Source organism: Narcine bancroftii, chromosome 1 (assembly GCF_036971445.1).
Source record: "Narcine bancroftii isolate sNarBan1 chromosome 1, sNarBan1.hap1, whole genome shotgun sequence".
Classification (NCBI taxonomy): domain Eukaryota; kingdom Metazoa; phylum Chordata; class Chondrichthyes; order Torpediniformes; family Narcinidae; genus Narcine; species Narcine bancroftii.
This window is the reverse complement of record NC_091469.1, coordinates 164,172,336-164,460,693: the sequence shown is the minus strand read 5'-3', so window position 1 is coordinate 164,460,693 and position 288,358 is coordinate 164,172,336. Positions and strand designations below refer to the sequence as shown.

General features: G+C 52.4%; 4 protein-coding genes and 1 pseudogene across 12 annotated transcripts in view; 4 read left to right on the top strand and 1 right to left on the bottom strand.

Annotated features, from left to right (window-relative positions):
• bxdc2 (brix domain containing 2) overlaps positions 1-104,008 on the top strand; it is a 142,447-nt gene extending 38,439 nt beyond the window's left edge. The window contains exons 1-10 of one of the 7 annotated variants that reach the window (XM_069884388.1): positions 92,956-93,155; positions 94,254-94,365; positions 95,701-95,744; positions 95,897-95,967; positions 99,103-99,152; positions 101,244-101,317; positions 101,750-101,800; positions 102,327-102,428; positions 102,703-102,831; positions 103,339-104,008. In XM_069884388.1, the coding sequence (XP_069740489.1) occupies positions 93,135-93,155; positions 94,254-94,365; positions 95,701-95,744; positions 95,897-95,967; positions 99,103-99,152; positions 101,244-101,317; positions 101,750-101,800; positions 102,327-102,428; positions 102,703-102,831; positions 103,339-103,584 (900 nt within the window). In that variant the 5' untranslated portion in view covers positions 92,956-93,134 and the 3' untranslated portion in view covers positions 103,585-104,008. Of the gene's footprint in view, positions 1-92,955; positions 93,156-93,267; positions 93,415-93,442; positions 93,526-93,622; positions 93,739-93,822; positions 93,850-93,934; positions 94,020-94,253; positions 94,366-95,700; positions 95,745-95,896; positions 95,968-99,102; positions 99,153-101,243; positions 101,318-101,749; positions 101,801-102,326; positions 102,429-102,702; positions 102,832-103,338 lie in introns of those variants that run through there. The other 6 variants (XM_069884354.1, XM_069884381.1, XM_069884394.1 and 3 more) reach the window with 6 other exon arrangements.
• A 25,905-nt stretch (positions 104,009-129,913) lies between these two features.
• Positions 129,914-156,973, top strand: dnajc21 (DnaJ heat shock protein family (Hsp40) member C21). Of its 3 annotated transcripts, none has more exons than XM_069884308.1 (12): positions 129,914-130,030; positions 131,515-131,608; positions 140,047-140,170; positions 143,409-143,531; positions 144,357-144,661; positions 145,699-145,862; positions 146,277-146,364; positions 146,865-147,032; positions 147,445-147,481; positions 151,099-151,625; positions 151,962-152,031; positions 156,127-156,973. In XM_069884308.1, the coding sequence occupies exons 1-12, from the start codon at positions 129,934-129,936 to the stop codon at positions 156,274-156,276; spliced, it is 1,947 nt and encodes a 648-aa protein (XP_069740409.1). In that variant the 5' UTR covers positions 129,914-129,933; the 3' UTR covers positions 156,277-156,973. The 3 variants fall into 3 exon arrangements, with proteins under 3 accessions (XP_069740409.1, XP_069740401.1, XP_069740419.1); XM_069884300.1 differs by having other exon boundaries at positions 151,096-151,625; XM_069884318.1 differs by lacking the exons at positions 129,914-130,030; positions 140,047-140,170 and having other exon boundaries at positions 131,534-131,608; positions 151,096-151,625.
• Positions 156,974-157,323: 350 nt separating this feature from the next.
• Positions 157,324-187,989, bottom strand: agxt2 (alanine--glyoxylate aminotransferase 2). Its single transcript, XM_069884328.1, has 14 exons — positions 187,535-187,989; positions 183,572-183,636; positions 172,470-172,654; positions 171,708-171,831; positions 170,911-171,005; positions 170,626-170,719; positions 170,181-170,274; positions 169,469-169,569; positions 168,250-168,342; positions 165,418-165,550; positions 164,746-164,834; positions 163,529-163,678; positions 158,792-158,890; positions 157,324-158,386 (listed from the first exon to the last, which is right to left on the bottom strand). Exons 1-14 carry the CDS (start codon positions 187,596-187,598, stop codon positions 158,273-158,275), a joined length of 1,500 nt encoding a protein of 499 aa, XP_069740429.1. The 5' UTR covers positions 187,599-187,989; the 3' UTR covers positions 157,324-158,272.
• LOC138735841 (prolactin receptor-like) lies at positions 187,903-269,845 on the top strand. The gene is made up of 9 exons (XM_069884341.1): positions 187,903-189,502; positions 232,770-232,854; positions 232,955-233,084; positions 236,051-236,220; positions 245,118-245,278; positions 252,575-252,716; positions 268,186-268,285; positions 269,055-269,124; positions 269,433-269,845. Exons 2-9 carry the CDS (start codon positions 232,788-232,790, stop codon positions 269,700-269,702), a joined length of 1,110 nt encoding a protein of 369 aa, XP_069740442.1. The 5' UTR covers positions 187,903-189,502; positions 232,770-232,787; the 3' UTR covers positions 269,703-269,845.
• Positions 189,277-189,392, top strand: LOC138752136 (U6 spliceosomal RNA; annotated as a pseudogene).
• Positions 269,846-288,358: the final 18,513 nt, after the last annotated feature.

Genomic DNA, 288,358 nt, shown 5'->3' with positions numbered 1-288,358 from the left:
AGTGTGGGGACTGACACAGTACTGTGGGGAGTGAGGGGGAAGGGGGATCAGTGTGGGGACTGATACAGGACTGTGGGGAGTGAGGGGGGCAGGGGGATCAGTGTGGGGACTGATACAGGACTGTGGGGAGTGAGGGGGGCAGGGGGATCAGTGTGGGGACTGATACAGGACTGTGGGGAGTGAGGGGGAAGGGGGATCAGTGTGGGGACTGATCCAAGACTGTGGGGAGTGAGGGGGGCAGGGGGATCAGTGTGGGGACTGATACTGGACTGTGGGGAGTGAGGGGGGCAGGGGGATCAGTGTGGGGACTGATACAGGACTGTGGGGAGTGAGGGGGAAGGGGGATCAGTGTGGGGACTGATACAGGATTGTGGGGAGTGAGGGGGGCAGGGGGATCAGTGTGGGGACTGATACAGGACTGTGGGGAGTGACGGGGGCAGGGGGATCAGTGTGGGGGCTGATACAGGACTGTGGGGAGTGAGGGGGGAACGGGGATCAGTGTGGGAACTGATACAGGACTGTTGGGAGTGAGGGGGAAGGGGTATCTGTGTGGGGGCTGATACAGGACTGTGGGGAGTAAGGGGGGAAGGGGGATCAGTGTGGGGACTGATACAGGACTGTGGGGAGTGAGAGGGAAGGGGGATAAGTGTGGGGACTGATACAGGACTGTGGGGAGTGAGGGGGCAGTGGGATCAGTGTGGGGACTGATACTGGACTGTGGGGAGTGAGGGGGAAGGGGGATCAGTGTGGGGACTGATACAGGACTGTGGGGAGTGAGGGCGAAGGGGGATCAGTGTGGGGACAGATACAGGACTGTGGGGAGTGAGGGGGAAGGGGGATCAGTGTGGGGACCGATACAGGACTGTGGGGAGTGAGAGGGGCCGTGGGATCAGTGTGGGGACTGATACAGGACTGTGGGGAGTGAGTGGGAAGAGGGATCAGTGTGGGGGCTGATACAGGACTGTGGGGAGTGAGGGGGAAGGGGGATCAGTGTGGGTTCTGATACAGGACTGTGGGGAGTGAGAGGGGAACGGGGATCAGTGTGGGGTCTGATACAGGACTGTGGGGAGTGAGAGGGGAACGGGGATCAGTGTGGGGTCTGATACAGGACTGTGGGGAGTGAGGGGGAAGGGGGATCAGTGTGGGGATTGATACAGGACTGTGGGGAGTGATAGGGGCAGTGGGATCAGTGTGGGGACTGATACAGGACTGTGGGGAGTGAGAGGGGCAGTGGGATCAGTGTGGGGACTGATACAGGACTGTGGGGAGTGAGAGGGGCCGTGGAATCAGTGTGGGGACTGATACAGGACTGTGGGGAGTGAGGGGGAAGGGGGATCAGTGTGGGGGCTGATACAGGACTGTGGGGAGTGAGGGGGAAGGGGGATCAGTGTGGGGTCTGATACAGGACTGTGGGGAGTGAGAGCGGAACGGGGATCAGTGTGGGGTCTGATACAGGACTGTGGGGAGTGAGAGGGGAACGGGGATCAGTGTGGGGTCTGATACAGGACTGTGGGGAGTGAGGGGGAAGGGGGATCAGTGTGGGTTCTGATACAGGACTGTGGGGAGTGAGAGGGGAACGGGGATCAGTGTGGGGTCTGATACAGGACTGTGGGGAGTGAGAGGGGAACGGGGATCAGTGTGGGGTCTGATACAGGACTGTGGGGAGTGAGGGGGAAGGGGGATCAGTGTGGGGACTGATACAGGACTGTGGGGAGTGAGAGGGGCAGTGGGATCAGTGTGGGGACTGATACAGGACTGTGGGGAGTGAGAGGGGCCGTGGGATCAGTGTGGGGACTGATACAGGACTGTGGGGAGTGAGGGGGAAGGGGGATCAGTGTGGGGGCTGATACAGGACTGTGGGGAGTGAGGGGGAAGGGGTATCAGTGTGGGGTCTGATACAGGACTGTGGGGAGTGAGAGGGGCCGTGGGATCAGTGTGGGGTCTGATACAGGACTGTGGGGAGTGAGAGGGGAACGGGGATCAGTGTGGGGTCTGATACAGGACTGTGGGGAGTGAGGGGAAGGGGGATCAGTGTGGGGACTGATACAGGACAGTGGGGAGTGAGGGGGAAGGGGGATCAGTGTGGGGACTGATACAGGACTGTGGGGAGTGAGGGCAAAGGGGGATCAGTGTGGGGACTAATACAGGACTGTGGGGAGTGAGGGGGAAGGGGGATCAGTGTGGGGACTGATACAGGACTGTGGGGAGTGAGGGCGAAGGGGGATCAGTGTGGGGACTGATACAGGACTGTGGGGAGTGAGGGGGGAACGGGGATCAGTGTGAGAACTGATACAGGACTGTGGGGAGTGAGAGGGGCCGTGGGATCAGTGTGGGGACTGATACAGGACTGTGGGGAGTGAGGGGGAAGGGGGATCAGAGTGGGGGCTGATACAGGACTGTGGGGAGTGAGGGGGAAGGGGGATCAGTGTGGGGACTTATACAGGACTCTGGGGAGTGAGAGGGGCCGTGGGATCAGTGTGGGGATTGATACAGGACTGTGGGGAGTGAGGGGGAAGGGGGATCTGTGTGGGGACTGATACAGGACTGTGGGGAGTGAGGGGGAAGGGGGATCAATGTGGGGACTAATACAGGACTGTGGGGAGTGAGGGGGGCAGGGGGATCAGTGTGGGGACTGATACAGGACTGTGGGGAGTGAGGGGGAAGGGGGATCAATGTGGGGACTAATACAGGACTGTGTGGAGTGAGGGGGGCAGGTGGATCAGTGTGGGGACTGATACAGGACTGTGGGGAGTGAGGGGGGAACGGGGATCAGTGTGGGGACTGATACAGGACTGTGGGGAGTGAGGGGGAAGGGGGATCAGTGTGGGGACTGATACAGGACTGTGGGGAGTGAGGGGGGCAGGGGGATCGGTGTGGGGACTGATACACGACTGTGGGGAGTGAGTGGGGCAGGAGGATCAGTGTGGGGGCTGATACAGGACTGTGGGGAGTGAGGGGGGAACGGGGATCAGTGTGGGAACTGATACAGGACTGTGGGGAGTGAGGGCGAAGGGGGATCAGTGTGGGGACTGATACCGGACTGTGGGGAGTGAGGGGGAAGGGGGATCAGTGTGGGGACTGATACAGGACTGTGGGGAGTGAGGGCGAAGGGGGATCAGTGTGGGGACTGATACAGGACTGTGGGGAGTGAGGGGGAAGGGGGATCAGTGTGGGGACTGATACAGGACTGTGGGGAGTGAGAGGGGCAGTGGGATCAGTGTGGGGACTGATACAGGACTGTGGGGAGTGAGAGGGGCCGTGGGATCAGTGTGGGGACTGATACAGGACTGTGGGGAGTGAGGGGGAAGGGGGATCAGTGTGGGGTCTGATACAGGACTGTGGGGAGTGAAGGGGGAACGGGGATCAGTGTGGGGTCTGATACAGGACTGTGGGGAGAGAGAGGGGCAGTGGGATCAGTGTGGGGACTGATACAGGACTGTGGGGAGTGAGGGGGAAGGGGGATCAGTGTGGGACTGATACAGGACTGTGGGGAGTGAGAGGGGAAGGGGGATCAGTGTGGGGACTGATACAGGACAGTGGGGAATGAGGGGGAAGGGGGATCAGTGTGGGGTCTGATACAGGACTGTGGGGAGTGAGAGGGGCAGTGGGATCAGTGTGGGGACTGATACAGGACTGTGGGGAGTGAGAGGGGCCGTGGGATCAGTGTGGGGACTGATACAGGACTGTGGGGAGTGAGGGGGAAGGGGGATCAGTGTGGGGACTGATACAGGATTGTGGGGAGTGAGGGGGCAGGGGGATCAGTGTGGGGACTGATACAGGACTGTGGGGAGTGAGGGGGCAGTGGGATCAGTGTGAGAATGATACAGGACTGTGGGGAGTGAGAGGGGAAGGGGGATCAGAGTGGGGACTGATGCAGGACTGTGGGGAGTGAGGGGGAACGGGGATCAGTGTGGGGACTGATACAGGAATGTGGGGAGTGAGAGGGGCAGTGGGATCAGTGTGGGGACTGATACAGGACTGTGGGGAGTGAGAGGGGCCGTGGGATCAGTGTGGGGACTGATACAGGACTGTGGGGAGTGAGGGGGAAGTGGGATCAGTGTGGGGACTGATAGAGGACTGTGGGGAGAGAGAGGGGCAGTGGGATCAGTGTGGGGACTGATACAGGACTGTGGGGGCGAGACGGGCAGTGGGATCAGTGTCGGGGCTGATACAGGACTGTGTGGAGTGAGGGGGAAGGGGGATCAGTGTGGGGACTGATAAAGGACTGTGGGGAGTGAGGGCGAAGGGGAATCATTGTGGGGGCTGATACAGGACTGTTGTGAGAGAGAGGGGCAGTGGGATCAGTGTGGGGACTGATACAGGACAGTGGGGGCGAGACGGGCAGTGGGATCAGTATCGGGGCTGATACAGGACTGTGTGGAGTGAGGGGGAAGGGGGATCAGTGTGGGGACTGATACAGGACTGTGGGGAGTGAGGGCGAAGGGGGATCATTGTGGGGGCTGATACAGGACTGTGGGGAGAGAGAGGGGCAGTGGGATCAGTGTGGGGACTGATACAGGACTGTGGGGAGAGTCAGGGGCAGTGGGATCAGTGTGGGGACTGATACAGGACTGTGGGGAGTGAGAGGGGTAGTGGGATCAGTGTGGGGACTGATACAGGACTGTGGGGACAGAGAGGGCAGTGGGATCAGTGTGGGGACTGACACTGGACTGTGGGGAGAGAGAGGGGCAGTGGGATCAGTGTGGGGACTGATACAGGACTGTGGGGAGAGACAGGGGCAGTGGGATCAGTGTGGGGACTGATACAGGACTGTGGGGAGTGAGAGGGGTAGTGGGATCAGTGTGGGGACTGATACAGGACTGTGGGGACAGAGAGGGCAGTGGGATCAGTGTGGGGACTGACACTGGACTGTGGGGAGAGAGAGGGGCAGTGGGATCAGTGTGGGGACTGATAAAGGACTGTGGGGGCGAGACGGGCAGTGGGATCAGTGTCGGGGCTGATACAGGACTGTGTGGAGTGAGGGGGAAGGGGATCAGTGTGGGTACTGATACAGGACTGTGGGGAGTGAGGGCGAAGGGGGATCATTGTGGGGGCTGATACAGGACTGTGGGGAGAGAGAGGGGCAGTGGGATCAGTGTGGGGACTGATACAGGACTGTGGGGAGTGAGAGGGGCAGTGGGATCAGTGTGCGGACTGATACAGGACTCTGGGGAGTGAGGGGGCAGTGGGATCAGTCTGGGACTGATACAGGACTGTGGGGAGTGAGAGGGGAAGGGGGATCAGTGTGGTGACTGATACAGGACTGTGGGGAGTGAGGGGGAAGGGGGATCAGTGTGGGGTCTGATACAGGACTGTGGGGAGTGAGACGGGCAGTGGGATCAGTGTGGGGACTGATACAGGACAGTGGGGAGTGAGAGGGGCCGTGGGATCAGTGTGGGGACTGATACAGGTCTGTGGGGAGTGAGGGGGAAGTGGTATCAGTGTGGGGACTGATACAGGACTGTGGGGAGAGAGAGGGGCAGTGGGATCAGTGTGGGGACTGATACAGGACTGTGGGGGAGAGACGGGCAGTGGGATCAGTGTGGGGACTGATACTGGACTGTGGGGAGTGAGGGGGAAGGGGGATCAGTGTGGGGACTGATACAGGGCTGTGGGGAGTGAGGGGGAATGGGGATCAGTGTAGGGGCTGATACAGGACTGTGGGGAGTGAGGGGGAAGGGGGATCAGTGTGGGGTCTGATACAGGACTGTGGGGAGTGAGGGCGAAGGGGGATCAGTGTGGGGACTGATACAGGACTGTGGGGAGTGAGGGGGAAGGGGGATCAGTGTGGGGACTGATAGAGGACTGTGGGGAGTGAGGGGGCAGTGGGATCAGTGTGGGACTGATACAGGACTGTGGGGAGTGAGGGGGCAGTGGGATCAGTGTGGGGACTGATACAGGACTGTTGGGAGTGAGGGGGAAGGGGTATCTGTGTGGGGGCTGATACAGGACTGTGGGGAGTAAGGGGGGAAGGGGGATCAGTGTGGGGACTGATACAGGACTGTGGGGAGTGAGAGGGAAGGGGGATAAGTGTGGGGACTGATACAGGACTGTGGGGAGTGAGGGGGCAGTGGGATCAGTGTGGGGACTGATACTGGACTGTGGGGAGTGAGGGGGAAGGGGGATCAGTGTGGGGACTGATACAGGACTGTGGGGAGTGAGGGCGAAGGGGGATCAGTGTGGGGACAGATACAGGACTGTGGGGAGTGAGGGGGAAGGGGGATCAGTGTGGGGACTGATACAGGACTGTGGGGAGTGAGAGGGGCCGTGGGATCAGTGTGGGGACTGATACAGGACTGTGGGGAGTGAGTGGGAAGAGGGATCAGTGTGGGGGCTGATACAGGACTGTGGGGAGTGAGGGGGAAGGGGGATCAGTGTGGGTTCTGATACAGGACTGTGGGGAGTGAGAGGGGAACGGGGATCAGTGTGGGGTCTGATACAGGACTGTGGGGAGTGAGAGGGGAACGGGGATCAGTGTGGGGTCTGATACAGGACTGTGGGGAGTGAGGGGGAAGGGGGATCAGTGTGGGGACTGATACAGGACTGTGGGGAGTGATAGGGGCAGTGGGATCAGTGTGGGGACTGATACAGGACTGTGGGGAGTGAGAGGGGCAGTGGGATCAGTGTGGGGACTGATACAGGACTGTGGGGAGTGAGAGGGGCCGTGGAATCAGTGTGGGGACTGATACAGGACTGTGGGGAGTGAGGGGGAAGGGGGATCAGTGTGGGGGCTGATACAGGACTGTGGGGAGTGAGGGGGAAGGGGGATCAGTGTGGGGTCTGATACAGGACTGTGGGGAGTGAGAGCGGAACGGGGATCAGTGTGGGGTCTGATACAGGACTGTGGGGAGTGAGAGGGGAACGGGGATCAGTGTGGGGTCTGATACAGGACTGTGGGGAGTGAGGGGAAGGGGGATCAGTGTGGGGACTGATACAGGACTGTGGGGAGTGAGGGGGAAGGGGGATCAGTGTGGGGACTGATACAGGACTGTGGGGAGTGAGGGCGAAGGGGGATCAGTGTGGGGACTGATACAGGACTGTGGGGAGTGAGGGGGAAGGGGGATCAGTGTGGGGTCTGATACAGGACTGTGGGGAGTGAGGGCGAAGGGGGATCAGTGTGGGGACTGATACAGGACTGTGGGGAGTGAGAGGGGACGGGGGATCAGTGTGGGGGCTGATACAGGACTGTGGGGAGTGAGGGGGAAGGGGGATCAGTGTGGGGGCTGATACAGGACTGTGGGGAGTGAGGGGGAAGGGGGATCAGTGTGGGGACTGATACAGGACTCTGGGGAGTAAGAGGGGCCGTGGGATCAGTGTGGGGACTGATACAGGACTGTGGGGAGTGAGGGGGAAGGGGGATCAGTGTGGGGACTGATACAGGACTGTGGGGAGTGAGGGCGAAGGGGGATCAGTGTGGGGACTGATACCGGACTGTGGGGAGTGAGGGGGAAGGGGGATCAGTGTGGGGACTGATACAGGACTGTGGGGAGTGAGGGGGAAGGGGGATCAGTGTGGGGACTGATACAGGACTGTGGGGAGTGAGGGGGGCAGGGGGATCAGTGTGGGGACTGATACAGGACTGTGGGGAGTGAGGGGGGTAGGGGGATCAGTGTGGGGACTGATACAGGACTGTGGGGAGTGAGGGGGAAGGGGGATCAGTGTGGGGACTGATCCAGGACTGTGGGGAGTGAGGGGGGCAGGGTGATCAGTGTGGGGACTGATACAGGACTGTGGGGAGTGAGGGGGGCAGGGGGATCAGTGTGGGGACTGATACAGGACTGTGGGGAGTGAGGGGGAAGGGGGATCAGTGTGGGGACTGATACAGGACTGTGGGGAGTGAGGGGGGCAGGGGGATAGGTGTGGGGACTGATACAGGACTGTGGGGAGTGAGGGGTGCAGGAGTATCAGTGTGGGGGCTGATACAGGACTGTGGGGAGTGAGGGGGGAACGGGGATCAGTGTGGGAACTGATACAGGACTGTGAGGAGTGAGGGCGAAGGGGGATCAGTGTGGGGACTGATACCGGACTGTGGGGAGTGAGGGGGAAGGGGGATCAGTGTGGGGACTGATACAGGACTGTGGGGAGTGAAGGCGAAGGGGGATCAGTGTGGGGACTGATACAGGACTGTGGGGAGTGAGGGGGAAGGGGGATCAGTGTGGGGACTGATACAGGACTGTGGGGAGTGAGAGGGGCAGTGGGATCAGTGTGGGGACTGATACAGGACTGTGGGGAGTGAGAGGGGCCGTGGGATCAGTGTGGGGACTGATACAGTACTGTGGGGAGTGAGGGGGAAGGGGGATCAGTGTGGGGGCTGATACAGGACTGTGGGGAGTGAGGGGGGAACGGGTATCAGTGTGGGGTCTGATACAGGACTGTGGGGAGTGAGAGGGGCTGTGGGATCAGTGTGCGGACTGATACAGGACTGTGGGGAGTGAGAGGGGCCGTGGGATCAGTGTGGGGACTGATACAGGACTCTGGGGAGTGAGGAGGAAGGGGGATCAGTGTGGGGACTGATACAGGACAGTGGGGAGTGAGGGGGGAACGGGGATCAGTGTGGGAACTGATACAGGACGGTGGGGAGTGAGAGGGGAACGGGGATCAGTGTGGGGACTGATACAGGACTGTGGGGAGTGAGAGGGGCCATGGGATCAGTGTGGGGGCTGATACAGGACTGTGGGGAGTGAGGGGGAAGGGGGATTAGTGTGGGGACTGATACAGGACTGTGGGGAGTGAGAGGGGCCGTGGGATCAGTGTGGGGACTGATACAGGACTGTGGGGAGTGAGGGGGAAGGGGGATCAGTGTGGGGACTGATACAGGACTGTGGGGAGTGAGAGGGAAGGGGGATCAGCGTGGGGACTGATACAGGACTGTGGGGAGTGAGGGGGAAGGGGGATCAGTGTGGGGACTGATACAGGACTGTGGGGAGTGAGAGGGGAAGGGGGATCAGTGTGGGGGCTGATACAGGACTGTGGGCAGTGAGGGGGAAGGGGGATCAGTGTGGGGGCTGATACAGGACTGTGGGGAGTGAGGGGGAAGGGGGATCAGTGTGGGGACTGATACAGGACTGTGGGGAATGAGGGGGAAGGGGGATCAGTGTGGGGACTGATACAGGACTGTGGGGAGTGAGGGGGAAGGGGGATCAGTGTGGGGACTGATACAGGACTGTGGGGAGTGAGGGGGGCAGGGGGATCAGTGTGGGGACTGATACAGGACTGTGGGGAGTGAGGGAGGAACGGGGATCAGTGTGGGGACTGATACAGGACTGTGGGGAGTGAGGGGGGAACGGGGATCAGTGTGGGAACTGATACAGGACTGTGGGGAGTGAGAGGGGAAGGGGGATCAGTGTGGGGGCTGATACAGGACTGTGGGGAGTTGAGGGGGAAGGGGGATCAGTGTGGGGGCTGATACAGGACCGTGGGGAGTGAGGGGGAAGGGGGATCACTGTGGGGGTTGATACAGGACTGTGGGGAGTGAGAGGTAGGGGGATCAGTGTGGGGACTGACACAGTACTGTGGGGAGTGAGGGGGAAGGGGGATCAGTGTGGGGACTGATACAGGACTGTGGGGAGTGAGGGGGGCAGGGGGATCAGTGTGGGGACTGATACAGGACTGTGGGGAGTGAGGGGGGCAGGGGGATCAGTGTGGGGACTGATACAGGACTGTGGGGAGTGAGGGGGAAGGGGGATCAGTGTGGGGACTGATCCAAGACTGTGGGGAGTGAGGGGGGCAGGGGGATCAGTGTGGGGACTGATACTGGACTGTGGGGAGTGAGGGGGGCAGGGGGATCAGTGTGGGGACTGATACAGGACTGTGGGGAGTGAGGGGGAAGGGGGATCAGTGTGGGGACTGATACAGGATTGTGGGGAGTGAGGGGGGCAGGGGGATCAGTGTGGGGACTGATACAGGACTGTGGGGAGTGACGGGGGCAGGGGGATCAGTGTGGGGGCTGATACAGGACTGTGGGGAGTGAGGGGGGAACGGGGATCAGTGTGGGAACTGATACAGGACTGTGGGGAGTGAGGGCGAAGGGGGATCAGTGTGGGGACTGATACCGGACTGTGGGGAGTGAGGGGGAAGGGGGATCAGTGTGGGGACTGATACAGGACTGTGGGGAGTGAGGGGGAAGGGGGATCAGTGTGGGGACTGATACAGGACTGTGGGGAGTGAGGGGGGCAGTGGGATCAGTGTGGGGACTGATACAGGACTGTGGGGAGTGAGGGGGGCAGTGGGATCAGTGTGGGGACTGACACTGGACTGTGGGGAGAGAGAGGGGCAGTGGGATCAGTGTGGGGACTGATAAAGGACTGTGGGGGCGAGACGGGCAGTGGGATCAGTGTCGGGGCTGATACAGGACTGTGTGGAGTGAGGGGGAAGGGGGATCAGTGTGGGTACTGATACAGGACTGTGGGGAGTGAGGGCGAAGGGGGATCATTGTGGGGGCTGATACAGGACTGTGGGGAGAGAGAGGGGCAGTGGGATCAGTGTGGGGACTGATACAGGACTGTGGGGAGAGAGAGGGGCAGTGGGATCAGTGTGCGGACTGATACAGGACTCTGGGGAGTGAGGGGGCAGTGGGATCAGTCTGGGACTGATACAGGACTGTGGGGAGTGAGAGGGGAAGGGGGATCAGTGTGGTGACTGATACAGGACTGTGGGGAGTGAGGGGGAAGGGGGATCAGTGTGGGGTCTGATACAGGACTGTGGGGAGTGAGACGGGCAGTGGGATCAGTGTGGGGACTGATACAGGACTGTGGGGAGTGAGAGGGGCCGTGGGATCAGTGTGGGGACTGATACAGGTCTGTGGGGAGTGAGGGGGAAGTGGTATCAGTGTGGGGACTGATACAGGACTGTGGGGAGAGAGAGGGGCAGTGGGATCAGTGTGGGGACTGATACAGGACTGTGGGGGAGAGACGGGCAGTGGGATCAGTGTGGGGACTGATACTGGACTGTGGGGAGTGAGGGGGAAGGGGGATCAGTGTGGGGACTGATACAGGGCTGTGGGGAGTGAGGGGGAATGGGGATCAGTGTAGGGGCTGATACAGGACTGTGGGGAGTGAGGGGGAAGGGGGATCAGTGTGGGGTCTGATACAGGACTGTGGGGAGTGAGGGCGAAGGGGGATCAGTGTGGGGACTGATACAGGACTGTGGGGAGTGAGGGGGAAGGGGGATCAGTGTGGGGACTGATAGAGGACTTTGGGGAGTGAGGGGGCAGTGGGATCAGTGTGGGACTGATACAGGACTGTGGGGAGTGAGGGGGCAGTGGGATCAGTGTGGGGACTGATACAGGACTGTTGGGAGTGAGGGGGAAGGGGTATCTGTGTGGGGGCTGATACAGGACTGTGGGGAGTAAGGGGGGAAGGGGGATCAGTGTGGGGACTGATACAGGACTGTGGGGAGTGAGAGGGAAGGGGGATAAGTGTGGGGACTGATACAGGACTGTGGGGAGTGAGGGGGCAGTGGGATCAGTGTGGGGACTGATACTGGACTGTGGGGAGTGAGGGGGAAGGGGGATCAGTGTGGGGACTGATACAGGACTGTGGGGAGTGAGGGCGAAGGGGGATCAGTGTGGGGACAGATACAGGACTGTGGGGAGTGAGGGGGAAGGGGGATCAGTGTGGGGACTGATACAGGACTGTGGGGAGTGAGAGGGGCCGTGGGATCAGTGTGGGGACTGATACAGGACTGTGGGGAGTGAGTGGGAAGAGGGATCAGTGTGGGGGCTGATACAGGACTGTGGGGAGTGAGGGGGAAGGGGGATCAGTGTGGGTTCTGATACAGGACTGTGGGGAGTGAGAGGGGAACGGGGATCAGTGTGGGGTCTGATACAGGACTGTGGGGAGTGAGAGGGGAACGGGGATCAGTGTGGGGTCTGATACAGGACTGTGGGGAGTGAGGGGGAAGGGGGATCAGTGTGGGGACTGATACAGGACTGTGGGGAGTGATAGGGGCAGTGGGATCAGTGTGGGGACTGATACAGGACTGTGGGGAGTGAGAGGGGCAGTGGGATCAGTGTGGGGACTGATACAGGACTGTGGGGAGTGAGAGGGGCCGTGGAATCAGTGTGGGGACTGATACAGGACTGTGGGGAGTGAGGGGGAAGGGGGATCAGTGTGGGGGCTGATACAGGACTGTGGGGAGTGAGGGGGAAGGGGGATCAGTGTGGGGTATGATACAGGACTGTGGGGAGTGAGAGCGGAACGGGGATCAGTGTGGGGTCTGATACAGGACTGTGGGGAGTGAGAGGGGAACGGGGATCAGTGTGGGGTCTGATACAGGACTGTGGGGAGTGAGGGGAAGGGGGATCAGTGTGGGGACTGATACAGGACTGTGGGGAGTGAGGGGGAAGGGGGATCAGTGTGGGGACTGATACAGGACTGTGGGGAGTGAGGGCGAAGGGGGATCAGTGTGGGGACTGATACAGGACTGTGGGGAGTGAGGGGGAAGGGGGATCAGTGTGGGGTCTGATACAGGACTGTGGGGAGTGAGGGCGAAGGGGGATCAGTGTGGGGACTGATACAGGACTGTGGGGAGTGAGAGGGGAAGGGGGATCAGTGTGGGGGCTGATACAGGACTGTGGGGAGTGAGGGGGAAGGGGGATCAGTGTGGGGGCTGATACAGGACTGTGGGGAGTGAGGGGGAAGGGGGATCAGTGTGGGGACTGATACAGGACTCTGGGGAGTAAGAGGGGCCGTGGGATCAGTGTGGGGACTGATACAGGACTGTCGGGAGTGAGGGGAAAGGGGGATCAGTGTGGGGACTGATACAGGACTGTGGGGAGTGAGGGCGAAGGGGGATCAGTGTGGGGACTGATACCGGACTGTGGGGAGTGAGGGGGAAGGGGGATCAGTGTGGGGACTGATACAGGACTGTGGGGAGTGAGGGGGAAGGGGGATCAGTGTGGGGACTGATACAGGACTGTGGGGAGTGAGGGGGGCAGGGGGATCAGTGTGGGGACTGATACAGGACTGTGGGGAGTGAGGGGGGCAGGGGGATCAGTGTGGGGACTGATACAGGACTGTGGGGAGTGAGGGGGAAGGGGGATCAGTGTGGGGACTGATCCAGGACTGTGGGGAGTGAGGGGGGCAGGGTGATCAGTGTGGGGACTGATACAGGACTGTGGGGAGTGAGGGGGGCAGGGGGATCAGTGTGGGGACTGATACAGGACTGTGGGGAGTGAGGGGGAAGGGGGATCAGTGTGGGGACTGATACAGGACTGTGGGGAGTGAGGGGGGCAGGGGGATAGGTGTGGGGACTGATACAGGACTGTGGGGAGTGAGGGGTGCAGGGGTATCAGTGTGGGGGCTGATACAGGACTGTGGGGAGTGAGGGGGGAACGGGGATCAGTGTGGGAACTGATACAGGACTGTGGGGAGTGAGGGCGAAGGGGGATCAGTGTGGGGACTGATACCGGACTGTGGGGAGTGAGGGGGAAGGGGGATCAGTGTGGGGACTGATACAGGACTGTGGGGAGTGAAGGCGAAGGGGGATCAGTGTGGGGACTGATACAGGACTGTGGGGAGTGAGGGGGAAGGGGGATCAGTGTGGGGACTGATACAGGACTGTGGGGAGTGAGAGGGGCAGTGGTATCAGTGTGGGGACTGATACAGGACTGTGGGGAGTGAGAGGGGCCGTGGGATCAGTGTGGGGACTGAAACAGTACTGTGTGGAGTGAGGGGGAAGGGGGATCAGTGTGGGGGCTGATACAGGACTGTGGGGAGTGAGGGGGGAACGGGTATCAGTGTGGGGTCTGATACAGGACTGTGGGGAGTGAGAGGGGCTGTGGGATCAGTGTGCGGACTGATACAGGACTGTGGGGAGTGAGAGGGGCCGTGGGATCAGTGTGGGGACTGATACAGGACTCTGGGGAGTGAGGAGGAAGGGGGATCAGTGTGGGGACTGATACAGGACAGTGGGGAGTGAGGGGGGAACGGGGATCAGTGTGGGAACTGATACAGGACGGTGGGGAGTGAGAGGGGAACGGGGATCAGTGTGGGGACTGATACAGGACTGTGGGGAGTGAGAGGGGCCATGGGATCAGTGTGGGGGCTGATACAGGACTGTGGGGAGTGAGGGGGAAGGGGGATCAGTGTGGGGACTGATACAGGACTGTGGGGAGTGAGAGGGGCCGTGGGATCAGTGTGGGGACTGATACAGGACTGTGGGGAGTGAGGGGGAAGGGGGATCAGTGTGGGGACTGATACAGGACTGTGGGGAGTGAGAGGGGAAGGGGGATCAGTGTGGGGGCTGATACAGGACTGTGGGCAGTGAGGGGGAAGGGGGATCAGTGTGGGGGCTGATACAGGACTGTGGGGAGTGAGGGGGAAGGGGGATCAGTGTGGGGACTGATACAGGACTGTGGGGAATGAGGGGGAAGGGGGATCAGTGTGGGGACTGATACAGGACTGTGGGGAGTGAGGGGGATGGGGGATCAGTGTGGGGACTGATACAGGACTGTGGGGAGTGAGGGGGGCAGGGGGATCAGTGTGGGGACTGATACAGGACTGTGGGGAGTGAGGGAGGAACGGGGATCAGTGTGGGGACTGATACAGGACTGTGGGGAGTGAGGGGGGAACGGGGATCAGTGTGGGAACTGATACAGGACTGTGGGGAGTGAGAGGGGAAGGGGGATCAGTGTGGGGGCTGATACGGGACTGTGGGGAGTTGAGGGGGAAGGGGGATCAGTGTGGGGGCTGATACAGGACCGTGGGGAGTGAGGGGGAAGGGGGATCACTGTGGGGGCTGATACAGGACTGTGGGGAGTGAGAGGTAGGGGGATCAGTGTGGGGACTGACACAGTACTGTGGGGAGTGAGGGGGAAGGGGGATCAGTGTGGGGACTGATACAGGACTGTGGGGAGTGAGGGGGGCAGGGGGATCAGTGTGGGGACTGATACAGGACTGTGGGGAGTGAGGGGGGCAGGGGGATCAGTGTGGGGACTGATACAGGACTGTGGGGAGTGAGGGGGAAGGGGGATCAGTGTGGGGACTGATCCAAGACTGTGGGGAGTGAGGGGGGCAGGGGGATCAGTGTGGGGACTGATACTGGACTGTGGGGAGTGAGGGGGGCAGGGGGATCAGTGTGGGGACTGATACAGGACTGTGGGGAGTGAGGGGGAAGGGGGATCAGTGTGGGGACTGATACAGGATTGTGGGGAGTGAGGGGGGCAGGGGGATCAGTGTGGGGACTGATACAGGACTGTGGGGAGTGACGGGGGCAGGGGGATCAGTGTGGGGGCTGATACAGGACTGTGGGGAGTGAGGGGGGAACGGGGATCAGTGTGGGAACTGATACAGGACTGTGGGGAGTGAGGGCGAAGGGGGATCAGTGTGGGGACTGATACCGGACTGTGGGGAGTGAGGGGGAAGGGGGATCAGTGTGGGGACTGATACAGGACTGTGGGGAGTGAGGGGGAAGGGGGATCAGTGTGGGGACTGATACAGGACTGTGGGGAGTGAGGGGGGCAGTGGGATCAGTGTGGGGACTGATACAGGACTGTGGGGAGTGAGGGGGGCAGGGGGATCAGTGTGGGGACTGATACAGGACTGTGGGGAGTGAGGGGGAAGGGGGATCAGTGTGGGGACTGATCCAGGACTGTGGGGAGTGAGGGGGGCAGGGTGATCAGTGTGGGGACTGATACAGGACTGTGGGGAGTGAGGGGGGCAGGTGGATCAGTGTGGGGACTGATACAGGACTGTGGGGAGTGAGGGGGAAGGGGGATCAGTGTGGGGACTGATACAGGGCTGTGGGGAGTGAGGGGGGCAGGGGGATCGGTGTGGGGACTGATACAGGACTGTGGGGAGTGAGGGGTGCAGGAGGATCAGTGTGGGGGCTGATACAGGACTGTGGGGAGTGAGGGGGGAACGGGGATCAGTGTGGGAACTGATACAGGACTGTGGGGAGTGAGGGCGAAGGGGGATCAGTGTGGGGACTGATACAGTACTGTGGGGAGTGAGGGGGAAGGGGGATCAGTGTGGGGGCTGATACAGGACTGTGGGGAGTGAGGGGGGAACGGGTATCAGTGAGGGGTCTGATACAGGACTGTGGGGAGTGAGAGGGGCTGTGGGATCAGTGTGCGGACTGATACAGGACTGTGGGGAGTGAGAGGGGCCGTGGGATCAGTGTGGGGACTGATACAGGACTCTGGGGAGTGAGGAGGAAGGGGGATCAGTGTGGGGACTGATACAGGACAGTGGGGAGTGAGGGGGGAACGGGGATCAGTGTGGGAACTGATACAGGACGGTGGGGAGTGAGAGGGGAACGGGGATCAGTGTGGGGACTGATACAGGACTGTGGGGAGTGAGAGGGGCCATGGGATCAGTGTGGGGGCTGATACAGGACTGTGGGGAGTGAGGGGGAAGGGGGATTAGTGTGGGGACTGATACAGGACTGTGGGGAGTGAGAGGGGCCGTGGGATCAGTGTGGGGACTGATACAGGACTGTGGGGAGTGAGGGGGAAGGGGGATCAGTGTGGGGACTGATACAGGACTGTGGGGAGTGAGAGGGAAGGGGGATCAGCGTGGGGACTGATACAGGACTGTGGGGAGTGAGGGGGAAGGGGGATCAGTGTGGGGACTGATACAGGACTGTGGGGAGTGAGAGGGGAAGGGGGATCAGTGTGGGGGCTGATACAGGACTGTGGGCAGTGAGGGGGAAGGGGGATCAGTGTGGGGGCTGATACAGGACTGTGGGGAGTGAGGGGGAAGGGGGATCAGTGTGGGGACTGATACAGGACTGTGGGGAATGAGGGGGAAGGGGGATCAGTGTGGGGACTGATACAGGACTGTGGGGAGTGAGGGGGAAGGGGGATCAGTGTGGGGACTGATACAGGACTGTGGGGAGTGAGGGGGGCAGGGGGATCAGTGTGGGGACTGATACAGGACTGTGGGGAGTGAGGGAGGAACGGGGATCAGTGTGGGGACTGATACAGGACTGTGGGGAGTGAGGGGGGAACGGGGATCAGTGTGGGAACTGATACAGGACTGTGGGGAGTGAGAGGGGAAGGGGGATCAGTGTGGGGGCTGATACAGGACTGTGGGGAGTTGAGGGGGAAGGGGGATCAGTGTGGGGGCTGATACAGGACCGTGGGGAGTGAGGGGGAAGGGGGATCACTGTGGGGGTTGATACAGGACTGTGGGGAGTGAGAGGTAGGGGGATCAGTGTGGGGACTGACACAGTACTGTGGGGAGTGAGGGGGAAGGGGGATCAGTGTGGGGACTGATACAGGACTGTGGGGAGTGAGGGGGGCAGGGGGATCAGTGTGGGGACTGATACAGGACTGTGGGGAGTGAGGGGGGCAGGGGGATCAGTGTGGGGACTGATACAGGACTGTGGGGAGTGAGGGGGAAGGGGGATCAGTGTGGGGACTGATCCAAGACTGTGGGGAGTGAGGGGGGCAGGGGGATCAGTGTGGGGACTGATACTGGACTGTGGGGAGTGAGGGGGGCAGGGGGATCAGTGTGGGGACTGATACAGGACTGTGGGGAGTGAGGGGGAAGGGGGATCAGTGTGGGGACTGATACAGGATTGTGGGGAGTGAGGGGGGCAGGGGGATCAGTGTGGGGACTGATACAGGACTGTGGGGAGTGACGGGGGCAGGGGGATCAGTGTGGGGGCTGATACAGGACTGTGGGGAGTGAGGGGGGAACGGGGATCAGTGTGGGAACTGATACAGGACTGTTGGGAGTGAGGGGGAAGGGGTATCTGTGTGGGGGCTGATACAGGACTGTGGGGAGTAAGGGGGGAAGGGGGATCAGTGTGGGGACTGATACAGGACTGTGGGGAGTGAGAGGGAAGGGGGATAAGTGTGGGGACTGATACAGGACTGTGGGGAGTGAGGGGGCAGTGGGATCAGTGTGGGGACTGATACTGGACTGTGGGGAGTGAGGGGGAAGGGGGATCAGTGTGGGGACTGATACAGGACTGTGGGGAGTGAGGGCGAAGGGGGATCAGTGTGGGGACAGATACAGGACTGTGGGGAGTGAGGGGGAAGGGGGATCAGTGTGGGGACCGATACAGGACTGTGGGGAGTGAGAGGGGCCGTGGGATCAGTGTGGGGACTGATACAGGACTGTGGGGAGTGAGTGGGAAGAGGGATCAGTGTGGGGGCTGATACAGGACTGTGGGGAGTGAGGGGGAAGGGGGATCAGTGTGGGTTCTGATACAGGACTGTGGGGAGTGAGAGGGGAACGGGGATCAGTGTGGGGTCTGATACAGGACTGTGGGGAGTGAGAGGGGAACGGGGATCAGTGTGGGGTCTGATACAGGACTGTGGGGAGTGAGGGGGAAGGGGGATCAGTGTGGGGATTGATACAGGACTGTGGGGAGTGATAGGGGCAGTGGGATCAGTGTGGGGACTGATACAGGACTGTGGGGAGTGAGAGGGGCAGTGGGATCAGTGTGGGGACTGATACAGGACTGTGGGGAGTGAGAGGGGCCGTGGAATCAGTGTGGGGACTGATACAGGACTGTGGGGAGTGAGGGGGAAGGGGGATCAGTGTGGGGGCTGATACAGGACTGTGGGGAGTGAGGGGGAAGGGGGATCAGTGTGGGGTCTGATACAGGACTGTGGGGAGTGAGAGCGGAACGGGGATCAGTGTGGGGTCTGATACAGGACTGTGGGGAGTGAGAGGGGAACGGGGATCAGTGTGGGGTCTGATACAGGACTGTGGGGAGTGAGGGGGAAGGGGGATCAGTGTGGGTTCTGATACAGGACTGTGGGGAGTGAGAGGGGAACGGGGATCAGTGTGGGGTCTGATACAGGACTGTGGGGAGTGAGAGGGGAACGGGGATCAGTGTGGGGTCTGATACAGGACTGTGGGGAGTGAGGGGGAAGGGGGATCAGTGTGGGGACTGATACAGGACTGTGGGGAGTGAGAGGGGCAGTGGGATCAGTGTGGGGACTGATACAGGACTGTGGGGAGTGAGAGGGGCCGTGGGATCAGTGTGGGGACTGATACAGGACTGTGGGGAGTGAGGGGGAAGGGGGATCAGTGTGGGGGCTGATACAGGACTGTGGGGAGTGAGGGGGAAGGGGTATCAGTGTGGGGTCTGATACAGGACTGTGGGGAGTGAGAGGGGCCGTGGGATCAGTGTGGGGTCTGATACAGGACTGTGGGGAGTGAGAGGGGAACGGGGATCAGTGTGGGGTCTGATACAGGACTGTGGGGAGTGAGGGGAAGGGGGATCAGTGTGGGGACTGATACAGGACAGTGGGGAGTGAGGGGGAAGGGGGATCAGTGTGGGGACTGATACAGGACTGTGGGGAGTGAGGGCAAAGGGGGATCAGTGTGGGGACTAATACAGGACTGTGGGGAGTGAGGGGGAAGGGGGATCAGTGTGGGGACTGATACAGGACTGTGGGGAGTGAGGGCGAAGGGGGATCAGTGTGGGGACTGATACAGGACTGTGGGGAGTGAGGGGGGAACGGGGATCAGTGTGGGAACTGATACAGGACTGTGGGGAGTGAGAGGGGCCGTGGGATCAGTGTGGGGACTGATACAGGACTGTGGGGAGTGAGGGGGAAGGGGGATCAGAGTGGGGGCTGATACAGGACTGTGGGGAGTGAGGGGGAAGGGGGATCAGTGTGGGGACTTATACAGGACTCTGGGGAGTGAGAGGGGCCGTGGGATCAGTGTGGGGATTGATACAGGACTGTGGGGAGTGAGGGGGAAGGGGGATCTGTGTGGGGACTGATACAGGACTGTGGGGAGTGAGGGGGAAGGGGGATCAATGTGGGGACTAATACAGGACTGTGGGGAGTGAGGGGGGCAGGGGGATCAGTGTGGGGACTGATACAGGACTGTGGGGAGTGAGGGGGAAGGGGGATCAATGTGGGGACTAATACAGGACTGTGTGGAGTGAGGGGGGCAGGTGGATCAGTGTGGGGACTGATACAGGACTGTGGGGAGTGAGGGGGGAACGGGGATCAGTGTGGGGACTGATACAGGACTGTGGGGAGTGAGGGGGAAGGGGGATCAGTGTGGGGACTGATACAGGACTGTGGGGAGTGAGGGGGGCAGGGGGATCGGTGTGGGGACTGATACACGACTGTGGGGAGTGAGTGGGGCAGGAGGATCAGTGTGGGGGCTGATACAGGACTGTGGGGAGTGAGGGGGGAACGGGGATCAGTGTGGGAACTGATACAGGACTGTGGGGAGTGAGGGCGAAGGGGGATCAGTGTGGGGACTGATACCGGACTGTGGGGAGTGAGGGGGAAGGGGGATCAGTGTGGGGACTGATACAGGACTGTGGGGAGTGAGGGCGAAGGGGGATCAGTGTGGGGACTGATACAGGACTGTGGGGAGTGAGGGGGAAGGGGGATCAGTGTGGGGACTGATACAGGACTGTGGGGAGTGAGAGGGGCAGTGGGATCAGTGTGGGGACTGATACAGGACTGTGGGGAGTGAGAGGGGCCGTGGGATCAGTGTGGGGACTGATACAGGACTGTGGGGAGTGAGGGGGAAGGGGGATCAGTGTGGGGTCTGATACAGGACTGTGGGGAGTGAAGGGGGAACGGGGATCAGTGTGGGGTCTGATACAGGACTGTGGGGAGAGAGAGGGGCAGTGGGATCAGTGTGGGGACTGATACAGGACTGTGGGGAGTGAGGGGGAAGGGGGATCAGTGTGGGACTGATACAGGACTGTGGGGAGTGAGAGGGGAAGGGGGATCAGTGTGGGGACTGATACAGGACAGTGGGGAATGAGGGGGAAGGGGGATCAGTGTGGGGTCTGATACAGGACTGTGGGGAGTGAGAGGGGCAGTGGGATCAGTGTGGGGACTGATACAGGACTGTGGGGAGTGAGAGGGGCCGTGGGATCAGTGTGGGGACTGATACAGGACTGTGGGGAGTGAGGGGGAAGGGGGATCAGTGTGGGGACTGATACAGGATTGTGGGGAGTGAGGGGGCAGGGGGATCAGTGTGGGGACTGATACAGGACTGTGGGGAGTGAGGGGGCAGTGGGATCAGTGTGAGAATGATACAGGACTGTGGGGAGTGAGAGGGGAAGGGGGATCAGAGTGGGGACTGATGCAGGACTGTGGGGAGTGAGGGGGAACGGGGATCAGTGTGGGGACTGATACAGGAATGTGGGGAGTGAGAGGGGCAGTGGGATCAGTGTGGGGACTGATACAGGACTGTGGGGAGTGAGAGGGGCCGTGGGATCAGTGTGGGGACTGATACAGGACTGTGGGGAGTGAGGGGGAAGTGGGATCAGTGTGGGGACTGATAGAGGACTGTGGGGAGAGAGAGGGGCAGTGGGATCAGTGTGGGGACTGATACAGGACTGTGGGGGCGAGACGGGCAGTGGGATCAGTGTCGGGGCTGATACAGGACTGTGTGGAGTGAGGGGGAAGGGGGATCAGTGTGGGGACTGATAAAGGACTGTGGGGAGTGAGGGCGAAGGGGAATCATTGTGGGGGCTGATACAGGACTGTTGTGAGAGAGAGGGGCAGTGGGATCAGTGTGGGGACTGATACAGGACAGTGGGGGCGAGACGGGCAGTGGGATCAGTATCGGGGCTGATACAGGACTGTGTGGAGTGAGGGGGAAGGGGGATCAGTGTGGGGACTGATACAGGACTGTGGGGAGTGAGGGCGAAGGGGGATCATTGTGGGGGCTGATACAGGACTGTGGGGAGAGAGAGGGGCAGTGGGATCAGTGTGGGGACTGATACAGGACTGTGGGGAGAGTCAGGGGCAGTGGGATCAGTGTGGGGACTGATACAGGACTGTGGGGAGTGAGAGGGGTAGTGGGATCAGTGTGGGGACTGATACAGGACTGTGGGGACAGAGAGGGCAGTGGGATCAGTGTGGGGACTGACACTGGACTGTGGGGAGAGAGAGGGGCAGTGGGATCAGTGTGGGGACTGATACAGGACTGTGGGGAGAGACAGGGGCAGTGGGATCAGTGTGGGGACTGATACAGGACTGTGGGGAGTGAGAGGGGTAGTGGGATCAGTGTGGGGACTGATACAGGACTGTGGGGACAGAGAGGGCAGTGGGATCAGTGTGGGGACTGACACTGGACTGTGGGGAGAGAGAGGGGCAGTGGGATCAGTGTGGGGACTGATAAAGGACTGTGGGGGCGAGACGGGCAGTGGGATCAGTGTCGGGGCTGATACAGGACTGTGTGGAGTGAGGGGGAAGGGGATCAGTGTGGGTACTGATACAGGACTGTGGGGAGTGAGGGCGAAGGGGGATCATTGTGGGGGCTGATACAGGACTGTGGGGAGAGAGAGGGGCAGTGGGATCAGTGTGGGGACTGATACAGGACTGTGGGGAGAGAGAGGGGCAGTGGGATCAGTGTGCGGACTGATACAGGACTCTGGGGAGTGAGGGGGCAGTGGGATCAGTCTGGGACTGATACAGGACTGTGGGGAGTGAGAGGGGAAGGGGGATCAGTGTGGTGACTGATACAGGACTGTGGGGAGTGAGGGGGAAGGGGGATCAGTGTGGGGTCTGATACAGGACTGTGGGGAGTGAGACGGGCAGTGGGATCAGTGTGGGGACTGATACAGGACAGTGGGGAGTGAGAGGGGCCGTGGGATCAGTGTGGGGACTGATACAGGTCTGTGGGGAGTGAGGGGGAAGTGGTATCAGTGTGGGGACTGATACAGGACTGTGGGGAGAGAGAGGGGCAGTGGGATCAGTGTGGGGACTGATACAGGACTGTGGGGGAGAGACGGGCAGTGGGATCAGTGTGGGGACTGATACTGGACTGTGGGGAGTGAGGGGGAAGGGGGATCAGTGTGGGGACTGATACAGGGCTGTGGGGAGTGAGGGGGAATGGGGATCAGTGTAGGGGCTGATACAGGACTGTGGGGAGTGAGGGGGAAGGGGGATCAGTGTGGGGTCTGATACAGGACTGTGGGGAGTGAGGGCGAAGGGGGATCAGTGTGGGGACTGATACAGGACTGTGGGGAGTGAGGGGGAAGGGGGATCAGTGTGGGGACTGATAGAGGACTGTGGGGAGTGAGGGGGCAGTGGGATCAGTGTGGGACTGATACAGGACTGTGGGGAGTGAGGGGGCAGTGGGATCAGTGTGGGGACTGATACAGGACTGTTGGGAGTGAGGGGGAAGGGGTATCTGTGTGGGGGCTGATACAGGACTGTGGGGAGTAAGGGGGGAAGGGGGATCAGTGTGGGGACTGATACAGGACTGTGGGGAGTGAGAGGGAAGGGGGATAAGTGTGGGGACTGATACAGGACTGTGGGGAGTGAGGGGGCAGTGGGATCAGTGTGGGGACTGATACTGGACTGTGGGGAGTGAGGGGGAAGGGGGATCAGTGTGGGGACTGATACAGGACTGTGGGGAGTGAGGGCGAAGGGGGATCAGTGTGGGGACAGATACAGGACTGTGGGGAGTGAGGGGGAAGGGGGATCAGTGTGGGGACTGATACAGGACTGTGGGGAGTGAGAGGGGCCGTGGGATCAGTGTGGGGACTGATACAGGACTGTGGGGAGTGAGTGGGAAGAGGGATCAGTGTGGGGGCTGATACAGGACTGTGGGGAGTGAGGGGGAAGGGGGATCAGTGTGGGTTCTGATACAGGACTGTGGGGAGTGAGAGGGGAACGGGGATCAGTGTGGGGTCTGATACAGGACTGTGGGGAGTGAGAGGGGAACGGGGATCAGTGTGGGGTCTGATACAGGACTGTGGGGAGTGAGGGGGAAGGGGGATCAGTGTGGGGACTGATACAGGACTGTGGGGAGTGATAGGGGCAGTGGGATCAGTGTGGGGACTGATACAGGACTGTGGGGAGTGAGAGGGGCAGTGGGATCAGTGTGGGGACTGATACAGGACTGTGGGGAGTGAGAGGGGCCGTGGAATCAGTGTGGGGACTGATACAGGACTGTGGGGAGTGAGGGGGAAGGGGGATCAGTGTGGGGGCTGATACAGGACTGTGGGGAGTGAGGGGGAAGGGGGATCAGTGTGGGGTCTGATACAGGACTGTGGGGAGTGAGAGCGGAACGGGGATCAGTGTGGGGTCTGATACAGGACTGTGGGGAGTGAGAGGGGAACGGGGATCAGTGTGGGGTCTGATACAGGACTGTGGGGAGTGAGGGGAAGGGGGATCAGTGTGGGGACTGATACAGGACTGTGGGGAGTGAGGGGGAAGGGGGATCAGTGTGGGGACTGATACAGGACTGTGGGGAGTGAGGGCGAAGGGGGATCAGTGTGGGGACTGATACAGGACTGTGGGGAGTGAGGGGGAAGGGGGATCAGTGTGGGGTCTGATACAGGACTGTGGGGAGTGAGGGCGAAGGGGGATCAGTGTGGGGACTGATACAGGACTGTGGGGAGTGAGAGGGGACGGGGGATCAGTGTGGGGGCTGATACAGGACTGTGGGGAGTGAGGGGGAAGGGGGATCAGTGTGGGGGCTGATACAGGACTGTGGGGAGTGAGGGGGAAGGGGGATCAGTGTGGGGACTGATACAGGACTCTGGGGAGTAAGAGGGGCCGTGGGATCAGTGTGGGGACTGATACAGGACTGTGGGGAGTGAGGGGGAAGGGGGATCAGTGTGGGGACTGATACAGGACTGTGGGGAGTGAGGGCGAAGGGGGATCAGTGTGGGGACTGATACCGGACTGTGGGGAGTGAGGGGGAAGGGGGATCAGTGTGGGGACTGATACAGGACTGTGGGGAGTGAGGGGGAAGGGGGATCAGTGTGGGGACTGATACAGGACTGTGGGGAGTGAGGGGGGCAGGGGGATCAGTGTGGGGACTGATACAGGACTGTGGGGAGTGAGGGGGGTAGGGGGATCAGTGTGGGGACTGATACAGGACTGTGGGGAGTGAGGGGGAAGGGGGATCAGTGTGGGGACTGATCCAGGACTGTGGGGAGTGAGGGGGGCAGGGTGATCAGTGTGGGGACTGATACAGGACTGTGGGGAGTGAGGGGGGCAGGGGGATCAGTGTGGGGACTGATACAGGACTGTGGGGAGTGAGGGGGAAGGGGGATCAGTGTGGGGACTGATACAGGACTGTGGGGAGTGAGGGGGGCAGGGGGATAGGTGTGGGGACTGATACAGGACTGTGGGGAGTGAGGGGTGCAGGAGTATCAGTGTGGGGGCTGATACAGGACTGTGGGGAGTGAGGGGGGAACGGGGATCAGTGTGGGAACTGATACAGGACTGTGAGGAGTGAGGGCGAAGGGGGATCAGTGTGGGGACTGATACCGGACTGTGGGGAGTGAGGGGGAAGGGGGATCAGTGTGGGGACTGATACAGGACTGTGGGGAGTGAAGGCGAAGGGGGATCAGTGTGGGGACTGATACAGGACTGTGGGGAGTGAGGGGGAAGGGGGATCAGTGTGGGGACTGATACAGGACTGTGGGGAGTGAGAGGGGCAGTGGGATCAGTGTGGGGACTGATACAGGACTGTGGGGAGTGAGAGGGGCCGTGGGATCAGTGTGGGGACTGATACAGTACTGTGGGGAGTGAGGGGGAAGGGGGATCAGTGTGGGGGCTGATACAGGACTGTGGGGAGTGAGGGGGGAACGGGTATCAGTGTGGGGTCTGATACAGGACTGTGGGGAGTGAGAGGGGCTGTGGGATCAGTGTGCGGACTGATACAGGACTGTGGGGAGTGAGAGGGGCCGTGGGATCAGTGTGGGGACTGATACAGGACTCTGGGGAGTGAGGAGGAAGGGGGATCAGTGTGGGGACTGATACAGGACAGTGGGGAGTGAGGGGGGAACGGGGATCAGTGTGGGAACTGATACAGGACGGTGGGGAGTGAGAGGGGAACGGGGATCAGTGTGGGGACTGATACAGGACTGTGGGGAGTGAGAGGGGCCATGGGATCAGTGTGGGGGCTGATACAGGACTGTGGGGAGTGAGGGGGAAGGGGGATTAGTGTGGGGACTGATACAGGACTGTGGGGAGTGAGAGGGGCCGTGGGATCAGTGTGGGGACTGATACAGGACTGTGGGGAGTGAGGGGGAAGGGGGATCAGTGTGGGGACTGATACAGGACTGTGGGGAGTGAGAGGGAAGGGGGATCAGCGTGGGGACTGATACAGGACTGTGGGGAGTGAGGGGGAAGGGGGATCAGTGTGGGGACTGATACAGGACTGTGGGGAGTGAGAGGGGAAGGGGGATCAGTGTGGGGGCTGATACAGGACTGTGGGCAGTGAGGGGGAAGGGGGATCAGTGTGGGGGCTGATACAGGACTGTGGGGAGTGAGGGGGAAGGGGGATCAGTGTGGGGACTGATACAGGACTGTGGGGAATGAGGGGGAAGGGGGATCAGTGTGGGGACTGATACAGGACTGTGGGGAGTGAGGGGGAAGGGGGATCAGTGTGGGGACTGATACAGGACTGTGGGGAGTGAGGGGGGCAGGGGGATCAGTGTGGGGACTGATACAGGACTGTGGGGAGTGAGGGAGGAACGGGGATCAGTGTGGGGACTGATACAGGACTGTGGGGAGTGAGGGGGGAACGGGGATCAGTGTGGGAACTGATACAGGACTGTGGGGAGTGAGAGGGGAAGGGGGATCAGTGTGGGGGCTGATACAGGACTGTGGGGAGTTGAGGGGGAAGGGGGATCAGTGTGGGGGCTGATACAGGACCGTGGGGAGTGAGGGGGAAGGGGGATCACTGTGGGGGTTGATACAGGACTGTGGGGAGTGAGAGGTAGGGGGATCAGTGTGGGGACTGACACAGTACTGTGGGGAGTGAGGGGGAAGGGGGATCAGTGTGGGGACTGATACAGGACTGTGGGGAGTGAGGGGGGCAGGGGGATCAGTGTGGGGACTGATACAGGACTGTGGGGAGTGAGGGGGGCAGGGGGATCAGTGTGGGGACTGATACAGGACTGTGGGGAGTGAGGGGGAAGGGGGATCAGTGTGGGGACTGATCCAAGACTGTGGGGAGTGAGGGGGGCAGGGGGATCAGTGTGGGGACTGATACTGGACTGTGGGGAGTGAGGGGGGCAGGGGGATCAGTGTGGGGACTGATACAGGACTGTGGGGAGTGAGGGGGAAGGGGGATCAGTGTGGGGACTGATACAGGATTGTGGGGAGTGAGGGGGGCAGGGGGATCAGTGTGGGGACTGATACAGGACTGTGGGGAGTGACGGGGGCAGGGGGATCAGTGTGGGGGCTGATACAGGACTGTGGGGAGTGAGGGGGGAACGGGGATCAGTGTGGGAACTGATACAGGACTGTGGGGAGTGAGGGCGAAGGGGGATCAGTGTGGGGACTGATACCGGACTGTGGGGAGTGAGGGGGAAGGGGGATCAGTGTGGGGACTGATACAGGACTGTGGGGAGTGAGGGGGAAGGGGGATCAGTGTGGGGACTGATACAGGACTGTGGGGAGTGAGGGGGGCAGTGGGATCAGTGTGGGGACTGATACAGGACTGTGGGGAGTGAGGGGGGCAGTGGGATCAGTGTGGGGACTGACACTGGACTGTGGGGAGAGAGAGGGGCAGTGGGATCAGTGTGGGGACTGATAAAGGACTGTGGGGGCGAGACGGGCAGTGGGATCAGTGTCGGGGCTGATACAGGACTGTGTGGAGTGAGGGGGAAGGGGGATCAGTGTGGGTACTGATACAGGACTGTGGGGAGTGAGGGCGAAGGGGGATCATTGTGGGGGCTGATACAGGACTGTGGGGAGAGAGAGGGGCAGTGGGATCAGTGTGGGGACTGATACAGGACTGTGGGGAGAGAGAGGGGCAGTGGGATCAGTGTGCGGACTGATACAGGACTCTGGGGAGTGAGGGGGCAGTGGGATCAGTCTGGGACTGATACAGGACTGTGGGGAGTGAGAGGGGAAGGGGGATCAGTGTGGTGACTGATACAGGACTGTGGGGAGTGAGGGGGAAGGGGGATCAGTGTGGGGTCTGATACAGGACTGTGGGGAGTGAGACGGGCAGTGGGATCAGTGTGGGGACTGATACAGGACTGTGGGGAGTGAGAGGGGCCGTGGGATCAGTGTGGGGACTGATACAGGTCTGTGGGGAGTGAGGGGGAAGTGGTATCAGTGTGGGGACTGATACAGGACTGTGGGGAGAGAGAGGGGCAGTGGGATCAGTGTGGGGACTGATACAGGACTGTGGGGGAGAGACGGGCAGTGGGATCAGTGTGGGGACTGATACTGGACTGTGGGGAGTGAGGGGGAAGGGGGATCAGTGTGGGGACTGATACAGGGCTGTGGGGAGTGAGGGGGAATGGGGATCAGTGTAGGGGCTGATACAGGACTGTGGGGAGTGAGGGGGAAGGGGGATCAGTGTGGGGTCTGATACAGGACTGTGGGGAGTGAGGGCGAAGGGGGATCAGTGTGGGGACTGATACAGGACTGTGGGGAGTGAGGGGGAAGGGGGATCAGTGTGGGGACTGATAGAGGACTTTGGGGAGTGAGGGGGCAGTGGGATCAGTGTGGGACTGATACAGGACTGTGGGGAGTGAGGGGGCAGTGGGATCAGTGTGGGGACTGATACAGGACTGTTGGGAGTGAGGGGGAAGGGGTATCTGTGTGGGGGCTGATACAGGACTGTGGGGAGTAAGGGGGGAAGGGGGATCAGTGTGGGGACTGATACAGGACTGTGGGGAGTGAGAGGGAAGGGGGATAAGTGTGGGGACTGATACAGGACTGTGGGGAGTGAGGGGGCAGTGGGATCAGTGTGGGGACTGATACTGGACTGTGGGGAGTGAGGGGGAAGGGGGATCAGTGTGGGGACTGATACAGGACTGTGGGGAGTGAGGGCGAAGGGGGATCAGTGTGGGGACAGATACAGGACTGTGGGGAGTGAGGGGGAAGGGGGATCAGTGTGGGGACTGATACAGGACTGTGGGGAGTGAGAGGGGCCGTGGGATCAGTGTGGGGACTGATACAGGACTGTGGGGAGTGAGTGGGAAGAGGGATCAGTGTGGGGGCTGATACAGGACTGTGGGGAGTGAGGGGGAAGGGGGATCAGTGTGGGTTCTGATACAGGACTGTGGGGAGTGAGAGGGGAACGGGGATCAGTGTGGGGTCTGATACAGGACTGTGGGGAGTGAGAGGGGAACGGGGATCAGTGTGGGGTCTGATACAGGACTGTGGGGAGTGAGGGGGAAGGGGGATCAGTGTGGGGACTGATACAGGACTGTGGGGAGTGATAGGGGCAGTGGGATCAGTGTGGGGACTGATACAGGACTGTGGGGAGTGAGAGGGGCAGTGGGATCAGTGTGGGGACTGATACAGGACTGTGGGGAGTGAGAGGGGCCGTGGAATCAGTGTGGGGACTGATACAGGACTGTGGGGAGTGAGGGGGAAGGGGGATCAGTGTGGGGGCTGATACAGGACTGTGGGGAGTGAGGGGGAAGGGGGATCAGTGTGGGGTATGATACAGGACTGTGGGGAGTGAGAGCGGAACGGGGATCAGTGTGGGGTCTGATACAGGACTGTGGGGAGTGAGAGGGGAACGGGGATCAGTGTGGGGTCTGATACAGGACTGTGGGGAGTGAGGGGAAGGGGGATCAGTGTGGGGACTGATACAGGACTGTGGGGAGTGAGGGGGAAGGGGGATCAGTGTGGGGACTGATACAGGACTGTGGGGAGTGAGGGCGAAGGGGGATCAGTGTGGGGACTGATACAGGACTGTGGGGAGTGAGGGGGAAGGGGGATCAGTGTGGGGTCTGATACAGGACTGTGGGGAGTGAGGGCGAAGGGGGATCAGTGTGGGGACTGATACAGGACTGTGGGGAGTGAGAGGGGAAGGGGGATCAGTGTGGGGGCTGATACAGGACTGTGGGGAGTGAGGGGGAAGGGGGATCAGTGTGGGGGCTGATACAGGACTGTGGGGAGTGAGGGGGAAGGGGGATCAGTGTGGGGACTGATACAGGACTCTGGGGAGTAAGAGGGGCCGTGGGATCAGTGTGGGGACTGATACAGGACTGTCGGGAGTGAGGGGAAAGGGGGATCAGTGTGGGGACTGATACAGGACTGTGGGGAGTGAGGGCGAAGGGGGATCAGTGTGGGGACTGATACCGGACTGTGGGGAGTGAGGGGGAAGGGGGATCAGTGTGGGGACTGATACAGGACTGTGGGGAGTGAGGGGGAAGGGGGATCAGTGTGGGGACTGATACAGGACTGTGGGGAGTGAGGGGGGCAGGGGGATCAGTGTGGGGACTGATACAGGACTGTGGGGAGTGAGGGGGGCAGGGGGATCAGTGTGGGGACTGATACAGGACTGTGGGGAGTGAGGGGGAAGGGGGATCAGTGTGGGGACTGATCCAGGACTGTGGGGAGTGAGGGGGGCAGGGTGATCAGTGTGGGGACTGATACAGGACTGTGGGGAGTGAGGGGGGCAGGGGGATCAGTGTGGGGACTGATACAGGACTGTGGGGAGTGAGGGGGAAGGGGGATCAGTGTGGGGACTGATACAGGACTGTGGGGAGTGAGGGGGGCAGGGGGATAGGTGTGGGGACTGATACAGGACTGTGGGGAGTGAGGGGTGCAGGGGTATCAGTGTGGGGGCTGATACAGGACTGTGGGGAGTGAGGGGGGAACGGGGATCAGTGTGGGAACTGATACAGGACTGTGGGGAGTGAGGGCGAAGGGGGATCAGTGTGGGGACTGATACCGGACTGTGGGGAGTGAGGGGGAAGGGGGATCAGTGTGGGGACTGATACAGGACTGTGGGGAGTGAAGGCGAAGGGGGATCAGTGTGGGGACTGATACAGGACTGTGGGGAGTGAGGGGGAAGGGGGATCAGTGTGGGGACTGATACAGGACTGTGGGGAGTGAGAGGGGCAGTGGTATCAGTGTGGGGACTGATACAGGACTGTGGGGAGTGAGAGGGGCCGTGGGATCAGTGTGGGGACTGAAACAGTACTGTGTGGAGTGAGGGGGAAGGGGGATCAGTGTGGGGGCTGATACAGGACTGTGGGGAGTGAGGGGGGAACGGGTATCAGTGTGGGGTCTGATACAGGACTGTGGGGAGTGAGAGGGGCTGTGGGATCAGTGTGCGGACTGATACAGGACTGTGGGGAGTGAGAGGGGCCGTGGGATCAGTGTGGGGACTGATACAGGACTCTGGGGAGTGAGGAGGAAGGGGGATCAGTGTGGGGACTGATACAGGACAGTGGGGAGTGAGGGGGGAACGGGGATCAGTGTGGGAACTGATACAGGACGGTGGGGAGTGAGAGGGGAACGGGGATCAGTGTGGGGACTGATACAGGACTGTGGGGAGTGAGAGGGGCCATGGGATCAGTGTGGGGGCTGATACAGGACTGTGGGGAGTGAGGGGGAAGGGGGATCAGTGTGGGGACTGATACAGGACTGTGGGGAGTGAGAGGGGCCGTGGGATCAGTGTGGGGACTGATACAGGACTGTGGGGAGTGAGGGGGAAGGGGGATCAGTGTGGGGACTGATACAGGACTGTGGGGAGTGAGAGGGGAAGGGGGATCAGTGTGGGGGCTGATACAGGACTGTGGGCAGTGAGGGGGAAGGGGGATCAGTGTGGGGGCTGATACAGGACTGTGGGGAGTGAGGGGGAAGGGGGATCAGTGTGGGGACTGATACAGGACTGTGGGGAATGAGGGGGAAGGGGGATCAGTGTGGGGACTGATACAGGACTGTGGGGAGTGAGGGGGATGGGGGATCAGTGTGGGGACTGATACAGGACTGTGGGGAGTGAGGGGGGCAGGGGGATCAGTGTGGGGACTGATACAGGACTGTGGGGAGTGAGGGAGGAACGGGGATCAGTGTGGGGACTGATACAGGACTGTGGGGAGTGAGGGGGGAACGGGGATCAGTGTGGGAACTGATACAGGACTGTGGGGAGTGAGAGGGGAAGGGGGATCAGTGTGGGGGCTGATACGGGACTGTGGGGAGTTGAGGGGGAAGGGGGATCAGTGTGGGGGCTGATACAGGACCGTGGGGAGTGAGGGGGAAGGGGGATCACTGTGGGGGCTGATACAGGACTGTGGGGAGTGAGAGGTAGGGGGATCAGTGTGGGGACTGACACAGTACTGTGGGGAGTGAGGGGGAAGGGGGATCAGTGTGGGGACTGATACAGGACTGTGGGGAGTGAGGGGGGCAGGGGGATCAGTGTGGGGACTGATACAGGACTGTGGGGAGTGAGGGGGGCAGGGGGATCAGTGTGGGGACTGATACAGGACTGTGGGGAGTGAGGGGGAAGGGGGATCAGTGTGGGGACTGATCCAAGACTGTGGGGAGTGAGGGGGGCAGGGGGATCAGTGTGGGGACTGATACTGGACTGTGGGGAGTGAGGGGGGCAGGGGGATCAGTGTGGGGACTGATACAGGACTGTGGGGAGTGAGGGGGAAGGGGGATCAGTGTGGGGACTGATACAGGATTGTGGGGAGTGAGGGGGGCAGGGGGATCAGTGTGGGGACTGATACAGGACTGTGGGGAGTGACGGGGGCAGGGGGATCAGTGTGGGGGCTGATACAGGACTGTGGGGAGTGAGGGGGGAACGGGGATCAGTGTGGGAACTGATACAGGACTGTGGGGAGTGAGGGCGAAGGGGGATCAGTGTGGGGACTGATACCGGACTGTGGGGAGTGAGGGGGAAGGGGGATCAGTGTGGGGACTGATACAGGACTGTGGGGAGTGAGGGGGAAGGGGGATCAGTGTGGGGACTGATACAGGACTGTGGGGAGTGAGGGGGGCAGTGGGATCAGTGTGGGGACTGATACAGGACTGTGGGGAGTGAGGGGGGCAGGGGGATCAGTGTGGGGACTGATACAGGACTGTGGGGAGTGAGGGGGAAGGGGGATCAGTGTGGGGACTGATCCAGGACTGTGGGGAGTGAGGGGGGCAGGGTGATCAGTGTGGGGACTGATACAGGACTGTGGGGAGTGAGGGGGGCAGGTGGATCAGTGTGGGGACTGATACAGGACTGTGGGGAGTGAGGGGGAAGGGGGATCAGTGTGGGGACTGATACAGGGCTGTGGGGAGTGAGGGGGGCAGGGGGATCGGTGTGGGGACTGATACAGGACTGTGGGGAGTGAGGGGTGCAGGAGGATCAGTGTGGGGGCTGATACAGGACTGTGGGGAGTGAGGGGGGAACGGGGATCAGTGTGGGAACTGATACAGGACTGTGGGGAGTGAGGGCGAAGGGGGATCAGTGTGGGGACTGATACCAGACTGTGGGGAGTGAGGGGGAAGGGGGATCAGTGTGGGGACTGATACAGGACTGTGGGGAGTGAAGGCGAAGGGGGATCAGTGTGGGGACTGATAGAGGACTGTGGGGAGTGAGGGGGAAGGGGGATCAGTGTGGGGACTGATACAGGACTGTGGGGAGTGAGAGGGGCAGTGGGATCAGTGTGGGGACTGATACAGGACTGTGGGGAGTGAGAGGGGCCGTGGGATCAGTGTGGGGACTGATACAGTACTGTGGGGAGTGAGGGGGAAGGGGGATCAGTGTGGGGGCTGATACAGGACTGTGGGGAGTGAGGGGGGAACGGGGATCAGTGTGGGGTCTGATACAGGACTGTGGGGAGTGAGAGGGGCTGTGGGATCAGTGTGGGGACTGATACAGGACTGTGGGGAGTGAGAGGGGCCGTGGGATCAGTGTGGGGACTGATACAGGACAGTGGGGAGTGAGGGGGGAACGGGGATCAGTGTGGGAACTGATACAGGACGGTGGGGAGTGAGAGGGGAATGGGGATCAGTGTGGGGACTGATACAGGACTGTGGGGAGTGAGAGGGGCCATGGGATCAGTGTGGGGACTGATACAGGACTGTGGGGAGTGAGGGGGAAGGGGGATCAGTGTGGGGACTGATACAGGACTGTGGGGAGTGAGGGGGGCAGGGGGATCAGTGTGGGGACTGATACAGGACTGTGGGGAGTGAGGGGGGAACGGGGATCAGTGTGGGGAATGATACAGGACTGTGGGGAGTGAGGGGGGAACGGGGATCAGTGTGGGAACTGATACAGGACTGTGGGGAGTGAGAGGGGAAGGGGGATCAGTGTGGGGGCTGATACAGGACTGTGGGGAGTGAGGGGGAAGGGGGATCAGTGTGGGGGCTGATACAGGACTGTGGGGAGTGAGGGGGAAGGGGGATCAGTGTGGGGACTGATACAGGACTGTGGGGAGTGAGAGGGGCCGTGGGATCAGTGTGGGGACTGATACAGGACTGTGGGGAGTGAGGGGGAAGGGGGATCAGTGTGGGGACTGATACAGGACTGTGGGGAGTGAGGGGGGCAGGGGGATCAGTGTGGGGACTGATACAGGACTGTGGGGAGTGAGGGGGGAACGGGGATCAGTGTGGGGACTGATACAGGACTGTGGGGATTGAGGGGGGCAGGGGGATCAGTGTGGGGACTGATACAGGACTGTGGGGAGTGAGGGGGGAACGGGGATCAGTGTGGGAACTGATACAGGACTGTGGGGAGTGAGAGGGGAAGGGGGATCAGTGTGGGGGCTTATACAGGACTGTGGGGAGTGAGGGGGAAGGGGGATCAGTGTGGGGGCTGATACAGGACTGTGGGGAGTGAGGGGGAAGGGGGATCAGTGTGGGGGCTGATACAGGACTGTGGCGAGTGAGGGGGAAGGAGGATCAGTGTGGGGACTGATACAGGACTGTGGGGAGTGAGAGGGAAGGGGGATCAGTGTGGGGACTGATACAGGACTGTGGGGAGTGAGGGGGAAGGGGGATCAGTGTGGGGACTGATACAGGACTGTGGGGAGTGAGAGGGGAAGGGGGATCAGTGTGGGGGCTGATACAGGACTGTGGGCAGTGAGGGGGAAGGGGGATCAGTGTGGGGGCTGATACAGGACTGTGGGGAGTGAGGGGGAAGGGGGATCAGTGTGGGGACTGATACAGGACTCTGGGGAGTGAGAGGGGCCGTGGGATCAGTGTGGGGACTGATACAGGACTGTAGGGAGTGAGGGGGAAGGGGGATCAGTGTGGGGACTGATACAGGACTGTGGGGAGTGAGGGGGAAGGGGGATCAGTGTGGGGACTGATACAGGACTGTGGGGAGTGAGGGCGAAGGGGGATCAGTGTGGGGACTGATACAGGACTGTGGGGAGTGAGGGGGGAACGGGGATCAGTGTGGGAACTGATACAGGACTGTGGGGAGTGAGAGGGGCCGTGGGATCAGTGTGGGGACTGATACAGGACTGTGGGGAGTGAGGGGGATGGGGGATCAGTGTGGGGACTGATACAGGACTCTGGGGAGTGAGGGGGGCCGTGGGATCAGTGTGGGGATTGATACAGGACTGTGGGGAGTGAGGGGGAAGGGGGATCTGTGTGGGGACTGATACAGGACTGTGGGGAGTGAGGGGGAAGGGGGATCAATGTGGGGACTAATACAGGACTGTGGGGAGTGAGGGGGGCAGGGGGATCAGTGTGGGGACTGATACAGGACTGTGGGGAGTGAGGGGGGAACGGGGATCAGTGTGGGGACTGATACAGGACTGTGGGGAGTGAGGGGGAAGGGGGATCAGTGTGGGGACTGATACAGGACTGTGGGGAGTGAGGGGGGCAGGGGGATCGGTGTGGGGACTGATACACGACTGTGGGGAGTGAGTGGGGCAGGAGGATCAGTGTGGGGGCTGATACAGGACTGTGGGGAGTGAGGGGGGAACGGGGATCAGTGTGGGAACTGATACAGGACTGTGGGGAGTGAGGGCGAAGGGGGATCAGTGTGGGGACTGATACCGGACTGTGGGGAGTGAGGGGGAAGGGGGATCAGTGTGGGGACTGATACAGGACTGTGGGGAGTGAGGGCGAAGGGGGATCAGTGTGGGGACTGATACAGGACTGTGGGGAGTGAGGGGGAAGGGGGATCAGTGTGGGGACTGATACAGGACTGTGGGGAGTGAGAGGGGCAGTGGGATCAATGTGGGGACTGATACAGGACTGTGGGGAGTGAGAGGGGCCGTGGGATCAGTGTGGGGACTGATACAGGACTGTGGGGAGTGAGGGGGAAGGGGGATCAGTGTGGGGTCTGATACAGGACTGTGGGGAGTGAAGGGGGAACGGGGATCAGTGTGGGGTCTGATACAGGACTGTGGGGAGAGAGAGGGGCAGTGGGATCAGTGTGGGGACTGATACAGGACTGTGGGGAGTGAGGGGGAAGGGGGATCAGTGTGGGGACTGATACAGGACTCTGGGGAGTGAGGGGGGAGTGGGATCAGTCTGGGACTGATACAGGACTGTGGGGAGTGAGAGGGGAAGGGGGATCAGTGTGGGGACTGATACAGGACTGTGGGGAATGAGGGGGAAGGGGGATCAGTGTGGGGTCTGATACAGGACTGTGGGGAGTGAGAGGGGCAGTGGGATCAGTGTGGGGACTGATACAGGACTGTGGGGAGTGAGAGGGGCCGTGGGATCAGTGTGGGGACTGATACAGGACTGTGGGGAGTGAGGGGGAAGGGGGATCAGTGTGGGGACTGATACAGGATTGTGGGGAGTGAGGGGGCAGGGGGATCAGTGTGGGGACTGATACAGGACTGTGGGGAGTGAAGGGGCAGTGGGATCAGTGTGAGAATGATACAGGACTGTGGGGAGTGAGAGGGGAAGGGGGATCAGAGTGGGGACTGATGCAGGACTGTGGGGAGTGAGGGGGAACGGGGATCAGTGTGGGGACTGATACAGGAATGTGGGGAGTGAGAGGGGCAGTGGGATCAGTGTGGGGACTGATACAGGACTGTGGGGAGTGAGAGGGGCCGTGGGATCAGTGTGGGGACTGATACAGGACTGTGGGGAGTGAGGGGGAAGTGGGATCAGTGTGGGGACTGATACAGGACTGTGGGGAGAGAGAGGGGCAGTGGGATCAGTGTGGGGACTGATACAGGACTGTGGGGGCGAGACGGGCAGTGGGATCTGTGTCGGGGCTGATACAGGACTGTGTGGAGTGAGGGGGAAGGGGGATCAGTGTGGGGACTGATAAAGGACTGTGGGGAGTGAGGGCGAAGGGGAATCATTGTGGGGGCTGATACAGGACTGTTGTGAGAGAGAGGGGCAGTGGGATCAGTGTGGGGACTGATACCGGACTGTGGGGGCGAGACGGGCAGTGGGATCAGTATCGGGGCTGATACAGGACTGTGTGGAGTGAGGGGGAAGGGGGATCAGTGTGGGGACTGATACAGGACTGTGGGGAGTGAGGGCGAAGGGGGATCATTGTGGGGGCTGATACAGGACTGTGGGGAGAGAGAGGGGCAGTGGGATCAGTGTGGGGACTGATACAGGACTGTGGGGAGAGACAGGGGCAGTGGGATCAGTGTGGGGACTGATACAGGACTGTGGGGAGTGAGAGGGGTAGTGGGATCAGTGTGGGGACTGATACAGGACTGTGGGGACAGAGAGGGCAGTGGGATCAGTGTGGGGACTGACACTGGACTGTGGGGAGAGAGAGGGGCAGTGGGATCAGTGTGGGGACTGATACAGGACTGTGGGGGCGAGACGGGCAGTGGGATCAGTGTCGGGGCTGATACAGGACTGGGTGGAGTGAGGGGGAAGGGGGATCAGTGTGGGTACTGATACAGGACTGTGGGGAGTGAGGGCGAAGGGGGATCATTGTGGGGGCTGATACAGGACTGTGGGGAGAGAGAGGGGCAGTGGGATCAGTGTGGGGACTGATACAGGACTGTGGGGAGAGAGAGGGGCAGTGGGATCAGTGTGCGGACTGATACAGGACTCTGGGGAGTGAGGGGGCAGTGGGATCAGTCTGGGACTGATACAGGACTGTGGGGAGTGAGAGGGGAAGGGGGATCAGTGTGGTGACTGATACAGGACTGTGGGGAGTGAGGGGGAAGGGGGATCAGTGTGGGGTCTGATACAGGACTGTGGGGAGTGAGACGGGCAGTGGGATCAGTGTGGGGACTGATACAGGACTGTGGGGAGTGAGAGGGGCCGTGGGATCAGTGTGGGGACTGATACAGGTCTGTGGGGAGTGAGGGGGAAGTGGTATCAGTGTGGGGACTGATACAGGACTGTGGGGAGAGAGAGGGGCAGTGGGATCAGTGTGGGGACTGATACAGGACTGTGGGGGAGAGACGGGCAGTGGGATCAGTGTGGGGACTGATACTGGACTGTGGGGAGTGAGGGGGAAGGGGGATCAGTGTGGGGACTGATACAGGGCTGTGGGGAGTGAGGGGGAATGGGGATCAGTGTAGGGGCTGATACAGGACTGTCGGGAGTGAGGGGGAAGGGGGATCAGTGTGGGGTCTGATACAGGACTGTGGGGAGTGAGGGCGAAGGGGGATCAGTGTGGGGACTGATACAGGACTGTGGGGAGTGAGGGGGAAGGGGGATCAGTGTGGGGACTGATAGAGGACTGTGGGGAGTGAGGGGGCAGTGGGATCAGTGTGGGACTGATACAGGACTGTGGGGAGTGAGGGGGCAGTGGGATCAGTGTGGGGACTGATACAGGACTGTTGGGAGTGAGGGGGAAGGGGTATCTGTGTGGGGGCTGATACAGGACTGTGGGGAGTAAGGGGGGAAGGGGGATCAGTGTGGGGACTGATACAGGACTGTGGGGAGTGAGAGGGAAGGGGGATAAGTGTGGGGACTGATACAGGACTGTGGGGAGTGAGGGGGCAGTGGGATCAGTGTGGGTACTGATACTGGACTGTGGGGAGTGAGGGGGAAGGGGGATCAGTGTGGGGACTGATACAGGACTGTGGGGAGTGAGGGCGAAGGGGGATCAGTGTGGGGACAGATACAGGACTGTGGGGAGTGAGGGGGAAGGGGGATCAGTGTGGGGACTGATACAGGACTGTGGGGAGTGAGAGGGGCCGTGGGATCAGTGTGGGGACTGATACAGGACTGTGGGGAGTGAGTGGGAAGAGGGATCAGTGTGGGGGCTGATACAGGACTGTGGGGAGTGAGGGGGAAGGGGGATCAGTGTGGGTTCTGATACAGGACTGTGGGGAGTGAGAGGGGAACGGGGATCAGTGTGGGGTCTGATACAGGACTGTGGGGAGTGAGAGGGGAACGGGGATCAGTGTGGGGTCTGATACAGGACTGTGGGGAGTGAGGGGGAAGGGGGATCAGTGTGGGGACTGATACAGGACTGTGGGGAGTGATAGGGGCAGTGGGATCAGTGTGGGGACTGATACAGGACTGTGGGGAGTGAGAGGGGCAGTGGGATCAGTGTGGGGACTGATACAGGACTGTGGGGAGTGAGAGGGGCCGTGGAATCAGTGTGGGGACTGATACAGGACTGTGGGGAGTGAGGGGGAAGGGGGATCAGTGTGGGGGCTGATACAGGACTGTGGGGAGTGAGGGGGAAGGGGGATCAGTGTGGGGTCTGATACAGGACTGTGGGGAGTGAGAGCGGAACGGGGATCAGTGTGGGGTCTGATACAGGACTGTGGGGAGTGAGAGGGGAACGGGGATCAGTGTGGGGTCTGATACAGGACTGTGGGGAGTGAGGGGAAGGGGGATCAGTGTGGGGACTGATACAGGACTGTGGGGAGTGAGGGGGAAGGGGGATCAGTGTGGGGACTGATACAGGACTGTGGGGAGTGAGGGCGAAGGGGGATCAGTGTGGGGACTGATACAGGACTGTGGGGAGTGAGGGGGAAGGGGGATCAGTGTGGGGTCTGATACAGGACTGTGGGGAGTGAGGGCGAAGGGGGATCAGTGTGGGGACTGATACAGGACTGTGGGGAGTGAGAGGGGAAGGGGGATCAGTGTGGGGGCTGATACAGGACTGTGGGGAGTGAGGGGGAAGGGGGATCAGTGTGGGGGCTGATACAGGACTGTGGGGAGTGAGGGGGAAGGGGGATCAGTGTGGGGACTGATACAGGACTCTGGGGAGTAAGAGGGGCCGTGGGATCAGTGTGGGGACTGATACAGGACTGTGGGGAGTGAAGGGGAAGGGGGATCAGTGTGGGGACTGATACAGGACTGTGGGGAGTGAGGGCGAAGGGGGATCAGTGTGGGGACTGATACCGGACTGTGGGGAGTGAGGGGGAAGGGGGATCAGTGTGGGGACTGATACAGGACTGTGGGGAGTGAGGGGGAAGGGGGATCAGTGTGGGGACTGATACAGGACTGTGGGGAGTGAGGGGGGCAGGGGGATCAGTGTGGGGACTGATACAGGACTGTGGGGAGTGAGGGGGGCAGGGGGATCAGTGTGGGGACTGATACAGGACTGTGGGGAGTGAGGGGGAAGGGGGATCAGTGTGGGGACTGATCCAGGACTGTGGGGAGTGAGGGGGGCAGGGTGATCAGTGTGGGGACTGATACAGGACTGTGGGGAGTGAGGGGGGCAGGGGGATCAGTGTGGGGACTGATACAGGACTGTGGGGAGTGAGGGGGAAGGGGGATCAGTGTGGGGACTGATACAGGACTGTGGGGAGTGAGGGGGGCAGGGGGATAGGTGTGGGGACTGATACAGGACTGTGGGGAGTGAGGGGTGCAGGAGTATCAGTGTGGGGGCTGATACAGGACTGTGGGGAGTGAGGGGGGAACGGGGATCAGTGTGGGAACTGATACAGGACTGTGGGGAGTGAGGGCGAAGGGGGATCAGTGTGGGGACTGATACCGGACTGTGGGGAGTGAGGGGGAAGGGGGATCAGTGTGGGGACTGATACAGGACTGTGGGGAGTGAGGGGGGAACGGGGATCAGTGTGGGAACTGATACAGGACTGTGGGGAGTGAGAGGGGAAGGGGGATCAGTGTGGGGGCTGATACAGGACTGTGGGGAGTTGAGGGGGAAGGGGGATCAGTGTGGGGGCTGATACAGGACCGTGGGGAGTGAGGGGGAAGGGGGATCACTGTGGGGGCTGATACAGGACTGTGGGGAGTGAGAGGTAGGGGGATCAGTGTGGGGACTGACACAGTACTGTGGGGAGTGAGGGGGAAGGGGGATCAGTGTGGGGACTGATACAGGACTGTGGGGAGTGAGGGGGGCAGGGGGATCAGTGTGGGGACTGATACAGGACTGTGGGGAGTGAGGGGGGCAGGGGGATCAGTGTGGGGACTGATACAGGACTGTGGGGAGTGAGGGGGAAGGGGGATCAGTGTGGGGACTGATCCAAGACTGTGGGGAGTGAGGGGGGCAGGGGGATCAGTGTGGGGACTGATACTGGACTGTGGGGAGTGAGGGGGGCAGGGGGATCAGTGTGGGGACTGATACAGGACTGTGGGGAGTGAGGGGGAAGGGGGATCAGTGTGGGGACTGATACAGGATTGTGGGGAGTGAGGGGGGCAGGGGGATCAGTGTGGGGACTGATACAGGACTGTGGGGAGTGACGGGGGCAGGGGGATCAGTGTGGGGGCTGATACAGGACTGTGGGGAGTGAGGGGGGAACGGGGATCAGTGTGGGAACTGATACAGGACTGTGGGGAGTGAGGGCGAAGGGGGATCAGTGTGGGGACTGATACCGGACTGTGGGGAGTGAGGGGGAAGGGGGATCAGTGTGGGGACTGATACAGGACTGTGGGGAGTGAGGGGGAAGGGGGATCAGTGTGGGGACTGATACAGGACTGTGGGGAGTGAGGGGGGCAGTGGGATCAGTGTGGGGACTGATACAGGACTGTGGGAAGTGAGGGGGGCAGGGGGATCAGTGTGGGGACTGATACAGGACTGTGGGGAGTGAGGGGGAAGGGGGATCAGTGTGGGGACTGATCCAGGACTGTGGGGAGTGAGGGGGGCAGGGTGATCAGTGTGGGGACTGATACAGGACTGTGGGGAGTGAGGGGGGCAGGGGGATCAGTGTGGGGACTGATACAGGACTGTGGGGAGTGAGGGGGAAGGGGGATCAGTGTGGGGACTGATACAGGGCTGTGGGGAGTGAGGGGGGCAGGGGGATCGGTGTGGGGACTGATACAGGACTGTGGGGAGTGAGGGGTGCAGGAGGATCAGTGTGGGGGCTGATACAGGACTGTGGGGAGTGAGGGGGGAACGGGGATCAGTGTGGGAACTGATACAGGACTGTGGGGAGTGAGGGCGAAGGGGGATCAGTGTGGGGACTGATACCAGACTGTGGGGAGTGAGGGGGAAGGGGGATCAGTGTGGGGACTGATACAGGACTGTGGGGAGTGAAGGCGAAGGGGGATCAGTGTGGGGACTGATAGAGGACTGTGGGGAGTGAGGGGGAAGGGGGATCAGTGTGGGGACTGATAGAGGACTGTGGGGAGTGAGGGGGCAGTGGGATCAGTGTGGGACTGATACAGGACTGTGGGGAGTGAGGGGGCAGTGGGATCAGTGTGGGGACTGATACAGGACTGTTGGGAGTGAGGGGGAAGGGGTATCTGTGTGGGGGCTGATACAGGACTGTGGGGAGTAAGGGGGGAAGGGGGATCAGTGTGGGGACTGATACAGGACTGTGGGGAGTGAGAGGGAAGGGGGATAAGTGTGGGGACTGATACAGGACTGTGGGGAGTGAGGGGGCAGTGGGATCAGTGTGGGTACTGATACTGGACTGTGGGGAGTGAGGGGGAAGGGGGATCAGTGTGGGGACTGATACAGGACTGTGGGGAGTGAGGGCGAAGGGGGATCAGTGTGGGGACAGATACAGGACTGTGGGGAGTGAGGGGGAAGGGGGATCAGTGTGGGGACTGATACAGGACTGTGGGGAGTGAGAGGGGCCGTGGGATCAGTGTGGGGACTGATACAGGACTGTGGGGTGTGAGTGGGAAGAGGGATCAGTGTGGGGGCTGATACAGGACTGTGGGGAGTGAGGGGGAAGGGGGATCAGTGTGGGTTCTGATACAGGACTGTGGGGAGTGAGAGGGGAACGGGGATCAGTGTGGGGTCTGATACAGGACTGTGGGGAGTGAGAGGGGAACGGGGATCAGTGTGGGGTCTGATACAGGACTGTGGGGAGTGAGGGGGAAGGGGGATCAGTGTGGGGACTGATACAGGACTGTGGGGAGTGATAGGGGCAGTGGGATCAGTGTGGGGACTGATACAGGACTGTGGGGAGTGAGAGGGGCAGTGGGATCAGTGTGGGGACTGATACAGGACTGTGGGGAGTGAGAGGGGCCGTGGAATCAGTGTGGGGACTGATACAGGACTGTGGGGAGTGAGGGGGAAGGGGGATCAGTGTGGGGGCTGATACAGGACTGTGGGGAGTGAGGGGGAAGGGGGATCAGTGTGGGGTCTGATACAGGACTGTGGGGAGTGAGAGCGGAACGGGGATCAGTGTGGGGTCTGATACAGGACTGTGGGGAGTGAGAGGGGAACGGGGATCAGTGTGGGGTCTGATACAGGACTGTGGGGAGTGAGGGGAAGGGGGATCAGTGTGGGGACTGATACAGGACTGTGGGGAGTGAGGGGGAAGGGGGATCAGTGTGGGGACTGATACAGGACTGTGGGGAGTGAGGGCGAAGGGGGATCAGTGTGGGGACTGATACAGGACTGTGGGGAGTGAGGGGGAAGGGGGATCAGTGTGGGGTCTGATACAGGACTGTGGGGAGTGAGGGCGAAGGGGGATCAGTGTGGGGACTGATACAGGACTGTGGGGAGTGAGAGGGGAAGGGGGATCAGTGTGGGGGCTGATACAGGACTGTGGGGAGTGAGGGGGAAGGGGGATCAGTGTGGGGGCTGATACAGGACTGTGGGGAGTGAGGGGGAAGGGGGATCAGTGTGGGGACTGATACAGGACTCTGGGGAGTAAGAGGGGCCGTGGGATCAGTGTGGGGACTGATACAGGACTGTGGGGAGTGAAGGGGAAGGGGGATCAGTGTGGGGACTGATACAGGACTGTGGGGAGTGAGGGCGAAGGGGGATCAGTGTGGGGACTGATACCGGACTGTGGGGAGTGAGGGGGAAGGGGGATCAGTGTGGGGACTGATACAGGACTGTGGGGAGTGAGGGGGAAGGGGGATCAGTGTGGGGACTGATACAGGACTGTGGGGAGTGAGGGGGGCAGGGGGATCAGTGTGGGGACTGATACAGGACTGTGGGGAGTGAGGGGGGCAGGGGGATCAGTGTGGGGACTGATACAGGACTGTGGGGAGTGAGGGGGAAGGGGGATCAGTGTGGGGACTGATCCAGGACTGTGGGGAGTGAGGGGGGCAGGGTGATCAGTGTGGGGACTGATACAGGACTGTGGGGAGTGAGGGGGGCAGGGGGATCAGTGTGGGGACTGATACAGGACTGTGGGGAGTGAGGGGGAAGGGGGATCAGTGTGGGGACTGATACAGGACTGTGGGGAGTGAGGGGGGCAGGGGGATAGGTGTGGGGACTGATACAGGACTGTGGGGAGTGAGGGGTGCAGGAGTATCAGTGTGGGGGCTGATACAGGACTGTGGGGAGTGAGGGGGGAACGGGGATCAGTGTGGGAACTGATACAGGACTGTGGGGAGTGAGGGCGAAGGGGGATCAGTGTGGGGACTGATACCGGACTGTGGGGAGTGAGGGGGAAGGGGGATCAGTGTGGGGACTGATACAGGACTGTGGGGAGTGAGGGGGGAACGGGGATCAGTGTGGGAACTGATACAGGACTGTGGGGAGTGAGAGGGGAAGGGGGATCAGTGTGGGGGCTGATACAGGACTGTGGGGAGTTGAGGGGGAAGGGGGATCAGTGTGGGGGCTGATACAGGACCGTGGGGAGTGAGGGGGAAGGGGGATCACTGTGGGGGCTGATACAGGACTGTGGGGAGTGAGAGGTAGGGGGATCAGTGTGGGGACTGACACAGTACTGTGGGGAGTGAGGGGGAAGGGGGATCAGTGTGGGGACTGATACAGGACTGTGGGGAGTGAGGGGGGCAGGGGGATCAGTGTGGGGACTGATACAGGACTGTGGGGAGTGAGGGGGGCAGGGGGATCAGTGTGGGGACTGATACAGGACTGTGGGGAGTGAGGGGGAAGGGGGATCAGTGTGGGGACTGATCCAAGACTGTGGGGAGTGAGGGGGGCAGGGGGATCAGTGTGGGGACTGATACTGGACTGTGGGGAGTGAGGGGGGCAGGGGGATCAGTGTGGGGACTGATACAGGACTGTGGGGAGTGAGGGGGAAGGGGGATCAGTGTGGGGACTGATACAGGATTGTGGGGAGTGAGGGGGGCAGGGGGATCAGTGTGGGGACTGATACAGGACTGTGGGGAGTGACGGGGGCAGGGGGATCAGTGTGGGGGCTGATACAGGACTGTGGGGAGTGAGGGGGGAACGGGGATCAGTGTGGGAACTGATACAGGACTGTGGGGAGTGAGGGCGAAGGGGGATCAGTGTGGGGACTGATACCGGACTGTGGGGAGTGAGGGGGAAGGGGGATCAGTGTGGGGACTGATACAGGACTGTGGGGAGTGAGGGGGAAGGGGGATCAGTGTGGGGACTGATACAGGACTGTGGGGAGTGAGGGGGGCAGTGGGATCAGTGTGGGGACTGATACAGGACTGTGGGAAGTGAGGGGGGCAGGGGGATCAGTGTGGGGACTGATACAGGACTGTGGGGAGTGAGGGGGAAGGGGGATCAGTGTGGGGACTGATCCAGGACTGTGGGGAGTGAGGGGGGCAGGGTGATCAGTGTGGGGACTGATACAGGACTGTGGGGAGTGAGGGGGGCAGGGGGATCAGTGTGGGGACTGATACAGGACTGTGGGGAGTGAGGGGGAAGGGGGATCAGTGTGGGGACTGATACAGGGCTGTGGGGAGTGAGGGGGGCAGGGGGATCGGTGTGGGGACTGATACAGGACTGTGGGGAGTGAGGGGTGCAGGAGGATCAGTGTGGGGGCTGATACAGGACTGTGGGGAGTGAGGGGGGAACGGGGATCAGTGTGGGAACTGATACAGGACTGTGGGGAGTGAGGGCGAAGGGGGATCAGTGTGGGGACTGATACCAGACTGTGGGGAGTGAGGGGGAAGGGGGATCAGTGTGGGGACTGATACAGGACTGTGGGGAGTGAAGGCGAAGGGGGATCAGTGTGGGGACTGATAGAGGACTGTGGGGAGTGAGGGGGAAGGGGGATCAGTGTGGGGACTGATACAGGACTGTGGGGAGTGAGAGGGGCAGTGGGATCAGTGTGGGGACTGATACAGGACTGTGGGGAGTGAGAGGGGCCGTGGGATCAGTGTGGGGACTGATACAGTACTGTGGGGAGTGAGGGGGAAGGGGGATCAGTGTGGGGGCTGATACAGGACTGTGGGGAGTGAGGGGGGAACGGGGATCAGTGTGGGGTCTGATACAGGACTGTGGGGAGTGAGAGGGGCTGTGGGATCAGTGTGGGGACTGATACAGGACTGTGGGGAGTGAGAGGGGCCGTGGGATCAGTGTGGGGACTGATACAGGACAGTGGGGAGTGAGGGGGGAACGGGGATCAGTGTGGGAACTGATACAGGACGGTGGGGAGTGAGAGGGGAATGGGGATCAGTGTGGGGACTGATACAGGACTGTGGGGAGTGAGAGGGGCCATGGGATCAGTGTGGGGACTGATACAGGACTGTGGGGAGTGAGGGGGAAGGGGGATCAGTGTGGGGACTGATACAGGACTGTGGGGAGTGAGGGGGGCAGGGGGATCAGTGTGGGGACTGATACAGGACTGTGGGGAGTGAGGGGGGAACGGGGATCAGTGTGGGGAATGATACAGGACTGTGGGGAGTGAGGGGGGAACGGGGATCAGTGTGGGAACTGATACAGGACTGTGGGGAGTGAGAGGGGAAGGGGGATCAGTGTGGGGGCTGATACAGGACTGTGGGGAGTGAGGGGGAAGGGGGATCAGTGTGGGGGCTGATACAGGACTGTGGGGAGTGAGGGGGAAGGGGGATCAGTGTGGGGACTGATACAGGACTGTGGGGAGTGAGAGGGGCCGTGGGATCAGTGTGGGGACTGATACAGGACTGTGGGGAGTGAGGGGGAAGGGGGATCAGTGTGGGGACTGATACAGGACTGTGGGGAGTGAGGGGGGCAGGGGGATCAGTGTGGGGACTGATACAGGACTGTGGGGAGTGAGGGGGGAACGGGGATCAGTGTGGGGACTGATACAGGACTGTGGGGATTGAGGGGGGCAGGGGGATCAGTGTGGGGACTGATACAGGACTGTGGGGAGTGAGGGGGGAACGGGGATCAGTGTGGGAACTGATACAGGACTGTGGGGAGTGAGAGGGGAAGGGGGATCAGTGTGGGGGCTTATACAGGACTGTGGGGAGTGAGGGGGAAGGGGGATCAGTGTGGGGGCTGATACAGGACTGTGGGGAGTGAGGGGGAAGGGGGATCAGTGTGGGGGCTGATACAGGACTGTGGCGAGTGAGGGGGAAGGAGGATCAGTGTGGGGACTGATACAGGACTGTGGGGAGTGAGAGGGAAGGGGGATCAGTGTGGGGACTGATACAGGACTGTGGGGAGTGAGGGGGAAGGGGGATCAGTGTGGGGACTGATACAGGACTGTGGGGAGTGAGAGGGGAAGGGGGATCAGTGTGGGGGCTGATACAGGACTGTGGGCAGTGAGGGGGAAGGGGGATCAGTGTGGGGGCTGATACAGGACTGTGGGGAGTGAGGGGGAAGGGGGATCAGTGTGGGGACTGATACAGGACTCTGGGGAGTGAGAGGGGCCGTGGGATCAGTGTGGGGACTGATACAGGACTGTAGGGAGTGAGGGGGAAGGGGGATCAGTGTGGGGACTGATACAGGACTGTGGGGAGTGAGGGGGAAGGGGGATCAGTGTGGGGACTGATACAGGACTGTGGGGAGTGAGGGCGAAGGGGGATCAGTGTGGGGACTGATACAGGACTGTGGGGAGTGAGGGGGGAACGGGGATCAGTGTGGGAACTGATACAGGACTGTGGGGAGTGAGAGGGGCCGTGGGATCAGTGTGGGGACTGATACAGGACTGTGGGGAGTGAGGGGGAAGGGGGATCAGAGTGGGGGCTGATACAGGACTGTGGGGAGTGAGGGGGAAGGGGGATCAGTGTGGGGACTGATACAGGACTCTGGGGAGTGAGGGGGGCCGTGGGATCAGTGTGGGGATTGATACAGGACTGTGGGGAGTGAGGGGGAAGGGGGATCTGTGTGGGGACTGATACAGGACTGTGGGGAGTGAGGGGGAAGGGGGATCAATGTGGGGACTAATACAGGACTGTGGGGAGTGAGGGGGGCAGGGGGATCAGTGTGGGGACTGATACAGGACTGTGGGGAGTGAGGGGGGAACGGGGATCAGTGTGGGGACTGATACAGGACTGTGGGGAGTGAGGGGGAAGGGGGATCAGTGTGGGGACTGATACAGGACTGTGGGGAGTGAGGGGGGCAGGGGGATCGGTGTGGGGACTGATACACGACTGTGGGGAGTGAGTGGGGCAGGAGGATCAGTGTGGGGGCTGATACAGGACTGTGGGGAGTGAGGGGGGAACGGGGATCAGTGTGGGAACTGATACAGGACTGTGGGGAGTGAGGGCGAAGGGGGATCAGTGTGGGGACTGATACCGGACTGTGGGGAGTGAGGGGGAAGGGGGATCAGTGTGGGGACTGATACAGGACTGTGGGGAGTGAGGGCGAAGGGGGATCAGTGTGGGGACTGATACAGGACTGTGGGGAGTGAGGGGGAAGGGGGATCAGTGTGGGGACTGATACAGGACTGTGGGGAGTGAGAGGGGCAGTGGGATCAATGTGGGGACTGATACAGGACTGTGGGGAGTGAGAGGGGCCGTGGGATCAGTGTGGGGACTGATACAGGACTGTGGGGAGTGAGGGGGAAGGGGGATCAGTGTGGGGTCTGATACAGGACTGTGGGGAGTGAAGGGGGAACGGGGATCAGTGTGGGGTCTGATACAGGACTGTGGGGAGAGAGAGGGGCAGTGGGATCAGTGTGGGGACTGATACAGGACTGTGGGGAGTGAGGGGGAAGGGGGATCAGTGTGGGGACTGATACAGGACTCTGGGGAGTGAGGGGGGAGTGGGATCAGTCTGGGACTGATACAGGACTGTGGGGAGTGAGAGGGGAAGGGGGATCAGTGTGGGGACTGATACAGGACTGTGGGGAATGAGGGGGAAGGGGGATCAGTGTGGGGTCTGATACAGGACTGTGGGGAGTGAGAGGGGCAGTGGGATCAGTGTGGGGACTGATACAGGACTGTGGGGAGTGAGAGGGGCCGTGGGATCAGTGTGGGGACTGATACAGGACTGTGGGGAGTGAGGGGGAAGGGGGATCAGTGTGGGGACTGATACAGGATTGTGGGGAGTGAGGGGGCAGGGGGATCAGTGTGGGGACTGATACAGGACTGTGGGGAGTGAGGGGGCAGTGGGATCAGTGTGAGAATGATACAGGACTGTGGGGAGTGAGAGGGGAAGGGGGATCAGAGTGGGGACTGATGCAGGACTGTGGGGAGTGAGGGGGAACGGGGATCAGTGTGGGGACTGATACAGGAATGTGGGGAGTGAGAGGGGCAGTGGGATCAGTGTGGGGACTGATACAGGACTGTGGGGAGTGAGAGGGGCCGTGGGATCAGTGTGGGGACTGATACAGGACTGTGGGGAGTGAGGGGGAAGTGGGATCAGTGTGGGGACTGATACAGGACTGTGGGGAGAGAGAGGGGCAGTGGGATCAGTGTGGGGACTGATACAGGACTGTGGGGGCGAGACGGGCAGTGGGATCTGTGTCGGGGCTGATACAGGACTGTGTGGAGTGAGGGGGAAGGGGGATCAGTGTGGGGACTGATAAAGGACTGTGGGGAGTGAGGGCGAAGGGGAATCATTGTGGGGGCTGATACAGGACTGTTGTGAGAGAGAGGGGCAGTGGGATCAGTGTGGGGACTGATACCGGACTGTGGGGGCGAGACGGGCAGTGGGATCAGTATCGGGGCTGATACAGGACTGTGTGGAGTGAGGGGGAAGGGGGATCAGTGTGGGGACTGATACAGGACTGTGGGGAGTGAGGGCGAAGGGGGATCATTGTGGGGGCTGATACAGGACTGTGGGGAGAGAGAGGGGCAGTGGGATCAGTGTGGGGACTGATACAGGACTGTGGGGAGAGACAGGGGCAGTGGGATCAGTGTGGGGACTGATACAGGACTGTGGGGAGTGAGAGGGGTAGTGGGATCAGTGTGGGGACTGATACAGGACTGTGGGGACAGAGAGGGCAGTGGGATCAGTGTGGGGACTGACACTGGACTGTGGGGAGAGAGAGGGGCAGTGGGATCAGTGTGGGGACTGATACAGGACTGTGGGGGCGAGACGGGCAGTGGGATCAGTGTCGGGGCTGATACAGGACTGGGTGGAGTGAGGGGGAAGGGGGATCAGTGTGGGTACTGATACAGGACTGTGGGGAGTGAGGGCGAAGGGGGATCATTGTGGGGGCTGATACAGGACTGTGGGGAGAGAGAGGGGCAGTGGGATCAGTGTGGGGACTGATACAGGACTGTGGGGAGAGAGAGGGGCAGTGGGATCAGTGTGCGGACTGATACAGGACTCTGGGGAGTGAGGGGGCAGTGGGATCAGTCTGGGACTGATACAGGACTGTGGGGAGTGAGAGGGGAAGGGGGATCAGTGTGGTGACTGATACAGGACTGTGGGGAGTGAGGGGGAAGGGGGATCAGTGTGGGGTCTGATACAGGACTGTGGGGAGTGAGACGGGCAGTGGGATCAGTGTGGGGACTGATACAGGACTGTGGGGAGTGAGAGGGGCCGTGGGATCAGTGTGGGGACTGATACAGGTCTGTGGGGAGTGAGGGGGAAGTGGTATCAGTGTGGGGACTGATACAGGACTGTGGGGAGAGAGAGGGGCAGTGGGATCAGTGTGGGGACTGATACAGGACTGTGGGGGAGAGACGGGCAGTGGGATCAGTGTGGGGACTGATACTGGACTGTGGGGAGTGAGGGGGAAGGGGGATCAGTGTGGGGACTGATACAGGGCTGTGGGGAGTGAGGGGGAATGGGGATCAGTGTAGGGGCTGATACAGGACTGTCGGGAGTGAGGGGGAAGGGGGATCAGTGTGGGGTCTGATACAGGACTGTGGGGAGTGAGGGCGAAGTGGGATCAGTGTGGGGACTGATACAGGACTGTGGGGAGTGAGGGGGAAGGGGGATCAGTGTGGGGACTGATAGAGGACTGTGGGGAGTGAGGGGGCAGTGGGATCAGTGTGGGACTGATACAGGACTGTGGGGAGTGAGGGGGCAGTGGGATCAGTGTGGGGACTGATACAGGACTGTTGGGAGTGAGGGGGAAGGGGTATCTGTGTGGGGGCTGATACAGGACTGTGGGGAGTAAGGGGGGAAGGGGGATCAGTGTGGGGACTGATACAGGACTGTGGGGAGTGAGAGGGAAGGGGGATAAGTGTGGGGACTGATACAGGACTGTGGGGAGTGAGGGGGCAGTGGGATCAGTGTGGGTACTGATACTGGACTGTGGGGAGTGAGGGGGAAGGGGGATCAGTGTGGGGACTGATACAGGACTGTGGGGAGTGAGGGCGAAGGGGGATCAGTGTGGGGACAGATACAGGACTGTGGGGAGTGAGGGGGAAGGGGGATCAGTGTGGGGACTGATACAGGACTGTGGGGAGTGAGAGGGGCCGTGGGATCAGTGTGGGGACTGATACAGGACTGTGGGGAGTGAGTGGGAAGAGGGATCAGTGTGGGGGCTGATACAGGACTGTGGGGAGTGAGGGGGAAGGGGGATCAGTGTGGGTTCTGATACAGGACTGTGGGGAGTGAGAGGGGAACGGGGATCAGTGTGGGGTCTGATACAGGACTGTGGGGAGTGAGAGGGGAACGGGGATCAGTGTGGGGTCTGATACAGGACTGTGGGGAGTGAGGGGGAAGGGGGATCAGTGTGGGGACTGATACAGGACTGTGGGGAGTGATAGGGGCAGTGGGATCAGTGTGGGGACTGATACAGGACTGTGGGGAGTGAGAGGGGCAGTGGGATCAGTGTGGGGACTGATACAGGACTGTGGGGAGTGAGAGGGGCCGTGGAATCAGTGTGGGGACTGATACAGGACTGTGGGGAGTGAGGGGGAAGGGGGATCAGTGTGGGGGCTGATACAGGACTGTGGGGAGTGAGGGGGAAGGGGGATCAGTGTGGGGTCTGATACAGGACTGTGGGGAGTGAGAGCGGAACGGGGATCAGTGTGGGGTCTGATACAGGACTGTGGGGAGTGAGAGGGGAACGGGGATCGTGTGGGGTCTGATACAGGACTGTGGGGAGTGAGGGGAAGGGGGATCAGTGTGGGGACTGATACAGGACTGTGGGGAGTGAGGGGGAAGGGGGATCAGTGTGGGGACTGATACAGGACTGTGGGGAGTGAGGGCGAAGGGGGATCAGTGTGGGGACTGATACAGGACTGTGGGGAGTGAGGGGGAAGGGGGATCAGTGTGGGGTCTGATACAGGACTGTGGGGAGTGAGGGCGAAGGGGGATCAGTGTGGGGACTGATACAGGACTGTGGGGAGTGAGAGGGGAAGGGGGATCAGTGTGGGGGCTGATACAGGACTGTGGGGAGTGAGGGGGAAGGGGGATCAGTGTGGGGGCTGATACAGGACTGTGGGGAGTGAGGGGGAAGGGGGATCAGTGTGGGGACTGATACAGGACTCTGGGGAGTAAGAGGGGCCGTGGGATCAGTGTGGGGACTGATACAGGACTGTGGGGAGTGAAGGGGAAGGGGGATCAGTGTGGGGACTGATACAGGACTGTGGGGAGTGAGGGCGAAGGGGGATCAGTGTGGGGACTGATACCGGACTGTGGGGAGTGAGGGGGAAGGGGGATCAGTGTGGGGACTGATACAGGACTGTGGGGAGTGAGGGGGAAGGGGGATCAGTGTGGGGACTGATACAGGACTGTGGGGAGTGAGGGGGGCAGGGGGATCAGTGTGGGGACTGATACAGGACTGTGGGGAGTGAGGGGGGCAGGGGGATCAGTGTGGGGACTGATACAGGACTGTGGGGAGTGAGGGGGAAGGGGGATCAGTGTGGGGACTGATCCAGGACTGTGGGGAGTGAGGGGGGCAGGGTGATCAGTGTGGGGACTGATACAGGACTGTGGGGAGTGAGGGGGGCAGGGGGATCAGTGTGGGGACTGATACAGGACTCTGGGGAGTGAGGGGGAAGGGGGATCAGTGTGGGGACTGATACAGGACTGTGGGGAGTGAGGGGGGCAGGGGGATAGGTGTGGGGACTGATACAGGACTGTGGGGAGTGAGGGGTGCAGGAGTATCAGTGTGGGGGCTGATACAGGACTGTGGGGAGTGAGGGGGGAACGGGGATCAGTGTGGGAACTGATACAGGACTGTGGGGAGTGAGGGCGAAGGGGGATCAGTGTGGGGACTGATACCGGACTGTGGGGAGTGAGGGGGAAGGGGGATCAGTGTGGGGACTGATACAGGACTGTGGGGAGTGAAGGCGAAGGGGGATCAGTGTGGGGACTGATACAGGACTGTGGGGAGTGAGGGGGAAGGGGGATCAGTATGGGGACTGATACAGGACTGTGGGGAGTGAGAGGGGCAGTGGGATCAGTGTGGGGACTGATACAGGACTGTGGGGAGTGAGAGGGGCCGTGGGATCAGTGTGGGGACTGATACAGTACTGTGGGGAGTGAGGGGGAAGGGGGATCAGTGTGGGGGCTGATACAGGACTGTGGGGAGTGAGGGGGGAACGGGTATCAGTGTGGGGTCTGATACAGGACTGTGGGGAGTGAGAGGGGCTGTGGGATCAGTGTGCGGACTGATACAGGACTGTGGGGAGTGAGAGGGGCCGTGGGATCAGTGTGGGGACTGATACAGGACTCTGGGGAGTGAGGAGGAAGGGGGATCAGTGTGGGGACTGATACAGGACAGTGGGGAGTGAGGGGGGAACGGGGATCAGTGTGGGAACTGATACAGGACGGTGGGGAGTGAGAGGGGAACGGGGATCAGTGTGGGGACTGATACAGGACTGTGGGGAGTGAGAGGGGCCATGGGATCAGTGTGGGGGCTGATACAGGACTGTGGGGAGTGAGGGGGAAGGGGGATCAGTGTGGGGACTGATACAGGACTGTGGGGAGTGAGAGGGGCCGTGGGATCAGTGTGGGGACTGATACAGGACTGTGGGGAGTGAGGGGGAAGGGGGATCAGTGTGGGGACTGATACAGGACTGTGGGGAGTGAGAGGGAAGGGGGATCAGTGTGGGGACTGATACAGGACTGTGGGGAGTGAGGGGGAAGGGGGATCAGTGTGGGGACTGATACAGGACTGTGGGGAGTGAGAGGGGAAGGGGGATCAGTGTGGGGGCTGATACAGGACTGTGGGCAGTGAGGGGGAAAGGGGATCAGTGTGGGGGCTGATACAGGACTGTGGGGAGTGAGGGGGAAGGGGGATCAGTGTGGGGACTGATACAGGACTGTGGGGAATGAGGGGGAAGGGGGATCAGTGTGGGGACTGATACAGGACTGTGGGGAGTGAGGGGGAAGGGGGATCAGTGTGGGGACTGATACAGGACTGTGGGGAGTGAGGGGGGCAGGGGGATCAGTGTGGGGACTGATACAGGACTGTGGGGAGTGAGAGGGGAAGGGGGATCAGTGTGGGGGCTGATACAGGACTGTGGGCAGTGAGGGGGAAGGGGGATCAGTGTGGGGGCTGATACAGGACTGTGGGGAGTGAGGGGGAAGGGGGATCAGTGTGGGGACTGATACAGGACTCTGGGGAGTGAGAGGGGCCGTGGGATCAGTGTGGGGACTGATACAGGACTGTAGGGAGTGAGGGGGAAGGGGGATCAGTGTGGGGACTGATACAGGACTGTGGGGAGTGAGGGGGAAGGGGGATCAGTGTGGGGACTGATACAGGACTGTGGGGAGTGAGGGCGAAGGGGGATCAGTGTGGGGACTGATACAGGACTGTGGGGAGTGAGGGGGGAACGGGGATCAGTGTGGGGGCTGATACAGGACCGTGGGGAGTGAGGGGGAAGGGGGATCACTGTGGGGGCTGATACAGGACTGTGGGGAGTGAGAGGTAGGGGGATCAGTGTGGGGACTGACACAGTACTGTGGGGAGTGAGGGGGAAGGGGGATCAGTGTGGGGACTGATACAGGACTGTGGGGAGTGAGGGGGGCAGGGGGATCAGTGTGGGGACTGATACAGGACTGTGGGGAGTGAGGGGGGCAGGGGGATCAGTGTGGGGACTGATACAGGACTGTGGGGAGTGAGGGGGAAGGGGGATCAGTGTGGGGACTGATCCAAGACTGTGGGGAGTGAGGGGGGCAGGGGGATCAGTGTGGGGACTGATACTGGACTGTGGGGAGTGAGGGGGGCAGGGGGATCAGTGTGGGGACTGATACAGGACTGTGGGGAGTGAGGGGGAAGGGGGATCAGTGTGGGGACTGATACAGGATTGTGGGGAGTGAGGGGGGCAGGGGGATCAGTGTGGGGACTGATACAGGACTGTGGGGAGTGACGGGGGCAGGGGGATCAGTGTGGGGGCTGATACAGGACTGTGGGGAGTGAGGGGGGAACGGGGATCAGTGTGGGAACTGATACAGGACTGTGGGGAGTGAGGGCGAAGGAGGATCAGTGTGGGGACTGATACCGGACTGTGGGGAGTGAGGGGGAAGGGGGATCAGTGTGGGGACTGATACAGGACTGTGGGGAGTGAGGGGGAAGGGGGATCAGTGTGGGGACTGATACAGGACTGTGGGGAGTGAGGGGGGCAGTGGGATCAGTGTGGGGACTGATACAGGACTGTGGGGAGTGAGGGGGGCAGGGGGATCAGTGTGGGGACTGATACAGTACTGTGGGGAGTGAGGGGGAAGGGGAATCAGTGTGGGGGCTGATACAGGACTGTGGGGAGTGAGGGGGGAACGGGTATCAGTGTGGGGTCTGATACAGGACTGTGGGGAGTGAGAGGGGCTGTGGGATCAGTGTGCGGACTGATACAGGACTGTGGGGAGTGAGAGGGGCCGTGGGATCAGTGTGGGGACTGATACAGGACTCTGGGGAGTGAGGAGGAAGGGGGATCAGTGTGGGGACTGATACAGGACAGTGGGGAGTGAGGGGGGAACGGGGATCAGTGTGGGAACTGATACAGGACGGTGGGGAGTGAGGGGGGCAGGGGGATCAGTGTGGGGACTGATACAGGACTGTGGGGAGTGAGGGGGGCAGGGGGATCAGTGTGGGGACTGATACAGGACTGTGGGGAGTGAGGGGGAAGGGGGATCAGTGTGGGGACTGATCCAAGACTGTGGGGAGTGAGGGGGGCAGGGGGATCAGTGTGGGGACTGATACTGGACTGTGGGGAGTGAGGGGGGCAGGGGGATCAGTGTGGGGACTGATACAGGACTGTGGGGAGTGAGGGGGAAGGGGGATCAGTGTGGGGACTGATACAGGATTGTGGGGAGTGAGGGGGGCAGGGGGATCAGTGTGGGGACTGATACAGGACTGTGGGGAGTGACGGGGGCAGGGGGATCAGTGTGGGGGCTGATACAGGACTGTGGGGAGTGAGGGGGGAACGGGGATCAGTGTGGGAACTGATACAGGACTGTGGGGAGTGAGGGCGAAGGGGGATCAGTGTGGGGACTGATACCGGACTGTGGGGAGTGAGGGGGAAGGGGGATCAGTGTGGGGACTGATACAGGACTGTGGGGAGTGAGGGGGAAGGGGGATCAGTGTGGGGACTGATACAGGACTGTGGGGAGTGAGGGGGGCAGTGGGATCAGTGTGGGGACTGATACAGGACTGTGGGGAGTGAGGGGGGCAGTGGGATCAGTGTGGGGACTGACACTGGACTGTGGGGAGAGAGAGGGGCAGTGGGATCAGTGTGGGGACTGATAAAGGACTGTGGGGGCGAGACGGGCAGTGGGATCAGTGTCGGGGCTGATACAGGACTGTGTGGAGTGAGGGGGAAGGGGGATCAGTGTGGGTACTGATACAGGACTGTGGGGAGTGAGGGTGAAGGGGGATCATTGTGGGGGCTGATACAGGACTGTGGGGAGAGAGAGGGGCAGTGGGATCAGTGTGGGGACTGATACAGGACTGTGGGGAGAGAGAGGGGCAGTGGGATCAGTGTGCGGACTGATACAGGACTCTGGGGAGTGAGGGGGCAGTGGGATCAGTCTGGGACTGATACAGGACTGTGGGGAGTGAGAGGGGAAGGGGGATCAGTGTGGTGACTGATACAGGACTGTGGGGAGTGAGGGGGAAGGGGGATCAGTGTGGGGTCTGATACAGGACTGTGGGGAGTGAGACGGGCAGTGGGATCAGTGTGGGGACTGATACAGGACTGTGGGGAGTGAGAGGGGCCGTGGGATCAGTGTGGGGACTGATACAGGTCTGTGGGGAGTGAGGGGGAAGTGGTATCAGTGTGGGGACTGATACAGGACTGTGGGGAGAGAGAGGGGCAGTAGGATCAGTGTGGGGACTGATACAGGACTGTGGGGGAGAGACGGGCAGTGGGATCAGTGTGGGGACTGATACTGGACTGTGGGGAGTGAGGGGGAAGGGGGATCAGTGTGGGGACTGATACAGGGCTGTGGGGAGTGAGGGGGAATGGGGATCAGTGTAGGGGCTGATACAGGACTGTGGGGAGTGAGGGGGAAGGGGGATCAGTGTGGGGTCTGATACAGGACTGTGGGGAGTGAGGGCGAAGGGGGATCAGTGTGGGGACTGATACAGGACTGTGGGGAGTGAGGGGGAAGGGGGATCAGTGTGGGGACTGATAGAGGACTTTGGGGAGTGAGGGGGCAGTGGGATCAGTGTGGGACTGATACAGGACTGTGGGGAGTGAGGGGGCAGTGGGATCAGTGTGGGGACTGATACAGGACTGTTGGGAGTGAGGGGGAAGGGGTATCTGTGTGGGTGCTGATACAGGACTGTGGGGAGTAAGGGGGGAAGGGGGATCAGTGTGGGGACTGATACAGGACTGTGGGGAGTGAGAGGGAAGGGGGATAAGTGTGGGGACTGATACAGGACTGTGGGGAGTGAGGGGGCAGTGGGATCAGTGTGGGGACTGATACTGGACTGTGGGGAGTGAGGGGGAAGGGGGATCAGTGTGGGGACTGATACAGGACTGTGGGGAGTGAGGGCGAAGGGGGATCAGTGTGGGGACAGATACAGGACTGTGGGGAGTGAGGGGGAAGGGGGATCAGTGTGGGGACTGATACAGGACTGTGGGGAGTGAGAGGGGCCGTGGGATCAGTGTGGGGACTGATACAGGACTGTGGGGAGTGAGTGGGAAGAGGGATCAGTGTGGGGGCTGATACAGGACTGTGGGGAGTGAGGGGGAAGGGGGATCAGTGTGGGTTCTGATACAGGACTGTGGGGAGTGAGAGGGGAACGGGGATCAGTGTGGGGTCTGATACAGGACTGTGGGGAGTGAGAGGGGAACGGGGATCAGTGTGGGGTCTGATACAGGACTGTGGGGAGTGAGGGGGAAGGGGGATCAGTGTGGGGACTGATACAGGACTGTGGGGAGTGATAGGGGCAGTGGGATCAGTGTGGGGACTGATACAGGACTGTGGGGAGTGAGAGGGGCAGTGGGATCAGTGTGGGGACTGATACAGGACTGTGGGGAGTGAGAGGGGCCGTGGAATCAGTGTGGGGACTGATACAGGACTGTGGGGAGTGAGGGGGAAGGGGGATCAGTGTGGGGGCTGATACAGGACTGTGGGGAGTGAAGGGGAAGGGGGATCAGTGTGGGGTCTGATACAGGACTGTGGGGAGTGAGAGCGGAACGGGGATCAGTGTGGGGTCTGATACAGGACTGTGGGGAGTGAGAGGGGAACGGGGATCAGTGTGGGGTCTGATACAGGACTGTGGGGAGTGAGGGGAAGGGGGATCAGTGTGGGGACTGATACAGGACTGTGGGGAGTGAGGGGGAAGGGGGATCAGTGTGGGGACTGATACAGGACTGTGGGGAGTGAGGGCGAAGGGGGATCAGTGTGGGGACTGATACAGGACTGTGGGGAGTGAGGGGGAAGGGGGATCAGTGTGGGGTCTGATACAGGACTGTGGGGAGTGAGGGCGAAGGGGGATCAGTGTGGGGACTGATACAGGACTGTGGGGAGTGAGAGGGGAAGGGGGATCAGTGTGGGGGCTGATACAGGACTGTGGGGAGTGAGGGGGAAGGGGGATCAGTGTGGGGGCTGATACAGGACTGTGGGGAGTGAGGGGGAAGGGGGATCAGTGTGGGGACTGATACAGGACTCTGGGGAGTAAGAGGGGCCGTGGGATCAGTGTGGGGACTGATACAGGACTGTCGGGAGTGAGGGGGAAGGGGGATCAGTGTGGGGACTGATACATGACTGTGGGGAGTGAGGGCGAAGGGGGATCAGTGTGGGGACCGATACCGGACTGTGGGGAGTGAGGGGGAAGGGGGATCAGTGTGGGGACTGATACAGGACTGTGGGGAGTGAGGGGGAAGGGGGATCAGTGTGGGGACTGATACAGGACTGTGGGGAGTGAGGGGGGCAGGGGGATCAGTGTGGGGACTGATACAGGACTGTGGGGAGTGAGGGGGGCAGGGGGATCAGTGTGGGGACTGATACAGGACTGTGGGGAGTGAGGGGGAAGGGGGATCAGTGTGGGGACTGATCCAGGACTGTGGGGAGTGAGGGGGGCAGGGTGATCAGTGTGGGGACTGATACAGGACTGTGGGGAGTGAGGGGGGCAGGGGGATCAGTGTGGGGACTGATACAGGACTGTGGGGAGTGAGGGGGAAGGGGGATCAGTGTGGGGACTGATACAGGACTGTGGGGAGTGAGGGGGGCAGGGGGATAGGTGTGGGGACTGATACAGGACTGTGGGGAGTGAGGGGTGCAGGGGTATCAGTGTGGGGGCTGATACAGGACTGTGGGGAGTGAGGGGGGAACGGGGATCAGTGTGGGAACTGATACAGGACTGTGGGGAGTGAGGGCGAAGGGGGATCAGTGTGGGGACTGATACCGGACTGTGGGGAGTGAGGGGGAAGGGGGATCAGTGTGGGGACTGATACAGGACTGTGGGGAGTGAAGGCGAAGGGGGATCAGTGTGGGGACTGATACAGGACTGTGGGGAGTGAGGGGGAAGGGGGATCAGTGTGGGGACTGATACAGGACTGTGGGGAGTGAGAGGGGCAGTGGTATCAGTGTGGGGACTGATACAGGACTGTGGGGAGTGAGAGGGGCCGTGGGATCAGTGTGGGGACTGATACAGTACTGTGGGGAGTAGGGGGGAAGGGGGATCAGTGTGGGGGCTGATACAGGACTGTGGGGAGTGAGGGGGGAACGGGTATCAGTGTGGGGTCTGATACAGGACTGTGGGGAGTGAGAGGGGCTGTGGGATCAGTGTGCGGACTGATACAGGACTGTGGGGAGTGAGAGGGGCCGTGGGATCAGTGTGGGGACTGATACAGGACTCTGGGGAGTGAGGAGGAAGGGGGATCAGTGTGGGGACTGATACAGGACAGTGGGGAGTGAGGGGGGAACGGGGATCAGTGTGGGAACTGATACAGGACGGTGGGGAGTGAGAGGGGAACGGGGATCAGTGTGGGGACTGATACAGGACTGTGGGGAGTGAGAGGGGCCATGGGATCAGTGTGGGGGCTGATACAGGACTGTGGGGAGTGAGGGGGAAGGGGGATCAGTGTGGGGACTGATACAGGACTGTGGGGAGTGAGAGGGGCCGTGGGATCAGTGTGGGGACTGATACAGGACTGTGGGGAGTGAGGGGGAAGGGGGATCAGTGTGGGGACTGATTCAGGACTGTGGGGAGTGAGAGGGGAAGGGGGATCAGTGTGGGGGCTGATACAGGACTGTGGGCAGTGAGGGGGAAGGGGGATCAGTGTGGGGGCTGATACAGGACTGTGGGGAGTGAGGGAGAAGGGGGATCAGTGTGGGGACTGATACAGGACTGTGGGGAATGAGGGGGAAGGGGGATCAGTGTGGGGACTGATACAGGACTGTGGGGAGTGAGGGGGAAGGGGGATCAGTGTGGGGACTGATACAGGACTGTGGGGAGTGAGGGGGGCAGGGGGATAGGTGTGGGGACTGATACAGGACTGTGGGGAGTGAGGGGTGCAGGAGTATCAGTGTGGGGGCTGATACAGGACTGTGGGGAGTGAGGGGGGAACGGGGATCAGTGTGGGAACTGATACAGGACTGTGGGGAGTGAGGGCGAAGGGGGATCAGTGTGGGGACTGATACCGGACTGTGGGGAGTGAGGGGGAAGGGGGATCAGTGTGGGGACTGATACAGGACTGTGGGGAGTGAAGGCGAAGGGGGATCAGTGTGGGGACTGATACAGGACTGTGGGGAGTGAGGGGGAAGGGGGATCAGTATGGGGACTGATACAGGACTGTGGGGAGTGAGAGGGGCAGTGGGATCAGTGTGGGGACTGATACAGGACTGTGGGGAGTGAGAGGGGCCGTGGGATCAGTGTGGGGACTGATACAGTACTGTGGGGAGTGAGGGGGAAGGGGGATCAGTGTGGGGGCTGATACAGGACTGTGGGGAGTGAGGGGGGAACGGGTATCAGTGTGGGGTCTGATACAGGACTGTGGGGAGTGAGAGGGGCTGTGGGATCAGTGTGCGGACTGATACAGGACTGTGGGGAGTGAGAGGGGCCGTGGGATCAGTGTGGGGACTGATACAGGACTCTGGGGAGTGAGGAGGAAGGGGGATCAGTGTGGGGACTGATACAGGACAGTGGGGAGTGAGGGGGGAACGGGGATCAGTGTGGGAACTGATACAGGACGGTGGGGAGTGAGAGGGGAACGGGGATCAGTGTGGGGACTGATACAGGACTGTGGGGAGTGAGAGGGGCCATGGGATCAGTGTGGGGGCTGATACAGGACTGTGGGGAGTGAGGGGGAAGGGGGATCAGTGTGGGGACTGATACAGGACTGTGGGGAGTGAGAGGGGCCGTGGGATCAGTGTGGGGACTGATACAGGACTGTGGGGAGTGAGGGGGAAGGGGGATCAGTGTGGGGACTGATACAGGACTGTGGGGAGTGAGAGGGAAGGGGGATCAGTGTGGGGACTGATACAGGACTGTGGGGAGTGAGGGGGAAGGGGGATCAGTGTGGGGACTGATACAGGACTGTGGGGAGTGAGAGGGGAAGGGGGATCAGTGTGGGGGCTGATACAGGACTGTGGGCAGTGAGGGGGAAAGGGGATCAGTGTGGGGGCTGATACAGGACTGTGGGGAGTGAGGGGGAAGGGGGATCAGTGTGGGGACTGATACAGGACTGTGGGGAATGAGGGGGAAGGGGGATCAGTGTGGGGACTGATACAGGACTGTGGGGAGTGAGGGGGAAGGGGGATCAGTGTGGGGACTGATACAGGACTGTGGGGAGTGAGGGGGGCAGGGGGATCAGTGTGGGGACTGATACAGGACTGTGGGGAGTGAGAGGGGAAGGGGGATCAGTGTGGGGGCTGATACAGGACTGTGGGCAGTGAGGGGGAAGGGGGATCAGTGTGGGGGCTGATACAGGACTGTGGGGAGTGAGGGGGAAGGGGGATCAGTGTGGGGACTGATACAGGACTCTGGGGAGTGAGAGGGGCCGTGGGATCAGTGTGGGGACTGATACAGGACTGTAGGGAGTGAGGGGGAAGGGGGATCAGTGTGGGGACTGATACAGGACTGTGGGGAGTGAGGGGGAAGGGGGATCAGTGTGGTGACTGATACAGGACTGTGGGGAGTGAGGGCGAAGGGGGATCAGTGTGGGGACTGATACAGGACTGTGGGGAGTGAGGGGGGAACGGGGATCAGTGTGGGGGCTGATACAGGACCGTGGGGAGTGAGGGGGAAGGGGGATCACTGTGGGGGCTGATACAGGACTGTGGGGAGTGAGAGGTAGGGGGATCAGTGTGGGGACTGACACAGTACTGTGGGGAGTGAGGGGGAAGGGGGATCAGTGTGGGGACTGATACAGGACTGTGGGGAGTGAGGGGGGCAGGGGGATCAGTGTGGGGACTGATACAGGACTGTGGGGAGTGAGGGGGGCAGGGGGATCAGTGTGGGGACTGATACAGGACTGTGGGGAGTGAGGGGGAAGGGGGATCAGTGTGGGGACTGATCCAAGACTGTGGGGAGTGAGGGGGGCAGGGGGATCAGTGTGGGGACTGATACTGGACTGTGGGGAGTGAGGGGGGCAGGGGGATCAGTGTGGGGACTGATACAGGACTGTGGGGAGTGAGGGGGAAGGGGGATCAGTGTGGGGACTGATACAGGATTGTGGGGAGTGAGGGGGGCAGGGGGATCAGTGTGGGGACTGATACAGGACTGTGGGGAGTGACGGGGGCAGGGGGATCAGTGTGGGGGCTGATACAGGACTGTGGGGAGTGAGGGGGGAACGGGGATCAGTGTGGGAACTGATACAGGACTGTGGGGAGTGAGGGCGAAGGGGGATCAGTGTGGGGACTGATACCGGACTGTGGGGAGTGAGGGGGAAGGGGGATCAGTGTGGGGACTGATACAGGACTGTGGGGAGTGAGGGGGAAGGGGGATCAGTGTGGGGACTGATACAGGACTGTGGGGAGTGAGGGGGGCAGTGGGATCAGTGTGGGGACTGATACAGGACTGTGGGGAGTGAGGGGGGCAGGGGGATCAGTGTGGGGACTGATACAGTACTGTGGGGAGTGAGGGGGAAGGGGAATCAGTGTGGGGGCTGATACAGGACTGTGGGGAGTGAGGGGGGAACGGGTATCAGTGTGGGGTCTGATACAGGACTGTGGGGAGTGAGAGGGGCTGTGGGATCAGTGTGCGGACTGATACAGGACTGTGGGGAGTGAGAGGGGCCGTGGGATCAGTGTGGGGACTGATACAGGACTCTGGGGAGTGAGGAGGAAGGGGGATCAGTGTGGGGACTGATACAGGACAGTGGGGAGTGAGGGGGGAACGGGGATCAGTGTGGGAACTGATACAGGACGGTGGGGAGTGAGGGGGGCAGGGGGATCAGTGTGGGGACTGATACAGGACTGTGGGGAGTGAGGGGGGCAGGGGGATCAGTGTGGGGACTGATACAGGACTGTGGGGAGTGAGGGGGAAGGGGGATCAGTGTGGGGACTGATCCAAGACTGTGGGGAGTGAGGGGGGCAGGGGGATCAGTGTGGGGACTGATACTGGACTGTGGGGAGTGAGGGGGGCAGGGGGATCAGTGTGGGGACTGATACAGGACTGTGGGGAGTGAGGGGGAAGGGGGATCAGTGTGGGGACTGATACAGGATTGTGGGGAGTGAGGGGGGCAGGGGGATCAGTGTGGGGACTGATACAGGACTGTGGGGAGTGACGGGGGCAGGGGGATCAGTGTGGGGGCTGATACAGGACTGTGGGGAGTGAGGGGGGAACGGGGATCAGTGTGGGAACTGATACAGGACTGTGGGGAGTGAGGGCGAAGGGGGATCAGTGTGGGGACTGATACCGGACTGTGGGGAGTGAGGGGGAAGGGGGATCAGTGTGGGGACTGATACAGGACTGTGGGGAGTGAGGGGGAAGGGGGATCAGTGTGGGGACTGATACAGGACTGTGGGGAGTGAGGGGGGCAGTGGGATCAGTGTGGGGACTGATACAGGACTGTGGGGAGTGAGGGGGGCAGTGGGATCAGTGTGGGGACTGACACTGGACTGTGGGGAGAGAGAGGGGCAGTGGGATCAGTGTGGGGACTGATAAAGGACTGTGGGGGCGAGACGGGCAGTGGGATCAGTGTCGGGGCTGATACAGGACTGTGTGGAGTGAGGGGGAAGGGGGATCAGTGTGGGTACTGATACAGGACTGTGGGGAGTGAGGGCGAAGGGGGATCATTGTGGGGGCTGATACAGGACTGTGGGGAGAGAGAGGGGCAGTGGGATCAGTGTGGGGACTGATACAGGACTGTGGGGAGAGAGAGGGGCAGTGGGATCAGTGTGCGGACTGATACAGGACTCTGGGGAGTGAGGGGGCAGTGGGATCAGTCTGGGACTGATACAGGACTGTGGGGAGTGAGAGGGGAAGGGGGATCAGTGTGGTGACTGATACAGGACTGTGGGGAGTGAGGGGGAAGGGGGATCAGTGTGGGGTCTGATACAGGACTGTGGGGAGTGAGACGGGCAGTGGGATCAGTGTGGGGACTGATACAGGACTGTGGGGAGTGAGAGGGGCCGTGGGATCAGTGTGGGGACTGATACAGGTCTGTGGGGAGTGAGGGGGAAGTGGTATCAGTGTGGGGACTGATACAGGACTGTGGGGAGAGAGAGGGGCAGTAGGATCAGTGTGGGGACTGATACAGGACTGTGGGGGAGAGACGGGCAGTGGGATCAGTGTGGGGACTGATACTGGACTGTGGGGAGTGAGGGGGAAGGGGGATCAGTGTGGGGACTGATACAGGGCTGTGGGGAGTGAGGGGGAATGGGGATCAGTGTAGGGGCTGATACAGGACTGTGGGGAGTGAGGGGGAAGGGGGATCAGTGTGGGGTCTGATACAGGACTGTGGGGAGTGAGGGCGAAGGGGGATCAGTGTGGGGACTGATACAGGACTGTGGGGAGTGAGGGGGAAGGGGGATCAGTGTGGGGACTGATAGAGGACTTTGGGGAGTGAGGGGGCAGTGGGATCAGTGTGGGACTGATACAGGACTGTGGGGAGTGAGGGGGCAGTGGGATCAGTGTGGGGACTGATACAGGACTGTTGGGAGTGAGGGGGAAGGGGTATCTGTGTGGGTGCTGATACAGGACTGTGGGGAGTAAGGGGGGAAGGGGGATCAGTGTGGGGACTGATACAGGACTGTGGGGAGTGAGAGGGAAGGGGGATAAGTGTGGGGACTGATACAGGACTGTGGGGAGTGAGGGGGCAGTGGGATCAGTGTGGGGACTGATACTGGACTGTGGGGAGTGAGGGGGAAGGGGGATCAGTGTGGGGACTGATACAGGACTGTGGGGAGTGAGGTCGAAGGGGGATCAGTGTGGGGACAGATACAGGACTGTGGGGAGTGAGGGGGAAGGGGGATCAGTGTGGGGACTGATACAGGACTGTGGGGAGTGAGAGGGGCCGTGGGATCAGTGTGGGGACTGATACAGGACTGTGGGGAGTGAGTGGGAAGAGGGATCAGTGTGGGGGCTGATACAGGACTGTGGGGAGTGAGGGGGAAGGGGGATCAGTGTGGGTTCTGATACAGGACTGTGGGGAGTGAGAGGGGAACGGGGATCAGTGTGGGGTCTGATACAGGACTGTGGGGAGTGAGAGGGGAACGGGGATCAGTGTGGGGTCTGATACAGGACTGTGGGGAGTGAGGGGGAAGGGGGATCAGTGTGGGGACTGATACAGGACTGTGGGGAGTGATAGGGGCAGTGGGATCAGTGTGGGGACTGATACAGGACTGTGGGGAGTGAGAGGGGCAGTGGGATCAGTGTGGGGACTGATACAGGACTGTGGGGAGTGAGAGGGGCCGTGGAATCAGTGTGGGGACTGATACAGGACTGTGGGGAGTGAGGGGGAAGGGGGATCAGTGTGGGGGCTGATACAGGACTGTGGGGAGTGAGGGGGAAGGGGGATCAGTGTGGGGTCTGATACAGGACTGTGGGGAGTGAGAGCGGAACGGGGATCAGTGTGGGGTCTGATACAGGACTGTGGGGAGTGAGAGGGGAACGGGGATCAGTGTGGGGTCTGATACAGGACTGTGGGGAGTGAGGGGAAGGGGGATCAGTGTGGGGACTGATACAGGACTGTGGGGAGTGAGGGGGAAGGGGGATCAGTGTGGGGACTGATACAGGACTGTGGGGAGTGAGGGCGAAGGGGGATCAGTGTGGGGACTGATACAGGACTGTGGGGAGTGAGGGGGAAGGGGGATCAGTGTGGGGTCTGATACAGGACTGTGGGGAGTGAGGGCGAAGGGGGATCAGTGTGGGGACTGATACAGGACTGTGGGGAGTGAGAGGGGAAGGGGGATCAGTGTGGGGGCTGATACAGGACTGTGGGGAGTGAGGGGGAAGGGGGATCAGTGTGGGGGCTGATACAGGACTGTGGGGAGTGAGGGGGATGGGGGATCAGTGTGGGGACTGATACAGGACTCCGGGGAGTAAGAGGGGCCGTGGGATCAGTGTGGGGACTGATACAGGACTGTCGGGAGTGAGGGGGAAGGGGGATCAGTGTGGGGACTGATACAGGACTGTGGGGAGTGAGGGCGAAGGGGGATCAGTGTGGGGACTGATACCGGACTGTGGGGAGTGAGGGGGAAGGGGGATCAGTGTGGGGACTGATACAGGACTGTGGGGAGTGAGGGGGAAGGGGGATCAGTGTGGGGACTGATACAGGACTGTGGGGAGTGAGGGGGGCAGGGGGATCAGTGTGGGGACTGATACAGGACTGTGGGGAGTGAGGGGGGCAGGGGGATCAGTGTGGGGACTGATACAGGACTGTGGGGAGTGAGGGGGAAGGGGGATCAGTGTGGGGACTGATCCAGGACTGTGGGGAGTGAGGGGGGCAGGGTGATCAGTGTGGGGACTGATACAGGACTGTGGGGAGTGAGGGGGGCAGGGGGATCAGTGTGGGGACTGATACAGGACTGTGGGGAGTGAGGGGGAAGGGGGATCAGTGTGGGGACTGATACAGGACTGTGGGGAGTGAGGGGGGCAGGGGGATAGGTGTGGGGACTGATACAGGACTGTGGGGAGTGAGGGGTGCAGGGGTATCAGTGTGGGGGCTGATACAGGACTGTGGGGAGTGAGGGGGGAACGGGGATCAGTGTGGGAACTGATACAGGACTGTGGGGAGTGAGGGCGAAGGGGGATCAGTGTGGGGACTGATACCGGACTGTGGGGAGTGAGGGGGAAGGGGGATCAGTGTGGGGACTGATACAGGACTGTGGGGAGTGAAGGCGAAGGGGGATCAGTGTGGGGACTGATACAGGACTGTGGGGAGTGAGGGGGAAGGGGGATCAGTGTGGGGACTGATACAGGACTGTGGGGAGTGAGAGGGGCAGTGGTATCAGTGTGGGGACTGATACAGGACTGTGGGGAGTGAGAGGGGCCGTGGGATCAGTGTGGGGACTGATACAGTACTGTGGGGAGTGAGGTGGAAGGGGGATCAGTGTGGGGGCTGATACAGGACTGTGGGGAGTGAGGGGGGAACGGGTATCAGTGTGGGGTCTGATACAGGACTGTGGGGAGTGAGAGGGGCTGTGGGATCAGTGTGCGGACTGATACAGGACTGTGGGGAGTGAGAGGGGCCGTGGGATCAGTGTGGGGACTGATACAGGACTGTGGGGAGTGAGGAGGAAGGGGGATCAGTGTGGGGACTGATACAGGACAGTGGGGAGTGAGGGGGGAACGGGGATCAGTGTGGGAACTGATACAGGACGGTGGGGAGTGAGAGGGGAACGGGGATCAGTGTGGGGACTGATACAGGACTGTGGGGAGTGAGAGGGGCCATGGGATCAGTGTGGGGGCTGATACAGGACTGTGGGGAGTGAGGGGGAAGGGGGATCAGTGTGGGGACTGATACAGGACTGTGGGGAGTGAGAGGGGCCGTGGGATCAGTGTGGGGACTGATACAGGACTGTGGGGAGTGAGGGGGAAGGGGGATCAGTGTGGGGACTGATTCAGGACTGTGGGGAGTGAGAGGGGAAGGGGGATCAGTGTGGGGGCTGATACAGGACTGTGGGCAGTGAGGGGGAAGGGGGATCAGTGTGGGGGCTGATACAGGACTGTGGGGAGTGAGGGAGAAGGGGGATCAGTGTGGGGACTGATACAGGACTGTGGGGAATGAGGGGGAAGGGGGATCAGTGTGGGGACTGATACAGGACTGTGGGGAGTGAGGGGGATGGGGGATCAGTGTGGGGACTGATACAGGACTGTGGGGAGTGAGGGGGGCAGGGGGATCAGTGTGGGGACTGATACAGGACTGTGGGGAGTGAGGGAGGAACGGGGATCAGTGTGGGGACTGATACAGGACTGTGGGGAGTGAGGGGGGAACGGGGATCAGTGTGGGAACTGATACAGGACTGTGGGGAGTGAGAGGGGAAGGGGGATCAGTGTGGGGACTGATCCAAGACTGTGGGGAGTGAGGGGGGCAGGGGGATCAGTGTGGGGACTGATACTGGACTGTGGGGAGTGAGGGGAGCAGGGGGATCAGTGTGGGGACTGATACAGGACTGTGGGGAGTGAGGGGGAAGGGGGATCAGTGTGGGGACTGATACAGGATTGTGGGGAGTGAGGGGGGCAGGGGGATCAGTGTGGGGACTGATACAGGACTGTGGGGAGTGACGGGGGCAGGGGGATCAGTGTGGGGGCTGATACAGGACTGTGGGGAGTGAGGGGGGAACGGGGATCAGTGTGGGAACTGATACAGGACTGTGGGGAGTGAGGGCGAAGGGGGATCAGTGTGGGGACTGATACCGGACTGTGGGGAGTGAGGGGGAAGGGGGATCAGTGTGGGGACTGATACAGGACTGTGGGGAGTGAGGGGGAAGGGGGATCAGTGTGGGGACTGATACAGGACTGTGGGGAGTGAGGGGGGCAGTGGGATCAGTGTGGGGACTGATACAGGACTGTGGGGAGTGAGGGGGGCAGTGGGATCAGTGTGGGGACTGACACTGGACTGTGGGGAGAGAGAGGGGCAGTGGGATCAGTGTGGGGACTGATAAAGGACTGTGGGGGCGAGACGGGCAGTGGGATCAGTGTCGGGGCTGATACAGGACTGTGTGGAGTGAGGGGGAAGGGGGATCAGTGTGGGTACTGATACAGGACTGTGGGGAGTGAGGGCGAAGGGGGATCATTGTGGGGGCTGATACAGGACTGTGGGGAGAGAGAGGGGCAGTGGGATCAGTGTGGGGACTGATACAGGACTGTGGGGAGAGAGCGGGGCAGTGGGATCAGTGTGCGGACTGATACAGGACTCTGGGGAGTGAGGGGGCAGTGGGATCAGTCTGGGACTGATACAGGACTGTGGGGAGTGAGAGGGGAAGGGGGATCAGTGTGGTGACTGATACAGGACTGTGGGGAGTGAGGGGGAAGGGGGATCAGTGTGGGGTCTGATACAGGACTGTGGGGAGTGAGACGGGCAGTGGGATCAGTGTGGGGACTGATACAGGACTGTGGGGAGTGAGAGGGGCCGTGGGATCAGTGTGGGGACTGATACAGGTCTGTGGGGAGTGAGGGGGAAGTGGTATCAGTGTGGGGACTGATACAGGACTGTGGGGAGAGAGAGGGGCAGTAGGATCAGTGTGGGGACTGATACAGGACTGTGGGGGAGAGACGGGCAGTGGGATCAGTGTGGGGACTGATACTGGACTGTGGGGAGTGAGGGGGAAGGGGGATCAGTGTGGGGACTGATACAGGGCTGTGGGGAGTGAGGGGGAATGGGGATCAGTGTAGGGGCTGATACAGGACTGTGGGGAGTGAGGGGGAAGGGGGATCAGTGTGGGGTCTGATACAGGACTGTGGGGAGTGAGGGCGAAGGGGGATCAGTGTGGGGACTGATACAGGACTGTGGGGAGTGAGGGGGAAGGGGGATCAGTGTGGGGACTGATAGAGGACTTTGGGGAGTGAGGGGGCAGTGGGATCAGTGTGGGACTGATACAGGACTGTGGGGAGTGAGGGGGCAGTGGGATCAGTGTGGGGACTGATACAGGACTGTTGGGAGTGAGGGGGAAGGGGTATCTGTGTGGGTGCTGATACAGGACTGTGGGGAGTAAGGGGGGAAGGGGGATCAGTGTGGGGACTGATACAGGACTGTGGGGAGTGAGAGGGAAGGGGGATAAGTGTGCGGACTGATACAGGACTGTGGGGAGTGAGGGGGCAGTGGGATCAGTGTGGGGACTGATACTGGACTGTGGGGAGTGAGGGGGAAGGGGGATCAGTGTGGGGACTGATACAGGACTGTGGGGAGTGAGGGCGAAGGGGGATCAGTGTGGGGACAGATACAGGACTGTGGGGAGTGAGGGGGAAGGGGGATCAGTGTGGGGACTGATACAGGACTGTGGGGAGTGAGAGGGGCCGTGGGATCAGTGTGGGGACTGATACAGGACTGTGGGGAGTGAGTGGGAAGAGGGATCAGTGTGGGGGCTGATACAGGACTGTGGGGAGTGAGGGGGAAGGGGGATCAGTGTGGGTTCTGATACAGGACTGTGGGGAGTGAGAGGGGAACGGGGATCAGTGTGGGGTCTGATACAGGACTGTGGGGAGTGAGAGGGGAACGGGGATCAGTGTGGGGTCTGATACAGGACTGTGGGGAGTGAGGGGGAAGGGGGATCAGTGTGGGGACTGATACAGGACTGTGGGGAGTGATAGGGGCAGTGGGATCAGTGTGGGGACTGATACAGGACTGTGGGGAGTGAGAGGGGCAGTGGGATCAGTGTGGGGACTGATACAGGACTGTGGGGAGTGAGAGGGGCCGTGGAATCAGTGTGGGGACTGATACAGGACTGTGGGGAGTGAGGGGGAAGGGGGATCAGTGTGGGGGCTGATACAGGACTGTGGGGAGTGAGGGGGAAGGGGGATCAGTGTGGGGTCTGATACAGGACTGTGGGGAGTGAGAGCGGAACGGGGATCAGTGTGGGGTCTGATACAGGACTGTGGGGAGTGAGAGGGGAACGGGGATCAGTGTGGGGTCTGATACAGGACTGTGGGGAGTGAGGGGAAGGGGGATGAGTGTGGGGACTGATACAGGACTGTGGGGAGTGAGGGGGAAGGGGGATCAGTGTGGGGACTGATACAGGACTGTGGGGAGTGAGGGCGAAGGGGGATCAGTGTGGGGACTGATACAGGACTGTGGGGAGTGAGGGGGAAGGGGGATCAGTGTGGGGTCTGATACAGGACTGTGGGGAGTGAGGGCGAAGGGGGATCAGTGTGGGGACTGATACAGGACTGTGGGGAGTGAGAGGGGAAGGGGGATCAGTGTGGGGGCTGATACAGGACTGTGGGGAGTGAGGGGGAAGGGGGATCAGTGTGGGGGCTGATACAGGACTGTGGGGAGTGAGGGGGAAGGGGGATCAGTGTGGGGACTGATACAGGACTCTGGGGAGTAAGAGGGGCCGTGGGATCAGTGTGGGGACTGATACAGGACTGTCGGGAGTGAGGGGGAAGGGGGATCAGTGTGGGGACTGATACAGGACTGTGGGGAGTGAGGGCGAAGGGGGATCAGTGTGGGGACTGATACCGGACTGTGGGGAGTGAGGGGGAAGGGGGATCAGTGTGGGGACTGATACAGGACTGTGGGGAGTGAGGGGGAAGGGGGATCAGTGTGGGGACTGATACAGGACTGTGGGGAGTGAGGGGGGCAGGGGGATCAGTGTGGGGACTGATACAGGACTGTGGGGAGTGAGGGGGGCAGGGGGATCAGTGTGGGGACTGATACAGGACTGTGGGGAGTGAGGGGGAAGGGGGATCAATGTGGGGACTGATCCAGGACTGTGGGGAGTGAGGGGGGCAGGGTGATCAGTGTGGGGACTGATACAGGACTGTGGGGAGTGAGGGGGGCAGGGGGATCAGTGTGGGGACTGATACAGGACTGTGGGGAGTGAGGGGGAAGGGGGATCAGTGTGGGGACTGATACAGGACTGTGGGGAGTGAGGGGGGCAGGGGGATAGGTGTGGGGACTGATACAGGACTGTGGGGAGTGAGGGGTGCAGGGGTATCAGTGTGGGGGCTGATACAGGACTGTGGGGAGTGAGGGGGGAACGGGGATCAGTGTGGGAACTGATACAGGACTGTGGGGAGTGAGGGCGAAGGGGGATCAGTGTGGGGACTGATACCGGACTGTGGGGAGTGAGGGGGAAGGGGGATCAGTGTGGGGACTGATACAGGACTGTGGGGAGTGAAGGCGAAGGGGGATCAGTGTGGGGACTGATACAGGACTGTGGGGAGTGAGGGGGAAGGGGGATCAGTGTGGGGACTGATACAGGACTGTGGGGAGTGAGAGGGGCAGTGGTATCAGTGTGGGGACTGATACAGGACTGTGGGGAGTGAGAGGGGCCGTGGGATCAGTGTGGGGACTGATACAGTACTGTGGGGAGTGAGGGGGAAGGGGGATCAGTGTGGGGGCTGATACAGGACTGTGGGGAGTGAGGGGGGAACGGGTATCAGTGTGGGGTCTGATACAGGACTGTGGGGAGTGAGAGGGGCTGTGGGATCAGTGTGCGGACTGATACAGGACTGTGGGGAGTGAGAGGGGCCGTGGGATCAGTGTGGGGACTGATACAGGACTCTGGGGAGTGAGGAGGAAGGGGGATCAGTGTGGGGACTGATACAGGACAGTGGGGAGTGAGGGGGGAACGGGGATCAGTGTGGGAACTGATACAGGACGGTGGGGAGTGAGAGGGGAACGGGGATCAGTGTGGGGACTGATACAGGACTGTGGGGAGTGAGAGGGGCCATGGGATCAGTGTGGGGGCTGATACAGGACTGTGGGGAGTGAGGGGGAAGGGGGATCAGTGTGGGGACTGATACAGGACTGTGGGGAGTGAGAGGGGCCGTGGGATCAGTGTGGGGACTGATACAGGACTGTGGGGAGTGAGGGGGAAGGGGGATCAGTGTGGGGACTGATTCAGGACTGTGGGGAGTGAGAGGGGAAGGGGGATCAGTGTGGGGGCTGATACAGGACTGTGGGCAGTGAGGGGGAAGGGGGATCAGTGTGGGGGCTGATACAGGACTGTGGGGAGTGAGGGAGAAGGGGGATCAGTGTGGGGACTGATACAGGACTGTGGGGAATGAGGGGGAAGGGGGATCAGTGTGGGGACTGATACAGGACTGTGGGGAGTGAGGGGGATGGGGGATCAGTGTGGGGACTGATACAGGACTGTGGGGAGTGAGGGGGGCAGGGGGATCAGTGTGGGGACTGATACAGGACTGTGGGGAGTGAGGGAGGAACGGGGATCAGTGTGGGGACTGATACAGGACTGTGGGGAGTGAGGGGGGAACGGGGATCAGTGTGGGAACTGATACAGGACTGTGGGGAGTGAGAGGGGAAGGGGGATCAGTGTGGGGGCTGATACAGGACTGTGGGGAGTTGAGGGGGAAGGGGGATCAGTGTGGGGACTGATACAGGACCGTGGGGAGTGAGGGGGAAGGGGGATCACTGTGGGGGCTGATACAGGACTGTGGGGAGTGAGAGGTAGGGGGATCAGTGTGGGGACTGACACAGTACTGTGGGGAGTGAGGGGGAAGGGGGATCAGTGTGGGGACTGATACAGGACTGTGGGGAGTGAGGGGGGCAGGGGGATCAGTGTGGGGACTGATACAGGACTGTGGGGAGTGAGGGGGGCAGGGGGATCAGTGTGGGGACTGATACAGGACTGTGGGGAGTGAGGGGGAAGGGGGATCAGTGTGGGGACTGATCCAAGACTGTGGGGAGTGAGGGGGGCAGGGGGATCAGTGTGGGGACTGATACTGGACTGTGGGGAGTGAGGGGGGCAGGGGGATCAGTGTGGGGACTGATACAGGACTGTGGGGAGTGAGGGGGAAGGGGGATCAGTGTGGGGACTGATACAGGATTGTGGGGAGTGAGGGGGGCAGGGGGATCAGTGTGGGGACTGATACAGGACTGTGGGGAGTGACGGGGGCAGGGGGATCAGTGTGGGGGCTGATACAGGACTGTGGGGAGTGAGGGGGGAACGGGGATCAGTGTGGGAACTGATACAGGACTGTGGGGAGTGAGGGCGAAGGGGGATCAGTGTGGGGACTGATACCGGACTGTGGGGAGTGAGGGGGAAGGGGGATCAGTGTGGGGACTGATACAGGACTGTGGGGAGTGAGGGGGAAGGGGGATCAGTGTGGGGACTGATACAGGACTGTGGGGAGTGAGGGGGGCAGGGGGATCAGTGTGGGGACTGATACAGGACTGTGGGGAGTGAGGGGGGCAGGGGGATCAGTGTGGGGACTGATACAGGACTGTGGGGAGTGAGGGGGAAGGGGGATCAGTGTGGGGACTGATCCAGGACTGTGGGGAGTGAGGGGGGCAGGGGGATCAGTGTGGGGACTGATACTGGACTGTGGGGAGTGAGGGGGAAGGGGGATCAGTGTGGGGACTGATCCAAGACTGTGGGGAGTGAGGGGGGCAGGGGGATCAGTGTGGGGACTGATACTGGACTGTGGGGAGTGAGGGGGGCAGGGGGATCAGTGTGGGGACTGATACAGGACTGTGGGGAGTGAGGGGGAAGGGGGATCAGTGTGGGGACTGATACAGGATTGTGGGGAGTGAGGGGGGCAGGGGGATCAGTGTGGGGACTGATACAGGACTGTGGGGAGTGACGGGGGCAGGGGGATCAGTGTGGGGGCTGATACAGGACTGTGGGGAGTGAGGGGGGAACGGGGATCAGTGTGGGAACTGATACAGGACTGTGGGGAGTGAGGGCGAAGGGGGATCAGTGTGGGGACTGATACCGGACTGTGGGGAGTGAGGGGGAAGGGGGATCAGTGTGGGGACTGATACAGGACTGTGGGGAGTGAGGGGGAAGGGGGATCAGTGTGGGGACTGATACAGGACTGTGGGGAGTGAGGGGGGCAGTGGGATCAGTGTGGGGACTGATACAGGACTGTGGGGAGTGAGGGGGGCAGGGGGATCAGTGTGGGGACTGATACAGGACTGTGGGGAGTGAGGGGGAAGGGGGATCAGTGTGGGGACTGATCCAGGACTGTGGGGAGTGAGGGGGGCAGGGTGATCAGTGTGGGGACTGATACAGGACTGTGGGGAGTGAGGGGGGCAGGGGGATCAGTGTGGGGACTGATACAGGACTGTGGGGAGTGAGGGGGAAGGGGGATCAGTGTGGGGACTGATACAGGGCTGTGGGGAGTGAGGGGGGCAGGGGGATCGGTGTGGGGACTGATACAGGACTGTGGGGAGTGAGGGGTGCAGGAGGATCAGTGTGGGGGCTGATACAGGACTGTGGGGAGTGAGGGGGGAACGGGGATCAGTGTGGGAACTGATACAGGACTGTGGGGAGTGAGGGCGAAGGGGGATCAGTGTGGGGACTGATACCAGACTGTGGGGAGTGAGGGGGAAGGGGGATCAGTGTGGGGACTGATACAGGACTGTGGGGAGTGAAGGCGAAGGGGGATCAGTGTGGGGACTGATAGAGGACTGTGGGGAGTGAGGGGGAAGGGGGATCAGTGTGGGGACTGATACAGGACTGTGGGGAGTGAGAGGGGCAGTGGGATCAGTGTGGGGACTGATACAGGACTGTGGGGAGTGAGAGGGGCCGTGGGATCAGTGTGGGGACTGATACAGTACTGTGGGGAGTGAGGGGGAAGGGGGATCAGTGTGGGGGCTGATACAGGGCTGTGGGGAGTGAGGGGGGAAAGGGGATCAGTGTGGGGTCTGATACAGGACTGTGGGGAGTGAGAGGGGCTGTGGGATCAGTGTGGGGACTGATACAGGACTGTGGGGAGTGAGAGGGGCCGTGGGATCAGTGTGGGGACTGATACAGGACAGTGGGGAGTGAGGGGGGAACGGGGATCAGTGTGGGAACTGATACAGGACGGTGGGGAGTGAGAGGGGAATGGGGATCAGTGTGGGGACTGATACAGGACTGTGGGGAGTGAGAGGGGCCATGGGATCAGTGTGGGGACTGATACAGGACTGTGGGGAGTGAGGGGGAAGGGGGATCAGTGTGGGGACTGATACAGGACTGTGGGGAGTGAGGGGGGCAGGGGGATCAGTGTGGGGACTGATACAGGACTGTGGGGAGTGAGGGGGGAACGGGGATCAGTGTGGGGAATGATACAGGACTGTGGGGAGTGAGGGGGGAACGGGGATCAGTGTGGGAACTGATACAGGACTGTGGGGAGTGAGAGGAGAAGGGGGATCAGTGTGGGGGCTGATACAGGACTGTGGGGAGTGAGGGGGAAGGGGGATCAGTGTGGGGGCTGATACAGGACTGTGGGGAGTGAGGGGGAAGGGGGATCAGTGTGGGGACTGATACAGGACTGTGGGGAGTGAGAGGGGCCGTGGGATCAGTGTGGGGACTGATACAGGACTGTGGGGAGTGAGGGGGAAGGGGGATCAGTGTGGGGACTGATACAGGACTGTGGGGAGTGAGGGGGGCAGGGGGATCAGTGTGGGGACTGATACAGGACTGTGGGGAGTGAGGGGGGAACGGGGATCAGTGTGGGGACTGATACAGGACTGTGGGGATTGAGGGGGGCAGGGGGATCAGTGTGGGGACTGATACAGGACTGTGGGGAGTGAGGGGGGGACGGGGATCAGTGTGGGAACTGATACAGGACTGTGGGGAGTGAGAGGGGAAGGGGGATCAGTGTGGGGGCTTATACAGGACTGTGGGGAGTGAGGGGGAAGGGGGATCAGTGTGGGGGCTGATACAGGACTGTGGGGAGTGAGGGGGAAGGGGGATCAGTGTGGGGGCTGATACAGGACTGTGGCGAGTGAGGGGGAAGGAGGATCAGTGTGGGGACTGATACAGGACTGTGGGGAGTGAGAGGGAAGGGGGATCAGTGTGGGGACTGATACAGGACTGTGGGGAGTGAGGGGGAAGGGGGATCAGTGTGGGGACTGATACAGGACTGTGGGGAGTGAGAGGGGAAGGGGGATCAGTGTGGGGGCTGATACAGGACTGTGGGCAGTGAGGGGGAAGGGGGATCAGTGTGGGGGCTGATACAGGACTGTGGGGAGTGAGGGGGAAGGGGGATCAGTGTGGGGACTGATACAGGACTCTGGGGAGTGAGAGGGGCCGTGGGATCAGTGTGGGGACTGATACAGGACTGTAGGGAGTGAGGGGGAAGGGGGATCAGTGTGGGGACTGATACAGGACTGTGGGGAGTGAGGGGGAAGGGGGATCAGTGTGGGGACTGATACAGGACTGTGGGGAGTGAGGGCGAAGGGGGATCAGTGTGGGGACTGATACAGGACTGTGGGGAGTGAGGGGGGAACGGGGATCAGTGTGGGAACTGATACAGGACTGTGGGGAGTGAGAGGGGCCGTGGGATCAGTGTGGGGACTGATACAGGACTGTGGGGAGTGAGGGGGAAGGGGGATCAGAGTGGGGGCTGATACAGGACTGTGGGGAGTGAGGGGGAAGGGGGATCAGTGTGGGGACTGATACAGGACTCTGGGGAGTGAGGGGGGCCGTGGGATCAGTGTGGGGATTGATACAGGACTGTGGGGAGTGAGGGGGAAGGGGGATCTGTGTGGGGACTGATACAGGACTGTGGGGAGTGAGGGGGAAGGGGGATCAATGTGGGGACTAATACAGGACTGTGGGGAGTGAGGGGGGCAGGGGGATCAGTGTGGGGACTGATACAGGACTGTGGGGAGTGAGGGGGGAACGGGGATCAGTGTGGGGACTGATACAGGACTGTGGGGAGTGAGGGGGAAGGGGGATCAGTGTGGGGACTGATACAGGACTGTGGGGAGTGAGGGGGGCAGGGGGATCGGTGTGGGGACTGATACACGACTGTGGGGAGTGAGTGGGGCAGGAGGATCAGTGTGGGGGCTGATACAGGACTGTGGGGAGTGAGGGGGGAACGGGGATCAGTGTGGGAACTGATACAGGACTGTGGGGAGTGAGGGCGAAGGGGGATCAGTGTGGGGACTGATACCGGACTGTGGGGAGTGAGGGGGAAGGGGGATCAGTGTGGGGACTGATACAGGACTGTGGGGAGTGAGGGCGAAGGGGGATCAGTGTGGGGACTGATACAGGACTGTGGGGAGTGAGGGGGAAGGGGGATCAGTGTGGGGACTGATACAGGACTGTGGGGAGTGAGAGGGGCAGTGGGATCAATGTGGGGACTGATACAGGACTGTGGGGAGTGAGAGGGGCCGTGGGATCAGTGTGGGGACTGATACAGGACTGTGGGGAGTGAGGGGGAAGGGGGATCAGTGTGGGGTCTGATACAGGACTGTGGGGAGTGAAGGGGGAACGGGGATCAGTGTGGGGTCTGATACAGGACTGTGGGGAGAGAGAGGGGCAGTGGGATCAGTGTGGGGACTGATACAGGACTGTGGGGAGTGAGGGGGAAGGGGGATCAGTGTGGGGACTGATACAGGACTCTGGGGAGTGAGGGGGGAGTGGGATCAGTCTGGGACTGATACAGGACTGTGGGGAGTGAGAGGGGAAGGGGGATCAGTGTGGGGACTGATACAGGACTGTGGGGAATTAGGGGGAAGGGGGATCAGTGTGGGGTCTGATACAGGACTGTGGGGAGTGAGAGGGGCAGTGGGATCAGTGTGGGGACTGATACAGGACTGTGGGGAGTGAGAGGGGCCGTGGGATCAGTGTGGGGACTGATACAGGACTGTGGGGAGTGAGGGGGAAGGGGGATCAGTGTGGGGACTGATACAGGATTGTGGGGAGTGAGGGGGCAGGGGGATCAGTGTGGGGACTGATACAGGACTGTGGGGAGTGAGGGGGCAGTGGGATCAGTGTGAGAATGATACAGGACTGTGGGGAGTGAGAGGGGAAGGGGGATCAGAGTGGGGACTGATGCAGGACTGTGGGGAGTGAGGGGGAACGGGGATCAGTGTGGGGACTGATACAGGAATGTGGGGAGTGAGAGGGGCAGTGGGATCAGTGTGGGGACTGATACAGGACTGTGGGGAGTGAGAGGGGCCGTGGGATCAGTGTGGGGACTGATACAGGACTGTGGGGAGTGAGGGGGAAGTGGGATCAGTGTGGGGACTGATACAGGACTGTGGGGAGAGAGAGGGGCAGTGGGATCAGTGTGGGGACTGATACAGGACTGTGGGGGCGAGACGGGCAGTGGGATCTGTGTCGGGGCTGATACAGGACTGTGTGGAGTGAGGGGGAAGGGGGATCAGTGTGGGGACTGATAAAGGACTGTGGGGAGTGAGGGCGAAGGGGAATCATTGTGGGGGCTGATACAGGACTGTTGTGAGAGAGAGGGGCAGTGGGATCAGTGTGGGGACTGATACCGGACTGTGGGGGCGAGACGGGCAGTGGGATCAGTATCGGGGCTGATACAGGACTGTGTGGAGTGAGGGGGAAGGGGGATCAGTGTGGGGACTGATACAGGACTGTGGGGAGTGAGGGCGAAGGGGGATCATTGTGGGGGCTGATACAGGACTGTGGGGAGAGAGAGGGGCAGTGGGATCAGTGTGGGGACTGATACAGGACTGTGGGGAGAGACAGGGGCAGTGGGATCAGTGTGGGGACTGATACAGGACTGTGGGGAGTGAGAGGGGTAGTGGGATCAGTGTGGGGACTGATACAGGACTGTGGGGACAGAGAGGGCAGTGGGATCAGTGTGGGGACTGACACTGGACTGTGGGGAGAGAGAGGGGCAGTGGGATCAGTGTGGGGACTGATACAGGACTGTGGGGGCGAGACGGGCAGTGGGATCAGTGTCGGGGCTGATACAGGACTGGGTGGAGTGAGGGGGAAGGGGGATCAGTGTGGGTACTGATACAGGACTGTGGGGAGTGAGGGCGAAGGGGGATCATTGTGGGGGCTGATACAGGACTGTGGGGAGAGAGAGGGGCAGTGGGATCAGTGTGGGGACTGATACTGGACTGTGGGGAGAGAGAGGGGCAGTGGGATCAGTGTGCGGACTGATACAGGACTCTGGGGAGTGAGGGGGCAGTGGGATCAGTCTGGGACTGATACAGGACTGTGGGGAGTGAGAGGGGAAGGGGGATCAGTGTGGTGACTGATACAGGACTGTGGGGAGTGAGGGGGAAGGGGGATCAGTGTGGGGTCTGATACAGGACTGTGGGGAGTGAGACGGGCAGTGGGATCAGTGTGGGGACTGAGACAGGACTGTGGGGAGTGAGAGGGGCCGTGGGATCAGTGTGGGGACTGATACAGGTCTGTGGGGAGTGAGGGGGAAGTGGTATCAGTGTGGGGACTGATACAGGACTGTGGGGAGAGAGAGGGGCAGTGGGATCAGTGTGGGGACTGATACAGGACTGTGGGGGAGAGACGGGCAGTGGGATCAGTGTGGGGACTGATACTGGACTGTGGGGAGTGAGGGGGAAGGGGGATCAGTGTGGGGACTGATACAGGGCTGTGGGGAGTGAGGGGGAATGGGGATCAGTGTAGGGGCTGATACAGGACTGTCGGGAGTGAGGGGGAAGGGGGATCAGTGTGGGGTCTGATACAGGACTGTGGGGAGTGAGGGCGAAGGGGGATCAGTGTGGGGACTGATACAGGACTGTGGGGAGTGAGGGGGAAGGGGGATCAGTGTGGGGACTGATAGAGGACTGTGGGGAGTGAGGGGGCAGTGGGATCAGTGTGGGACTGATACAGGACTGTGGGGAGTGAGGGGGCAGTGGGATCAGTGTGGGGACTGATACAGGACTGTTGGGAGTGAGGGGGAAGGGGTATCTGTGTGGGGGCTGATACAGGACTGTGGGGAGTAAGGGGGGAAGGGGGATCAGTGTGGGGACTGATACAGGACTGTGGGGAGTGAGAGGGAAGGGGGATAAGTGTGGGGACTGATACAGGACTGTGGGGAGTGAGGGGGCAGTGGGATCAGTGTGGGTACTGATACTGGACTGTGGGGAGTGAGGGGGAAGGGGGATCAGTGTGGGGACTGATACAGGACTGTGGGGAGTGAGGGCGAAGGGGGATCAGTGTGGGGACAGATACAGGACTGTGGGGAGTGAGGGGGAAGGGGGATCAGTGTGGGGACTGATACAGGACTGTGGGGAGTGAGAGGGGCCGTGGGATCAGTGTGGGGACTGATACAGGACTGTGGGGAGTGAGGGGGAAGGGGGATCAGTGTGGGGACTGATACAGGACTGTGGGGAGTGAGGGGGAAGGGGGATCAGTGTGGGGACTGATACAGGACTGTGGGGAGTGAGGGGGGCAGTGGGATCAGTGTGGGGACTGATACAGGACTGTGGGGAGTGAGGGGGGCAGGGGGATCAGTGTGGGGACTGATACAGTACTGTGGGGAGTGAGGGGGAAGGGGAATCAGTGTGGGGGCTGATACAGGACTGTGGGGAGTGAGGGGGGAACGGGTATCAGTGTGGGGTCTGATACAGGACTGTGGGGAGTGAGAGGGGCTGTGGGATCAGTGTGCGGACTGATACAGGACTGTGGGGAGTGAGAGGGGCCGTGGGATCAGTGTGGGGACTGATACAGGACTCTGGGGAGTGAGGAGGAAGGGGGATCAGTGTGGGGACTGATACAGGACAGTGGGGAGTGAGGGGGGAACGGGGATCAGTGTGGGAACTGATACAGGACGGTGGGGAGTGAGAGGGGAACGGGGATCAGTGTGGGGACTGATACAGGACTGTGGGGAGTGAGAGGGGCCATGGGATCAGTGTGGGGGCTGATACAGGACTGTGGGGAGTGAGGGGGAAGGGGGATCAGTGTGGGGACTGATACAGGACTGTGGGGAGTGAGAGGGGCCGTGGGATCAGTGTGGGGACTGATACAGGACTGTGGGGAGTGAGGGGGAAGGGGGATCAGTGTGGGGACTGATACAGGACTGTGGGGAGTGAGAGGGAAGGGGGATCAGTGTGGGGACTGATACAGGACTGTGGGGAGTGAGGGGGAAGGGGGATCAGTGTGGGGACTGATACAGGACTGTGGGGAGTGAGAGGGGAAGGGGGATCAGTGTGGGGGCTGATACAGGACTGTGGGCAGTGAGGGGGAAAGGGGATCAGTGTGGGGGCTGATACAGGACTGTGGGGAGTGAGGGGGAAGGGGGATCAGTGTGGGGACTGATACAGTACTGTGGGGAATGAGGGGGAAGGGGGATCAGTGTGGGGACTGATACAGGACTGTGGGGAGTGAGGGGGAAGGGGGATCAGTGTGGGGACTGATACAGGACTGTGGGGAGTGAGGGGGGCAGGGGGATCAGTGTGGGGACTGATACAGGACTGTGGGGAGTGAGGGAGGAACGGGGATCAGTGTGGGGACTGATACAGGACTGTGGGGAGTGAGGGGGGAACGGGGATCAGTGTGGGAACTGATACAGGACTGTGGGGAGTGAGAGGGGAAGGGGGATCAGTGTGGGGGCTGATACAGGACTGTGGGGAGTTGAGGGGGAAGGGGGATCAGTGTGGGGGCTGATACAGGACCGTGGGGAGTGAGGGGGAAGGGGGATCACTGTGGGGGCTGATACAGGACTGTGGGGAGTGAGAGGTAGGGGGATCAGTGTGGGGACTGACACAGTACTGTGGGGAGTGAGGGGGAAGGGGGATCAGTGTGGGGACTGATACAGGACTGTGGGGAGTGAGGGGGGCAGGGGGATCAGTGTGGGGACTGATACAGGACTGTGGGGAGTGAGGGGGGCAGGGGGATCAGTGTGGGGACTGATACAGGACTGTGGGGAGTGAGGGGGAAGGGGGATCAGTGTGGGGACTGATCCAAGACTGTGGGGAGTGAGGGGGGCAGGGGGATCAGTGTGGGGACTGATACTGGACTGTGGGGAGTGAGGGGGGCAGGGGGATCAGTGTGGGGACTGATACAGGACTGTGGGGAGTGAGGGGGAAGGGGGATCAGTGTGGGGACTGATACAGGATTGTGGGGAGTGAGGGGGGCAGGGGGATCAGTGTGGGGACTGATACAGGACTGTGGGGAGTGACGGGGGCAGGGGGATCAGTGTGGGGGCTGATACAGGACTGTGGGGAGTGAGGGGGAACGGGGATCAGTGTGGGAACTGATACAGGACTGTGGGGAGTGAGGGCGAAGGGGGATCAGTGTGGGGACTGATACCGGACTGTGGGGAGTGAGGGGGAAGGGGGATCAGTGTGGGGACTGATACAGGACTGTGGGGAGTGAGGGGGAAGGGGGATCAGTGTGGGGACTGATACAGGACTGTGGGGAGTGAGGGGGGCAGTGGGATCAGTGTGGGGACTGATACAGGACTGTGGGGAGTGAGGGGGGCAGGGGGATCAGTGTGGGGACTGATACAGGACTGTGGGGAGTGAGGGGGAAGGGGGATCAGTGTGGGGACTGATCCAGGACTGTGGGGAGTGAGGGGGGCAGGGTGATCAGTGTGGGGACTGATACAGGACTGTGGGGAGTGAGGGGGGCAGGGGGATCAGTGTGGGGACTGATACAGGACTGTGGGGAGTGAGGGGGAAGGGGGATCAGTGTGGGGACTGATACAGGGCTGTGGGGAGTGAGGGGGGCAGGGGGATCGGTGTGGGGACTGATACAGGACTGTGGGGAGTGAGGGGTGCAGGAGGATCAGTGTGGGGGCTGATACAGGACTGTGGGGAGTGAGGGGGGAACGGGGATCAGTGTGGGAACTGATACAGGACTGTGGGGAGTGAGGGCGAAGGGGGATCAGTGTGGGGACTGATACCAGACTGTGGGGAGTGAGGGGGAAGGGGGATCAGTGTGGGGACTGATACAGGACTGTGGGGAGTGAAGGCGAAGGGGGATCAGTGTGGGGACTGATAGAGGACTGTGGGGAGTGAGGGGGAAGGGGGATCAGTGTGGGGACTGATACAGGACTGTGGGGAGTGAGAGGGGCAGTGGGATCAGTGTGGGGACTGATACAGGACTGTGGGGAGTGAGAGGGGCCGTGGGATCAGTGTGGGGACTGATACAGTACTGTGGGGAGTGAGGGGGAAGGGGGATCAGTGTGGGGGCTGATACAGGACTGTGGGGAGTGAGGGGGGAACGGGGATCAGTGTGGGGTCTGATACAGGACTGTGGGGAGTGAGAGGGGCTGTGGGATCAGTGTTGGGACTGATACAGGACTGTGGGGAGTGAGAGGGGCCGTGGGATCAGTGTGGGGACTGATACAGGACAGTGGGGAGTGAGGGGGGAATGGGGATCAGTGTGGGAACTGATACAGGACGGTGGGGAGTGAGAGGGGAACGGGGATCAGTGTGGGGACTGATACAGGACTGTGGGGAGTGAGAGGGGCCATGGGATCAGTGTGGGGACTGATACAGGACTGTGGGGAGTGAGGTGGAAGGGGGATCAGTGTGGGGACTGATACAGGACTGTGGGGAGTGAGGGGGGCAGGGGGATCAGTGTGGGGACTGATACAGGACTGTGGGGAGTGAGGGGGGAACGGGGATCAGTGTGGGGAATGATACAGGACTGTGGGGAGTGAGGGGGGAACGGGGATCAGTGTGGGCACTGATACAGGACTGTGGGGAGTGAGAGGGGAAGGGGGATCAGTGTGGGGGCTGATACAGGACTGTGGGGAGTGAGGGGGAAGGGGGATCAGTGTGGGGGCTGATACAGGACTGTGGGGAGTGAGGGGGAAGGGGGATCAGTGTGGGGACTGATACAGGACTGTGGGGAGTGGGAGGGGCCGTGGGATCAGTGTGGGGACTGATACAGGACTGTGGGGAGTGAGGGGGAAGGGGGATCAGTGTGGGGACTGATACAGGACTGTGGGGAGTGAGGGGGGCAGGGGGATCAGTGTGGGGACTGATACAGGACTGTGGGGAGTGAGGGGGGAACGGGGATCAGTGTGGGGACTGATACAGGACTGTGGGGATTGAGGGGGGCAGGGGGATCAGTGTGGGGACTGATACAGGACTGTGGGGAGTGAGGGGGGAACGGGGATCAGTGTGGGAACTGATACAGGACTGTGGGGAGTGAGAGGGGAAGGGGGATCAGTGTGGGGGCTTATACAGGACTGTGGGGAGTGAGGGGGAAGGGGGATCAGTGTGGGGGCTGATACAGGACTGTGGGGAGTGAGGGGGAAGGGGGATCAGTGTGGGGGCTGATACAGGACTGTGGGGAGTGAGGGGGAAGGAGGATCAGTGTGGGGACTGATACAGGACTGTGGGGAGTGAGAGGGAAGGGGGATCAGTGTGGGGACTGATACAGGACTGTGGGGAGTGAGGGGGAAGGGGGATCAGTGTGGGGACTGATACAGGACTGTGGGGAGTGAGAGGGGAAGGGGGATCAGTGTGGGGGCTGATACAGGACTGTGGGCAGTGAGGGGGAAGGGGGATCAGTGTGGAGGCTGATACAGGACTGTGGGGAGTGAGGGGGAAGGGGGATCAGTGTGGGGACTGATACAGGACTCTGGGGAGTGAGAGGGGCCGTGGGATCAGTGTGGGGACTGATACAGGACTGTGGGGAGTGAGGGGGAAGGGGGATCAGTGTGGGGACTGATACAGGACTGTGGGGAGTGAGGGGGAGGGGGATCAGTGTGGGGACTGATACAGGACTGTGGGGAGTGAGGGGGGCAGGGGGATCAGTGTGGGGACTGATACAGGACCGTGGGGAGTGAGGGGGGAACGGGGATCAGTGTGGGGACTGATACAGGACTGTGGGGAGTGAGGGGGGAACGGGGATCAGTGTGGGAACTGATACAGGACTGTGGGGAGTGAGAGGGGAAGGGGGATCAGTGTAGGGGCTGATACAGGACTGTGGGGAGTGAGGGGGAAGTGGGATCAGTGTGGGGTCTGATACAGGACCGTGGGGAGTGAGGGGGAAGGGGGATCAGTGTGGGGGCTGATACAGGACTGTGGGGAGTGAGAGGTAGGGGGATCAGTGTGGGGACTGATACAGTACTGTGGGGAGTGAGGGGGAAGGGGGATCAGTGTGGGGACTGATACAGGACTGTGGGGAGTGAGGGGGGCAGGGGGATCAGTGTGGGGACTGATGCAGGACTGTGGGGAGTGAGGGGGGCAGGGGGATCAGTGTGGGGACTGATACAGGACTGTGGGGAGTGAGGGGGAAGGGGGATCAGTGTGGGGACTGATCCAGGACTGTGGGGAGTGAGGGGGGCAGGGGGATCAGTGTGGGGACTGATACAGGACTGTGGGGAGTGAGGGGGGCAGGGGGATCAGTGTGGGGACTGATACAGGACTGTGGGGAGTGAGGGGGAAGGGGGATCAGTGTGGGGACTGATACAGGATTGTGGGGAGTGAGGGGGGCAGGGGGATCAGTGTGGGGACTGATACAGGACTGTGGGGAGTGACGGGGGCAGAGGGATCAGTGTGGGGGCTGATACAGGACTGTGGGGATTGAGGGGGGAACGGGGATCAGTGTGGGAACTGATACAGGACTGTGGGGAGTGAGGGCGAAGGGGGATCAGTGTGGCGACTGATACCGGACTGTGGGGAGTGAGGGGGAAGGGGGATCAGTGTGGGGACTGATACAGGACTGTGGGGAGTGAGGGGGAAGGGGGATCAGTGTGGGGACTGATACAGGACTGTGGGGAGTGAGGGGGGCAGGGGGATCAGTGTGGGGACTGATACAGGACTGTGGGGAGTGAGGGGGCAGGGGGATCAGTGTGGGGACTGATACAGGACTGTGGGGAGTGAGGGGGAAGGGGGATCAGTGTGGGGACTGATCCAGGACTGTGGGGAGTGAGGGGGGCAGGGTGATCAGTGTGGGGACTGATACAGGACTGTGGGGAGTGAGGGGGGCAGGGGGATCAGTGTGGGGACTGATACAGGACTGTGGGGAGTGAGGGGGAAGGGGGATCAGTGTGGGGACTGATACAGGACTGTGGGGAGTGAGGGGGGCAGGGGGATCGGTGTGGGGATTGATACAGGACTGTGGGGAGTGAGGGGTGCAGGAGGATCAGTGTGGGGGCTGATACAGGACTGTGGGGAGTGAGGGGGGAACGGGGATCAGTGTGGGAACTGATACAGGACTGTGGGGAGTGAGGGCGAAGGGGGATCAGTGTGGGGACTGATACCGGACTGTGGGGAGTGAGGGGGAAGGGGGATCAGTGTGGGGACTGATACAGGACTGTGGGGAGTGAGGGCGAAGGGGGATCAGTGTGGGGACTGATACAGGACTGTGGGGAGTGAGGGGGAAGGGGGATCAGTGTGGGGACTGATACAGGACTGTGGGGAGTGAGAGGGGCAGTGGGATCAGTGTGGGGACTGATACAGGACTGTGGGGAGTGAGAGGGGCCGTGGGATCAGTGTGGGGACTGATACAGTACTGTGGGGAGTGAGGGGGAAGGGGGATCAGTGTGGGGGCTGATACAGGACTGTGGGGAGTGAGGGGGGAACGGGGATCAGTGTGGGGTCTGATACAGGACTGTGGGGAGTGAGAGGGGCTGTGGGATCAGTGTGGGGACTCATACAGGACTGTGGGGAGTGAGAGGGGCCGTGGGATCAGTGTGGGGACTGATACAGGACTCTGGGGAGTGAGGGGGAAGGGGGATCAGTGTGGGGACTGATACAGGACAGTGGGGAGTGAGGGGGGAACGGGGATCAGTGTGGGAACTGATACAGGACGGTGGGGAGTGAGAGGGGAACGGGGATCAGTGTGGCGACTGATACAGGACTGTGGGGAGTGAGAGGTGCAGGAGGATCAGTGTGGGGACTGATACAGGACTGTGGGGAGTGAGGGGGAAGGGGGATCAATGTGGGGACTGATACAGGACTGTGGGGAGTGAGGGGGGAACGGGGATCAGTGTGGGAACCGATACAGGACTGTGGGGTGTGAGAGGGGCCGTGGGATCAGTTTGGGGACTGATACAGGACTGTGGGGAGTGAGACGGGCCGTCGGATCAGTGTGGGGACTGATACAGGACTGTGGGGAGTGAGGGGGGAACGGGGATCAGTGTGGGGACTGATACAGGACTGTGGGGAGTGAGAGGGGCCGTGGAATCAGTGTGGGGACTGATACAGGACTGTGGGGAGTGAGGGGGAAGGGGGATCAGTGTGGGGACTGATACAGGACTCTGGGGAGTGAGAGGGGCCGTGGGATCAGTGTGGGGACTGATACAGGACTGTGGGGAGTGAGGGGGAAGGGGGATCAGTGTTGGGACTGATACAGGACTGTGGGGAGTGAGGGGGAAGGGGGATCAGTGTGGGGACTGATACAGGACTGTGGGGAGTGAGAGGGGAAGGGGGATCAGTGTGGGGACTGATACAGGACTGTGGTGAGTGAGAGGGGAAGGGGGATCAGTGTGGGGGCTGATACAGGACTGTGGGGAGTGAGGGGGAAGGGGGATCAGTGTGGGGACTGATACAGGACTGTGGGGAGTGAGGGGGAAGGGGGATCAGTGTGGGGACTGATACAGGACTGTGGGGAGTGAGAGGGGAAGGGGGATCAGTGTGGGGACTGATACAGGACTGTGGGGAGTGAGAGGGGAAGGGGGATCAGTGTGGGGGCTGATACAGGACTGTGGGGAGTGAGGGGGAAGGGGGATCAGTGTGGGGGCTGATACAGGACTGTGGGGAGTGAGGGGGAAGGGGGATCAGTGTGGGGACTGATACAGGACTCTGGGGAGTGAGAGGGGCCGTGGGATCAGTGTGGGGACTGATACAGGACTGTGGGGAGTGAGGGGGAAGGGGGATCAGTGTGGGGACTGATACAGGACTGTGGGGAGTGAGGGGGAAGGGGGATCAGTGTGGGGACTGATACAGGACTGTGGGGAGTGAGGGGGGCAGGGGGATCAGTGTGGGGACTGATACAGGACTGTGGGGAGTGAGGGGGGAACGGGGATCAGTGTGGGGACTGATACAGGACTGTGGGGAGTGAGGGGGGAACGGGGATCAGTGTGGGAACTGATACAGGACTGTGGGGAGTGAGAGGGGAAGGGGGATCAGTGTAGGGGCTGATACAGGACTGTGGGGAGTGAGGGGGAAGGGGGATCAGTGTGGGGGCTGATACAGGACCGTGGGGAGTGAGGGGGAAGGGGGATCAGTGTGGGGGCTGATACAGGACTGTGGGGAGTGAGAGGTAGGGGGATCAGTGTGGGGACTGATACAGTACTGTGGGGAGTGAGGGGGAAGGGGGATCAGTGTGGGGACTGATACAGGACTGTGGGGAGTGAGGGGGGCAGGGGGATCAGTGTGGGGACTGATGCAGGACTGTGGGGAGTGAGGGGGGCAGGGGGATCAGTGTGGGGACTGATACAGGACTGTGGGGAGTGAGGGGGAAGGGGGATCAGTGTGGGGACTGATCCAGGACTGTGGGGAGTGAGGGGGGCAGGGGGATCAGTGTGGGGACTGATACAGGACTGTGGGGAGTGAGGGGGGCAGGGGGATCAGTGTGGGGACTGATACAGGACTGTGGGGAGTGAGGGGGAAGGGGGATCAGTGTGGGGACTGATACAGGATTGTGGGGAGTGAGGGGGCAGGGGGATCAGTGTGGGGACTGATACAGGACTGTGGGGAGTGACGGGGGCAGGGGGATCAGTGTGGGGGCTGATACAGGACTGTGGGGATTGAGGGGGGAACGGGGATCAGTGTGGGAACTGATACAGGACTGTGGGGAGTGAGGGCGAAGGGAGATCAGTGTGGGGACTGATACCGGACTGTGGGCAGTGAGGGGGAAGGGGGATCAGTGTGGGGACTGATACAGGACTGTGGGGAGTGAGGGGGAAGGGGGATCAGTGTGGGGACTGATACAGGACTGTGGGGAGTGAGGGGGGCAGGGGGATCAGTGTGGGGACTGATACAGGACTGTGGGGAGTGAGGGGGGCAGGGGGATCAGTGTGGGGACTGATACAGGACTGTGGGGAGTGAGGGGGAAGGGGGATCAGTGTGGGGACTGATCCAGGACTGTGGGGAGTGAGGGGGGCAGGGTGATCAGTGTGGGGACTGATACAGGACTGTGGGGAGTGAGGGGGGCAGGGGGATCAGTGTGGGGACTGATACAGGACTGTGGGGAGTGAGGGGGAAGGGGGATCAGTGTGGGGACTGATACAGGACTGTGGGGAGTGAGGGGGGCAGGGGGATCGGTGTGGGGACTGATACAGGACTGTGGGGAGTGAGGGGTGCAGGAGGATCAGTGTGGGGGCTGATACAGGACTGTGGGGAGTGAGGGGGAACGGGGATCAGTGTGGGAACTGATACAGGACTGTGGGGAGTGAGGGCGAAGGGGGATCAGTGTGGGGACTGATACCGGACTGTGGGGAGTGAGGGGGAAGGGGGATCAGTGTGGGGACTGATACAGGACTGTGGGGAGTGAGGGCGAAGGGGGATCAGTGTGGGGGACTGATACAGGACTGTGGGGAGTGAGGGGGAAGGGGGATCAGTGTGGGGACTGATACAGGACTGTGGGGAGTGAGAGGGGCAGTGGATTCAGTGTGGGGACTGATACAGGACTGTGGGGAGTGAGAGGGGCCGTGGGATCAGTGTGGGGACTGATACAGTACTGTGGGGAGTGAGGGGGAAGGGGGATCAGTGTGGGGGCTGATACAGGACTGTGGGGAGTGAGGGGGGAACGGGGATCAGTGTGGGGTCTGATACAGGACTGTGGGGAGTGAGAGGGGCTGTGGGATCAGTGTGGGGACTGATACAGGACTGTGGGGAGTGAGAGGGGCCGTGGGATCAGTGTGGGGACTGATACAGGACTCTGGGGAGTGAGGGGGAAGGGGGATCAGTGTGGGGACTGATACAGGACAGTGGGGAGTGAGGGGGGAACGGGGATCAGTGTGGGAACTGATACAGGACGGTGGGGAGTGAGAGGGGAACGGGGATCAGTGTGGCGACTGATACTGGACTGTGGGGAGTGAGAGGTGCAGGAGGATCAGTGTGGGGACTGATACAGGACTGTGGGGAGTGAGGGGGAAGGAGGATCAGTGTGGGGACTGATACAGGACTGTGGGGAGTGAGGGGGGAACGGGCATCAGTGTGGGAACCGATACAGGACTGTGGGGTGTGAGAGGGGCCGTGGGATCAGTTTGGGGACTGATACAGGACTGTGGGGAGTGAGACGGGCCGTGGGATCAGTGTGGGGACTGATACAGGACTGTGGGGAGTGAGGGGGGAACGGGGATCAGTGTGGGGACTGATACAGGACTGTGGGGAGTGAGAGGGGCCGTGGAATCAGTGTGGGGACTGATACAGGACTGTGGGGAGTGAGGGGGAAGGGGGATCAGTGTGGGGACTGATACAGGACTCTGGGGAGTGAGAGGGGCCGTGGGATCAGTGTGGGGACTGATACAGGACTGTGGGGAGTGAGGGGGAAGGGGGATCAGTGTTGGGACTGATACAGGACTGTGGGGAGTGAGGGGGAAGGGGGATCAGTGTGGGGACTGATACAGGACTGTGGGGAGTGAGAGGGGAAGGGGGATCAGTGTGGGGACTGATACAGGACTGTGGGGAGTGAGAGGGGAAGGGGGATCAGTGTGGGGGCTGATACAGGACTGTGGGGAGTGAGGGGGAAGGGGGATCAGTGTGGGGACTGATACAGGACTGTGGGGAGTGAGAGGGGAAGGGGGATCAGTGTGGGGGCTGATACAGGACTGTGGGGAGTGAGGGGGAAGGGGGATCAGTGTGGGGGCTGATACAGCACTGTGGGGAGTGAGGGGGAAGGGGGATCAGTGTGGGGACTGATACAGGACTGTGGGGAGTGAGAGGGGCCGTGGGATCAGTGTGGGGACTGATACAGGACTGTGGGGAGTGAGGGGGAAGGGGGATCAGTGTGGGGACTGATACAGGACTGTGGGGAGTGAGGGGGGCAGTAGGATCAGTGTGGGGACTGATACAGGACTGTGGGGAGTGAGGGGGGAACGGGGATCAGTGTGGGAACTGATACAGGACTGTGGGGAGTGAGAGGGGAAGGGGGATCAGTGTGGGGGCTGATACAGGACTGTGGGGAGTGAGGGGGAAGGGGGATCAGTGTGGGGGCTGATACAGGACTGTGGGGAGTGAGGGGGAAGGGGGATCAGTGTGGGGGCTGATACAGGACTGTGGGGAGTGAGGGGGAAGGGGGATCAGTGTGGGGACTGATACAGGACTGTGGGGAGTGAGAGGGGCCGTGGGATCAGTGTGGGGACTGATACAGGACTGTGGGGAGTGAGGGGGAAGGGGGATCAGTGTGGGGACTGATACAGGACTGTGGGAATGAAGGGGGCAGGGGGATCAGTGTGGGGACTGATACAGGACTGTGGGGAGTGAGGGGGGAACGGGATCAGTGTGGGGACTGATACAGGACTGTGGGGAGTGAGGGGGGCAGGGGGATCAGTGTGGGGACTGATACAGGACTGTGGGGAGTGAGGGGGGAACGGGGATCAGTGTGGGAACTGATACAGGACTGTGGGGAGTGAGAGGGGAAGGGGGATCAGTGTGGGGGCTGATACAGGACTGTGGGGAGTGAGGGGGAAGGGGGATCAGTGTGGGGGCTGATACAGGACTGTGGGGAGTGAGGGGGAAGGGGGATCAGTGTGGGGACTGATACAGGACTGTGGGGAGTGAGAGGGGCCGTGGGATCAGTGTGGGGACTGATACAGGACTGTGGGGAGTGAGGGGGAACGGGGATCAGTGTGGGGACTGATACAGGACTGTGGGGAGTGAGAGGAAGTGGGATGAGAGGGAGGGTGGAGCCAGACAGAAGACGGTACCAGAGGGAGGAGAAACCAGAGGGAAGCTGGAACCGATGGGGTGGTGGGGGCTGGATGGAGGCGGGAACGATAGGGAGGAGGGTAACTGAGGTAAAGGGGAACCAGAAGGAACCAAAGTGAGGGAGAGGTCAAGTGTGAGCTCGACCACTCAGCCGGAAATATCAGCCTGTCCCATTCACCCCGCTCCCTCCTTCCCAGAACACAGGGTACCGGAAGCGGCGGGCGGAGGGCGAGGTTGGCGGACTATCGGAAGTGGCGGGCGGAGGTAGAGGTTGGAGGAGCACCGGATGCGGCGTGCGGAGGGCCAGGTTGGCGGACTACCGGAAGCGGCGGGTGGAGGGAGAGGTTCGCGGAGCACCGGAAGCGGCGGGCGGAGGGCGAGGTTGGCGGACTACCGGAAGTGGCGGGCGGAGGGAGAGGTTGGAGTAGCACCGGATGCGGCGTGCGGAGGGCGAGGTTGGCGGACTACCGGAAGCGGCGGGCGGAGGGAGAGGTTCGAGGAGCACCGGAAGCGGCGGTCGGAGGTACAGGTGGAAGGACACCCGGAAGCTGCGGATGGAGTGCGAGGTTGGCGGCCTACCGGAAGTGGCGGGCAGATGGAGAGTTTGGAGGAGCACCGGAAGCGGCGTTCGGAGGGCTAGGTTGGCGGACTACCGTATGCGGCGTGCGGAGGGCGAGGTTGGCGGACTACCGGAAGCGGCGGGCGGAGGGAGAGGTTCGAAGAGCACCGGAAGCGGAGGGCGAGATTGGCGGACTACCGGGTGGCGGGCAGAGGGAGAGGTTGGAGGAGCACCTGAAGCGGCGTGCGGAGGGCGAAGTTGGCGGACTACCGGAAGTGGCGGGCAGAAGAAGAGGTTGGAGGAGCACCGGATGCGGCGTGCGGAGGGCGAGGTTGGCGGACTACCGGAAGCGGCGGGCGGAAGGAGAGGTTCGAGGAGCACCGGAAGCGGCGGGCGGAGGGAGAGTTTGGAGGACCACTGGTAGCGGCGGATGGAGGGCGAGGTTGGCGGACTACCGGAAGTGGCGGGCGGAGGGTGCGTTTGGAGGACCACCGGAAGTGGCGGGCGGAGGGTGCGGTTGGAGGACCACCGGAAGTGGCGGGCGGAGGGTGCGGTTGGAGGACCACCGGTAGTGGTGGCACCGACGGCATGGCGGCGGGATCGGTTAGCGCGGTACGCGGAGGCGGTTCCCGAGACAGGGAGGGGTGTTGTGGAGTGAGGGGGTTACCGAGCTGGGGAAATGTTACTGGGCCAGAGAGTGGGGGTGGGGGGTGTCGTGGTCCAGAGTGGGTTGCAGAGATGGCCGTGGGTTGGGGGCTGTCGTTGGCGAGTGTTGGCCAAGGGGTTGTGCTGAGCTGGTGGGTGTTGCCGGCCTCAGGTCCTGACTCGGGTTCTTTGCACTGACAGGGCCGATGGACCAACAAGGAGCGAGTGCTCATCTTCTCCTCGCGGGGAATCAGTTACCGCACCCGACACCTCATGCAAGACCTCCGCACCCTGATGCCGCATGCTAAACCAGGTACCCCTCCCCCCCCACCCCCCCTCCCCCCCCCACCCCCCCTCCCTCAACCTGTCTGGTCCTATTCCCTCCCCTTCCCTTTCCTTCTCCATCCATCTTCCTTTTCCATCATCCTCAGTGCCGGATCATTCACCATGTTTGTCCTTCCAAAATGGCTGGGTAGTGGGCCGAGCGGACCCACAGCGCAGTATCACAAACTGTTGTGGGTGCAGTACTCACCTAATGAACCCCACACGAGAGACACCGAGCGCCGAGGAACGTCACCTTGAGCCGCTGAGTCTCCTGCCGGAAGGCGTGGTACGCTCACAAGGCTAAATTTAAACCTGCCGGTCCCGTGGGTCGGCAACAATCTCATAGGGACGTCCCACCTTGTCCTGTGGAGCCTGGGATGTGCGGTATCTAAAAGAAGCTTGTCAACCCTGAATAAATCAGTCTTCAGTTGACTAGTCTGGTGTGTGTTTCTGTAACTTTAGTAGCTCTACCGTAGTAGCCACAACAACCTCACACTTGTCTGTATTAAATTCCATCTGCCCTATTGCTGTCCATGTTTCCAGCTGGTCCAGATCCCTCTGCAATCTTTGAAAACCTTCCTCACTGTCCAATCTTAATGTCATCTGCAAACTTGCTGATCCAATTTCCCATATTATCATTCAGTTCATTGATATTGCAATAGTCCCAGCACCGATTTCTGAGGCCTCCAGTCTGAGAACCCCTGCTTGCGCCCCACCTGCAGCAGCTGTTTGAATAAAGTGGTGTTTGAATAAAATGGTGCTGCTGGGATGAGGAGCCAGCTGATGTTGTGCGCTGCTGAGGCAACTCTCCCAAACTGTCCCTGTCCAGTAAGAATCTTTCTTCTTCTTCTAGTAAAGCTTTACTAAAATACCTAACATTACCTAATAATACCTAAAAGGCTTTATCTGTCAACTTGAGGGGGGGGTTAATAATGATTGGGGCGTGGTTAGCATCGCGGTCAGCGCAACCCCGTTACGATGCCAATGTCTGGGGTTCAAATTTAAATTTTGTAAGTGACTAGAATAACCAGATTTAAGTGATCTTTACATAATTCAATACTCCCATTCTGTACTGTCTTTTAAACGGTGTGTTCTTAATGCAGGTGTAATAGGCATGCTAAGGGCAAGTCTCGGGCAACCGGAAAATTCACATATCTGGCATCTGCGATTTCCATAGGTGCCAGATAATGGGAATTCCACTTTATGTGGTCATCTAGGAATAGCTGATGTGTAAAGGCAGCTGAGGCACCTTCACCTGGTGGGGGCTGTGGTCTTGGCAATGGTCACAGGTCTGTGGGACTAATGCAGTTCTCTCTCCTTACAGACACCAAGATGGATCGCAAGGACAAGCTGTTTGTAATTAATGAGGTGAGGCAGCAGAAAGGGGGAGGGAGAGATGGGGGTCAGTAGTGATGAATGCGCGACGGGGCTGTGTACCCCTGTTGGCGGCAGGTGACGGGACCACGTACCTCTCTTGTTGTGTGGGTTGTGTACCTGATGGAACTGTGTATTCACTGCAGGTGTGTGAAATGAAGAACTGCAATAAGTGTGTGTACTTTGAAGCCAAGAAGAAGCAGGACCTGTACATGTGGTGAGTGTGGGGTCAGGGGGTTAAGGGCGTGGAAGCAGGGAGGGGTGTGGGGTGGTGAGGGGCTGGTGCAGAGGTTTGTGCAGGTCTGGGGAGCTTGGGGTGTTTACGAGGAGGGGTGGAGGGCAAGAGACATGGTTTTCTTCTGGGGAAAATCTTACCTGACAAACCAACTGGAATTCTATCCTGACAAGCTTGCTGAATAGGGAGATGCAGTGGATGTAGTGTATGTGGATTTGAAGAATACATTTAAGAACATGTTGCATACAAACCTGCCCCTTCAGCCCTTCTAGTCTGTGCTGAACCATATTTTTTTGTCTCATCCAACTGACCTGCACCCAGTTCATTACTCTCCATACCCATCCACGTACCTGTCCGAATTCTTCTTAAATGTTAAAATTGAGCCCGCATTCACCACTTCAGCTGGCAGCTCGTTCCCCACCCCCACCCCTCTCTCTGTGAAGGCGTTCCCCACCCCCACCCCTCTCTCTGTGAAGGCGTTCCCCACCCCCACCCCTCTCTGTGCAGACGTAACAAACCCGCAGAATTACAGGAAACATACTGGTGTGGGCAGAGCGTTAGCTGATTGGCAGGAAGGAGAGAGTTGGGATAGAGGGATCATATTCTGATTGGCTGCTGGTGGTGTCCAGAGGGGTCGGTGTTGGGGATGGTTCTTTTCATGTTTTATATTAGTAATGGAACGAACGGCTTAGTGCCCACGTTTGTAGATGATACGAAGGTCGGTGGAGGAGCAGGTTGTGTGGTGGGAATGGAGGCTGCAGAAGGACTTGGACAGATGAGGAGATTGGGCAGAGAAGTGGCAAATGAAATATAATGTCAGAAAGTGGACGGTCATGCACTTTGGTAGAAGAAATAAACGGGGAGAAAATAGAAAATGCCCAGATGTAAAGGGACCTGGGAGTCCTTGTGCAGGACGGCCTGAAGGTGAACTTGCAGGTTGAGTCACTGGTGAAGAAGGCAAATGCAACAAGGGGGCTTACAGCTACCAAACTTTAAGAATTATTATAGAGCAGCTCAATTAAGATATCTATCAGATTTTTATCAAACAAGGGAAAAACAAGATTGGACCAGATTAGAACTAGATAAAATAGGGGAGAAGGTACCTGAACATATATAAATGGGTTGAAAAGCTGGTGTAACATGGGAGTTCACCAGTACTGCACCATCTGCTCAACATTTGGAAGAAGATTCATGTAGAAAGGAATAAAATAAATTACCAACCACCAAAATTAATATTGACGCAAAATCAACTAATCCCTTTCACAATAGATAACCTTTCCTTCAGAGAATGGGAGAGAAAAGGGATCAAAAGAATAGAAAATTGTTTTTTGGGAAATAAATTATTATCTTTTGAAGAAATGAAGGACAAATATGGTATAACTCACAGTACAATGTTTGCATACCACCAACTGAAAACCTACTTGAAGGACAAATTGGGAAGCAGGCTGAGGTTACCAGAAGGAAGCAGCTTTGAATATGTGATTACAGACACAATGATAATTAAAAGATTTATAACAAACATGTACATCAAACTGCAAGAGAAAGAAAACGAGGAAACAAGCTAAACCTAAACAAAAATGGGAACAAGATCTAAACATAAAGATAAAATGAAACATGGGAAAAGCTATGTTCCGGAACTATGAGAAATAAGAAATACAATAAACACGAGGTTACGTATGATACAATATAATTGGTTACACAGGCTATACACCACGCCCCAAAAGTTAAATAAATGGGACCCCAACAGTATCAGACAGATGTTTTCGCTGTAAGAAGGAAAGGGGGAACAACAGGACATGCAATTTGGGCATGTGAGAAAGTGGAAAAGTTTTGGGAAGATCTAAATAAGGTATTAAATAAAATCACAAAAAGCAATATACCAAAAAAACCCAGAGATCTTTCTTCTAAGTAATATAAGAAGTAAAGAATTAGGCCTCAAACTGGATGATGCACAAAAAAGATTTATTACGATAACCTTAGCTGTAGCAAAAAAATGTATAATGTCAACTCTCCTGTACAGAGAATACAGCAATGGTACATAGAAATGAATAAATGTATTCCATTGGAAAAAATAACATATAATTTAAAAAATAACGTCACAGTATTCAAACAAATTTGGGAACCGTACATGGAACACAACAGAGAAGACCTACCGCGGACCTCCACCCCCTAAAATGATAGAAGGAGAAGAAGACGAAATGAACTGACCCTCTATGTAAAAGTAGATGACACAAATTTCTTGTTTATTTTCATTGTGTGATGACATTGTTTAATGGGTTTAATGTATTGTACATGTTGAATGTTTAGTGGGTGGGGAGGGGGGGTGGGAAAGGGGAGAAAATTACACTGTGTATCTTCAAGAGGGAAATGTTTGTGTGTATTTTGGTTAATATGGTTCATACTGTGAAAAAATTTTTAAAAATTTTAAAAAAGAAGGTAAATGCGGTGCTGGCGTTCATTTCAAGAGGAATAGAATCTAAGAGCAGGGATGTGATGTTGAGGGTTTATAAGGCCCTGGTGAGGCCTCACGTGGAGGATTGTGAGCAGTTTTGGGCTCCTTGTTTGAGAAAGGATGTCCTGATGTTGGAGAAGGTTCAGAGGAGGTTCACAAGGACGATTCCAGGAATGAAATAGAGATATTTGACAACTCTTGGCCTGTACTCTTTGGAATTTAGGAGAATGAGGGGCGGATCTCATTAAAGGCGTGGACAGAGTATATGTGGAAAGGTTGTTTCCCACGGTGGGAGAGTCCAGGACAAGAGGGCACAATTTCAGGATCGAAGGGCATCCATTTAGAACATAGATGGGGAGGAATTTCTTCAGCCAGAGGGCGGTGAATCAATGGAATTTGTTGCTACAGCTGGTTGTGGAGGCTGGGTCATTAGGTGTATTTAAGGCAGAGATTGATAAGTTCTTGATTAGCCAGGGCATCAAAGGTTATGGGGAGAAATCCGGGCAGTGGGGCTGAGTGGTGAAAATGGATCACCTCACGATTAAATGACAGAGCAGACTCGATGGGCTTAATGGCCTATTTCTGCTTCTGTGTCTCATGGTCTTGTGTGGTGGAGGGGTGGGGTGTGACCAATGTGGAGGCATGACACGTATTCTGCGTTCCAGGGTCTCCAATGTTCCACAGGGTCCGTCAGCCAAGTTCCTGGTGCAGAACGGTGAGTGTTTACAGTGTCCCACTCCCCAACCCAGAGGTCTTGGTGGGGGTGGGGGTGGTGTCCCAGAGGTCTGTTGGGGGTGGGGGAAACCAGAGGTCTGTTGGGGGTGGGGGAGACCAGAGGTCTGTTGGGGGTGGGGGAGACCAGAGGTCTGTTGGGGGTGGGGGAGACCCAGAGGTCTGTTGGGGGGAGTCCCAGAGGACTGGAGGGGGCCCTAGAAAACTGGAGGGAGGGGGAGTCCCAGAGGGCTGGAGAGTGGCCAATGTTGGACCTTTGTTCAAGAAGGGATATGGGAATAATGCAGGAAGCTCCAGTAATCCTCACATCAGTGATGGGGAACTGTTGGAAAGGATACTTAGGGTTAAGATTTATGCACTTTTGGAAAGTCACGGACAGATAAGGGACAGTCAACGTGGATTTGTGAGGGGGTAAGTCACATCTTAACTAATTTTTTGAGGTGACATTGATAGTTGATGAGGGTAGGACAGAGGATGTTGTCTACATGGACCAGTCAGGTGTTTGACAAGGTCCCGTGTGGAAGGCTGATCCAGGTGAGATGCAGGGGGTGCACGGTGAGTTGATAACTTGGATTTAGAATTGTCTGTGGAAGGGTGAAGGATGGAGGTCTGTGACCATTGGTGTTCCACAGGGATCCGTGTTGGGACCCTTATTTGTGATGCATAACTGACTTGGATGAACAAGAAGGTGGAGAGGTTCGATGATGCAAAGATTGGTGAAGTTACATCCCACTTTAAGAATTCCCTCTGCCATCAGTGCTCTGTGATTAGTAAGGGATTGCTTAAGGTGGTATGTGGGTGGAAGGAAAAAGGTTGAAAACCACTGTTTTAATTGTACCTCATGGTCTCGTTACGTGCAGGGTTTCAGAGCTCCAAAGGAAATGGGCCAATGACAATTTTTCTCAAGCAAAATATTTCAGTAACAATTGGATGTAGAGCAGTGGTTCTCAACCTTCCCTTCCCACCCAAATATCACCTTAAGCAATCCCTTACTAATCACGGAGCACCGACGGCCAAGGAAATACTTAAAGTGGGATGTGAGTGGAAGGAAAAAGGTTGAAAACCACTGGGTTAGAGGGTTATCAAAAAATACAACCGGATATAGACCAGAGGAGTGTAGAAGGATGAGAGGCGACAATAGAGGTCTACAAGATTCTGAGAGGCATAGATAGGGTGGCAGTCAGTACCTGTTTTCCAGGTCAGGACGAGCAAACTCCTGAGGATGTGTGTACAAAGTGAGGGGAGGGCCGTTTAGGGGAGATGTCATGGGGTAAGTTTTCTACACGGAGTTGTAGGAGCCTGGAATGCCTTGCCAGGGAGGGTGATGAAGGCTGGAACATTAGGGGCATTTAACAGACTCTACGACAGTCACATGTATGGAAGGAAAATAGAGGGTTACGCTGTGTGGGGTTGGGAGAGAGAAGGTTCTGTTGTTTTTGGAATATATAGATCAGCATATTATAACTCTGATAAAACATTGTCTGTTCCTTTGGCCGGTTACAGATCTGGGTAGAGAAATGGCAGATGGAGTTTAATCCAGACCAGTGGGAGGTGCTACACTTTGGTAGGGGGAATGGAAGGGAGCATCTGCGGTTAATGGCAGGACTCTGAAAAGCATTGATGTGCAGAGGGATCTGGGGATCCAGGTCCACAGCTCATTGAAAGTGGCCACACAAGTAGACATGGCGGGAAAGAAGGCGTGTGGAATGCTGTGCTTCAGTGGGCGGGGGACTGGGTTAAAAATAAATAAGTCATGTCGCAGCGAGATCAAACTTGGGTTAGGCCACACTTGGAATTCTGGTTGTCCCATTACAGGAAAATGTGGAGGCTTTGGAAAGGGATTTACCAGGATGTTGCTGGATCTGATCGTACAGGAAGAGATTGGACAAACGTGGGCTGTTTTCTCTGGGACGTCGGAGACTGAGGAGTGATCTGATAGAGGTTTATAAAATCGTGATAGGCAGTCCCCGGCACTTTGGTGATCGCTGGGACTGCGGTGATGCTTCACCGTGCAGCCTAAGGTGCCGTGGGCGTTGAAGCGCGGACTTGCTGAGTGCTGCTGTTTGTTTGGCAGTGCACACCCTGGCTGAGCTGAAGATGTCCGGCAACTGCCTGAAAGGATCCAGACCGCTGCTCTCCTTCGATCTGGTGAGACCCCTGCCGAGCGCTGACCCACCCCCCCAACAAACCCCACTTAGACCCCTCTGTCTCCCCCTCTCCTCAGACCTTCTATCGACCCCCTCGCAGCCGACCCCCTCCTTTCACTAATCCCTTCTTGCCAAACCCCTCCCCTTGGACCCCTCTGTTGACCCCTCCCCGCTGATCCCCCACCCCCTCAAACACACCCCCCTTGCTGACCCCCACGCCTTACCCCTCCCCTCGGACCCCTTCAATTCCTCTCTGCCACCCTCTCTCACTGTTCCCCTGCTAAACCCCTCCCCTTGTACCCTTCCACCGACCCCTCCTTTCTCTGGCGCCCCCCCCCCCCCTTGCTGATCCCACCACCTCTTCAAGCACCAACCCTCAACCCCCCCCCCCCCCCCCCCCCCGGCTGACCCCACCCTCTCTACCTCTCTGCAGGCATTTGACCGGGAGCCTCACTATCGCCTCCTCAAGGAACTCTTCATCCAGGTGGGTATGGGAGTCCAGTTTGGGTGGGTGGAGTGGATGTGGGAGGGGGTGGAGGTTCAGGCATGTAGATGCTGGAGGTTTGAATCAAGGAGGCCTGGTGGGGCCAGGGAGGGGATTGGGATGTAGAAGGAGGGGCTTGAGTTGGGAGTTTGGGCGTGGGTGGGATGGCGAGAGGTGGGTTTGGGGGAGGGGGGATTTTCGGGGGGAAGGGGTTTTGAGGGTGAGGGGGTTTCAGGACAGGGAGGAGAATTGGGGGAATTGGGGAGAGGGATTTCAGGGAAGGGGTTTGAGGATGGGGAGGAAGGACTGGAAGGGGGGAGCAGCGAGGGGGCTGGGGGAGTGGGGTTGGAGATGGGGAGGAGGGTTGGGAAGGGGAGAGGGGTTTAGAGGAGTGGGGATGGGGTATTTGAGGGGATCTTGAAAGGTTGAGGATGGGGAGAGCTTCATTTGTGGGTAGTGGGGAGGGGTGTTGGGTCGAGGGGGGGTTCTCTTTGTACCTCTGCCTCACTTGTGGTGGGTATTGCAGACGTTCTCCACACCCCGGTACCACCCACGGAGCCAGCCCTTCATCGACCACATCTTCACCTTCACCATTGCAGACCAGCGCATCTGGTTCCGAAACTACCAGGTCAGTGGGGGAGGGGGGAGAGGGCATTGGCTGGGGAGGGGGAGTTGGCTGGGGAATGGTGGGGAGGGAAAGGGTTGGGGATATGCGATGGGGAGTGTGTGGAAGAGGAGTAGGGACAGGACAGGGGGTCCAGTGGGGCATAGATAGTGGTGGGGTGAGGGTCCCAGCTGCTGTACTGTCTGTCTGTATTGTACTGTACCTCATTACTGAGCCTCCGACTCCCTTCCTCCTCCCCCCCCCCCCCCCCCCCTTACATGGTGTTACCTGCCCACAGATCATCGAGGAGGACGGTTCTCTGGTGGAGATCGGACCCCGGTTTGTCCTGAGCCTTGTGAAGATTTTCCAGGGCAGTTTTGGGGGGGCCACACTTTACGAGAACCCCAGCTATCGCTCGCCCAACGAGGTGAGGCTTCTATCTGCCCCCAACCCCGTCTGCCCGAGCCCCTCCACCCTGGTCCCCGTCTCTTCGAACCCCCGACACAGTCGCCATGACCACCCCCACAACCCCTCTTTCCCGAGCCCCTCCCTGCAGACCCCATCTCTCTAAATCGAACCCTGTGTCTCTGATCCCCCACCCCATTTCCACGTGCCCCTCCCCTCCACTCTGTCTCCCTGGGACCCACCCCTGCTGGACCCCATCTCTCCAAATTGGACCCAAGCCTCCTGTCCTACTAAACCCCTCTCCCCATGGCCCTATGCCCTTGACCCCCATGCCCTCAATCCCTGTCTCTGCTCCCCCGATCCCCTGTCTCTGCTCCCTGATGTTGTGTCCTCTGACCCCATGTCTCTGCCCCCCGACAATGTTCCCTGAACCCCCGTCTCTGCCCCCTGACGTTGTGTCCTCTGACCCCATGTCTCTGCCCCCTGATGTTGTGCCCCCTGACCCCTGTCTCTGTTCCCCCCCCCCCAGCAACGGCGCTTCCTGCGGATGACCACGGCGGCCAGGTTCAAGGACAAGCAGGTCATGAAGGAGGTGCAGCAGCTGCAGAAGGGCCGGGAACTGCAGACGATGCCCGAGGACCCCACGCACGATGTCTTCGACACGCCCGTCCCGGAGAAGGTTCCCCGCATTGAGCTGGCGCCACCAGATCCGCCCGCCCCACCCAGGCACCGGAACCGGCCCTTCAAACGGCAGCGGGTCCGCAGGCGAAAATAGGTGGGGGTTGGGTGGGACTCCGCCTCCCTGTGCTGGAGCCCTGTCCCTGTCCCTGCCTCCCCCAGACATGACACTGCCCACCCACCAGATCCAGAGCCCGCCCCCCCCCCCCCACCCAAGATCTTGCCCACTGCCTGATGTGGATCTGGGCCCCAAGGTCCCTCTGTACTTCAACACTGAAGAAAGCTGCTATTAACCGGTAACTCTGCCTTGAGGTTTGAGCTCCCATGTTCAGATTTACTGTCAGGGTACATGCGTGGCATCACATTACAGCGCTGAGATTCTTATTCCTGTGGGCCAGGCAGATGTTCTATTTATCGGCAGTGCAAAAACTGTACTCAAGATATGTACACAACAGTGAGGCGTAAACAAATTGACTGCAATACAGAAAATAAATTTTCAGTAATAAGTCCGAGTCCTTAAATGAGTCCCTGATTGTATTTGTTGTTGAGTCTGATGGTTCTTTGGTTCACAGTCCAATCTCACTTCTCATTCCTCCAAGTTCACTGGTTGCAGGCAATTCTTATACTGTGCAGAGAATTTAACATTTATAAAGTTCACCAGGCTTTGGTGCTCGAAATGTAAATGGTTACCACTCAGGAAGGTTCTTGTTGGTTTTCAGAGAGAGATTTGTTGTTCCAGGACATCCACAACTGATGTACTTCCATCAGCCACTCCAGTGTCTTGCCAAAGAAACTTGCCCCCCTCAGGGTTCTCCAGATGATAACCTCTTTCTTTCAGGTCACCACAGATTTCCTTTTTGTTTCCCTTATTTCAAGTGAAACATTATACAGGAAGTCCTCTCCTCTTGTATAGACAACAAGGGCTTTGGCCAGGCTGAACTAAGAACTCAAAACCTGTCTTCAAAATTCTGTTTTTCCACAAGCTTGCCAGCTTGTCCTGTTCTAGTCCCAGCTGCTGCTGCTGAGTGTCAAACTGCAGAACTGATCTCTGTCTCTCTCTCTCTCTAAAGCCTGTTTGACTCTCTCTGCTTGCAAAACCACATGACCCTCTTACAAGAGCTTGAGCTGCAATTGGATGAACTGAGGATCATAAGGGAAGCAGAGGCAGTGATAGAGAGGAGTTACAGGGAGACAGTCACCCCTAGAAGGCAGGAGTCAGGGAATTGGGTGACTGTGAGGAAAGGAGGGAGAGCGCCAGTGCAGAGTACCCCTGTGGAAGTGTCCCTCAGCAACATGTATTCGGTTTTGGATACTGTTGGGGGGAACAGCCTATCAGGGACGAGTCGTGGGGGTCAGGTATCTGGCACAGGGGCTGCCCCTGAGGTTCAGAAGGGAAAGGATAAGAATAGGATTCTTGTAGTTGGGGACTCATTAGTCAGAGGGACAGATAGAAGGTTTGTGGGACGAGATCGGGGATCCAGGATGGTATGTTGCCTCCCTGGTGCCAGGGTCAGGGATATCTCTGATCGAGTACATAGCATTCTGCAAGGGGAAGGAGAACAGCCAGAAGTCGTGGTCCATGTGGGGAATCAATGACTTAGTTAGAAGCGGGGATGAGGTCCTGAAACAGGATTATGTAGAATTAGGTAGGAAGTTCAAAAACAGGATCTCCAAGGTAGTAATCTCTGGATTAAATGTGTTCAGGATTGTTTTCTAAATCAGTTAGTAGAAGAACCGACTCGGGACAGTGTAATACTGGATCTCCTGTTAGGAAACAAGCTAGGTCAGGTATCAGACATTAATGTTGGAGAACCAATTGGTTCTAGTGATCATAATTCTGTTACTTTTAAGGTAGTTTTAGGGAGGAGCAAGGAGGGGCCTAAAGTTGAGGTTCTGGATTGGAGAAGAGCAAATTTCGAAGGAATAAGAAGGGATTTGGGGAGTATTGAGTGGGACAGGATATTTTCAGGTAAGGATGTAAATGAAAAATGGAGGATATTCAAAAAAGAAATTTTGAGGGTACAGAGTAGATATGTCCCAGTGTGGATCAAAGGAAAGGCTGGAAGTCATAGGGAGGCTTGGTTTTCGAGGAATATTGGAAATTTGGTTAGGAGAAAAAGGGAGGTGTACAAGAGGTATAAAGAGCAGGGAGCTGAGAAGTTGAATGAGGACTACAAGGAGTGTAGAAGGAATCTTAAGAAAGAAATTAGAAAGGCCAAAAAAAGGCACGAAGAGGCTTTGGCAGACAGAGTAAAAATAAATCCAAAGGGTTTCTACAAGTACATTAAAAGTAAAAGATTAGTGAGGGATAAAATTGGACCCCTTGTAGATAGCGAGGGTAGGCTGAGTGAGAAGTCTGAGGAAATGGGGGAAATTTTGAATGATTTCTTTGCCTCAGTATTCACTAGGGAAAAAAATATTGAACCAGTTGAAGTAAAGAAAAATAGTGGGGAGGTCATGAAGCATATAAGGATAACCGAGGAGGTAGTGATGGCTGTGTTAAAAAAGATAAAGGTGGATAAATCTCCCGGACCGGACAAAATATTCCCTAGGACACTCAGGGAGGCTAGTGGACAGTTAGTGGGGCCATTAACAGAGATATTTAGGATGTCACTGGCCACGGGGGTGGTACCAAAGGATTGGAGGGTGGCGCATGTGGTTCCTCTATTTAAGAAAGGGTCCAAATGCAAACCTGGGAATTATAGGCCTTGTACGTGTGACGTCTGTGGTGGGCAAGTTGATGGAAAGTGTTCTGAGGGATGCTATTTACAAATATTTGGAGGTACAGGGATTGCTAGGGAGTAATCAGCGTGGTTTTGTCAGGGGTAGATCATGCTTGACAAACCTGATTGAGTTTTTCAAGGGGTTACAAAAAAGGTTGATGAAGGGAAAGCTGTGGATGTTGTCTATTTAGACTTTAGTAAAGCTTTTGACAAAGTTCCCCACAGGAGGTTAGGAAAAAAGGTGGAGGCATTAGGTATAAATAAGGAGGTAGTGAAATGGATTCAGCAATGGTTGGATGGGAGGTGTCAGAGAGTAGTGATAGAAAATTGTTTGTCCAATTGGAGGCCGGTGACGAGTGGAGTTCCTCAGGGATCGGTCCTCGGTCCACTATTGTTTGTTATATATATTAACGATCTGGAAGTAGGGGTGGAGAATTGGATAAGCAAGTTTGCGGATGACACAAAGATTGGTGGTGTTGTGGACAGTGAGGAAGATTACCGTAGATTAAAAGGTGATTTAGGAAGGCTGGAGGTGTGGGCTGAGAAATGGCTGATGGAATTTAATACAGATAAGTGTGAGGTGTTACATTTTGGAAAGGCAAATTTAAATAGGTCATATGCATTAAATGGTAGACAATTGAGGAGTGCAGAGCAACAAAGGGATTTAGGAGTTGTGGTAAATAGTACCCTCAAGGCTGATACTCTGGTAGATGGTGTGGTGAAGAAGGCATTTGGAATTTTGGCCTTCATAAATCGGAGTATTGAATTCAAGAGTGGGGAGGTTATGATGAAATTGTACAAGGCATTGGTGAGGCCAAATTTGGAGTACTGTGTACAGTTTTGGCCACCAAATTAAAGGAAAGATATAAACAAAATAGAGTGCAGAGAAGGTTCACGAGAATGTTGACAGGATTTCAAGGTTTGAGTTACAGGGAAAGGTTGTGCAGACTAGGGCTTTTTTCTCTGGAGCGTAGAAGATTGAGGGGGGACTTGATAGAGGTTTTTAAGATTTTAAAAGGGACAGACAGAGTAAACGTGGATAGGCTTTTTCAATTAAGAGTGGGGAAGATTCAAACTAGAGGGCATGGTTTAAGATTGAAGGGGGAAAATTATAAGGGGAACATGAGGGGAAATTTCTTTACGCAGAGGGTGGTGGGGATGTGGAATGAGCTTCCGGCAGACGTGGTCGAGGCGGGATCATTGGTTACATTTAAGGAAAGACTGGATCGTTACATGGAGAGGAGAGGACTGGAGGGGTATGGACCGGGTGCTGGTCAGTGGGACTAGGAGGGTGGGAATCTGTTACGGCATGGACTAGTAGGGCCGAACTGGCCTGTTCTGTGCTGTGAGTGGTTATATGGTTAAACTCTCCTCCAGAGGGCAGCAGCCCAAACAAGCTCTTTCATCTGTTGCTTTTGGTAAACAACAATCCATTTGTGAAATCTCTTGAACACTCTTGAAAGCTCTTGCAAAAGCTTAGGAGCTGATACGTCTACCATGAGGAAGAGCTCCAGTATTTTAAATAAGATCTGTTTTAAAGTGTTTGTATGTAACCTACTCTAACAAACCTTTCCCAATTTATCTCCCAAAAACATATCTATATACTCTGTCACAGTGGACAGTTTTATTTTGCACAACCAATAAGTGGTAATTCTGCTGTGCCCACAGGAAAAGGGATCTCAGGGCTGTACGTGATGTGATGTATGTTCTCTGGCATTAACTCTCGGGCAGGACAGGCAGCTCCACATTCCAGGCTACGGTAACTTTTGGAAAGACAGGGGTGTCGCATTATTGGTTAAGGAAGATATCACAGCTGTGGTCACAGGTGACAATACAACTGGTACGACTACATGGGGAACAAAAAAGGCACAGGACATGTAGGTCCCATTAGTAGTGGTTGTCATAGTAGGAGCTTTTAACTTTCCAAATAAGTTAGTGTGTAAGGGTATGATGGGGAGGAATTTGTCAAATGTGCTCAGTAAGGTTTCCTCTGGGAACATGTCGAGGTTCCCACATGGGAGAGAGGAACGTTTGATCTAGTCCTGGGGAATTGGGAAGGGCAAGTAGATGAAGTCCTTGTGGATGAACCTTTGGGAATCAGTGACCATTGTTCAATGAAGGTATAAGGATAGTGCTGGAAAGATACAGGGCAAGGCCACAATTTAATATTTAGAATGAGAGCAAGTCCAACCTTGAATATAAAAGACAAAAACTAGCTGGTTAATTGGAACAGCAGGAAGAGGAACATCAAGAAATGGGACGTCTTCAAAGGAGAATCCAGGACCTTTGTGTTCCAAATCGCCCATGAGACTTTCACCAAAGTTAGATCGGAGCCACGGCTGAGACGCATCTCACGGACAACGTTAAATCGCTGTTTTAATTAAACCACCCAGCTCGTCCCAGTATTTCAGGAAATTGCTCCCTGTTCTGCTTGCTGATATCCAGACTGCTGCCTCGCAGCTCGCCCCGAAACTTGCGTTTCACACCAGGTCATTAGTTTTGCAAGTCGCTTTTGATCCGAGGCTCGCCATGAAACAAGCAGCAAACTGTGGACTGGGACTCAATCCTGCCAAATCAGAGCAGAGATGGAAAAACCCAGGTTGCCCTCAATGTAAAGCAGCACAGCAGGGACAGCAATTATTTTCAACACAGCCACTTAACCCTCTCTATTCCACAGCTCAGCGTCTACATTTTAAATTAGACACTTGCAAAGTATTGAGGTCATTTAAGTAGGAATAACAGTAAAACGTTAACAGTACAAATTTAAAACTTCAGCTCAGAAATTTCAAACCACATTATATTAAAACCTGCGCTTTTCAAAACCGTGTGATGCAGGGTCTGCCTGTATTTAAAATGATGAGGGGGACAGACAGAGTAAATGTAGGTCAGCTTTTTCCTCTGAGGGTGGGTAAGATACAAATCAGAGGACATGGGTTAAGGGTGAAAGGGGAAAAATTTAGGGGGAACTTCTTCACACAGAGACCGGTGGGAATGTGGAACGAGCTGCCAGCTGAAGTGGTGAATGTGGGCTCAGTTTTAAATTTAAAAAGCATAAGGACAGGTGTATGGATGGGAGAGGTATGGAGGGTTATGGACTAGGTGCAGGTCAGAGGGACTGGGCAAAAAAAAGTTTGGCACAGCCTAGAAGGGTGGAAGTGGGCTGTTTCTGTTCCCAGCGGGTGTGTTACTGCGGACCATGTCATTGACATGATCCGAACTCCTGTCCTAAGTAATGTGGGCAAGGAGACCGAATCGTGCAACCCAGGTTACAGTGAGCATCCTGATACATGTCTCTGCCGTCGTATCTGCTATGTGAACTGCCTCCGGCCACCTGGTAAATCTGTCCACCATTGGAAACAGGTACCTGATCCTCTGGACACTGATAGTGGGTCAAGAATGCTCAAACCTCCTCTGTGTCAGCTGAAAAGGCTGCAGCGGTGCCTTTACGGGCCTTTGGATCTTGGAGGTTTGGCCGTGTGTGCACGTTCTGGCCCAGTGTCCCACCTGTTTCCAAAGTCTGTGCCACACAAAACGACTGGAAATTATTTTGACAGTGGCCCAGATTGAAGGGTGGGCTAACTCGTGCAAGGCATCGAAAACTTGTCATGTCCAGGCAACAGGAGCGATGGGACGGGGTCATCTCATTGAAATGTCACACAGAGCTTTAACGCTCTGGGTCTGATGGGCACGTTCAGTGACCGCAGTGCAATTCGTAGGTATCTCCTTGTCATGTTGGTGGGCCTTTGCTCAAGTGGTAAAGTCCACTCCCGGCGACAAGGCGCAAACTGGCTGGGTTGCAGCCCGAGAAAGTGTCAGCGACTGTGTTGCTTTTCCCTGAGATGAGCTTTGATGAAAGTAGAGAATTCAGATATGGATGACAGGTGACATTGCTGGCGAGCAGACCATGGGCCTGACACTTTCCGTACTGCTGTCCTTTCCCAATTTCAGAACATCATCTTCACAGAAACATAAGCGTCAATATTCTGAATTACTACCTTAATATTCCAATAAATTGCAGCTTTATGTTGCCTTTAATTGGTTGATAAAAACACATTGAGAACACATTGAACACACTTCACATTGAGATTTTCACAACTTGAGTAAAGTATTCTGTATAATAATATTCTTCATTAAACAGTTCAACCAAAATTATGATAATTAAAATGAAATGAGATGAATTCAAAGAAAAGTATCGACATTGCGTCTCGAGCTGCACGAATATTACTATGTGTGATATAACCATATACAGAACAGGCCAGTTCGGCCCTACTAGTCCATGCCGGAACAAATCACCACCCTCCTAGTCCCACTGACCAGCACCTGGTCCATACCCCACCAATCCTCTCCCCTCCATGTAATTATCCAGTCTTTCCTTAAATGTAAATAACGTCCCTGCTTCAACTACCTCCGCCGGAAGCTTATTCCACATCCCAACCACCCTTTGCGTGAAGAAATTTCCCCTCATGTTCCCCTTATAATTTTCCCCCTTCAATCTCAAACCATGGCCTCTGGTTTGAATCTCCCCCAATCTTAATTGAAAAAGCCTATCCACGTTGACTCTCTGTCCCTTTTAAAATCTCGAACACCTCCATCAAATCCCCCTTCAATCTTCTACGCTCCAGAGAAAAAAGCCCCAGGATGCTCAACCTTTCTCTGTAACTCAAACCTTGAAATCCTGTCAACATTCTCGTGAACCTTCTCTGCACTCTCTCTATTTTGTTTTTTCCTTCCTATAATTTGGTGACCAAAACTGCACGCAGTACTCCTTGTACAACTTCATCAGTGTATAGCAACTATGGTAATTCAACAAATAACACCTTCTGCTTGAAGGGGATAGACATAAAATTAACTACAAATCAAAAACACAAGGTTTTAACCTTTACACATGGGTCCGACACTAGCAAACGCAAAGGTCGGGGTGGGAGGTGGGGTGGTTGTGACCCTTGAAGATTGTAAACTCCCTACCTTCAAGAAAATGCCTGGTACAGCTCCAGCAACTCCTTGCCAAACACCCTGTGTTTAATCTCTGGCTGAAAAAGGCTAGTGGCCTCCATTGGCCATCAACCAGCTGCCAGTTCGGAGGCATCCACTGTGAGGGCTGTAGGGACGTTTACTCATGGGTGGGCCAGGAACATGGCTTTGGGCAGGGTGTGTTTTGGTGTAATTGAAACCCTACATTGCTTCATCTGACCATTCGACCACCTTCGGATTTTGTGGACATCAGGGAAAAAAGGGGTTGTGTGATCCAGGCCACAGATGGAACAAACCGGTGCAAGAAATTAACTAATAAATTCCTGTGGGCATTTAACTGTGTCAAGCCTAGGGAATTATGGGAAGGCTTCCATCGTAGACGGTGGTGCTGTGGCACTGTGGTGGTTGATACGATGTCTTAGAAAATCGATAGTTGACAACCCAAATTGACACTTTGTGAATCCAACACTTTGATTGTGAATCCAAAATTGTCGTGACGGCGGCAGAGAATACATAGGGGTTCCTGGTGGGAGTGACTGGCTACCCGGACTGAGGAAACATGGGACTATTTTATGCTCGAACATGAGCCTTATCACACCTGAGAGGGGTGCATGCACAGTGAGAGACATCTATACGTGACCCAGTAGCCTGATGTGAGTAAAGAAATGTGCTGTTAAACTGACAAGACTTGTTTATTAAGTCTTCAGATGGTACAACATGGACACAACATGTTTTTAAGACTAAAAGACATTCAAATGAACTCAGAGGCTGAATGGGGTGAGGATGGCCGTCTTCGGGATATCTGCTGGGTGGACCGGGAGCTGATGATATCCCCTAACCAGATATTTTCAAGATTCTATGTGCCTCTTGTAAGTTCGCTGTGAAATCTTGTATGTGCAGGACTGGGTATCTATCGGAGGTGGTTGCATCATTCCACCTCCTGCGGACTCCATCCTCCTGTGGATTTAGGAACCATATGGATGGAGAGGCCGCCGTACAGTCCCCACTTCCTCCATCCTCTGAAACTTCTCCTTTGCGAGTCGGAGCTTGTACGGGGGTAGCCTGTGGGCCTGAGCATGTTGGGGACGTCCCTGCGTGGGGATGAAATGCCTCGCACCATGTTTTAGTTTCATTATTGAAAAAACTGCAGTGAGATGATGGACAGAAATTCTGATAATTACTCTGTCAAATTCGTTACTAGAGAACATTACGGAGTCCAGGTGTGGAGTGAGGAAGTCTGAAAAGTTTTGGCGTTGACCAGCCGTCATCCTTTAAGGTCCACTAACAAACCATGGGCACAGAGGAAATCCATGCCCAGCAATAGTTGCGATACCGCGGCCCTGGTAATGTCGATTTGAAACAGCTGACACTGAACTGTAATGGGATGGTTCAGGTACCATCGGTCTGGATGGTGCTGTTGTGGCCGCCGTGATGTCTGGTCCAGCCTTTTTTATCCTAGTATCAAGGCCCAAGGGATCGAGGATACTGACCTCCGTACCCGTGTCTACTAGGAACCTGCCTGCGCCCAGAGTGTCTGTCCCAGACATACAAGATGCTATCCTGGTGACCAGCCACTGTAGCCGGTAGCGATGGCTGGCCCATTCATTTCCCAGAAACAAGCATGGAGGTTGGCATCTGGGGGCCCCGGATCCCCACCTTCAGTGGTAGAAACACCGACCGGAATTGTCGCCGTCACTGGTCGTTGGCACGGCCGATTTTGTCGTTGGGGTGCATTGAGTTCTGTCCTTGGATGAGATGCAGCCCTAATTGCAGCACTGGCCACGCCATGTTCCTTTGCGGGCCAAAGAACGCCTGCATATGCAGCTACCCTTTGTGGATCCGTGAATCCGATAGGAGGCGGATATCTTCGGGCATCTGCTCTCGAAAGATTTGTTCAAAGAGCAGACGCGCTCTATGGCCAGCTGCCAGCGCCAGCGTCAACACCAATGGCACCCGGTCACCCATCGTCCATTCGGAGCAAACATGCGGCCCATTTGCGGTGTGATAGGCCAAATATCTCCTACAACAGAGCCTTGAGAGCTTCCTCCCTGTTGTTGTCCAGAAGTTGCTGTGGGGAAATTGGCTATTTGGCCTGCTGTTTCTCGGGAGTGCAGCCATCATGTAGTCATACTTGGGTTCACCTGTAGGAATATTCCTGACCCAGAATTGGGGATTGTCCTGATGAACCCGGACCAGTGGAAGAATGTTCCAGAATACTGGCGGATTCAGGGAAACGGCATTAGGGTTGCTCATCATTTCTCTGGGTTCAAACATTTCTCCGTTGGGGTCACCACAAAGGCGGGGTGCTACAACGAGTAACGGAGGTGGGTTTCTTTTTGAAAATTTTACTTATCAATAATAATAAATCATACAATGAAAATACAATCCAATATATAGTATTTTATCCCTTAAATCCCACCCCCAACCCCACCCAAACCCCCTCTAAACTATCCCTGGAAAAAAAAGAGGAAGAAATCTATAACAATTCCATTCAATCATTTGCCATGCTTTGGGACTACGCCACCAATGTATGGGAAAAGAAATATAATTTATTCACATATATTCCATATACGGGCTCCAAGTTTTAATAAAAAAAGGATCATTGTTTTGTAAATTCTATGTTACTTTTTCCAAGGGAATACACGATCTCTCTATACCATCATTGGACGCTCAATTTAACCTTATTCCATGTACTGCAAGACATTTCCCAGCCACTGCTAAAGCCAGTCTTAAAAAAGCAATTTGAAATTTATCTAATTTTAATTCCAGACTCAATGTTTTAATATAACCCAATAAAAATATCTTATAGTCAAAGGAAACTTTAAATTTAAACATAACCTCCAGAAATTCCTTGATTTTATTCCAAAAAGGTTTAACTGTCTCACATAACCAAACCAAATGTAAGGAGGTTCCTACTTCTTAATAACATCTAAAACATAAATCAGACGAAACATATTTATATTCCTTCAATTTCTCCAAAGTCAAATATAATTGATAGATAAAGTTATAATGAACCAACACATTTATAATTTTAGTTATATGGTTTTCACATATTGACTCCAATCATCTGGAGAAATAGGTATTCCCAAATATTTCCCCCACTTCACTCTAGTTCTATCAATATCTAGTTTAGGCATTTTATTCTGCAATAAGGTATACATATCCAATATAAATCCTTTCTTACCACCATCGGTAAGTAAAGTTTCAAATTCAGACCTTCTAGGAAGCCTCAAAGAAAGGCAAAAATTATCTAACAGTAATACTTTAACTTGATAATAGGAAAAAAATGTACTCGAAGATATTTCATATTTTTCTTTCATTCTTGGAAATGAAATAAAACAAAATAACTCGTCTCATAACAAACCCAAGCACTCGCGCCCCTTCCCTTTAACCCCCGCATCCGGCGGGGGTGGGAGTCGCGTGGACTTCCCGTGCGGGGCTCAACCCACATTCTGCTTGATGCCATCGATTGCTTTCCTGTGCGTGACTGCTGGGGCCGGTTTGCCCGCTGCATTAGGTGAGCCCCGCTATGCGGTGGGAAACACTGCCACCATCTTTGATTGTTCCCTTAAAGTGACTCGGAACCTCGTAGCATCTCAACTCTGCTGAGACCGCACTTGGAGCACTGCATTCAGTTCTGGCCTCCTCATGGATGCTGTGGAGAGGGGGCAGAGGAGATTCACCGTGATACCTGGATGAAGGGCTCAAGCCCAAAACGTTGGTTATGAACCTTTATCTTTGCTGTTCAAAGTCCACTGTTTGACCTGCTCGTTTCTCCATCGTGTTTTTATTCATAGTGTGGGACAGGGATGGCTTTGCCCAAGACACCACAGGGAATGTGACTCAGACCATTGCTCATCACAGCTTCTCACCAACACCCTCCATCTGCATCTCTGGCTGATTTGGGGAAACCTGTAACAGACTAAAGGATCCATCCAACCCTGGCCACACTCTCTTCGGCCCCCTCCATTTGTCAAGTTGTGGTGTGCTGTGGTGCAGCTAACAACACACAGAACTTGAGAAGACTACGACAGGCTTTAATCAGCTTAAAGGTGAACACCAGGTCTGGTTCCATGTGCCTGTCTGCTTCAGGAAGGGGCCGGCTCGTGTCTCTATATGGGCCAGTGATTGACAGTGAGTAGGCAGGGCCAGCCTCCCAGGTTTCCTACCTGCAGGTACAGTGGTTGCCCCCTACAGTTGGGCATGTGGGAGTGTGGCCAGGGTAGTGGTTGTATCACCTGTGACAGAGTATATAGATATGTTTTTGGGAGATAAATTGGGAAAGGTTTGTTAGAGTAGGTCACATAAAAACACTTTGAAACAGATCTTATTTAAAATACTGGAGCTCTGCCCCATGCTCAACATGTCGGAGCCTCACAGCTTTTGCAAGATCTTTGGAGAGTGCTCAAGAGACTTCACTAATGGATTGTTGTTTACCAAAGGCAACAGATGAAAGAGCTTGTTGGAGCCACAGATTGTCTGAAGGAGAGCTTGCTAGTCTAAGAGGGTCATGTGGTTTTGCAAGCAGAGAGAGAGTCAGACAGGCTTTCTCTCAGAGAGAGAGAGAGATCAGTTCTACAGTACTACAGCCAGCAGCAGCAGCTGGGACTGGAACAGGACAAGCTGACAAGCTTGTGGAAAAACCCATTTGGTAGATGGCCTGGTCAAAGCCCTTGTGGTTCATGCAAGAGGAGAGGACTGGCTGCCTAATGTTTTACTTTGAATAAGAGAAACAGAAAGAAACTTTGTGGTGACCTGAAAGAAATAGGTTACCATCTGAAAAAGCCTGAGGGGGCAAGTTTCATCAACAAGACACTGAAGTGGCTGATGGAAGTACATCAGTTGTGGATGTCTTGGAACAACAAATCTCTCTCTGAAAACCAACAAGAACCTTCCTGAGCGGTAACCATTTACCTTTCAAGCACCACAGCCTGGTGAATTTTATACATGTTAAATCTTGTGTACAGTATAAGAATTGCCTGCAACCAGTGAACTTGGAGGAATGAGAAGTGAGATTGGACTGTGAATCAAAGAACTTTTCTAAACTTAAGGTTCTCACATGTTTGCAGAGGAGCATTGGTCCCGGAGACGTCAGCCATTCTGGTAGGGAGAAACCAGTTGCTGAGTTCCTGGGGAATGAGAAAAGGTGCTAGTGAGGGGTTTGATTTGTAGCCATGCACAAGAGCGACCATATGGCATGGAGCGCCTCGGGATGGCCTCTTACCAGTAGTCGATGGACCAGCCTTTAGACCTCAGAACCAGGACCACCTTCCAGATCACCCCATTTTTGTCCTCCACCTGCTTGTTGCCTCTTGAGTTGTAACAAGTCGTGTGACTAGTCGCAATGCCTCATGCTACCAGGTGCTGGTGCAGCTCCTCACTCATGAAGCTGGACCCCTGATCACTGTGGATGAATGCCAGGTATCCGAACATGGATAAGATCTGCGTCAGAACTCTGATAACAGTAGCTGTGGAGGTGTCAGGGGAAGGGATGGTGAAGAGAAAATGGGAGTATTCGTCCATGACTGCAAGGAAGTAAACGTTCTTGTTCGTGGAAGGCAGGGGGCCCTTGAAGTCAATGCTAAGCCGTTCAAAGGGCCAAGTGGCCTTGACGACTTGGGCCTGTGGCAGGCGGAAGAAGCGTGGTTTGCATTCTGCACAGACCCTGCGTGACTCGGCCATGGTCCAGACTTCTTGTACGGTGAAGGGAAGGTTCTGGGACTTGATAAAATGGTACAGGCACATGACACCCTGGTGGCAGAAGGATTTGTGAAGCACCTACAGCTGGTCAGCCTGCACTGCTGCACAGGTCCGGGACAGGGTATCGGGGGAGTCATTGAACTTCCCTGGTCTGTACTGGATGTGGTGGCTGAACGTGGCCAGCTTGACTCTCCAGCGCAAGATCTTATTGTTCTTTATCTTGCTCCTGTGGGTGGTATTGAACTTCACGCTGGTCGGTGAGGAGGGTAAACCTCCTGCCTGCCAGGTTGTGGCACCAGTGGCGGACCACTTCCACAATCACCTGGGTCTCCATTTCAATGGTGGAGTGTTTGAACTCTGAACTGTGGAGGATCCTGGAGAAAAGGCCATGGGTCACCCCTTTGGATGAGGACAGCCGTGAGTGCAATGTCAGAAGCATCTCACTCTACCTGGAATAGGGTGTCCTCATCAACAGCATGCTTCATGGCATTGGCGATGTCCTGCCTGATGTGAGCACAAGCTGCTTCAACCTCAGGGGGAGGGGAGAGGTGGTGACTTGGGCCAGTGGGCAGGGACCTTATCTGAAAAATGGGGGACCCACTGGGAGTAATAGGAGAAAAACGCAAGGCACCTACTGAGGGCCTTGAACGTGTGGGGGAGGGGTAGCTCCAATAACGGGCACATCCATTCAGGATCGGGGCCGATGACACCATGTGCCACGATGTACCCCAGGATGGTGAGGCGGGTGGTGCTGAACACGCACTTCTCTTTGTTGTAAGTGAGGTTCAGCTCCTCGGCCGTCCGGAGAAATCTCTCCAGGTTGGCATCGTGGTCCTGCTGGTCGTGGCCACAGATAGTGACATTATCCAGGTACGAGAAGGTCGCTGTTAGGTTGTGCCAGTCTACAATGCGGTCCATCTCTCACTGAAAATCAGAGATCCCGTTAGTGACCCCAAACGGGACCCAGCGGAACTGGTAGAGGCGCCCGTCTACCTTGACGGCAGTGTATGGTTTATCCCAGGTGTGGACAGGGAACTGGTGGTAGGCTGACTTTAGAGCATTGGTGGAGAAGGCCCTAAACCTAATATGTGGGCTACCTTGTTCACCATGTCGGCAATGTGGGGCAGTGGGTAGGCACCCAGCTGGGTGTACTGGTTTTTTTTTTAATTTTTATTTTTCACACTATAAACCACATTAATCAAGATACATACATTTTCCTTTTCAAATATATACAGTGTTGTTTTCTACCCCCACCTCTTCCCATCCCACCCTCCCTACCTCCCCTCCCATTCATTTAAAGTTCAGAATCTAAGATACATTAAACCCGTCAAACAATGTTGTCACTCAATAAAAACAAACAAGAATTTCCACTGAGTCAATTCTTTTCATTCCCTTCTCCTTCTGTCATTTTAGGTGGTAGATGTCCCTGGTAGGTTTTCTCTATTGTGTTTCATGTATGGCTCCCATATTTGTTCAAATATTGTAATATTATTTCTTAAATTATATGTTATTTTTTCTAATGGAATACATTTATTCATTTCTATATAGCATTGTTGTATTCTCAAGTTATCTTCTAATTTCCAGGCTGACATAATACATTTTTTTGCTACGGCTAGGGCTATCCTAACAAATCTTTTTTGTGCACCATCCAAATCAAGTCCAAATTCTTTGTTTTTTATGTTACTTAGGAGGAAGATCTCTGGGTTTTTTGGTATATTGCTTTTTGTGATTTTATTTAATATCTGGTTTAGATCTTCCCAAAATTTTTTCACTTTCTCACATGTCCAGATTGCATGAATTGTTGTTCCCATTTCTTTTTTACATCGAAAACATCTGTCAGATACTGTTGGGTCCCATTTATTTAACTTTTGAGGTGTAATGTATAGCCTGTGTATCCAGTTATATTGTATCATACGTAACCTCGTATTTATTGTATTTCTCATAGTTCCTGAGCATAGCTTCTCCCATGTTTCATTCTTTATCTTTATGTTTAAATCTTGTTCCCATTTTTGTTTAGTTTTACTATTTGTTTCCTCGTTCTCCTTCTCTTGTAGTTTAATATACATATTTGTTATAAATATTTTGATTATCATTGTGTCTGTAATCACATATTCAAAATTACTTCCCTCTGGTAACCTCAGACTGCTTCCCAATTTGTCCTTCAAGTAGGATCTCAATTGGTAGTATGCCAACACTGTATCGTGAGTTATATTATATTTATCCTTCATTTGTTCAAAGGATAATAATTTATTTCCCGAAAAGCAATTTTCTATTCTTTTGATCCCTTTTTTCTCCCATTCTCTAAAGGAAAGGTTATCTATTGTAAAAGGGATTAGCTGATTTTGCGTCAGTATTAGTTTTGGTAGTTGGTAATTTGATTTATTCCTTTCTACATGAATCTTCTTCCAAATGTTGAGCAGATGATGCAATACTGGAGAATTCCTACGTTGTACCAATTTTTCATCCCATTTATATATTATATGTTCAGGTATCTTCTCCCCTATTTTATCTAGTTCAAATCTAGTCCAATCTGGCTTTTCCCTTGTTTGATAAAAATCTGATAGGTATCTTAATTGTGCGGCTCTATAATAATTTTTAAAGTTTGGCAGTTGTAAGCCTCCTTGTTTGTACCATTCTGTTAATTTATCTAGTGCTATCCTCGGTTTCCCCCCCTTTCCATAAAAATTTCCTTATTATTTTCTTTAACTCCTTGAAGAATTTCTCTGTCAAGTGTATTGGTAATGCCTAAAATAGGTATTGTATCCTTGGGAAAATGTTCATTTTAATACAGTTTATCCTTCCTATTAGTGTTAATGGTAAATCTTTCCAATGCTCTAAGTTGTCCTGTAATTTTTTCATTAGTGGATAATAATTGAGTTTATATAGATGGCCGAGGTTTTTATTTATTTGTATACCTAGGTATCGTATTGCTTGCATTTGCCATCTGAATGGCGATTCTTTCTTAAATTTTGAGAAATCCGCATTATTCATTGGCATTGCTTCACTTTTATTTGCGTTAATCTTGTATCCCAACACTTCTCCATATTCCTTCAATTTCCTATGTAATTCTTTTATTGATATTTCTGGTTCTGTTAAGTATACTATAATGTCATCTGCAAATAAACTGATTTAATATTCCTTGTCTTTTATTTTTATCCCTTTTATTTTCTGTTCTTATCAGTTCTGCTAGTGGTTCTGTGGCTAACGCGAACAATAAGGGTGATAGTGGGCATCCCTGCCTTCTTGATCTGTTTAAATTAAATTGCTTTGATATATATCCATTTACTGTCACTTTCACCAATGGCCCCTTATATAATGCTTTAATCCAATTAATATATTTCTCTGGTAAACTGAATTTTTGTAGTACTTTGAATAAATAATTCCATTCTACTCTGTCAAAGGCCTTCTCTGCGTATAAAGCAACTGCTACTGTTGGCGCTTTACTCCCTTCTACTGCTTGAATTAAGTTAATAAATTTTCAAATATTGTCTGTTGTTCGTCTTTTTTTAATAAATCCAGTTTGGTCTAGATTTACTATTTTTGGTACATTGTCGGCTAATCTGTTTGCTAATAGTTTAGCTATTATCTTATAATCTGTGTTAAGTAGAGATATTGGTCTATATGACGCTGGTGCGAGTGGATCTTTCTCTGTCTTTGGTATTACTGTAATTATTGCTGTTTTGCATGAATCTGGTAAGCTTTGTGTTTTATCAATCTGGTTGATTACTTCCAGGAGGGGCGGAATTAATAAATCTTTAAATGTTTTATAGAATTCTATTGGGAATCCATCCTCTCCTGGTGTCTTATTATTCGGTAGTTTTTTTATTATCTCTTGTATTTCTACTATTTCAAATGGTTCTGTTAATTTATTTTGTTCCTCTATTTGTAATTTTGGTAGTTCAATTTTAGTTAAAAATTCATCTATTTTGTCTTCTTTCCCTTCGTTTTCAGTTTGGTATAATTGTTCATAGAATTCTCTGAAGTTTTCATTAATCTCCGTTGGATTATATGTGATTTGTTTGTCTTTATTCCTTGATGCCAATACCATTCTCTTAGTTTGTTCTGTCTTAAGCTGCCATGCTAGAATTTTGTGCGTTTTTTCTCCTAGTTCATAATATTTCTGTTTTGTCTTCATTATGTTCTTCTCCACCTTATATGTTTGTAGAGTTTCATATTTTATTTTTTTATCTGCCAATTCTCTTCTTTTAGTTGTGTCTTCCTTCATTGCTAATTCTTTTTCTATATTTACTATTTCCCTTTCCAACTGCTCTGTTTCCTGATTGTAGTCCTTCTTCATCTTGGTTACATAACTTATTATTTGCCCTCTGATGAACGCTTTCATTGCATCCCATAGTATAAATTTATCTTTCACTGATTCCGCATTTATTTCAAAGTACATTTTAATTTGTCTTTCAATGAATTCTCTAAATTCTGCCTTTTAAGTAGCATGGAGTTTAATCTCCATCTATACATTCTTGGAGGGATGTCCTCTAACTCTATTGTCAATATCAGGGGTGAGTGGTCCGATAATAGTCTAGCTTTATATTCTGTTTTTCTAACTCTGTCTTGCATGCGAGCTGATAACAGGAATAGGTCTATTCTTGAGTATGTTTTATGTCTACCCGAATAATATGAATATTCCTTTTCCTTTGGGGTGTTGTTTCCTCCATATATCCAAAAGTTGCATTTCTTGCATCGATTTAATTATAAATTTGGTTACTTTGTTCTTTCTGTTAATTTTTTTCCCAGTTTTATCCATGTTTGAATCCAAATTAAGGTTGAAGTCCCCTCCTATTAGTATGTTCCCTTGCGTGTCTGCTATCTTCAAAAAAATATCTTGCATAAATTTTTGATCTTCTTCGTTAGGTGAATATACATTGAGTAAATTCCAAAACTCCGAATATATCTGACATTTTATCAATACATATCTCCCTGCTGGATCTATTATTTCCTCTTCTATTTTAATTGGTACATTTTTACTGATTAATATAGCTACTCCTCTAGCTTTTGAATTATACGACGCTGCTGTTACGTGTCCTACCCAATCTCTCTTTAATTTCTTGTGCTCCATTTCAGTTAAATGTGTTTCTTGCACGAATGCTATATCAATTTTTTTCTTTTTTCAGTAAATTTAGCAGTTTCTTCCTTTTGATTTGGTTATGTATTCCATTAATATTTAAAGTCATATAGTTCAACGTAGCCATTTCATACTTTGTTTATCTTCCCTTTCCGTTTCCTCATCATCACCTTTCCTTCTTATCCATTTCTGTTTTCTTGTTTTGAACACTTTATAAGACAACATTTCTAAAACATCAAACATTTCTCTTATTCTCCCATCTAAAATTTCTTTAACCCCACTATCCCTTCCGCTTCCTGAGTTGCCCTTTATCCCTTGTCAGGCAACCACATCTCCCCTCTCTGTTTGGATTTGCGAATTCACTCACAAGCGTCAACTGATTTCGCAGTGAACGTAACTCCTCCCCACCCAGCCCCCCCAGAAAAGATTCTAATTTTCATATACAACAAAGGTCACTCTCTTAATTCCCTCCTTACTTTCCTTTTTTTCCCTTATTGATTCTTATCTATACTCTATATATTTTCCTTTAAATACGCATGCACTCATGTACACACATATATACATACATACACAATATAGTTCGTGGTCATTTTTGCTCTTGTTACATGTCTTCATCTCTCTGTCTGTTTTGTAGTTGTTCTGCAAATTTTCGTGCTTCCTCCGGATTCGAGAATAGTCTGTTTTGCTGCCCTGGAAGAACTATTTTAAGTACCGCTGGGTACTTTAGCATAAATTTATATCCTTTTTTCCATAGGATCGCTTTTGCTGTTTTAAACTCCTTTCTCTTCTTCAGGAGTTCAAAACTTATGTCTGGATAGAAAAATTTTTTTTGACCTTTGTATTCCAGTGGCTTTTTGTCTTCTCTTATTTTCTTCATTGCTTTCTCCAATATATTTTCTCTTGTTGTATATGTTAGGAATTTTACTAAAATGGATCTTGGTTTTTGTTGTGGCTGTGGTTTAGGGGCTAATGTTCTATGTGCCCTTTCTATTTCCATTTCTTCCTGTAATTCTGGTCTTCCTAGGACCTTGGGGATCCAATCTTTTATAAATTCTCTCATATTCTTGCCTTCTTCATCTTCCTTAAGGCCCACTATCTTTATATTATTTCTTCTATTATAATTTTCCATTATATCTATCTTCTGAGCTAACAGCTCTTGTGTCTCTTTAACTTTTTTATCAGATTCTTCTAATTTCTTTTTTAAGTCATCTACTTCCATTTCTACGGCTGTTTCTCGTTCTTCCACCTTGTCCACTCTTTTTCCTATATCTGACATGACCATCTCTAATCTATTCATTTTTTCTTCTGTACTTTTAATTCTTCTTTTTATTTCACTAAATTCTTGTGATTGCCATTCTTTTACTGATTCTATATATTCTTTAAAATAAAATATATCCATGTACTTGCCCTTCCCTTCTTCTTCCATTTCTCTATGTTCTTCTTCTTCCTCTGGGTTGGTCATGTTGTTTCCTTGATTTCTTTTTACTCTCTTCTTTCTTGTTCTCGTTGTTTTCTATGTTCTCTTCTTGTTGTTGTGTTGTAGCTGTCATTCTCAGCTGTGGAGATTGACTCCTCAGCTGGTCCCCCCTCCCGTCAGTGTTTTTTTTGTCATGCGCATCGCGCATGCGTGGTTGCGCACTTTTGCTTGGCTCCGCGAGCCATTTTTATAGTCCCGAGCTCGGGACTTTGACTGACCTGAGGGAGCGGGCTTCTCTCTCCACAGCGGGCCTCCTCGGACAGGTAAGGCCTTCACCTTCTTCTTCCGATGTCTTTTCTTCTTCTCTTCTTCCCGTTGCTTTCGACTTTTCTTTCTTCGTTGCCATTTTCTTCCCACCTTTACTTTCACTTTATTTTAATTTTTGTGTTTGTGCCTTTGTGTTTTCTGTGTTTTTTTTAAACTTTTCCGGAGAGGGCTGGAGTTCCCCGACCGGCCACTACTCCATCACGTGACTCCTCCCTCCTGGGTGTACTGGTTGATGGTCTTGATGACCATCCTTGGTTTGCTGCCCCCTTTTACAACCAGGACCTGGACTCCCCAGGGGCTGTGACTCCCTCCGCCAGGAGTCGTTTCACCTTGGCTTTGATAAATGCTCGGTCCATTGCACAGTAGCACTTGCTCTTGGCTGCTATTGGTTTGCAGTCTGGCGTTAGGCCATTGAAAAGGGGGTACCTGAAGGATGGAGCGTCTGCAGGTGGATTTGGAATAGTCGCTGGACATTGTCTTGTCGACGGTGAGTGGGCCACCAAAAGCAAGGGTGAGGCTGTGGAGGTAACACTGGAAGTCTAGTCCCAGGATGAGCAGGGGCACAGAGCTTGGGCATGACCAGGAGCCTGAACCCTTGGTATGTCTCCCCCCCTACCCACTGTCAGGTTCACTAAGCAGCTCCCCTATGCCATGATGGAGTGATCCTGGGGCACAAAAGTGATGGGGAGGAGGTTTGCTGGGTACACCACGAGTTTCATTGTCCAGGCCACATTCAGGTGCATGAAGCTCTCAGTATCAAACAGGTATTTTATTACCTTCCCATTGACAGTGACCTCCATTATCAAATACCTGAGTCCATAGGGAATGTCCTCTGTCAGCATGGTGGATGAGTCACTCGGGGTCTGAGTCACTGCTCACCGATGGTTATGGCGAGCAGCAGCTGTGTGTGGCCCTTTAGAGCGTGGGGTGTGACGAGTGGGCGGTTCTGTGCATGCACATGTTGACCCCGGCGTCTGGTCAGCGTGCCAGTGCAGCTCGGGTCAGTGTGGCTGGTGGCGCCCAGGGGATGCACACGGAGTAGGCTCAGCCCGGCGGCAGGAGTGACGTCATCGGTGCGGGCAGAAGTTGGGTGGCGAAAGATGGTGGCACCCACGGTGAGCACAAGGCCGAGCTGGAAGTGACGTGTGACATCGGTGTGGGTGGAAACAATGGGTAGAATAATGGCGTCGCCTGGCACTTGCATGTGGAGGGGCCCAGAGGGTTGGGAGGTGCTCCTGGCTGGCCTATGATGGCGGTGCCCAGAGGACGCTTGCAGCATCACTCAGCCTGGCTGGAAGTGATGTTACCATTGCGGGCGGCAGTTAAGCCGGAAATGACGTTGGTGCAGGCGGAAGTGATGGGTAGGGTAATGGCATCGCCCGCCACTTACACATGGAGGGGCCCAGAGGGTCGGGAGGTGCTCCAGTTGGTTGTGGAGGGCAGCAGCGCTCCCGGCCGGTTTGGAGAGGCACACCTTGGCGAAGTGGCCTTTCTTCCCGCATCAGGAGCAGAGCCAGTTCCTTGCAGGGCAGTTCCTGCGGGAGCGCCTGTCTGATCCTCACCGGGACCCACAGTACTTACAGCGGCAGCTGGCATCGGCAATCGTCTCTTCCACGTGGAGCCCCTCAGTGCTGACGTCAGCGTCGGACAGGCCGGTGAGTGGGGGAGGTGAGCATTGAAGACCTCCACGTGGTGAGCTGCAGCTTCTAGGGAGCGGACCACTTCCATGATCCTGACGAGGGAGGGACTGTTCTCCTCCAGCAGTCTGTCAGGTTGCGTTTGATCACAGCCCTCGCACGCAGGTATCTCGGACGAGTCGCTCCGTCTCCCCAACACTCTAATTTCAACAGTGCATGGGCGTGCTAGCTCGTAGGGCCCCCAGGTAGACATAGACCATTTCACCTGGCTGCTGTACTCTGATGCTTCCATGGTGGCCATTGCAGGTTCAAAGTCTGCAGTCTCTGATGGCCTGGAAAGCACAGGGGCCCAGCTTGATGCTTCTTCTGGATCGCATTGATAACCTCTGCTTGGGTGTGGATAATCGCCTCAAATGCATGCTTCCAGATCACAGAGTATGCTGGAGCGTCCGGGTGCTAAGGGTCTATGTCTAGTCCCTCAAAATTTAAGCTGATTAAATTGTGTTGCACGGTGGTGCCGCAAGCAAATACAGACTTGAGAAGACTGTACTACAGGCTTTAATCAGTTTAAAGATGAACACCAGGTCTGTGAAGCCTCTGGTTCCACGTGCCTGACAGATTTAGCAAGGGGCCAGCTTGTGTCTATATATGGGCCAGTGATTGACAGCGGGTAGGTGGCCCCAGCCTCCCAGGTTGCCAACCTGCAGGTATAGTGGTTACCCCCTGCAGTAGGGCTGGTAGGAGTGTGGCTATGTCGTCGAGTTTATTATGATCTGATTGTACAAGTACAACCCGACGAAACAGCGTTCTCCGGTCCTCGGTGCAAAACATGCAGACACACAACCAGACATAACACATGTACAAACAATACATACACAGGAGAAATATTTTATCTTTATATTTGCTGTTTATATTACATTATACTCCAATAATTGTTGACAGTCACGTCAGTAGGGAGAGTGAGGACCGTGGACAGTGAGGACCGTGAACAGAGAGGAACCTGGACAGAGAGGACAGTAGACAGAGAGGAACCTGGGGAGTGGACAGAGTTGAACATGGACAGAGAGGAATGTGGACAGTGGTGACCGTGGACGCGGGTGCCCGTGGACAGTGGTGACCGTGGACGCGGGTGCCCGTGGACAGTGGTGACCGTGGACGCGGGTGCCCGTGGACAGTGGTGACCGTGGACGCGGGTGCCCGTGGACAGTGGTGACCGTGGACGCGGGTGCCCGTGGACAGTGGTGACCGTGGACGCGGGTGCCCGTGGACAGTGGTGACCGTGGACGCGGGTGCCCGTGGACAGTGGTGACCGTGGACAGTGGCGACCGTGGACGCGGGTGCCCGTGGACGCGGGTGCCCGTGGACAGTGGCGCCCGTGGACGCGGGTGCCCGTGGACAGTGGCGCCCGTGGACGCGGGTGCCCGTGGACAGTGGCGACCGTGGACGCGGGTGCCCGTGGACAGTGGCGACCGTGGACGCGGGCGCCCGTGGACGCGGGTGCCCGTGGACAGTGGCGCCCGTGGACGCGGGTGCCCGTGGACAGTGGCGCCCGTGGACGCGGGTGCCCGTGGACAGTGGCGCCCGTGGACGCGGGTGCCCGTGGACAGTGGCGACCGTGGACGCGGGTGCCCGTGGACAGTGGCGACCGTGGACGCGGGCGCCCGTGGACGCGGGTGCCCGTGGACAGTGGCGCCCGTGGACGCGGGTGCCCGTGGACAGTGGCGACCGTGGTCGCGGGTGCCCGTGGACAGTGGCGACCGTGGACGCGGGTGCCCGTGGACAGTGGCGCCCGTGGACGCGGGTGCCCGTGGACAGTGGCGACCGTGGACGCGGGTGCCCGTGGACAGTGGCGACCGTGGACGCGGGTGCCCGTGGACGCGGGTGCCCGTGGACAGTGGAGACCGTGGACGCGGGTGCCCGTGGACAGTGGCGACCGTGGACGCGGGTGCCCGTGGACGCGGGTGCCCGTGGACAGTGGCGCCCGTGGACGCGGGTGCCCGTGGACAGTGGCGACCGTGGTCGCGGGTGCCCGTGGACAGTGGCGACCGTGGACGCGGGTGCCCGTGGACAGTGGCGCCCGTGGACGCGGGTGCCCGTGGACAGTGGCGCCCGTGGACGCGGGTGCCCGTGGACAGCGGCGACCGTGGACGCGGGTGCCCGTGGACAGTGGCGACCGTGGACGCGGGTGCCCGTGGACGCGGGTGCACGTGGACAGTGGCGACCGTGGACGCGGGTGCCTGTGGACGCGGGTGCCCGTGGACAGTGGCGCCCATGGACGCGGGTGCCCTTGGACGCGGGTGCACGTGGACAGTGGCGACAGTGGACGCGGGTGCCCGTGGACAGTGGCGCCCGTGGACGCGGGTGCCCGTGGACAGAGGAGTCCGTGGACGCGGGTGCCCGTGGACAGAGGCGCCCGTGAACGCGGGTGCCCGTGGACATTGGCGCCCGTGGACGCGGGTGCCCGTGGACAGTGGCGCCCATGGACGCGGTTGCCCGTGGACAGTGGCGCCCGTGGACAGTGGCGCCCGTGGACAGTGGCGACCGTGGACGCGGGTGCCCGTGGACAGTGGTGACCGTGGACGCGGGTGCCCGTGGACAGGTGCCCGTGGACAGTGGCGACCGTGGACAGTGGCGACCGTGGACGCGGGTACCCGTGGATGCGGGTGCCCGTGGTCGCGGGTGCCCGTGGACAGTGGCGCGGGTGGACGCGGGTGCCCGTGGACAGTGGCGACCGTGGACGCGGGTGCCCGTGGACAGTGGCGCCCGTGGACGCGGGTGCCCGTGGACAGTGGCGACCGTGGACGCGGGTGCCCGTGGACAGTGGAGCCCGTGGACGCGGGTGCCCGTGGACGCGGGTGCCCGTGGACAGTGGCGCCCGTGGACGCGGGTGCCCGTGGAGTCGGGTGCCCGTGGACAGTGGCGACCGTGGACGCGGGTGCCCGTGGATGCGGGTGCCCGTGGACAGTGGCTCCCGTGGACGCGGGTGCCCGTGGACGCGGGTGCACGTGGACAATGGCGACCGTGGACGCGGGTGCCCGTGGACAGTGGCGCCCGTGGACGCGGGTGCCCGTGGACAGTGGCGCCCGTGGACGCGGGTGCCCGTGGACAGTGGCGCCCGTGGACGCGGGTGCCCGTGGACAGTGGCGCCCGTGGACAGTGGCGCCCGTGGACAGTGGCGCCCGTGGACAGTGGCGACCGTGGACGCGGGTGCCCGTGGCGACCGTGGACGCGGGTGCCCGTGGACAGTGGCGACCGTGGACGCGGGTGCCCGTGGATGCGGGTGCCCGTGGTCGCGGGTGCCCGTGGACAGTGGCGCCCGTGGACGCGGGTGCCCGTGGACAGTGGCGACTGTGGACGCGGGTGCCCGTGGACAGTGGCGCCCGTGGACAGTGGCGACCGTGGACGCGGGTGCCCGTGGACGCGGGTGCCCGTGGACAGTGGCGCCCGTGGACAGTGGCGACCGTGGACGCGGGTGCCCGTGGACAGTGGCGCCCGTGGACGCGGGTGCCCGTGGACAGTGGCGCCCGTGGACGCGGGTGCCCGTGGACAGGTGCCCGTGGACAGTGGCGACCGTGGACGCGGGTGCCCGTGGTCGCGGGCGCCCGTGGACGCGGGTGCCCGTGGACAGTGGCGCCCGTGGACGCGGGTGCCCGTGGACAGTGGCGCCCGTGGACGCGGGTGCCCGTGGACAGTGGCGCCCGTGGACGCGGGTGCCCGTGGACAGTGGCGACCGTGGACGCGGGTGCCCGTGGACAGTGGCGACCGTGGACGCGGGCGCCCGTGGACGCGGGTGCCCGTGGACAGTGGCGCCCGTGGACGCGGGTGCCCGTGAACAGTGGCGACCGTGGTCGCGGGTGCCCGTGGACAGTGGCGACCGTGGACGCGGGTGCCCGTGGACAGTGGCGCCCGTGGACGCGGGTGCCCGTGGACAGTGGCGACCGTGGACGCGGGTGCCCGTGGACAGTGGCGACCGTGGACGCGGGTGCCCGTGGCCCGTGGACGCGGGTGCCCGTGGACAGTGGAGACCGTGGACGCGGGTGCCCGTGGACAGTGGCGACCGTGGACGCGGGTGCCCGTGGACGCGGGTGCCCGTGGACAGTGGCGCCCGTGGACGCGGGTGCCCGTGGACAGTGGCGACCGTGGTCGCGGGTGCCCGTGGACAGTGGCGACCGTGGACGCGGGTGCCCGTGGACAGTGGCGCCCGTGGACGCGGGTGCCCGTGGACAGTGGCGCCCGTGGACGCGGGTGCCCGTGGACAGTGGCGACCGTGGACGCGGGTGCCCGTGGACAGTGGCGACCGTGGACGCGGGTGCCCGTGGACAGTGGCGCCCGTGGACAGTGGCGACCGTGGTCGCGGGTGCCCGTGGACAGTGGCGACCGTGGACGCGAGTGCCCGTGGACAGTGGCGCCCGTGGACGCGGGTGCTCGTGGACAGGGATCCCCGACCCAGTTCCGGTCGAACCACCTGGCGCTTTCACAGCGCACTTCCGGGATGAGCGAGGGGCGGGGCGAAAATCTGACGTTCCGCACGGCAGGAGTGCCCAGACGCCCCGCCTTCATGGCAATGTCACATCCGGTGAGAGCGGCGGCCGCCATGCGGTGTCACTACGAGACGTTGGGGGTTTCGCGGGACGCGGACGGAGGGGAGTTGAGGAGAGCGCATCGGCGGCTGGCGCTGCGGTGGCACCCGGGTAGGGGGGGCCATACCGGGGGGGACAGGGTAGGGGGGCCCATACTGGGGGGGTCTCATACTGGGGGGGACAGGGTAGGGGGGGTCCCATACCGGTGGGGTCTCATATCGGGGAGGGGTCTTATACCGGGGGAGGTCCCATACCGGGGGGGCGTCTCATACTTGGGGAGGGGGTGAACGGGGTAGGGGGCGGGTCCCATACCAGGAGTGGGGTCCCATACCGGGGGGGTGGGGGGTTCCATGCCGTGGGGACAGTTATTTGGGGGGGACAGGGTAGTGGGGAGAGGGTAGGGGGGACCCATCCTGGGAGGTGGGGGAGGGTCAAGGTTGGGGGAGACCCATGGGGGGCACCGGGTTAGTGGGTGGCAGGACGGGGGAGAGGGCACCATTCCAAGGGCAGGTACTGGGGGGGGTTGGTAGAGACCCGGGTTGGGGGTGGCTGGTACTGGGAGGGGGGATGACCAGGGGAGGGGGACAGGGGTAAATGTAACTAAGTGTCCTTGGATCATCTACCCCTCCCCCAACTGACCCTGGGACCCCCTGACCCTGTAACCCCCCCTGACCCTGTGACCCTCCATTCCCCCCACTTTCCCTGGGATCCCCACTGACCCTGGCACCCCCTCCCCCCCACTGACCCTGGCACCCCCCCTCCCCCCCCCCCCACTGACCCTGGAACCCCTCTCCCCCCCACTGACCCTGGGACCCCCTCCCCACTGACCCTGGCACCCCCCCTCCCCTCCCCCCCCACTGACCCTGGAACCCCTCTCCCCCCCACTGACCCTGGGACCCCCTCCACACTGACCCTGGGACCCCCTCCCCACTGACCCTGGGACCCCCCTCCCCCCCACTGACCCTGGGACCCCCCTACCCCCCACTGACCCTGGGACCCCCCTCCCCCCCCCACTGACCCTGGGACCCCCCCTCCCCCCCACTGACCCTGGGACCCCCCCTCCCCCCCACTGACCCTGGGACCCCCCCTCCCCCCCACTGACCCTGGGACCCCCCCTCCCCCCCACTGACCCTGGGACCCCCCTCCCCCCCACTGACCCTGGGACCCCCCTCCCCCCCACTGACCCTGGGACCCCCCTCCCCCCCACTGACCCTGGGACCCCCCTCCCCCCCCCCCACTGACCCAGGGACCTCCCTCCCCCTACTGACCCTAGGATCCTTCAACTACCCACTCACTCCCATCCCTCCAACCTCCCTGGGGGTAGGATCGTGTCAAGCTCTTCAGCCCTACTTGCTCATTCCTAGCACCGTGTCCCACCCACAGGGCTGCCTCTTGTGTGTGATTGGCCTGTGCCCCTCTGCATCCCACCTATCCGTAGATATGCCCCAATTGAGGGGCAGCTTTTTTGCCACTCCCTCCTCTAGTCCCGTTTGGGGGGGCTGTCCGATGGGTTGGGGGTTTGGTGGAGATGTAGTGTCTGGGTAGGCCGGTTATGAGTGGCCACAGCATTCATACTGGGGTGGTTTTGCCCACAGACAAGAACCCGGAGAATCCGGAGCATGCAGCGGAACAGTTCAAGGTCATCCAGGCAGCGTACGATGTCCTGAGTGATCCGCAGGAGAGAGCATGGTGAGACCACCCTGCAGCCTGTCCAGGACCCTGCCCTGGAGGGTCGCCACCCCCCCCCCCACCCCGCGTCCTTTCCCAACCCCCACTGCTCCCCTTCACTGTGTTCCCAGGGAACTCACTCCTGCTGTCGGTACCTGCCAGGGGGCTGAATCCATTACCTGCCTCAACTGTCTCCTCAGCCAGCCCGCTCCACACGCCAGATTCAGATTTATTGTCAGTACAGACGACCTCCTTAACGAATAATGCAACTCCCCTGTCCTTCCTCATTTAAATTTTTAAAAGTGCCATTTTGGCCCACGAGCCCGTGCCACCCAATTAACCTGCAACCCTCAGTATGTTTCGAATGGTGGGGGGAAACCAGAGTCCCCCCAGGGCAAACCTATGCAGACACAGGGAGAAGGTACAAACTTCTTACCCTGGTCCCAATCGCTGGTGCTAAGCGTCTCGCCCTGAAGCAAGAATGTGGAGCTGCCAGTCCTGCCCCTCAGATTTCACAGTTATTGTCAAGAGGAATTAGGGGAGATGGGGAGAAGGCTGGTAGGTGGAGTTAGGTCATAAATTAGATCAGCCAAAATCTTATTGAATGGCGGAGCAGGCTCGATGGGCCAAATGAGGTGATAGAGGAATTAGGGGAGATGGGGAGAAAGCAGGTAGGTGGAGTTAGGTCATAAATTTGATCAGACATGATCGTATTGAATGATGGAGCAGGCTCGATGGGCCGAATGAGGTGATAGAGGAATTAGGGATATGGGGAGAAGGCAGGTAGGTGGAGTTAGGTCATAAATTAGATCAGCCATGATCGTATTGAACAGCGGAGCAGGCTCGATGGGCCGAATGAGGTGATAGAGAAATTAGGGGATATGGGGAGAAGGCAGGTAGGTGGAGTTAGGTCATAAATTAGGTCAGCCATGATCGTATTCAATGGCGGAGCAGGCTTGATGGGCCATTTTTGGCCTGCTCCTGTTCCTACTTCCTATGTTCCTACATACATGACATCATATACAAAGCTGAGATTCTTTTCTCCTGTGAGCACAGCAGAATTTCCACTTATTGGTAATGCAAAAAAAAACTCCACAGCATATACAAGGATGTGGAAGCTGTGGGGAGGGAGCAGTGGAGATTGACCAGGGTGTTGCCTGGTTAGGAAAATAAGCCTTATGAGACAAGGTTAGTAGAGCTGGAACTTTTCTCTTTGGAGTTTAGAACGATGAGAGGAGACTTGATAGACGTCAACAAGATTATGAGAGGCATAGAAACTGAATGGCCAGCACCTGATCCCCAGGGCGGGATCAGTAAACACCAGAAGACGTGTACAAAGTGAAGGGGAGACGTCAGGAGTAAGTTTTTTACACAGAGAGGAGTAGGGGCCTGGAATGTCTTGTCAGGGATGGTGGTGGAGGCCGAAACATTAGAGGCATTTCAGATGGAAGGAAAAAATAGAGGGTTATGGGGTAGGGAGGGTTTAATTTATATTTTGTAAGGAATTTATGGGTCGGCACAACATCAAGGGCTGAAGGGCCTGTTCTGTGCTCTAGTTTTCTATATAAACAAATAAAGAAATTTGAACAACTGACTGCAATACAGAGAGTATAAAAAAAATCAATAATCTTTAAATGAGTCCCTGATTGAGTTCGTTTGGAGGGGGAGCAGCTGTTCCTGAACCTGGGGGTGTGAGTCCTGTGGGGCTGACACCTCTTTCCTGATGGTAGCAGCGAGAACAGAGCGTGTGCTGGGTGGGGTGGATCCTTGATGATTTCTGCAGCGTTCCCTGTAGATGTACCCAATAGTGGGGAGGGTTTTGCCTGTGATGGCCTGGGCTGTGTCCACTACTTTTTGCAGGGCTTTACGCTCAGGGGAATTAGAGACCTATTAGAGACTCGCTGAGAAAGTCATGAGTCTCGCGATCAGTGGAACCTTGTCTGTGTGGATTCAGGATTGATTTGCCTGCAAAAGGCAGAGGTTAAATTTAAATTTGATTTTTAAAAAAATTCAGACATACAGCACGGTAACAGGCCATTTCGGCCCACAAATCTTGCCACCTAATTACACCCCATTAACCTACACCCCCAGTACATTTTAAATGGTGGGAGGAAACCGGAGCCCCTTGGGTAAACCCATGCAGACACGGGGAGAACGTACAAACTCCTTACAGACAGCACTGGATTCAAACACAGGTCCCGATCTCTGGCGCTGTAACAGCATTGTGTTAACTTCTTCACAAACCGTGCCACCCTTCATAGTAGATGGAACAGATTCTGTCTGGAGGTTGGGAACTAGTGGAGTGATGCAGGGATCTGTTCTGGGAACCCCTGCTCTTTGTGATTTTTATAAATGACCTGGATGAAGAGGTGGAAGGTTGGGTCAGTAAGTTTGTGGATGATACGAAGGTTGGAGGAGTTGTGGATGGAGCTGAAGGTTGTCGAAGGTTACAAAAGGTTATAGACAGGCTGCAGAGTTGGGCAGAGAAGTAGCAGATGATTTCAATCCAGATAAGTGTGAGGTGATGCATTTTGAAAGGTCAAACCTGAAGGCTGAGTACGTGGTTAATGGTCGGTTGCTTAAGAGTGTGGATGAACAGAGAGACCTTGGGTCCAAATCCATACATCCCTCAAGGTCTCCACACAGGTTGATATAACCATATAACCACTTACAGCACAGAACAGGCCAGTTCGGCCCTACTAGTCCATGCCGTAGCAAATCCCCACCCTCCTAGTCCCACTGACCAGCACCCGGTCCATACCCCTCTAGTCCCCTCCTATCCATGTAACGATCCAGTCTTTCCTTAAATGTAACCAATGATCCCGCCTCGACCACGTCTGCCGGAAGCTCATTCCACATCCCCACCACCCTCTGCGTAAAGAAATTTCCCCTCATGTTCCCCTTATAATTTTCCCCCTTCAATCTTAAACCATGTCCTCTAGTTTGAATCTCCCCCTTTCTTAATTGAAAAAGCCTATCCACATTTACTCTGTCTGTCCCTTTTAAAATCTTAAACACCTCTATCAAGTCCCCCCCTCAATCTTCTACGCTCCAGAGAAAAAAGCCCCAGTCTGCACAACCTTTCCCTGTAACTCAAACCTTGAAATCCTGTCAACATTCTCGTGAACCTTCTCTGCACTCTCTCTATTTTGTTTATATCTTTCCTTTAATTTGGTGGCCAAAACTGTACACAGTACTCCAAATTTGGCCTCACCAATGCCTTGTACAATTTCATCATAACCTCCCTACTCTTGAATTCAATACTCCGACTTATGAAGGCCAACATTCCAAATGCCTTCTTCACCACACCATCTACCTGAGTATCAGCCTTGAGAGAACTATTTACCATAACTCCTAAATCCCTTTGTTGCTCTGCACTCCTCAATTGTATACCATTCAATGTATATGACCTATTTAAATTTGCCTTTCCAAAATGTAGCACCTCACATTTATCTGTATTAAATTCCATCAGCCATTTCTCAGCCCACACCTCCAGCCTTCCTAAATCACCTTTTAATCTACGGTAATCTACCTCACTGTCCACAACACCACCAATCTTTGTGTCATCCACAAACTTGCTTATCCAATTCTCCACCCCTACATCCAGATCGTTAATATATATAACAAATAATAGTGGACCCAGGGCCGAACCCTGAGAAACTCCACTAGTCACCGGCCTCCAATTGGACAAACAATTTTCTACCACTACTCTCTGACACCTTCCATCCAACCACTGCTGAATCCATTTCACTACCTCCTCATTTATACCTAATGCCTCCACCTTTTTTCCTAACCTCCTGTGGGGAACTTTGTGGGGATGGTTAAGAAGGCCGATGGGATGCTGAAATTCATTAATGGGGGGAATGAGTTCAGGAGTCGAGAGATCATGTTGCAACTCTACAAATTTCTTGTGAGTCCACACTTAGAGAATTGTGTTCAGTTCTGGTCACCTCATTTCAGGAGGGATGTGGAAGCTGCGGAGAGGGTGGAGAGGAGATTCACCAGGATGTTGCCAGGATTGAAAAATAAATCTTATGAGGCAAGGTTAGCACAGCTGGGACTTTTCTCTTTGGAGCGTAGAAGGATGAGAGGAGACTTGATAGAGGTCCACAAGATTATGAGAGGCATAGATAAGGTGCATAGTCAGAATCGGTTTCCCAGGGCAGGATCAGCAAACACCAGAGGACATATGTACAAAGTGACGGGTGGGAAGTTCAGGGGAGATATTAGGGATAAGTTTTTTCACACAGAGAGTTGTGGGTGCCTGGATTACGTTGGCAGGGATGGTGGTGGAGGCTGGAACATTGGGATGTCCCCTAATCCTACATTCCAAGGCCGCCTTATGTCCCTTCTAGCTCTCCTATGCCCTTGCTTGTTCTTCCTGGCTACCCTTCTAGACCTTTTGTTTACTTCCTCCTTCCTCTTTGGAATATTTTAATTTTGTGGTTAAACAAGAGTCAAGAATGAATCATTACCGATACATGAATAAGGTGGAAAAAAAAATCATTGATACAGGTTGTCCATATTTCCAACTAACCTCCCGCCCCCAATAAGTCCCTAAAATGGAAGGAAAGTAGAAAATAGAAGAGAAAGTGAACAAAGAAATGAACCACGAGAGAAAGAGGAGCTGGAATCCAGTCCAGAAAGACTAACTTTTTCATACCTGCATCTCAAATGTGGGAAAGAACAGGGTCAGAAAGCCTTGAGAACAGAACAAGTATCTTAAATATTCAACCCTGTGTAAATGCAGGTACTGCAGAAACATACTAATTAAGTTGTAAGTGATTTTCTCCAGAGGAACGCAACTCTGCATTTCCACAATCCACTGGGCTGGGTCCAGAGGGGAATCAGACTTCCAGGTAATTGCAGTATGTTTCCTGGCCAGCACCCGCACAACGTTAAGAAATTCTAATTGGTATTTGGACAGCCTCATTTTAGCTCCTATGTCCACAATATTTCCTCGGAGAAACAATTCCAGACTTTATGGCAATTGTTTCCCAATGATCTGGTCTAATGAAACTGTTAGATTTTCCCTAAAGGGTTTCACTTTAGTGCACGACCAGGTAGAATGTAAAAGGATTCCCCACATTTAAACCATATATCCGATATATTAGAATTTAATTTGTGCAACCTCTATGGGATAAGATATAGATGATGCAAAAAATTATATTGCACCGGTCTAGATCTTACATTAATTGCTCTCATCCTGGAGTCCTGACACAGGTCAGACCAGGTCTTACTGTCAAGACTAATATTCAAGTCTGATTCCCATCTTTGTTTTGATTTATATAACTCTGGTTTCGGAGTCCATGACTGAAGTCTTCTTTCTTCTTCTTCTTTGGCTTGGCTTCGCAGATGAAGATTTATGGAGGGGTAATGTCCACGTCAGCTGTAGGTTCGTTTGTGGCTGACAAGTCCGATGCGGGACAGGCAGACACGGTTGCAGCGGTTGCAGGGGAAAATTGGTTGGTTGGGGTTTGGTGTTGGGTTTTTCCTCCTTTGTCTTTTGTCAGTGAGGTGGGCTCTGCGGTCTTCTTCAAAGGAGGTTGCTGCCCGCCGAACTGTGAGGCGCCAAGATGCACGGTTTGAGGCGATATCAGCCCACTGGCGGTGGTCAATGTGGCAGGCACCAAGAGATTTCTTTAGGCAGTCCTTGTACCTCTTCTTTGGTGCACCTCTGTCACGGTGGCCAGTGGAGAGCTCGCCATATAACACGATCTTGGGAAGGCGATGGTCCTCCATTCTGGAGACGTGACCCACCCAGCGCAGCTGGATCTTCAGCAGCGTGGACTCGATGCTGTCGACCTCTGCCATCTCGAGTACTTCGACGTTAGGGATGAAAGCGCTCCAATGGATGTTGAGGATGGAGCGGAGACAACGCTGGTGGAAGCGTTCTAGGAGCCGTAGGTGATGCCGGTAGAGGACCCATGATTCGGAGCCGAACAGGAGTGTGGGTATGACAACGGCTCTGTATACGCTAATCTTTGTGAGGTTTTTCAGTTGGTTATTTTTCCAGACTCTTTTGTGTAGTCTTCCAAAGGCGCTATTTGCCTTGGCGAGTCGGTTGTCTATCTCGTTGTCGATCCTTGCATCCGATGAAATGGTGCAGCCGAGATAGGTAAACTGGTTGACCGTTTTGAGTTTTGTGTACCCGATGGAGATGTTGGGGGGCTGGTAGTCATGGTGGGGAGCTGGTTGATGGAGGACCTCAGTTTTCTTCAGGCTGACTTCCAGGCCAAACATTTTGGCAGTTTCCGCAAAACAGGACGTCATGCGCTGGAGAGCTGGCTCTGAATGGGCAACTAAAGCGGCATTGTCTGCAAAGAGTAGTTCACGGACAAGTTTCTCTTGTGTCTTGGTGTGAGCTTGCAGGCGCCTCAGATTGAAGAGACTGCCATCCGTGTGGTACCGGATGTAAACAGCGTCTTCATTGTTGAAGTCTTTCATGGCTTGGTTCAGCATCATGCTGAAGAAGATTGAAAAGAGGTTACATAATTGATGTGAATTTCTTTGTGTTCCCCTTTCGAATCAGATCTCTGTTTCACTCTAGTTACATCATTAGCTGGTTCTAATTTTCTCTGAAAAAAGCTCTTAATTAAAGATAGTGTTATTATGAATATTGTATTTATTTTTTTAACTCTTCAAATGACATTATTTTCCCTTTCAGATAACAATCACTTCCTTCGTCCACTTGACAAGTTGCCTCACCTGCTTCGTCAACCATGGTTCCCTTTTTCCCTGTCCAAGTGGGACAAACCTATCCTGAACCCAGCACAATTGGCCCCTAAACTTCCTCCATATTAATTCTATGCTTTCACCCTTGAACATCTGTCGCCAATTTACGCTCGCTAGTTCCTGCCTCGTCCCTTCATAATTATCCCTTCCCCAATTAAACACCTTCCAATTTTCTCTGCTCTTATTCTTTTCCATAGCTCTGCTGAAGGGTGTTCTAATCAATCTCACCAAAATGTTCTCCAACTGAGAGGTCCACCATCTGATCAGGTTCATATAACCATACACAATTACAGCACAGAAACAGGCCATCTTGGCCCTTCTAGTTCCCACCGAACCAAGTCCTTTCCTCTAGTCCCACCTACCTGCACCCTGCCCATAACCCTCCATTCCCCTGCCATCCAATTTCTCCTTAAATGACAAAATGGACCCTGCTTCCACTGATCCTGGAAGCTCATTCCACACAACCACCTCTCTCTGAGTGAAGAAGTTTCCCCTTGTGTTACTTCTAAACTTTTCCGCCTTAACTCTCAACTCACGACCTCTTATTTCAATCTCTCCTACCCTCAATGTAAAAAGCCCATCCACATCAACTCTATCTATCCCCTTCATAATCTTAAATACCTCTATCAAATCCCCTCTCAACCTCTACGCTCCAAGGAATCAAGACCTAATCTGCTCAATCTTTCCTTGTGATCTAGATTCTGAAACCCAGGTAAAATTTTCATAAACCTTCTCTGCACTCTCTACCTTGTTGATATCCTTCCTACAATTTGGTGACCAGAACTGCACGCAGTATTCCAAATGCCTTGAACGGTCTCAACATCACCTCCCAACTCCTATATTTCATGCTTTGATTGATAAAGGCCAGCAAACTATCCTCATGAGATTCTACCTTCAGGGAATGAAGAACCGTTATCCCCAGATCTTTCTGCTCCACTGCATTCCCCAATACCCTCCCGTTTACTACGTACGTCCCGTTTTGATTATTCCTTCCAAAATGAAGCACCTCACAATTCTCAGCATTAAACTCCATCTGCCATCTTTCAACCCACTCTTCCAACCAGTCCAAATTCCTCTGTAATCTTTGAAAACCTTCATTCCCCAGAACTAGGTACAGCGTGGCTTCTCCTCTTGCCGGCCAGTCCACAGACTGTGTCAGGAATCCTTCTTAAACACCTGACAAATTCAGCCCCATCTATCCATGGTTAGTGATCGGGACCAGGGTTCAAATCCTGCGCTGTCTGTAAGGAGTTGGAACTTTCTCCCCGTGTCTGCGTGGGTTTTACCTGGGGGCTCCGGTTTCCTCCCATCCTTCGAAATGTACCGGGGGTTGTAGGTTAATGGGGTGTAAATTGTGAGGCATGGGCCTGTTACCGTGCTGTATGTCTAAATTTAAATTAGCCCTCTTACAGTCAGATGGTGCAGAAGTTGAAATCACCCATAACTACAATCCTATATTTCCCGCACCATTCCAAAATCTGGGGCTTCCAGATGGCTCCCAGCACTGTGAGAGATCCCTTCCTATTTCTGAATTCCACCCACACCCACCCAGTGGACCCTCCCTCTGCTGTCTCCTCCCTTTCTACAGCTTGATACTATCCCTCCCCACTTCCCCCCACCCTTACTTTCCCATCCTATTCCCTTTAAAACAGCTAAACCCCGGTACCTGCATCAGTCATTTGCAGTCTTGCATTGCCTGTGTGATGGTGTGTGTCTGGCTGCAGGTACGACAGCCATCGTGAGGCCATTCTCAAGGGGGGTCAGGATGGTGATTTCCAGGATGACAGCCTTGACCTGCTGCAGTTCTTCACCAGCGCCTGTTACAATGGCTACAGCGATGACGAAGAGGTGGGGCAACACGCGTTCCCCACCGCGCAGTCCCCACAGTACATTCCTCACCGCACTGGCACGTTCCCCTCAGCGCGATCCCCGCGGCATCTGCTGTTCCTTTCTCCCCCATCCACCCCATCCCCTGTAAACCTACCCTTCCCCAGACCCCTCCACCTTCCCCAGACCCCTCCACCTTTCCCAGACCCCTCCACCTTTCCCAGACCCCTCCACCTTTCCCAGACCCCTCCACCTTTCCCAGACCCCTCCACCTTTCCCAGACCCCTCCACCTTTCCCAGACCCCTCCACCTTTCCCAGACCCCTCCACCTTTCCCAGACCCCTCCACCTCCCCCAGTCACCCACCTCCACCCCTCTCCCAGACTGGACACCCACCGCTCCCCTGGACACCCATCGCGCACACACCAGAGGACGTGTGTACACAGTGAAGGGAGGGAAGTTTAGGGGAGGCGTTAGGGTAAGTTTTTTTTATACAGAGTTGTGGGGTCCTGGAAAGCATTACTAGGGATGGTGGTGGAGGCTGGAATATTAGGGGCATTTAAAAAAATATTTTGGTATTTTTCATAAAGCAATTTAAATGACCAATACCATCTTTTCCAACATTCATACAATGTACAGACTGTATTGATTCGCCCGCCCCTCCCTTTCCCCCAAACAGGCAATTATACAAATACTAGTGGGGTTCACAGCCCCCATTGAAACCTAAGAAACAACAAGCTCACTAACTAAATAACACAGGGAAAAAAGAAACAAACTTAAAAAATGCCCGTCACCTGCACCATGTCCCACTTCCTTAACACAACTCCTTTCCCTGCTGGGACAGATTTTTATAGTGTCCATATTTCAAAGGGAAGGGGAACATGCCCATGTATTTCAGATTGGGCTGCCACACTTGAAAGGGTCATGTTTCCCCCTTAGATTTTGTGATTTTCTCCAGGGGAATTTCCATCTTCCATCCTGTGGTATTGGGATTTGGACATCCACGTAACCCCTATACACTTCCTGGCTACTGACAAGGCAACCTTTATGAACTGAATTTGATATTTGGACAGTCTAAAACTCACGTCCCCAATATCTCTCAGAAGGTACAACTCGGACCTTTTGCAAAATCCACCTTTGTAATTTTTTTCAGTGTCCCCCAGGTCTTGCCAGAAGGATCTCACCTTCGTACACAGCCAGGTGGAGTAAACAAAGGTTCCAACCTCCACACCACAACTAAAGCACATTTCCAACATTTCTGGCTTTGATTTGTGTCATTTTTGTGATGTGAGGTACACCTGGTGCAAGGAGCTGTATTGCACCAACCTGTATCTGGCGTTAATGACCCCAGTCACGCTGTCCAGACACAGGCCTTACCACCACTCTTCATTGTGCCCAAGTCCGACTCCCGTCTCCCTTGACCTATGTAAGCCCGGCTTCAGGCCCTCACTTTGGAATATGTCATACATTCGAGAAATAAATGTACACACGTTCCCCTGTCGAATTAGAGTCTCCATGTTACTACATTTAGGTAGGATCATAGACGGTCCTAATTTTCCCCTTAAAAAATATCCCATTTGCAGATTGCAGAAGGTTGTTCTATTAGACAAACCATATTCATTTCTCAGCTGTTCAAATGACATGAGCTGCCTTTCTTTGTAACAGTCCTTGATACATCTGTTCCATTTCTGGCATCAGGGTCATACCCAGAGTCCAGGGTATGAACTTATTCTGGGTCAAAGGCATTTTCGGAGATATCACCACCTTCCATCCAATACATTGATTTATTTTTTGCCATATCTGAAGAATATGCTTTGGTCTGGGGTCATCTTTTTTGTTTGAAATTAATTTTGTTTCCCATTTATATATAAATTCTCCTGCTATCTTTTCACCTACCGTGTGTCGTCCAATTTGTGCCCAGGAAGTGGGGGGTGGGGGGGCCCTCCCTCAAAGAGTGAGGCGATAAACCTTGCCTAAGTAGCCCAACAATATTTTCTGAAATCCAGTAGTTTTAACCCTCCCAAATTGTCGTCTCGTGCCAACTTGTCCATGGAGATTCTAGCCACCTTACTATTCTACAAGAACCTTCTGATCCAAGCGTCTTAAAGAAACCTTGGGGCAGTGAAATGGGTAACAATTGAAAAAGATACTGGAGTCTTGGCATCACCTTCATTCTGACACAGTTCACTCTGCCCGCCAGTGTTATGGGCAAAGTTCTCCATCTATCAACATCCTCCTCAATCTTCCGGAGTGAAGGGAGATATTTAATTTTGTATAAGTTTCTTCAATCTTTATCTGTTTTTATCCCCAGATACTTAATGCCTTCTTGTGGCCATTTAAATTTGACTTCCCTGTCGATATTGTCTATAATCCCTGTTCGTCAAAGGCATCATTTTACTTTTGTCCAGATTGACCTTATACCCCAAAACTTTCCCGTAATTCTCCACTGTGGTCTTCAGCCTTGCCTACGAGTCCTCAGAGTCTGTCAAATACCATTGTGTTCCACCTGAAACCCCTTGTGTCTGAATCCCACTGAATGGCTCATTTGCCAGTATAAACAGCGCTGGAGACATTGGGCAGCCTTGCCTGCTGGACCTACTCAATGGAAGCACTGGAGACATCTGCCCATTTGTAATAATTTTTGCTTGGGGTTTATGGTAATGTGTCTTCACCCAGTTAATAGATGTTTTACCCAATCCACATTTGTCCAGTATCTTGAACAAAAAGTCCCACTCCAGTCTGCCGAAAGCCTTCTCCACATCCACCCCCGACTGTACCCGATGGACTATATTAAGCAGTCCAGCTATATTGTTTGCTGACTGCCTCCTTTCTACAAATCTGGCTTGATATTGATTAGCTAATTTCAGCAAATATTTTGCCAACCTGTCAACCAATGCTTTTGCATTGATTTTATAATCTGAATTTAATAACGAGATGGGTCTATACAAGGATCCCTGCCTTTTTTTGGGTATCACTAATGAAAGACTGAACAATAGGGATATTTAAGAGACTCATGACAGGCACATGAATGGAAGAAAAGAGGGTTACGGGAGGGAGAGGGGGGAGGGTTGGATGGTATTGGGGCTGAAGGACCTGTTCTGAGGTGGACATCTATGTTGTGCAATTGGTGGGTGGGGATTTGACAGATCCCCACCCCCCACGCTCTGCACCTCCCACCCTCTCCCTTCGCCCTTGCCTGTCCTTGCTGGCACGGACCCCCACCCTGTCCGCACCGCTCACTGGTTCTGGTGTGTTTGCAGGGCTTCTACGCGGTGTACCGGTTGGTGTTTGACACCATCACAGAGGAAGAGATGGAGGGAGCACTGAACCCCGAGGAACTCTCCTTCCCAACCTTCGGACACTCACACAGTGACTACGATACGGTACAGTCATCAGCAGGATGTGTGTTCTGCATTGGGCTGCGTTTGGGGACACATGCTTCAGGTCGGACGGTATTCGGGGACACACACACTGGGTCGGGTTGCATTTGGGGAGGACGCACGCTCCACATCAGGCTGTGTTCAGGGACACATGCTCCAGGTCAGGCTGCGTTCGGAGACGAGTGCTCTGCATTGGGCTGCTTTTGGGGACGTGCGCTCTGTGTCGGGCTGCTTTTGGGGATGTGTGCTCTGCAATGGGCTGTGTTCGGGGATGCGCGCTCTGGGATGGGCTGCGTTTGATAAAGTTCTCTCTGGGTTGTGCTGCTTTTGGGGACATACGCTCCGCGACAGGCTGCGTTCGGAGACGCGCACTCTGCATTGGCTGCTTTTGGGGATGTGTGCTCTGTGTCGGGCTGTTTTTGGGGACGCGCACTCTGCAATGGACTGTGTTCGGGAACACGAGCTTTGGGTTGGGCTGCTTTTGGAGACACACGCTCTGCGTCATGCTGCTCTTGGGGATGTGTGTTCAGCGTCGGGGACGCATATTCTGGGTTGGACTGCATTTGGGGATGTGCACTCTGCATCAGGCTGTGCTCAGGTTTGCATTTGGCTGCACTCGGGGACATGCCTCTGGATTGGGCTCCACTTGTCACCTCGGCGAATGGTGGCCCCACCCTGTTGAATATTCTCCACTGGGGAATCATTTCCCCCCCGGTGAATTGACCCCCACCATTGGATTGTGCCCCCATCCCCGGCGAACTGCTCCCTTGCGACCCTCCTCCCTGGTGAGCCGTGATTCTGCGCTGAGCCCTGCCCATTCTCCCACAGGTGGTTCACCCATTCTACGCCCACTGGCAGAGTTTCTGCACGTGTCGCAGCATGGCGTGGTTCGAGAAGTTCGATACCCGGCAAGCTGCCAACCGCTGGGAAAAGCGGGCCATGGAAAAGGAGAACCGCAGGGTGCGGGACAAGGCCCGGCGCCAACGCAACGAGCTGGTCCGTCAACTGGCGGCCTTTGTCCGCAAGCGTGACCGGCGGGTGCAGGCACACCGACACCACCTGGACGGCATCAACCTGCAGAAGGCCCGCAGGGTGCAGGAGCTGCAGCGGCAACAGGCACTGCGGCAGGCACGGTGGGTGGGCACCCCTGGTTGGGGGTATCCTGGGGGTGGTTCCCTTCAATCCGTGAGCCTGTGGCTCTCTGCCCGCTCTCCATCTACCCCCACTCCCCCCGCGTCCCTCTACCCACCACACCCCACTCATTCCCTTTACCCCCAACCTCGTCCTCTGCCTCCACTTCCCCCCTACCCCACACCTCAATCCATGCAAACTCCCTGCCTCCACCTCCCCATCCTCCTCCCCTCCAACCCTGTCCTCTGCCTCCCCTTCCCCCTCAACCTCCACACGCACTCCCTCCCCTCTACGTCTCCTCCCCACCCCCTCCCTCTCCTCCCCATCCCCCTCCCTCTCCTCCCCATCTCTCTCCCTCTCCTCTCCCGAACCCCATCCTCTGCCTAACCCTTCCCCATCAATCCCCACACCCCACTCCATGCACACTCCCCCTCCCCCAAGTCTCCCCACCCCACCTCCCACTCTACCCTCAACCCCCTCCCCAGTGCTGGACGTGGTGGGGTGTGTGGGGCTGAACGGGGTTGGGAGTTTCAGCACTGGGGGGAGGGGGGTGGTCGGTGGTGGAGGTGCAATTTTTCAATTGACCTCCCTACATTATGGACCCTCCCTGCATTGTGGACCCCCCACCCCCACCCCCACCCCACGTTGTGGATCCCCTACTTTAAAGATGCCAAGACAGTTTTATTGGCTGTGAGAGGTCAGCGGCCTAAAATGATTCGGAAACCGCTCCGGGGCCCACTCACCACCCACCTCCCACCCCAGCATTTCCCCCGGGCGGTTGACCCAGATGCAGACCATCGCTGCCTGTTACTCGACGTGGATGCTGGGTGACCTGCAGGCTTTCTGTTGATCCCGACCCCAGTGCCTGCAGGCTTCCCTCAGTCTCCTTTCACCTCCCGGGAACGCTGGTATCCTGCCGCCCTCTGTGAGGTGTGTCTGCTCCCCCGTGTCCTTGGATCCTCACCCCCACCCACCTCTGCGAGGGGAAGGGTGGGCTGCAGGATTCCATCCCGACCCCTAACCCTGTCTGTCGTGGCAGGCTTGCCGAGCAGTACCAGGAGCAGAGCTGGGTTACCCTGTCGGGCCTCGAGCAGGAGCTGCGGCACATGGAGGCACAGTACCAGAGGGAGTTTGGGGACAGCTCCGACGAGGCCTCATCCGGCAGCGAGGAGGAGGGGCAGGACTGCAGCGGGCAAGGGGCAGGTAGGAGCAATGTACTCAGATCCTCCCCTAAATATAGGGAGAACACCCCCATCAGCCCCAGTTTCCAGTCGCAGCATCTCCTCTCGCTGTGTGGATGGGCAGTGATTTTAGCCCCAGGGAGACCAGCCTGGTGGGGGAGAGAGGCTGGGGAGGGGGCTACTGGGAATTGGGGCTGGAAGGGGAGGTGGTTGTGGGGAGAGACCGGCACAGGTGGGAGGGGGCTGGCAATGGGTTGAAGAGGGGCTGGTGGGGGATACTGGGGAGAGGGGGTGAGGGGAGCCTTGGGGAGATGGTTCGGTGAGGTGCCACAAAGCCTGAGCAGTCACCCCTCCTGTGGCACTCCGTCCTTTCCCGGTGCTCCCCCTCCCCCGTCCCCACTGCCGCAGTGTGACGATATTGCATGGTGTGTTCCAGACACAGTGGGTGACAAGACGGCGGACCTCTCCCCATACGACGACCTGTACTGCCCAGCCTGTGAACGAACCTTCCAGAGTTCAAACACGTGGGTGATCGAGGTCTCCCAGGGTGGGGGATCCGGTATTGGGAGGTTGCAGCGGGGTTAGTCAGGGTTGGGGTGGGGGGAAGGGGTGTGGGGTGAGGGTGCAATATGTGTAGGGGGGGTGGGGTATGATGGGGCAGGGGGGATTGTGTGAGGTGGTGTGGGGGTCACAGCAAGATCCTGTGTAAGGGGAGGCGGGGTCAGCGAGGGTGTCGTGGCGGGGTCGGCCAAGAGGAATGTGGCGGGGCCAGGGTTTGCGGTGGGGAGGGTCTTGGTGGAGAATTTGGGGTGGTGGGGGAGTTGGGTCGCAGTGGGGTTATTTGGGGTCGCAGCAGGGTTATTCGGGGTCGCAGCGGGGTTATTCGGGGTCGCAGCGGGGTTATTCGGGGTCGCAGCGGGGTTATTCGGGGTCGTGGCGGGGTCAGGTGTTGCGGCGGGTGGGTAGTTGTGGTGGGGTCCGACCTGAGGGCTAGGACTCTGACCTGTGACTTGTGACCTGGCAGAATGCGGAACCACGAGAGGTCGAAGAAGCACAGGGCCACTGTGATGTTACTGCGACAGCAACTGCAGGTGGAGGAGCAGGTGCTATCACAGGACGCCTCCCCGTCACGAGACCCCTCCCCTCCACGGGACCCCTCCCCGCCACAGGACCCTTCCCCTCGACAGCCCAGGTATGGGGAAGGGGGGTGGGAGGCCAGGGGTGAGAGTGATGGAACGAGGGGGTTGGGGCAAGAACGGGCACAGGGTGGGGCTACTAGAGTGAAAGTGGAGGGGTGTGTGATGGTGGTGAGGGTGAGGGTCGTTGAGGGGGAGTGTGGAGGAGGGGTGATTGTGGGGGAGTGAGGAGAGGTGATTGTGGGGGAGTGAGGAGAGGTGTGGGGGGAGTTGTATGGGGTAGGGGCAGAGTGGGAGGGTGGTGTGGAGGAAGGGTGTTTGAGGGGGAGTGGGGAGAAGTGTGGGGTACGACTTGTGGGGGGGCATTGGGTGAGGGATGTGGGTGAGTTGGTGTGGGGTATGGTCTATGGAGGGGCGGTGTTGGGAGTCGAGAGCCCCCATCGCTGACATCACATCTCACTCCTCCAGACCCTCCAGGAAACTCAAGAAGAAAATGCGGAAGCAGGTGAGGGGGTGTCCGCTGGGGTGGGGGGGGCGGGTTGGGGTTCTCGGCCTCCCCCGAGGAGCAGATAAATGGGTAGATTTTGGAATGGTGGGAAATACTGGGTTGTAATTATAGGAGACTTAAACTTCCCTAATATTGACCAGCACCTCCTGAATGCAGGAGGGATGGACGGGGCTGAATTTGTCAGGTGTGTCCAAGAAGGATTCCTGACACAGTCTGTGTAGCGGCCGACGAGAGGAGAGGCCACACTGGATCTGGATCTGGGGAATGAACCTGGTCAGGTTGGGAACCTCAACGGTGGGGGAACATTTTGGTGAGAGTGGCTATGACTCCCTTATCTTCAGTACAGCTAATGGAAAAGGACAAAAACAGACAAAATAAAAGTGTTTAATTGGGGAAGGGACGAGGCAGGAACGAGCGACAATAAATTGGAAACAGATGTTCACGGGTGAAAGCACAGAAACAACATGGAGGATGTTTAGGGAACAATTGTGCTGGGTTCAGGATAAGGTCGTCCCACTGGGACAGGGAAAAGATGGTAGGTAAAAGGAACCATGGCTGAAAAAGCAGGTGAGGCAACTGGTGAAGAGGAAGAAGGAAACACATATTAGATACAGGAAACAGGAAGGGCTCATAAGAAAGGACTCAGAGAACGCAAAGAGATCAAGTTTTATTAAGCAGAGTGTTGGGGGCCTGGAATGCCATGCTTGGGGTGGGGGTTCCACAACGCAGGGAGGGTCCATAATGTAGGGGGGGCCAATTAAAAATTGCGCCTCCACCACCGACCACCCCCCCCAATGTTGAAACTCCCCAACCCCGTTCAGCCCCACACACCCCACCACATCCAGCACTGGGGAGGGGGTAGAGGGGGAGGGGATAGAGGGGGCTGAGGTGGGCTTGGGGGAGGGAGAGTGTGCATGGAGTGGGGTGTGGTGGTGGAAGCTGGAACATTCGGGGCATTTAAGAGACTCTGAGATTGGTACATGGATTGAAGAAAAATAGGAAACAGGGTGGGGAGGGTTTGATACTATTTTTTTAAAAAATCTATAGGAAAACAAAATATTGAGGGCCGAAGGGCCTGTACTGTGCTGCAGTATTCTATGTTTGCTGTCCTATGGTTACTGATTACCCCACTCTGGTCAAAAGATCTCTGCGTTCACCCAATCTATTCCCCTCCACCACTGCAACATCAGCCCCTCGTCGTCCTGCATTCCAAGGAATAAAGCCCCAGCCTGTTCCTCCACTCCCTGTAGCTCAGGTCCCCCGAGTCCTGCCATAAATCTTTTCTGCACCCACTTGCTGGACAACATCCTTCCCGCAACACAGTGACCAAAACTGATCCACATGGGGCCTCACCAACACCTTATAAAACTAGAACGTGACCTCAGTGCTGTGACTGATGAAGGTCAATGTGTCCAATGTCTTTTTGACCACCAAATCTACCTGTGATGCCACTTTCAGACAACATATACCTGTATTCCTGGATCCCTGGATCCCTCTGCTCAACAAAGCTCCCCCAGACCCCTCTGCTCCACAACACTCCCCCAGATCTCTCTGCTCCACAACACTCCCCCAGATCCCTCTGCTCCTCAACACTCCCCCAGATCCCTCTGCTCCTCAACACTCCCCCAGATCCCTCTGCTCCTCAACACTCCCCCAGATCCCTCTGCTCCTCAACACTCCCCCAGATCCCTCTGCTCCACAACACTCCCCCAGATCCCTCTGCTCCACAACACTCCCCCAGATCCCTCTGCTCCTCAACACTCCCCCAGATCCCTCTGCTCCTCAACACTCCCCCAGATCCCTCTGCTCCTCAACACTCCCCCAGATCCCTCTGCTCCTCAACACTCCCCCAGATCCCTCTGCTCCACAACACTCCCCCAGATCCCTCTGCTCCACAATACTCCCCCAGATCCCTCTGCTCCTCAACACTCCCCCAGATCCCTCTGCTCCTCAACACTCCCCCAGATCCCTCTGCTCCTCAACACTCCCCCAGATCCTTCTGCTCCACAACACTCCCCCAGATCCCTCTGCTCCACAACACTCCCCCAGATCCCTCTGCTCCACAACACTCCCCCAGATCCCTCTGCTCCTCAACACTCCCCCAGATCCCTCTGCTCCTCAACACTCCCCCAGATCCCTCTGCTCCACAACACTCCCCCAGATCCCTCTGCTCCTCAACACTCCCCCAGATCCCTCTGCTCCTCAACACTCCCCCAGATCCCTCTGCTCCACAACACTCCCCCAGATCCCTCTGCTCCACAACACTCCCCCAGATCCCTCTGCTCCTCAACACTCCCCCAGATCCCTCTGCTCTACAACACTCCCCCAATCCCTCTGCTCTACAACACTCCCCACATCCCTCAGCTCCTCAACACTCCCCCAGATCCCTCTGCTCCTCAACACTCCCCCAGATCCCTCTGCTCAACAACACTCCCCCAGATCCCTCTGCTCCACAACACTCCCCCAGATCCCTCTGCTCCACAACACTCCCCCAGATCCCTCTGCTCCTCAACACTCCCCCAGATCCCTCTGCTCCACAACACTCCCCCAGATCCCTCTGCTCCTCAACACTCCCCCAGATCCCTCTGCTCCTCAACACTCCCCCAGATCCCTCTGCTCCTCAACACTCCCCCAGATCCCTCTGCTCCTCAACACTCCCCCAGATCCCTCTGCTCCTCAACACTCCCCCAGATCCCTCTGCTCCACAACACTCCCCCAGATCCCTCTGCTCAACAACACTCCCCCAGATCCCTCTGATCCTCAACACTCCCCCAGATCCCTCTGCTCCTCAACACTCCCCCAGATCCCTCTGCTCCACAACACTCCCCCAGATCCCTCTGCTCCACAACACTCCCCCAGATCCCTCTGCTCCTCAACACTCCCCCAGATCCCTCTGCTCCACAACACTCCCCCAGATCCCTCTGCTCCTCAACACTCCCCCAGATCCCTCTGCTCCACAACACTCCCCCAGATCCCTCTGCTCCACAACACTCCCCCAGATCCCTCTGCTCCTCAACACTCCCCCAGATCCCTCTGCTCCTCAACACTCCCCCAGATCCCTCTGCTCCTCAACACTCCCCCAGATCCCTCTGCTCCTCAACACTCCCCCAGATCCCTCTGCTCCTCAACACTCCCCCAGATCCCTCTGCTCCTCAACACTCCCCCAGATCCCTCTGCTCCACAACACTCCCCCAGATCCCTCTGCTCCTCAACACTCCCCCAGATCCCTCTGCTCCTCAACACTCCCCCAGATCCCTCTGCTCCTCAACACTCCCCCAGATCCCTCTGCTCCTCAACACTCCCCCAGATCCCTCTGCTCCTCAACACTCCCCCAGATCCCTCTGCTCCACAACAGTCCCCCAGATCCCTCTGCTCCTCAACACTCCCCCAGATCCCTCTGCTCCACAACACTCCCCCAGATCCCTCTGCTCCTCAACACTCCCCCAGATCCCTCTGCTCCACAACACTCCCAAGTCCCACATTTACTGTGTAGTCCCTACCCACGTTAGTTGTCTGTTTTCCTTGAGGCCCCTGTCCAGGGCATAAAGCTGCCCATTTCTTCACCAGCTTCTGGTGATAACATGTTTGAGCTGATGTTGTGTCCTCTGCAGCAGATGTGTCATCCCCTGCCCTTCAGCCCCGCCGTTAGCCAATCTGAGAGCAGCAAGGAGAGTGACAGTCCCAGGGAGACCAGCAGGGGTCCATCGGGGAGCAGCGATAGACTGAGAGAGAGCAGCAAGGAGCGGGAAAAACTGAGGGACAGCAGTGAACTGCTGCCGCAGGGCAAGTGGCCAATCTCTGGGACCACTGAATCGTCAGCCCAGGAGGCATCACTGATGCATGCCGATCGCCAGGAGGGCTCACCAAATCACGTCAGTCAAGAGGAGGGATCACTGATCCACGCTGGTCACCAGGACGGGTCACCGATTCACGCCAGTCGCCAGGAGGGGTCACCGATCCACGCCGATCACCAGGAGGAGTCACCGATCTACGATGGTCTCCTGGAGGGGTTTCCGGTCCACACCGATCTCCAGGAGGGGTCACCGGTCCACACCGATCGCCAGGAAAGGTCACCGGTGCACGCTGATCACCAGGAGAGGATCTGGACACAGAGCCCAATGATGACAGATTTGATTTTCAGGTGCCACACTTGCATGTAGGAACCCCGCCCCAACACCCAGGAACCTCCAACCCCCACCTGGAGAGCGGTGTTGTGGAGGGGGAGGGGGGTGGAATGGCAGTCCCAGAGTTGGGAGAAGGGAATCCTCGGGGAACGTCCTGGGTTGAGGGACTGGGTTTCCCATGGTGGGTTGGATGTGTTTTCCGGGGGACAGTGGGGGTCCAGAGGAGATGGGGTTTCCAGAAGGGTCAACAGGTGGAGGTACTGGTTTGAGGGACTGGAGGCCCTGGTGGTCCTGAGGGGAGGGCTGAGAGTTCTGGGGTAACAGCTGCCAATTGATTCTTTTCCAATTTTTAGCCAGAAAACCAAAGGTAAAAATGAGAAGCTCCGAAAACGATCCGGGGCGCGAGCAGAGAATCAACCCCAGGTGAGGGTGGGGCCAGAGGGGGTGGGGCTGTGTGGACAGGACCTGGGTGCAGGGCTGTGTGGCGGTTGGGGCCAGTTGGGTGAGGAGGGGAGTGTGGGGGGGTGGAGCGTAAAATTGGGAGTGTCGAGGGTTGGGAGGGGGAGGGTCGGGATTGGAGGGTCAGGGGAGGGTTGGGGTTGGAGGGTCAAGGGTGGGACGGTGAGTCGGGGTGAGTGGGGAGGGTCGAGGTTGGGAAGGGGAGACTCGAGGGTGGGAGGGCATGGGTCAGGGGTGGGAGGGGGAGAGGTGATGGGGGGGGTCAGGTTTGTTGAGCATCCCCCAGCAGATTCTGCTCATTGGGGAGCTGGTGGATGGAGGTGGTGTCAGGAGCCGGGGCTGTGTCAACAACTACATTTGGGAGTCTTGGATTAGAGGGCACAATGTCAGGTTGTGCCTGAGAGTTAATAAAACGGCACCTGCTAAAGTATTAAACAAATCTCACCACTGACCGACCACCAAGATTCGGCGAATCGGGAGTGTGAGGGTCGCCCAGTTGGCGAGGCATTAGCACAACGCCCTTACAGCACCAGCCATCGGGACCATGGTTCGAATCCCGCGCTGTCTGTAAGGAGCTTGTGCGTTCTCCCTGTGGCTGCGTGAGTTTCTCTACGGTGGTAGGGGGCTCCGGTTTCCTTCTAACATTCAAAGCGTACCAGTGGTTGTAGGTGAATGGGTGTGATTGAGCGGCACGGCTCGCAGGCCGAAATGGCCCGTTACCCTGCTGTATGTCTACGTTTCCTCAAAAATTTAAATTTTTAAATGTAAAAGTGATCACCCTGAACGATGGGTTTTCAGGTTGGGAAGACGCAGCTCGTCTCCCTTCCTCCCATTCTGGCCACATAAACAACCCCAGCTTATCCCACGGGACAGCGTTCAGCCCATAGCCCACTCAACATTTCCCACCCTGTGCCTGACTGAATGTCGATGAAACGGTACACCTGCCTCTACCGTGATTTGAACCCTAATGGGCACAGATAGAGTCAATGTGGACAGGCTTTTTCCACTGAGAGTGGGGGAGATTCAAACAGGAGGGCATGGACTGAGAGTAAAAGGGGGAAAGTTAAGGGGAAACATGAGGGGGAATTTCTTCACGCAGAGGGTGGTGGGGTAGGGAATGAACTTCCGGCAGTGGTGGTAGAAGCGAGATTGATGTTAATATTTAAGGAAAGATTGGATAGGTATATGGACGGGAGAGGTTTGGAGGGTTATGGGCCTAACGCAGGCCAGTGGGATGAGGTGGGAGAAGATGTTCACCACAGACTAGTAGGGCCAAACTGGCCTGTTTCTGTGCTGTAAATGGTTATGTCCTGTGGCAGCTTGTTCCACATACCCATGGCACTCTGTGTGAAAGTGCCCCTCATGGGGTCCTCCCTCCTATGGTCTTGGGGGAAGGGTCCCAGGCTCTTGAATATGAAGGGGTTGGAGTGAATATATCTCAAAGGCAAGCAGTGTTGGGTGCAGACACGTCAGCCGAAGGGTCTGGCTCCTCGTGACTCGAGCCTGCAGCTGCAGGGCAGTGCTCAGCCCCGAATGACAGCCTACGGTGCGGGGGATGGGGGGAGGGTCAAAGGGTACCAGCAGGGGCATGTGGCGTGGGGGCGTGGTGTTCTGCCATGGTCAGAAATCCTGGGGATGCTCAACAAACCTGACCCCCCCCCATCTCCTCTCCCCCTCCCACCCCTGACCCATGCCCTCCCACCCTCGAGTCTCCCCTTCCCAACCTCGACCCTCCCCACTCACCCTGACCCACCGTCCCACCCTTGACCCTCCAACCCCGACCCTCCCCCTCCCAGGTGAGGTGAGCTGAGGGATGCTCTCTAAGGAGGAGGGGTGCAGAGGGTCAGAAGCAAGTTTGCAGGGGGTGTGAGGGTGGGGGTGACCTCCAGCCACTGAACACACACTGCTCCGGCCGGCAGTGTTACCCCAAACCGATCAGGCTGATGTCCCACCACCCTATCAGTCCAGGTGATGGTCCCATAAGATTTAAAGGAGCAAAGGTACGTCATCCCATCACTCAGCCCCTCCCCCACTCAGCCCCTCCACCACTCCACTCCACTCAGCCCCACCCCCACTCCTCTCCACTCAACCCCACCCCCCACTCCTCTCCACTCAACCCCACCCCCCACTCCTCTCCACTCTGCCCCACCCCCCACTCCTCTCCACTCTGCCCCACCCCCCTCTCCTCTCCACTCTGCCCCACCCCCCTCTCCTCTCCACTCTGCCCCACCCCCACTCCTCTCCACTCTGCCCCACCCCCACTCCTCTCCACTCAGCCCCACCCCCCACTCCTCTCCACTCAGCCCCACTCCCACTCCTCTCCACTCTGCCCCACCCCCACTCCTCTCCACTCAGCCCCACCCCCACTCCTCTCCACTCTGCCCCAACCCCCACTCCTCTCCACTCAGCCCCAACCCCCACTCCTCTCCACTCAGCCCCACCCCCCACTCCTCTCCACTCTGCCCCACCCCCCTCTCCTCTCCACTCTGCCCCACCCCCCACTCCTCTCCACTCTGCCCCACCCCCACTCCTCTCCACTCTGCCCCACCCCCCACTCCTCTCCACTCAGCCCCACCCCCCTCTCCTCTCCACTCTGCCCCACCCCCACTCCTCTCCACTCTGCCCCACCCCCCACTCCTCTCCACTCTGCCCCTCCCCCACTCCTCTCCACTCTGCCCCACCCCCCTCTCCTCTCCACTCTGCCCCACCCCCCACTCCTCTCCACTCTGCCCCACCCCCCACTCCTCTCCACTCTGCCCCACCCCCCACTCTTGTCCACTCTGCCCCACCCCACTCTTGTCCACTCAGCCCCACATCCCACTCTTCTCCCCATAACCTTTGATCCCCTGACTATTCAGAGATCTCTGAATCTTTGCCCTAAGTACACCCAATGATCTGGTCTCCACAGCCGACCATTGCAGCAAATTCCACAGATTCACCTCCCTCTGGCTGAAGAATTTTCTTCCCATCTCTGTTCTAAGTTGACGCCCTTCAATCCTGAAGTTGTGGCCTCTTGTCTTTGACTCTCCTACCGTGGGAAATAATTTTGCCACATCTACTCTGTCCAGGCCTTTCAACGTTCAAAATGTTTCTACGAGGTCCCCCCTCATTCTTCTGAACTCCAAGGAGTCCAGTCCAAGAACCATCAAACGTTCCTCATATGGTAATCCCTTCATTCCAGGAATCATTCTTGTGAATCTTCTCTCAACCCTCTCCAATGCTCGCACATCTTTTCTTAATTAGGAGCCCAAACCTGTCCCCGTCCTGCAAGGGAGGCCTCACCAGTGCCTTATAAAACCTCACCATCCCATCCCTACTCCTGTATCCTATTCCTCTAGATCTGTCGCCAACATTGCATTCGCCTTCTTCACCACCGACTCATCCTGTGGGTCAACCTTTAGGGGTTCCTGCACGAGGATCCCAAGTCCCTTTGCACGTCTGAATTTTGAATTTTCTCCCCATCCAAGTAACAGTCGGCCCTTTTATTCCTTCGACCAAAGTGCATGACCGTACACTTCCCAACATTGGATTTTATCTGCCATCTCTTTGCCCAATTCTCCAAATCTGTCAAAGTCTCCCTGCAGCCTCAACGTCCCCTCCTCACTCCCTGCCCCTCCACCTGTCTCTGTATTATCTGCAAACTCGGCCACAAAGACATTGATTCTGCATCCAAATCATTTCTACGCAAGGTAGGAAGAAGTGGCCCCAACATCGGCCCCTGTGGACCCCACTGGGAACCAGTAACCAACCAGAACAGGATCCTTTCATCCCCACTCTCTGTTTCCTGCCCACCAGCCAACGCTATCCCCACCCTAGTGTCCTTCCTGTAATTCCATGGGCTCCTGTGAAGCACCCTCGTGTGCAGCCCTCGTCGAAGGCCTTTTGAAAGTCCAAATGCACGACATCCCCTACATCTCCCTCACCCAGCCGGCTCATGGTTTCCTGTGCAGGAGGGGCTTCTGGCCTGTCTTTACCCTTGTGCGCTGAGTTTTGAGGCAGGAAGGGTTGTCAGTAGTCTGGCGTGGTGATTTAACCCTGCCGTGTCTGGTTTCTCCACAGGATGCCCTCCAATGTGTCAGCTGTGACTGCCGGTTCCCATCCAGGAACAAACTGTTCGAGCACCTGAGAGCGACGGGGCATGCGACGGGGATGCGGGAACTGCCAGGTGCCGGCAGCCGGGGCTCCAGGGGGAAACGCAGGAATCGCTAGACACGGGAGGGGTTGCCCAGACAGGCTGGGGGTGGAGGGGCTGCCAAGGGGGCAGCCAGGGCCCATTACCCTGCTTCTGTCAGAGACCCTGCACATACAGTCAGGGCAACATGAAACCCGAACCAACCCCTGCTCCCTGTAGGCCCTGGCACTCGGGTACTCCGCAGGGGCCAGTGGGCATGTCCTGGGCACTAGTGGGTACTCTGGTGGGCACTTCCTGGGTGCCAGTGGGTACTCTGGTGGGCCCTCCCAGGATCTGGTGGGCACTCCACAGGTGCCAGTGGGTAATCTGGTGAGTATTCAGATGGGCATTTCCCAGTGCCAGTGGGTACTCTGGGAACCAGTGGGCATTCCCTGGGATCTGTCGGCATGCCCCGGGATCTGGTGGGCATGCCACGGGATCTGGTGGGCATTCAGATGGGCACTTCCCAGTGTCAGTGGGTACTCTGGGCACTCCCCGGGAACCAGTGGGCATCCCCGGGATCCGGTTGACACTCTAAGGGCTCCTGACCAGTTGGATAAATCGAAGTATTGGCACGGCACTCATCCCCCTCCATACCAATCCCCCCCACCCACAACTCCCCCCCACATTGAGACCCCCTCTGCTCACCTCGCCCCCATCTCACTGAGCTCTGCTGACAGAGGGAGGATGTTTCATGATCAGATGAAGACTCAGTAAAGATGTGGCTGTAGATCACATGGACGTGGTAATGTGTCCCTCTGGGCTGCACGTGAGGGGTCACAAAGGGGGGGGGGGTGTCGCAGGGATGAGGGGTGGCTTGGTGGGCGCAAGGGGGTGAGGGGTGGCGCAGGGGGTGTGAAGGGCAACTGGAGGGATCGCAGGGAGTTGGGTGGTGCAGGTGGGTGGTGTGGGGATATGGGGTTCCCATAACCCCCATCGGTGCCGACCACATCCAGATAGGGGCGATTGAGGTGGAACACAAAGTACCTTTTTGGGGCAGAACTGAACGGATCGGGGCAGGACAGCACTGGGAAACAGGACGAATGGGCTGTAATGTCCTGGTCGTAGGAAGATAAACACAGAGAGACACTTGATTCTCTTTATTAAACTGGCTGTCAGACTGGGATGGGAATTCATGGGTTTGTGGGATGGTCTAAATTACAGCATCAATGCAGGGAGGGGAGAGCATCCAAAATTGGAGAGCAACGGCTAACTGGGGGTGCTAAAAGCAGGGACCATAACTGAAACCCCGTCCACAGGCAGTGGGTTGTAGGGACAGAGGGGTGCAAGGAACTGGAGGGGGTTACAGAGTCAGGGTGGGGTGTAGGGGACGAGGCGGTTACAGAGATGGGGAGGGGTGTAGGGGAGCAGAGGGTTACAGAGACGGATGGGTGTAGGGGACATGGAGGTGGTGACAGGGAGGGGTGTAGGGGACTGAAGGTGGTGACAGATGGGTATAGGGGACGAGGGGGTTACAGAGACAGGGAGGGGTGTAGCAGACTGGAGGGGTTTACAGAGACAGGGAGGGATGTAGCAGACTAGAGGGATTTACAGAGACTGAGGGGTGTAGGGGTCTGGAGAGAGTTACAGAGACGGATGGGTGTTGGGGAGCAGAGGGGGTTACAGAGACAGTGAGGGGTGTAGGGGTCCGTAGCAGGTTTCAGAGACAGGGAGGGTGTAGGGGACTGGAAGGAGGTACAGAGAGAGGGAGAGGTGTAGGGGACTTGGGCGGGGTGGGGTCACAAAGTGAAGTGTAAAGGGACTGGAGAGGCTGACAAAGTCAGGGGTGGGTGTATGGGACCGGAAGGAGCTTTGGAGGAACTGGAGGCTGTTGCAGAGGCAGGGAGGGGTGGCTGTGACTGGAGGGGATTGCAGAGATGGGGGTATAGGTGAGCGAGGAGAGTTACAGGGACAGAGAGGTGTCGGGGACCGGAGGGGGTTACAGAGACAGGGAGGGCTGTAGGGGACCGGAGGGGGTTACAGAGCTAGGGAAAGGAATCAGTGACCAGAGGGAGGTGTGGGGTACAGAAGGGGTTATGCAGGCCCACGACCTCGCTTTGTGTGCCTCTCAAGTGCCTGCCTCAGCACGCGGATGGCGAAGTTGATGTCCTCTTGAGTTATGCACATTGGAGGGCTGAGGCGAAACGTCTGCCGGAGAGAAAATATAACAATTCAGACCTTTCTGCCCACAACATGATGCTGTACAGATAGGTGAGGACAGGGTTTGATGGTTGGAGTTAGTGGGATGGGAGCTGACGATGGGATGCAGTCTGATGGAGTGTTTCAGACGGATGTGACCAAGGCACAGGGAAGGTCAGGATGGACAGGGATCAGACAGGCTGGGGTCAGATGGATGGACAAAGTCCGACAGTGCAGGGTCTGGTGTCAGGTGTCGGACGGATGGGATCATAATGTCGGGGTCAGATGGACTGAAGTCAGACGGACACGATCAGATGGTAAAGGGTCAGATGGACTGAAGTCAGATGGGATGGGGTCAGAAGGACAGGATCGGACAGATGCAGTCAGACGGACGGGGTGGGTACAGACGCCCACCTGTTGATGAATGCCACCTTTGCCGAGAAGCAGCCCCATGTCCCTGCAGTCCTCCCAGATCTCGTTCATCTCCAGGCCTGGCAGAGGCTCCCGACTCTCCTGGGGATGAGACGACGGTCAACTTTGAACCTGGAGGTTAGAGGTCACAACCCAGCAGATGGGTGGAGGTCAGGGGTCGTGCTCACCCCACAGGGTGAGATTAGGGTTTGTGCCACTGGGATAAGGTTGGGGGTTGTGGCCTAGCCCATTGGCAGAGGTCAGGGGTCACGACTCAGTGGATGGGCCGAGGTCAGGGTTTGCCCACTGACTCCCCTGCATTGTGCTTGGGCACACATTTACCCCGGGGAAGACAGTGGAGAAACTCAGTACCAACATTTTGGGCCTGAGCTTGTCAGTGAATGAGCAGGTGCCTGAATCAAATGGTATGGGGAGATGGCAAGATGAAAGAGAAGTAGGAAGGGGAGAGGAGAGGGCAGGGGCCAAGCACAGGCCCCCAGGCAAGGGGGAGGGGCAGAAGAGAATGAAGTAGAGTGTACAATAGGTCATGTTTAACCAATCCAGAGTTTTTCGAGGAGGTTCCCGGGAAGGTTGATGAAGGAAAGGCTGTGGATGTTGTTTACATGGATTTTAGTGAGGCCAGTCTGGAGGGTTTAGGTACTAGGTATTCATGCTGAGATTGAACTGGTTTTGACATTGGCTGGATGGGAGAAGCCAGAGAGTGGTGGTAGAGAGTGGTGATGGATGATGCTTCTCAGACTGGAGGCCTGTGACTAGAGGTGCCTCAGGGATCGGTGCTGGGACCATTGTTGTTTGTCATCTATATCAATTATCTGGATGAGACTAAGAATCGTGACGTTGTGGACAGTTAAGAAGGTTTTCAAAGTTTGCAGAGGGTTCTGGACCAGCTGGAAAAATGAGCTGGAAAATGGCCAATGGAATTTAATGCAGACAAGTGTGAGGTGCTGCATTTTGGAAGGACAAGCCAAGAAAGGACGTACATGGTGAATGTTCGGGCACTGAGGAGTGGGGTAGAACAGAGGGATCTGGGAATACAGGTACATAATTCCCTGAGGTAAAACACAGGGTTCTGTTAACACCATGGTTAAGTGAAAAAACACACAAATGATCGAGAAACTCAGCAGGTCAAACTGCCTTTATGTAGCAGAGGTGAAGATACAGAACCAACGTTTCAGGCTGGAGCCCTTCATCTGAAAGTGGCATCACAATGGATAGAGTTGTAATTAAACCTTTTGGCACATTGGCTTCATTAATCAAAGTATTGAGTCCAGGAGTTGGGATGTTATGGTGAAGTTGTATAAGACATTGGTGAGGCCAAATTTGGAGGATTGTGTGCAGTATGGTCTAAGGGTGGATAAGTCTCCCAGACAAGATGAATGGCACCCTTGGGGACTGAAAATGGAAGCGGGAGAGACTGTGGAGATTGGTCTTCCAGAAATCAGTAGATTCTGGCTTGGACACAAGAGGACTGGAAAATCACAAATGTCACCCCATTCATGGTGGGGGAGATGTTGGAGTCGATTGTCAAAGATGATGTTACAGAATACCCGGAGATGCATTACAGAATAGGCCCAAATCAGTGTGGTGTCCTTCAGGGAAAATCCTGCCTAACAAACCTGCAATTTTTTGAAGAGATCACGTGGGATTAACGGGATTTGTAGGGAATGTGTATTTGGACTTTCAAAAGGCATTTGACAAGGGGCCACATGCGAGGCTGCTTCACAAGACAAGAGCCCATGGAATTACAGGAAGGACACGGGTGGGGGGAGTGTTGGCTGGTGGGCAGGAAACAGTGGGGATGAAGGGATCCTGTTCTGGTTGGTTACTGGTTCCCCAGTGAGGTCCATAGGGGCCGGTGTTGGGGCCGCTTCTTTATACCTTGTGTAGAAATGATTTGGATGCAGAATCAGTCTTTATGACTGAGTTTGCAGATGATACAGAGACAGATGGAAGGGCAGGGAGTGAGGAGGGGATGGAGAGGCTGCAGCGAGACTTGAACAGATTTGAAGAATTCGGCAAAGAGGTGGCAGATGAAATGCAATGTTGGGAAGTGTATGGTCACTCTCTTTGGTCGAAGGGATAAAAAGGCCGACTTACTTGGATGGGGAGAAAATTCAAAATTTGGACGTGCAAAGGGACTTGAGATCCTCGTGCAGGGACCCCTAAAGGTTGACCCCCAGGATGAGTTGGTGGTGAAGAAGGTGAATGGAATGTTGACATCCTATCTAGAGGGATGATACAGGAGCAGGAATGGGATGGTGAGGGTTTATATTGTGAACAGTTTGGGCTCCTTATTTAAGCAGAGATGTGCAGGTGTTGGAGAGGGTTCAGAGATTTACTGGAATGACACCAGGAATGAAAGGATTACCCTAAGAAGAATGTCAGCCCTTGAAAATGGAACATTCCAGCACAGTACAGCCCTTTGGCCCTTGATGTGGTGCCAACCCACATATTCCTTTGAAAAAATACTAAACCCTCCCTAACCCATAACCCTCTATGTAAGAGTGCCTGTCTAAGAGTCTTGTAGTGGCCTATCTGACGACACTACCTTGCGCAAGTGGCAATAAATGATATTGGAGACAGTAGAGTCAGGAATCGTATAGTTCCCTCTGCGTGTTTCACGCCGAGCCTTCTGGGATGCGGTAGTGATGTCACTTTCCAGCCTTGGATATCGGGTGCCATAAAAAGCGCGGGCTCTTATTCACGTGCTTTTCCTAATTGCTGGTGCCTGACCTGTAGCTGGAGGACTGAGACATCGTTGGATGCTATGCACTCTGGTAATGTGCTTGCTTAACTGCTGTGGCTGTGCACGATCCTGTGGTATGTGTGGGGCTCCCGCTGCACCCCCACCCCCCCTGAATCGTGGCTGCTAGATGCAGGTTCCTGCTGGTAGTTCAGCCTGGGGCGTCCTCTGGGACGTTTCAGAGGTGACGTGACTGGTCTTGAAAGGTCAGTGTGTGCCGGTTTCAGTCGTTCAATTGTGAACATACACTCTTGGCCCCCTATGCCCAATGTAAATTCTACACCTTCTCACCTGATTACCCTAAAGGGCCCCTCATATGGGCTTGAAATGCTGAGCATTTCTGACCTTTTCTAACATAGAAACATAGAAGATAGGAGCAGGAGTAGGTCATTCGACCCTTCGAGCCTGCTCCGCCATTCAACGAGATCATGGCTGATCTTAAAGTTCAGTACCCCGTCCCCACCTTCTCTCCGTAACCTTTAATAACCTTATACTGAAGAAATAGATCTAATTCCCTCTTAAATAGATTTAATGAACCTGCCTCTACTGCCCTCTGTGGCAATGAATTCCACAGATTCACCACCCTCTGGGTCAAGAAATTCCTCATCTCGGTCCTAAATGGTTTGCCTATTATCCTCAAACCATGGCCCCGGGTTCTGGATTTTCCCATTCTTGGAAACATCCCATCTGCATCCACTCTGTCCAGTCCTGCCAGAATTTTATAGGTCTCTATGAGATCCCCTCTCAATCTTCTAAACTCCAGCGAGTACAATCCCAGTTTGCGCAATCTTTCCTCCTAAGTCATTCCTGCCATTCCAGGAATCAGCCTGGTGAATCGCCTCTGCACTCCCTCCATTGCAAGAACATCCTTCCTTAGATAAGGTGACCAAAACTGCACACAATACTCCAGGTGGGGTCTCACCAAGGCCCTGTACAGCTGCAGTAAGGTATCCTTGTTCCTAGACTCAAACCCTCTTGATATGAAGGCCAACATACCATTTGCCTTTTTAACCATCATGAATTTCGCAGTCAGTAGGTTGTGCGGCACCTGATGTTTGGGGCTCCCGTGAAAAACGGTGGGAAAGGGTTGTTTCGCCCCTATTGCTATCTCTCACAAGACAAAATATCCAAGTCAGCTGTTCGATTGATGTCACTATCGAAATGGACTGGTGTTGCAATACGACTGAGGAAATCAATGGATGACGGCAACCTTCAGAATAAAATACAAACTGGCATTTTAATTAAAGTGAATTTTTTTTTAAATCCACAAATAAAGGATGGAAACAAACAGGCCCACATTGTGTATTTTATTTGAAACTTAAGTGTGTTTTTTTTAGAGTTCAAAATAATTTGTTTTGCTTTGTTACAAACAGAAATAAAATGTCAGTCGTTTTCTGTTTGTAGTTCTTTTATTTTATAAATGTAACAAATTTTAATCCTAATATGCACAGAAGAAGTGTAGTGAAACTAGATCTGCGCCGTTTTCATTTTAGGGATCAAACTGGTTTTGCGGCTCAAGGTGGGTTTTATTGGGTGGGAAACAGGCCCAAATGGCTCTTTTAATGTTGAAGGTTGCAGACCCTTGGGATAAGCCAAAGCCAGCATGATGTCCTTCAGGGGAAATGCTGCTTGACCAACTTATTGGAATTCTTTGAGGAGATGTAGGGAATGTCGTGTATTGAGATTTACAAAAGGCCTTCGACAAGGGGCCGCATGTGAGGCTGCTTCACAAGATGACGGCCCATGGAATTACAGGAGGGACATTAGGGTGGGGAGAGCATTGGATGGGTGATATGGGCGGGGTGTGGTTGGGGCCTATGGACCTGTGAGGTGGGCAGAGCCGAGGTGTCTAATGACCCAGTCAGACCCCACCTACCACCTGTAGGCCCAGCCCCCATCCAGGCATTACCCACCCAGATGTCCACCCCAGGCATTGCCCAAGCCAGGCCACTCCCACCTCCCTAGGCTCTGCCTACCTTGCTGACCACCATCTCTATGCCGACCATCAGCCCCTTCCCCCGCACGTCGCCAACAATGGTGAAGTCGTGTCGCAAGTCGCTGAGCTGCATCATCAAGTCGTTGCCCAGACTCTCTGCCTTCTCCATCAGGCCTTCCTCCTCTATCACCTTCACACCAACATAGGGTTAGCTATGCAGTCCCACAATGCACACCCACCGCGCAAACCTGCAGCCATTTCTACAGTGCAATCCCCACAGCCATTTCCACAGCACACTCCTACAGCGCAAACCTGCAGCCATTTCCATAGCACAGTCCCACAGCGCAAACCTGAATTCATTTCCACAGTGCAAACCTGCAGCCATTTCCACAGCTCAGTTCCACCGTGCAAACCTGCAGCCATTTCCACAGCTCAGTCCCACAGCGCAAACCTGCAGCCATTTCCACAGCTCAGTCCCACAGCGCAAACCTGCAGCCATTTCCATAGCGCAGTCCCACAGCGCAAACCTGCAGCCATTTCCATAGCGCAGTTCCACAGTGCAAACCTGCAGCCATTTCCACAGCGCAGTCCCACAGCACAAACCTGCAGCCATTTCCATAGCGCAGTTCCACCGAGCAAACCTGCAGCCATTTCCACAGCTCAGTCCCACAGCGCAAACCTGCAGCCATTTCCATAGCGCAGTTCCACCGTGCAAACCTGCAGCCATTTCCACAGCTCAGTCCCACCGTGCAAACCTGCAGCCATTTCCACAGCTCAGTCCCACAGCGCAAACCTGCAGCCATTTCCATAGCGCAGTCCCACAGCGCAAACCTGCAGCCATTTCCACAGCTCAGTTCCACCGTGTAAACCTGCAGCCATTTCCACAGCGCAAACCTGTAGCCATTTCCACAGCGCAAACCCGCAGTGCCATCCCGCAATACAATCCCACAACGCTGTCCCCACAAAGCCAACTCAACCTGCCTTGTCCCACCGTCTAATACACTCCTGTTGTGCATAGTCGTATGCATCGAGATGCGTTCTAATCGATCATAATGACTGTGTACCCATGTCGAGCTGGGTAATGCAGTCACTGTGTCAGCCAATGTCTGGTCTGCCCGCTGTGGCGCTGTGTTGTCGTGGCCTCCATACTGCATGGTGTTTCCTGTGCAGCATTGTGTACTGTGCGGTACTGGGTGTACGGTGCAGGATACGTCCTTGTGCAAACTGGATGGTGTGTATGGGGTTCTTTGTGCTCACCTGGAGGACTGCGGTGCCAACAGCGCAGGCCAACGGGCCCCCCCCGAATGTGTTGAAGTTCCACGCTTCGCTCATGGAACCAGCGACCTCTGCAGAACCAGAGAGTGAGAGTGGGGAGGACTGCTGGCAACTGCAGCCCGGAAACCGTAGCCTGCCAACCGTGAATGGTCCTAGCCACTGCTAACATGCCTGGTAACCAATGTGCTCCTGGCACCAGATACATCCACGGCAACTGGTACTGACCCCAGCGACCTTCACCACCACCTTCCAGACAAACATCGCTCCCCCAGGTAACCTGTCTGGCGACACCGTCATCCTCAGTAACCGCAAACACCCCCATCAACCAATCCTTGCTCAGGGCTGTGGGTGGGGGCAGGGCCTGGTGTTGTAACCCCCTGACCATTGCCCTCACTTGGCATGGTGAGCCCCTGATCTTTTTGCCCTTCTGGGCGGTGACCCCCCCTGGCCTTTTTCCTGCCTGGTGTGGCAACCCCTGACCTTTGCCCCCAGCTGGCATGGTGATCCCCTGACCTTTACCCTCACCTGGCATAGTGACCCCCTGATCTTTTTGCCCTTCTGGACAATGACCCCCCCTGGCCTTTTTCCTGCCTGGTGTGATGATCCAATACCTTTTCCCCTACGTGGTGTGGTGACCCCTGACCTTTGCCCTACCTGGCGTGGTGACCACTGCTCCCATGGGAAAGCCGTTGCCAATGCCCTTGGCCATGGTGACGATGTCGGGCATCACTCCATGGGACTGGAAGCCCCAGAAATGGCTCCCCAGCCGGCCGAACCCCGTCTGCACCTGGAGGGCAAGATCAAGGCCATGATGACGACGTCCAACTGCTGCCCAGAGGGAGAGGTGAACCTTTCCCCTTCCCCACATCCTTCCCTGTTCCCACCTCCTCCTGCCTCCCCTTCCCCTATTTCCCATTCCTATCCTCTCCCAACATCTCCCTTCCCCCAATCCTCCCCTCCGCATCCCTGCATCACTTCATCTCCCATATCCCTCCCCTGCTCCCCCCTTCTCACCATCCCCTTACCCTCCCCTGTTTGAATGGTGGGGCAGAATCGATGGGTTGAATGCCATACTTTTGCTCCTATGTCTAATGGTTTCATAAATAGGGGGTTTGAGTTCAAGAGTCGAGGGGACATGTTACAACTCTACAAATCTCTGGTGAGACCACACTTGGAGAATTGTGTTCAGTTCTGGTCACCTCATTACAGGAAGGATGTGGAAGCTGTGGTGAGGGGGGGCAGAGGAGATTCACCAGAATGTTGCCTGGATTGGGAAACAAGTCTCATGAGGCAAGGTTAGCAGAGCTGGGACTTTTCTCTTTGGAATGAAGAAGGATGAGAGGAGACGTGAAAGGGGTTGACAAGATTATGAGAGGCATAGATAGGGTAGACGGTCAGTGCCTGTTTCCTGAAGGGAGGGAAGTTTAGGGGAGACATCAGAGGTAAGTTTTTTTACACAAAGTGTTGTGGGGGCCTGGAAGGCCTTGCCAGGGATGGTGGTGGAGGCTGGAACATTAGGGGCATTTAAGAGTCTCTTAGACAGGCACATGGATGGAAGGAAAATAGAGGTGGGGGAGGGTTAGATTGTTGATATGCCAGCACAATATTGAGGCTGAAGAGCCTGTACTGTGCTGTAACACTCTATCTTCAAACTGCAAATTTGGAACCAACACCTAGTATTCTGCCAGGGCAGAAGCCCCTCGCCCACAATCTCCCTTTCACCGTCCACCCGTCTCCTTTCTCAACCCCCTTCCCTCTCCTCGCACTGAGCTACTCTCTGCCCCCCTCACCTCAGCTTCTCTCTCCTACCCTCCCACCTGCATTCACCTGTGCCTTTTTACCTGTTCACTGATCCCCCTCCCCTTCTCCCCTGCCTGCTTTTTCGATGAAGGGCCCGAAATGTTGGTCATCTGTTACTTCCCATGGATGCCACATGGCCTGGTGAGTTTGTCCCTGTGTCTCCACCTCTCTCACATTCTGTGCTGCACTCCACCATCCTCTGGGCCCTCCCCACCCTCCTTCCCCCTTCATATTACATGGTAGACCACCCCTTCTGGGTAAATGGTCCTGTTTCTCCTGCCTGGCCCTCTGAGTTCCTCCATCGGTTCTTTGCCTGGAAAGGCTACCGGCCACCTTCGTGTCAGCCTTCTACAAGAGCCTCTATCGAGAGTGCATCACAGTGTGGGTACGGTTGCCGCAGAGAAATGGATCGGAGGTCAATCACAGGACCATAAGGGTGGCAGAGAGAATCACTGCCCCATTGATGTGATCTACCGGGATCGTTGTCTGAAGACGGCATGTAAAATCATCGAGGACCCCTTCCACCCCGCACACAGCATCTTCCAGCTGCTTCAGTCGGGGAAGAGATCCAGGAGGATCAGAGCCAGCGCCACCAGGCTGGGGAACAGCTTCTTCCCATGGGCAGTGAGAATGGTGAACGACCAAAGGAACTGCTCGCACTGACCCTCCAAAACTCTCACATTCATGAAACAATTTTTATTTATTGGTTTCGATGAAATACCTTGTCCTGCATATGTAGGTGTTACATTAATTTAGATTTAAAGTTTAGACATACAGCACAGTAGTACAGGCCTTTCCTGCCATGAGCCTGAGCTGCCCAATTATACTCGATCGACCTACATCCCCCAGTACGTTTTGAAGGGTGGGAGGAAACCAGAGCCCCTGGGGAAAACCCACACAGGCAGGGGGAGAACATACAAACTCCTCACAGACAGCACGGGATTCGAACCCCGGCCCTGATCGTGGGCCGTGTAACGTGGTGGCGCTAACCAGGCCGCCCCATGTCTGGTTCAATATCTGCGTGTTTTGCACCAAGGACCGGAGAACGCTGTCTGGTTGTACTTGCACAATCATTAGGGTTAGGATTAACTAGGCGTGGTGATCTCTCTGTCCCAGGAAGCAGGGAGGCCTTCTTAGTGACTAGACTGGAGATGCAGGCCGGCGGTTTGAGGGTGGCAGGGTAGCTTGAAGATGGGAACGGTCTGAGGGATACGTGACGGCGAGAGTGGTTGGGGAGGTGGTGAAGGCAGAGCGGAGAGTGGCATGGGAGGCCACAGAAGGTGTGGCTGGGGGTCACCTTGCGGAAGGTTCTAACCTAAGGTGCTGGAAACAAGGGGTGTTCATTGTCAGCCTGGACTGTGTGTGACCATCTGCTGTCCGCTCCCCCCCCACTTCCCGCTCTGCATTCTGACCCCATGAACAACCCATTTCTTCCTCACCCCATCCCTACCCCTTCCCCACTGCTTCCTCAGCTCCTTCCCCACTCCCGACACTACCCTGCACCATACAACCCCTACACCCCTCTCTCACCCCCACCCCTTCTTCAACTCCATTCTCCCCCACTCCCATCTATCCCCTTCCAACTCCCGCTTCCAGTTCGACCCTCTTACCTAAATATCCTCTCCTACCCACCGACACCCTGGGGTGCCCCCTGCCCACACACTCCAGCCCCCCTGCCCCACATACCTCGTCGGAGATGTAGAGACCTCCTCGGTCCCGCACAATCTCGCTGACCTCCCTCAGGTACCCCCTGGGATACTGGACCACTCCGTTGACTCCCTGCAGGAAACAGCCAATGAGGTGATAGCTAGATCAGTCCACTCCCACAATTCCCTGCACCATGCTGACAACACCCCTTGCAGAATCCTTATGGTGATGACCCCTGCCCTCCCACGGCCACCATATGTGGGGAACAGGTGGGGAGCAAGTGGGCAGCAGCGATCACATCTCAGTGTGCATATCGTTTTATAAACTGCTGACCAGAGGAAGAGTTAGGCTCTGTGTCCAAGGATCGATGGCAATGGACAAGTTTTACCTACTCTGGTGGGGGATAGGCAGTAGGCCAAGGTCACTGAGTGTGGGTGACAGTACCTCCTTCACATCACCCTCCCCACCAGTGACCATGAGGCTGTGCTCCCACCACAGCCCCTGTACACCAGGACAGTATGGCTGCACCAGCCCACCTCCATCTGACACCATCATGAGCAGGGGTCCCACCACGAGGGACCATCATGGGGAAGGTCTCTCACTGTGAGGGACTGTCATGGGGAGGGTCTCACCACAAGGGGCCACTGTGGGGAGGATCTCACCACAAGAGGCCATCGTGGGGAGGGTCTCTCACAGTGAGGGACCATCGTGGGGAGGGTCTCACCACAAGGAGCTGTCATGGGGAGGGTCTCACCACAAGGGGCCATTGTGGGGAGGGTCTCTCACTGTGAGAGGCCATCGTGGGGAGGGTCTCTCCACAAAGGGCTGTCGTGGGGAGGGTCTCTCACAGAGTGGGAGGGGGTCAGTAGTGGCTTGGTGCTGGGACATCCACTCCCTCAACATGGCTCAGACCCTCTTGTTTCCTCCACTCCACCTGCTCCATCCCCCTCCCCTCTCCCTTTTATCCCCCTCTCTGCCACCCCCGCCCTCCACATCCTCCTCACCCCTCCCCTTCAACCGCCTCCCTTCCCACCCCTCTCCATCCTCCTTCACTTACCCCTTCACTGCCTTCCCTCCACCCCTTCTCCTCTCCCCATCCATCCCCTCACCCTTCCATACCCATCAAATTCCTTGCTCCCCCACCTCCCTGCCCCTCCACATTCCTCCCCCATTCCTCCCTCCTAGACTCTCCCCACCCAACCCTGCCCCTCCTTATTCATCCTCCCTCCCTGCCACTTCCTTGTTCCTCCCCGCTCACCTGAATGGGCTCGGCGATGAAGCCGGCCAGTTGATGAGGCACGGTGGATTTGAGCATCTCCTGGAACTCAGCCAGGTAGGCCTCACGGGCTTGGCACTGGTCTGTGGGCACAGAGGGAAAAGGATGAGGGAGGTCAGCGACCTGACGACAGTCACTCCGACCCCCTACCTGTCTGGGGACCCCTCACCCTATCAATGCCTCTCATAATTTTGTTGACCTCTATCAAGTCTCCGCCCATCCTTCTCCGCTCTGCTAACCTTGCCTCATGAGACTTATTTCCCAATCCAGGAAACATCCTGGTGAATCTCCTCTGCCCCCCCTCTCCATAGCTTCCACGTCCTTCCTGTAATGAGATGACCAGAACTGAACACAATACTCCAAGTGTGGTCTCACCAGAAATTTGTAGAGCTCCATCATGACCTCTCGACTCCTGAACTAAATCCCCAGACAATGTAACCCAGAATACCTTGGGCCTTTTTAACTATCCTATCAACCTGTGTGGCGACATTGAGGGTTGTATGGATTTGAACCCTAAGGTCCCTCTGTTCAACCATACTCTTAAGTAATTGACCGTTAACCCTGTCCTCAACCTTCTGGTTTGTCCTTCCAAAATGCATCACCTCACACTTATCCAGATTGAACTCCATCTGCCACTTTTCCGACCCCTCCACCACACGCTCCCCCTCCCTCCCCTGCCCCGACCATCCCTCACCTGAGGGACAAGAACATGTGCGTAAGGTTTGGACGGGAGAATCCCGGCACTTGCTTCCTCCCCACAGACCCCTGTAAACGTCGGGACACATGACCTGGGAGCACAACAGATGGGGATGATCAGGCAGCATGGGTAAGCCCCCAGCCTCATCCCTCTCTCATTCTCCCACCTTCATCCCCATTCCTTCATTCCCCCCCTCCCTCAACCCCATCCCCTCATCCTCCCTGTCCCTTTATCTCACTTACTCCTGTCCTCCCACCCCCCAGTGAGGGTCAGTGTGTGTGGGACCTGTCCCCCAGGGAGGGCCAGTGTGTGTGGACCTGTCCCCCAGGTAGGGTCAGTGTGTGTGGGACCCGTCCCCCATTGAAGGTCAGTGTGGGACATGTCCCCCAGTAACACCCCTGGGTGTGAGTGAGCCGTGGGGTTGGGCTGTTGTCGTGGTTACTGGGTGACAGCCGGATGATATTGCCGCGTTGAATTTCCAAGCTGAGATTGACGTCAGGCCCATTGTGGTGTAGCTGGTCCCATGGTAAGCCCCCCTGCAGAGAAGCACAGGCAACGTTATCGATTCACACCATGCCACACACATCGCCGCAGGACCGACTGCCCCAAGCCCCCTCTCCCACTCTCCCACCCTCTCCACCCAATTGTTCCCCTCCCCCCCTCTCTACCTCCCCTTCTCCTACATCCTCTACCCACACCCCCTCCCAGCCCTCCTGAGGGTGCTGACCTGAGGGTGATGAGGTTGTGGTTCCCGGTGTGAACCCGGGAGAGGATCATTGCCAGGTCATTGGCCTCCGAGCCACTGTTCACCAGGTAAACCACCTGGAAAATTGACACCGTCACCTCCACGGTCTGGTCAGCTGTTCCTCCCTCCCCTCCCCACACCCTCCCTCCTGTCCTTCCCTTCCCCCTCCCCTTCCATCACCCTTTCCTCTCCCCTCCACCTCCTCTTCCCTTCCCTCTCCTCCTCCACTCCCCTCCCTTTCACCTCTCCCTTCCACCTCCTCTCCCCTCCCCTTCTCTCCCCTCCCTTTCACCTCTCCCCCTCCTCCTCCTCTCCCCTTCCCCTCCCACTTCTCCTGTCCCCTCCTCCTCCTCCCCTTTACCACTCTCCTGCCCTCCATCTCCTCTCCCCTCCCCTCATCCCATCCCCATCCTCGTCCCCTCCACATCCTCACCACCTCCCCTCCATCTCCTCTCCCCTCTACCCCCTCCCTTCCCTCCTCTTTATCCCTCTCCCCTCCACTCCTCTCCCCTCCCCTCCATCTCCCCTCCCTCCACCTCTTCTCCCCTCCAGTTCCATCCCCCATATCTGTACTACATGGTGCATAATGGGACCCCTCAGCCTCTCACCCCCCATGACCACCTGCCTTCCCCTCCTTCCCTCCCATCATGCCCCACACCCCCACCTCTCATCGTCCCCTCTCTGAAAAGCCCCCGAACCTTGGCTCCCTGCCCCCCCCCGGTAACCCCGTGCGCCCCTGCCTGTTGCCAGGAGTGCTGCTGGAGGTGGTGAGGCCTGACCTGCAGGGGTGGGGGCAGAGTGGCACAGAGCCGTTCCACGTAGCTGCCAATGCCCGGGTGCAGGTAGACGTTGGTGCTATGCCACAGACGCGCCATCTGCTCCTTCACCGCCTCCGTCACCCGCCTGCAGGAACCGGCATCATGCTGACTGATGAGGCAGTCATGGCACACACAACACATGGCATGGCACACACACACACACACACACACACACACACACACACACACACACACACACACACACACACACACACCCACACACACACACCCACCCACCCACCCTCACACACACACTCACCCACACACCCTCACACACACACTCACCCACCCACACACACATACACCCAAACACACACACACACCCCCACCACACACACACACACACACACACACACACACACACACACACACACACACATGATACGGCACATGGCACACAAACATGGCACATGACATGGCACAGCACATGGCACAGCACACGGCATGGCACACAGCACACGGCACACAACACAAGGCACACAACACATGGCACATAGCACATGGCACACAGCACACGGCACACATCACACGGCACAGCACACAGGGCACAGCACATGGCACACCCCCTCACACACATGGGTCAAGGTGGGGGGGATTTGTGGGAGATGAGCAGGAGAGGAGAGGTGAGAGGGGTTGGGGAAGGGAGGTGAGGGGGAGGGCAGAGGGTAGGGAGAAGGGGTGAGGATGGGGAGGAGTGTGGGGGAGGGGGGAGGTCCCACTCACGGGTGGCAGTGGCCCACGCTGACGGTGACAATACCGGCGAAGAAGTCGAGGTACCGTTTGCCGGTGCTGTCCCACAACCACTGGCCCCGGCCCTGGTGCAGCAGCAGTGGCTGACGGTAGTAGGTTATCATCCATGGTGGGAGGTGTCGCCTTCTCAGGGCCAGCAGCTCATCGTAGACCCGGCCCTGCACCAGGACCCAGATATCAGCCCGGTGTGGATCACGTCCCTGGACCCCCGCACCCCTTCCCCAGACACCCGCAGTCTTATCCCGCAGTCTCCCTCACCTCACTCGTAATTACTTCCTTGCATCGGTTTAAGAGTCTTCGTGTCAACACTGAATGTCCAAGACTGACTTTGGAATGACTTTCCAGAATTGTGCCTAAGGTGCGTTTTAGGTATCTCTCTCTCACACCCACGAACGCACATGCACGCTCACTCACTCATGCACGCACACACCCACGGACATGCACGCACGCACGCACGCACACACACATCCACCCACGGACATGCATACATGCACACATCCACCTACGCACAAGCACGTACGCACACATCCACCCATGGACAAGCACGTACACACGCATGCACACATCCACCCACGGACACGCACGCACACACCCACACATCCAGCCTAAGCTGTAACAGTTATGGGTATTTCACACACACATGTCTATTCCCACATAGTTAGGAGTTAAGTTTAGATAAGGTGTTATATTATTAGTAATTAAAAATAAGAATATTATTTTAAAAAAATATCATTGTCTTGGCTAATTTCTATTGTTGCTGGCCTGTGACCTAACATAATTGGGGCCTTGTCCGGGATCACACCAAAATTGGATCTTAGTGATCGATTCATTTTCAACTTGAATAAAAAAAGAGAAATTTAATGAATTGTGGCTGACCTATCTGTATGACAAAATGGGCCGAATTGCCAAAAGTACCGTTTGTGCGAAGGAAAAGCCCACGCTTGTCGTCCTTAGCCCGTATAGGGGAGGGGGTGAGTGACCTGTCCCTTCATGTCGGACACCGGGCCAGGCCTCAGTGACTCAGCAGTGTCCCGACATTGGCCCAGGGAACAATGTGTGGGCTCCGGAAGTGGGAGGTTTTCCTTAAAAAGTCAGCGAGGTTGTTTTGAATGAACAGACTCACTGGTTTCACTGACTCACAGACTTTTTGTCAGCTTAGTCCAGGAGCTAAAGAATTTCATTTTTTCATTTTTTAAAGGCCAGTTAAAAGGCTTGAGTGTGTGGGGAAAAGAGCAGTAATGGATATTGAGGAGTTTCTGGAATCGCCATCCACTGCAGGTTTGCAGAGGGCGAAAAGGAATGAGTTGGTGGATATCGGTCGGACATTGGGGTTTGTGATGGTAAAGCCATGGATGAAAAAGGCAGAGACCCAGAGAGTTAGAGTTGAACACCATAGCAGTGGGGAAGATAAAACAATTTCCCTTGAGCAGTGGACACCAGTGGAACAAAGTGAATTAGAAAAACTTTGGGGAAGGCAGTTTGAGTCGGAAAAACGCAGATTTGAAAAGGATGAAGCAAAGAGACAAAAGCAGTTTGAATTAGAGTTAAAAAAATGTAGACAAGAGGAAGCAAAAAAGCAAAGGGAATTTGAACGGGAAATGGAAACTTGGCTAGAATCTGCTCAATTAGTGGATGAGTATGCTTTAACCCACAGGGTTAAGTTTGTGCCAAGTGGAGCTTTCCAGAGGGGTGATGCAGAATATCCACGCAAGTTAGAAAACAAATCAGAAAGTCGAGCTTGGGGTAAAGATGAAGGGAAGCGGGTAAAGGAAAACCCTTTGCAAATTGTTCCGTGCTGAGGAAAAACAGATGAGAGGCAGAGTTCCACCTTCTGGTCCTAGTGAGGGATTTGTGACCAGCCAGGAGGTTGGGTTAATTCCTCCATTGGATAAGACAAAGACAAATTCAGATAAACACCCAGCTTGCACAGTGACTTGGGTCGTGTCTACAAGGATTGCCCGTGCAGACTGATTTAAAAGGGACCGGAATCCGTGATTGTAATGAACTACCAAGGGCTTTTTGTCCTTCTTTGTTGGACTAAAGTTCTGGTATTAAACCCGAGAGTAAGGATTTGTCGTTATCCCGATCGTGCTGAAGTGAGAGGTAAGATTCTCTCTGCTGATGAAGTTAAATAAGTGGTATTTAGATGTGATTTCAAGGAAGGTGCGTTGATGAGAATGTGGAGACCCCCTGATATCCCTGTTGGTGAGGAATGGGCAGTTGTTCACCATGATGTAGTTCTTAAAGCCTATAAAGATGAAATGTTAACCTTGGTTCACAGCACACCCTTGGGGGGCTCATCTTGGTGTAAAGGAAATCATGTATAAGATTGTGAAACATTATTGGCCTAGTCTAAGGAAAGATGTTGTGACCTTTTGCCAGACCTGTCCCATTGGTCAGGTTGTGGTTAAACCCAATCAGGCCCCCCCACTGGCTCCATTACAATCCACTCCTGGTTTTGGTAGACCCTTTTCTAAAGTTATTATGGATTGTATTGGCCCATTGCCCAAGTCGAAAGCTGGAAATCAGTATTGGTTAACTGTCATGTGTACTGTAATGTAGATAAATATACACATTTTTAAAAAGATCTTATTTGAAATACTGAATAATTCATATTCAGTGACTTTACAGAAACTATGGAGAAAGCTATGCACATTTCACAAAAAGCTGCTAATTGTAATGATGTAATGAAGTGAATCGACTGGAGACAGGGTTGTCTGTGTTGAACATTTTTACAAGGCTTCTGACCTTTTTGCAAATTGCACAGAAAGTTCACTCCTGAGAAGTTTGTTTACCTAAAACAACAGATGGGAACAGAAAGCTAACTCCTATTGTTTGCTGGAGAAGGTGGAGGGGGGGTGGGTTTCAAGTGAGAGAGTCACATGGGCTTTTTAGCAGTTGGAAGATGAAGAGAGAGAAAGAGAGAGAGAGAGACTTAACAGTCACAGTTGAAGCAAGCAGGAGAAGCTTGTTGGAACTGAAACAGAAAGCTCTAGAGCGGTGGATGACTGGAAGTGCTATCTGTCTGATGTTTCTCTTGGAATAAGTAAAACAGAAAATAACTCTGTGATAGCCTGAAAGAAAGAAGTTATCACCTGGAGAACCCTGATGGGGCAAGTTTCATCAGCGAGACATTGAGGTGACTAATGGTGGTACCTCAGTTGTGGAAATCCTGGAACAGCAAATCTCTCTCTGCAAATCTCCAAAGAACCTTCCTGAGCACAAAACATTTACCTTGGTGAACTTTCTACATGTTAAATTCTGTGCACAGTATAAGAATTGCCTGCAACCAGTGAACTTGGAAGAATGAGAAGTGAGATTGAACTGTGAACCAAAGAACTTTTCTTAAATTTACACACACATCACATACATGTGCGCTTAGAATTAGAAAGGGGTTAATTTGGGTTAGTTGTTAATAGAGATAAGTTAAAGTTTGATTCTGTTTTCATGTTTAAAGATAATTAAAAACAACTTTTGTTTAAATAAACACTTGTCTTGGTGAATATCTATTGCTGCTGGGATTTGGGGTCCTTTGGGCTCATAACAGTATAGTCTCCTGGATTCCAGAAGCGGTACCACTTAGAAACATTAAGGTTAAAACTGTGGCAAAACCTGTTGTAAAATTTTTCACTTTAGTCGATTTGCCTAAAGAGATCCAATCAGACCAGGGAAGTAAGTTCACGTCAGGGCTATTTAAATTGGTAGCTAAACAAATCATGTCATTGGCATATCATCCAGAATCCCAAAGGGCCTTGGAGAGGTTCCATTTGGCCTTCAAAACCACGATAAGGACCCTATTGTTTTGAGAATGAGGACTGGGAAGAGGGTGTCCATTTGCTTTTGTTTGCAGTGAGAGAGTCAGTACAAGCTGACTTTGAGCTGGTGTTTGGACATTAAGTAGAGGATCTTTAGTGTTGTTGAAGGAGTAATGGATAATGAGGATGTGCAGGTGAATTTGTTAGATTATGTTGCAAAGTTTAAAAATCATTTGCAGAAAGTCTGTGAACTAGCTCAAGAGAATTTGAAAATGGCTCAAAGCAAAATGGTCTGGTTTAATGAAAAGGCTAGAGTGAGATTAAAAGGTTACTGGTGTGTTCCCTTTAACAGGAAGAGGCAGGGACATTTCTGCATTCATAACCTCATCAGGTTTATATAAATACAATGTCTTACCATTGGGACATTCCAAAAAATGATTAATTCTGTGATTCAAGGTTTAGTGCAGACAGATACTTACATTTGATTATTTAGTTCCGCACATATCTCTGAGTTAAAGAAATTGTTTAACCAACTTTCAAAAGCAAACCTAGCTAAAAGTGCTACTGTGACTTATCTTGGTTATGTTGTTGGCCAGGGCAAGTTGACCTGTTCAGGCAAAAGTTCAGAGAAGTTAGTGAGGAAATAGCGGAGGCTCTGGCAGTGATTTTTCAAAGGTCATTAGAGACGGGTATAGGCCGGAGGATTGGCGTGTTGCACATGTGGTTCCTTTGTTTAAAAAGGGTTCGAGGAACAAGCCTAACAATTATCGGCCTGTAGGTTTGACATCAGTGGAAAGCATTCTTAGAGATAATATATACAAGTATCTGAAGAGGCAGGGTCTGATCAGGAATACACAACACGGATTTGTGCGTGGAAGGTCGTGTTTGACCAATCTTGTTGAATTTTTTGAAGAGGTGACTAGGAATGTTGATGAGGGTAGAGCAGTGGATGTTGTCTATATGGACTTCAGTACGGCCTTCGATAAGGTTCCACATGGGAAGTTAGTTTGGAAGGTTCAGTTGTTAGGTATTAATTTTGAGATAGTCAAATGGATTCAACAGTGGCTGGAAGGGAGATGCCAGAGAGTCATAGTGGATGACTGTTTGTCAGGCTGGAGGCTGGTAACAAGCTGTGTGCCTCAGGGATCTGTATTGGGTCCTTTGCTATTTTTCATATACATTAATGATCTGGATAATGGGGTGGTAAATTGTATAAGTAAATGCAGATGATACTAAAATAGGTGGAATTGTGGATAATGAAGAAGGTTTTCAAAGATTGCAGAGGGATTTGGACAGCTTGGAAAAGTGGGCTGAAAGATGGCAGATGGAGTTTAATGCTGAGAAGTGTGAGGTGCTTCATTTTGGGAGGAATAACCAAAACGGGACGTACGTAGTAATCGGGAGAGTATTGGGGAATGCAGTGGAGCAGAAAGAGCTGGGAATAATGGTTCTTCATTCCCTGAAGGTAGAATCTCATGTGGATAGTTTGCTGGCCTTCATCAATCAAAGCATGGAATACAGGAGTTGGAAGGTGATGTTGAGACTGTTCAAGGCATTGGTAAAGCCAAATTTGGAATACTGTGTGGAGTTCTGGTCACCAAATTATAGGAAGGATATCAACAAGGTAGAGAAGGTGCAGAGAAGGTTTACGAAAATGTTACCTGGGTTTCAGAATCTAGATTACAAGGAAAGATTGAGCAGATTAGGTCTTGATTCCTTGGAGCATAGAGGTTGAGAGGGTATTTGATAGAGGTATTTAAGATTATGAAGGGGATAGTTAAGAGTTGATGTGGATGGGCTTTTTACATTGAGGGTAGGAGAGATTGAAACAAGAGGTCATGAGTTGAGAGTTAAGGGGGAAAAGTTTAGAAGTAACACAAGGGGAAACTTCTTCACTCAGAGAGAGGTGGTTGTGTGGAATGAGCTTCCAGGATCAGTGGAAGCAGGGTCCATTTTGTCATTTAAGGAAAAATTGGATAGGTATATGGATGGGAGGGGAATGGAGGGTTATGGGCAGGGTGGAGGGAGGTGGACTAGAGGAGAGGACTTGGTTTGGTGCGGAATAGAAGGAGTGAGATGGCCTGTTTCTGTACTGTAATTGTTATATGGTTACATGATTTCTGAGTTTCCTGTCCCCATGGGTAAGAAAGCTGTGAAGACTTTTGGGAATGGTTGAGTTTTATATAAAGTTCTGTAAAAATTTTGCTGATATCACCCTTCCTTTGACTAACCTTCTGAAGAAGGGTGAAAAGCTTGTTTGGAGAGAATTTTGTCAGGAAGCCTTTGATAAACTGAAAGCCATTTTATGTCACCAGCCTGTGCTTAAGTCACCTGATTTTGAGAAGCCATTTTCTTTAGCAGTTGAGGCTAGTGGTGTTATTACCAAAGAACAGTTGTGATGGTATTGACCATCCAGTGGCTTATTTCTCCAAGAAACTCAATGCCTATCAAAGGAATTATTCTACCACAGGGAAAGAATTATTGACCCTTGTACTGGCTTTGCAACACTTCGATGTTGTTTACTGACCATAATCTCTTAGTGTTCTTGAGAAAAATTAAAAACAAAAGTAAACAATTGTTAAACTGGAGTCTAATTCTGCAGGAATAGGATTTAATAATAACTCATATTAAAGGCAAGGTAATGTAATTGCTGATCACCTTGCACGATGTTAAGTTTGCAACGTTATTGAAAAATGTTATATTTGACTGTATTATTATCATGTTGCTGTATTATTTCAAGCATTGTAGGTTGCAGTTAAAATGTTACTCTTGCAGGTTAAACTTTTCTTTGTTGGTGGAGTTATTACAAGGTCCCATTTCATTTTTTGTGTGACTTTCACTTTAAGGGCTAACAAATTAAGCTGCGACTGTGGAGAGAACTGAATTGGCAACAATGAGGTACAGCCTGTGCCCGAAGTTTATCCTCTGGAGGAAGTGAAGGAACCTTTGTTGCTTTTATCCAGTGACAGATGTGGAGAGTCATGTGAGTGACACATTTAAAGAAGCAACACTTTGAGGAGCAGGCCATCTGAAGGAACACTGTACTGGAGTGGCACTGTGTGATAATGGACAATTTGTTTCTCCCTGTCAGGAAAAGTTTTGATCCCCTACCATGACCAAAGGAAAAGTCACTTTGTTTGACCCATATCTAGGTAAAGGAAGTCTTACTGGATCATGACCCTTGTGCTAGTCATTTTGACTGACCCTTGCCAGGGTTTTTAGGGGCTTTGTAGAAGTCACACATTTTGCATCCTCCACAAAAATAAAGGAGTTGTGACAATCACTTGTCTGAAAGGCCATTCACTCTAGAGGCAACTCAACCAGGATTTGTGAGTTTTCAGCAGTCTGATCCCTCCATCTCTTGCACTTCATTCGTCTAAGACAAACTTTGGAATGTCTAGCCAGAATTGTGCCTAAGCTGTAACAGTTATGGGTATTTCACACACACGTGTCTATTCCCGCATAGTTAGGAGTTAAGTTTAGATAAGGTGTTATATTATTAGTAATTGATAATAAAAATATTATTTAAAAAATAACACTGTCTTGGCGAATTTCTATTGCTGTTGGTCTGTGATGTAACATGTTTAATTGTTCATGAAGTCTTCTGTGGACAGTTGTCATCGACACACCCACACCTGCCTCCTGAGGAGGGTTTCTGATCTGTCAGACAGATGTTTGGAGATTTTTCTTCATTATGATGAGAATTCTTCGGTCATCAGTAGCGAGCGTCTTCCTTGGAAATACCGGTCCCTTTGAGATTGCTAAACTCACCAGTTTGTTCCGTCTTCTTAACGATGTTCCAAGCTGTTGATTTTGGTAATACTAAGGATTGGGCGACGTCTCTTACTGTTTAATTCCTGTTTTTCAGCCTCATAACGGCTTCTTCGACTTTCATCGGGACAACCTCTGGTCCTCATGTTGACAACTGGCAACTACAGACTCCAAAGGAGATCAGAAGCTGAGAAGCCAGACCAGCTCCTTATAGGCAATTAAACATGCCTGAGGAATCACAGACAAGTGTGAAGCCAAATGTCCCAAACATTATGGTGCCCTGAAATGAGGGGACTGTGTATAAAAAATGCTGTAATTTCTACATGATCAAACCATAATGTGTACATATAACAACTCAGGTCAGGCCCTTTGGCCCTTGATGTTGTGGCAACCCATATATTCCTTATAAAAAAAAAGTATTAAACCCTCCCTACCCCGTAACCCTCCATTTTTCTTCCATCCATGTGCCTGTCTAAGAGTCTCTTAAATGCCCCTAATGTTCCAGCCTACACCACCATCCCCAGCAAGGCATTCCAGGCCCCCACAACTCTCTGTAAAAAACTTACCCCTGATGTCTCCCCTAAACTTCCCTCCCTTCACTTTGTACACACATCCTTGGTGTTTGCTGATCCTGCCCTGGGAAACAGGCGCTGGTCGTCCACCCTATTTCTGCCTCTCATAATCTTGTTGACCTCATCACATCACCTCTTATCCTTCTACGCTCCAAAGAGCACTGCCTCATAAGACGCATTTTGCAATCCAGGCAACATCCTGGTGAATCTCCTTTGCCCCCTCTCCACAGCTTCCACATCCTTCCTGGAATGAAGTGACCAGAACCGAACACAATTCTCTTAGCGTGGTCTCACCAGAGATTAACCTTGAATAAGATATGGAAGGTGCACTTAAATTCCACATGAATTGTTTGATTACAAATTTAAAATTGTGAAGCACAGGGGCAAATAAAGGAAAGAAGTATCTTTGCCCCATGTACATTTACATTTCCTTCTTTCCTACAGAATTAGAATCAGGTTTACGGTCTTGAAAACGTGACACAAATCTGTTGTTTTGCGGCAGAATTATTATGCAGAACAAGGTGCGAGATTATTATACGTTACAATTCCGAAAATACAAGATTGACAAAATAGAAAATCAGTGAGAAAACGTGAGGTCGTGTCTATAGGTTTGTTTAAAAACACAGCGATGCTTGAGGAACTCAGCTGATCTCACAGCGATCACAGGAGGTAAGGGTATATTTCCAACGTTTTGGGCCTGAATCCTTCATCTGGAGGAGGAGAACTTCTTCAGGGTAGGCATCCCTTGAAGAGATTTCACAATTGAGTGACTGAATGGCATAAAACAGGTGTTATGGCTGTAGTAAAAACTCAGCAATGCTTGAGGAACTCAGCCAGAAGGGCTCTGGCCCTGAAATGTTGGCTATATTACCTTTGCCTCTCATGGATGCTGCGAGACCGGCTGAGTTCCCCGACCATTTCTGTGCTTTCACTGCAATCAAAGCGTCTGCACAGTTTTGCGTTTCACTCCAGAGGCTCATTGTCCATTCAGGAACCTGATGGAGGAGAAGAAGCTGTCCTTGTGCCGCTGAGTGCTCGTCTTCAGGCTCCTGTACCTCCTTCCCGATGGTAGCAGAGTGAAGAGGGCATGGCCTGGGTGGTGGGGGGGGGGGTCCTTGAGGATAGAGGCTACTTATAAAGATGCCTCCTGTTTGGTGCCTATGATGTTGCAGGTCAAGTTAACAATCCTCTGTGGTCTTTTCCTGTCCTGCGCATTGGCATCTCCACACTAAACAGTGATGCAACCGGCCAGAATGCTCTCCATGGTCCACCTGAAGAAGTTTACAAATCTTCGGTGACGTACCGAATCTCCTCAAACTCCTTGTGAGTATAGCTGCTGGCCAGCCTTTTTCGTGATTGCATCAACGTGGAGGCCACAGGACTGATCTTCAGAGATGTTGACATCCAGGAATTTGAAGTTTCCAACCTTCTCCACTACTGAGTCCTCGATGAGGACTAGGTCATGTTCACCTGGCATCCCCCCTCTGGAAGCCCACAATCACTCCCTTGGAGTGGACGGTTGAGAACATGTTCAATAAGGTTGATTCCTTTTTTGACCATTCATTCTGGAATCACAAGCCAAAGTTGTGACATTCAGAGTAAACCCTTGTTTCCTTTCACCTTGTGTAACATAATTTTTATTCGTTTCTGATGCATTTGGTTGGAGAGAAGTAAGAAAGAAACCAACTGAACCTGACGGCTTCACAGGGAAGGAGTCCATAAACTTTGAGCACAGCCCTAGTGGGGACAAGAAGAGGCTGAGAGAGGCTGGTGTGGTGAACTGCACGAGTTGTTTACTGCCTGGTCAGTTCCTGGTCAGTGAGGAGTCCAGTGAACTTTGTACAATGATATTCACAGTGAACTCATGATCATTATTGAGGTCCTGCTTGGAAACAGCCAGCTTCTCACACAGGTAAATCAATAATCGGTCAGCTGGTTGTCCAAAGTTCACTGGATTCCTCACTGACCAGGAACTGACCAGGCAGTAAACAACTCATGCAGTTCACCACACCAGCCACTCTCAGCCTCTTCTTGTCCCTGCTCAAAGTTTATGGGCCCCTTCCCTGTGAAGCCGTCAGGTTCAGTTGGTTTCTTTCGTACTTCTCTCCAACCAAATCGGTCAGCTAGTTAGTAAGAGTCCACAGCTCTGGGGATGGCTGCCTGTTACACCCAGACCATGGGAGCTGTGATGGGTTATCCGGCTGGCACCGTGTAGCCCATGTCCGGAACGGTGCCAAACGAGGATGGAACCATGCAGCCCACAATTAGAACTGTGCCAAACAAAGCTGGAACTGCGCCAAACAAGGCTGGAATTGTGCAGCCCTTGGCCAGAACAATGCTGAAAGAGGATGGGACCATGCCGAACGAGGCCGAACTGTGCTAAAACAAGGCCGAACTGTGCTGATTGAGGAAGAATGTGCAGCCCACAGCTGGAACCAAGCTGAAAGCTTCTGGAATGAGGCAGACCACAGAGAAAACAGTACATGTCCAGTGGGAGGGGGGGGGGCGGAAAGGCTTAGGGGATGGGCAAAGTGGACAGCAGGCATGTTGGGCAGAAGAACCTGTTTCCAGATCTGACTCTTCAGCAAAGGTCTGGGTGCCAGGCACCAACCCCTGCACCAAAAAAATTCCGTCCCCCACCCTCTCCCCTCCCTATTCCCACCCCTCTCCCTTACCTGACCCCACTCTCTCGTCCATCCCTTCCCCACCTTCTCCCCGTCCCCACTCCATCCATCCCCCCTTTCCCCACCCTCTCCTCCTCCATGTCCCCACACTCTCACCCCTCCCTGACCCCACTAGTTCCCCCCTCCCTTCCCCCACTCTCTCCCCCCTTTTCCCACTCTATCACCCAGTCCTTGCCCCAAGTCTCCTTCCACTCTGTTCCCCCACCCTCTCGCTGCCCCCACTTTTGCCCTCAACCTCTCCCCCTCCAACGTACCAACAAACACCCTTCTCCCTAGGCCCACCTTCCACATACCTGGTATGGTTGCGGATTGATGTCACATGCTGGGAGCTGGGGAACTTGGTAACAAGTTCTAGCACCTGCGGAGGGGGCAGGGCTGTAGTCAGAGTCGGTACTGAGCAGTGCAAGGGGTGTGTATCAGTCCCAACACTGATCCCACTGCCCCTCTCACTCCCCACAGTCCTGTATCAGTCCCCAAACTGATCCCATTGCCCCTCTCACACCCCACAGTCCTGTATCAGTCCCCACACTGATCCCATTGCCCCTCTCACTCTCCACAATCCTGTATCAGTCCTCAAACTGATCCCCATGCCCCTCTCTCTCCCCACAGTCCTGTATCAGTGCCCACACAGATCCCCCTGCCCCTCTCACTCCCCACAGTCCTGTATCAGTCCCCACACTGATCCCACTGCCCCTCTCACTCTCCACAGTCCTGTATCAGTCCCCAAACTGATCCCCATGCCCCTCTCTCTCCCCACAGTCCTGTATCAGTCCCCACACTGATCCCCCTGCCCCTCTCACTCCCCACAGTCCTGTATCAGTCCCCACACTGATCCCACTGCCCCTCTCCCCCACAGTCCTGTATCAGTCCCCACACTGATCCCCCAGCCCCCCTCACTCCCCACAGTCCTGTATCAGTCCCCACACTGATCCCCCTGCCCCCCTCACTCCCCACAGTCCTGTATCAGTCCCCACACTGATCCCACTGCCCCTCTCACTCTCCACAGTCCTGTATCAGTCCCCAAACTGATCCCCCTGCCCCTCTCTCTCCCCACAGTCCTGTATTAGTCCCCACACTGATCCCACTGCCCGACTCACTCCCCACAGTTAAGTATCAGTCCCCACACTGATCCCACTGCCCCTCTCTCTCCCCCACAGTCCTGTATCAGTCCCCAGACTGATCCCACTGCCCCCTCACTCCCCACAGTCCTGTATCAGTCCCTACACTGATCCCACTGCCCCCTCTCTCACCACAGTCCGGTATCAGTCCCCAAACTGATCCCACTGCCCCCTCTATCCCCACAGACCTGTATCAGTCCCCAAACTGATCCCCCTGCCCCTCTCTCTCCCCACAGTCCTGTATCAGTCCCCAAACTGATCCCACTGCTCCTCTCTCTCCCCACAGTCCTGTATCAGTCCCCAAACTGATCCCACTGCCCCTCTCTCTCCCCACAGTCCTGTATCAGTCCCCAAACTGATCCCACTGCCCCCTCTCACTCCTCACAGTCCTGTATCAGTCCCCACACTGATCCCCCTTCCCCCTCACTCCCCACAGTCCTGTATCAGCCCACACACTGATCCCCCTTCCCTCTCACTCCCCACAGTCCTGGATCAGTCCCCACACTGATCCCCCTTCCCCCTCACTCCCCACAGTCCTGAATCAGTCCCCACACTGATCCCCCTTCCCTCTCACTCCCCACAGTCCTGGATCAGTCCCCACACTGATTCCCCTTCCTCCTCACTCCCCACAGTCCTGTATCAGTCCCCACACTGATCCCCCTGCCCCTCTCACTCCCCACAGTCCTGTATCAGTCCCCACACTGATCCCACTGCCCCTCTCCCCCACAGTCCTGTATCAGTCCCCACACTGATCCCCCTGCCCCCCTCACTCCCCACTGTCCTGTATCAGTCCCCACACTGATCCCCCTGCCCTTCTCTCTCCCCACAGTCCTGTATCAGTCCCCATACTGATCCCCCTGCCCCTCTCACTCTCCACAGTCCTCTATCAGTCCCCACACTGATCCCACTGCCCCTCTCACTCCCCACAGTCCTGTATCAGTCCCGAGACTGATCCCACTGCCCCCTCACTCCCCACAGTCCAGTATCAGTCCCCACACTGATCCCACTGCCCCTCTCACTCCCCACAGTCCTGTATCAGTCCCCACATTGATCCCCCTGCCACCTCACTCCCCACAGTCCTGTATCAGTCCCCACACTGATCCCCCTGCCCCTCTCACTCCCCACAGTCCTGTATCAGTCCCCACACTGATCCCCCTGCCCCCCTCACTCCCCACAGTCCTGTATCAGCCCCCACACTGATCCCCCTGCCCCCTCACTCCCCACAGTCCTGTATCAGTCCCCACACTGATCCCACTGCCCCTCTCTCTCCCCACAGTCCTGTATCAGTACCCACACTGTTCCCACTGCCCCTCTCTCTCCCCCACAGTCCTGTATCAGTCCCCACACTGATCCCACTGCCCCTCTCACTCCCCACAGTCCTGTATCAGTCCCCACACTGATCCCACTGCCCTCTCACTCCCCACAGTCCTGTATCAGTCCCCACACTGATCCCCCTGTCCCCCTCATTCCCCACAGTCCTGTATCAGTCCCCACACTGATCCCCCTGCCCCTCTCACTCCCCACAGTCCTGTAACAGTCCCCTCACTGATCCCACTGCCCCTCTCTCTCCCCACAGTCCTGTATCAGTCCCCACACTGATCCCACTGCCCCTCTCTCTCCCCCACAGTCCTGTATCATCCCCCACACTGATCCCCCTGCCCCCTCACTCCCCACAGTCCTGTATCAGTCCCCACACTGATCCCATTGCCCCTCTCTCTCCCCACAGTCCTGTATCAGTCCCCACACTGATCCCACTGCCCCTCTCTCTCCCCCACAGGCCTGTATCAGTCCCCACACTGATCCCCCTGCCCCTCTCACTCCCCACAGTCCTGTATCAGTCCCCACACTGATCCCACTGCCCTCTCACTCCCCACAGTCCTGTATCAGTCCCCACACTGATCCCCCTGTCCCCCTCACTCCCCACAGTCCTGTATCAGTCCCCACACTGATCCCCCTGCCCCTCTCACTCCCCACAGTCCTGTAACAGTCCCCACACTGATCCCACTGCCCCTCTCTCTCCCCACAGTCCTGTATCAGTCCCCACACTGATCCCACTGCCCCTCTCTCTCCCCCACAGTCCTGTATCAGTCCCCACACTGATCCCACTGCCCCTCTCACTCCCCACAGTCCTGTATGTCCCCACACTGATCCCACTGCCCTCTCACTCCCCACAGTCCTGTATCAGTCCCCACACTGATCCCCCTGCCCCCTCACTCCCCACAGTCCTGTATCAGTCCCCACAATGATCCCCCTGCCCCTCTCACTCCCCACAGTCCTGTAACAGTCCCCACACTGATACCACTGCCCCTCTCTCTCCCCACAGTCCTGTATCAGTCCCCACACTGATCCCACTGCCCCTCTCTCTCCCCTACAGTCCTGTATCAGTCCCCACACTGAACCCATTGCCCTTCTCACTCCCCACAGTCCTCTATCAATCCCCACACTGATCCCACTGCCCTCTCACTCCCCACAGTCCTGTATCAGTTCCCACATTGATCCCCCTGCCCCCCTCACTCCCCACAGTCCTGTATCAGTCCCCACACTGATCCAACTGCCCCTCTCTCTCCCCACAGTCCTGTATCAGTCCCCACACTGATCCCACTGCCCCTCTTTCTCCCCCACAGTCCTGTATCAGTCCGCACACTGATCCCACTGCCCCTCTCACTCCCCACAGTCCTGTATCTGTCCCCACACTGATCCCACTGCCCTCTCACTCCCCACAGTCCTGTATCAGTCCCCACACTGATCCCCCTGCCCCCTCACTCCCCACAGTCCTGTATCAGGCCCCACACTGATCCCCCTGCCCCTCTCACTCCCCACAGTCCTGTATCAGTCCCCACACTGATCCCACTGCCCCCCTCTCTCCCCACAGTCCTGTATCAGTCCCCACACTGATCCCACTGCCCCTGTCTCTCCCCCACAGTCCTGTATCAGTCCCCACACTGATCACACTGCCCCTCTCACTCCCCACAGTCCTGTATCAGTCCCCACACTGATCCCACTGCCCTCTCACTCCCCACAGTCCTGTATCAGTCCCCACACTGATCCCCCTGCCCCCCTCACTCCCCACAGTCCTGTATCAGTCCCCACACTGATCCCCCTTGCCTGGGTCCGAACCCACCCTCCCTGTCCAGTTACCGGTTCCGAAGGGTCGCGCTGCCCTGATCCCGGCACAGAGGTGAGAGCGGAGAAGCGCCGACATGGTTCCTGCGCTGCGTTTAAACTGCCCCGGCGGCTCCGAAAGTGGAGTCCGGGCGCGCCTGGCGAGGAGGAGCGGTCCCGGCGAGGGGACGGGGGGAGGATGGGGATGGGATGGGAGTGTGGAGGGAGGGAGGGAGGGAGGGAGGGAGGGGAGGAAGAGGGAATAGGAGGGAGGGAGGGAGCGGGACAGAGGATGGGTGCGGGACAGGAGGTTGGAGGGAGGGAGGGAGGGGAAGGGTGTTGGAGGAGGGGATAGGTTGACGGGGATGTGGAGTGAAGGGCGTGATGAATGAAGGATAGGAGGGGAGTGTGAACACAGATGGAGATATTGGGTGAGCGTCCAGGTGTTGTTCTGTTTGGAGTCAAGGGTCGTGAGGTCATTCCCGGGCAAGGTTTAAACTTTGTCCTCCCCACAGTCCTGTATCAGTCCCCTCACTGATCCCATTGTCCCGCTCTCTCTCCACAGCCCTGTATCAGTCCCCACACTGATCCCACTGTCCTGCTCTCTCCCCACAGTCCTGTATCAGTCCCCACACTGATCCCACTGTCCTGCTCTCTCTCCACAGCCCTGTATCAGTCCCCACACTGATCCCACTGTCCTGCTCTCTCTTCACAGCCCTGTATCAGTCCCCACACTGATCCCACTGCCCTGCTCTCTCTCCACAGCCCTGTATCAGTCCCCTCACTGATCTCACTGCCCCGCTCTCTCTCCACAGCCCTGTATCAGTCCCCACACTGATCCCACTGCCCCCCTCTCTCCTCACATAAAGAGCAGCAGCTTGAAGTTGATTCTGAGCCACACCGGCAGCCCCTAGAGGGAGGGTAGAACTGGGGTGATACGGTCTCTCTTCTCGGCTCCCGTCGGGACCCCGAGTGCGGAATTCTGAACCATTTGGAGGCGGGTTAGGGAGGACTGGCTAATCCCAGTATATGGAGAGTTGGTGTAGTCCAGACATGAGAAGATAAGGGTGTGAATAACCCTATTGAGGTGCTTGAGTGAAAGGTATAGTTTTATTTTAACAATGGTGTGGAACTGGCCTTCACTACTGTGTTGGCCTGTTAATCAAATTTGAAGACAGGATCGAATAGCCCTCCGAGGGGTTTCACGTGGGGTTTAATAAGAGTGGATCGATTACCTAGGGAGTTGTGTAACCTTTTGGTGAAATTGTAGGGGGGGTGGCAAATAGGATGATCTCGGATTTTGCCTCATTAAGTTGGAGGAAGTTGTGGGCCTTCCAACATTTTACAACTTCCAGAGAGTTGGTGATGTCGGGAATTTCCGACTGGTAGTCCAGTTTTAGGGGCAGGTCAAGCTGGGTGTCATCGATGTTGCAGTGGAAGGAGATGCTGTGTTTCCGCAGGGTATGGCCGAGGGGGTGTGGGAACAGCGGGAAAAGCACGGAGCCGAGGATGGTTCCTCGGGGAGCCCTTTAGGAGAGGGTGGCTGAGGCCGGCGTTGACCCTGAGACCCCTGTCAGCGAGGGAAGATTTGAACCAGCTCAGGGCCGCGCCATTGATGCCGACCTCCTGCTGGAGACGGTCTATCAGAACAGCGCGATGGACAGTGTCGCACGCTGTGCTGAGGCCAGGGAATGTTAGATCAGCAGCGCCGGCGGTGCCGCGCTGCGGGTGAAGGTCATTGTATGACATCCACACTCCTGTCAAGGTACAAAAAGTACGTGCTCGCTTCGGCAGCACATATACTAAAATTGGAACGATACAGAGAAGATTAGCATGGCCCCTGCGCAAGGTACAAAAAGTATAGCCAAGCCATACAGTAGAACACAAAATTTATTCGGGTCACGCCGATGGGAATGAGCAGCATTTAGTGGTGGGAAGACCAGGTCACCTCACTGATTCCAGAGAATCTCCCACAAAGAACTGTCAGAAGGCACCACATTTAAGGTATTTTCCTGCATACAGATTTGATAACGTTTCTTTCAACTCATTGTTACAAAAAATGTTTTCCATCTTGCATTTCTCCTTTCTAAAGACAGGGGAAGGCTTTGATGTCAATCATTTATAAACATCTGGAAAGACAGGGTCTGATCAGGAGCACTCAACACGGATTTGTGGGCGGAAGGTCCTGTTTGACCAATCTGATTGAATTTTTTGAAGAGGTGACTAGGAATGTGGATGAGGGTAGCGCTGTGGATGTTGTCTATATGGACTTCAGTAAGGCCTTCGATAAGGTACCACGTGGAAGGTTAGTTAGGAAGGTGCAGTCTTTAGGTATAAATTTTCAGATAGTCAAATGGATTGAACATTGGCTGAAAGGGAGAGGCCAGAGAGTGGTAGTGGATAATTGTCTGTCAGGTTGGAGGCCGGTGACCAGTGGTGTGCCTCAAGGATCTGTATTGGGACCATTGTTGTTCGTTATATACATTAATGATCTAGATGATGGGGTGGTGAATTGGATTAGTAAATATGCAGACGATACTAAGATAGGTGGAATAGTGGATAATGAAGAAGGTTTTCAAGGATTGCAGAGGGATTTGAGCTACTTAGAAAAGTGGGCTGAAAAATGGCAAATGGAATTTAATGCTGATAAGTGTGAGGTGCTTCATTTTGGTAAGAAGAGTCAGAACAGGACATACGTGGTAAATGGGAGAGCATTGAGGAATACAGAAGAGCAGAAAGATTTAGGAGTAACGGTACATCGTTCCCTGAAGGTAGAAACTCACGTGAATAGGGTGGTGAAGAAGGCTTTTAGTATGCTGGCCTTTATCAATCATTGCATGGAATATAGGAGTTGGGAGGTGATGTTGAGATTGTATAAGACGTTGGTGCGGCCTCATTTGGAGTTCTGTGTGCAGTTCTGGTCGCCTAATTATAGGAAGGATATAAACAGAGTGGAGAGAGTGCAGAGAAGGTTGACCAGAATGTTACCTGGGTTTAAGCATCTAGAGTATAGGGAGAGATTGGACAGATTAGGTCTTTATTCTTTGGAGCGTAGAAGGTTGAGAGGGGATTTGATAGAAGTATTTAAGATTATGAAAGGGATAGACAGAGTGGATGTGGATAGACTATTTCCGTTAAGAGGAGGAAAGATTAAAACAAGAGGACATGAGTTAAGAATTAAGGGGCAGAGGTTTAGAGGTAACATGAGGGGGAACTTCTTTACTCAGAGAGTGGTAGCCGTGTGGAATGATCTTCCGGGAGAAATAGTGGCGGCGGAGTCAATTGTATTATTTAAGAAAAGGTTGGACAGGTATATGGATGAGAAGAAGATGGAGGGTTATGGGCATTGTGCAGGGAGGTGGGACTAGAGAGGAGTGTTTGGTTCGGTGCGGACTAGAAGGGCCTGTTTCCGTGCTGTAATTGTTATGTTATTATTATGTTATTTATTCTCAAATACTAGAGCGCATCGGATGTCCCCCAAAGTTCCTCAACATGATTATCCAACTGCACGAAAACCAACAAGGTCGGGTCAGATACAGCAATGAGCTCTCTGAACCCTTCTCCATTAACAATGGCGTGAAGCAAGGCTGTGTTCTCGCACCAACCCTCTTTTCAATCTTCTTCAGCATGATGCTGAACCAAGCCATGAAAGACCCCAAAAATGAAGACGCTGTTTACATCCGGTACCGCACGGATGGCAGTCTCTTCAATCTGAGGCGCCTGCAAGCTCACACCAAGACACAAGAGAAACTTGTCCGTGAACTACTCTTTGCAGATGATGCCGCTTTAGTTGCCCATTCAGAGCCAGCTCTTCAGCGCTTGACGTCCTGCTTTGCGGAAACTGCCAAAATGTTTGGCCTGGAAGTCAGCCTGAAGAAAACTGAGGTCCTCCATCAGCCAGCTCCCCACCATGACTACCAGCCCCCCCACATCTCCATCGGGCACACAAAACTCAAAACGGTCAACCAGTTTACCTATCTCGGCTGCACCATTTCATCAGATGCAAGGATCGACAATGAGATAGACAACAGACTCGCCAAGGCAAATAGCGCCTTTGGAAGACTACACAAAAGAGTCTGGAAAAACACCCAACTGAAAATCCTCACAAAGATAGGCGTATACAGAGCCGTTGTCATACCCACACTCCTGTTCGGCTCCGAATCATGGGTCATCTACCGGCACCACCTACGGCTCCTAGAACACTTCCACCAGCGTTGTCTCCGCTCCATCCTCAACATCCATTGGAGCGCTTACACCCCTAACGTTGAAGTACTCGAGATGGCAGAGGTCGACAGCATCGAGTCCACGCTGCTGAAGATCCAGCTGCGCTGGATGGGTCACGTCTCTAGAATGGAGGACCATCGCCTTCCCAAGATCCTGTTATATGGCGAGCTCTCCACTGGCCACCGTGACAGAGGTGCACCAAAGAAAAGGTACAAGGACTGCCTAAAGAAATCTCTTGGTGCCTGCCACATTGACCACTGCCAGTGGGCTGATAACGCCTCAAACCGTGCATCTTGGCGCCTCACAGTTTGGCGGGCAGCAACCTCCTTTGAAGAAGACCGCAGAGCCCACCTCACTGACAAAAGGCAAAGGAGGAAAAACCCAACACCCAACCCCAACCAACCAATTTTCCCTTGCAACCGCTGCAATCGTGTCTGCCTGTCCCGCATCGGACTTGTCAGCCACAAACGAGCCTGCAGCTGACGTGGACTTTTTACCCCCTCCATAAATCTTCGTCCGCGAAGCCAAGCCAAAGAAAGATTCTCATGTACAAGTCATAATTAAGAGATGTCCTTCTTGTCTACAGAAATGAACATGGACATCTGCCTGCTTGATTTCTGGCTTCAATGAACACATGCAGCTAGTTTCACTACTAATCTAAATTCATCAAAGTTAACCAGCTTCTGAGCAGAAACAATATCAAACTGGGGCTGTGCTGAGGCTGTTAGTGTTACTCTAGCCTTTGACAATTCACATCGTGTCTGATAGGCTGTAGACTGTGCTTGGGCAGGGAAGCCGATGAATGAATGGCAACCTGTTGGTGTGTTACAGACATTATGCAATCTCTCGAAAAAACACACAACTGCTGGAGAACCTCAGCAGGTTTATGTAGCAGAGGTGAAGATACAGAACTGACGTTTCGGGCTGGAGCCCTTCATCAAGGTGAGGGGGAACACGAGAGAGGTCCGAACCAAAGGGGGGGGAGGCCTCCAGTTGGTTCTGAAGGCCACCGCTAGGGTCCTGACAGGTGCCCCCCCTCCTTCCCGACCTCTCTCATGTTCCCTCACACCTTGATGAAGGGCTCCAGCCCGAAACGTCGGTTCTGCATCTTCACCTCTGGTCATTGACTCTAATTTTCTGTCTGGATGATTTGTTAGGATAAAACTTGTGTCTTTCCCAGCCTGACTTTATTTGTGTGTCTGAATAAACTCTCTGCTGCTTTTCTTATAACCGATATTTGTAGTCATAAACTTCTACATTTGTGTACTCTCAAGAAGGCTGACTCCCTGTCAAGGGTGGGGGGGTGGGGGGGGGGGTGTTTGGGTCCTCCCTGAAACGTTTCCCGTTGTTCTGAAGGTAGGGAGATAAGTATCCCTTTTGCATGGACTTTGGAGAGGAAAGGAAGGTTTGAAACAGGTCTGTAATTTTGGGGGTGAGTGGGGTCAAGGTTGGATTTTTTCAGGAGGGCCTGAACTGATGTTTCGGGCTGGAGCCCTTCATCAAGGTGAGGGAGAACACGAGAGAGGTCCGAACCAAAGTTGGGGGAGGCCTCCAATTGGTTCTGAAGGCCACCACTAGGGTCCTGACAGGTGACACATTTGAAGCAGGTTGGGACAGAGCCAGTGGCCAAGGGGCCGTTGGCAATGGAGAGGATGCTGGGACCCATGATGCCAAAGATCCTTCAGGAGGGTGGTAGGGGTAGTGTCAAGGGGGCAGGTTGTAGGCAGTCTTTCTGACGGTGGGTCGTGTGATGCGATTGAAGCCGTCCAGGTTACGCGGACGGAGCTGCGGTCCGGTTAGGTTACAGGGTGGTGGGGAGGGGAATGAGGGGAGGGATGTTTTTCCTAATGTTCTCAACTTTGTCGATGAAGAATTAAAAAAAAATCTTTACATTTGGCGAGGAATGTGTCCAGGTTTGTTATGGACAGAGGGCCTACAACCTGGTGTACGGTGCTAAAGAGGACTCTGGCATTATGGGAGTTATTGGCGAGGTATTTTGTTCTCTTGCCCTCCACCTCATCCTGATATGCGTTTTTGGATCTCAAGGGAGACTTTGTCTCGCTTCCACCTCTGTTTGGCCTTCCTGCATTCTCCCCTCCAGAGAGCCTGGTCACATTGTTAGGGCCTAGGCACTGTTTTGGCCTTGGGGCTTTTTCCAATTAGTGTGGAGCCATGGCATCCAGGATTGAATGGGCAGGTTGTGTTGAATGGGGACGTGAGCTCCTCAGTGCTGAGGTGGGGGGGGGGAGTACCTCGATGGTGGGAGAACCTGGAGCAGCGATGAGGGGTCTTGTGAACTCCCCTGCAGTCTGAGAGTTAATTCATTTGGAGTAGCCACTGGGGGGAGTGGGGGTATAGGGAAAGGTGATGGCAGTGTGGTCTGATACACCTGTGCCAATTAATGTTGGCTCACTGACTGGACTGGATCGAGCGTGCAACCTAGGTTGTGGGTGGGTCCAGTAGGCAGCAGATTTAAGATGAAGGATTCCAGTAGGTTCCAGTGGGTTAGACGGGCAGCGAACAGTCTCTGAGAATCAAAGTTTTGCATGGCCTTAGAGAGGAAGTCGGCAAATTGAGGACCACCCTATGAATAATGGCAAAAGATTGGCATTACTCTACGACAGGCTTTCATTACTGTAAGACTGGACTCGTGCTCCTGTTGCTGGTCCAATTCCAGGACTCGGACTGAGGGAGGGGCTCGGGCCTCATCGCCTTTATTGGGAAAGTCCGGGGGAGGAGTTACAGGGGAGGCAGGCCAGCCACACGGACATAACAGGACCAATGGCATAACAGCATGGCAGTGGATTCACTACATTCACCCCCTCTGGCTGGGGAGGGTTCAGTGTCCATCACAAGTTCAGCCTGTGTCTCAAGAATGTGCAGCTGAAGGTTTCTGGTTGATTTGGAGCAGGTCGGCAGTGGACGTACCAGATACTGGGGACAGTCGGCGGGGGGAGTGGACGGAGCAGGATGCTGGGGGTCAGCTGTGCTGGTCGGAGCAGCTGGTGCAGGGCTCAGGGCAGGGCGCCCAGGTAAGTACTGGTTAAAGGTGGCAGTAAGTCTCACTGGATCCGGGGTGGTCTCGGGAGTGTCCCCTGCACATGCCAAGTCCCAGACAGAGATGGTGTCTTTATATGCTACATAGGCCCATTGGGAGTTGGCGTGGAGAAGGTGGGCCTTCCCGACCAGTGGTTCGGACTTATGGCCGTGCACTTGCCCCCGGAGTAGGACCGGTCCTGGAGATGCCAGCCACGATGGTGTGTTGTCCCCATCGCGGACTTCTTGGGGAAGGAGGACATCCATTCATGTGGTGTTAGTGATTGTACACTGGAGGGATCTAATTGCATAGAGCATCTCATGGAAGGACCTCCTGCTGACAGGAGACGGGTAAGTGGTCTCGCTGATGAAACTTGCCCCATCAGGGTTTTTTCAGATGGTAACCTCTTTCTTTCAGGTTACAACAGAGCTCCTTCTGTCCCTCTTATTCTAAGACAAACATCAGACAGATGGCACTTCCAGCCATCCACTGCTTTTGGAACTTTTCATCAGTTCTTCCTGGATTGCACTGTGTCACATACACCAGCTGAGAGGGCTTCTCTCTTTCTCTCTCCAACTGAAACTCCCCAAAGAGAGCATGTGACTCATGTCTTGCAAAATCCCCACCTTCTCCAGCAAACAACAGGAGTTCTTTTCTCAAGTTGTTATCTTAGGGTAAACAATCCAGAATTGACCTTTCTGTGAGCACTTTGCAGAAAGGGTACTGATAGACTCCAGCAAGACAATGGTCAAGCATTTTATGAGGTCAGTTCAATCATTCTCCTGAGATCTTGCAAGGTGAATTCTTCAGTCTTTCAAATAAGATCTGTTTTAAAATGTGTGTATGTATTGTGACCTCCTCTAAATCTTATAAATTCTCCCAAATATTAATATTGTTGCACCTCCCTTTCTGGATCTTCAGCAGCGTGGACTCGATGCTGTCGGCCTCTGCCATCTTGAGTACTTCGACGTTAGGGATGAAGGCGCTCCAATGAATGTTGAGGATGGAGCGGAGACAACGCTGTTGGAAGCGTTCTAGGAGCCGTAGGTGATGCCGGTAGAGGACCCATGATTCGGAGCCGAACAGGAGTGTGGGTATGACAACGGCTCTGTATACGCTTATCTTTGTGATGTTTTTCAGTTGGTTGTTTTTCCAGACTCTTTTGTGTAGTCTTCCAAAGGCGCTATTTGCCTTGGCGAGTCTGTTGTCTATCTCGTTGTCGATCCTTGCATCTTTAAAACCTCTAAAATTATAGCAATTCACAATATATAAACGTGTCATAATAAAGTAACAATGTTGACAGCATTTTATACAAGATAAAATTTAACATCTTGATAGACAGACCGCTATTATATTATTTAAACCTCTGATATGAATAATTTGCAAATTATATTCTTGTCATATCAAACTCCAGTTTAACAATCTTCTGTTCTTATTCTTCATTTTATTCCAAAACACCAGAGGATTGAGGTCAGTAGATACCATAATTGGTTCTTGAGATATACTGAGATACACATCAAAATTCTGCAAAGATAACACAATTGCCAATAATTCTTTCTCAAAAGTGAAATAGTTCCTTTGATGAACATTGAATTTCTTTGAAAAGTCCGCAACTTGGATGGTCAATTTCATTGTTTTTGCAATAAAACTGACCCTGCTGCTCCCTCACTGGTGTCCACTGCTACAGAAAAAGGTTTATCAAAGTCAGGAGATTTTAACACAGGATATCCTTTAAATTTTCTAAAACTGTCTGACACCATTTCGTCCACACAAATTTCTCCCCTTTCTTCAGAAGGTTGGTTAAAGGAAGAGCAACCTCAGCAAAATTTCTGCAAAACTTCCTATAATACTAAAAACCTTCTCACTATTGGGAATAGGAAACTCAGAAATTGCATTCACTTTCGCTAGAATAGGTGCAACTTTGCCCTGACCAACTACATGACCTGGTTTTGCAGGTGTTTTCCACATTAAAGCTTTAAATTAGCTTGGAAAAAACAACCAATTGAGTAATAACCCACAAAGCTCGTGTTCAATTGACTGTTCGAGTCCCCACAAAATATTACGAGCCGAAAGGACCCTAAAACCCAGCAGCAATAGATAATCACCAAGACAAGTGGCTTTCAAAACAAAAGTTATTTTTAATCAACTTCAAACATGAAAATAGAATCAAACATTAACTTAACTCTATTCTTATACTATACTCTATACTAACCCAAATTAACCCCTTCTAATTCTAAGCGCACGTGTATGTAATGTGTGTGTAAATTCAAGAAAAGTTCTTTGGTTCACAGTTCAATCTCACTCTTCTTCCAAGTTCTCTCGTTGCCGGGCAATCACCATACTGAGGACATAATTTAACATGTATAAAGTTCACCAGGCTTGGTGCTTGAAAGATAAATGTTTACTGCTCAGGAAGGTTCTTGTAGGGTTTGTAGAGAGAGATATTTGTTGCTCCAGGATTTCTAGAACTGAGATACAACCACTAGTCACCTCAGGGTCTCGCGGATGAAACTTTCCCCATTAGGGTTTTCTAGATGGTAACCTCTTTCTTCAAGCTAGCTCAGAGTTCCATTCCTTCCTCTATTTCAAGAGAAACATCAGACAGATAGCACTTCCAGCCATCTACTGCTCTGGAACTTGCTTTCATCAGTTTCAAACAGTTTTTCCTGGATTATACTTTTCAGTTACTTGTCAGTGACCCACAAACTGACTGACTGAGCTGTTAACTCAACTCTCTCTCTCTCTCTCTCTTCCAACTGAAACTCCAAAGAGAGCATGTGACTCATGTCTTGCAAAAACCCCACCTTCTCCAGTAAACAACAGGAGTTCTTTTCTCAAGTTGTTATCTTAGGTAAACAATCCAGAATTGACCTTTCTGTGAGCACTTTGCAGAAAGGATACTGATAGACAGCCTGACTCCAGCAAGAAAATGGTCAAGCATTTTTTATGTCAGTTCAATTAACACCTACTTGTGAAAGGTGCTTACATTCTCCAGAGATCTTGCAATGTGAATTCTTCAGTCTTTCAAATAAGATCTGTTTTAAAATGTGTGTATGTATGTGACCTACTCTAAACCTTATAAATTCTCCCAAATATTAATATTGCTACAATATTTGATTGTATGCCTTATTTTGAACAATAAATAAAATATACAAAAAAAAAAGAAAGTTTTCACCCCGCAAGTGCAGACTGAAACCAAGACTGGTTACTTAAATTGACCTATTACCAAAATCTGTCATTTACAAGAAGCAGAACATTTTGATTTCTAATCTCATCCTGTAATAGTAATTATTATGTATTAGTCATTAATGTCTATTATTGTGTTTTTGCTCCTAGTAATTTTGTGCCTGCCCCTTTAAGGAAAATAATTGTTTGTAGTGTTACCATAGTGACTATGATGTCATATATCGTAATATCCATGCAGACCAAGAGCTTGCGTTCTCATTCTTCGAAGAACCATGAAGGGGGGGGGGCATGGCAAGATGGCATAGAGGGAAGACATGCAGTTCCACCTTTCCCCAGTCAGACTTATAAATACCCAATTTAAAAACCTGTAAAAGTTGTTAAAAATAGTATTCACAGACTTTGGAATAGTGGAAGATTGAAACGTGAAAAAAAAATCAAAAACTCAGCTACAGAAGAAATTACCCTATAAAAGTGTTGAAGAATTGAGTCCTTCCTACCAAGTTGAAGCCACGGTGTTGTCGACTGGAGTTCCCAAGCCTCAAAGGACCTCTATTACACCGGCTGCGATCATACGTCCACAAGATGGTATCGGTTCTGTGATGAGCTCCGTCGGCCCTAACTCGCGCCCCCATGAGCCCAGGTGTGTGGGCAGATTGGCCGAGCGGGACAAACATGCGAGCCTGCAGTAATGCTTGGTGGTCTGGGGGCACGCAGTATAGTGTCGGAGGACTCACCTGTGCGGTCAGTGACTCTTCCGGGCATGCGCGGTGCGTCGTGAGTTTGAGATTTACTAGAGAAGGAGTGGGCTGTGTGGGAACCCAAAAGACGGCAGGCTGATGAGGTCGGTACGCTGTCGACGTGTATCCAGACCCGCAGCCGCACGGGAAGAGGAATCATTGTGTGAGAAGAGGAGGAGAGCCAAGTGCTATTGGAATCAACACAGGAAGAATATATGGGGACTGGGACCAGAGAAGGTTGGCCTAAGGGGAAGTGATGGAACCTGGACTAGATTCTGTGTTTACAATATTGGAAGGGATTGCTCATCAAATGGAAAAACATGTCAATGCAGATATCTACTCAGATAAATCAACGATTTATGGAAGTGAAAACAACAATGAACAATATGTATAAGGAGATGACTTCTATGAAGAAAGATATGATTGTAATTAAAAGTGATGTTAGTAGATGTATAAAAACAGTGGACATTGTACAGGATAATTTAAAAAAAATTGAAGAAGCTTTTTTTGAATGTAAGAACCAAGTGGATCGTAATAGAGAAAAAATGGAAAAAGTGGAGGATTCTTTCGTGGATTGGGGGGATTCAGAAGAAGGAATTACTGAAGAAGATTGACTCATTAGAGAATCAAGGTCGAAGAAATAATGTAAAAATAGTAGGTCTCCCAGAAGATATGGAAGATTCAGATCCAGTAAAGTTTTTTAAGAAATGGATTCCTGAGGTACTGGGCAAGGAATTTTTTTCTGGATGGTCGGGAGTTGGATCGAGCGCATAGAGCATTGAAGAAAAAACCGTTTCCAGGTCAACCATCGAGGGGAGTTTTGATTCGTTGTTTGAAATATTAAGATAGAGAAATGATATTATGAGTTGCGGTGCAGAAGGCGCGGCAAAACCAGGCTCCAATGATGGTTCAAAATAACGGAGTGTTCTTCTATGCAGATTTAAGTCAAGAAATTATTAGAAGGCGCCGAGAATTTAATTCAGCTAAAGAATTGTTGTGGCAAAAGGGATACAAGTTTAGTGAATAGACTTGCTAAATATTTACCTCAGTTGATACATGTAGACCAGACAGGTTTTATTAAGAATAGAAATGCGTCTGATAACATTCTTAGATTGATCACATTAGTCAATACATCTAGTCAGCAACCCAACCACTGTTTGCACTGGATGTGGAAAAAGCTTTTGATAGGGTCGAATGGAATTTTGTATTTAAGGTGTTAGAGAAATTTAATTTTGGCCCTTATTTTATTGGTTGGGTTAAAGCTTTATATAAAAACCCAATTGCTAGGGTGGTGACAAATGGTCAAATTTCTTTACCATTTAAATTAATGCGGTCGACTCGGCAAGGTTGTCCATTATCACCAGCCTTGTTTGCATTGGCTATTGAACTGTTAGCACAGACACTATGACAGAATGATAAGATTAAAGGGATGAGAATTGCAGATGATGAATATAAGATTAATTTATTTGCATATGATGTGTTGGTCTATTTGACAGAACTGGAGCAGTCTTTGAAATAGTTGCAAGATTGCTTGCTGAAATTTGGGGAGTTATCTGGATATAAGGTAAATTGGGATAAGAGTGAAATATTACCAGGTGGGGAAGGAGATTATTCGGAATATAAAAATATGATAAAATTGGAATGGTCAGACAGAATTAAATATTTGGGAGTAACAGTAAATACAGATTACCAATCTTTATATAAATTAAATTATGTTCCTTTATTAGAAAGGATTAAAATGGATTTGATTAAATGGAAAGATCTTCCATTAATGTTAATTGGTTGAGTAAATTGTATTAAAATGAATATTTTTCCTTGAATCCAATATTTGTTTCAGTTGATACCTTGTTTACTTTAAAAAGTTTATTTCAGGATTTGAATAACGTGGTATGGGAATTTTTATGGAAGGGGAAAATTAGCAAGAGTAGCTTTACATAAACTTACATGGAAATATGCATTGGGTGGTCTTCAATTACCTCATTTTGAAAATTATTATGAAGCAGCTCAGTTGAAATTTGTTAGTAGATTGATGGATATGGACCAACCTCCAAGTTGGGTGAAGGTGGAAATGGTTTGTATTTATGAAGTTGAGGTACATTAGTTCATATTTAAATGGAATATGAATTTATTGTGGAAATGTAATATGCCAGTATTAAAGCACTTGTTAAAGATATGGGGTAAAAGAAATATGGTTTTAGGGTTGAAGGGTAAACTATCAATTCAAACTCTGTTATACTATAAACAACTTATTCCCTTTTCAATGTTCAATAATCATTTAAATTCTAAGGGTATAAAGAAGAAGGAGAGTTTCTTTCCTTTAATCAATTGAGGGAGAAATTTGATATATCTGTAAATTCTTCATTAGTGTACTGTCAACTCAGAGCTTTGATAAAAGAGAATTATGGTAAAGAGATGAATTTACCTATGTTGACGAAATTATAACCACATAACCATATAACCACTTACAGCACAGAACAGGCCAGTTCGGCCCTACTAGTCCATGCCGTAGCTAGTACCACTGACCAGCACCCGGTCCATACCCCTCTAGTCCCCTCCTATCCATGTAACGATCCAGTCTTTCCTCAAATGTAACCAATGATCCCGCCTCGACCACGTCTGCCGGAAGCTCATTCCACATCCCCACCACCCTCTGCGTAAAGAAATTTCCCCTCATGTTCCCCTTATAATTTTCCTCCTTCAATCTTAAACCATGTCCTCTAGTTTGAATCTCCCCCTTTCTTAATTGAAAAAGCCTATCCACATTTACTCTGTCTGTCCCTTTTAAAATCTTAAACACCCCTATCAAGTCCCCTCTCAATCTTCTACGCTCCAGAGAAAAAAGCCCAAGTCTGCACAACCTTTCCCTGTAACTCAGACCCTGAAATCCTGTCAACATTCTCGTGAACCTTCTCTGGACTCTCCATTTTGTTTATATCTTTCCTATAATTTGGTGACCAAAACTGTACACAGTACTCCAAATTTGGCCTCGCCAATGCCTTGTACAATTTCATCATAACCTCCCTATTCTTGAATTCAATACTCCGATTTATGAAGGCCAACATTCCAAATGCCTTCTTCGCCACACCATCTACCTGAGTATCAGCCTTGAGGGTACTATTTACCATAACTCCTAAATCCCTTTGTTGCTCTGCACTCCTCAATTGTATTCCATTCAATGTATATGACCTATTTAAATTTGCCTTTCCAAAATGTAGCACCTCACATTTATCTGTATTAAATTCCATCAGCCATTTCTCAGCCCACACCTCCAGCCTTCCTAAATCACCTTTTAATCTACGGTAATCTACCTCACTGTCCACAACACCACCAATCTTTGTGTCATCCACAAACTTGCTTATCCAATTCTCCACCCCTACATTCAGATCGTTAATATATATAACAAATAATAGTGGACCGAGGACCGAACCCTGAGGAACTCCACTAGTCACCGGCCTCCAATTGGACAAACAATTTTCTACCGCTACTCTCTGACACTTCCCATCCAACCACTGCTGAATCCATTTCACTACCTCCTTATTTATACCTAATGCCTCCACCTTTTTTCCTAACCTCCCATGGGGAACTTTGTCAAAAGCTTTACTAAAGTCTAAATAGACAACATCCATAGCTTTCCCTTCATCAACCTTTTTTGTAACCCCCTCAAAGAACTCAATCAGGTTTGTCAAGCATGATCTACCCCTGAAAAAACCACGCTGATTACTCCCTAACAATCCCTGTACCTCCAAAAATTTGTAAATTGCATCCCTCAGAACACTTTCCATCAACTTGCCCACCACAGACGTCACACGTACAGGCCTATAATTCCCAGGTTTTCATTTGGACCCTTTCTTAAACAGAGGAACCACATGCGCCACCCTCCAATCCTTTGGTACCACCCCCGTGGCCAGTGACATCCTAAATATCTCTGTTAATGGCCCCACTAACTGTCCACTAGCCTCCCTGAGTGTCCTAGGGAATATTTTGTCCGGTCCGGGAGATTTATCCACCTTTATCTTTTTTAACACAGCCATCACTACCTCCTCGGTTATCCTTATATGCTTCATGACCTCCCCACTATTTTTCTTTACCTCAACTGTTTCAACATTTTTTTCCCTAGTGAATACCGAGGCAAAGAAATCATTCAAAATTTCCCCCATTTCCTCAGACTTCTCACTCAGCCTACCCTCGCTATCTACAAGGGGTCCAATTTTATCTCTCACTAATCTTTTACTTTTAATGTACATATAGAAACCCTTTGGATTTATTTTTACTCTGTCTGCCAAAGCCTCATCATGCCTTTTTTTGGCCTTTCTAATTTCTTTCTTAAGATTCCTTCTTCACTCCTTGTAGTCCTCCTTCAACTTCTCAGCTCCCTGCTCTTTATACCTCTTGTACACCTCCCTTTTTCTCGTAACCAAATTTCCAATATTCCTCGAAAACCAAGCCTCCCTATGACTTCCAGCCTTTCCCTTGATCCAGACTGGGACATAACTACTCTGTACCCTCAAAATTTCTTTTTTGAATATCCTCCATTTTTCATTTACATCCTTACCTGAAAATATCCTGTCCCACTCAATACTCCCCAAATCCCTTCTTATTCCTTCGAAATTTGCTCTTTTCCAATCCAGAACCTCAACTTTAGGCCTCTCCTTGCTCTTCCCTAAAACTAACAGAATTATGATCACTAGACCCAATTGGTTCTCCAACATTAATGTCCGCTACCTGACCTAGCTCGTTCCTTAACAGGAGATCCAGTATTACACCATCCCGAGTCGGTTCTTCTACTAACTGATTTAGAAAACAATCCTGAACACATTTAACGAACTCCAGCCCATCCAGCCCTCTAACCGTATGGGTATCCCAATCATGTGTGGGAAGTTAAAATCTCCCATGATCACTACCCTATGATTTTCACACATATACATTATCTCCCTACAAATTTGTTCCTCTAATTCCCTTGACCCATTTGGTGGTCTGTAATACACCCCTATTAGCACCCTCTTGCCTCCTCCACCCCTCAATTCCACCCAAACAGCCTCACTGGTCGCTCCCTCCATACCATCTTGCCACCTCACGGCAGTAATGTCCTCCCTAACAAGCAGAGCAACTCCTCCTCCTTTTTTACCCCCTCATCTATCACATCTAAAACAAATGTATCCCGGAACATTAAGTTGCCAGTCCTGCCCCTCCTGTAGCCAGGTCTCACTAATTGCCACAATATCGTGACCCCAAGTATCTATCCATGCTCTCAGCTCATCTACCTTGTTCACTATGCTTCTTGCATTAAAATATATGCATCTCAGAGAATGACCCTCACATATATTCTCTTTTTTACCTTCTACCCTAATCTCCATCCTACCTTTCTTATCTTTTTTATTCCTAGCTAGGTGGCCATACTCCCTGGGCACTGCTCTCACACTCTGTTCCCCACCTCCCTGCCAAACTAGTTTAAATCTTCCCCCACAGCTCTAGCAAATCTACTTGCCAGCACATTGGTCCCCCTCCAGTTCAAATGGAGTCCGTCCCTCTTGTACAGGTCCGACCTTCCCCAGAAGAGATCCCAATGATCCAGAAATCTTATCCCTTGCCCCCTGCACCATCTCTTTAGCCACGCATTCATCCTCCACATCCTCCTATTTCTACCCTCACGAGCTCGTGGCACGGGCAGCAATCCAGAGATTACTACCTTGGAGGTCCTGTTTTTGAACTTCCTACCTAATTCCACATAATCCTGTTTCAGGACCTCATCCCCGCTTCTAACTAAGTCATTGGTCCCCACATGGACCACGACTTCTGGCTGTTCTCCTTTCCCTTGCAGAATGCTATGTACTCGATCAGAGATATCCCTGACCCTGGCACCAGGGAGGCAACAGACCAACCTGGATCCCCGATCTCGTCCCACAAACCTTCTATCTGTCCCTCTGACTAATGAGTCCCCAACTACAAGTATCCTATTCTTATCCTTTCCCTTCTGAACCTCAGGGGCAGCCCCTGTGCCAGATACCTGACCCCCACGACTCGTCCCTGATAGGCTGTTCCCCCCAACAGTATCCAAAGCCGAATACATGTTGCTGAGGGACACTTCCACAGGGGTACTCTGCACTGGCGCTCTCCCTCCTTTCCTCACAGTCACCCAATTCCCTGACTCCTGCCTTCTAGGGGTGACTGTCTCCCTGTAACTCCTCTCTGTCACTGCCCCTGCTTCCCTTATGTCTTTCATTTCCTCTATTCCAAAGAAAGGTTATATTTCAGATATGTATCAATTGTTACAGGATAAACCGGAATGGGGAAAGTGATTTAACTTATATTTTTCCTGAAGACAATTGGGAGGTTATGTGTTCTGATAGTGTAACCAAATTGATGAATGTAAGATATGGAATGGTTAATTATAATTTTTTACATCAGTTATATTTGACTTCAGAGAAATTTAAAAAATATGGTTTTAGTAATTCGGACTCTTGTTTTCGATGTGGGGTATGTACTGGAACTTTTTTATATGCTGTTTGGTCTTGTGTTAAAGTACAACTATTTTGGGAAGGAATCAGATTGATCTTGGAAAAATTATTTAAGATTAAATTACCATTAGACCCATCAATTTTTTTGTTCGGTTATATGGTTTCTTTGAAGGGATTGGGGTTGTATAAATTTCAAATTGCATTTGTATGTCTAGTGTTATCTGTATCATGAAAATGTGTAGCGAGTACTTGGAAAGATAATGTGGAGGTTAATATAATACAATGGATTAAGAGCTTGTATTCTGTTGGAAAAAATTACATGTAACTGGTATGATCATTATTTCTTCTTTGTTAATATGTGGTCTTCTTATTTGGACTATATGAATTTGGAAATTGTTTTTGTCTTTGGCTCCCCTTAAGGGAGCTGGCTGAAGGGTTGGGAGGGAGGGGAAGGTTTTTTTTAAGGTATCTAAAAATTTCCCGGGTTCTGGATTTTCCCATCCTTGGAAACATCACATCTGCATCCATTCTGTCCAGTCCTGCCAGAATTTTATGCCTGTATGAGATCCCCTCTCAATCTTCTAAACTCCAGCGAGTACAATCCCAATTTGCGCAATCTTTCCTCCTAAGTCATTTCTGCCATTCCAGGTATCAGCCTGGTGAATCGCCTCTGCACTCCCTCCATTGCAAGAACATCCTTCCTTAGATAAGGTGACCAAAACTGCACACAATACTCCAGGTGTGGTCTCACCAAGGCCCTGTACAGCTGCAGTAAGGTATCTTTGCTCCTATACTCAAACCCTCTTGATATGAAGGCCAACATACCATTTGCCTTTTTAACCGCCTGCTGTACCTGCATGCTCGCCTTCAGAGACTGGTGTACAAGTACCCCTAGGTCTCTCTGTACTTCCCCATCTCTTAATCTATTGCCATTCAAATAGTAATCTGCCCTCCGGTTTGTATGACCAAAGTGGATAACCTCACATTGATCCACATTGTAGTGCTTTGCCATGTATCTGCCCAGTCCCTCAATTTATCCAAATCACACTGGAGCTTCCTGACCCCCTCTTCCATGCACACAACCCCTCCTAGCTTAGTGTCATCTGCAAATTTGGAGATATTACATCCAATCCCCTCATCCAGATCATTAATGTAAATTGTGAACAGCTGGGGTCCCAGTACAGATCCCTGTGGCACCCCACTGGTCACCGCCTGCCACTCAGAAAACGAGCCATTTATCCCAACTCTCTGTCTTCTACCTGCCAGCCAGTTCTCAATCCACATCAATACTTTGCCCCCAATCCCATGAGCCTTGATTTTGGAAGCAAGTCGTTTATGCGGGACCTTATCGAAGGCCTTTTGGAAGTCCAGGTACACCACATCCACTGGCTCTCCCCCATCTATTTTACCTGTCACCATCTCAAAGAATTCCAATAGATTTGTCAAGCACGATTTAACTTTTGTAAATCCATGTTGACTCCGTCCGATCCCTTCTCTGCTAGTCATATGCTCCGCTATTACATCCTTAATAATGGATTCCATCATTTTGCCCACTACTGATGTAAGGCTCACCGGCCGATAATTCCCCGCTTTTTCTCTACCCCCCTTTTTAAATAGTGGGGTAACATTAGCTACCCTCCAATCCATGGGTACTGATCCTGAGTCTATCGAGTTCTGGAAAATAATTCTTAAAGCATCTGCTATCTGAATGGCCACTTCCTTGAGTACCCTAGGATGTAGATTATCAGGCCCTTGGGATTTATCGGCCTTCAATCCCTTCAATTTCCCCAAGACCATGTCCTTAGAGATACTGATTTCTTTCAGTTCCTCCCTTGCATTAGTCTCTATGTTTCCCAACATCCTTGGGAGGTTATTTGTATCCTCTCTTGTGAGTGAGGGCAGTGTTGGTTCTGTGTTGGTTTTGTGTTGAAGCAGCATTGGTTCTGCGTTGGGACAGTGTTGGGACAGTGTTGGGACAGTGTTGGGGCTGTGTTGGGACAGTGTTGGGGCAGTGTTGGGACAGTGTTGGGACAGTGTTGGGACAGTGTTGGGGCAGTGTTGGGGCAGTGTTGGGACAGTGTTGGGACAGTGTTGGGGCTGTGTTGGGACAGTGTTGGGACAGTGTTGCGACAGTGTTGGGACAGTGTTGGGGCAGTGTTGGGGCAGTGTTGGGACAGTGTTGGGGCAGTGTTGGGACAGTGTTGGGGCAGTGTTGGGACAGTGTTGGGGCAGTGTTGGGGCAGTGTTGGGGCAGTGTTGGGACAGTGTTGGGACAGTGTTGGGGCTGTGTTGGGACAGTGTTGGGACCGTGTTGGGACAGTGTTGGGGCAGTGTTGGGACAGTGTTGGGGCTGTGATGGGACAGTGTTGGGACAGTGTTGGGGCTGTGATGGGGCAGTGTTGGGACAGTGTTGGGGCAGTGTTGGGGCAGTGTTGGGGCAGTGTTGGGACAGTGTTGGGGCAGTGTTGGGGCAGTGTTGGGACAGTGTTGGGACAGTGTTGGGGCAGTGTTGGGGCTGTGTTGGGACAGTGTTGGGACAGTGTTGCGACAGTGTTGGGACAGTGTTGGGGCTGTGTTGGGGCAGTGTTGGGGCTGTGTTGGGACAGTGTTGGGACGGTGTTGGGGTGGTGTTGGGACGGTGTTGGGACGGTGTTGGGACGGTGTTGGGACGGTGTTGGGGCTGTGTTGGGACAATGTTGGGACAGTGTTGGGAAAGTGTTGGGACAGTTTTGGGACAGTTTTGGGGCTGTGTTGGGACAGTGTTGGGTCAGTGTTGGGTCAGTGTTGGGGCAGTGTTGGGACAGTGTTGGGACAGTGTTGGGGCAGTGTTAGGACAGTGTTGGGACAGTGTTGGGACAGTGTTGGGACAGTATTGGGACAGTGTTGGGGCAGTGTTGGGACAGTGTTGGGGCAGCGTTGGGACAGCGTTGGGACAGCGTTGGGTCAGTGTTGGGACAGTGTTGGGACAGTGTTGGGATAGCGTTGGGGCTGTGTTGGGGCAGCGTTGGTGCTGTGTTGGGACAATGTTGGGACAGCGTTGGGTCAGTGTTGGGACAGTGTTGGGACAGTGTTGGGATAGCGTTGGGGCTGTGTTGGGATAGCGTTGGGGCTGTGTTGGGGCAGCGTTGGTGCTGTGTTGGGGCAGCGTTGGTGCTGTGTTGGTGCTGTGTTGGGAGAGTGTTGCGGCAGCGTTGGGGCTTCGTTGGGACAGTGTTGGGGCAGCGTTCGGGCTGTGTTGGGACAGTGTTGGGACAGTATTGGGACAGTGTTGGGGCAGTGTTGGGACAGTGTTGGGGCAGCGTTGTGACAGCGTTGGGACAGCGTTGGGTCAGTGTTGGGACAGTGTTGGGACAGTGTTGGGATAGCGTTGGGGCTGTGTTGGGGCAGCGTTGGTGCTGTGTTGGGGCAGCGTTGGTGCTGTGTTGGTGCTGTGTTGGGAGAGTGTTGCGGCAGCGTTGGGGCTTCGTTGGGACAGTGTTGGGGCAGCGTTCGGGCTGTGTTGGGACAGTGTTGGTGCTGTGTTGGTGCTATGTTGGGGCAGTGTTGGGGCAGCGTTGGGACAGTGTTGGGGCAGCGTTGGGGCTGTGTTGGGACAGTGTTGGTGCTGTGTTGGGGCAGTGTTGGGACAGTGTTGGGGCAGCGTTGGGACAGTGTTGGGACAGTGTTGAGACAGTGTTGGGACAGTGTTGAGACAGTGTTGGTGCTGTGTTGGTTCTGTGTTGGGCTGTGTTGGGACAGTGTGGGAGAGTGTTCGGACAGTGTTGGAGCTGTGTTGGGACAGTGTTGGGACAGTGTTGGGGCAGCGTTGGGACAGCGTTGGGACAATGTTGGGACAGTGTTGGGACAGTGTTGGGGCAGTGTTGGGGCAGTGTTGGGGCAGTGTTGGGACAGTGTTGAGACAGTGTTGGGACAGTGTTGAGACAGTGTTGGTGCTGTGTTGGTTCTGTGTTGGGCTGTGTTGGGACAGTGTGGGAGAGTGTTCGGACAGTGTTGGAGCTGTGTTGGGACAGTGTTGGGGCAGTGTTGGGGCAGCGTTGGGACAGCGTTGGGACAATGTTGGGACAGTGTTGGGACAGTGTTGGGGCAGTGTTGGGGCAGTGTTGGGGCAGTGTTGGGGCAGTGTTGGGGCAGTGTTGGGACAGTGTTGGTGCAGCATTTGTGCAGCGTTGGTGCTGTGTTGGTGCTGTGTTGGTGCTGTGTTGGTGCTGTGTTGGTGCTGTGTTGGTGCTGTGTTGGTGCTGTGTTTGGGCTGTGTTGGGACAGTGTTGGGACAGTGTTGGGACAGTGTTGGGACAGCATTGGTGCTGTGTTGGGACAGTTTTGGGACAGTGTTGGTGCTGTGTTGGGACAGTGTTGGGACAGTGTTTGGACAGTGTTGGGCCAGTGTTGGGCCAGTGTTGGGGCTGTGTTGGGGCTGTGTTCGGACAGTGTTGGGGCAGTGTTGGGACAGTGTTGGGCCAGTGTTGGGGCTGTGTTGGGGCTGTGTTGGGACTGTGTTGGGACCGTATTGTTTTTGTGTTGCGACAGCGTTGGGGCAGTGTTGGAGCAGCGTTGGTGCTGTGTTGGGTCAGTGTTCGGACAGCGTTGGTGCTGTGTTGGGTCAGCGTTGGGGCTGTGTTGGGACATTGTTGGCTGCAACAGATGAACCTGTCTCTTGGATTTTGTATTTTCTTTGTACTTCATGTGAGTTTTTGTGATCCTGAAACAAATGATTATGTTACCTGTGTGATTATTATATATAAATCCCTTAAACTCTTTGCTATGACAACACTGGGTTCCATGGTTACTGGTACATCCAATCCCGGGGTAGGTCTAGCTGAGAGTTGTACCTGTGCTCTGGCTGAATTGGTGGGAGATCACGATCACCTTGCTGGCAGCAGACACCTCAAGTGAGTACGGGTGTTGGACGGCAGACAGAGGGAGAGGCGGTCAGATGGGGGGGAGAGGGGTCAGATTGAGTGGTGAGGGGGACATTCGGGGGGGGAGGGGTTCAAATGGGGAGAGGGGGGTCAGATAAGGGAGAGGGGGTCAGATAGGGGGGAGATGGGGTCAGATTGAAGGGAGAGGGGGTCAGTCAGGGGGGATGGGTTCAGATGGGGAGAGGGGTCAGATAGGGGAAAGGGGGGTAAAATGGAGGGAGAGGGGAGATGGGGAGAGGGGGTCAGATAGGAGCGAGGGGATCAAATGGAGGGAGGACAGATGTGGGGGAGGGGGTCAGATAGGGGGAGAGGGGGTCAAATGGAGGGAGAGGGGGTCAGATGGGGAGAGGGGGTCAAATGTGTGTGGGACAGTGTGTGGACCATGTGAGGATCGTGTGAGAGATGGTGTGAGGACCGAGTGAGAGACGGTGTGTGTGTAAGGAAACTATGTGACAATTTCAGATAAGCTGTGATTCATTTGACAGGCTTGGTGTTCTCACCTTCCTCTCCACGAGATGAAACTGGGAATTCAGGCAGGTGGTAACCAGTGGGCTGTGGAGCAGTGTTGTTGAGTCTGCAGACAAAGACAGAAATAGAAAGTTGTGTCTGGTGGGAATAATGTTCTGCGTCGTGCCCATTTCAATGCAAGGAGGAATGTCAGAAAGGCTGACAAGCTGAGAGTGTGGATCTGCACGTGGAACGATGACCTTTGCCATTAGTGAGACCTGGTTGCAGGAGGGGCTGGACTGAGACCCTGCCAATAGGCCAGAGCTGCCTGTGTTTATAGAACACAAGAGCCCAGTTCAGGCCCTTCTGTCTCGATGTTGTGCCAACCCATATATTCCTTAAAAAGAAGGGCAGTGTGGTTAACACAACACCATTACAGCACCAGTGATCGGGACCGGGTTCGAATCCCGCGCTGTCTGTACCTTCTCCACGTGACCGCGTGGGATTTCCCCGGGGGCTCCGGTTTCCTCCAACCGTTAAAAATTTACAGGGGGTTGTAGGTCAATGGGGTATAATTGGGCAGCGCGGGCTCGCGGGCCAAAAAGGCCTGTTACCGTGCTCCATGTCTAAATTTAAAATTTAACCCACGCTACACCATAACTCTCTATTTATCTTCCATCCATGAGCCTGTTTAAGAATCGCTCAAATGCCCCTAATGTTCCAGCCTCCAGCACCACCCCTGGCAAGGCATTCCAGGCCTCCACAACTCTCTGTGTAAAAGACATCTCCCCAAAACTTCCCTACCTTCACTTTGTACACACATCCTCTGATGTTCTCCTGCCCTGGGAAACAGGTGTTGGGCGGTTTATTGTGATCTGTTGTAGGTGTAGCTCATGGTCTCTTGTCAAATACCTTACTAAAATCCATGTCAACCACATCTACTGCCCAACCCGCATCAATTTCTTTTGTTACCTCCTCAAAATACTCAATTAGGTTCGTGAGGCACGTCCTTCCCTTCACAAAGCCCTGCTGACTATCTTTGAGTACACTGGACTTCCCCAAATACTCATAGATCCATCCTAAAGGATCCTTTCCAATAGTTTACACACCACTGACGTAAGACTCACCGGTCTATAATTCCAAGGATTCTCCTTATTACCTTTTTTAAACAAGGGGACTACATTTGCCGTTCTCCAATCCTCCGGCACCTCCCCGCGGCCAAAGAGGATTCAAAGATTATAGCCACTGTACCAGCTATCTCATCTCTCCCTTCCCACTGCAGCCTGGGGTAGATCGCATTGGGCCCAGGGTCTTATCAATCTTAATGTTATTAAGAAGATCCAACACTTCCTCATCCTTAATCTCCACATTGTCCAGCACTCAGGCCTGTTCAATTCCCACCTCACCCTGATCAAGGTCCTCTTGTGATTTCTGAAGCAAAGTATTCCTTTAGGACCTCCCCAACCTACCCCACCTCCAGGCACATGTTGCCTCCTTTATCCTTTAGCAGCCCCACCTTCATTCTCGTCATCATTCTGTTCTTCACATAAACATAGAACATCTTGGGGGGGTTCTCCTTAATCCTACATCCCCATTTCGAGCTCTCCTGTCCTTTCTTATGCTCCGTCCTGGCTACCATATACTTATGAGCCCTTCCTGTTTCCTGTATCTAACGTGTTTCCTTCTTCCTCTTGACTAGTTGCCTCACCTGCTTCGTCAGCCACGGTTTCCTTTTCCTACCATCTTTTCCATGTCCCAGTGGGACAAACCTCTCCTGAACCCAGCACAATTGGCCCCTAAACTTCCTCCACGTTACTTCTGTGCTTTTACCCTTGAACATCTGTTTCCAATTTACTCTCACTCGTTCCTGCCTCGTCCCTTCATAATTAGCCCTTCCCCAGTGAAGCATTTCCCCATTTTGCCTGCTTTTATCCTTTTCCATAGCTCTGCTGAAGCTCAGGACATTGTGGTCTTGAATTAGAGAAATGGATTGGTGAGTTAGAAAAGAAAGATGCTACAGAAGATCAGAAAATAGAATTTTCTAGGTTGAAACTGGAATATAATATTCTACAATCTTATCAATTTGAGTGTATGATTAATAGGACTAAACAACGATATTATGAATGGGGAGAGAAAGCACATAAGGTATTGGCATGGCAATTAAAGAAAGAACAGGTTTCGAGGACTATTAACACTATTAGATGGAATTAGCTTATCACTTATAAACCTTGTGAGATTAATGATGAATTTTGTTCATTTTATAAAAAGTTATATACATCTGATGGAAAACAAGAAATTGGATCGATTTATTTTTTTTTATCACAGTTGAATTTACTGACATTAGAGGATGTAGATACACAGGAGTTAGAGGAACCATTTACTGATTCGGAAATTAAAATGGCTTTGATGGAAATGCCGAACGGTAAATCGCCTGGTGATGATGGATTTTCGGTTGAATTTTATAAAATCTTTTATGATGATTTATCTACAGTGTTTGGGGATGTATTACGTCAAGTTGAGAACACTATGAATTACCTGAGTCTTGTTCTAGTGCTTTAATTACAGTAATCCCAAAAAAAGATAGAGATCCTTTGAAAGTATCTTCATATGGACCAATTTCATTGTTAAATGTAGATTATAAAATAATAGCTAAAATATTAGTGAATAGATTGGCTAAATTTTTACCTAAGTTGATTCATATGGATCAAACAGGTTTTATAAAGAATAGATATGCCTCAGATAATATTTTACATGTGATTAGTTTGATTAATAGATTTTGACAATCTTCAGACCACCCGATGGTGATATCTTTGAACAGAAAATTCCATTCAACTCTATCAAACGCTTTTTCGACATCTAAAGATATTACCATCGGATGGTCTGAAGATTGTCGAAATCTATTAATCAAACTAATCTCACGTAAAATATTATCTGAGGCATATCTATTCTTAATCCAACCAATAAAAAAAAGACCAAACTTGAATTTCTCCAGAACTTTGAACAGAAAATTCCACTCAACTCTATCAAATGCTTTTTCAGCATCTAAAGTTCTGGAGAAATTCAAGTTTGGTCTTTTTTTTTATTGGTTGGATTAAGGCTTTATAGAGTAAACCAGTAGCTAGAATACTGATGAATGGTTTGATTTTGGAACCATTTAAATTGACTCGATCTACTCGTCAAGGTTGTCCTTTATCACCAGCTTTGTTTGCGTTAGTGATTGAACCTTTGGCACAATTGATAAGACAAAATACACAGATACAAGGTATGAAAGTTTTAGACAAGGAGGATAACGTTAATTTATTTGCTGATGGTGTATTGGAGTATCTAACAAATCCAGTTCAGTCACTTTTATATTTGAAGGAGTGTCTGATGCAATATCGATGTCTTTCTGGATATAAAGTTAATTGGGAAAAAAGCAAAGTATTACCGGTGAGTGAAGGAGATTATTCATCTTATAAGAATATTCTTAATTTGAAATGGACGGGTCAGGAATCCTTCTTGAACACACCTGACAAATACAGCCCTGTCTATTCCTCTTGCAGTCAGGAGGTGCCAGTCAATATTAGGGAAGTTGAAATCACCCATAACTACAACCCTGTAAAACTTCCCCATAACATCCCAACTCTTGTACTTGATACTTTGATCTATAAAGGCCAAGATGCCAAAAGCTCTCCTTACAACCCTGTCCACCTGTTACACCACTTTCAGGGAATTATGTATCTGTATTTCCAGATCCCTCTGTTCTACCCCACTCCTCAGTGCCCGACCATTCACCGTGTACATCCTTTCTTGGTTTGTCCTTCCAAAATACAACACCTCACCCTTGTCTGCATTAAACTCCATCTGCCATTTTCCAGCCCATTTTTCTATCTGGTCCAGATCCCTCTGCAACCTTTGAAAACCTTCTTCACTGTCCACAACGTCTCCAATCTTAGGGTCAACTACAAACTTGCTGATCCATTTTACCACATTATCATCCAGATCATTGATATAGATGACAAAAAACAATGGTCCCAGCACCAATCCCTGAGGGACCTCTAGTCACAGGCCTCCAGTCTGAGAAGCATCATCCACCACTACTCTCTGGCTTCTCCTGTCCAGGTAATGTCGAATCCAGTTCACGACTTCACCATGAATACCTAGTGCCTGAACCTTCCTGACTAACCTCCCATGTGGGACCTTGTCAAAGGCCTTACTAAAGTCCATGTAGACAACATACACAGCCTTTCCTTCATTAACTTTCCTGGTAACCTCCTCAAAAATCTCTGTGAGGTTAGTTAAACATGACCTACACACACAAAGCCATGTTGACTATCCCTAGTCAGACCCTGGCTATCGAAAGAATTGTAGATCCGATCTCTTAGTCAGGCTTACCAGCCTATAATCACCAGGGTTACTTTTGGAGACTTTTTTTAAACAATGGAAGATATTTATCTCCATGGATATAAAATTGACTTTTTGCCTTTAAAAGCTGGGTTTCAATTGGGTATGATAAAGAAAGTCATATTTGGGTTTAATTTCAATACTCCACTTACACAGAGCATGCTTTTGATCTAATTGTTTCAGTTGGTTAACAAAAGGCATTTTCAGGTAGCCAATTGCCTCGGTTGTAAAGCTGCATATTTTGGCAAACGTGAATGTGAAGGAGGCGCCTGCAAGGCGAGCTTGGTAATCCTCCTCCGAGAGGGATAATCCCTGCAGCACAGTGGCCTCCCCAGCCATCTGAATGCAGTCAGCTGGCCAGTGCCTGACAGCTCCTCTCCCAGTCCCCACACTGATCCCACTTCCCCGCTCTCTCCCCAGTCACGAGGCTGCAGCCGGCAAAAGGTGGGGGGGGGGGCTGGAGTGGCCAGCAGGGAGAAGGGGGCTGGAGCAACAAGAGGGGAAGAAGGGGGCTGGCCAAAACAATGCCAGTACCTGACTCGAGCACCTCCTTCTCCCCTGCCGGTGCTCCAGCCTCCTTCTCCCCCGTCGGCCACTCCAGCCTCCTTCTCCCCAGCCAGTGCTCCAGCTTCCTCCCCTGCCGGCTGCTCCAGTCTCCTCTCCTACCAGCCGCTCCAGCCCCTGTACCCCCCCGCCGGCCACTCCAGCCTCCTCCCCCGTGAGGGATGTCCCTGCCCTGATAGCCTGCGCTGGCTGTCCCAGCTGACAGCCAGCCATTCTGAATTGACAGCCCAAGGGACACGAGCTGGTATGCGCTCAGATGCGCATCCCGGCGCAGCTGTCCTTTCAGGTGGCCAGCGCTGCGCTTTCAACGCTGCCACCTGAACTGCATTTTAAAGGGCTGCTTTGGCTTCTTCAGGCACATTCTTAGTGGAGAATCCACCTGAAAAGCCTAAGGTCAGTTTTCTCTTGCTTAGCCCTTTTGCTAATGCTCGCAGTATAAGAGATACTTTGTCTCCTAGTAAAAGCCTTAAAAATGAACCATACAATAAGACTAGAACTATCTTCCATGGTATTTTTTTTCAAAAAAAGAGAGTAATTTGTTCTTTCAAAAACTTTCAAAATACCTTATCAGAGAGTAAATTTGCACCGTTACATCAATGTCTGAACCGTGACTCCAACATCTGTTTATTAGAGGAAGACCAGGAACACTTAAAAATAGAAACACAGGAGCCTGATCAGAAATAACAATATTTGGGGGGCGTGGCAAGATGGCGCAAGGAACAGACGTGCCTTCCAGTCCTCTCCTGGCTCTAACTTATTGTTTTGTCTTTAAGTGCCCGTTAAAACTTTTAAAAAAAGTTTATAAATAGTATGAGATGTTGAATTAATACCTAATGGTACATTTGTTAAAAAAAAGTAAAAGGAAACATCAACAGATTGTTAAAAAATTATATTTTCCGAAATTATCTGAGCCTGCTTGTTTACAAAAAGCCACGACTCAGCGTGAAACGGATCCAGGAAAACAAGCGAAGAATTCGGCCTTGGAGCTCCGTTCTGATTCCGTAAGTCTTTCTGAAGGTCGTTTTCAGCTGCCTTTAGAACAAAGGGCTGGCCGGGTGCCAGTATTTCAAACAACGTCTACTGAGACTTTGACAGCTGAATTAGCTGGGGCGCCACCAGTTGGAGAGTTAAAGAGTTGTTATTTGACTGCTACACCACCAGTTATAACAGCTCTTCCAGATACTGATGTAACGAAGCTTTTAAAGGAGGTTTGGATCAAAGATAACCCTGATCATCACCCTCCTGATACTTCTGGGGGGTCTGTGGCAGGGGCTCTTACACGGAGTCAAACTGCAAGAAAAGCTACTAAATTAAAAGAAGGGATAGAAGGTCCTCTGATTCCACAAGAACAGCAGGATCCCACCATGTCTGGATCTACTGATGTTGATATACTTTTCAAGAGTCTTGAACATAAGATATTTTCTTCAATGATGCATTTAGGTGATTCTATGAATAATTTTACTTCTAAGATTAATGCATTGGTGGATGTCAATACTCAACAGATGGCCGATTATGGAGCTTTTAAAGTCGAAACTATTGAAAGACTTGAGATGTGTGATCAAGGATTATCTGATGTACAAGATCAATTACAAGATGTGAATAAAACAATTGAAACGTTACAGATTCAGAATAAAAATTTAGCAAAAAAGGTTGATTATTTGGAGAACCAATCCAGACGGAATAATGTGAAAATTGTCGGCTTACCAGAAGGCATAGAAGGGCCAGATCCAAGAAAATTTTTCACTGAATGGATTCCACAAGTGTTGGGACAAGATAAGTTTCCTGAAGGTTTAATATTGGAACGGGCTCATAGAGCTTTGAGAAGGAGACCTTTTTCAGGACAGAATCCAAGACCTGTTCTGGTTCGCTGTTTAAATTACTGTGATAGAGAGACTATTTTACGTACGGCTATTAGAAATGCACAGCAAAACAAATCTCCTTTGATGGTTCAGAGTAATCGTGTTTTCTTCTATCCGGATTTGAGTCAGGAAATTATGCTTCAACGACGTGAATTTAATTCTGTGAAAGAATTCTTGTGGAAAAAAGGATATAAGGCAACATTTAGATACCCTGCGGTACTGAAGATTTTTCAAGATGGATATCAACCAAAGTTCTTTGATAATCCTAAAGAAGCTATAGATTTTGCTCAGTCTTTACCAATTATGCAATTCCAGGAATGACGTAGTCCTCCACGGTCTCCAAAGAGGAGATGCTGAGAAGGCCTTCAATAGAGTAGAATGGCCTTATTTATTTACAGTTCTTGAAAAATTTAATTTTAGTCCGATATTTATATCTTGGATTAAACTTCTTTATAATTCCCCAGTTGCCTTGGTTTTTACTAATACCCAAAGATCGCCATATTTTCGATTATTTCGGGGCACCAGGCAAGGGTGCCCCCTTAGCCCTTTATTATTTAACTTAGCTTTAGAACCTTTGGCAATTGCTATCAGAGAAGCACCCAATATTACTGGTATTATTCGTTGCAGGGATATTCATAAAGTATCACTATATGCAGATGATTTATTGTTATATATTTCCAATCCTGAAAATTCTATTCCTGCAGTTTTATCTTTATTAGCCCAATTTAGTAATTTTTCGGGATATAAACTGAACTTAAATAAAAGTGAATTATTCCCTTTTAATGGATGGGTTCCTATTTATGATAGTTTGCCTTTTAAAATAGCTAGAGACCATTTTATATATTTAGGGATTAAGATTACTAAAAAACATAAAGATTTGTTTAGGACTAATTTTTTCCCTCTATTGGACCTGATCGGCAGTTTACTTACCAATTGGTCACCATTATCCCTATCCATAATAGGCCGAATTAATGCTATTGAGATGATGATCTTACCTAAATTTTTATATATATTCCAAGCTATACCTATTTTTGTTCCTAAATCTTTTTTTGATAAGGTCGATTCTAAATTGTCTTCATATATCTGGCAAAACAAGAATCCTAGATTGGGGAAAAAATATTTACAGAAATCTAAACTGGAGGGAGGGTTGGCATTACCCAACTTTAGAATTTATTACTGGGCAATTAATATTAGTTACTTAAGGTATTGGTTGAATTATTCAGAATTATCTCTAAATCCCCATTGGGTAAATTTAGAAATTAAACCGATACAAATTTTTTCAATTAGCTCTATTTTGGGAGCTGCTCTCCCTTTTACTCTTACTAAATTATATAAACAAATTGATAATCCAATGGCTAAACATACACTACGTATATGGTTTCAATTCCGGAGATTTTTTGGCCTAAGTCATTTTATCTTGGAAACTCCTATTGTACTAAATTTCCTTTTTCATCCCTCTCTAATTGATCAAGCTTATTTACTCTGGAAAGTTAAAGGTATAACATGCTTTTCGGATTTATTCTTGGATAACTCTTTCATGTCATTTGAACAATTATCCATGAAATATGATTTACCTCGATCTCATTTCTTTCGATATTTGCAGATTAGGAGTTTCTTAGTTTCGACTTTACCCTCTTTTCCCAATCGGGAGACTACGACTGTTTTAGAGGATATACTATATTCAAAATTCCCTCCAAAAGGTGTGATATCTAAATTATATAATATAATTACAAAAATAAATTCTGGGACTTTTGGAAAGTTTAAAAATGATTGGGAAAGAGAACTCAACCTTCATATTTCCAATGAAAATTGGAATAAAATTCTGCGACTGGTAAACTCCTCTTCTCTATGTGCAAAACATTCACTGATACAGTTTAAAGTTGTTCATAGAGCTCATATGTCTAAAGATAAACTCCATCGCTTTTATTCTCATATCGATCCTATATGTGATAAATGTCAATTGGAAATAGCTTCCCTTACACATATGTTTTGGTCCTGTCCCTCTTTACAGAATTATTGGAAGGAAATTTTTTCCATTATATCTACTGTTTTGAATATTGATTTACAACCACATCCCATTACTGCAATTTTTGGATTACCTATGATAGATTTGACTTATTTATCTCTTCCTGCGGATCGTATGATTGCTTTTCTTACACTAATGACTAGAAGATCTATACTATTGAATTGGAAAGAGGTTAATCCTCCCACTGTTTTCCAATGGTTTACCCAAACTATACTATGTTTAAATTTAGAGAAAATTAGAAACTCTGTCTATGAATCCCCTTCTAAGTTTGAGTTAACCTGGTGACCAGTTATTCAATATTTTCATTTGTGGTGAGTTGATCTGGCTCTGATTTCTTTCTATGATTATGTATGATAATTGGGCTGTAAGATGAGATCGGAGTGATCGGCGTGGTTTAGCTATATCTGTAGGTTTTTTTTTAAAGTTTTTTTAATTCAGATTTGTTTTTTCTTCTTTTTTGGGGTTTTTTTTCCTCTTTTTTCATATATTGTTATTAATTATATCTTTTTTTTAGAGATAGTTCACACCTTAAACTGATCTAAATTTTTTTTTTATGATATATTTTTATTCTGTAATATTATCTCTGTATTAATTCATTACTTACTATGTATTTTTTATATCTCTTTGAACTGTATGTGTTTATAAATTATAATAATAATAAATGTAATTTTTATTTTATTCATGTCATAAAATTTTAAATAAAGTTAAAAAAAAAAGAAATAACAATATTTATGTATTCACAACAATGGGTTAATGGGAACATTTGACTGTCAATAAAAAAAAAGCAGACAATCCATGAATATGTACAATGGACAGACAAACATTCCCTGTCCTACTGGATGAAAAAAATGCCAGGCCCCCTGCAATTTCTACATGAGCCTCCTTCAAGGTCCGAGGGAATATCTTGTCAGGCCCTGGGGATTTATCCACCCTTATTTGCTATATGACTGCAAGCATTTTCTCCTCTTTAATCTGTGTAGATTCCATGACTTCACTGCTTGTTTTCCTTACTTCCCTCGACTCTATTCCCATTTCCTAAGTGAATACTGATGAGAAAAAAACATTTAAGATCTCCCCCATCTCTTTTGGCTCCATACAAAGTCGACCACTCTGATCTTCAAGGGGACCCATTTTGTCCCTTACTATCCTTTCGCTCTTAATGTACCTGTAGAAACCTTTAGGATTTTCCTTCCCATTGTCTGCCAAAGTAACCTCATGTCTTCTTTTATCCTTCCAGATGGCTTTCGTGAAGTTTTTCTTGTATTTCTTATACTACCCAAGTACCTCATTTGCTCCGTGTTGCCGATACCTGTTATGCCCCTCGCTCTTCTTCCGAACAATATCCCCAATATCCCTCAAAAACTAAGATGCCCTATTCCTGTTAACCTCGCCTTTAATCTGGAAAGAAACATACAAACTTTGTAATCTCAAAATTTCCCATTTGAAGGTCCTCCATTTACCTCGCGCGTCCTTGCCCGTAAATAACTTCTCCCAATCCACGCATTCTAGGTCCTTTCTCATTTCCTCAAAGTTTGCCTTTCTCCAATTTATAATCTCAACCTGAGGCCCAGACCTATCCTTCTCCATAATTATCTTGAAACTAATGGCATTATAATCACTGGACCCAAAATGTTCCCCTACATATACTTCAGTCACCTGTCCTGTCTTGTTCCCCAATAGGAGATCCAGTATTGTACTCTCTCTCATTGGTACCTCGATATATTGATTTAGAAAACTTTCCTGAACACATTTTTTTAATGTTTTATTTTCAAAGCATATCCAGTATTTATCCATAACATAAGAATGATAAAAACGATGACACAAAAGTAATAGAGTTTTATATTTTTTTCCCTCCCCCACACACACCCTCTCTCCCCAGAAACATTGGAAAAAGAAAAAGAAAATCATGTCTAATAAACTTTTAAATAGTTAGTTGCAGTTTACTCAACAATCTTAAACCATAACTGATTAGGGCGGGTTGGATGGGGGCAGGTAAAGTTGTTGTAATCAAATCTATGTAGGGTTTCCAAATATTAACAAATTTTTCTGGTTGATTTTGTAAATTATACGTTACTCTCTCTAATGTTATACAATTTAATAATTCCATTCAACTGCACAATATCACCAGATTTCCATGTTACAGCTATACATTTCTTTGCTATTTGCTATTGCTACACTTAAAAACTTATTTTGATAAATATCTAACTTCAATTGGGAAATTGAAGTCTTAAAAACTTGTCCCAATAAAATTCTTAAATTCTTCCAAAACTTATCAACCTTTTCACATTGCCAGACTGCATGCAGGGAAGATCCTTTTTCATAATTACATCTAAAACATTGATCAGATGAATTCAAATGGTGCATGTAATTTGTATGGAGTAGAATACAATTGATGTAAAAAATTTAGGTAAACATTTAGCTAATCTATTAGCTGTTAATTTAGACAAATTTTATAATCTGTATTCAATAATGAAACTGGCCTATATTGTGGACGCGATAAGGAAAACCGGATGGTGGTTTGCCTCCCTGGTGCCAGGGTCAGGGATGTGACTATGCGTGTCCAGAACATCCTGAAAGGGGAGGGTGAGAAGCCTGAGGTTGTGGTACATGTTGGTACCAATGATGTTGGAAGGAAGGAGGAAGTGGTCTGGCAGAATGAGTATAGGGAGTTTGGTAGGGAGCTTAAATGGAGGACCACTAAGGGGGTAATCTCTGGATTGCTTCCTGTGCCACGTGACAGTGAGGGCAGAAATAGAATTAGGTGGAGGTTAAACACATGGCTAAAGGGGTGGTGTAAGAGACAGGATTTCAGTTCTTGGACCACTGGGTCCTCTTTTAGGGGAGATGGGACCTATACCGTAATGGTGGTTTACTTAATCCCAGAAGGACCAGTCTCCTGGCGGGGGCATTTGCTAGGGCTGTCGGGGGTGGGGGGGTTAAACTAGTATGGTTGGGGACAGGGTTTCAAGTTAGGCAGGACAGCAGGGAGAGGGTTTGTAGGCTCAGGAAAGAGGCATATTTAAATAATTTGAGTGAGGAACAGCAGGAAGTAGTAAAAAGATGTTGTAGTGAAAATTGTGAGAATGGAAGAGAGGAGGATATGCAGAAGGTAGGATGTAGGGAATCCCTGAGATGTATTTATTTTAATGCGAGGAGCGTAGTAAGGAAGCTGGATGAGCTAAAGGTGTGGATTGACATATGATGTTGTGGCCATTAGGAAGGAATGGTTGAAGGAAGGTCGTGACTGGCAGTTGAATGTTCCAGGATTTCACTGCTTTAGATGTGACAGAGTTGGTGGATTAAGAGGGGAAGGTGTGGCATTACTTGTCAGGGAGGATATTACAGCAGTGCTGAGGCAAGATAGACTGGAGGGCTCGTCGAGGGAGGCAGTGTGGGTAGAGCTGAAAAATAAGAAGGGTAACGTTACTATTATGGGGTATATTATAGGCCTCTAAATGGGGAAAGGGAACTAGAAGAGCAAATGTGGCAGGAAATAGGTGAGTTGTACAGTAGAAATAGGGTGGTGTTGGTTGGGGATTTCAATTTTCCAAACATAGATTGGGAAACGCAGTCAGTAAAAGGGCAGGATGCCTTAGTATTTATGCATTGTGTTCAGGATTGCTTTTTGCACTAATATGTTGAGACGGCAACTAGAGGAGGCGCGGTGTTAGATCTGTTGTTTGGGAATGCAATGGGGCAGGTGACGGAGGTGAGCATTGGAGAGAACTTCGGATCCAGTGATCATGGGCCCATTAGCTTTAGCTTAATGATGGTTGGGTTGGGTCCGAGGTTGAAGGTCTTCAAGTGGGGGAAGGCCAGATTTGGAGAAATGAGAAGGGATCTTTAACACTTTTAGTATTACTTTCAATGTGATGTTCAAAATATTTAATGAACGTCAGATATTGTAATGGATCTCCATTAAAAACTGGACTTTCCTTCTTAGGTAAACCCTATGAACCTTGTTGCTGCGCTAACAGCAGAGATTTAATTTTGTTCTGCTCTAAGTGATATTGTCTTGTGCACCATTGGTTGTAACTGGATGTCTTGAGGTGAATGGAGAAAATGGATCTTGAATGGTGCCATAGGTGTAGGACCTTGGGTTGAGTGATGGCATTGGTGGGAATCCTTGACTTGAAGCTGGTTCTCCAATAACATGAAGAGATATCAATGGTTGTGTTTGATCAACTCGCATGGGTGGATGTTTTTGAAATACCCTCCTTTCAGGAAGATCTTTATATTCTGCACTCTGGAGAGGTTAAATGTTGTTAGCTCTTTCCATAGGATTGGTTATTGTCATTTGAGCCTGTGACTCCTCGCTCGAGTCTTTTTGTTTCTTGTGGCTGCGTTACCTGTGGCTTTGCTGGAAGGTTAGGTGCTAGCCCTTTGGGTATGTGACAGATTAGGTTATATTTTATATTATATATAGATATGTTTTTAAGGAGATAACTTGTTTTTAGTGTAGGTCACATACAAACACTTCAAAACAGATCTCATTTAAAATGCCAGAGCTCTGCTCAATCCAGACAGTCCAGGCTGTGAGTGCCTTTGCAAAACCTTTGAAGAATGCGGACTAGAAGGGCCTAATGGCCTGTTTCCGTGCTGTAATTGTTATGTTATGTTATGTTAAGAATGGCTATAAGGACTTCACAAGTAGGTGTTCATCGGACATGCTGTGGACTAATGGATTATTGTTTTGGAAAGCAACAGATGTGTGATCGGAAGATTAGGTCCAGAGCTGCAGTCTGTCTGAGTGCAGTTGACTGTTCTAAGAGGGTCATGTGGTTTTCTCTGAGTGAGAGAGACAGAGAATTCATTTCTACAGTTCAGCAGCAGCAGATGGGAGGTTGTGGTACATGTTGGTACCACAACATGGACAAGCTGGCAAGCTTGGAACAGGACAAGCTGGCAAACTTGTAGAAAAACCCCATTTTGAAGATGGGTTGTGAGTTCTTAGTTCAGCCTGGTAAAGCCCTGGAGGAGTGAGAAGTGAGATTGGACTGTGAATCAAAGAACTTTTCTGAACTTACACACACATTACATACACGTGCGCTTAGTATTAGAAGGGGGTTAAGCTAGGTTAAGTTAAGTTAATAGTAATAAGTTAAAGTGTGATCCTGTTTTCATGTTTAAAGATAATTAAAAGCAACGTTTGTTTAAGTAACCATTTGTCTTGGTGAATTTCTGATGCTGCTGGGTTTTGGGGTCCTCTGGGCTCATAACATTTGGGGGATTGTCCTTTTGCATTGAAAATTAGAGTTTTGGGATCTTAAACTTTAGGAGTTTTTGTGATTTATCAGTGAATTGGTGTTTCCAAGCTAATTTAGCTTGTGTGTGTGGAAAACAGTAGCAATTATGTTAGTTAATTTTTGTCACAACCATCACCTGCAGATCTGCAGAGCAAGAAAAAAGAGGAACTGATGGTTATTTCTAAGGCATTAAAACTGACTGAAGTCAAACATTGGATGAGGAAAGTACAAATACAGAGGATTATAGTGAAATATTATACAGGTGAGGGAAAATTTGTTGAGAAAGACAATTTTCTGGAGGATTGATCTATTGAATTGTAATTGTAATTGGAGAAATGGAGGATGTTGGAAGAAAGAGAGAAACAGAACTTCGAGTTGCAGAAACAACAAAATGAGGCAGAGGAATCTGAAAATGGAGAAGCTGAAAGATGGAGGGAGGAGGATGAAAGACAAAGAAAATATGATTTGGAAAAATTGGAAAGGGACAGACGGTTTCAATTAGAGAAGTTAAAGACTGAGATGGAGGGAGGTAAGAGAGCTGAGGCTGTAACTCCTGTGGGAGGGTTTTTGGCTAGTCGAGGTAAATCTAGTTCCTCCTTTCAATGAGGGAGATATAGATACATATTTTCAGATTTTTGAAAAGGTTCCCGAGAGATCAAGATGGCCAAAAGAAAAATGGCCATCAAAGTGTGTTGAAAAGCACAAATTGCATACTCTAGTTTGACTGCAGAACAAGTGGCAAATTCTGATACTGTTAAACAAGTATTGAAAGCTTATGAATTGGTTCCAAAAGCATATAAACAAAAATTTAGGAGTTTGGTGAAAACATGGAATCAATCTTATATGGATTTTACTCTGGGAAAATCTGTATGTTTTGACCGTTGGTGCACCTCAAAAGGAATAAAGAATTATTTTGACAGATGGAAAGAATTGATATTAATTGAGGAAATTAAAAGGTGTGTTTCAAATGAGATTAAATTAGACCTGGATGAGAAAGATGTAGGGAGGTGGCAGCAAATGGCTAGGTTAGTGGATGAATATTCCCTGATTCACAAAAACAAATTTCACAATCGTAAGCCTGTTCAGAAGGTGAATGTGGAACAGATTAGTAAACCTGAAATTAAGTCTGGTGAAAATGTTAAGAGAAAAGATGAAGGTAAGGTGGGAAAGGACAGAACCTCTAGATTTTTATGCCATTTTTGTAAAAAATTTGGTCATGTTATTGCAAATTGTTTAAGGTTGAAAAGGAGACGATAAAAGGAGCTTTTACCAGAAGCGTGTATTCAAACAGTGGAGTTTAAGGAGAGCAGATGTTCCAAACCTGGTAAGGGTGTCATGGATGTTTTCAAACCTTTTGTGTCAGGGGGCTTGGTTTCAGTAAAGGAGGGGGAATCACAGGTTCCAGTTAAAATTCTTAGAGATACTGGGGCTGCTCAGTCACTGTTGTTGAAAAATGTTTTAACACTTCTTTTTTTGAAAATTCTATTTATCATTTGTTTCAATACAATAAGGAATAATTCAGTTTGATCATAATTATCATACACAATGATACAGAAACATGTTTAATTTCCTCCACTCAAAAAAAAAGAAATGAAAGAAAAAGAAAAGAACACCTACCTCTACATATATAATATTATTAGCATGTCTACTGTTCACTGATTTTTTTTAGAGGGGTGGGTAAAGTGGAGAAGGTGGGTGAATTTTCTTCATAAAATCCATACATGGTTTCCAAATCAAATGTGTTTCTTGTAAAAAACCAATATTTATTTTGGTCTAATAATTTATTCCACTTTATGTGATTCTGTATCCCATTAATGTTAATGAAATCCCCCCAGAAGTCTGGAAGGCTGGCGGCAAAACTCTGCATGCCAAACTGCATGAGTTTTTCAAGCTTTGTTGGGACCAAGGTAAACTGCCTCAGGATCTTCGTGATGCCACCATCATCACCCTGTACAAAAACAAAGGCGAGAAATCAGACTGCTCAAACTACAGGGGAATCACGTTGCTCTCCATTGCAGGCAAAATCTTCGCTAGGATTCTACTAAATAGAATAATACCTAGTGTCGCCGAGAATATTCTCCCAGAATCACAGTGCGGCTTTCGCGCAAACAGAGGAACCACTGACATGGTCTTTGCCCTCAGACAGCTCCAAGAAAAGTGCAGAGAACAAAACAAAGGACTCTACATCACCTTTGTTGACCTCACCAAAGCCTTCGACACCGTGAGCAGGAAAGGGCTTTGGCAAATACTAGAGCGCATCGGATGTCCCCCAAAGTTCCTCAACATGATTATCCAACTGCACGAAAACCAACAAGGTCGGGTCAGATACAGCAATGAGCTCTCTGAACCCTTCTCCATTAACAATGGCGTGAAGCAAGGCTGTGTTCTCGCACCAACCCTCTTTTCAATCTTCTTCAGCATGATGCTGAACCAAGCCATGAAAGACCCCAACAATGAAGACGCTGTTTACATCCGGTACCGCACGGATGGCAGTCTCTTCAATCTGAGGCGCCTGCAAGCTCACACCAAGACACAAGAGAAACTTGTCCGTGAACTACTCTTTGCAGATGATGCCGCTTTAGTTGCCCATTCAGAGCCAGCTCTTCAGCGCTTGACGTCCTGCTTTGCGGAAACTGCCAAAATGTTTGGCCTGGAAGTCAGCCTGAAGAAAACTGAGGTCCTCCATCAGCCAGCTCCCCACCATGACTACCAGCCCCCCCACATCTCCATCGGGCACACAAAACTCAAAACGGTCAACCAGTTTACCTATCTCGGCTGCACCATTTCATCAGATGCAAGGATCGACAATGAGATAGACAACAGACTCGCCAAGGCAAATAGCGCCTTTGGAAGACTACACAAAAGAGTCTGGAAAAACAACCAACTGAAAAACCTCACAAAGATAAGCGTATACAGAGCCGTTGTCATACCCACACTCCTGTTCGGCTCCGAATCATGGGTCCTCTACCGGCACCACCTACGGCTCCTAGAACGCTTCCACCAGCGTTGTCTCCGCTCCATCCTCAACATCCATTGGAGCGCTTACACCCCTAACGTCGAAGTACTCGAGATGGCAGAGGTCGACAGCATCGAGTCCACGCTGCTGAAGATCCAGCTGCGCTGGATGGGTCACGTCTCCAGAATGGAGGACCATCGCCTTCCCAAGATCGTATTATATGGCGAGCTCTCCACTGGCCACCGTGACAGAGGTGCACCAAAGAAAAGGTACAAGGACTGCCTAAAGAAATCTCTTGGTGCCTGCCACATTGACCACCGCCAGTGGGCTGATAACGCCTCAAACCGTGCATCTTGGCGCCTCACAGTTTGGCGGGCAGCAACCTCCTTTGAAGAAGACCGCAGAGCCCACCTCACTGACAAAAGGCAAAGGAGGAAAAACCCAACATCCAACCCCAACCAACCAATTTTCCCTTGCAACCGCTGCAATCGTGTCTGCCTGTCCCGCATCGGACTTGTCAACCACAAACGAGCCTGCAGCTGACGTGGACTTTTTACCCCCTCCATAAATCTTCGTCCGCGAAGCAAAGCCAAAGGAAGGAATGTTAATACCAATAAAATTCAATTTTTTAGCCATTAGATATTTTTCTAAATCTATCAACCAGCCATCCTTCCACTCCCATCCCTCTCATATTTAAAACACTAACATTATATTTCATGATATATTTATTATATTTTGGTGTATTAAAAAAGTAAAACAGAAAAAAAGACAGAATCCCTCCCCCATCAAAAGTGCACATTATTAATAAAACATCCTATAGGAGTTGCAGTCAAAACCACAGCAGGACTCATGACTCTGTAGAAGTTAGCCCTTCACTCCCAACCAACTCTCTCAAAATACTTCACTATCTCTTGTTCCATTAGGTCTATACAATCACTGCCAATTACAAATTGTTACTTATTTATAGATCTTTCAGGTTAAACACTTTCCTCCCTAAAATTCTCCCTCTCTCAAAATATCTTTTTTTTTAAACATTTGCTCATTTACTCTATGTTATCAGCTGTCATCCTTCTGCATCATCTCTCACTTCAACCATCACTCTCCTCTGCCCTCTCCTTCTCAGACAATGAATCTGCAAACATCTTTGCCTCATTGGGGCCCACAAAATATCTATTTTTCCCGACTGGAACAAAAACTTTCAACCCTGCCAGGTACCTTAAAACAAAAGGATAAACTTTCTTCCATGACATATTTTTTAACGGCATTGAATTATTTTTTTTCAACAAATCAAAACTTATATCAGGGTAAAATAAGATCTTACTTCCATTTTAAATGAATGGTGATTGCCTTACTTTTGCTTGCTTCGCCGCCAGTTCCAGGATCTTTTCTCTCTCTTCATAACGAAGTGAATTGACCAGTATTGGGCTCTTTCAATCTCAATGCCTCCTTGAAATTCGGTTACTCCCAAAGATTGCGGAATCCAACATTGCAAAAGCCTCTTCATGTCCTAATTTTTGTTGCCTTCTTTGCCCAACAATTTTTATATTATTTCTTTGACTGAGAGGAGGAAAGATTAAAACAAGAGGACATGAGTTAAGAATTAAGGGGCAGAGGTTTAGAGGTAACATGAGGGGGAACTTCTTTACTCAGAGAGTGGTGGCCGTGTGGAATGATCTTCCGGGAGAAATAGTGGCGGCGGAGTCAATTGTATTATTTAAGAAAAGGTTGGACAGATATATGGATGAGAAGAAGATGGAGGGTTATGGGCATTGTGCAGGGAGGTGGGACTAGAAAGGGGTGTTTGGTTCGGTGCGGACTAGAAGGGCCTAATGGCCTGTTTCCGTGCTGTAATTGTTATGTTATGTTATGTTATGAAATCTTCTAAAATGTCAATGTTTTGAGTTAGTTGATCTTTTGCTGCTGTCGCTTCATCTTGAATTTTTTTCATCTGCTCTTTAACATTTTGAATTTCAAATTCATTCCCTTTCATTTTTCCTTCCACAACTTCAAATTTTTTATCAACTTGCCACTTCATTTTTGTAAACTTCTTATTTTCAACAATACTCTCATTACACTTTATAACTTCCATTGCTAATTTCACCAAAGATTGTTGAAAAGTGTCCATATATTTCTTCATTTCAGCTGTGGTTATACAAGTCTTTCATTTTTCTGATTTTTTAGCCAAAGCCCTTTGTTCTAAGTATAATACTTGTTCTTCATCCTGATCACTGGAGCTGGAGGCTTCTTGGGCTTTTTAAAAAATTGCCTCCATTTTTTCTGTGCTCTGTGTACGCACGACTCCTTGTACATGCGCAGAGTCACTTCTTCACCCGTATATCCAAGATATCCAAGATATACCCAGATATCCAAGGTGTCCCCAGCTCCAGGCTTGTCTCCATTGGCTCCTACTTTCTGGACGGCTCCAGGATCCTTCTTTGAGGTCGGCCTCTCTTCTTTATCTGTCTCTTTTTCTTGTTTGATTTCTTGTGAAGTAATAGCAGTTTTATCTTTCTTTAGTGACATCTTGTACTGTTTACTAGGTCTTCCCACAACTTTTCCTTTCTTTTTTACAACCACTTCAACTTTTTAAAAACTTTTTTTGAACTTTTTCGGAGAGAGAAGGGATTCCAAGTCTAACCCCACATCTTCACGTGGCACACTCCCAAGAATGTTTTAACTCTTGATCAAAGGACTGACACAGGGAGATGACTGATTAAAAGTGTTAGAGGTGAGGTGGAGTCGCTATCTCTTCAGAGCATAGTGTTGAATTCAGAATTAGTTACAGGACCTGTTGTAGTCTGAGTAATTTCAAAGTTTCCCATGCAGGGAGTCTCATATTTATTGGGAATAATTTGGCAGAGAATAAAGTTGAGTCAGTCTTGAGAATAACAAATCGGCCAGGTAAGGATGAGGTTGAGGAGGATTGTGAGATATATCCTGCATGTGCTGTAACAAGGTCTGTGACTAAGAAAAAGATGAGAGCGGAGGAAGATCCAGTTGATAGAGACTTGCCCAGTATTTCTGAAATAGTCTTGAAAGAGCAGGTTAATTGTGAGAGTAAAGATTTCTCTTTGTCATTCAGCAACAGAAAATAGATACAGATCTTATTGACTTCAAGGGAAAAGCAGTAAGTGAACAGGAGGTTAAAGAAACAGCTTGTGGATATGACTTGAAGGGTGAATTGTTAATGAAACCTTATTTAGAGGATATGGGTAGTGGAGAACAATCTGTATCTGAGGTGTTAGTCATTGACAGGGTTGAGGAAGTTATGGATTATAAGATTATGGAAACAGAATCTTGTGAGAGTAACCTGAAAGAAACCACAGTTCCTGTGCGCCTGCCTAACTCAGCAATTTTGGAAAAGTTAGGCCATCTTAAGTCCCAAGAACAGATGCAGTTGAAATAATTAATTTTGAAATATACCAATTTGTTTTCTGATGTGCCAAAAAGGACATCAGTGATTTATCGTGATGTGGACGTGGGAGAGGCAAGTCCCATAAAACAACAGCCATATAAAATAAACACTCAGAAAAGTAAAATCATGGATAAGGAGGTGGAATATATGTTGAGAAATGATATTATTAGACCTTCAAACTCAGATTGGAGTTCTCCTTGTATTCTGGTACCTAAACCAGATGGAACTGTTAGGTTCTGTACAGATTACAGGAAGGTTAATTCAGTAACTAAAACAGATGCTTATCCTATTCCTAGAATAGATGACTGTATTGATAAAAGTGGCAAAGCTAAATTTCTTACTAAGGTGGATTTGATGAAGGATTACTGGTGTGTGCTTTTAACTGAGAGAGGAAAGATTGTTTCAGCTTTTGTAACTCCATCCGGTTAATACGAGTGCCTTTTGACATGAAAAATGCCCCTGCAACATTCCAAAGGATGATTAATACGGTAATCCAAGGGTTAACACATACAGATGCTTATATTGATGACTTGGTTACAAAAAGTGACACATAGGAAGAACATCTGAGGGAATTGGACAAATTGCACACTCGTGCTAACCACCACCCAGACCGTGGGACCCACCAGGGAAGGAATGGGGCTCAGTGCAGTGGGAGGCAAGAGGGGAGAACTCCCTGAGGGTTAGACCCCAAGGGAAAATGTGCCCTTTCATCAGGGCTACTCACGGGAATTTCACAGCCTCCCACCCCAGGGGATACGGAGAACTGCTCCAGAATTTCCATGCACCGGGATACCCTGGCTAGCCTTAGGGAGCACAGTGCCCTGTTATCTGTGGTCCTCATGGATGGCATCCACCGTAGCGACCACGATCCGGCAGGGAGCAGGAGCATCGCCACATGGAGGGGAGGAAGAGAAAAAGCCCCCTCAGTCTTAAATATGTCTCGCTCTGCTGGGCAGGAACCAATGACCGGGGCCAGCCAATGGCAGTGCAGGCTGAGGCTTGTGGGTGGGTACGGATCTGACTGGCTAGCTGCTGGTCAGTGGGGAGTGGCTTTCAGTAAAAGATATTGCTGATTGGCCAGCAGTACAGAAGGCAAGTGCAATGCTGGTATTCATTTCGATGGCTCTGGGATATAAAAGCAGGAATGTGAAGTTGAGGATTTATAGGGAACTGGTCAGACTGCACTTGGAATATTGTGAACAGTTTTGGGCTCCATATCCAAGAAAGGTTGTGGAGAGAAGGCCTGGCTGTGGGGCAGAGTGGGGAAGTGGATCAGTTTGTGATGGATTGCAGAGCAGACAATGGGCTGAAGGGCCTATTTCTGGTCCTATCTCTTATAGTGTGAGGATGTGTTGGCATTGGAGAGGGTCCAGAGGAGATTCACAAGGACGATCCCTGGCATGAAAGGGTTTTCATATGAGGAGCATTTGACAATTCTGGGACTGGACTTGCTGGAGTTTAGAAGAAACACGGGGGGGGGGGGGGGGGATCTTATTGAAACCTATTGAATATTGAAAGGCCTGGACTGACTGGATGTGGAGAGGATGATTCTGGTGGTGGGTGAGTCTGGGAACAGAGGGCACAGCCCCAGAATAAAAAAAAAATCCCTTTAGGAGGAGGAATTTCTTTATCCAGAGCGGGGTGAATCTGTGGTATTTGTAGCCACAGATGGCTGTAGAGGCCAGGTCATTGGTTTGGAGGACTGGGATTGGCTGGGGGTTTGGAAGGCAGGGATTGGATGGGGTTTGGAGGGCAGGGATTGGATGGAGGGAAGCTCAGGTTGAATGATATCATTCCTGTTGGATTTTTCTTTGCAGAACTTGCATTGGTGAACAATGGATGCACACGTGTCCACTACCTTCATGCTACTCTATCTCCTTGCCCACATGCTGGAGTTGGCTGGTGAGTAAATATGTCCCTTGGAGTCTGGGCCAGGGCTACGGAGCAGTGCTCCAGCTGGGTGATGTCTGCACCCCTCACTGTCTTCTGTCTTGGCCAACAGCACTGAGCCCGGCGAAGCCAAGGATCTCCCACTGCCGGTCAACGGACAAGGAGACATTCACCTGCTGGTGGGAGCCGGCGCAGGATGGGGAATCAACAGCTAATCACACGCTGTGGTACAGCTTGGAAGGGTATGACAGGACAGGACTGAGGCCTACCACCCTCCAATGAGAGCTGTTGCAGCTGGGAGCCTGGGCACAGATAGGATGACTAACCCCCCAACTGCTTCCCAGGGAGATGTTCTGAACCCATGTCCCTTGTCTGAGTGTAGGGACCTCCCACCCACCCCACATGAAGGGATGGGACTTGTCCGAACCATAACCCCAATGTTCCCATGTCTGAATTCTGGCCCTGTCTCCCATCTCATGCCAGATCCCAATGGTGATCCCAATGGCTCTGTGTCCAACCCTTAACCATGTTACCCCCATGTTGTGGATGGTGCAGAAGGCTGTCGGAGGTTATGGGAAGATGTAGACAGATGCAGAGTTGGGCAGAAATGTGGCAGATGGAGTTCAATCCAGATAGGTGTGAGGTGATGCAATTTGGCTGAGTACAGGGTTAATGGTCAGTTACTTAGGAGTGGGGATGAACAGAGGGGTTCAAATCCATACATCCCTCAAGGTCATTGCACAGGTTGATAGAATAGTTAAGAAGACGGATGGGATGCTGGAGTTTATTAATGGGGGATTGAGTTGAAGAGTAGTTGAGAGGTCATGTTACAATTCTACAAATATCTGGTGAGACCATCCTCGAAGTATTATGTTCAGCTCTGGTCACTTCATTATAGGAAGGATGTGGAAGCTCTAGAGAGGGTGCAGAGGAGATTTACCAGGGTGTGGCCTGGATTGGAAAATGTGTCTTATGAGGCAAAGGTGAGCAGAACTGGGACTTTTTTCTTTGGAGCATAGAAGGATGAGAGGAGACTTGATAGAGGTCGACAAGATTCTGAGAGGCAGGATTAGCAAACACCAGAAAATGTGTATGAAGTGAAGGGAGGGAAGTTTAGTGGAAGTTTAGAAGTTTAGTGACAAACTAACAACCCTTTTAATTATGTTTGGGACTAAAGGGACTTTGTTAGGAATAACGCAGGAACAGCAATGGAAAATTCACCAGACAATGGTAAATTCAAAATGAAAGTTTTTTTAATGAAACTATTAATAACATAACATCTCTTACTTCTCTCTAAACTTAACTCTAAATTTAACCCCACTATGTGCATATGCAAAATGTATGTGTGTATATAATTAAAGTCCCACTCTGAAAAGTCTATTTTTAAAACTTCAGCATCATTTTAGTCTTGCTTGAAGGTCTTAAATTCTCAGTTCAGAAATAATTATAAAGCATTTTAAACATCATATCTTCAGGCTTCTTTACTCACAATTCTTTTGATGAGGTGTCTTGGAGAGATATTATTTAAATAGAAGTGACCATCTTTTGAGCCACCAATGTACCTCCTGTGAAAAGGAGAATACAATTCCTGTCTTCCCAGGATCAATTCTTCTTTTTACTGAAGATTTTGGAATCTCTTTTTCACATGAAGAATCTGCTCTCGTTTCAAAGAGACAGTGAATGTGGATATTTTCTTCCATGATGAATTCACAAACCCAGACAAGTGTTAAACAAAGTGGCCATACAAAAATGGAACCAGTAAAATTCTGTCCACTTTTCCAAAGAGACAGTGAAGTGGTCTTCTGTATTTCAAAAGCCATTGATTCTGTGTTTACATTTTCTCAGGAGTAACACACAACAGCATCTATTCTGTTTACTGTAATTCAACCTTGTCTTTCACAAGGTTCCAACTCCTATGTGTCATGGGGTTTTGACTTCTGTACTCTCCAAACTGAACTGATCCAAAAATGTCTGAATTGAATAATATATTTCTCCAAATCATGTGACAGTTACATTATCAATGAGGTCAGTCCCAACTCTTGGAAACCACATGACTATAAGTTTTATTTCTACCAAAATTCTGTTCCTTTTTCAAAACCACTCCATATCCATAACAACCTCTGACCTCACTTCTGTCCATAAGTGGTTTTGTTAAAAAAACAGATGTCTTCCTCAGCAGTTCTTATTGACTACTTAGATACTTCAGTTTTTAATAAAGCAAACACTCGATTGTTCTTGAATAATTAAGATCCTGTTCAGATCCATTAGGTCTGTCTTTCCAAGACGCTGTGACTCCGAGAATGAACTCTCTTATCTGAGCACATTGGCTCTCTATAAATGTGCTGTGACCTGTGTGCGACCCTGTACCAGCCCACAACTAACCTACAAAGAATACAGATACACTATTTTGTCTCTATAATTTACTTTACTAAGGCATTTTTATAAGAAATATAACTTAACCTTAACCTAAATATTATTATTAGCATAGATCCATACAGGGGACAATCAAAGGTAAGTTTGGTTTCTTTTACACGGAAAGTTGTGGGGGCTTGGAATGCCTTGCCAAGGGTGGTGGTGGAGGCTGGAACATTGGGGGAATTTAAGAGACTCTTAGCAGACACATGGATGGAAGAGAAATAGAGGGTTATGGGGCAGGGAAGGAAGGTTTAGCTTAATTAGGTTTAACTTGGTCGGCACAACACTGTGAGCTGAAAGGCCTGGACTGCGCTATAATGTTTCATGTTTTATGTTCTGTCTGACCCCCAACCACAGTGTCTCCTAAACCAATCTTTGACCTCAGTACGTCTACGACTAACCACTGACCCGGTCTCTCTGCGTCTGACCCTTGACCCTAAATCTGAATCCTGGTTGTGGTGACCCCATGCTGACCCCTTACCCCAGCATCTTCATGCTGACCCCTAACCCCGTGTCCCTGTGCTGACCCATGACCCCTGGCCTGGTGTCCCTTTGGTGACCCTTGACCCCTGTCTTGGTGATTCCATGCTGACCCCTGACCGTGTCTCCAACTTCTGATCCCTGACTTGGTGTCCTAGTGCTGACCTCTGACACACCCCGGATATGGTGGCCCCATCTTCATCCATGACCTAGTGAAACTATGCTGCTGACCCAGTGACCTATGCTGACCCCCGACCCCCGAGTAATACTTTCCCTCTGCTGACCCCTGACCTCTGAGCAACTGTGTCGACAGGGAGGAGCAGGAACATGAGTGTGCGGACTACGTGACCATGGGGCCCAGTTCGTGTTTCTTTGACCAGTCACATACCTCCATCAGGACCATCTACAACATCAGCGTGGTGGCTTTCAGCCCGTTGGGCCGCACCATCTCCAACCCTGTCTACATTGATGTCCTCTACATCGGTGAGTCTGCACACCCCACCACCCACCTCCTGTGGGAGGAGGTGGGGCGAGGGGGATGGGATGAGGGGGATGGGGTGAGTGGGATGGGGAGGGGAGGTAGAAGAAGGGGAAGGGGGTGGGGAGGGAGCTGGGAGGGGTTGGGGAATGGGAGTGGGTGAGGAAGTGGATGGGGAGGGGGAAGGAGAGGGAGGGGTGTGGGGATGGGAGGTGGGAGAGGGGGTGGAGGAAAGCAGGAGGGGAGGGTGGAGGGGGACGGGAAGGGGATGGGGAGGAAATGGGTGGATACAGACAAGTGTGAGGTGTTGCATTTTGGAAGGACAAACCAAGAAAGGATGTACATGGTGAATGATCGGGCACTGAGGAGTGAGGTAGAGCAGAGGGATCTGGGAATACAGGTACATCATTCCCTGAAAGTGGCGTCACAGGTGGACAGGGTTGTAAAGAAAGCTTTTGGGTGATTTTAACTTTCCACACATTGACTGGGATGCCCATCCTGTAAATGGGCTGGATGACTTGGAGTTCATTAAATGTATGCAGGAGAAAGGGCAGTGTTGGATCTGCTATTAGGAAATGAGATTGGTCGGGTGACGGATGTTGGGGAGCACTTTGGGTCCAGTGATCACAATACTATTGGTTTCAAAATTATTATGGAGAAAAGTGAATTATGAGGAAAGCGAATGGTATGTGGGCATTCATAGCAAGAGGATTCGAGTACAGGAGCAGAGAGGTTCTATTGCAGCCATACAGGGCCCTGGCGGGACCACACCTGGAGTATAGTGTACAGTTGTGGTCTCCTTATCTGAGGAAAGACACTCTGGCCATGTAGAGGTGCAAAGAAGGTTCACTAGATTGATACCAGATATGACAGGACTTACATATGAGGAAAGGCTGGATCGACTAGGCTTGTACTCGCTGGAATTTAGAAGATTGAGGGGGATCTTATAGAAACATAAAATTCTTAAGGGATTGGACAGGCTAGAGGTAGGAAGGTTGTTCCTGATCTTGGGGAAGACTGGAACCAGGGGTCACAGTTTAAGGATAAGGGGGAAGTCTTTTAGGACTGAGATAAGAAAATGTTTTTTCTCTCAGGGAATGGTGAATCTGTGGAATTCTTTGCCACAGGAAGTGGTTGAAGCCGAATCCTTGTCTATATTTAAGAAGGAATTAGATTTGGCCCTTGTGGTGAAGGGGATCAAGGGGTCTGGGGAGAAGGCAGGAACTGGGGACTGAGTAGATGATCTGACATGATCAAAATGAATGGTGGTGTAGGCTTGAAGGGGCCAAATGGCCTACTCCTGCACCTATTTTCTATGTTTTAAGATGGGTCTGGACTCAGGGTTGAGATTTTTGTTTGGAGAAAGGTTCATTATGAGGAGATGAGAATGGATTTGGAAGGTGTGGACTGGGAGAAATTGTTTTATGGGAAGGATGTAGAAGGAAAATGCGGGACATTCAAAGGTAAAATTTTAAGATTCAGAGACAGTAGGTTCATGTTAGGATGAAAGGAAAGATTAAAAGTTTTAGGGAGCTTTGATTTTCAAGGGTTATTGGAAATAGGATTCAGAAAAAGAGAGGGTGGAGAAAAAGTCTAGACAGCATGAAGGAAATGAGGTGTTGGAGGAATAGAAAGAATGGAAAAAGAATCTTAAGAAGGAAATGAGAAATGCCAAGAGGAGATATGAGGTTGTGTTGTCCAGTAAGGGGAAAATAAATCCAAAGGGTTTCTACTGATATGTTAGGGATAAAAGCCAGTGAGGGATAAAATTGGTCCCCTAGAGGATGAGAGTGGATGGGTGTACATGGAGCCAAAGGAGAGGAGGGAGATTTTGAACAGTTTTTTTTCTTCAGTATTTATTAAGGAGAAGGATATCGATCTGTGTAATGTCACGGAAATAAGTACAGAAGTTGTGGAAACAATGATGATTAAAGAAGAGGAAGGTCTGAGGCTTTTAAGGAGAACAAAGGTGGATTAATCTCTGGGTCCTGACAAGATATTCCCTTGGACCTTGTGGGAGGTTAGTGCAGAAATAGTAGGGGCTTTGACGGAGATGTTTAAATGTTATTAGTATCGGGAATGGTGCCAGAGGATTGCAGGGTGACTCATGGAATTCCAGTGTTTAGAAAAGGTGCTGGGACTAAAACTGGTAGTTGTAGGCCTGTACGTTTGACATCAGTGGTGGGTCAGTTCATGGAAAGTATTCTTAGAGATGGTAGATATCAATATTTGGATGGGCAGGGTTTGATTAGGAACAGTCCACGTGGATTTGTGAGGGGAAGATCATGTTTGATGAGGGGAAGGCAGTGGATGTTGTCTATATGGACTTTAGTAAGGCCTTTGATAAGGTTCCTCAGGGAAGGTTAGTTAGGAAGGTTCAATCATTAGGTTTTAACATTGAAGGAGTAAAATGGATTCAACAATGGGTGAGAGTGGGAGATGCCAGAGAGTGGTGGTCGATAACGGTTTGTCAGATTGGAGGCCGGTGACTAGTGGAGAGCCTCAGGTTTGAGTATTGGGTCCATTTACATGAATAATCTGGATGATGGGGTGGGAAATTGGATTCGTAAGTCTGCGGGTGATACTAAGATAGGAGGAGCTGTGGAGAGTGAAGATGGTTTCAATGCTTGCAGAGGGATTTGGGCCAGTGAGAAGATGGGCAGAAAGATGGCAGATGGAGTTTAATGCAGATCAGTGTGAGGTGTTACATTTTGGAAGGGCTAATCAAAATAGGGCATACATGGTGAATGGATGGGCATTGAAGAGTCCAGTAGAACAGAGGAATCTAGGAATAATGGTAACTAGTTCCCTGAAGGTGAAGTCACATGAGGATAGGGTGTTGGCCTTTTAAAATCAGAGCATTGCCTCGAGGAGCTGGGATGTTATGTTAAAATTGTCCAAGGCATTGGTGAGGCCAAACCTGGAGAATTCTGTACAGTTTTGGTCATCAAAGTATAGGAAGGATATCAATAATTTGGAGAGAATGCAAAGAAAATTTACGAGGATGTTGCCGGGGTTACAGGGAAAGGTTAAATAAGTTGGGGATTTATTCTTTGGAATGTCAAAAGTTGAGAGGGGATTTGATTGATGTATTTAAAATTATTAGGGGCATAGATGGAGTTGATGTGGAGAGGCTTTTCCTTTAAGAAAGGGGGAGATACAAACGAGAGGAGATGAGCTGAGAGTTAGGGTCAAAAATTTAGAGGAAACATGAGGGGGGACTTCTTTACTCTGAGAGTGGTGGGGGTGTGGAACGAGCTTCCGGATGAAGTGGTGGAGACAGGCTCGATATTAGTATTTAAGGAGAAGTTGGATTTGTATATGGGCGGGAAAGGAATGGAGGGTCACGGCTCAGTGGGATTAGGTGGGAGAAAGTGTTTGGTATGGATTAGAAGGACCAAGTTGGCCTATTTCTGTCCTGTAATTGTTATATGGTTATAAATCAAAGTATTGGGTACAGGAGTTGGGATGTTATGGTAAAGTTGCATAAGACATTGATGAGGCCAAATTTGGAGGATTGTGTGCAGTTTTGGTCACCGACCTACAAGAAATATATCAATAAGATAGAAAGAGTTCAGAGAAGATTTACTAGGATGTTGCCTGGACTTCAGAAACTGGGTTACAGGGAAAGGTTAAACAGGTTAGGACTTTATTCCCTGGAGCGGAGAAGAATGAGGGGAGATTTGATCGAGGTGCTTAAAATTATGAGGGGAAGAGACAGAGTAAATGTAGGTCGGCTTTTTCCACTGAGGGTGGGTGAGATACAAACCAGAAGACATGAGTTAAGGGTGAAAGGGGAAAAGTTTAGGGGAAACGTGAAAACATAGAAACATAGAAAGATAGATGCAGGAGGAGGCCATTTGGCTCTTCAAGCCTACACCACCATTCAATATGATCACGGCTGATCAGTACCTGGTTCTAGCCTTCTCCCCATACCCCTTGATCCCCTTAGTCACAAGTGCAAAATCTAACATACTCTTAAATATTGACAAGGAACCGGCCTCAACTACTTTCTGTTGCAAAGATCTACCACCATCTGAGAGAAGACATTTTTCCTCACCTCTGTCCTACACAATTTCCCCTTATCCTGGTTCTGGCTTTTCCCAGCATTGGAAACAACCTTCCTGTGTCCAGTCTGTCTAATCCCTTAAGAATTTTATGTTTCTATAAGGTCCCTCCTCAATCTTCTAATTTCCAGAGAATACAGGCCTAGTCTATCCAACCTTTCTTCATATTCAAGTCCCTCCATCCTTGGTATCAGTCCAGTGAACCTTCTCTGCACCCCCTCCATGGCAAGGATGCCCTTCCTCAGATAAGGCGACCAAAACTGCATGCAGTACTCCAGGTGTGGTCTCACCAAGGCCCTGTACAGCTGGAGTAGGAGTCCTACACCTGGACTCAAATATTCTCACTTTGAACTCCAACATACCATTCGCCCTCTTCGCCACCTGCTGCACCTGCATGCCCACTTTCAACGACTGATGCACAGCAACAGCCAAGACTCTCTGCATCTCCCTTTTTCCTAAACAGATACCATTCAAATAGTCCTCTTTCCTGTTCTTACCTCCAAAGTGGATAACCTCGCATTATCCACATTATACTGCATCTGCCACATCCTGGCCCACTTGCCTAACTGGTCCAAATCACTCTGCACCCTCCTAGCATCCTCCACACAGCTAACCCTGCCACCCAACTTCGTATCATCTACACATTTCCAGATATTGCTATCTATTCCCACATCTAAGTCGTTGATATATATTGTAAACAACTGCGGCCCCAGCACTGAGCCCTGCGGTACCCCACTAGTCCACTGGCTGCCATTCTGAAAAGATCCCATTTATTCCTACTCTTTGCTTCCTGTCTATCAACCAATTCCCTACCCACCTTAATACCATCCCTCCTATACTGTGCTTTTCAAGTTTGTACGCTAGTCTTCTGTGCAAAACCTTATCAAATGCCTTCTAAAGTCCAGATATACCACATCCACTGGTTCTCCCCTATCCACTCTACTGTTACATCCTCAAAAAACTCTATTAGATTCGTCAGACATGATTTTCCCTTCACAAAACCATGCTGACTCCATCCAATGATACACTACTCTCCATGTCTACTGTGATTGCATTTTTAATAACTGATTCTAGCACCTTCCCTATGATCGATGTCAGGCTAACTGGTCTGTAGTTTCCTGGTTTCTCTCTCCATCCCTTCTTAAAGAGTGGGGTTACATTGCCCACCCTCCAATCCTCAGGAACTAATCCAGTATCTAAGGAGGTTTGAAAAATTATCACTAATGCATCCACTATTTCCTGGGCTACTTCCTTCAGCACTCTTGGATGCAGACCGTCCGGCCCTGGGGATTTATCTGCCTTTAATCCCTGCAATTTAACTAATACAACCTCTCCACTTACAATTATTTTCTTATTCCCTCCCTCACATTAGTTCCCTAATCCTCAACAATTTCCTGAAGATTAGTTATGTCTTCCTTGGTGAAGACAGAACTAAAGTAGTCATTCAGACAGTCTGCCATGTTCCCCATGATTAACTCACCCGTTTCTGTCCGCAACGGACCCACATTTGTCTTAACCAACCTTTTTCTCTTAACGTATCTATAAAAGCATTTTCAGTCATTTTTTATGTTCTCTGCCAGCTTCCTCTCGTAATCCCTTTTACCTTTGCTAATTAATCTTTTTGTCCTCCTCTGCAGAACTCTGAATTTCTCCCAATCATCAGGAATATTATTTTTTTGAATAGTTTATATGCTGCTTCTTTGGATTTGACACTCTCTCGGATCTCCCTTGTTAGCCACGGATGCGCTACCCTCCTTGATTTATTCTTTTTACAAACTGGGATGTACATCTGTTGTACTTGCTCCAAGCTATCCTTAAATGATGGCCATTGCATTTCCACCGTCAGTCCTTTAAGTACCATTTGCCAATCTATTTTAGCCAATTCATATCTCTTAGTGTCAAATTTACCCCTCTTCATGTTCAGAACCTTTGTATCTGAATCAACTGTCACATTCCATCCTAATGAAGAATACCACAATATTGTGGTCACTCTTGCCCAAGGGGGTCTTCACCACAAGATTGTTAAATAATCCTATTCCATTACTCAATCCCCAGCCTAGAATGGCCTGTTCCCTCGTCAGTTCCTCGACATGCTGGTTTAGAAAACAATCCCACATACATAAGAAGAAATCCTCTTCCTCATCACCCTGACCAATTTGGTTCACCCAATCTACATGTAGATTAAAGTCTCCCATTCTCACTGTTGTCCCTTTGTTGCACACATTACCAGTTTCCTGTTTAATGCCATCCCTAACCTCACTGCTACTGTTAGGTGGCCTGTACACAACTCCCACGAGCGTCTTCTGTCCCTTCGTGTATCGCAGCTCTACCCACATCGATTCCACATCCTCCAAGCTAATGTCCTTCCTTTCTATCACATTCACCTCTTCCCTAACCAGCAATGCTACTCCACCTCCTTTTCCATTCTGTCTATCCCTCCTGAATGTCGAGTAACCCTGAGTGTTGAGCTCCCAGTCACGGTCCCCCTGAAGCCTGTGATCCCGACTATGTCATAGTCATTAATAGCTATCTCCACATTCAACTCATCCACATTATTACGAATGCTCCTTGCATTGAGACACGAGGCCTTCAGACTTACTTTAGCCACACTCCTATCCCTTTTACCATTATGTAAATAAGTAGCTCTTTTTGATTTTCACCCCGGTCTTACCTGCCTATCATTATTGCTTTACACCTTGCAATATTTTGCCTCAATCTTCTTTTTACACCCCTCTGACTCTCTGGACTTGGTCCCACACCCCTGCCACATTAGTTTAAAACTTCCCCAACAAACAAACCCCCAAGGACATTGGTCCTGGCCCTGCCCAGATGCAGATCAGTTTGTACCAGTCCCATCTGCCCCAGGACCGGTTCCAATGTTCCAAGAGTCTAAAGCCTTCCCTCCTACACCACCGTTCAAGCCACATATTCATTCTAGCTATCCTGTTAGTCCGACTCTGACTAGTTCGTGGCACCGGGAACAATCCAGAGATTATTACCTTTGAGGTCCTACTCCTTAATTTATTTCCTAACTCCCTAATTTCATCTTGTAGGACCTCATCCCTTTTTTTGCCAATATCGTTGGTACCAATATGGACCACGACAGCTGGCTGTTCACCCTCCCCTTCCAGAATGTCCTCCAGCCGCTCTGAAGACATCCCTGACCCTTGCACCCGGGAGGCAACACACCAACTGGGAGTCTCGTTTGCGGCCACAGAAACTCCTGTCTATTCCCCTTACAATTGAATCCCCTATGACTATTGCCCTACCACTCTTTTTCCTGCCCTCTCTCACAGCAGAGCCACTCATGGTGCCATGACCCTGGCTACTGCTACCTTCTCCTGGTGGGCCATCTCCCCCAACAATATCCAAAACAGCATATCTGTTCTGCAGGGAGATGATCGCAGGGGTCTCCTGCACTACGTTCCTGTTTCTGTTGGTCACCCAGTCCCTATCCTTCTCTCTACCCTCTGAAACTGCGGTGTGACCAACTCACTAAAGGTGCTATTCACCAGCGTCTCAGCATCCCGGATGCTCCAAAGTGAGTCCACGAGAAGCTCCTGTGCTGACATACGGTCAATCAGGAGCTGCAGCTGCACGCACTTCCTGCACATGTAACTCGCAGGGACACTGACGGTATCCCTGAGCTCCCACATAGCACAGGAGGAGCAGGACACAGGTCTGAGCAAATCTGCCCTGCATGACCCGTTGTGCCTAAATAAAATAAATGAGAGGAATGGAAAAACTCACCCCTCTATTTTTCTTACTTGTGCCTCCGCCTCTCTGTGTCGAAGACTCAGGAGTCCCACTCCTTCACCGGGCCACTCCCAGACCGGTTCCTACTCTTATGTGCTGCTCGTCTGTGGAAAACTACTCAATTTCCCTCACCTCTTCTCTCTATCTAATCACTGCCTCAATATTTACCTTGTTGTCAGACACTCCACGCCCTTCCTCCACTCGACGGCTTGACCAGACTAACTAGGGGGGAACTTCTTCACACACAGAGAGTGGTGGGGGAGTGGAATGAGCTGCCAGCTGATGGGGTGAATATGGGCTCAATTTTAATATTTGAGAAATTGGGACAGGTACATGGATGGGAGAGGGATGGAGGGCCATGGGCTGGGACCTGCCAATAAAATAGATTGGCATGGTGGATTGGGAGTGGGGTGCTGGGGAGGGTAGTGGAGAGGGGGTGTGATTAGTGGTTGGTTGTGGATGGTGGGGAGGGGTTGGATGGTGGAGAGGGGGTGTGGGTTGGGGTTGGATGGTGGAGGTGGATGGATGGAAGGTTGTGGATGGGGAGGGGGCTAATGGAGGGGAGGGAGTGGATGGGGGAAATGGGTATTTGGTGGGTGGATGCTTGGGAAGGGTTGGATGGAGGGGTTGGTGAGGGGAGGATGTGGATGGAGGGAAGAGGGAGGTTGGAGGGGAGGGGGTGGATGGAGGGTGGGGGAGGTTGGAGGGAAAGGATTGAGGGGAGCAGATGGATGGTGGGAAATGGGTATTTGGTGGATGGGGTGGATGGTTGGGAAGGGTTGGATGGAGGGGTTGGTGGTGAGGGGAGGGTGTGGATGGAGGAAAGAGGGTGGATGGAGGGAAGATGGTGAATGGAAGGGAGGGAGTGGATGGTGGTCTGGGAGTGGATGGATTGAGGTGAGGGTGGAGAGGAGAGATGGCAGGGTGGTGGGCGGTGGTCGGAGTGGTGGACTGACGGATTCTCAACCCCCCAGAACCCTCAAGATGACCAGCAGATCAATAGCACCCTCACCCTGAACCATCCCCTTAATGCAGCCTGTGACCTATGCTCTCTGAACTCTTACCTTTTTCTGCTCTAGTTCAGCCTCCACCACCGGTCAATGTCAACCTGCAGGCCCGGACAGACCAGGAGGGAGACATGGTGGTCACATGGTCACCACCGACCAATCGCACCACTCACTTGGAATGGACCGCCATGTGCTACCAAGTCCGACTGAAACCCAGGAAAGCATCATGGGAGGTGATTTCTCACCATGCGGTCACTGATCCCCTGACCCATTCACCCCAGTGTCACTGAACCCCGTAACCTCACCCCAGGTGACTATACCACGGAGTCACCAAACCATAGAAGCATAGATCACAACAGCACAGAAACAAGCCCCTTTGGCCCTTCTAGTCTGTGACAGACCCAGTCCATAGCCCTCCATATCTCTCCCATCCATGTATCTGTCCAAATTCCTCTTAAATGTTAAAATTGAGCCCACATTCACCACCTCAGCTGGCAGCTCATTCCACACCCCCACTGCTCTCTCTGTGCGAAGAAGTTCCCCCTCACGTTCCCTCTAAACTTTTCCCCTTTCACCCTTAACCCGTGTCCTCTGGTGTGAGGTGTTGTAGTTTGGAAAGACAAACCAAGAAAGGACGTACATGGTAAATGGTCAGACATTGAGGAGTGGGGTAGAACAGAGGGATCTGGGAATACAGATACATAATTCCTTGAAAGTGGCGTCACAGGTGAACAGGGTTGTAAAGAAAGCTTTTGACATCTTGGCCTTCATAAATCAAACTACTGAATCCAGGAGTTGGGATGTTATGGTAAAGTTGTATGAGACATTAGTGAGGCCAAATTTGGAGGATTGCGTGCAGTTTTGGGGGTCACCGAACTGCAGGAAAGATATCAATAAGATAGAAAGAGGGCAGAAAAGATTTGCTGGGATGTTGCCCGGACTTCAGGAACTGAGTTCCAGGGAAAGGTTAAACAGGTTAGGACTTTGTTCCCTGGAGCGTAGAAGAATGAGGGGAGATTTGATCGAGGTATTTAAAGTTATGAGGGGAACAGACAGAGTAAATGTAGGTCGGCTTTTTCCACTGAGGGTGGATGAGATACAAACAAGAGGACATGGGTTATGGGTGAAAGGGGAAAAGTTTAAGGGGAACATGAGAGGAAACTTCTTCACACAGAAAGTGGTGGGAGCGTGGAACGAGCTATCAGCTGAAGTGGTAAATGTGAGCTCAATTTTAATGTTTATGGTAAATTTGGACAAGTATATGGATGGGAGAGGGATGGAGGCCTATGGACTGGTTGCAGGTCAGTGGGACTAGGCAAAAAAAGTTGTTTGGCACCGACGAGAGGGGACAAGGTGGCCAGTTTCTTGCTGTAATTGTTCTATAGTTCCGAGGTATCTCACCTACCCTCAGTGGAAAAAGCCTGTCTACATTTATTCTGTCTATTTCCATCATAATTTTAAACACCTCAATCAAATCTCCCCTCATTCTTCTACACTCCAGGGAATAAAGTCCTAAACTCAATATTCAAGATTAAAGATACAAAAATCAATTTGTGGTCATGTAATAAAAACAGTGCCATATTACTCAAAAGTGTTCTCACCTGCTGTAAGACAGATTCACCGTTTGCAGAAATTGCCTGAAGTCCCTCATACTGTCAGAGAAAGAGAAGCAAAAGAGAGTCCCCCCAGCATCACCGAGTGTCCGTGGATTCGCCCCCCGCAGCCTCTGCAGCCACACAGACCGCTGTTCGATCCATCGGCTGCCCGAGGCCCAGATTTGAACCTCCCACACGAACAGGAGGCCTCCAGCGCCCTCGGCACCCTCTCGCATTCCGGTTTCCGATACCTGGTCCCCCTTCAGCCCGTACGGAGCCAGTCTCCCGCAGCCCGCCGCCTGGTGCGAATCCCTTGACTACACTCCCTCACAGCCTGCATGGGTTCCTCGCCTCACTTCACCAACAGCTCGCTGCCTATGTGGTTCCTTCAGACGCAGAGTCCCTCATTGGTCCGCCGCCTGGTTACATTCCCGTGGGTTGTCTCCTCTGCTTCGCCTTCACTAACGGGGTGGCCCCCTAAATTTATGGTGCCCTGCATCAGTCCTCCCCTTCCCTGGAGTCTGCAACCATACTCCTGGCTGCTGCCAATCAGAGGCACCGCCATCTTGGGTCCAGAAAAACCACCTTTAACGTGCTGTTTAAAGCTTGTATGGAGCCGACAGCAGTCGGATGGGGCAGTTTGACCTCGCAGGACTGCAGTGACTCTGCTCCTTGTTCTCTGTTGGTCAGCAGCAGTGGCGGCGCTACCACCCAGCTGACATTTTAAAAAAATGAACCTTTCCCTGGAACTCAGTTCCTGAAGTCCGGGCAACATCCCGGTAAATCTTCTCTGCCCTCTCTCTATCTTATTGAGATCTTCCCTGTAGTTTGGTGACCAATCTGCACACTATTATGGTCAATATTCCAACCCTGTCCACCTGTGATACCACTTTCAGGGAATTATGTACCTGTATTCCCAGATCCTTCTGTTCTACCCGACTTCTCAGTGCCCGACCATTCACCATGTACGTCCTTTCTTGGTTTGTCCTTCCAAAATGCAGCACCTCACCCTTGTCTGCATTAAATTCCGTCGGCCATTTTCCAGCCCATTTTTCTAGCTGGTCCAGATCCCTCTACAAACTTTAAAAACCTTCTTCACTGTCCACAACGTCTCCAATCTTAGTCTCATCCGCAAACTTACTGATCCAATTGACCACATTATCATCCAGATCATTGATATAGACGACAAACAACAATGGTCCCAGCACTGATCCCTGAGGCACCTCTAGTCACAGGCCTCCAGTCTGAGAAGCATCATCCACCACTACTCTCTGGCTTCTCCCATCCAGCCATTGTCGAATCCAGTTCACTACTTCACCATGAATACCTATCATCTGAACCTCCTGATTAACCTCCCGTGTGGGACCTTGCCAAAGGCCTTACTAAAGTCCATGCAGACAATATCCACATCCTTTCCTTCATCAACTTTCCTGGTAACCTTCTTGAAAATGCCACATGTTTGGTTAAACAAGACCTATCACAAACAAAGCCATGTTGACTGTCCCTAATCAGTCCCTGGCTATCCAAATAATTGTATATCCATAGAACCATAGAACCCTATAGCACAGGAAACAGGCAATTTGGCACTTCTAGTCTGTGCTGAAACATTACTCTGCTAGTCCCATTGATCTAAACCCAGTTCATAGCCCTCCAGACCTCTCCCATACATGTATCTATCCAAATTATTCTTAAAACTCAAGAGTGAGACCGCATTGACCATGCCAGATGGCAGCTCGTTACACACTCCCACCATTCTGTTCCCATTAAACCTTTCCCTTTTCACCCTAAAGCATGTCCTCTTCTATTTATCTCTCCTAATCTAAGTGGAAAGAGCCTCCTCACATTTACTCTGTTTATCCCCCTCATAATTTTGTAAAACTCTATCAAATCTCCCCTTCTTCTATGCTCCAAGGAATAAAGTCTTAACCTGCATAATCTTTCCCTGTAACTCAACTCCTGATGTCTGGGCAACATCCTAGTAAATCTTCTCTGCACTTTTTCAATCTTACTGATATCTGATCTCTTCGAACGCCTTCTAATAATTTACCTTCTACTGACGTCAGACTCACCAGCCTATAATTTCCAGGATTATGTTTGGAGCATTTTTTAAACAACGGAACAACGTGAGCTAATCTCTAATCCTCCACCACCTCACCTGTGGCAAAGGACATTTTAAATATTTCTTCCAGGGGCCCTGAAATTTCTGCATGAGCCTCCCTCAAGACCTGAGGAAATATCTTGTCAGGCCCTGGGGATTTATCCACCCTTATTTGCTTTAAGACAACAAACACTTCCTCCTCTTTAATCTGTACAGGTTCCTTGACCTCACTGCTTGTTTTCCTTAAATCCCTCAGGATTTCCCATCATATTGTGCAAATGCAAGTCAACGAAGCTGTTATGAGGTTGAAAAACAAGAATAGAACAGTAGGAGATATCGCCCAAACCTTAGTATTTCCAAAATCAACTGTCTGGAACATCTGCAAGTTTGCAAATGACACTAAGACTGGAGGCGCTGTGAAGAAAGAATGTATTTCCAAGGAAAGTTCCACTGCTGATAACAGAAGAGTTCTCATCAGAATGAAGAAAAATCCCCAAATGTATGCAGACAGATCAGAAACACTCTTCAGGAGGCAAGTGTGGGTGTGTCAATGCAGAAACTGTCTTGAACAGAAATACAGAGACTACACAGCAAGATGCAAACCATGGCAAAGGTGGTATCTTTTGGATCTTGGACTGTTCCTTTACGCCTCCACACTTTGTTCCTGCCATCACTCTGATACAGGTTAATCTTGGTCTCATCTGTCCACAAGACCTTTTTCCAGAATTCTGAATTTTAATTACATCTTGGCATCCTGTTTCTGTCGCTAACCAGTGGTTTCCATCTTGCAGTGTAGCCTCTATATTTCTGTTCTTGAAATCTTCTGTGGACAGTAGTGTTACGAGTCCAGAGGATCCCAAAACCCAACAGCAATAAGCATATAACCATTTACAGCACAGAAACAGGCCAATTTGGCCCTACTTGTCCTTGGCAAAGATCTACTCCCACCCAGTCCCACTGACCCGCATTTGGCCCATAACCCTCCACCCCTCTCCCGTCCATATACCTATCCAATCTTTCCTTGAATATTAACATTGATCTCGCTTCTACCACCACTTCTGTAAGTTCATTCCATACCCCCACCACCCTCTGTGTGAAGAAATTCCCCCTCATGTTTCCCCTAAACTGTTCCCCTTTTACTCTCAGTCTATGCCCTCTTGTTTGAATCTCCCCCACTCTCAGTGGAAAAAGCCTGTCCATATTGACTCTATCTGTCCCCTTTATAAATTTGAATACCTCTATAAAATCACCCCTCAACCTTCTACATTCCAGGGAATAAAGTCCCAGCCTGCTCAACCTTTCCCTGTAACTCAAACCCCGAAACCCTGGCAACATTCTTGTAAACCTCCTCTGCCCTCTCACTATACTGTTTATATTCTTTCTGTAATTTGGCCACCAAAACTGCACACAATATTCCAAATTTGGCCTCACCAATGCCTTATACAATTTCAACATAACATCCCAACTCTTGTGTTCTCTACTCTGATTTATGAAAGCCAACATACTAAATGCCTTCTTCTCCACCCTGTCCACATGTGATTCAACTTTCAGGGAATTATGTACCATGACTTCTAATTCCCTTTGTCCCACTGCACTCTTCAATTGTCGACCATTTAACGTGTATGTCCTATTTAAAATATTCCTACCAAAATGTAGCACCTCACATTTATCAGTATTAAACTCCATCTGCCATCTTCCAGCCCACTCTTCTAACTGTCCTACATCACCCTGTGAGCTTTGATAATCTTCATCACCAAGACAAATGGTTGCTTAAAAGTTGCTTTTAATTTTCTTTAAACATAAAAACAGGATCAAACTTTAACTTATTACTATGAACTTATCTTAACTCCCTTCTAATTCTAAGCGCACGTGTATGTAATATGTATATGTTCAGAAAAGTTCTTTGTTTCACAGTCCAATCTCACTTCCAACTTCTCCAAGTTCACTGGTATCAGGCAATTCTTATACTGTGCACAGAATTTAACATTTATCAATTTTTACCAGGTCTTGCGAAAAGGTAAATGGTTACCTCTCAGGAAGGTTCTCGTTGGTTTCAGAGAGATTTGTGATCATTGGACACACACAAACTGATTCCCTTCAATCAGTCGCTTCAGTGTCCTGCCGAAGAAACTTGCCCCATCTTGGGTTTTCCTAATGATAACCTCTTCTTCCAGGTCACCACAGAGTTCCTCTTGTTTCCTTTATTTCAGGAGAAACACTCTAGCCAGCCATTTCCTCTTGTAAGGACTACAAAGGTTTTGAACAGGCTGAACTCAGAACTCACAATCCCTCTTCAAAATGGGGTTTAAACAAGCTTCCAAAAGCCACTGCAGAAGTCAGTTCTCTCTCTCTCTTAGTGAAAACCTGTTTGGTCTTTTCCGTCTCTGTTTGCAAAACCACATGACCCCTCTTAGAACAGCAAACTGCATCCAGACAGACTGCAGCACCGGAATCAGTTTCTGCCTGGCCATCTAATCTGTTGCTTTAAAGATGATAATCCATTTACTCCACAACATCAGGCCAATTAACACCTGCTTGTGAAGTCTCCAAAGGCATTAATCAAAGTTTCTGTAAAGTCATTGTGGGCACGATGTTTCTCTTTCAGCAAATCTCTTGCATTTTAAATGAGATGTGAAGTGTAAGTATCTGTTTCTGGTGACCTACATGAAACCCCCCACAATCTATATCTGTAAAAATATATTTATATATATATATATATAATTTAACCCGCCACAGTCATCGACACACCCAAACCTGCCTCCTGAGGAGGGTTTCTGATCTGTCAGACAGATGTTTGGAGATTTTTCTTCATTATGATGAGAATTCTTCGGTCATCAGTAGCGAGCATCTTCCTTGGAAATACCGGTCCCTTTGAGATTGCTAAACTCACCAGTTTGTTCCGTCTTCTTAACGATGTTCCAAGCTGTTGATTTTGGTAATACTAAGGATTGGGCGACGTCTCTTACTGTTTTATTCCTGTTTTTCAGCCTCATAACGGCTTCTTCGACTTTCATCGGGACAACCTCTGGTCCTCATGTTGAAAACTGGCAACTACAGACTCCAAAGGAGATCAGAAGCTGAGAAGCCAGACCAGCTCCTTATAGACAATTAAACATGCCTGAGGAATCACAGACAAGTGTGAAGCCAAATGTCCCAAACATTATGGTGCCCTGACATGAGGGGACTGTGTATATAAAATGCTGTAATTTCTACAAGGTCAAACCATAATGTGTACAAATAACCTTCTTGTGAATGGAATGTTTCCCTTGGTGGGTGAGTCCAGGACCAGAGGGCACAGGCTAAGAATGAGAAGATTCCCATTTAAAACAGAGATGAGGAGAAATTTCTTTAGCCAGAGGATCATGGATTTGTGGAGTTTATTGCCACATCCATCTGTGGAGGCCGGATTGTTGGGGGAGCTTAAAGGGGAGACTGATAGGTATCTAATTAGTCAGGGTATCAAGGGATATGGGGGAAAGACCAGAATTTGGAACTAGATGTAGGTCGTGGAGCAGACTCGATGGGTTGAATGGCCTATTTCTGTTCCTTTATCTTGTGATTTTGTGACCCTTGAATAAAATCTGGAATGTGCACTTTAATTAATGTGAATTATTTGATTATAAATTGAACACTGAAGATAAAGGGGAAAAAGTGTCTGTCCCAAACAAAATGGGGGCACTGTCATTTCAGTCGAGGGTCGCTGAATCCCGCTCCAGTGTTGCTGAAACCTGTGGCCCCACCTAGGGTCGTGAGACCCCTGACCATTTCCCCCCCCCCCCCCCACCATGACCTCCCTCGCTCAGCCCCTGACACATGTCTCTCTGTTCTACTGCTAGTATTTCAACACGGGGCTCGAGGTTCAGTTCACGTTCCACAACCTGAATCACATCACCGTCTACCTAGTCCAGGTACGCTGCCGGACACACCAGGGGTTCTGGAGCGAATGGAGCCTCACCACCTGTGCCCAGACACCAGAAGGTAGGTCCCACCACACTCTAGAGGCTCCCCATCTGGGGCACAGACAGACTGGACACCCCATCTAGGGCTCACCATCTGGGTCTCAGACAGACTGGAGCTCTCTGCTTGGGCCACAGACAGACCAGGGCTCCCCGCCTGGGCCACAGACTGACCAGGGCTCCCCGCCTGGGGCACAGACTGACTGGGACAGACATGGCACAGACAGGTTGGAGCTCCCCGTCTGGGGCTCAGACAGGCTGGGTTTCTCTGTTTGGGATACGGAGAGACCGAGTAAAGACCATTTTGATGGAATCTGGAAGGATCTGGTGAGTGTGACCTGGGACAGGTTGTTTTCTGGTTTGTGGGAGATCCTTCAAAGATGAAATTTTGAGTTTGGATGATCCTGTCAGAATTAAAGACGAGAAGGGACCTTGATTTTCAAAGGATAATGAGTCCCTGGTTAAAAAGAAAGAGAAGATCAGCAGGACCTGGGCATAAAATAGAACGTAGAACATTCCAGAACAGTATAGGCCCTTTGGCCCACAATGTTGTACTGACCTATATAAATCTACTCAACAACCTAACCCCTCCCTCCCTCACACCTGTAACTCTCTATTTTTCTTCCATCCATGAGCCTGAATAAAAGTCTCTTAAATGCCCCTAATGTTCCAGCCTCCACTACTGCCCCTGGGAAGGTATTCCAGGACCCCATCACTCTCTGTGTAAAAACACTGACCCCTGATGTCTTCCCTAAACTTCCCTCCCTCCACTTTGTACACACATCCTCTGGTGTTTGCTGATCCTGCCCTGGAAACAGGCGCTGGTCGTCCACCCTATCTATACCTCTCATTATCTCGTAGACCTCTATTGAGGGTGGGACAATTGGTGTAGCGGCTAGTGAAATGCTTTTACAGTACCAGCAATAGGGACAAGGGTTCGAATCCCGTGCTGTCTGTCAGGAGTTTGTACGTTCTGCCCTTGTCTGCGTGGGTTTTCCTCAGGGGTGCTCTGGTTTCCTCCCACCATGAAACATACCAGGGGTGAAGATTAATGGGGTGTAAATCAGGAGGCACAGACTGGTGGGTCAAAATGCCTGTTACATTGCTGTATGTCTAAATTTAAAAAAAATTAAGTCTCCTCTCATCCTTCTACACTCCAAAGAGAAAAGTCCCAGCTCTGCTAACCTTGCCTCAAGACTATTTTCCAAACCAGGCAACATCCTGGTGAATCTCCTCTGCTCCCTCTCCACAGCTTCCACATCCTTCCTGTAATGAGGTGACCAGAATTGAACACAACAATCCAAGTGGGGTCCAACTGGAGTTTTAGAGCTGCAACATGATCTCATAGCTCTTGAACTTAATCCCCTCAAAAAAACAATCAGACCTAGAACCATAGAACTCTACAGCACAGGAAACAGGCCATTCAGCCCTTTTAGTCTGTGCCTACCAATATTTTGCTAGTCCCACCGACGTACACATAACTCTCCAGACCTCTCCCATCCATGTATCTATCCAATTTATTCTTAAAACTCAAGATCAAGCCCACATTTAGCACATTAGATGGCAACTCATTCCACACTCCCACCACTCTCTGAGTGAAGAACCTCCCCCTAATGTTCCCCCTAAACCTTTCCCCTTTCAGCTTAATCCTCATGTATTTATCTCCCCCAATCTGTGGAAAAAGCCTATTTGCATCCATTCTGTCTATACCTCTCATAATCTTGTAAACCTCTATCAAATCTCCCCTTATTCTTCTTCACTCCAAGGAATAAAGTCCTAACCTGTTTAATCTTTCCCTGTAACTCAACCCCTGAAGACCCAGCAACATCCTAGTAAATCTTCTCTGCACTCTTTCAATTTTATTGATATCCTTCCTGTAACTAGGCACCCAGAACTGCACACAACATTCCAAATTTGGCCTCACCAATGTCTTATACATTTCAACATAACATTCCAACTCCTCTACTCAATACTTTGATTTATAAATTTAAGAGCAGAAATAGGCCATTCAGCCCATTGAGTCTGCTCTGCCAATCAAACATGAGCTGATCCATTTCCCCACTCAACCCCACTGGCTGGCTTTCGCCCCATAACCATGTAACCATATAACCATTTACGGAGCGGAAACAGGCCATGTTGGCCTTTCGAGTCCACACCGGTTCACTAGAACAACTCCACTAGCTCAAACCTCCCGCTCTCTGCCATTAACCCTCCAACCCCTCACCTCCATGTACACATCCAATCCTTTCTTATCTCATTCGGAAGTTCATTCCATTCTGCCACCATTCGCTGAGTGCAATAGCCACCTCTAATATATCTCCTAAAGTGTTGTCCCCTTACCCTTAACTCAAGGCCTCTTGTTCCAACCTCCCCTGCCCTCAGGGGAAAGAGTCTGTTTATGTCTAGTCTATCTATTCCTTCCATAATTTTAAATACCTCTATCAAGTCCCCTCTCAGTCATCTACATTCCAATGAATAAAGTCCCAGACTCTTGAATCTCTCCCTGTAATCTAGATGCTGTAAGCCAGGCAACATCCTTGTAAACCTTCTCTGCACCCTCTCCACCTTATCTATATCCTTTCTATAATTTGGAGACCAGAACTGAGCACAGTACTCCAGACCTGGCCTTACCAATGCCTTAAACAGCTGCAGCATCACCTCCCAGCTCCTATACACTACACTATGATTTATGAAGGCCAACACACCATATGCCTTGTTAACCACCCCGTCTACATGGGAATCCACCTTCAGTGAACTCTGTACTATAACCCCCAGGTCCCTCTGTTCCTCTGGGTGCCTCAATGCCCTCCCCTTAACTGTATATGTCCCTATTCTGGTTATTTTTACTGAAATGCAACACCTCACACTTGTCTTCATTGAATTCCATCTGCCATCTTTCAGCCCACTCTTCCAAACAAACCAAATCCTTCTGTAATCCAAGAAAATCTACCTCACTATCCACCACTCCCCCTATTTTCGTATCATCCACATATTTGCTTACCCAGTTAACCACACCCTCCTCTAAATAATTAATATAAATGATAAACAACAAGGGACTCAGCACTGATCCCTGGTTCCCTGACTCAGTCCCTTAGGCCACACTCCTTGTCTGTGATGGCCTCACTCTCCCTAACCCGAGCGAGGTCATCGAGCTGCAGCTCAAGTTCCCTGACTCGGTCCCTTAGACGCTGCAGCTCAGCTCACTTTGTGCACATGTGGATGTCTGGGAGATGTGAAGGCTCCATGACTCCCACACGTGACACTGAGAGCAGAAAACTGCCCTCACACTCATCCTGCCTCCTTTGCCTCATACCTTACAAAGTAAAAAATAAACAGATATATATTAAATGAACTGTGAATGTCTTACCTTTAGTCCAGCACGTTCATCCTTAGCCTCTGCTCGCGTGAGCCTCTCGAGCCAAAGCCTCAAGGACCCACTCCTTCACTGTGCCACTCACTCACTGGGCCGCTCCTCGCTGGCCGCTCCCCTATACTTACCCAGCTTTTCTTGGCCCCTTGACCAATTAACCCCCTCACTCTCTCCAAGCTCCTCCTCCTCCAGATCATCGCCCAAACTCCAGTCGCCGCCTCCTCCGACTCACAGCCTGAACCGTAACGCCTTCTGAACTCAATCACCCAACATCCCATAGGCTTTCTTAACTATCTTATCAACCTGTGCGGCAACCTTGAGAAATCTATGGATTTGGACCCCAAGGTCCCTCTGTTTCTCCACACTGTTCAGTAACTGACCATTAACCCTGTCCTCAGCCTCCTGATTTGACCTTCCATAATGAATCACCTCACATTTATCCAGACTGAACTCCATCTGCCACTTTTCTGCCCAACTCTGCATCCTGTCCACACCCTGCTGTAACCTACAACCACTCTTGAAAGTCCAGTGGTTCTCAACACAACTCCTCCAACCTTCGTGTCAACTGTAAACTTTCTACTTCTTCATCCAGATCATTTGTAAAAATCACAAAGAGCGGGGGCTTAGAGTGGATCCCTGTGGAACTCCACTGGTCCCCGACCTCCAGGCAGAATTCTTTCCATCTGCTTTCTGCAGGCCAGCCTATTATTTATCCACGTACCCAAGGTTCCACTGATCCTGCGCCTCATGACTTTCTGGATGAGTCTCCCATGGGGGACCTTGTCAAATGCCTTATTAGAATCCATGTCGACCACATCTACCGGCCGACCCTCATCAATTTATTTTGATGCTTCCTTATAAAACTAAATTAGGCTCATGAGGCTCGACCTTCTCTTCACAAAGCCATGCTGACTGTCCCTGAGAAGAATGCACTTCTCGAAATGCCCCTACGAATCATCTCCAAATCTTTGCCCACCACTGACATACTCCCTTTGCCATTCTTCAACCCTCCCCTGTGGCTAAGGAGGGTGTAAAGATCATAGACACTGCCCCAGCTATCTCTTCCCTCCCTCCCCACAGCAACCTGATCCCGGGGACGTATCAATCCTAATGGTATTTAAGAAGATCCAACACTTGCTCCTTCTTAATCTCAACCTGCTCCAGCATATAGGCTTGCTCCACTGACCTCCCCTGATCAAGGACCTTTTCTCTTGTGAATACTGATGAAACATATTCCTTTAGGACCTCCCAACCTCCTCCACTTCCAGGCACATGTTGTCTCCTTTATCCTTTAGCAGCCCCACCTTCATTCTCATCAGCCTTCTGTTCTTCACATACACATAGAACATCTTGGGGTTCTCCTTAATCCACGTGCCCTCTTTGACCTCTCCTAAGCTCCTTCCTGGCTTCCATATGCTTCTCATGAGACTTCAAGTTTCCTGCTTCCTAAATCTAATAGATGTTTCCTTCTTCCTCTTGAAGAGCTGCCTCACCTATTTTGTCAGCCACGGTTCCATTTTCCTACCATCTATTCTCTATCTTAATGGGAAAACCTATCCTGAACCTAGCACAACTAGTCCCTTAACATCCTCCACATTACTCTGTGCTTTCTCCAGAGATCATATGTTTCCAATTTACTCTCCCCCATTCCCTGCCTCATCCCATCGTAATTAGCCCTTGCCCAGTTAAGCACTTCCCCATTTTGACTCCTCCTATCCTTTTCCATAGCTATACTAAACTCAGCGAGTTGGGGTCACTCTCACTACAATGCTCCCCTACCGAGAGGTCTGCCAGCTGACCAGGTTCATTCCCCAGATCCAGATCCAGTCTGGCCTCTCCTCTCATCGGCCGCTACACAGACCATGTCAGGAATCCTTCTTGGACACACCTGACCAATTCAGCCCCATCCATCCTTCTTGCAGTCAGGAGGTGCTGGTCAATATTAGGGAAGTTGAAATCACCCATAACTACAACCCAGTCCCGAGGGCTATTTGGGGGCCTATAGATGACTCCCGGCATGGATAGTTCCCTTCCTATTTCCAACTTCCACCCACACTGACTCAGTGGACCTTCCCTCTGGAGCCTCTCCCTTTCTACAGCCATGATACCATTCCTAATTAGTAATAGTTCCCTCCACTTTAACCTTCCATGCTATCCCTTTTAAAACATCTAAACCCCAGTATCTCTATCAGCCAATCCCGTACTTACATTAGCTAAATTTTTGTAATGGCCACACTGTAATTCCAAAAACTCTTTGCATTAAAACAGACGCATTTCAAACCCTCTAACTGATTATGCTATGCTACCTCCACAGCTTCATGATGATGTTCATCAGTCAGGAGATGGTATTGGCCATTCAGTAGATTGTTGTTGTCTACAGGATGGTATTGGTCAGTTGGTAGATGGTTGTTTACAGGATGGTATTGGTCTGTTAGTAGATGGTTGTCTACAAGATGGTATTGGCCATTTGGTGGATGGTTGTCTACAAGATGGTATTGGCCACTTGGTAGATGGTTGACTACAGGATGGTATTGGTCAGTCAGTAACCAGTCAGATAATGGTTGTCGACAGGATGGTATTGGTCAGTTGTCAGATGGTTGTCTACAGAATGGTATTGGTCAGTTGCCAGATGGTTGACTACAGGATGGTATTGGTCTGTTGGTAGACGGTTGTCTACAGGATGGTATTGGTCAGTTGCCAGACGGTTGTCTACAGGATGGTATTGGTCAGTTGCCAGATGGTTGTCTACAGGATGGTATTGGTTTCTTGGTAGATGTTTGTCTACAGGATGGTATTGGTCAATTGGTAAAACCATAGAATGATTGCCACACTTTATCCCCTCTAGTCTGTGCTGAACCACTTTTTCTTGCCTAGTCCCACTGATCTGTGTTCATCCATAGTCCACCATACCTCTTCCATCCATGTACCTGTCCAAATTTCCCTTAAATGTTAGAATTAAGCCCACATTCACAGCTTCAGCTGACACCTCGATCCAGACCCCCACCTCTCTGTGTGAACAAGTTCCCCCTCATGTTCCCCTTAAACTTTTCCCCTTTCACTCTTTCATGTCCTCTGGGTTGAATCTCACCCACCCTCAGTGGAAAAAGCCAACCTACATTTACTCTGTCTGTCCCCCTCATAATTTTAAATACTTCGATCAAATCTCCCCTCATTCTTTTACGCTCCAGGGAATAGAGTCCTAACCTGTTTAACCTTTCCCTGTAACTCAGTTCCTGAAGTCTGGGGAACATCCTAGTAAATCTTCCCTGCACTCTTTCTATCTTATTGATATTTTTCCTGTCATTTGGTGACCAAAACTGCACATATTCCTCCAAATTTGGCCTCACCAAATGTCTTATACAACTTTACCATAACATCCCAACTCCTATACTCAATATTTTGATTTATGAAGCCAATATGCCAAAAGCTCTCTTTGCAACCCTATCCACCTGTGACGTCACTTTCAGGGAATTATGTATCTGTATTCCCAGATCCCTCCATTCTATCCCACTCTCAGTGCCCGACAATTTACCATGGTTGGTCCTTCCAAAATGCAACACCTCACACATGTTTGCATTAAATTCCTTCTGCCATTTTCCAGCCCATTTTTACAGCTGGTCCAGATCCCTCTGCAAACTTTGAAAACCTTCTTAACTGTCCACAATGTCTCCAATCTTAGTGTCATCTGTCAACTTGCTGATCCAATTTCCCCCGTTATCATCCAGATCATTGATATAGATGACAAACAACAATGGTCCCAGCACCGATCCCTGAGGCTCCTCTAGTCACAGGCCTCCAGTCTGAGACGCATCATCCACCACTACTCTCTGGCTTCTCCCATGCAGCCATCGTCAAATCCAGTTCACTACTTCACCATGAATACCTAGTGTCTGAACCTTCCTGACTAACCTCCCATGTCTTTGGCTTGGCTTCGCAGACAAAGATTTATGGAGCTGCAGGCTCGTTTCTGGCTGACAAGTCCGATGCGGGACAGGCAGACACGGTTGCAGCAGTTGCAGGGGAAAATTCGTTGGTTGGGGTTGGGTGTTGGGTTTTTCCTCCTTTGTCTTTTGTCAGTGAGGTGGGCTCTGCAATCTTCTTCAAAGGAGGTTGCTGCTCGCCGAACATGTGAGGCGCCAAGATGCATGGTTTGAGGCGATATCAGCCCACTGGCGGTGGTCAATGTGGCAGACACCAAGAGATTTCTTTAGGCAGTCCTTGTACCTCTTCTTTGGTGCACCTCTGTCACGGTGGCCAGTGGAGAGCTCGCCATATAACACGATCTTGGGAAGGCGATGGACCTCCATTCTGGAGTCGTGACCTGCCCAGCACAGTTGGATCTTCAGCAGCGTGGATACGATGCTGTCGGCCTCTGCCATCTCGAGTACTTTAATGTTAGGGATGAAGTCACTCCAATGAATGTTGAGGATGGAGCGGAGACAACGCTGGTGGAAACGTTCTAGGAGCCGTAGGTGATGCCGGTAGAGGACCCATGATTCGGAGCCGAACAGGAGTGTGGGTATGACAACGGCTCTGTATACGCTAATCTTTGTGAGGTTTTTCAGTTGGTTGTTTTTTCAGACTCTTTTGTGTAGTCTTCCAAAGGCGCTGTTTGCCTTGGCGAGTCTGTTGTCTATCTCGTTGTCAATCCTTGCATCCGATGAAATGGTGCAGCCGAGATAGATAAACTGGTTGACCGTTTTGAGTTTTGTGTGCCCGATGGAGATGTGGGGGGGGCTGGTAGTCATGATGGGGAGCTGGCTGATGGAGGACCTCAGTTTTCTTCAGGCTGACTTCCAGGCCAAACATTTTGGCAGTTTATGCAAAACAGGACGTCAAGCGCCGAAGAGCTGGCTCTGAATGGTCCTTGTCAAAGGCCTTACTAAAGTCCATGTAGACAACATACACAGCCTTTCCTTCATCAACTTTCCTGGTTACCGCCTCAAAAAACTCCACAAGTTTGGTTAAACATGACCTACCAAACGCAAAGCTATATTGACAGACTGTCCCTAATCAGTTTCTGGCTATCAAAATAATTGTAAATCCGATCTTTTAGAATACCTTCCAATAATTTACTTTCTACTGATGTCAGGCTCACCAGCCTATAATTTCCAGGGTTACTTTGGAGCCTTTTATAAACAACGGAACAATGTGAGCTCCCCTCCAGTCCTCCAGCACCTTCCCCATGGATAAGGACATTTTAAATATTTCTGCCAGAGTCCCTAAAATTTCTACACGAGCTTCCCTCAAGGCCTGAGGGCATAGCTGGTCAGGTCCTGGGGATTTATTCACCCTTATTTGCTTTAAGTCAGTAAGCACTTTCTCCTCTTTAATCTGTATGGGTTCCATGACCTCACTGCTTGTTTTCCTTACCTCCCTCGACTCTGTCCTGTTTCCTGAGTGAATACTGATGAAAAAAAAATTAAGATCTCCCCATCTCTTTTGGCTTCATACAAAGCCGACCACTCTGATCTTCAATGGGATCCATTTTGCCCCTTACTATCCATTTCTTCTGAATATACCTGTAGAAACCCTTAGGATCTTCCTTCACATTGTCTGCCAAAGCAAACTCTCGTCTTCTTTTAACCTTCCTAATTTCTTCTTGAGGATTTTCTTGCATTTTTTAGACTCCTCAAGTACCTCATGTTTTCCATGTTGCCGTTATACACCTCTCTTTTCTTTTGAACCAGATCCCCAATATCCCTCGAAAACCAAGGTTCCCTCTGCCTGCTAACCTTGCCTTTAATCCTGACAGGAACATACAAACTCTGTAAACTCAAAATTTCACCTTTGAAGGATCTCCACTTACCTCGCACATCCTTGCCCAAAAACAACTTATCCCAATCCATTCATTCTAGATCCTTTCTCATTTCCTCAAAATTGGCATTTCTCCAATTTAGAATCTCAAACCAAGGCCCAGACCTATCCTTCTCCCTAATTAACTTGAAACTAATGGTATTATGATCACTGGACCCAAAATGTTCCCAGACTCATACCTCTATCACCTGTCCTTTCTTGTTCCCTAATAGAAAATCAAGCATCTCCAGCTGGTACCTCCACATATTGGAAGGTTGTTTATAGATTGACATCAGTCAGTCCATAGTCGGCTGTCTACAGGATGATGTTGGTCAGTTGGTAGACCATTGTTTTCTACAGCATGGTATTTGGTCATTTGGAAGATGGTTATCTCTGGGATGGTTATCAGTCAGTGGAAATTATTTTGTCTACAGGATGGTTTGATCAGTTGTTGTCTACAGGATGAAATTGGTCAGTCAGTAGGCAGTTGTGTAAAGGATGATACTGGTCATTTGATAGATGGTGGTTGTCCACAGGATCATATTGTTATGTACAGGTTGGTGTTGGACAATCGGTAGACAGTTGTTGTCTACAGGATAGTATGGGTCTGTCAGTAGATGGTTGTTGTCTTCAGGATGGTATTGGTCAGTGGGTAAACAATTGTTGTCTAAAGGATGGCATTGGTTATTTGGTAGACAGTTGTCTACAGCACATTATTTGTCCATTGGCAGATGGTTGTATACGGGAGGGTATTGGTTGTTGTCTACAGGATGATACTGGTAGGATGGAATTGGGCAGTCAGTAGATGGTTGTCTAAAGGTTGATACTGGTCAGTCAGTAGATTGTTGTTGTCTAAAGGATGGTTTTGGTCAGTTGGTGGACAGGATGGTATTGGTCATTCTTTAGATTTTTGTCGATGGCATTGGTCAGTTAGTAGATAGGGTCTACAGTACAGTATTGGTTAGTCAATAGACAGTTTTCTACAGATGGTACTGGTCAGTCCTCAGATGGTTATCTACATGTTGGAAATGTTGAGTGGGTAGACAGTGGTCAGTTAGTAGATGGTAATCTATGGGATGGTGTGGCGATGCACAAATCTGCTGCAATGAACCTGTCCTGCTTGTTATGTGTGGTCAGTGGGGCAGTCTTGGCAGAGATGGTAGCATGTTCCCATCACTTCCGCTCTACAATGGAAGTTGGTGTGCACACTTGCGTCAGTGTGACACAAGTGGCAAGGCATACATGCGGTCTGACTGCACCGCTGAAAAGCAAGCACGCAAAGTTTAAGTAAATATTCCTGCTGCAACCACAGAGCTCACAGTCTGTGTCTCCAGTCCATTCACTCGCTCACATCCAGGTCACTACAATGGTACTGGTCAGTCAATAGACACTTGTCTTGAGGACTACATTGGTCAGTCGGGAGACGGTTGTTATTTACAGGATGGTATTGAGGAGTCAGTAGATGATTGTTCTCTTCAGTCTAAGATTAGGTAAAGCTAGACCACCATCTTTCTTTAATTTCTGCAGATGGAATTTACTCAAAATGGGAATCTTTTTATTCCAAGTATAAGATATTTTAGAATCAATATTATCAAAAAAGGATTTTGGAATAAAAACTGAGACTGTTTGAAATAAATACAAATATGTGGATAAGATTATCATCTTGATGGCATTAATACAACCTATTAAAGATAAAGCCAATGGAGACTATTTACAAAGAGATTGTTTCACATAATCTATCAAGTTCATGATATCTAATTTTTTCCAAACAGGACACAATATGAGCAAACCATCAAAACACTGTTGGTGGTCTCGAGTCTTTCTATTTGAATAAGATGGCTTTCCTAGCCAACAATGTAGAGAACAATGTTGAACAGGTACAGAAAAACTCCCTATGTGTGAGACAATAACCCCAAAAAGAGCAGTATTGGATTGGGTCATAGTTCCACCTGAAATACAGTTGAAAAGATTTTAAACATTTCTTTCCAATAGGTTTCTAAGGATGGACAAGACCAAAACATGCGTCAATGTAGGAATATCAGATTTGCATTTGTCACAAGTAGCATTAACATTAGAAAAGATACAAGCCAGTTTATCTTTGGACATATGAACATGATGCACCACTCTGAATTAGATAACTGAATGTCGGGCACATATTGAAGATGTATTCAACAGTTTAAGAATCTTGTTCCATAGATCCTCTGATAAGGATCTTGCAAGTTCCAATTCCCATATCTTTTTAATCTTATCATGAAATACTGAACATAATTTCAATAATCTATCATATATAAATCCAATTCACTCTTTCTGAGAAGGATTCACATTAAAAATATTATCAACTTGATCTGGTGGATATACAAATGGAAAGTCTAGTACTATGGTAGTTAAACATTTCTAATCTATAAATATCTAAAAAATGAATATTTGGTAAGTCATGTTTACTTTCCAGTTGTTCAAAAGACATTAGACAACCTTCCTTAAATAAATTTTCAGAAGAAATAGTACCCTTATAGAGAATGATTGATCAATTATTGATGGTCAAAAAAATAAGGAGGAGAGACAGCACTTGGATGAAACAAAGTTTTTAAATTAAAATGTCCTAAATTGGAACCAGATTCACAATCTATGTTTGAGTATTGGATTAGATATATTTTTACTGATCTTGGGAAAAAACTAAATGGAAGAGAGGTCCCCAATAATGAGGACTCTGAACACTGCTGTAGAGATTTCAATTCTAACCCTGTCCAGAATGGATGATCCAATTTGTCAGAATAAAAAATCCAAAAAGTTAGATAACAGACGAGCTTAGAGCATGGACAGATACATGGGGTCACGATATTGTGGCAATTAGTGAGGCCTGGCTACAAGAGGGGCAGGACTGGCAACTTAACGTTCCAGGATACATTTGTTTTAGATGTGATAGATCAGGGGTTAAAAAAAGGGGAGGAGTTGCTCTGCTTGTTAAGGAGGTGAGGCCAAATTTGGAGTACTGTGTACAGTTTTGGTCACTGAATTATAGGAAAGATATAAACAAAATAGAGAGAGTGCAGAGAAGGTTCACGAGAATGTTGACAGGATTTCAAGGTTTGAGTTATAGGGAAAGGTTGTGCAGACTGGGGCTTTTTTCTCTGGAGTGTAGAAGATTGAGGGGGGACTTGGTTGAGGTGTTTAAGATTTTAAAAGGGACAGACAGAGTAAATGTGGATAGGCTTTTTCAATTAAGAGTGGGGGAGATTCAAACTAGAGGGCATGGTTTAAGATTGAAGGGGGAAAATTATAAGGGGAACATGAAGGGGAAATTTCTTTACGCAGAGGGTGGTGGGGATGTGGAATGAGCTTCCGGCAGACGTGGTCGAGGCGGGATCATTGGTTACATTTAAGGAAAGACTGGATCGTTACATGGATAGGAGGGGACTAGAGGGGTATGGACCGGGTGCTGGTCAGTGGGACTAGGAGGGTGGGGATTTGTTACGGCATGGACTAGTAGGGCCGAACTGGCCTGTTCTGTGCTGTAAGTGGTTATATGGTTATATTAGCATTCCAGTAATCAAGTCTAAAATTAGGTAGGGCCGGACTTCCATCTTTCTTCAATTTTTGTGGATGAAGTTAACTAATTCAAGGGTTTTTGTTCTTCCAAATAAAGGAAGAAACCTTTGAGTCAATATTATAAAGAAAAAGACTTCAGGATGAAAACTGGAATCGGTTGAAACAGATATAAAAACTTAAGTAATAATATCATTTCAACTGTATTAATACGACCTATTAAAGATAATGATAAATGAGACCATCTAGAAAAAAGCAATCACGTACTGGAATAGAGGAGAAAAATTCAGTTTATAGAAATCGTTAAGTAATTTTAATCCCTAAGTATGTGAAATGATCTCTGACAATCTTTAATGGAGTTTGAATGTAGATGATGGGGACCTGCATATTAATCAAAAATAGTTCACTTTTATGAAGGTTTCATTTATATCCAGAGAAAGAACTTACATTGAGAAAACACATAAAATAATGGGGTAGATCTTTCAGGATCTGAAATAGATCATCTGCATAACAAAGAAACATGAGATACCCCATTTCTGACAATCCCTTTAACCTCTTGAGTGTCTCTAAGGGCAATTGCCTGAGGTTCTAAAACTAGATAAAGCAGCAAGGAGCTAAGGGGGGCATCCCTGACTAGCTCCCCTAAACAACCTAAAGAAGGAGGATTTGTTATTATTAGTAACCACCATAGCGAAGGGGCCACTATAATTCAATTTAATCCATGATATAAAGCCCATACCAAATTTAAATCTTCAAATAAATAGTTCCACTCCACTCTGTCCAAAACCTTTTCAGCATCTACTTTGGTGGTTCTCAACCTTTTTCTTTCTACTCACATCCTACTTTAAGTAATCCCTATGCCATCGGTGCTCTGTGATCAGTAAAGGATTACTTAAGGTTGGATGTGGGTGGAAAGAAAAAGGTTGAAAACCACTGTTTTAATTGTCCCCAATTGACTTGTTATGTACACAGTTTCAGAACGCTAAAGGAAATGGGTCAATGACAATTTTTCTCAAGCAAAATATTTCAGTAACAATTGGGTCTAGAGCAGTGATTCTCAACCTTCCCTTATGCAATCCCTCACTGATCACAGAGCACCAATGGTATAGGGATTACTTAAAGTGGGATGTGAGCGGAAAGAAAAAGGTTGAGAACCACTGCAGTAGACAGCAATATACAGCGCGGTGTTGGTCATTTCATAAATGGTTGTCTACAGGATGGACCTGGTCAGTCAGTAGACAGTTGTTGTCTAAAGGATGGTATTGGACAGTCGGTAGAGAGTTGTATACAGGATGATATTGATCAGTTGGAAGACAGTTGTTATCTACAGAATGGTATCGGTCTGTTAGTAGACAGTTGTCTATAGGATGGCATTGGTCAGTCAATTGACGGTTGTCTACAGAACAGTAATGGTCAGTCAGTGGAAGTTTGTTGTCTTCTGGATGACATTGTTCAGTCGGTAAACAATTGTCTAGAGCATGGTATTGGTCAGTCAGTAGATGGTTGTCGTCTCAGTATGGCTTTGGTCAATTTTAAGTTGGTTGTCTATAGAATGGTATTGATCAGTTGGCAGACGCTTGTCTATAGGGTGGTATTGGTCAGTTGGTAGATGGTGATCTCCAGGGCAGTACTGGTCAATTGGTAGACAGTTGTCTACAGGATGTTATTTGTCAGTGTGTAAATGGTTGTATATGGGATGCTTTGGTTGGTTGGTAGATGGTTGTTGTCTACAGGAGGGTATTGGGCAGTCAGTGGACTGTAGTTGTCTATAGGATGATATTGGTCAGTTGGTAGATGGCTGACTACAGGATGGTATTGGTGAGTTGACAGATGGTTGTCTTCAGGATGGGATTGGTCAATTGGAAGATGGTTTTTGTCTACTGGATGATATTTTCCAATCAGTAGATGGTGGTCTACTGGATAGGATTAATCAGTCGATGGATGGTATTGGTCAATTGGTAGATGGTTGTCTATACGATGGTATTGTCAGTCGGTGGATGGTTGTTGTCTATAGGATGGTATTGGTCAGTTGGAAGTTGGTTGTTGTTGATAGGATGGTATTGACAGTCGGTGGATGGTTGTTGTCTACAGGATGGTATTGGTCAGTTGGATGTCGGTTGTCGTTGATAGAATGGTATTGACAGTCGGTGGATGGTTGTTGTCTACAGGATGGTATTGGTCAGTTGGATGTCGGTTGTCGTTGATAGGATGGTATTGACAGTCGGTGGATGGCTATTGTCCACAGAATGGTATTGGTTGGTCGGTAAGAATGCGGAGCACTGGTTGGAGGCATTAATCTTGAGAAGATTTAGGTGATTCACTTCATTGGATTGATGAGGATGGCTCCTCCAGATTCACGTCACAGAGGTACGTGGAAGAACATGAGCTCTGACTTCAGTTTCTTTAGGGTGGCATCTGAGGTTGAATGAAGGTGAGGGGGAGTGTGGGACCCTTGCCTACATTGACCAGGCCATGAACTCCAAGTTTGGAGGTCAAGTTCAGACTTTATGCCACTGGTTGGGCCACAGCTGGACCACTGCATGCTTTTGTGATGCCAACACAATGAGAGTGTGGAGATTGCACAGACAAAGTGTGGAGGGCTTGGCCAGGATGACATCGGCAATGGGATGGTCCTTAGGATTGACTAGAGAGGCTGAATCTGTCTTCCTTGAAGTCAACAAGCTCAGGGGATGAGGTAAAAAGGGTCAGAAGTGCAGGGTAGGCCGAATGGCCTGTTTCTGTGGTGATGATGAAGACTGATGGGATCTTTCTTGTGCTTTAGCTCCAGGGATGAAGATACAGCGTGTGTGGATTCTGCTGAGCAGCCTGTTCTGTGTTACCTGCCTTGTTCTCCTTGCCATCATTGGTCTGAAGGTTGACATGTACGTAAACCAATCAGAAACCCGTACCTCCTTCTACCTGTTCACTGGCATCACCTCCGACTCCAATCCCTGACCTCTCACCATCCTCTGACCCACTCCAACCTCTAACCTCGCACAACAATTTCTGACATCTCACCCACATCTGACCCTCACACTCCTCTGACCCACTCCAACCTCTGATCTCCCACCTATCTCTGACCTGCAGCCACCTGACTTCTCACTTCAACCTGACAACCTCTCACTCCAACCTTTGACCTTTGACACCAAACCTGACCTCCCACTCCAATCCAAGCCAACTCACCAACCTCTGACCCACTCCAACCTCTGACCTGCCACTAACCTCTGACCTCACACACCAACCCTGATCTTTCACACCAATCCATTAAACCACATCCAGTGGGAGTGGGATAGGTGGTGTGGGGAAGTCAGAGGGGTGTGGGGGAAGGCAGAGGAGAGGAACGCGGGGAGAAGCGGATGGGGAGGGGGGAGGTGCGGGGGCTTGGGGAGGGGGAAATGAAGGTGGGAAGTGGAGGGGGAGGGAGGAGGCTGAGGGACGAGGTAGGGTTAAAGGGAAGGGGATAGCAAGTGAAGCAGAGGGGAGAAGGTGGGGGTGGAAGGCAGAGGGAATGGCAGAGGGGAAGGCAGAGGGGGAGATGGAGGGGGGAAGCAGAGGCGGAGGTTGAGGAGGGAAAGATTGGGGAAGGGGGAAAGGTGTGGAGGGGGTGAATGGTCTGCCGACATTGCTGACCCCCTTCCCCTCTGCTGACAGAGTGCGGAGGTTTGTGTGGCCCCCGATTCCCGAGCCCACCATCGGGGGCTTGAACCTGAAGGCCCTGAAGGTGAGTGATGGTGTTGGAGAGTCAAGGATCAGTAGTGGTGTGGGGAAGGGGCCAGAAACGTGGGCAGGGCATGGAGTGGTGGGTGGGGACTGGACTGGAGGGTGGGACCTGGACAAGTGGATGGAGTCAGGACCAGAGGGGTGGGGCCAGAACCAGTGGGCAAGGCTTGGAGCGGTGGGTGGGGCCTGGAGTGGTGGCTGTGGCCTGGTCTGGTGGGCAGAGTTAGGACTGGTGAGTGGTGAGGATCTGTGGGTGTGGCCAAGATCGGTGGGTGAGACCAAGTATTGATGCCCCTACTCCTATTGCAGAGGGCAGGGCCAGGCATAATTGGCGTGCCTCATGTCATGTGGCCACCAGAGCCGGAGGACCTGTGGGCTGCCGTGGAGATTGGAGGTCACGGCCAAGACCCAGAGTGGGTGGAGCTGCAAGAAGGTGGGTCCATGACACACTCGCCTTCTGATTGGAGCAGAGCACTGGTGGCTCCATCCAATCTGTTGCAAGTGTTTTCTCTGCCCAGTGATGACAAATACACAGACCTTGTGGATCAGAGCTGGTCAGTGGGCGGGGCCAGGAAATGAGGGGTCATGTGGTGGGGCCATATAGCCCCCTATCTCTTTCTACCCCCTCTTCCTTCCCCTCCCATCTCCCCTCCTCTCCTCCTTCTCCCTCCTCATTCTGCCTCTTTTTCTCCCCCTCCTCCTTCTCTTCCTTCTCCCCTCCTCCTCCTTCTCTTCACCTCCTCCCCTCCTCCTTCTCCCTCTTCCCCTCCTACACCTTCTCCCCATCCACCTCCTTCCCCTCCCCCTCTTTCCCCTCCCCGTCTCCTCCCCATTCCTCCTTTCCCTCCTCGTCCTCCTCCCCTCCTATCTCCCTCCTATCTCCCTCCTCCTTCTCCTCATCCTTCTCCTCCCCTCCTCCTCCTCCCCTCCTCCTTCTCCACACCTTCTCCCCTCCACCTTCTCCCCATCCACCTCCTTCCCCTTCCCCCTCCTCCTTCTCCCACCTTTCTCCTCCCCATTCCTCCTTTCCCTCCTCGTCCTCCTCCCCTTATCTCCTCCCTTCCCCTCCTTCTTCTCTCCTCCTCCTCCCCTCCTTATCTCCCTCCTCCTTCTCCTCCTCCTCCCCACCTCCTCCCTCTTTCTCTCCTCCACCTTCTTCCTGTCCACCTCCTTCCCCTCCTCCCTCTTTCTCATCCCCTCCCCCTCCCCCTCCCCCGACCTTTCTCCTCCCCATTCCTCCTTTCCCTCCTCCCCTCATTCTCCTCCCCTCCTTATCTCCTCCCTTCCCCCTCCTTCTTCTCTCCTCCTCCTCCCCTCCTTATCTCCCTCCTCCTTCTCCTCCCCACCTCCTCCCTCTTTCTCTCCTCCACCTTCTTCCTGTCCACCTCCTTCCCCTCCTCCCTCTTTCTCCTCCCCTTCCCCTCCTCCAACCTTTCTCCTCCCCATTCCTCCTTTCCCTCCTCCCCTCATTCTCCTCCCCTCCTTCTCCCCACTCTTCCTTCTCCCTCCCTTTCTTTCTCCCCCCCTTACCCCTTCCTCTTCCCCTCCCTTTCCCCTATCCTTTATTGTTATTGTATGTTATTAGATCAGCACCACATTGCAGGCTGAAGGGCCTGTACTGTCCTGTAGACTTTGGTGTTCTATGTTTCATTTATTCCCAGGTCCCTCTGTTCTACCCCACTCCTCAGTGCCCAACAATTCACCGTGTACATCCTTTCTTGGTTTGTCCTTCCAAAATACAACACCTCACACTTGTCTGCATTAAATTCCATTGGCCATTTTCCAGCCCATTTTTCCAGCTGGTCCAGATCCCTCTGCAAACTTTAAAAACCTTCTTCACTGTCCACAACGTCTCCAATCTTAGTCTCATCTGTAAACTTGCTGATCCAATTGACCACATTATCAACCAGATCAGTGCTCTATATGACAAACAACAATGGTCCCAGCACCAATTCCTGAGGCACCTCTAGTTACAGGCCTCCAGTCTGAGAAGCATCATCCACCACTACTCTCTGGCTTCTCCAGTCCAGCCATTGTCGAATCCAGTTCACTACTTCACCATGAATATCTATCATCTGAACCTTCCTGTCTAATCTCCCATGTGGGACCTTGTCAAAGGCTTTACTAAAGTCCATGTAGATAGCATCCACAGGCTTTCTTTCATCACCTTTCCTGGCAACCTCCTCGAAAAACTCTCCAAGATTGGTTAAACACAACCTCTCTTCCATGACCTCCCTTCTATCTTGCCTCACTTCTACTGACTGTGTCCATCTGTCGAGTAAAGACTGATGCAAGAAACCCATTTAAAATCTCCCCATCTCTTTTTGGCGCCATCACTGACCACTTGCAGACAGGAAGCAAAAGTCAAAGGCTTTTATTGTTCAGAAGACCCAGACATGCCTTTACATGCTGCTGGTTCATGTCCAAGGCAGGTGTGAGGGAGGAGACTAGGGCTCTCAGCCTTTATTAGGGTATCTTATGGGGAGGGGCTACAGGTACAGAAGGTGGGCCAGCCTACCCAGCCCAGTGAGGACATTTCCGCAGGACTGTGTTCCACCACATTCGCCTCTCCTTTTTCTGAGTGAAATCCGGTGGGGTGACGTGGGGCAACGTCCATCAGCACAGGTCTTGTAGTCCATACAGTTCAAAGGTTCATCCACTCTGGCAGTTTTATTTGGCACCAAGATCTCCGAAGCACTGCTGGCTATATCATTGGTTTCAGCAGAACGGTGGCTTGATTGTTCGGCTGGGTGTTGGAGGGTTGAACAGTGTCTGTGTCTACCATGTCCGTAGGGGGTGGGAATTTGTGTAATAGTGGGGGGGGGACTCGGGGGCCTGTGTTGGAGGTGGGATCACTACTTCACCTGTCAGGGTGATCCCTGGGGCCGAATGGTTGTTACCCGGGGGTATCGGGTGCTCCTCCTGTGCTGGGGGTATTGGGTGCTCCTCCTGTGCTGGGGCCCCAGCTTGAGACAGGTCCCAGATGGACACTGTATCGTTCTGTGTGTCTGGGTACCGTACCAGAGCATACCATGGGTTAGCATGCAGGAGGTGCACTTACTCGACCAGTGGGTCTGCCTTGTACATTCTAACATGCTTCCGGAGAAGCACTGGCTCCGGGGTAGTCAGCCAGACTGACAGCATGGTTCCTGAAACCAACCTCCTAGGGAAGGAGAACAATTTTTCAAGGGGCGTTGTGTTAGTTGCCGTGCAGAGTAGGGACCTGGTGGCGTGCAGTGCTTTTGGAAGGACCTCTTGCCACTGGAATTCAGGGATCCCTTTCAACAAGGGTCAAAAGGACTGCCTTCCAGATTGCACCATTCTCTCTCTCCACCTGCCCGTTCCGACAGGGGTTGTAGCTGGTGGTCCTGCTCGTAGCTAAGCCCCTGGAAAGGAAGTAGTGCTGCATCTTCTCACTCATGCAGGCTGATCCCCGGCCGTTATAAACGTAACTGGGGTACCCGAACAGAGTGAACAGTGTGTGGAGTGCTTTAATGATCGTGGATGTGGTCAGGTCGGGGCAGGGGATGGTGAATGGGAAACGTGAGTAATCGTCCACGATATTCAGGAAGTAAATGCTCCGATTCGTGGACGGGAGAGGCCCCTTGAAGTTCATGCTAAGATGTTTGAAGGGGCGAGTAGCGTTGAAGTGTTGGGCTCTCTCTGGTCTGTAAGATTGTGGCTTGCATTCCGCACAGACCGGGCAACAGCAAGTCAGCTTCCTGACTTCCTCCACTGAGGAGGGGAAGTTACAGACCCTCACAAAATGGTAGAGCCTCATGACCCCGGGATGGCAGAGGGCATCGTGGAGGGCATGGAGGAGATCAACTTGCACCCTGGCGCAGGTTCCCCTGGACAGGGCATCGGGAGGCTCATTGAGCTTGCCCGACCAGTACAAGATCTCATAATTGTAGGTGGACGCTCAATTCTCCACCTCATGATCTTGTCATTTTTAATTTTATCCCGGCTGTTCATTGTTAAACATAAAAGCGTCAGCTCTCTGGTTTGCCAGCAAGTGAATGGTCTGCCAGCAGATGAATGGTCTGCTGGCCAAGTAGTGCCTCCAATGGCGCACGGCCTCCACTATAGTCTGTGGCTCCTTCTTGATGGCGGAGTCCCTGCATTCGGGGCCTTGGAGGGTGCGGGGAAAAAATGCCACTGGTTCAGTGTGGCGGCCAGAGCAAAGTCGGAGGTATCACTTTCCACTTGGAACAGGATGGATTCATCAATGGCGTGTATCCTCATCTTGGTCATCTCATCCCTGATGCTCTCTAAAGCCTTATGGCCTCCACCGGGGGGGCGGGGGGAGAGAGATCATGCTTTTCACCAGGGGTTCAGCATTGTCTGCATAATTGGGGATCCACTGGGCATAATACAAGAAGACCCCCAGGCACCTTTTTAAAGCCTTGGGGTTCTGTGACAGAGATAATTCCAGAAGGGGCCACATGCGCTCGGGGTTGGGGGTGATGACAACTGCTCCACCACGTACCCAGGATTGCCAGCCACTTGGTGCTAAACATGCACTTTTTCTTATTGTGTGAGACTGAGGGCCTTTGCAGTGGCCAGGAACCTCTGCAGGTTCTCGTCATGTTCCTTCTGGTCATGGCCGCAGATGGTGACATATGTAGCCTTTAGTTCACTGTCATCCACCATGCGGTTCATTTCCATCTGGAACAACGACACCCCATTCGTGAGGCCGAATGGGACCCATATGAAATGACAGGGTCATTCATTGGCCTCAAACACCGTGTACGGCTGGTCTCTTTGAGCAAATGGACCTCCTCATTTGAGGTCTATGGTAGAGAAGACCCTATACTTGGTGATCTCATTCACCATATCGGCTATGTGGAACAAAGGGTAGGCGCCCAGGAAGACTGTAGTCTTCCCCCACTCTTCACCACCACTACTTGCGCCCTCCAGGGACTGTTACTCTGTTCTATTATGCCCTCTCCCACCTCCGTCTCAATGTATTCCCTGTCCCTGGGGCTGTATCACCTGCTCTTAGTGGCCACAGGTCTGTGGTCTGGGGTGAGGTTTCGGAACAGCGGAGGCGGAGAGACCCAGCGGGTGGCTAGTCCACAAGTTGGGAGCTTGGCCCGGCCCAGCCCGGCGTTTGGGTGAGTGATTGGGCCTCTTCGGGGGGAGGGGAAGGGCCTCCTCGAATTAGTTATTACTAACGGTGGTGGGGGGGTTGTGGAGGTCATCAAACTGCATCAGCACACCCTGAAACTGGCACTGGAAATCCAGCCCCAATATGACAGGTGCGCAGAGGTGGGGCATCACCAGCAATCTGAAGTTCTTGTATTTGGTGCCTCCACAGTTAGGGTCACGGTGTAGCACCCATGGATTTCCGCAGAGAGCGATTTGGAGGCTAGTGCTACCTTGCACTTGGCTGGGCACGCGGTCACGGAATAATGTTCAGCAGTGCCCGGGTGTATGAAGTTCTCAGTGCTTCCCATGTAGAATAGGGAGCCAGTGGTGTGGCCATTTGCCTCGATGTCCATCATCAATTGCCCCAGCTGGTGTGGTCTACTCTGGTACAGCACAATGGAAGCCAAAGTAAGCTCACTGTCTGAATTGCTGTTGCCATGTCATTGGGTTGGCTGCCACCAAGATGGCCACCCGGGAGATCATGAAGATGGCCGCCCCCATGGATCACATGCGGTGGAATCCAGAAGTGAAGCTGGATGTGACATCCCTCTGTGTCGTTGTACCCTTGGCCCGGAAGCTCAGTTCTCGGCAAATGATGGTGGAAGAGGGTTGGCCCAAGATGGCGACGCAGATCGCGGCCCGCATGCAGAACTGTAGAGGGGCTCAGAACAACATATCCTGGCATAGTGACCTTTCCTCCGGCAGTTCGAGCAGGTCGCGCTAAGGGCCAGGCAGTACTTCTGTGGGTGTTTGCCGCAGTAGTTGCTCTTCGTGTGCAGTCAGAGGCCCTGAGTCTCAAGATGGAGCCACCCATTCTCCCCACCTGGTGGCCGCGTGGCCCACTGAGTAGGCCTCTGCATTCATTTGAGCCGTTTCCATCGCTCAGGTCATCTGCACCACTTCCTGAAGGGACTGATCGGCTTTCTCCAGGAGTCGTTCCCCTATGTGGTGGGAGCTGGGAGCGGAATCCAACAACTAGCCCATTGTGGATGAGCTCCTCCTGGTAGGTCACTGCAGTCAAATCCCGGCTCCCGCAGGTTCACCCCAGTTCCCGCATGGCCCTCACAAAATCATCGACCAACTCACCCGGACCCTGGCGTTGGGAGCCAAGCTGGAAGCATGCATACATAGTGTTCCTCGGGGCTCATTACTGCTGTCGGAGCAGAGCCATTGTCTCCTCAAATCCAGTGCAGTCGCAAATTAATTGATACGCTCAGTGGTTCACAGCTGTGAAGAGTAGGTCGTACTGATCACTATCGGCTGTGATTTAGTGGCGCCTCATGTAGGCCTTCAAACAACGTAGCCACATATCACACTTTACGGAGGCCTCTGGTTTCTTTGGATTGATCCCTAGCTTCTCCAGTCGATCGCCTTGTCCATGGCACTTTAAACTTCTGATCATAAATTGTGGTGCAATCAATGACCACTTGCAGACATGAAGTAAGATTCAAAGGCTTTATGGATCAAAACACCCAGACATGCCTTTACAAGCTGCTGGTTCACGTCCAATGCAAGTATGAGGGAGGGCTCTCGTCCTTTATTAGGTGATCTTATGGAGAGGGGCTACAGGTACAGAAGGCGGGCCAGCCCAGTGATGACATGGCCGAACATGCCCACAGTACAGTGTTCCACCACGTTCTTTTGGCTCCAGTCAAAGCCAACCACTCTGATCTTCAAGGGGTCCAGTTTTGTCCCTTACTATCCTTTTGCTCTTAATATATCTGTAAAAACCCTTAGGATTTTTCTTCACATTGTCTCCCAAAGCAACCTCATGTCTTCTTTTAGCCTTCCTGATTTCTTTCTTAAGTTTTGTCCTGCATTTCTTGTCATCAAGAACTTATTTGCTCCTTGTTGCCAAGACCTGCTGTGCACCTCCTTCTTAACGAGGGCCTCAATATCTTTCACAAACCCAACGTTGGATAACAAACCTGCTAATCTTGCCTTTAATCCTGACAGGAACATACAAACTCTGTACTCTCAACATTTCACCTTTGAAGGTTCTCCACTTACCTCGCACATCCTTGCCCAAAAACAACTTATCCCAATCCACACATTCTAGATCCTTTCTCATTTCCTCAAAATCAGCCTTTCTCCACTTTAGAATCTCAACCCGAGGCCCAGACCCATCCTTCTCCATAATTAACCTGAAACTAATGGCATTATGATCACTGGACCCAAAATGTTCCCCTACACATACTTCAGTCACCTGTCCTGTCTCATTCCCTAATAGGAGATCCAGTATTGCACTCTCTCTTGATGGTTCCTCTATATATTGATTTAGAAAACTTTCCTGAACACATTTGACAAACTCCAAGTCATCCAGCCCTTTTACAGGATGGGAGTCCCAGTCAATATGTGGAAAGTTAAAATTTCCTACTATCACAACCATATGTTTTCTGCAGCTATCTGATCCTTCTATGCTCCAAGGAATCAAGACCTAATCTGCTCAATATTTCCTTGTAATCTAGATTCTGAAACCCAGGTAACATTTTCATAAACCTTCTCTGCACCTTCTCTACCTTGTTGATATCCTTCCTATAATTTGGTGACCAGAACTGCACACAGTTTTCCAAATTTGGCTTCACCAATGCCTTGAACAGTTTCAACATCACCTCCCAACTCCTGTATTCCATGCTTTGATTGATAAAGGCCAGCAAACTATCCACATGAGATTCTACCTTCAGGGAATGAAGAACCGTTTTCCCCAGATCTTTCTGCTCCACTGCATTCCCCAATACCCTCCCGTTTACTACGTACGTCCCATTTTGGTTATTCCTCCCAAAATGAAGCACCTCACACTTCTCAGCATTAAACTCCATCTGCCACCTTTCAGCCCACTCCTAAGCTGTCCAAATCCCTCTGCAATCTTTGAAAACCTTCTTCATTATCCACAATTCCACCTATTTTAGTATCATCTGCATTTACTTATCCAATTTACCGCCCCATCATCCAGATCATTAAACTATATGACAAACAGCAAAGGACCCAATACAGATCCCTGAGGCCCACCACTTATTACTAGACTTCAGCCTGACAAACAATTATCTACTACTACTCTCTGGCACCTTGCTTCTAGCCATTGTAGAATCCATTTGACTATCTCAAAATTAATACCTAATGACTAAACTTTCTTAACTAACCTTCCATGCGGAACCTTATCAAAGCAGTTCCGGATAAAGGATCGTGTACCAGTACATCCTGCCCATAAAACAAATCGTTCCAATCCACTCCTTGTAAATCCTTTTGCACTTCCACAAATCTAGCTTTTCCCCCAACCCTCAGCCCCAGGCCCTGACCTATCCTTTTCCATAATTACATTGAAGCTAATGGCACCATGATAACTTGACCCGAAGTGCTCCCCAACACATACCTCCGATATCTGACCATATAACCATTTACAGCACATAAACAGGCTGGGTCGACCCTACTAGTCCATGCTGAACATCTTCTCCCACCTAACCCCACTTACCCAAATTTGACCCATAACCCTCCACACCTCTCCCGTGCATATACCTATCCAATCTTTCCTTAAATATTAGCATTAATCTCACTTCTACCACCACTGCTGGAAGTTCATTCCATACCCCCACCACCCTCTGCATGAAGAAATTCCTCCTCATGTTTCCCCTAAACTGTTCCCCTTTTACTCTCAGTCTATGCCCTCTTGTTTGAATCTCCGCCACTCTCAATGGAAAAAGCCTGTCTACATTGACTCTATCTGTCCCCCTTATAAATTTGAATACCTCTATAAAATCATCCCTCAACCTTCTACCTTCCAGAGAATAAAGTCCTAACCTGCTCAACCTTTCCCTGTAACTCAAACCCTGAAACCCTGGCAACATTCTTGTAAACCTCCTCTGCACTCTCTCTATACTGTTTATATCCTTCCTGTAATTCAGTGCCCAAAACTGCACACAATATTCCAAATTTGGCCTCACCAACGCCTTAGACAATTTCAACATAACATCCCAACTCCTGTATTCACCAATCTATACTCTGATTTATGAAAGCCAACATACTAAATGCCTTCTTCAACACCCTATCCACATGTTTCAACTTTTAGAGAATTAATGGCCCTTTGTCCCACTGCACTCCTCAATTGTCGACCATTTAACATGTATGTCTTATCTTGATTATTCCTACCAAAATGTAGCACCTCACATTTATCAGTATTAAACTCCATCTGCCATCCTCTAGCCCACTCTTCTAACTGTCCTATATCACCCTATAAGCTTTGAAAACTTTTTTCACTGTCCACAACACCACCAATCTTTTTATCATCTGCACAATTACTCATCCAATTTACCACCTCATCATCTAGATCATTAATATATATGACAAACAACCATAGACCCAGTACTGATCCCTGAGGGACTCCACCAGTCACCGGCCTCCAATTTACAAACAATTTTCCATCACTACTCTCTGGCATTTCCCATCCAAGCATTTTTTAATCCATTTCACTACTTTAGGATTAATACCTAATGCTGCCAACTTCCTTGCTCACATCTTATGGGGAACCTTGTCAAAAGCCTTTCTAAAGTCCAAATAGACAACATCCACCACCTTCCCCTCATCAACCTTTTTAGTAACCCCCTCGAAAAACTCTATAAGATTTGTTAGACATGATCTACCATGTACAAAACCATGCTGATTACTCCGAATCAATCCCTGTCTTTCCAAATAGTTGTATATACCATCTCTAAGAACTCTTTCCATTAATTTACCCATCACTTGCATCAGACTTACAGGCCTACAATTACCAGGTCTACTTTTGGATCCTTTTTTGAACAGCAGGACAACATGAGCCACCCTCCAGTCCTCCGGCACCTTCCCCATGGCCAATGACATTTTAGGTATTTCTGTCAACACTATTTGTTCACTAACCTCCCTCAGGGTCCTAGGGAATATTTTGTCAGGACCTGGAGATTTATCCTCCTTGATCTTTTTTAATATAGCCAACACTACCTCCTCATTAATCCTATTATCCATGATCTCCCTACCATATTACTTCACTTCATCTGGCTCAATATTCTTTTCCTTAGTGAATACGGAAGAAAAAAAAAGGTTTAAAATTTCACCCATCTCCTGTGGTTTCTCACAGAGCCGACCCCCTTCATCTTCAAGGGGCCCAGTTTTATGCCTCACTATTCTTTTACTTTTAATGCATCCATAGAAACTCTTTGGATTTACTTTTACTTTTCCTGCCAAAGCAGCTTCATCTCTCCTTTTAGCCGTTCCAATTTCTTTCTCCTTATATTCCTCAAGCAGCTCATCCCTTCCCTGCGGTTTATACCTGTTGTCCACATCCCTCTTCCTCATCCCAACCAAGTTCCCAATATCTTTTGAAAACCAAGGCTCCCTACAGTTTCTAACCTTTCCTTTAATCCTCACGGGGACAGACCAACTCTGTGCTCTCAGAACTTCTCCTTTGAATGTCCTCCTTTTATCAGCTACATTCTTCCCAATCCACACCCTCCAAATCTTTTCTCATCCCCTCGAAATTGGCTTTCTTCCAATCAAAAATCTCCACCTTTGGCCCACCTCTATTCTTTTCCATTACTAGCCTAAAACTAATAGTATTGTGATCACTAGACCCAAAGTGTTCCCCAACAATCCTCTGTCACCTGACCTATCTTGTTCACCTAATAGGAAATCCAATACTGCCCTGTTTTGAGTCGGTTCTTTTAAGTATTGATTCAGAAAACTTTCCTGAACACACTTAAACTCTACCCCATCCAGCCCTCTTACTGTATGGGCGACCCAGTTAATGTTCGGAAAGTTGAAATCTCCCACAACTACCACCTTGTGTTTATTACACAAATACGCAATCTCCTTACAAATTTGTTCCTCTAATTCCCTCAGTCCATTTGCTGGTCTATAATACACTCCCATTAATATATTCATGCCTCTGCCATTTCTCAATTCTTTCCAAATGGCCTCGTTGGACGATCCCACCAAACCATTCTGCCACAGCACTGCTGTAATGTTCTCTGATAAGCAATGCAACCCCTCCACCTATTATCCCCCCTGTTCTATCATGTCTAAAACAATGGAATCCTGGAATATTTAACTGTCAAACATGCCCTTCCTGCAACCAAGTTTCATAATATCATATTTCCACGTGACCATCCATGCCTTCAGCTCATCCTCCTTATTTACTATACTCCTTGCCTTAAAATATATGCCCTTAAGAGAATGTTCTCCATAAATACTCCTTTGGTTACCATCTACTTTCACCTCTTTCCCTCCTTCATTTATATTTTTGTCTGTTCCCTCCATTCCTTCCAGTCTAGGTGTTATTCCTCCCTAATCTCCATACTCTCATTCTGATTCCCAACCCCCTGCCAAACTAATTTCAACCCTCCCCAACAACTCGAGCAAACCTGCCCACCAGGATATTGGTCCCTCTCCAGTTCAAGTGCAGCCCATCCCTTTTATACAGGTTCGGCTTTCCCCAGAAGAGATCCCAATGATCCAGAAATCTAAACCCCTGCCCTAACTCCTGAGCCACACATTCATCCTCCACAACTTCCTCTTCCGACCCTCACTAGCGTATGGTACAGGCAGCAATCCCAAGATCGCCACCCTTGAGGTCCTGCTTTTCAACTTCTAACTCTATGTAATCCCTTTCCAGGACCTCATCTCCACTTCTAACTATGTAATTGGTCCCCAAATGGACCACGACTTCTGGCTGCTCCCCCTCCCCCTCCAGAATGCTGTGGACTCGATCAGAGACATCCCAGACCCTGGCACCTGGGAGGCAACATACCAACTGGGAGCCTCATCCAGCAAACCTCTTATCTGCTCCTCTAACCAGTGAGTTCCCAACTCCAAGAGCCCTACTCTTTCCCCCCTTCCCTTCTGAGCTAAGGGTCCAGCCCCTGTGCCAGAGACCCGACGTCCATGACTTGTCCCCTGTAGACTGTGCCCTCCGCAGTATACTTGTTGTGAGGGGAATGGCCGCAGGGGTTCTCTGCACTGCCTGTATCCCCCCTTTCCCCTTCCTTACAGTCACCCAGTCCCCTGACTCATGTCTGCTGGGGGTAACTGCCTCTCCATAACTCCTATCCATCACCACTGCCTCCCTTATGATCCACAGTTCATCCAGCGGCAACTCCAGTTCCCTAACACGGTCTCCCAAGAGTTGCAACTGGATGCACCTTTTGCAGGTGTCATCATCAGGAACGTCTGTGCTGACCCTGACCTCCCACAGTCGGAGCACAGGACGACCCCAACTGCCTCCATCACCTGCCTCTTTATTTAAATTAGAGTCATTAAAGATAAACTCCAAACAGACTTGCCAAACCTTACCTCATGGGGAGCTCTTCCTCAGCCTCTGTTTGCCAAAGCCTGTCCCACTCACTCCCTGGACACTCCTTTATCTTACTCTTCTTTTATTGGCCCTCGTATTCATCATCCACAACTTCCTATTTCTTAATTAACTTCAATTACCAATTACTGACTCCCACAAATCAACTCCTAGCTGCCTAATCAACAATCTCATTCCAACAGTAGATCCAACACTGCCTCTTCTCTAGTTGGTACCTCTAAGTTTTGCTGTAAAAAAACCATACTGCACACAATTTATAAACTCCAAAGCATCCAGCCCTTTCACAGAATGGGTTTCCTAATCTATATTTGGGAAATTAAAATCTCCCAGAATCACAACCCTGTGCTTATTACAAATATCTGCCATCTCCCTACAAATTTGTTCCTCTAGTTCTCGCTCCCCACTAGGTGGTCTGTAATACACTCCTATAAGTGGGCATACCCCTTTCCCATTCCTCAATTCCACCCTAATAGCCTCCCTGGACGAGACCTCCAATCTATCCTGCCTAAGCACCGCTGTCTCTGACAAGCAATGCTGCACCACCCCTCTTGACCCCTTTCTACCTAAAGCAATGAAATCCAGGAATAGTTAGCTGCCTCTTTCATCACCCCCATTCTATCGCGTCTGAAGCAACAGAAGCCCAGAACATTGACGTGCCAGTCCTGCCCTTCCTGCACCCAAGTTTCAGTCATGGCCACAATGTCATAATTCCACGTGCCAATCCACGATCTCAGCTCGTCTGCCTCTCCTACAATACTCCTTGCATTGAAATTCATGCCCCTGGGAATGGAGGTGGGGGGAAGAGGTGTAGGAAATGGAGGTGGGGGGAAGAGGTGTAGGAAATGGAGGTGGGGGTGGGGGGAGGGGGTGTAGGGAGTCTCGGTCTTGTCCACAGAACTCCTCACCCTTCCGCTAACCACTGAATTCCTGCTTCCCTGCAGGCTTGTTTACTGCACCAGCCCAACACCACCCCACCCCCCGAAACTGTTGCCTGCTTCCTTTGTGTCCCAAGACCCGGTTCCATGGGCCTTCCTCATGTATCAGGTCTCTGGCCACGTGGTCACATGTGTGCACAGCCCCGGGATCCAGAGCCACTGAACCGACACAAGGCTGAGTTTTCAAATCTTGCTTTTAAACAATTGAAGTTGTAGCATTGCATAGCCTCAGTTTGCTGACCCCGTTTGCGTTTCTATGTGTCCCAGTACTGGACTCGTTCCCTCCAGAGCTAGTTCCCTCTCTTGGTGTCTCTCTGATTTATGCCTGTGTGTCTTGATTCCTCACAGTGTGTTTCTGTGTGCCTTGTGTTACAATGTGGGGCCTGAGACCAGGCATCTGCTCTTTGTCTACAATAAAGTCTTTGTCTCCTGGAGATTTTTGCAGTGAGAATTTGGCCACTCCACAAGACTAACTCATCAACTACCTCATCTCCTGGCCTCTTTCAATTTGCCTCTTTCTCCTGTGTCGATTGGAAGCCTCAGTCCATTGGGTTCAGTTCCCATTTACACCCCCTCCCTCTCCCCTGCCCAGCCTCGGCAGTAGCAGTTGCGTTAAGCATGCAGTTGGATTCTCTCGTTGTGAGTTGTCTACAACAGAAGCCTGGTGAAAGAGCCATGCAGAGTTAGCTTTGCCTCAATGGTGTACTGCAGAGAAAAGCAGGGTGGCGAGCAGCCGGCTGCAAAGGTTCTCAGAGTGAGGACAGTGGGCTCAGGGAGGGCTCACCCTCTGCCCTCACTCCTCCCCCAAGACCATATACAACACCCAACCACCCCCCCCACAACCAGCAAACCCCACTCTCCTCCCTATCCCTCTCTCCTCCCCATCCCTCCTTCTGCCAGACCCCTCTCCTCCCCATCCCTCTCTCCGCCACACCTCTCTGCTCCCCATCCTTCCCTCTGCCAGACCATTCTCTCCTCCCCATTCACCCTTCTGCCAGACCTCTCTACTCCCCATCCTTTCCTCTGACAGACCCTACTCTCCTCCCCATCCCTCTCGCCGCCAGACCACTCTCCTCCCCATCCCTCTCTCCACCAGACCTCTCTAATCCCCATCCCTCTCTCCGCCAGACCTCTCTAATCCCCATCCTTCTCTCTGCCAGACCCCAGAGATGGTGTCAATACTGCAGGGTCGGTGCCGTTACCGCAGGGACAGTGCCATTGCCGCAGGGACAGTGTCATTACCGCAGGGATGGTGTCTTTACCACAGGGAAAGTGTCATTACCGCAGGGATGGCGTCATTACCGCAGGGACGGTGTCATTACCGCAGGGACGGTGTCTTTACCGCAGGGAAAGTGTCATTACCGCAGGGATGGCGTCATTACCGCAGGGACGTTGTCATTACCGCAGGGACGGTGTCTTTACCACAGGGACGGTGTCATTACCGCAGGGAAAGTGTCATACCCGCAGGGATGGCGTCATTACCGCAGGGACGGTGTCTTTACCGCAGGGACGGCGTTATCGCTGCAGGGATGGCGTCATTACCTCAGAGACGGTGTCATTACCATAGGGACAGTGTCATTACCGCAGGGACGGTGTCATTACCACAGGGACGGTGTCACTACTGCAGGGACAGTGTCATTACTGCACGGATGGTGCCATTACCCCAGGGACGGTGCCATTACCACAGTGTCGGTGTCATTACCGCAGGGATGGTGTCTTTACCACAGGAAGATGTCATTACTGTAGGTACGGTGTCATTACAACAGGGACGGTGTAATTACTGCAGGGACGGTGTAATTACTGCAGGGACGGTGTAATTACTGCAGGGACGGTGTCATTACCACAGGAACAGTGACATTACCGCAGGGAAAGTGTCATACCCGCAGGGATGGCGTCATTACCGCAGGGTCGGTGTCTTTTCCGCAGGGATGGCGTTATCGCTGCAGGGATGGCGTCATTACCTCAGAGATGGTGTCATTACCATAGGGACGGTGTCATTACCGCAGGGACGGTGTCATTACCACAGGGACGGTGTCACTACTGCAGGGACAGTGTTATTACTGCACGGATGGTGCCATTACCCCAGGGACGGTGCCATTACCACAGTGTCGGTGTCATTACCGCAGGGATGGTGTCTTTACCACAGAGAGATGTCATTACCGTAGGGACGGTGTCATTACAACAGGGACGGTGTAATTACTGCAGGGACGGTGTAATTACTGCAGGGATGGTGTCATTACCACAGGGACAGTGACATTACCGCAGGGATGGGGTCATTATCGCAGGGACGGTGTCATTACCGCAGGGACAGTGTCATTACCGCAGGGAGTTTCATTACCGCAGGGTCGGTGTCATTAACGTAGGGACGGTGTTATTATTGCAGGGACAGTGTCATTACCGCAGGGAGTGTCATTACCGCAGGGACGGTGTCATTACCGCAGGGAGTGTCATTACCGCAGGGTCGGTGTCATTAACGTAGGGACGGTGTTATTATTGCAGGGACGGTGTCATTGCCGCAAGGACGGTGTCATTACTGCAGGGACAGTGTCATTATCGCAGGGACAGCGCAATTACCGCAGGGACGGTGTCATTACCACAGGGACGGTGTCAATCATTACCACAGGTAGAGTGTCATTACTGCAGGGATGGTGTCATTACCACAGGGACAGCGTCATGACCGCTGGGACATGTCATTACCACAGGGACGGTGCCATTACCACAGGGACAATGTCATTACCGCAGGGATGCTGTCATTAACGCAGGGACTGGGAAGGGTAAACAGGAAGTTCAGACATGGCACTGATATCACTGGCATTTATAATGGTGGGACTCACAGGATGACATTGATCAGTGAGGAGTCTGCGTGATGGATCAGGGTCAGAGAGGGGTGAGGATGAGGGTGATGGGTCAGGGGTGAGGGGTCATGGTGAGTTTGAGGATGGGGTTCAAGATGATGGTGAAGGTCAGGATGAGGTTGAGGATTAGGGTCAGTGTGAGTGTGAAGTTCAGTGTGAAGAGTCAGGCTGAGGGGATAGGGTGAGGATCAGTGTGAGGGGTGAGGAGTTAATGTGAGGGGTGAGGCTGAGGGGACATGGTGAGGATCAGGTTGAGGGTGAGGGGTCAGATTGAGGGGTCAGGGTAAGGATGAGGATCAGGGTGTGGGTCAGGGTAAGAGTGAGGTTGAGGGATTAGAGTGAGGTTGAGGGGTGAGGGTCAGGGTCAAGATAAGATGAGGGGTCAGACATGTGGAGAGCATTGGCTGGTGGGCAGGAAACAGAGAGTGGGAATGAAGCGATCCTGTTCTGGTTGGTTACTGGCTCCCAGTGGGGTCCACAGGGGCCGGTGTTGGGGCCACTTCTTTCTACCTTGTGTAGAACTGATTTGGATGCAGAATCAATGTCTTTGTGGCCGAGTTTGCAGATGATACAGAGACAGGTGGAGGGGCAGGGAGTGAGGAGGGGATGGAGAGGCTGCAGCGAGACTTGGACATATTTGGAGAATTGGGCAAAGAGGTGGCAGATGAAATCCAATGTTGGGAAGCGTAAGGACATGCACCTTGGTTGAAAGGATAAAAGGGTCAACTGTTACTTGGATGGGGAGAAAATTCAAAATTCGGACATGCAAAGGGACTTGGGATCCTCGTGCATGGACCCCTAAAGGTTGACACCACCCCCTCCCCCCCCCCACCGCCAGGATGAGTCAGTGGTGAAAAAGGTGAATGCAATGTTGACATCCTATCTAGAGCGATAAGATACAGGAGCAGGAATGGGATGTTTAGGGTTTATAAGGCTCTGCTGAGGCCTCCCTTGCAGAATGGGGACAGTTTTGGGCTCCTTATTCAGGAAAGGATGTGTGGGCATTGGAGAGGGTTGAGAAGATTCACTGGAATGTTGAACAGCTCTTGAACTGAACTCCTTAGAGATCAGAAGAATGAGGGAGAGCCTCGTAGAATGGTGGTGCTGCCAGAGATGCTGTAATGCAGCGCTGCCACTGCTGTGGACTTGCAAGGAGCAGAGATAAATCATTCCCTCGGGGTCCAGCCGCTCAGTGCGGTGGTTTCATTTATCATCCCTCAACCGTGGGGTCTGGGCCCAAGGTGGCGGTGCCTGTGATTGGCAGCAGCCGCGAGGAGTTGCAGATTCCAGGGGACCGGAGGACTGGTGCAGGGCACCAGAAAACAGGGAGAACACCCCGTCTGAGGAGAAGCAGAGAAGAGGACCCACGAGTCGGTGACCACGGTGCCGGACCAGTGAGGGGGCTCTGCAGCTGAAAGACCCACACATGTGGCGGGCTGCTGGCAACTCGAGGCGAGGGACCCACGGAGGCTGTGGGCTGCTGGAGATTGGCTTGAAATTGGCTGGAGGGGCACCAGGTATCAGAACCAGGATGTGATGTGGTGCCGAAGTCAATGAAGGGTTCCTGATCGTGTCGAAGGATCGGATCTGGAGCTCGGGTTACCAATGGTTTGGACTGGACTCTATGTGGCTGCGGGAGGCTGCGGGAGCGCTGGAGGCAAATCCACGGACACTCGGTAACTCTGTGGGGGGGAGGTGGGGGTGGAGAATCTCTCTCTTCCTTTTCTTTCTCTGACTGTGAGGCATTTCAGGCAATTTCTGCCGATGGCGAATCTGTCTGCCTTACAGAAAACTAAAGAATATTTCGTGTTACACGACACTGTTTTATTACATGACAATAAATTGAATCTTGAGCATTTCAAATGTTGAAAGTCCTGGACAGAGTAGATGTGGTGAATTTGTTTCCCACAGTGGGAGAGTCTAGGACAAGAGGGCACAACATCAGGATTGAGGGGCCTCCATTTAATACAGAGATGCGGGGGAATTTATTCAGCCTCTGGAATTTGTTGTGGAGGCCAGGTCATTGGGTGTATTTAAGGCAGAGATTGATAGGTATCTGAATAGTCAGGGAATCAAAGGTCATGGGGAAGACAGGGAGAATGGATCAGCTCGTGATGGAATGGCAGAGTAGTCTCTCTGATGGCCTATGGTCTCATGGTTTTGTGTGGATGGATGCAAAGGTCAGCATGGACAAGGTTGGATAAACGATTCAACGAACCCTTCCATTTCCACGTTGTTGTTCCCCCCCCCCACCCTCCCTGGCTCACCCTCTCAGTAACTCCCCTCGCTCTCTCTCCCCTTCTCCACTGCCTCTTACTCTCCGTTTACCTCCCTATCCTCCCCTCCCCATGCCTGGCCATTACCCCCACTCCTCCCACTTCCCTTTGTGCCTTGCTCGCCGACATCATCTCTCCTCTCACCCCTGGGCTCTTTCACCTGCTACTCACCATCTTTGTTCACTTTGTTCACACGCTGAGAACAGAGACAAAGGTGAGGGTTACCCACAGTGATTGACTCGAGGAAACAACAGGAACAGGAGGGAGAAGCAGAAAAGAACCAGAGCAGGAAGCCATTCAGCCCTTCGAGTCTGCTCCCCCAATCAATACGGTCATTAGGATTAGGCCTCACCCCAACCCTAACCTCAGTCCTCTATTCCTGCTTCCTAGTTTAAGTTTATTGTCGTCTGATTGTACAAGTACATCCCAATGAAATAACGTTCTCCGGTTCTGAGTACAAAACCTGCAGACACACAGACAAACCGACCACACATACAGGCGAACAATACAGACGCAGGACAAGTGTATTTGTAAATAAATAAATAGATAGATATTGTTTAGTAAATATGAGATTATTGGAGGGTTAGTATGCACAATTCCTTTGACCATTCAGCATTCTCATTGACCGTGGAACACTACAGCACAGGCCCAACGGCCCACAATGTTGTGCCAACCTACTATATAT

Bases quoted from the DNA above. Each gene is read 5' to 3' on its own strand.
- dnajc21 (XM_069884300.1), top strand. From the start codon at position 129,934: ATGCGGTGTCACTACGAGACGTTGGGGGTTTCGCGGGACGCGGACGGA. The intron at 151,626-151,961 runs GTGCCACACTTG...TCCAATTTTTAG, and splicing joins ATGACAGATTTGATTTTCAG to CCAGAAAACCAAAGGTAAAA. The intron at 152,032-156,126 runs GTGAGGGTGGGG...GTTTCTCCACAG, and splicing joins GAGCAGAGAATCAACCCCAG to GATGCCCTCCAATGTGTCAG.
- agxt2 (XM_069884328.1), bottom strand. From the start codon at position 187,598: ATGTCGGCGCTTCTCCGCTCTCACCTCTGTGCCGGGATCAGGGCAGCG. The intron at 168,343-169,468 runs GTGAGCGGGGAG...TGTTTCCTGCAG, and splicing joins TCATCGCCGAGCCCATTCAG to GGAGTCAACGGAGTGGTCCA. The intron at 158,387-158,791 runs GTGGGCGTCTGT...TCTCTCCGGCAG, and splicing joins AAGGTGGCATTCATCAACAG to ACGTTTCGCCTCAGCCCTCC.
- LOC138735841 (XM_069884341.1), top strand. From the start codon at position 232,788: ATGGATGCACACGTGTCCACTACCTTCATGCTACTCTATCTCCTTGCC. The intron at 232,855-232,954 runs GTGAGTAAATAT...CTTGGCCAACAG, and splicing joins CCACATGCTGGAGTTGGCTG to CACTGAGCCCGGCGAAGCCA. The intron at 269,125-269,432 runs GTGAGTGATGGT...CTCCTATTGCAG, and splicing joins TGAACCTGAAGGCCCTGAAG to AGGGCAGGGCCAGGCATAAT.